A 250,468-nucleotide genomic window follows, 5' to 3' on the forward strand; every position below is an offset into this window, starting at 1 on the left:
ATTGCATACCTCGGCTGGTTTAGTTATCAAGAAGTCAGTAATAAGACCTTGCTTATTATTGACTGACCAAGTTCAATCCTTCTGCTAATTTCTTTAACTGAATTCTTTAACGGATTCATTACAATCAGAATCTTCGGCCGACTTTTCTCCGCCATTTGGTTCGAAGTCATCTATTAATTGTACTAGTTCCTCTTCATATAAATCTGTTTCCCCATCAATTAATTCATAACTTCGTTTTCAACCATATCGCAAAAATCCTCTAAGTGGCCATTACTATAAAAATTATTTTTTTTACATAAAAAAAAAGCATTACATATTGTATGCAACTCACCAAAAAATAAAGTGCTCAGTTTGAGATTAATACACTCATGATTTTTAATGCGCTTTCCTGGCAGAAAACGAAGACAATTTTCAACAATAAACATTTTATACTGTAAGTAACTGACGTACATGCGTGCGAAAGGTTATTTCCCCTAATATGGAATGAACCTTACGAGAACAGATCTTCAACCTGTTCTCGTAAGAAGAAATTGGTTGATAGACGGAAAAGGGATGATATGATTGAGACATTCAAATTACTGAAGGGTTTTTACAAGATTAATTCAGAGGAATTTTTCAGAACAGGTCTGGTGATGGGAGAACTGGGACCATCCATGGAAACTGAGCAAGAGTGTAGTTAGCAAGGGTGTTAGAACTAGGTTTTTTACTCGGAGAGTGGTGAATGAGTGGAATAAGCTGCCAGAGTTTGTTGTGGGTGCCATGACTGTAAATGTGTTCAAAGCAAAGTATGATAGATACTGTGCGAATGCCGAATAGTTTTTCTTGATATGATGTTTAGGGCCTCCCTCGATGAGTCTAAGGACTCCTTGGAGTTGCCCGTAATAATAATAATAATAATAATAATAATAATAATAATAATAATAATAATAATAACTATGTACATGCGCGATACGAACAGACGCAAATTTAACGAAGATAAAATTTGATTTTCAAGTCGCACGGTGAAAAATATATGAAAAGATAAAGGGTTACTATAATTTGTAGACCGTGTTATATCGAAACCGAGTTGTATAAGTATCGCGTTGAACAAGGGTTGCTACAATTCGTAGAATGCGTTATATCGAAACCACATTGTATAAGTACCGCGTTATACGAGAGTTACCTGTAATTACATTAAATAATCAAAAACAGACAACTCCTCAGAGCTTCATGCAAGCCCTTGCAAATACAGATAATATAACCAACAGCAGATTACTTGACCTAATTAAAGAAGCTCCTAAATTCCAATAAAAAAAGGTTTTGTTGACCCTATGCCAAAGAAATCAAAATGGAAACCAATCAAAAATGGAAAGAGGAATTAGTCGACGGTTAACAACGCTGGAAGTGTACATTATAATGTAGTTTTAACTTTTGAAGATTACATGATCTCATTACTGAGATAAACAGGTCTCTCTCTCTCTCTTTTAATAGATGTTCTATAAAACAGACCCACTGTTAGACGAATCACAGAGGGAGATCGAGATAAGAAAATATACCATTCTTATTACTTTTATTGATTTTTAAAAATACTTTTTATTCAGTAGGCCGAATGGTTAGCCCACCACTCTCTAACCAACAAGCTGCGAATTAGAATCCCGCTTTAGGCATGGATTCGAACCTACTGTAGAGAACAAACATGGGACTTGAATAAGAGTGTTTGGTTGCTAGAGCAGGTTTTCCACATTATGTAATAAAATTAAAAATACAAGATATATGGATATCTAAACTGTTATGACAAACGAATCTTAGACTATTTTACCGTGTGTTTGCATACCTTATCTTTATCTATTTGGATTATATATGTGAAAAATAAACTTTGAAATAAACATAAATTCATCTCAAAATGAAACTGGTCGTGCTGATATTGACAGTTTTGTAGATAACACTCGTTAATAATAGATTAAGCAGAAAAAGCACAAAATTAGCTAAAACTATCAGAATTAGAAACACAAAGATCGATTGGATTAGATATAAATCGCAGTAAGTCTAAAGAATTACATTGGTGTCCAAAACCCAAGGACGAATAATATTTCTGAAGATTACAACTGCAAATTCAGACTAATTACCTTGTGATAATTTGTATAACTGATGATTTCAAGTGGAAAGCGGATACACATTCAAATATTCAAATCGTGCGCAAGGGGTCACGTGGTAGCACTCATCAGGATAAAAGGCAAAACGCTGCGCTAAGCGAACTGTGTGTGAAGAAAGCTCTTTTTCGTGAAAGAATAAAGTTGCGAACTTGGATGCCTTGTAATGTCTCAAAGACATCATTTAGATCAGGGGTCTTCAACGCATGGCCCGCCGGCCATTTTGGAAAAATAACTACTTAACATTAAAACACGATTAAATAAAAAATAATTTCAATGAAGCCCGCGGGCCACTAACTATAGTGCGGTATTTAGAATTGTAAGATGCTTTTCAGATTCGCAAGGAACGCTGTGCATTTGATTTGTACTTTTTTGTGCCGATCGACGATAAGCCAGTGTGTCTCATTTGTCGTGAGTGTCAGTATCAAAAGAATACAATATAAAACGACACTATGAGACAAAGCATACGTCCAATTTCGATCACCTTCAAGGGCGGCTTCGTGTGGAAAAAGTGAACCGTCTCCAAATTGATTTAAAATGCCAGCAGGGTACGTTTAAAAGGCACAGGGAGGAGAGCGAAGCGAGCGTCAAAGTAAGTTATGTAATAGCTGAAAAAAGCGTCAAAATAAAAAACCAAAAGCCTTCTTGGACGGCGAGTTTGTGGAGTGTCTCATCGCTGCTGGGGATATTATGTGCCCAAATAATAAAGAAGTGTTTAAAACACCGAGTTTGTCTGAGGTAATTGTAGCACGACGTGTCTAAGAACTTGCCAATGACATTGAAGGAACTTTAAAAAAACAGTCATCCGAATTTACGTCATATTCACTTGCTCTAGATGAGAGCACAGATGTGAAGGATACAGCACACTTGGCTATCTTTGTCCGTGGCATTGATCAACAATTCAATGTGACAGAAGAACTGCTAGCGCTCATACCTATAAAAGGAACGACGAAAGGCACTGATATTCTTGAAGTCGCTAAGAAAACGCTCCAGCGTTTCGACCTCAGCTTAACCAACCTCGAGGGTGTGGTAACTGATGGTGCCCCCGCTATGGTGGGAAAGAACGAAATATTTGTTGCGCTGCTACGGAAAGAACCGGAACCAGAAGGAAAAGATTTCGTCCATTACCACTGTTTAATCCACCAGGAGAATTTGTGCACGAAAACTATTGGATTTGGAATGTCATGAAAGTTATTGACTGTCGTCAACATTATTAGGACAAGAGGATTGAATCATCGTCAATTCCAAGAGTTTTTGATCCAAGAGTGCGAAGCGGTCAACGGCGATGTGGTTTATTACAGTGATGTGCGTTGGTTGAGCAGAGGGAAGGTTCTTAAAAGAGTCTTTGACTTAAGGAGCGAAATACAGCAGTTCATGCAAACCAAGGGGAATCCGATTGCGGAATTCAACGACAGACTCTGCCTTTGTGACCGATATCTCGCTGCATATGAATGACTTAAATAAAAGCGGCTACAATCCAAAGATCAACTGTTGCACACTCTGTTTGATCACATCCAAGTTTTTGTGGCCAAGCTCAAACTTTGGGAGGAACAACTCGCAAAAAAAAAAAAAAAAAAATAGACTTAACTCATTTTCAGCTTCTCGCCGAGTCCAACTGTTAGTTTCTTGATGAATACGCTACAAAATTAGCCGTGTTGCGAAGTGAGTTCGAAGAGAGATTTAGTGATATTCATAACCAACAGTCTTCTTTAGATTTATTTTCAATACCATTCAGTGTCAATGCTGCCGAAATGCTAGGCTCAGTACAAATGGAGCTACTTGAACTCCAAAACAACTCTTCTTCGAGAGCAAAATTATTATTCAATGCGCGCTTGCTTACATTTTACAAAGACCACATTTCTGACTACATTACTGCTCACATAAGTATGTGCTTAGGAAGCACATACTTATGTGAGCAGTTCTTCTCCAGAATGAAGCATGTGAAATCCAAGACAAGAACTCAGATTACAGACCAACATCTGGAGAATACTCTGGGCATAGCGACTTCCAACATTGATGTCAACATCGACAAGTTGGTTAAGGAAAAACATTGCCAAGTTGCCCATTGACATTGTAAAAAATGAATGTTTTCTTCATTATATTATCTTTTTTCAAGTATTGATTGTATTTACTTATCATGAACCCGACTGCTACCTACGCTCTTAAAGCAATTTGTTTATTTTTATAGGATTTTATCTAAAATATCAAATGCACAGCGTTCCTTGTGAATCTGGAAAGCATCTTACAATTCTAAATACCACAGTATAGCTTAGTGGCCCGCGAGCTTCATTGAAATTTTTAATGCGGCCCGCACTCTCTGAAAGGTTGAAGACCCCTGATCTAATTGATTTCACGCAAAGAAGAATTATTGGAAAGAATGAAGAAAGCCGCAGAATTACTTATATTGCAAGAGAGTTTAGAATCTCACATAGAGTTGTATCCAGGCTCTAAGCAGCGTTTCAAACAAATGGAATGTGTTCCATACGTTTGCTAAGAGGTCACGTTCGCTCTACTACAGAACATGAAGACGGATTTTTTTTGGGTTATAACAGCGAAACGTAATCGACGCCACACAGAAGGTCAGCTTGTGAGTTGGCTTTTCAAGCACAGGTACGCGGATATTTTGAAAAACCGTAGCAAGAAGTCTTGCGAAAAGTAGGCCTATACGCTTGAATGGTTGTAGTCTGCGTCTCTTTATTCACAGCTTATCGTAGAGCACGTTTACAGTAGTTTTATATCCATAAAAATTGAACAAGACATCAAAGGTCTAATGTACTCTTTATACTCTTTATATATGTAGATGAGCGTTGTTTTAGTCTGATCTAAAACAACGCTCTAGACCTGATCTAGCATGAAAATAGTACTGATACTAGGGATAGATACAGCAGTGATGGTGTGAGGCAGCATTATGAGTGGTCATAGTCCCATTATGAAAGGGACTATGAGTGGTGGACGATATTGCAACGAAGTTCTTCAACGTCATGTTCGATTGTTCCGTGGTGCTATAGGGGAAGAATTTATTTTTATGGATGACAATGCTAAGCTACTTCATACACGAGCAGTGGAGATATTTCTGGATACCGAGGATATTAATCGAATCGAATGACCAGCACGCCCCCCAGATCTCAGTCCCACGTTTGGAACGCAATAGGGAAACGCATTGATGCTCGAAATTCCCCTCCAAAAAACGAACAAGGTCTCACGCTTTCTCTCAGGTAGGAATGGGTCAGTTTGCCTCAAGAACTCCCGAATCACTTGGTGCTCTGCATGACACGACATTGTGAGAGCTGCATCACAGTTCGGGTGGACATATTTCATACTGTAAAGTGTCTGTCTGCATAGTTTTCTGTAAGCACTGTACTGTACATTAATTCCTTAGTTATGTCCTTAGGAAATTTGTAACTTTTGCCAAAAACGTATTGCAATTTAATTTGTACGAAAAATGTGTGTGTGTGTGTGTGTGTGTGTGTGTGTGTGTGTGTGTGTGTGTGTGTGTGTGTGTGTGTGTGTGTGTGTGTGTGTGTGTGTGTGTGTGTGTGTGTGTGTGTGTGTGTGTGTGTGTGTGTGTGTGTGTGTGATATAATTTATTAGTATACTGGAAATAAATATGTCTACATTTGTCTATAGTCATGAAATTTTTTTCATATGCTGATAAAAATGTAGTTCGTCCTTAGCTTTTGGGCAACAGTGTATTTACCGTATTTGATTATTACTGTAAAATATCAAATTTTGCAGTAATAATCAAATTCTAGAAACTATTGAAAAATTCTAGCTAATTGAAGAACTCTAGCGCATCATCCTCTCTCCAATCAACAGGCTTCGGGTTAATTTGTAATTGTTTAAGGTGGGAGAGGAATTTCATTGCCCGGTGTGAAACCACCTTCCTGCTTACTCGAAGCCTGAAGTAGTTTGAAAAGTACCATGTTTGGTCTGTAGAACGAGGTTTCCGGATTATTCAAGAAAGGAATAAATAAATAAATATATATGAAAAACTAATTAAGATAGAAAAAAAAAACCTCAGTCCGCTCACAGTACTAATGTACTATTAGATTTACAACCTTTCGTGATGGGAGTCACACACATGTATATAGAAATCCCTGCGAATTGCATTCTGGACCAAATTAAGATTTTATTATGCAACTGATAGAGGTCTGTTTCGTCTATGGTTCCGAAACTTGGACTACTTTGACAAAGAAGAACATTGTGGACCTAATTATTTTGGAACCTCCTAACTTTGAATATGACGCTCGTGCTTATTTTGATTCGAAATCTGAGCAGACCAAAGCGGGTTATTTAAGTAAATCTGTTAACTGCGAACGTTCTGCGTTTTCTCTGCGGTTTACCTGCTTTTTGAGAACAATAACAACGATAAAAAAAAGTTTGCGTTTATATTAAAACCCCGTTTATATTAATACTTATAAATTAATAATATAAATACGTTTATATTAAAACCCACACACGCATAGGTGTGGGAAGGGAGGGGGGGGGGAGTGTTAAGAAAAGAGAAATGGATCTATTGATGTGCTTCATGAACAGTTGAAAGTTGTAGTCCTCGGAGAAGACAGAGTATCTTCATATTGTTCTTATAGGTGATATATTCAAATTACCTCTGAAGCAACTAAGATATGAGGAGGCCAGTGTTATGTGTGTTAGTTGCGTGGATTCATCTGGCCACTTTGCCTGTTTTATGGGATGGAAAACCTTGTTACTTCACTTCCGAAGACAGGGATGGGGAGTATAAAAAAGGGAAGGAGAAGTACAAAAAGTTAGTTCTTAACCTTTGTATATGAACTGTGAAGAAGCTGCTCGTGCTTTTACCTGCATCTTAGACAAAAAATGTATGAATGATGATAGGCATTCAAGTCGAATAACTGCCATGAAAATGCCGCGGAAATGGTATTGGTCAGGAACAGGATGCTTACGACAAAGTGATTGGAGTGAGTGCACATAAGAGAGCGGGGGGGGGGTCATCTATTAAGCAGACTATCCTTTTCTGTATAACACCATGCATTTTTAAGAAAGTTTTTCATGCAACACCACTACCACCAACATGTTTTTTTTAATTTTTTTAGAATATATTCTCAGTATTGAGTCATCTGGATTTTATACATTGGTAGGAGTTGAATACCGGCCCAGTTGTCCGGTGGTTAGCGTATCCACTCTTAGCCCAGAGGCTGTGGGTTCGAATCTCACCATGAGCATGAATGTTTGTGACTGTCCTGTTAAGTCTGTGTGGAAAGGGCATCTACAACCCTACCACTTCTTCTAGCAGAAAGCTTCAATCCTAAAACCTTAGGAGGTACAGGAGTGACTATACGGCATCTAGTGACGTCAGATGTGAGTAACTAACTAATCAAGGAGTTGAACAGGTAATATTTTGAACCGAAGAAGCTACGAAGCGAAAGATTTTTGGAACCCGAAGAGGCCATGAATGTAATGTTTGTTGGAGGAAAATCTAGAGGTCTAAGTTAGCAAGAAAAAGTGAGAGGGGAAATCAGATATATGGAGATCTCAGTATCATCAGAGGTAAGAGGGAATAAAATGTGATCTTTCTTTTGATAAATAAGATAGTCCTGTGCTTTGGTAGCATTGAAGTTCACAAAGTTGTCTCCACCACACTGAGAACGCTACAGAGTTTGTGAAAAGAACCAGTAACACTATGGATAGAACTCGAGTTTAGTGAGGAAATAGGTAGTTTATACGTGGGTGGTCTGAAATGTTCTCGGCCTCGACCATAGATAGCAACACTATCGGCACGATGTTTTTTTTTTTTTTCTAAATTGCTACATCTGTCATAAGCATCCGTGTGAAATTGCAAGTCATTCTATCAAGTAGTTTATTTTATACAGATGCCTGAAGCAAAAGTGTTGTCTATATCCTTTGAAATGGATAAAATCGAGTATCGTGCTGTTATAAAATTCTTTGTAAAAGAAGGTTTAACGCCAAAAAAAATTCATTCCAAGTTCATAAAAATTTATGGGCACTCTTCTCCTACGTTTTCGACAATTAAGAAATGGGCTGCCGAGTTTAAACGTGGCCGTACCAGCTTTGAAGATGATCCACGTGAAGGACGTTCAAAAAGTGTAATAACACCAAAAATCATTGATCAAGTGCACGATATGGTATTGGATGACTGGCGAGTCAAAGTGCATGAAATTACTGAGACTATAGGCATTTCAAAAGAACGTGTAGGATATATTTTGCATGAAGAATTACAAATGAAAAAGCTTTGCGCAAGATGGGTGCTGCGCTTGCTCACAGCAGATCAAAAACCCACTCGCATGAAAATCTCTGAACAGTGCTTAGAGCGTTTTAACAAGAATAAAACTGATTTTGTGCGTCGATTTATTACTCTGGACGAGACTTGGATTCACCATTACGCACCAGAATCCAAACAGCAGTCAAAACAGTGGACAGAAGCTAGTTGTTCAGCGCCAAAGAAGACAAAGTCGGTTCCATCAGCAGGAAAGGTCATGGCATCAGTGTTTTGTGATGCTAAAGACATTTTGTCTATTAATTATCTTGAAAAGGGTAAAACAATAACCGAGGAATCGTATTCCGATCTTTTAACCAGACTAAACGAAAAAATTCGCGAGAAAAGACCCGGTTTGCAGAAGAAAAAATCATCTTTCATTAGGACAATGCACATATCCCAAAGGTATTTTGGCAATGCGAAAATTAAGGGATCTGCACTATGAATTGTTGGAATAGCCACCCTATTCCTCAGAATTGGCTCCCTCTGACTTCTATCTCTTCCCCAAACTAAAACTCTTCCTCGCTGGTCCGCATTTTTCTTAATCAAGAGGTGATTGCAGCTAGAGAGGGGTATTTTGGAGATCTTACTGAAAACCACTACGGGTCGGGATAATGGCGCTGGAGCATCGCTGGAATAAATGTATTGTTCTTAAGGGAGATTATGTTGAAAAATAAAAAAAATAATTTTGAAATTATCAATCCGTTTTTTCTTTATTAGGCCGAGAACTTTTCAGACCACTCTCGTATGTATATACTTTAGATAATCTCGATATCAAGGTCCAAAACACTGAAGTAAAAATTGCAGTATTAATTGCAGTAATATCAGTTCTGTGGTTTCTAATGATACCTGTTCAACAAAGATTTTTTGAAAGTCCTTTTACGGTTGTTGAAGAAATATTGTGAGTATGCTTAATTTTTCTGTATCATCATTTGGACAAGTAGAACCATTTAACTTTCTGATAATGAAGAGAGAGAAATCATCTATTTTTATGTGAAAAACACTGTTTTTTATTATTTATTTATTATTACTTTTTATTTGCTCACATTTGATGAAGTTATGATTCCATTATTATCATAACAATAAGGTGAAGGTAAGCTGACTATAGTTCGGTAGTTGACATTCCCCCCCCCCCTCGTCATTTATTTAGTGGAGAGAGGAATTTGAGCATGAACTTGCTTCCATGCTGTAGTGTAGTGTAGACGAGCAGAAGATACCAAAATTTCATAAATGATGGACGGATTTTAATTGTAAAGCAAAGTTATCAAGCATAACTTTACCGGCCTGGTTAGCCGAGTGGTTAGTATACCGCTCTCTAACCAAAAGGCTGAGGGTTCAAATTCCGCCGTGGGCATGGATGTCTGTGGCTGTCTTTAAATGGAAAACGAATTTCATCGTCCGGTATGCGACCACCGCTCCGCTTATTGGAGGCCTTGAAAAAGTACAAAAAATACATGCAATTCATAAAAATAGAAAACAAAATCCATCCATAACCCACCTACGGTACAAAATGTAGTATGGTTTGCAAATAACCTTTCACGGGCAGAAGCAATATAAAAGAAAGAAAACTGTAGGGCTGTCATCGGGCCTAGATGAAGTATCAAAGCTGTTCGAAATCCTGGTCTTTCTGGAGAAAGTCACAGAAGACAGACAGTGAGATGTTCTTGGCTTAGTGAGAGGTAATGACATTCAAATATCTTGGCACCAGATCAGATCAAAAAGATGATTTCCGGAAAGTTTTCTAATCTGGATCCCCCCCCCCCCCCTTTTTTTTTGACTGCTTTGTTTGTTATTTGGATTTTCGATTAGTTATTTGAGAGCCAATGTTTCTGTTTCGGCAATGATTGGGAATTTTGAGCAGAATACGAGAAGAAGACTTACATTCCAGCAAGCATAATTTAGTTATTCCATTAGAGTAGGTGTCTGGATCACGAGAAGAAAAAATAATCAAGCCACAGAAGGGAAAGTAGAAATCACGGAAGGCCATCTCACCAGGCACTCAGTATTGTTAAGACGATCCTTCCAGCCATAGGTCTGTATTGTCAAGCTATGCAGGTCCCAAGCCTGGATAAAAATAGGGGGGATTGAGGTGGTGCCGTACCTCCCCGTAATAAGGGCTCACGGTCGTTGAATCACCATACGAAATAAATAAATAAAATGGAATTTGAGAAGGTGAAGTCAATTTGAATAGAGCCTCAGTAGCTCAGTTGGCTGCACTGACTCAGTTGGCTGGAAAGAACTGGGTTCTTTTTTGAATCTCATCTGGAAAGCGAAGATCCTTTATATGTTTTTTTTTTTTTTTCATCTGAAGACGAGTTAAGTCGCACACAGAAGTGGGAGGGTTTTACATCGGCCAGAAGAACACATAAATAACAGATATAATGCATGCCTCAGAGTCTGTCCACAATTCAAACTTTGAGTTTGAATTTCAGGAAGAAGGTTTCATTCTTTCTATAGTTCGAATACCTAAGCATTTTAACTGAAGAAAATCCAACTTGAAAGATAACAATCAGAAAACTTCAGAGTGATTATCAGAATTTGAAGAGCGATAAAGATAGCAAATAAATATTGCAAAATGGAATAATGAAATTTTCGGTTGAGCAGATAAAAAAAAAATCTTGACTTGACATCCTCTGACATGAGATTGCACATCCCATGTCAGAGGATGACTTGTGCAATCTGATACGATTGCACAAGTGTGACTTAGTTCGGATAAGGAGGACAGTGGCTGACGAGAGTAACAGTTGAGATAATGTTTGAATTACAAGTTCGGTTTAAATGATTGTAACTGTTGGTGTACAACTGGTGTGTACAACTCAAAGCCCCGAATATGGGCGAAGCGAATGCGAAGAGGAGTTTTTATATGGATTTATTTTTTGGTTGATGTTTTTTAATGTTTTTAGTTGGACTTTTTCGGATATTTTTTTAACTGCAGTGTTACTATAATTATTTATGATGTCTTTCATGACTGGTGGAAGAAGAGTTAAAGAGTAGGAGTATTCAGTGTGACGGTGATGGAATCGCAAACATGGTTCCTAAACAGCAATCGCCTCATCCCCTTAAAGTCCATGTTTACTGAGTGGCTTCAAAGCACGATGTGGCATAGAACGTGTCAGTTCGAAAAGGCTCCTGCTCAGTTATTATTAGGTACAGTCTCGTGTACAATATAACAGTGGCGTAGAAAGCCGCTTTAAAGCTGTATCTGTGGTAGACTTTTGGGTGTGTTTGACATAGTCTTGCAGGATGATCAGAAGAGAGAGAAATAGAGAAACCGTACGCTTTACTCCGAAGACCAGTTCTGATAATAGTCAGCTCAGGCTTCCAGTAACCAAAGTAATAATTGTCCCGAGTGAAAAGTCATCCTCTACCTAAGGTCTGGTTGGCATGTCCTCCACGAGGGAAGGTATATTTTTGGCCGCAAGAGATTGAGAGGTTCGTGCTCGTTTGCAGAAACAGGTCGGCTAGGCTTATGTTGCTTATCACCAACCCATTTATGGCCCAGAGAGCTCTCATAAACCTCGTATAATTATTGTTCAAATGGCTAAGGAACTAAACGCAGTGTAACAAAATTTATTCAATATCAAGCCATGGTAATTTTTGCAGTTCGAAGAGTTTTGTAAAAATCGGAGCGCATCCAGAAACATGGCTCAGAGGTGTGTAAACTGTTCTGACGTGCTGGTTAAGAAGATGAACTAATTTATCTGTTGCACTTTTTAAACAGGAGCGAGAAATGGAGTATACATGATAGTTAAGGTCGTTAGGGTCGACGAACTACCAGTGGATTTCGTAACTATAATTTTAGGACACGGTGATTAGTCTTATGCCTAAGAGTATATATAGTCACATTTTTTGAAAAGCCACTAAATTTATAAAAAGTTCAGAGATTTCTTCTGGACACGAACATTGCTGAAATACGTGAACGGAAATTTTCTGTAAATTGCGCCCTGTTGACAATTGTAAAAGTCATTTGCATTAGATATGCATCTGCACTAGATATTTAGTGATTGAACTAAATACCTAATGCAGATATATTATGAGTACTGCTCCAGTTCGAAATGAGATCACTCTTATTAATAGGAGCCTCCGTGGCTAGGTCAGTATCGACGATGCCCTCTGGTTGCAACGGTTACAAAGACCTGGGTTCGAATCCTGTCTAGGACGCGAAAAACCTTTATCAGAGATTTTCAACTGAAGGAGAGTTAGCTGGTCTCATACGTGATCTCATAAGTGGAAGGTTTTTTCCTTCAGGAAACTCGGGTTTTTCATCCTGTAAAATAGGCAAAGAAGAAACGGGCATTTTATAGACATAACAGATAGGCTTTGTAGCCCTAGTTGATTAGGCCGTAAATCCAAAACAAACAAATTCTCATATTAGGTAGGGTCTTATTACAGTTTCCATAAGTAGCTTAGAGGGAAATTATTAGCTCTTGAAGGAAATTATTAAATCGTGGCTTCATTTTTGTTCAGGAATACTTCCAAGTAACTAAGGTTAAAAGACAGTATATTCTATCCCATTTTTCAGAAGAAAAAAAAAGCATTAGGTTCAGTGGACATTTGCAGCCAATTTATCTAGTTTATATAAATAGAATTTTGATAATGACAAAGGTTAATCCAATTAAAGTAGCAAGTTGCCTGTCAAAAACCTTTCGTAGATGTGGATGCTTGTAACTGTGGGAATTGGATTTTATAATCCTGTGTGAGACCACGTCCCGGCTTACTGGAGACCAGAAGTGGCCTGAAACGCTCATGTTTGTCTCTAGAGCAGAGTTAAAAACAAATAAAATTAATGAAATAGAAAAATTTCCTTCTCCCACTCATGGTATTATGTATTATAGTTTTGCAGCCTTTCGTGGGAGGAGGCACGTTTAAAAAAAAAAAAAAAAACTACTATGCTTTATATTCTCTAGCCGGTACGCTTCTTTTGCACGAATAACAGGTTTGTAGGATTTTCTTCTCCATAATTTCAGGTAGAAAAAAAATCGTACGGTTACTGTATTTGGCTAATTACTTCAATTAAAAATCCCTTTTAAATGTCCTTCGAGTCCTAGACGAGTTTGAAATCCAGATTTCTCCTCTCCCATAACAGGACAGAATACAGGGGCAAGTTATCTACGCTAGTGCACGCACGCACGCACGCACGCACACACACACACACACACACACACACACACACACACACACACACACACACACACACACACACACACACACACACACACACACACACACACACACACACACACACACACACACACACACACACACACACACACACACACACACACACACACACACACACACACACACACACACACACACACACACACACACACTTTTACTAATGCATATGTATCCATTTTATTTAGGTTTTTATTTATTTATTTAGGAAAGGGTTGTTTATCTATCTTTTTTGAATAATCTCACAATACATTCGACTTAAGATAGCTACTGAAATGTCAACGAACTGTATGACTAAATAATCTACAATACTGTGTTTCGCGAGCCTCCGTAGTTTAGTCAGTATAGATGAAGCCGTTTGATTGGAAAGACCTGCGTTCGATTTCCGTGAGGGACCTTTATCTGGTCTCTTTCGACCAGATAAAGGTCCCTCACCATCACTAGAGAATAAAGGTCAACTAAAAGTGAGTTAGCTGGTCTCATACGGAGGAAAGGGGTTTTTTTTTCACCCGGAAAATCGGGTTTTTCGTCCCTCAGAACAAGCAAACCTGTTCCGAGGGACCTGTGAACACTGGCTACAGTCATAAGACACTCCTGGAATAAGGAGTAACCAACCTATTCCGTAGGATTCTCGGTTCCGAATGCCTACACAGTAAAAGTGTAGGTCTACGCGTGATCATAAATTAGGACAGGATAGGATAGGACTGTCTTTCGCACAAACAACTGAACTTGTACTGTATTGTACGACATCGTCCAATTTAATTTATGCAGTAAATAGGACGAATAGAAAAACTCATTTAAATCTGAAGTTGACACCATCTCAAAAGTGTCAAATATACTTGCATGGTACTTATGCTTCTTATCATTAGCTGCTATAAGTGAAGTGTATATAAAAATAAGATAATAAATAGTTGACAAAGAAAATATTTCTCAATATCTTAAACTTCGTCCTTCTAAAGTACTTCCTTATCAGAAGAGCCAGTGTTTCAATGAGGTATCCACTTAGACGAACAACAGAAATGGAATACAAAGCTGTAAAATAACTTTTATAGAGCGTTATGCTAAGTTTTATAAAATGCAAAACAGAAATAATTTCGAATGCTATATATATATATATATATATATATATATATAAGATCTCTTAAAAACAAAGGGAAAAAAAGAAAGCATAAAATTTTATGTATAAACACGAAATACACACACATTTCAAATCTAGGACAACACCATGAATACTGAAATAAAATTAATTAAAAGCTTAAACGAAACAAAAACAAGCAAGAAGAAGAATGTTATATGATCTGATACGGAATGGAAAACTCTATAGTAAATCTAGCAAGAATAAAATGCATACAACCGCAGATAATGCATTTTTGCAGATGATAAAGTTTCATGAAGTAATCATACAAAAATCAGAAAGAGACCTTCGAAGATCTGTAAGTAGAGAATACGACTTACGAATTTCATTAAAGAAAACTAAAATTATGGCTTTCTGCGGTAAATACTCCATAAGAACTAAAATGATAATTGAAAACCAAATAACACATTTCAATATTTAGGATGTGATATAACACTTGATATAGATAATATAGATAATAAATTACACCGTTTTCAAGTAATCTGTTGATGGTATAAGACGAGAAACAAAAGTCAACAACAACAACAGCAAAACAAATTAAAATTTTTTAGAATCATAGCAATATCAACAATATTACATGATTCAAAAGTGATAGAGGGAACAACAACAAAAAAAAAAAAAAATGAAAAGAATACAAACATTCGAAATGAAGTTTCTTAGAGCAGTTAAAGTATGTCCAAGAATGGATAGAATCAAAATAATGAAAGAAGGAATTGAAAATACGTGCAATAAATGATACAATAAAAGAGTTGCACATCGACAGATTCCTGTTTTGAATTCCAGGTTTTATTAGAGATACGATTTTTTTTTCGATAATAAAACAGGATCAAGTACCTTTGTAACTACTTAGATTATCACTTTTTTCAACGCTTTCTCCCATTGGAGAATGATATGAAGATTACCTTTTAAAGAAAACATCTGGCAGATATCCCTACATCTCTGATTTGTTTGCTGACTGCAAGAATTGTGGAAGGAGAAAGAAAAATGCGGACGATTATCAGAATTATATTGTAGAAATTCACAAGGCAACGAAAAGATTTTATTTGACTAGTTAAGATTACGAAGAATCAGCTATGGCAATGAGAGGAGTGCATATTGAGCTCCGGTGGGGGGAGGAACTAATTTCCTCGTCATGCTGTGACAGAGGAGAACTGAGAAGGAGAGCGATGATAGCAAATTAATCAATACGCAGGTTGTGCAGAAGGAATGATGTAGAGTTTGTGGACCTATGGCCGAAGTTTGATGGACGGAAAGATTTGTACAATGATAATGGACTGCATTTAAATGGATTCAGAACTAGGTGTCTGGAGAGTGTTCACTGAGAGTATGGAAAGACAAAGTCAGTAAAATTAAATTAGAGTGAATGCAGACGTGATGTGTGTGTGTGTGTGTGTGTGTGTGTGTGTGTGTGTGTGTGTGTGTGTGTGTGTGTGTGTGTGTGTGTGTGTGTGTGTGTGTGTGTGTGTGTGTGTGTGTGTGTGTGTGTGTGTGTGTGAAGGCACCATGACCAACAACTACAGAATCTAGTCTCTCAAGCAAAAATATTGAATAGGGTAATCAGTTTGGGAAGTACAGGTGGTGGGTGGGTGGAGCCTAAAGGTATGCTGCAGTTTCTATACACTAATGCCAGAAGTATCAGGAACAAGAAGGAGGAAGTTATGGCATTGATTAGAACAACCTCGCCAAACGTTATAGGCATTAGTGAGACTTGGCTTATAGCAGATGATGTAGTTACAGGGATAGAATATGACGTGGGATTTTCAGGGAGGATAGCGCAGAGAAAACAAGGGGGGGGGGAACTAGAAATGAATTGCAGCCAACAAGAGTAGGAGTCAGTCAGTCAATAGGAGTAGGCAGATGGCAGTTCTTTTGAGTCAATCTGGTGTGAGATCGAGGCAAATAGGTACAAAATATAAAATTGGTTTCTGTTATAAGCCATGGGGTGCCAGGAATGATGTGGAAGACATGCATCTGCAGATTACTACAATGAGTGCAAGTCGAGTAATTATCTTGGGCGGGGGGAACGTCAACTATGTAGATAAGAATCTTCTTCTTCGGCACTACAGCCCCATGTAAGGCCTTGGCCTCCCATTTTTGGGTTTCATAACTCACTACGAGGTGGGGTCGTTACGGCAACATTATGTAGATAGATTGGAAGGCAGAAAGATCATGGCAGGAAGGAAATAAAATTCATACGCCTACTGAGATGTAAATACTTGAAACAAAATGTGACAGAGGACACTCTGGGTAAGACAGTGTTGGATCTTGCTATAGGATCAGAAGGTCTGTCTATAACTAAGGTGACAACATTGTCCCTAGTTAGTGAAAGCGATCGCGTGGTCTTGATTAGGCAATAGCAACACGTGGAAATTCCAGTAAAGAAGGGGTATATATGTGGAACTACAAGGTAAGTGATTATGATACACTTAGGAGGTAGCTTGAAGCAGTACCATGGTATAAAGATCTGCAAGGGAAGAATGCTCACATTGCATGGGGGATAGTCAAGGGATATCCGGAGGAAGTAATATCACACTGTATATCCAAGCTTAGCAGGGTAAATTCGGTAGGAGTTAGATGGATGAGCAATATCATTAAGCACGAGCTGAAGAAGAAGAAAATGCTGTGGAGGCTATATAAGGAGAAAGGGGGACCAGCTAACTCATGAACAGTACAAGAATCAGGCAAGAAAGGTGACCAACATGATAAAGAAGGCAAAATAGATGAGAAGAAATTAGACGAACAGGCAAAAAGAAATCCCAAAGAGTTTATTCGTTATGCCGCGAGTAGGAGAAAGAATGACCATGGAAGGATATCTTTAATGAGTGCCGATATAGAGGTAACGAGTAGGATGAAACTGTTGAGCTACTGAGTGATCATTTTGCAAGGGTATATCATCAAAGGGAAGATATTGTTATGACAGAGTTAACAGGGATCGATATAAGAACAGAGGATGAAGAATTGGAGGTACTTAGGATATTGCAGAAGCTAAATGCAAATACAACTGTGAGATTGGATGGGATATCGGCTCACGATTTACTGGAATATGCAGGGGAACAGGTGATGCCTTTGACTAGGCTGTTTAAGTCTCGGCTCTGGAAAGTCCCAGAGGGCAAAATAGTTACTTTAATTACTAAATCATGGCAACTCTTTGTGACGGGGTTGGTCATGCCTTAGTAATCGACTAACTTTTTATAATACAATGACAACCGAGTTGGATAAAGGGGATGGCTACACGATTATTCTGCTGGATTTTGCAAAAACGTTTGACAGGACACCAGATAGACCTCTGTTACTCAAACTGTAACAAATATGGGTGGATATGAAACTTATGATATGGATAAAAGAATGGCTGATGGACAAATACCAAAAAAGTAGTATATGGAGAAGCAGATTCCCGGAGAAGGCAGGTGACTAGTGGTGTGGTGGGGTGTGCTGCAGGGTTCTGTGCTTGGACCACTGTTGTTTAATTTGAACATAAACGATATAGGAAATACGAATCATTTGAAGGGAGATATTCAGTTGTTTGCTGATAATGCAAAGTTGAGTAGGATACTACTTAATCAAGGTAATGTAGACAGCTTGCAGGATGATTTCAATAGGCTGACAGTATGGGCAAAACATAATGGATGTCAATTTAACGTGGAAAAGTGTAAATTTATGCATTTTGAGATACAAAGATTACAAACTGTACACCACATTGAGGGAAATGTACTCCAGGAAATTGATGAAACCAGGGATTTGGGGGGGGGGGGGTAGTAGTAGATAGAGAGTTGAAGTTTAGAGGTCATATTGCTAAAGTCGCCAATTTAGCTAACAGAATTGCTTGGTTATTGAAGAACACATTAACAAGTAAAGATAAGGAAGTTGTTATTCCTCTTTATAAAACCTTGATACGACCACTTTGGATTACTGTGCTCAGGTCTGGTCACCTGGGTTTTTTGGGGATGAGGAAGTGGTGGAGAGGACCCATAAGTGAGTGATCAAGGTGGTGAGTTGTCTGTGGAATGCTCCCTAAGAGGAGATTGCAGATTGCAAAAGTTGGTTGAGAGGCGAAAAAAAAAAAGGGGAGGGATATGAGAAACTTTTAAGTTACTTAAAAACTTTTATAGGATTGATGCAGGAGAAATGTTTCATCATTTGGCTAGAGGAGGCGGGGGGCAGAACAGGAGGTCATCCCTGGAAGTTGGGTAAGAGTATGGTTAGCAAGGGTGTGAGGGCTACATGTTTTCGCATAGAGAGTGGTGAATGAATGGAATGTTGTCTGAGTAAGTTGTGAGTGCTCTGTCTGTTAATGTTTTCAAGGAGAGGTACATCAGATATTGTATTGATAGTTTGGGTCTCCCACGATGAGTCTTAGAACTCTATGGAAGTGTCCGTGCAATAATAATAATAATAATAATAATAAAATATTAAAAATGAAAGAAAAAACAAGAAGTATATTCTAAGGTATCAGTACAGACAGTTGAAGATATAAAGCCACTTAACGTCATTCACAGTGAACAGTTCTTCTTCGTCCTTTTTCCCTCTTTTACCTTGCAGTGTCAAAGATTTTACTATTCATTTAACCGCAACCGTATACAAGGATAAGGTGGTTAGTCCTATGCCTTCCGGTGTTTCCTATGTCTGGTTCTCAGGCCGGTTTGCCTGCTTGCGGGATGAAAAAACCCAGATAAACTGGGGAGAAAAAACATGCAGTCCACGCCCAATACCGGATAACTTGGTTATGTCTGAGAAAGATCCTAAGCTCCAGATCAGCGATGAGAATCGAACCCAGGACACTCCCTTCCCAGGCATATGGTTGCGAAGCGCATAGCCACTCGGCTAACTGCGAGGACCACGGTAAACAGTTAATGAAGAAACCTAGCTATCGAAGTTAAAAAGACAAAAGATATATTTCTTAATGATATAGAATGCGAATCCTGCAGAACCATTGACTGTTTCTTCAAAATTTTCATTCTATTTGTTTAATGACAGGTGACAACAAGAACAACCGCAGTGGATAGACAGCGCCGATTTTATAGCGGAAGTTATAAGTTAATTGCTAACTGACTTTTTCCATTGCTTTTAGAAAGAAGTGAAAGGACAAAATAAAAATGGCAATTCCATAGTAAAGATTAACTTTCCTTCTAGGAATACGCTAAGTTTTTATCAATTTTCAGACTTCAAAAGAGAGAGAGAGAGAGAGAGAGAGAGAGAGAAAGAGGAAGACGCTGGGTGAATACGGAAGTCTTTCTCTCTGAAGGAGAGATAGACTCTTCAGTATCTATATAGATCAACATTAGTATGTTCTATATTTATCATGAGTTCAGAAGCATAAAGTACAATGTATTCAGTAGGATATTTGCATAACAAATACTGGAGAGAAACAAGATGGGAAAACTACATTAACTGGTTTATGTTTCTGGACTCTGTTCTATTAAAAATTTGCAAAGCTGTTGTCCTCAAGCAAGTGGCGGGTAATTGCAACACTTATTTTAAAGACAATTAATAATATATAGTAAACCACTTTATCTGGCTGACTGCATATGGATTTGTATCTTGGTATTGCATTATTGTTTAAAACGAGAAGGTACCTTTTTGTCATTCATCACTGGACCCAGTTGCAGACAATGAAAACACCATAACCATGCTTTCACCACACCAAATTTCATCGTTGGAATAACTGTTGTATCCAGAATGTCTGCCTGTTCTTTTACGACAAGTAAAATCTAATTCACTGATGGAAACTCTGTATACCATGGCTGCTTAATCTAAATGAAACTTTCAGTTGTTTCATAGTTTACCTTCACGGTTTTCTATAGGTGTACATTCAGCACACCTATAGATTTTCAAATTATTTTCATGCCCTATTGCAGAACCATTACCCTGCTTGCAGGAGATCAAGAGTTGCTCGAGTTGCTTGGTCTTTAGGAAGGGATCTCCTTAGCTCCATTGCAGAAATGTTATAGGATTTCGACCATTTATACGTGAGATTGTCGAAAATAAATATGAGTGAATGAGCAAATACACTGAAAGCAAACCATTTAATCCAAATCCTTTTTTTGTTTCTTGATTGATAATTCTGCTTATTACATGTTTAAAACCTATAGCACATTTACCCCGAGGCCTAAGGATTATATGAAAAACATCTCCTACTAAGTAGTAGAAACCACTTGTTCCATAATCATTATCCCCTAGTAAAATAGTATATCCCACCAACCATAAGGCTGAGGAAAGAAGTAACGAGTTTTACAAAAACAAGAGATGAACGTAGCGAATTGAGACATTACGCACTTAGCTACTGTAGACGTACACATGCTATTAAAGATGCCAAGAGAGGTTCGGTTTGGTTTATTTAGATTTGCGCAGAAGTAATTATGAGGTCAGTGTTATTGTGTCTGTTAATTGCGTGTCTTCTAATGGTCGGTATGCTGCTTTGCGGGATGAAAAACTCGAGTTTCCGGAAGGAAAATCTCTGCCATCGCCGTATCAGACCGGATAACTCACCTTCAGTTGAAAAGCCCTGATAAATGTTTTTCGCGTACTAGACGGGATTCGAACCCAGGTCTTTACACCCGAAGGGCATCGTCGAAACCGACTGAGTTACGGAGGCTCCAGGGAAGCCCAGACACAATTAGACACTTTCTTCTTTCACCTCAATATTCTTCGCCCTAGAATACAATTTACAATGGAAAATTCTAAGCATAGTCTAGCCTATTCTTAGAATATTCTTTAGAAGATTAAAGAAATAAAATCTTTACACCACTTTCAAGTCCCACTTAAAACTAGCTACCCATATCCACTCCACTAAAGACAAAATTTCCTCCTCTCTCAGTTCCGGGTGTATATACAGTTCCGTGTTCATACAAGATGGCTCACTATGGATAGACAGGAAGATTAGCTACCATCCGCATGGAAGAACATAAAAAATACACATTCAGTCAACACTATAGTCAATCTGGCATTGCATACCATATTTTAGATACAGCTCACAGAATCAATTGGAAAAAAACCACCATGCTCCATCACAGTAAATTCAGACGAGAAAGATTGTTTTTAGAATCTGATGCTGCTCTTAAAAATCAGCCTAATTGCATAAAACTTCCCAAAATATGGAAAACACTAATACTTCCCAGTTTACATCCTTGGCTGCCAGCAGGTGCCCGCAGAGGGCGTCCCACCTAGTTAGGACTAGTCTTTTTTCATGCACGTGTCAACTTAGTTTTGTGCTGCCTTTGTGTGTGTAACTGAGACGAAATATTGAAAGAATTAAATACTATTTTGAATCCTTTCCTAGTGCTAGAAGTTTAATGGAAATCCTTTCCATTAAACTTCTAACACGAGCGATGCCAAGAAATTATATTCTTGTTTAATTCATTATCCAAGTGTAAGCAAACACGCACTACAGACTACATCCTCGTAACTGGAGAAAGGGAAGAAGAGAGGGTGGTATAAAATTACTGTCATATAAAACACAATCAATTAGAAGGTTATTTTTTTAAAACTGATTTTAATTTCTATTTATTTCCCTTTCAAAAATAATAATATATGCAGGGAGGGTATTTTAATGCTAAATGAAAATATTAATTATTTAAAATTAGCAGTGATCTTTTGAAACTTACACGTATGCGAACAAGATATCAAAAAAATTATCTTTGTCGATTTTTAAGAGCAACGACAACTCAGGCGAGGACAGTATAAAACAGGAGTCACAAACTGGTGGCCCGCGAAGGCTTCGTATCCGACCTTAATGATTTCTTTTCTAAAAATCAATGTTTTTAACATCCTGCGGGGATTAAACTAGAAAAAAAATTCAAACTTCTAAATGTTTTATGACAGCTTTAAACAAAAGTAAAACTTCTTACTACAATTCTTTGCACCATGTTTCTATCATCAAATGTTGACAACACTGAAAATGAGAGTTATTTGTCACGCAGCCATTTTAAGCCACGTGATACAATGTCAATAAGTTACAGGTTACCATTGTAATATGATAGTGTGTTAATAAAAAGTTACCTCAATAACTTATTTTTTTTTGTCCATAACAATGTCTGAATTTAAAGTTAAAAAAAAGAAAAATAGATCAAGAAGGCAGAACTTTTCAAGAAAAATGGGAGAAGGCATATTTCTTTGTGGAAGTAAAAAATATTCCAACATGTCTGATATGTAGACAAAGAAAGTGTCGTCGTGGTGAAAGAATAGAAACTAAAACGCCATTATGAAACAAACCCCAAGAACTGTGGTAAATATACAGAAAAGATGCGCGATGACAAAGATTTAAAAAATGAACTGAAGTTTCAACAGAGGATGTTTTCGAATGTTATCATAACAAGTGATGCTGCTGTTAAATGTAGTTACGTCATAAGTGAAAAAATTGCTCGAGCTTCGAAACCTTTTACTGATGGAGAATTTATTAAAAATTGTATTTTAAGTGCAGTCGAAATCATATGTCCGGAAAAAAAGCAAGCATTTCAAAGCATAAGCCTATCAGGAAATGCAGTTGCGGAGCGTGTTGAAGATATAGCAGAGAACCTCCAAGATATATTACAAAAAAATAAAGAGTTTTGTAGCGTTTTCTATTGCAGTTAACGAATGTACAGACATTATTAATACATCCCAGTTAGCAATATTTATTCGTGGCGTTGATAACAATATGAATGTGACTGAAGAACTATTGGATATAGTGCCTATGTTAAGAACAACGACAGGAAATTACTTATATTTGTGTATTGAGAAAAGTCTTGAAAATGTTCATGCGGACTGGTCAAAATTAGTAAGTGTGACTACAGATAGGGCTCCTGCTATGGTTGGTGTTTACGTCGGACTTGTTACAAAACTTCAAAATGAAAAGGAAATGTTGTGCAAGGACAAACTTAAATCGTTTCATCGCATAATACACCAGGAGTCACTTAGCGCTAAAAAACTAAAGCTGAAACACGTTATGAACGTAGTAATTAAAACAGTAAACTGGATACGCTCTCACGCCCTGAATCATTGACAATTCAATGCTTTGTTGGATGAATTGGATTCACAATACAGCAGTTTGCTATATTATACGGAGGTTTGGTGGGTTAGTCGTGGCGTGGTTTCAAAAAGATTTTTTGAACTCTTAAAAGAAATTGACATGTTTGCTTCATCCAAAGGAAAATTGATTCCTCAGCTCACCGATGAAGATTGGTGCAAAGACTTGGCCTTTTTAGTTGACATAACAAACCACTTAAACACTTTGAGTTCTGCTCTGCAAGGACGGTTAGCCTAGTGGCTATGCGCTTCGCAACCATATGCCTCGGGAAGGAGTGTCCTAGGTTCGATTCCCGTCTATGACGTGAGGAACTTAAGGATCTTTCTCAGCCATAGCCAAGTTAGCCGGTCTTGGGCATGGACAGCAGATTTTTCCCCCCAGTTTATCTGGGGTTTTTCATCCCGCAAGCAGGCAAATCGACCCCGTGAACACACGCTCCTACAGTCAAAAAATACACTCCCCCCCCCCCCTCAGCGGCAGGCCGGTTGGGAGTTGTACTAACAAAAAAGTCGCATCAAAATGTAACAGGCAGACCCTGCAGTGGAAACGGGATAAACGCGTAGAGAAAAAAGAAGGACGTGAACAGTTGATATTTCATATGTATGATTCAATTAAGGCATTTCTGGCACAACTCTAGCTTTGGCAAACCCAGTTGACAAAGAATAATTTAGCCCACTTTCCTGCGCTTAAATCGATTTCTCGAAATAATAATGATGCTGAAAAGTACATTCCTCAAATTGAAGAATTGAAAATTGAATTTGAAAAAAAGATTTTCTGATTTCAACCAGCTTGAAAGTGAATTATTATTATTCAGTTCATGTTTTTTCAATAAATATTGAAAATGTTGACGAAGAATTACAAATGGAAGTAATTGAACTCCAGTGAAATACTGAACTAAAAAAAAAATATAACGAAGTTAGCATACCAAATTTTTATAAATACCTCGGCAGTAAATATCCCAAATATAAAATTTATTGTGAAAATGTTGTCAATCTTTGGAAGCACCTATGTATGTGAGCAATTATTTTCAATTATGAAACTTAATAAGTCAAAGTTCTGCTCACGGATAAAAGATTCTAGATTAAACGCAATACTTCATATTGCAACCAACGAAGCGAAAAAGCAGATATTGACATGTTAGTACAGAGGAAAAGATGTCAGGTTTCAGGATCAAAATCAAATTAAAAAAAGGACTCGTAGATAAAAATCTTTATTTTTGTAAGTCAAAATTATGTATTTAAATAATTTTCTTAAAGTATGAATAAAATGTAACTGAACTTATTTTTAAAATTTAAAAATAAAAATGGTTATAAATTTAAAATTTAAATGGTACTGTAACTGTTTACGTAAGTTGTAAAGGCCCTGTAACAAAAGGGCCTTTGTTAGAGCCTTTATTTTTTTAGTTTACGTTTTGGTTCACAGAATAACACTGAATACGGCCCGCGTCTAATATACATCTAATTGACTGGCCCTTTGCTGCGTTTGAGTTTGAGACCCCTGGTATAAAACCACAAGAATTACTGTTGTTCACTGTCCGCACCTCAATTCACTCCAAAATAATGGACATCATCAACAGCTAGCTTCTTTGCTAGACGGAAGCTCATTAACGATCACTAATTTGGCTGAAATGCAGAGAGATAGCTGTTTGTAGATGATGTGGTGTTTCTTCTTTCCTATTTTACGCTTATACATAGACCATACAGCTTTCGAAACCAAATCTGAAGGAATATGATGATTCCTTATTTCCGGAGTGTTTGTAAATTGCGCGTTTTCTTCTATCGGTTTGTCGGTTTTTCGAAATGAAAAACCCTACCACCTCCGTATGTGACCAACTAACTCATCTTCAACTGAACCGTTCTGTAATGATTCATCGTGTCCTGGACGTAATTCGGTACCAGATCTTTCCAACCAATGTCGCAGCTTTCCAGGAGGATTTGGATAAGCTGAAAAGATGAGAATGAATGGGATGCTGGTTTAATAGGGTGCATAAATCTATCGACGGAACTATACTAAAAGAAGTGGAAGAGAAAAGGAATCTTGAGTGGTGATGATGATATTGCGAACATGGTAAAGACAACACTAATTGCTATAATACTGAGAAGGATACTGATCAGCAGAGATAAGGTTGCAGTAGTTACAATGAATAAGGACCTGATCAGATCAGATCTGAACTGGCTCTGATCAGGTCACTGGGATATGGAAGGGCAGGTTAGGAAACTAAAGTGGGTACAAAAATGAATAGCAGAAATGACTTCGGTACTACAGAACGTTGGCTAAGAGGATCGCTTGAGGCCATGCAATCTGCAGTCAGATAGCAGACGAAGGGATGAGGCATTTTAGCTGTTGAGTGGTATATAACGAATAGACAAGGGAAAGACTTTTCAAATGATAGAAAAAGGGACTATCTCTGAAGAGATGAAAGAATTTTTCTCTCCCTCCTCCCGAGGAGAGTTGCAGGTGAACTGTCCAGAGAGCGTGGGCAAGAGTGCAATAGTAAATTATTTAAGGAGTGGTAGGACAGACTTCGTGGTGTCTCAAGCGAGCTCCCGCGATAAGACATACGATTTGATGGAGGGTCTGAATCAGGGGCGGCTCGTGCATAGGCACTGGGGAACTGCAGCACTCCCAATTTTTCTCGATATATAAATATATTTATTAAGTTATTTATATTTGCTTGTAATATTTAATTTTATCAACAATCCTATACAATTCTCTTATTTTGTATAAAAAATAATAAAAATCCATCTTGTAGCACTTAGGAGGGCGAAGGAAGCTAGCAACAGTGTGTTTTCCACAGTGTCATATTGCTACGCGTGCAAGCACAAGGACGTCATAGTGAGATGCCAGCTATTAGCGTAATACGGCACTGTCCGTCACGCAGTTCCACTGTTGTTTATATGCAGTTTTGCGCCAGTAGTAGAGTGTATACGTAGTGCTTATCGTGTTTACTTCGTCTCTTTAAATATTTGGACATTACAATTAAAGACATAACATTTGTTATAGTTTTTATTTTAGAACATTATTGGGGTTATGATAATGGATTTTATTTTTAAGTAATTTTGAATTATACTAAACTGCATAATTTTATCGATAATAAACAATATTGTTTCATGTTTAATTATTATTTTTTTTAAATTTTTACCATAATTCTGATATTTTATCCAAACACGTATACACTGTACTTACAGAGTATACGTGTTTTCGAAATATACATACGGAGTTTATGTATATTTCGAAAGTTGCAGCACCCTCACGATTTCAAGCCAAGAGCTGCCACTGGTCTGAATAATAATAATAATAATAATAATAATAATAATAATAATAATAATAATAATATTGTAATTCCTTCAACTTGTATGCTTTACGGAATACTAAAAATTCGTGCTTCGGGAAGGGGAAACCCTGCTGCTTTTGTTCTGTGACAAAAGCAGCAGGGTTTATCTTCTGCAGTGGGCTGAAAACTGAGTAAGGCTTGTTGAAAAATATTCTCCTACATTATTGTATAAAATTCTTTTTAGCATCTACATATTTCTATCATATCCCCTCTTCTCTGCTCATCAACCAGTTTTTGTAATCCACACAATTTTAATCTATCCTCATACGAATTATTTCACGGGACTGATACCATCATGGTACCCGCTTCTGAATCCTCTCCATTACTTCTACATCATCCAAGAAACCCAGGCTACCAAACATTAAAACGGTTGTCTAAATGTGGGCATTCAAACCTTTATAAAGATGGATGATGACTTTTTTCTTTGTACCTACTTGTGTGTTTTAGCATCCAAAAGATCCACTGCGCCTTTTTCCACTTTGCCAATAAGTTATCTGTTCAAACTTCAATCCCCTGTCCACCATGACCTTTCTCTCTTAATCCCTGGCTTCATGAAGTTTAGCAATGCAACCCCCATCACTTTTACAATATACAGACTGCAACCTTTTCAATTCAAAGTTCATAACTTTACACTTTGCCACACCTAAGTAAAAACCATTATCCTTTGCCAACAATGTCGATTTATTCAAATCATCCTATTGGATCTCTACATCGCTCCCCCCCCTTACTATTATCCTCTATTTCTATTATTTATCCACTAAATAACTAGATAACACCAATCAATTATCCTCCAATATGCTATTAGTTATAAAAATCCTTCGGTAAAAGAAGAAATCCGACACGATAATGTTAACTGGTATACTGTTATTATTTTGTTCTACATAAAGATATATTCTTTTTAAGAGACATTTAGACCTCAATAACCCCCCCCCCACACACACACACCCCGACGAGTATATCACTAGTGTATACCTAAAAATATAGTGGATGTGCATATTTAATTAAAAAACGAATAGGTTTTATTCTCATCTAATATGACTCGATTAACATTAAAAATGTTAATAAAATGACAAATGCTCATGCATCGTGTGGGAAAATGCTTTATTCAAAAAAAGAAACAAGCCATTATAACTTCAACACTGCAGACAAAGAGCAATGAAATCTTCCAGATTTTTTTTATTATAAATATTGAAAAATAGTTATTTCTTAGTACTTTATATTTTGTTTTCACAATGTAAACAAAATATAAATACAACATCCAGGTTCATATCATGTATTACAGACATAATATAAAAATTGAGTATAATGTTCTGCAAAATACATTTTAAATTCTGGCAACAAACTTGAGTTTCATACTAATATTGAAGCTATGGATGTGAAAGAGGATGCCAAAACCAAATCTATATCCCTTACTAATCACAACTTACATCTACAATAATATTAAAATATCGTTTGTATTTTATCATTCTATATATTGCTTGTAATATATTATGAAATAAAGCATGCATAAAATAAACATGATATTATTTTTAAACATAATATGATATTTTTTTTAAAATATAAAACAAGTTCGGAGAAGCTATTTTTCGATATTTCTTACAGTCTTTGAGAAGCATATGGAATTTTCTTCTCAATACATTCTCAACTACCTTTCTTTAAATTCATACCGTATGAAAATCAGAGAATTTGGAAAATAATAAAAAAAAAATGTTATAAACGCTTGTAAGTTTTAAAATTACTTTAAGTGAATCTCTCTCTCTCTCTCTCTCTCTCTCACACACACACACACACACACACACACACACACACACACACACACACACACACACACACACACACACACACACACACACACACACACACACACACACACACACAAAGCATTAGTTACTTCTATACTTCTAATTAAATTGTTCGTAGAACGTGGACCAAACAAAAAAAAAAAACCTGCTATTAACCTACTACTTATATTTATACAAAAGAAAAAAAAATATATATATATATATATATTATCAGCAGGAATAAATTTATGCCCTGTATGAAATTTTTAAAAGGACATAACTTCTGCGCCATTAATTAAGCTTAATCGAGAAAAAAAACAAAAACAAAAACATATCGAAAGGCACTTTTATAAGAAACTGATAGGTTTCAAATAACACGAGAAATAAATTCCATGTACTTGAATAAACTTAGTCTTAACGTTACTAATAAACAGAAAACCTTCAAAAATACACCAGTCAACTTAACAGAGATAGTTAAACTGCTGAATCAGCCTGTGTCAGTCCTGTTATTTTCTTTAACTCTTCTTCAAGTGACTTCATAGATTGTTCCATTTTTTCATCAACGACGTATAGCACTAGTTCTTCTTTATCTGCTTTTTCTTCTTCTTTTTCAGCCCACTGCAGAAGATAAGCGTCATCTTCTGCCAGTTTTTTAAGTAGAATCCCAAAATGAGCATTACTCATATTACTTCCAATCATGTAAATCAGGTACCATTTGCTGTAACTATACCCGCATATCGTTATTAAAATGTCGGCAGGTGAGAAACGGCTCACATTAAACAGCACCATTTTACGTAACCGCTCTGAAAGTATTAGAGCGATGCGATATACGATACCCAAAAATGTGAAAATGGCCAGGATAATGAACCAGAACCAGAGAAAGACGTAAATTTTTTCATTCACGATATTTAAGGGCAACAGACAGAGTGCATCATGGCGTTGAACATCTCCGGAAGAGCCGTATTTATGAAATGTGCATTTAGAAATTTTTGGAAACACACTTACCATGGGATCAAAACGTTCTTCTTGATTGGTGTCAGCATACCGAATTACATTTATGCCATAAGTGGTAAAGGCATATCCAAGAAATCGGTTAGTGAAAAAGATCTGACCCAACACGTTAACAAAGTTTAGTAACTCGCAGAAAACATAATTATAGGAATAACCGTGGAATTTATTCTTCCAGGTGTCCAACAGATAGCGTATGAGTCGTTTAAATTTAATATCTCGCTCATCTACGGCTACTAAAGGATTATCGAGATCTTGAAGTAGATTATTCATCAGTCCCTTTTCCACCTTTTTCCAGATGAAACGTGGTATATAAAACATGCATGCCTGAAGAAATAATACAAAGCAAACCCACTGATAGTATGCGTGCTCGATAACTTCATCCTTTTCTTCATATTTATCCACTCCAGGATAAGCCACTTCACTACCTACTTTTTTATGTAGAGCCTTAGGCAATGAAAAGGTTCCTTCTACCCAACAGTAAGAATTCAGCAACTTTTCCGGAACGTCATCTCGCTGAATACAACGGATAGGATCACCAAAAAACTGATAACCTGAAACCATCAAACTAAAAACCACAAGCATTAAACCTGTCACCCTGTAATGCAACTTAAATATAAGACCATCAGTAGTTATGGTCTTAATTTTAAGGACGCCCAGGCCCTTGATATCATCTCCAAAAAACTTATCCATTCTTTAAAACTAATAAGTAAATTTAGTCTAGACACCTCGTTTCGAAGTTATTAAATAATGAAAACCTTCACTAAAGCACTATCAGTATGTGCTTATCTTTCTCCTCCCAGAATTCCTTCACATCCTATTCTCAACAACACACAATCGCTATGGGTGTGTATATGTATCGCAGTATAACAATTATTATTATCAGCACTCTTTTACAGAACACTCTGATGGAAGACACTTAGATAAATCCATTGGTATATCAAAGTTCATTGATAAAATTGAAAGTATATAAAACTAAGATAGCTATATGAGAAATTCAGCATATATACGAAAAGAACAAATAGACTCAAACGCTTTATTATTACCATAATGTTAGACTTAGTCTAGACTAAGAAAATCATCAACTCATCAGTTTCAATTAATTTAATATTCTTGGTATCATTTAATACTTTTATTTATTTATTAATAGCAAAAACAAACAGTTAAATGCATTTCAACTTTTGAAATGCATTTACACACTCAACTTTTGAAACACATACTGCAAGTCTAAGGCAACTGAACCCTAAGGTAGTGCCAGTCATTATTCTAATGTAAAGCACATGGGATGTGCTTTACATTAGAGAAAAATACTAAGAATAGTGATCAGATCTTTATCCACCTTTACCACGAGTTGCCTCGATTGGCACTACCTTAGGGTTCAGTTGCCTTAGACTTGCAGTACTTGCAGGCGCAAACTTGACTTTCTTGTTTGCTTTCTTGGGAAACAGGATTAAAAACCAAGTTCACATAAAATCACTTGGTATCTTGAATATATATATATATATATATATATATATATATATATATATATATATATATATAAATATATATATATATATATATATATATATATATATATATATATAAATATATATATATATATATATATATATATATATATATATATATATATATATAAACTATGTAAAATATTATGAAATAGAAATTGTGCGTTTTTATATTTATACAACTTAATTTAATTTTAATTTACAATATAATTTTTAATTAAGCAGTTATAACTTTTCATATTCACTCATGTAAAAATTACACATCTCAAAAAAAAAAAAAAAAAAAAAATTTCATATTTGCATGTGGCGAATACATCTTATTAAGATGTATTCGCCAGAAACTATTACGGCGAATGCGTAAAAAACCTTGGCCACTGATTTTGGGCGATCACACAGACGAAATGTTGGGAATCGATAGCACAATAAGTGCGATTGATGGGAGAAGGATTAAATAAGTAGGGATCCCACACTAGAGACGAGACCAAACTTATTTATTTATTTATTATGCCGCTTCAAGCCATTAAAAAAGGTGGCAATGTTTATACTAGACGACAGAAAAAGCATCTACCACTAATTTGGCTATTTAAATTACAAAAGATATAGATCAATAATACAATATATTATTAAACCGGATAGGGGACTGATATGTATTAACACGTGTATTGGGACACGTCTTCAGAAAGGCGTGGGTGTGTATACGTTAATACTCTTGCAAATGAGTTGATAGGAGATATTACGTTGCTTGCAGATGACAAATCGTTGAAGGAAAGTAATAGGAAACGATGCCAAAGTGTTTTTGCAAGATTTGAACAACTTAAGAAAATGATTTACATCTCCACTTTTCAAATGATGGAAAGCGCTCATTCTATAACAGAAGAAGGAGATACATAGCAGGAAGTGAACGAGATGTAGAATTGTAGGTAAAGGTGGAAAAATTACTGAAGTTCACAGAAGCTACGCAGTCTAGTCAAAATATTATGACTGTCCCCGTTATTTCGCAATCAGCCATTTCCCTCTGCCAGGTGGCACTGGTATTACGGAGAATGCCAGTATATATGCAACTGGAAGCGCGTACGATGATACTGTGAAGTCATCTTCTCCATGATTACCCAATGACATGCTCTCCTGCATCTCGATGCTGATATCCCAGATATTTCCACATTGCTTCGTAACACTACCGCTACTTTTTTCACCTAAGCAGCTTTTCATTCTAAGCAACTCATTCAGGAGTTTTCTAAGCGCCCGAAAGCTGCACTACCTTTCGGCTCAGGCGCTTCCGCATCGCCCTAATCAGGGTGAGCCGAGTGCTCGCTAAACCTTTAAAATAAGTCTTTTTCATACCGATGACGGGATCAGAATCCACGGGATTGACATCCATCAAGCCACAGAAGTTAACAGTTAACGATGATACTGTTCATTCGAAGCTGCTGATCAACATGGATAAGGGGGGGGGTGATCTCAAGAATATAGTAAAAAGCATGATTGTAGGCTGTTCAAGGGGTTTTACAGTTAGGATGTTCTACGAGTGAAAGGACAGAGAGTGCAGAGCACAAGTCGCCAATGTTGGTGGTATACAATAGCGCCCAGTGTAAACAGTAACAATGTTCAGCACAAACATAGATCAGGTTGTTTCAACAGATGCAAGCCCAGATGAAAAAGTGGAACGGCTGACCGTCGAATTTAACTAGATCATAATCATCCAACGTACAATTTTCCATATGTGGTCCCAAAGGCATGCGGCCCAGTCAAGGTACTTATGCTTATAGCTAATCATCGACGACTCGTCTGCAGTTCGCATCTAAGAGTAGAGGCCTTTACGGATAAATCTCGTTTCAGCTTGCCGTGTAAAAGTGTGTGGAGAGTCGGCAAAAAACTGGGGGAGAGGAATCACCCCGATATCAGCAGAAATAGGCAGGAGGCGGCATCGTTACGGTATGGGGAATGTTTTATTGGGAATCTCTTCAAGTCCTGATACCTCACCGAAAAACGTGCTATAAATGGTACGATGCACCTATCAATAGCGACTGATAAGGAATACGCCATTCATTCCTAGTAACTATCTCCCCAAATGCACCGGAGTTGTCCTCACGAGAGCTATTGTTAGGTTGTGACAAAATTATTCAAACAACTCTATCCAGTAGTGGTCCTATCCTATCCTAATTTACGCTCACGCGCAGACCTACACATTTTACTGTGTAGGTATTCGGAACCGAAATTCTACGGAATACGTTGGCTACTGCTTATTCCTGGAGGTGTCCAATGTCTGTAGAAGGGCGTGTTCACGGGGCAAGTTTGTCTGTTCTGGGGGGGGGGGCGGAAAAACTCGAGTTTCCGGGAGAAAAAACCCTGCTACCTCCGTATCAGACCGGCTAACTCACCTTTAGTCGAAAGAGACCAGATATAGGTCTCTCGCGTCACTGACGGGAATCGAACCCAGGTTTTTCGGACCAAAGGGCTTCGTCTATACTGACTGAGCTAAGGAGGCTCTCCAGCAGCGATACTTCTGTAAAAATGCGACGGTGTGTTATAACCGCTTCATTAAATTTCGATCCATTTTTTGGTTTATATACTCTACAAGTATAATTTTGTACTACCTGATTCTATAGGTACAAATGACTTACCTGAAAGCAAAACTAAAATACTTTGCTAAGTTTCAATAGAAATTCTAAATAACAAATTTAACTAAATTCTATCCCGCATGTGCAGAATATTATCATCAGTTCGAATCATTTTGCTAAATAAATTTTATTCAATTCCATCAAGGCAGATTTAATTATAATATATAATTTCTACTCTCTGTGTGCCAGCAAATACTTTCAATTGAAACAAAATTTCGTTTGGAACTAATGGAATTGGAATGGCTTGAGAAATTTTTGTAAGGATTCTAAATACCAAATACGAATAAAATCCATCTAGCCAGAGTCTACGAGTGAATTGTGCTCTACTTTAAATAGGTGTTTACGAAATGCACATTAAAAAAATGTCTATGTATGACAGGTTTTCATGTTTTGAAAAAAAATTTTTATTATTACATGAACACTTCCAAGGAGTCCCAGGATTCTGCGCAGGACTCCACTACACATATCTCCTCTACTACTTAATACTCTAACTGCATACCACTCATTCTCCATACTTAATTCTCCAGCTACATACGACAATACTACCATCAACACATAACGCCATCCACCGCTCACAACGAACAATAGAATTTCTTCCCGAGTTTCCGGAAGAAAAAAAAAAAACTGCTTCCCAGTATGAAATCGGCTAACTCACCTTCAATTGCAAAAGTCGATATAAGGACTTCTCTAATCACGACGAGAATCGAACTTAGATATTTCCAATCGAAGAGCGTAATGTCCTGTTGTTCTTCTAATTGTGTGAAGGTTTTAAAAAGGATTATTTTGTAATAATAATAATCAATGCGGTTTTAAAAAAGTGTATTTTGATCATTTTTAATTTCGATCCTTTTTAGTCATAAGAACAAGAAGGGAGGGGCGGATGAATGCTAATAATGATAGCAAGGCAATTACTATGTCTACATAAGCATGACATGAAAGAGTGACAATGGTTTTGAGGAGGTGTGGTGTGATGTGGAGGTTGACAGGAAGAGATATTTGGTTGGATGTTGCTATAGGCCAGGGAATGTGTGTGCGTGTGTGTGTGTGTGGGGGGGGGGGGTGATGAAGAAATTTGTAAGTTCGGTTGGTGAACAAGGAAAGGGTCATTATTATGGGTGATTTTAATCAAGGTGGTATCGATTGAAATGAAGGATAGCATTTGGGAATAAGGCAAAAAGAATTTCTCGAGTTCTTAAGAGACAACTGTCTCAGGCCGTATGTAAAGGAAGGTACACCAGGGCCGAGTTTTAGATCTAATCATTTTATTAGAGAATGTGAGTGGGATTCCGCACTTTCCTCCAGTTGGTGAAAGTGATCACATGGATTGTGGCTAGCCATATGAAGACCTGTGAGGAAAGGATGTATGTGGAAGTACAAGCCTGGTGATTATGACAGGCTGGGGAGATAGCTTGGAGCTAGAGCTATAGTATGGAATGAGGAAGTAAGCGGTAAGGAAATAAATGTCGCTTGGAAACTGACAAAGAAATACATAACAACATCAATGTGTGAATGTATTCCGAAGATCAAATGGCTGAATAAGGTAGGTAGGTGTGAAATGGAAGAATGAGGGAATTAAGATGAAATCTGGAAGAAAGCATTTTTGCAGGCAGCACAAGATGAATAGTGGTAATAATCAGTTACATGAAAAGTATAAAGAACAAGCCAGGAGAGTCACTCAGTTGGTAAAGATAAGAAAAGTGCAGTACGAGAAGAAATTAGCAAGACCCCCCCCCCCCGTGAGTTTTTTCGACATGTGGCAAGTAGAAAGAAGAGTGATTAGTGTGAAATCAGAAGCTCAAGTATAGAGAATGAAATGAGAGGTTTAATGGTGAGCAAGCAAAAGATATATGGGGAGTTAAGTAAGCAAGATATCAATGTCAACTGGACTTAATGACATATTACCACGTGTCTTAAGAAAATGTTCCAAGAAGTTAGCATCAGCCTTGGCATACTTGTTTAACAACAGTCTTGCAACAGCACAAGTTCCAAGAAATGATAGGAAGGCAAAATTCTTCCACTTCACAAAGGTGGCGATAAGGCTAAGACAACAAATTATAGGCTGATCTGTATATCTGGAGTTGCGGTTAAGCTATTCCAGTGGTTGGTGAGATCCAGAATACAGAAATGGATTGATAACAGTGGCATTCAATGGTATTCTATACCACTGAGTGGTATTCTTAAAGAATTCCACTCAGTGGTATTCTTTAACAAACTCATGCTTGTCAGCATGGGTTTGTTAAAGGAAGATCGTGTTTTACGAACTTACTTATGTTCCATAACAAGGTGACGATTGTATTGAACAAGGGGGATGCATATACAGTGGCTTAGATTTTGCAAAGGCTTTTAATAGACTGCTATATCACAAGTTGGTCACTAAACTGAAGCAAATGGGACTGGATGATAGACTAATGAGTTGGATAGGTGAATGGCTCTCAGATAGGTATCGGCAAGTTGTATATGGTGGGCATTATCTCGAAAGGGGAAAGTAATCAGTGGTGTGTCGGAGGTGGGATCATTAATTTGTATATTAGGATAGGTTTAAATGGCGATATACAACTTTTTGCAGATGATGCAAAACTAGGGAGATTGATGAGGAATCAAGCAGATGATGTGCCTTACAGGACTTGAATAGATTGTGCAGCTGTGTGGAATAGAAATGAGTGGGCAGCTGTGTGGAACTGTCAATTCAATGTTGCAAAGTGTAACGTTTTCAAATTTGGTAGGCAACAACTTGATGCACAGTATACACCTGTCGGTGAAATTTTGGAGGAAGCTGAGGAGATAAGAGAAGACCTTGGAGTGCTGGTGGACAAAGATCCGAAGTTCAGAAGTCACATTGTATGGCTCAATCATATCCCCTACAAGTTGTGAAGACATTACACGATTATGGCAATGATGCGGAGGACCTTAACTTGAAGAAATAAAGAGGTTGTGGCTCAGCTGTATAAGACCTCGTATGGAATATTGTGCACAAATTTGATCACCTGGTTTTCATGCTGATGAGGGTTGAAAAGGGTCCAGAAAAGACTGAATAAGGTCGTAACTGATCTCTGGATGAAGACAGACTGAGGGAATGCAGTTTGAAAAGCCTTGTGAATAGGAGGAAGAGAGGGATATGACTGAGCCATTTAAGTCGATAAAGAGTTCTTACAAGATTAATGTGGAAGAATCTTTTTGTAGAATGGGAGAAGGGGGGGGAGAACAAGGGGTCCTATTTGGGAGCTGTATAAGGATGTCATGAGAAGATTATATGCATGAAGAGTGGGTGGTCAGTGAAATGCGGTGAATGCAGATACATTGAGTTTAAAGCACGTTTTGATGGGCTTGTAAGTGTTGTCTCCCGCGATGAGTCTTTTGACTTCATGGAAGTCTGGTGTTAATAATGATTTTTATTACTTTATATAATAATAATAAATACTTATAATTATTAAAAAATCAATGTTTTTATTAAATAATTTAAATTTTATTAAAAATATTAATAAAAAAGCAAATGAATAAATACTGTGTAGAAAAGCACTGTACATTTAATCGATGAAAAATATTTTGATATGTTATTATGATTTTTTTTTTTTTTTTCATTGGGCGCCCAAACATTTTCGACAGTTTCCATTCAGAGGAATCTGTATTCATTTGAACTGATGTTATTTTAACATAAATTAAATACAATTTATTTGCTGAATCCAGTTCCTGAGATCCCAACGATTATCAATTCGACAACTGTTATGCATCATAGCTCTTAGTTCATAAGGTCCGTATTTTGTACCATATTTTTTCAGCCAGCTAATACGATTTTGAACATGTCAAAAATAAAAAGTTTATTAACGAAATAATCAGCTTATTAACTTATCAGACGTAAGTTATTTAACGCTTATTATCCCAAATGCTTCTACGAGATTCTCCGGAAACAAAAATCATTTTAAAAAAATATTCGTTTCTTACATGAATTAAACGGTTGACATACTTGCGAAATCAGAAAATAAAATGTTTTTAAAAAGTCTCTAAAAATGAAAGTTTATTTAATTACTTTACCTTTTATTACTGTCTAACACAATGTTTGGGCACTATAAATCACTAGCGACAAACTCAAATATAAAATTATTCTATCAATCACACAAATAAAATAGCAAAATGTACAAACATAATGTTGATTTAAACTTCTACTCGTTTTTCTATTTTATTACTAATCTCTCAACCGCCCTCTTCAATTGCAAATATAAAAAAATCAATTAAAAATTAAAAAGTCACATATTAATATAATAATAAATATTATTAATAAATAATATAAAAATTAATATAATAATAAAAATATAATAATATAATAAGTGATATAATATAATTATATATATAAGAAGATAATTCAAATAAAAATAATCTGAATTATCTTTACAAATTGTATATAATTTGTAAAGCTTGTGTATTAATATACAAAGTAATTAATACACACAAAATAATTACGGATGAATCAGAAGTATAAAGGAATACTAATATGTAATAATAATTTATATTATTATCATTAATATAATATAATTGTTCCTACATTGCATCTTCAGAGAAGAACCACAGGATTCATTGCCGGGGACACCACACCGTGTGTTACTCCCCTACCCCCACCATCGAACAACTTGTTTTTGTCTTTTAACTGGTCTGTTCTCTGGCCGGTTTGTCTGTTTCTCGCAAAGATGCTCCCTGACACTTCCCTATGAGATCAGTTAGTTTACCTTCAATTGAAAATGCCCATATAAAGACCTCTTGCGTCATGGTTGGAATCGAATTCAGGTCTTTTCCGACTGAGGGTTGTTAATTGCGTTATTCTTTCAACTACTACCTTATGGAGGCATTAATATGAATCTATAAATCAGATAAAAATTTCAGGCTATGATATCAGTGCAAAACAAAAAATTAGCAGAAGCTTATAAAAAAGTTTTACTGGGCTTCGATGTGCATTTCGTTCCTAGCTCTATACAACGTCTAGTGTTTATATAGTATAGCTGTCACCCACACGCATTGATCTACCCCACGTAAAGAAAATTACGAATTCAAATAAAAATAAACAACAATAACAAAATTATTATTATTACATGCAGGACCGTCGCCAGATTAGATCGCGCTCTGAGGCAAACAATTAAATATCGTCCCTGATAGATTATAAGACAAAAACAAAATTTCAGGAAAAAAGTGGGTAGTCATTGTGTTGTAAATCAGGGGGAAGTATGGCGGAATTTTGGCAATTCTAAGATTAATCAGGGTAGCCGGGTAGTGAATTGTCGGATTATGATTACGGTTTGTTGATCACGAATTAGTTTTTTGGAATTTGTGTGGCGCATAGAATGATTGAGGTAGTATTGTTATCTGATGTGTAGTTCTGGTTACTCTAGGTAAGTACTTTACTTCAGAAAACTGTAGTTGCAACGAAAGCGATTTATTAAGCCTAATTTTTGCTTCCGTTACATACCGTGGTTATTATATATTCACCATTGTTATTATATATTACGGAGATACCAGATAGCTAAATGAGATAGCCAAAGATTATAGTATGATAATATCAACAGAAAAATCAAAAACTAAGGCCTTTAAAAGACAAGATCCAGCAAGAACTAAAATAGTAATAGATAACAAGATCTTAGAACAGGTGAATTCATTTAACTACCTAGGATGTATGATCACATATGAAAATGAAAAAGATATATACCTAAAAATTGAATAATATTTAAAAATAATAGTTGTAATTAACTCTATATTTAAACCAAACCTAGCACAAAAACAAACCAGACAAAAAGTATACAATACATTAGCCCTACCAGTCCTATTGTATGGAAGTGAAATCTGGACAATAAAACAAAAAGACAAAGATTAATAATAGCTGGAATAAAGTTTATGAGAAAAACTGCAAAGTATACTCTATTTGAGCACAAAAGAAACGAAGAAATTCTGAAAGAATTAAACCAGGAATCAGTAATAGAAAAAATTTAAAAATATAAACATAAATGGATGGAACACGTTAAAGAATGAAATCAGAAAGATTACCAAAACAAACCTTAATTTACAAACCATTAAGAAAAAGAAAACCAGGACGTCCTCTTAAAAGATTCAAGATGACTTCTAAGGCCATGTTAGACCTAAATCCTTGATATGCATGATGATGATGATATATTATAAACAACAGATTATTGACTATTATAGTGCCGTCATCACCATGAGCGAGGAAGAAGATGACGCTTATATTGAATCGCTCAACAAAGGGTGGGCGCTGAGCATTCTCAAAAAGATTGTAAGAAAAGTCGAATGCGAGTGGCCCAGCATCCTTAATTTCTACTCCTTGCCAAGAGAAGTTGAGAAGGGCGAAGACACTGCCCAGATGGAGGAGAAGCTGGATTTGGTGATCTCCACTCCATCAGACTGAAGAGGTCCGTGCGCGCAAGAAGCGCAAAACCACCGAAGCAGAACCTCCCATGGATTCCGGTATGGAAGATGACACTCCCAGTTCCGATTACTCGGCCTCCCCCAAAGAGAGGGTGCCAACGATCGTTCTCCGGAAAAAGAAAAAATAGACACCCTTAAGGTCCACCATGACAAACCTACAAATACAATACATCTCGGCTAAGAACATGGATGATGGTATCAAAATCCAGCCTGCTACCGTGATGGGCTATAGAAAACTGACCAAAGAGATAGATTCAAGTAATACTCAATACTACACTTTCGCTCTTGGCTCGGAGAGGAATCTGAAGGTGGTCCTCCGAGGTGTTACAGAGGACGTAACTACAGATGAAATAGACGCCGGCCTCCGCCACCAGGACCTACCACCAATTAAGGTCAGTAGGATGACTAGAGCAGAAAAAGCCCTATGCCTCTGGTTTTAGTGGAGATCCATAAAGCTTAAAAAACATTTATGACCTAAGATCAGTCTGTGGGTTCTGGATCACCCCAGAGCCTCTGAGAAAGAATGCTTCAACTGGACAGTGCCACAGGTGTCAAAGATTTGGCCATGCTCAGAGACTCTGCTAGCCAGGGTAGTTTTTGGCTTTGTGCAGGTGTTAGTGGGGTAGCTCTTGGCACATTTCAGGCATTTATACTCTGCCTTGCAGAGTCTCTGACTATAAAGGATGTATTCAACACCCTTTATTCTATATTCAACAACCTATAAAGGATGTATTCTACACCTCTGGCACCACAGTCTCACAGTGTTCAACAATATGTGAGAGAAGTCCCACCACCTCAGTTTGAGGTTCCTAAGAGAACAAACTACAAACAACAGGCATGAACTTATGTGGACTTGGCCCGTGCCAAAATGACAATGAAGGAACAGAATCAGCATCAATCAGCAGTGCAGTCAAACCTGACAAATGTCATCACTGCCTTGCTGGCAAATATGCTACAGGATTTCAGCAGGTCCAGTCCTTCACCCGCTGCTAAAAAAGATTCCTATATGAAACACGATCAATCCTCTCAGCACACTGATGAACAGGAATAAACTAAATCGAGACTCTTTACAGATTGTAGCGTGGAATACCAATGGCCTCAAACCAAGATTATGAAACTCCAAGAGTTCACCCAGAGACTTCAGCCCGATGTTTTGATTCTTGATATTTAATTTCTATGTTCTTGCCAAAGTCCTCCCATGACTTTTGTTTACCCAGTTTTACACTGTGTTTAGCTTTCTTACATTTGTCTCTGTATTCTTTAAGAGCACAAGCTAACTTATTTGCCAGAAACTTTTTATATGCTTTCTTCTTTTCCTTCACTGCCTGTTTAACTTCCTGTGTCCACCATAGAGTTCACCACATGCCTCTCTGGATGAATCAATCAGTGTTTTCTTCAGGGCTTGCACACTGAATCTCCAAGGTTTGGTTCCTGTTCTCAAACTCTTTCATTTTTTCTTGAATAATATTTGTGTACTTTAGTCTACAGTTCACATCTGAGAGCTTCTCAACTTTTCTTCACTTTAAAATTTTCTTACATGTTCTTCTTTTCAATATGAAATTTAATTTTATCCAGCTTTTATCCTGCTCAAGACTAAATGGTGATCATTTCTAATTTCAATTCCTCTGTACATTCTGGTGTCCTGCACCAGGGAGAAAACATTGCTATCAACAATAACATGGTCAATGAGACTTTTCTTATTCCTTGCCTCTTCTCTCCATGTAAATTTGTGCACAGTTTTATGTTGGAACATTGTGTTAGTAATAACCAGTCCGTGTCCTGAGCAGAAATCCAACAGATATTTGCCATTATTATTAGCTTTGCTCTTTTCTCCAAATTTTCCCAAAATATTTTTGTATGTCTCACAATCATTTCCTACTCTGCTATTTAGATCCCCAACAAGGAGCCACTTTGCCTTTTTTCATTGTGTCAGTTGCTGACATAGGCACAAATAAATCTCATTGTCCAGTTCCCCATTCTAATATTTGCCCAAATCACTCTATTTGAGACTGCCTGCCATTCAAGAAAGATTAGTCTTGTATTTAGTGTTAAATACTATGGCTACTCCTTCTTTTCCTTGATTTTCATTGCCTGAATATAACATTTTGTATTTATTGCTCAGAAAGATCTCCAGTTTTTGTATTTTTTTTGTTTCAGCCATCTCTATTATGGCAATCTGGTACTTATGTAATTCCTCAGCTAGCTCTATTTCTTTGCCATTCAGACATCTTATGTTGATGATACCAATCTTGAACTCTGGTGTATTGAGTTGGGGTAAGTTTCAGGATTTGTTCCAGTAGCTGACTTTTCACTGTTTGCTCTGGTTCCCTGGTGAAAACAATGGGGGGGGGCCTTGTTTAACCTGGTGACGCTGCCCCAGTTGGCATGAAATTCTGTCATGTTTTACCATTATTTGAAATTTTGGTTTAAGGCAATAAGAATACAATTTGCTTGGCTAAATCCGAAATTGTCAGACCATCCTCGTTTGTTCAGTATCCAGGTAGATACTGACCTAACAAGGTGCACCACGAGAAGGTGAGGATTGGACATTAGATCAGAAGCCCTGGTCATTTCTCCGCATTCCTTTAAACTATGTGGAAGTCTCAGTTACATAGCTTTGACCCTTAAGCACCCCCCCCCCCCCTTTGTTCCAGATTCATAAAAGCTAAATACAAGATCCTTGTATTTATTATTATTATTCAGGTGTCTATGGAGTTAAAAGATTCATCGTGGGAGGTCCTTTCTAAGAAACACAAGTCTATCAAGACTCATCGAGGGAGGTCCTTCCTAGGAAACACAAAGTCTATCATACTACTACTTAAATGCATTGACTGTTCTCAATCTCGCCACTCCATCAGACAATGCATTCCATGGTTCAACCACCCTCCATGCAAAGAAACCACTCCTCTCCCTCTTTCTCACAGTTTCCTTTTGTAACTTCCAGGGATGGCCCCTTGTCATGACTCCTTTCCGCTGTTCAACCAAGCGAAGGAACTCTCCAGTGTCAACCCTGTAACCACCTCTCAACAGTTTAAAAGTCTCTATCATATCGCCTCTCCCTCTTCTATCCACCAAACTCTGCAGTCCACACTCTCTCAGCCGATCCTCATAACTAACATTGCACAGTAAACTGCATTTGGTCTTGAAAACTCCTGTTTAACCCAAACCCAGTTTATTCTTTCTTGAGTTTCTCTTCCACAATTTTCTTCAGCTTCTTCAGTATGCTTACAGAAATCTTTCTGGAATACTCAAATAGAAATCATCTATTTGTAGACAAGTATTATTTGATAGCTCTATTCCAAACATCTTGAATTTGACCTTCTGAATAGTGGAGCTAGCAGACTTTCTCTGCTAGTTCCATTTCTTTTCAGCTGATGCAGTAGGATGCATCAGCTGAAAATTTAATTAAAAGAATTAATGATGGTGCTTATCATTAATTCTGTTGAAATTCCTATAATATTTGAGCTTTTCTGGTTGAATATTATCTACTCCTGTTGATATTCCATATTTCAAATTTGGTTTTACACTACTCTTATTTATTATTATTATTTTTTTTAAAAAAAGAAGCTTTTTCCATACCTTCTGTAATATTTTGACATCTTCATTATTCAAAATTAAGTGGATATTGAATACCACATTATTTCTTAGCTGAATAAGAAACTCAAAGATAGGAAATCTAATCTAATCTAATCTAAGAGTTTCATGCCGAATATAGAAAACTATATATAAAGTTCAGCGAGTCCAAGCATAAGCCAACACCTGGTAGTGCAATGCCAGGGCAACTCGTAGTAAAGGTGGAGCAAGTTCTGATCACTGTCTTTAATATTTTCCCATAATGTAAAACACAGCTGCCAGGAGATGTATTACTGTACTACATTATGAGAGAAGGTCACTACCCAGAACGGTTTCGACCTTTTTTGAGGTCTCATCAGTAAGTAGGTAGACCTAGATGTAATACTAAGGTTTCAATAGTCAGAGCTTATTTCTTTACTGTACGAGTTGCCAAAAGGTGCACAAATACAATTACTGAAATAAGAGCCAACAGGCTTCACTTCAGCGAAGTAAAATTATTCAAAATTAACTGGATATTGAATACGACATTATTTCTTAGCCGAATAAGAAACTCAAAGATAGGAAATCTAATCTAATCTAAGAGTTTCATGCCGAATATAGAAAACTATATAAAGTTCGCCGAGTCCAAGCGTAAGCCAACACCTGGTAGTGCAATGCCAGGGTAACTCGTAGTAAAGGTGGAGCTACGACGAGTTGCCCTGGCATTGCGCTACCAGGTGTTGGCTTATGCTTGGACTCACCGAACTTTATATAGTTTTCTATATTCGGCATGAAACTCTTAGATTAGATTAGATTTCCTATCTTTGAGTTTCTTATTCGGCTAAGAAATAATGTGGTTTTCAATATCCACTTAATTTTGAATAATTTTACTTCGCTGAAGTGATGCCTGTTGGTTCTTATTTCAGTAATTGACATCTTCATATTATTTATATCTTCAGTTTTCTTCACAGACCATTTCCTATGACTTCTGTTTAGTTACTTTTACAATAACTTAATTTTCATACCAAGACTTCTACTTTAATTTCTCAAGTTAGAGGCAGTCTTAGTATGAAAGACACGAAGTACTGATTTTCTTATCACAGAGAGCTTCAAATCAATCTTCCATGGCAGAGTTAGTCAATGTTTTCATTTGATTTTTCTACTGAGTACTAAAGTTTTGTTTTGTTTTCAAATTCTTTCACTTTTTTTTTTTCCAATAAAATTCATACAAATATTTCAGCTATGGTTCACCTCTATAAACTTCTCAATTTTGATTCTTTTAAAAAGGTTCGTGTGCACTTTGATTCTGAATGTAATACTTATTTTTATACTGTGCAAAACTAAAGAGTGATCACTTCCTATTTCAAATCCACTCATATTCTTTGTTATGCTGAACAGTCCAAAAATATCATTATGGACACAATAAGACTTTTCTTATTTCACATATGTTTTCTCCATGTGAATTCATGCACATTTTTATGCATGAACATGGCATTAATGACTACACATATCCAGAAGAAAAGTCTAACAGTTTCTTGCCATTACTACACATACTGGCCACTGAATTAGAATTAAGCACGTGACTGCCAGTACCAATCTTTTTCAATTCTTTGCAAATAGTTCAATGAGATATGGATTGGGAACAGCCTTCATTAAATGCTTGCTGCACACAGGAGGTTCTGTTTGTTCATATAAGCCTTCTCAGATGATGGCAATCTCTTTCCTGACAGACTGTCTTAGTACCACAGTTATGCTTCTTAGATAAGTAAACTGGGTTATTTTTCCACTGATTAAATACCCAGGATATCTCACTTTTTGAGAAACCAGTCAGCTCTGCTGTTTTCAAAATTGTGGCTCCAGTCAGATGGGCACCCACAATAAGCCCTTTATCAAACTCTGAAAGATCCTTTGTTTTTCCCATTGTGATCAACACTATTGATGATTACTGATCAGTAGCATTCTTAAATAGTTGCTGAGAAATGCGGTGATACATGTGACTAAGTATTTTGCATATTAGCTGCATAGATGTTTATGTTCATATGCATAAAGGTTTCTAATTCAGTGGCCAGTACATGTATTATCCATGCCCTTTTCTCCAAATTTTCCCAGAGCATTAGCATTACTGTGAATTTGTGATTCATTTCCTATTCTGTTGTTTACATCTCTGATAAAAACCAGCTTTTTCCTTTTTCTTTAAGTTAGCTGCCCTCCTTAATGATGCAAATAATTGTTCTACTTTTTTTTTTTTTTTTACTTTTTCACTACTAATACTCTGGTGAAAGTAGTAATATACTATAGGTTTACAATCATTTTGTGGGTGGGAGTCACATAATAATAATTTAAAAAAAAATTGCATCTTCTAATTTCTCATTTTGAAATTTATCCATGTCACTCAACTTGAAACTGCCAGTGATTTAAGAAGTTTATTACTGTGCTCATGTTATACAACCTACTGCTCCCTTTTTCAATCACTATTTTCTGAAAAAAAAAAAAAAAAAGACAAAAGAGAAAACCATCTTATAGTTATTCTTTCTTATTTAAAAAGATATCGCTTGTTTTATTCTTCAACTTGAACACTACTTATCTCCACATGGTATTTCCATAATTTCTCTGCTAATGCCACTTCTTTTCCACTGATGTTTCCTATATTATTAATGGTGCCTATCTTTAATTCTGTTCAGTAAATGACATTTCAGATTTGGCCCTGGTTCCTCGAAAAAAAAAAAAAAAAAAACCAGCCATTGCCCCAATGATCATGATATTTGATTACACAGGCCTGAGATGGAAAAGTTGTCTGTGAAATAATAATTGATTCTTATAGATTTTTAGGTGCTGAGTTCAGAAAAAATAGTAAAAAAATTCCATCACCCAGCAATTTTACCCAATTTCTAATTTTATCATTTTTATTAGTATTATTTGGATTTAAATTCAGTGCATTGGTATTTATTTTCATTCTCCTTTATTTACAGCTAATTAGTTGTATAAGTTATTTTTTATGGTAAAAAAGCTTCTCATTCTTAAGATAGCAGAGGGAAGGAGGAATTCAGATAAAAGCACAGGTGTCTAACCTTGAATCTGATTCACCAAGATAATGGATGACTTTCCTGTTAGTGGTTCTCCTTTTAGGAGAACCACTTAGCAGCGATTCAAACAAAGAAGTTAAAGATTTCAATGATGATGAATACAAAGATAGTGGCCCACCTGAAAATTTTTTCACAGACTGATTTAAACAACTTGGTCAGAGATTTGGGTCTTCCTAAAGAATCTGCAGAACTGCAGGGCTCGAGACTAAACAAAAAGAATTTGTTAGCCCCTGGCACTTCTTTCTTGTGGTTTAGATATAGAGAAAGAGATTTTCTTCCTTACTTTTAGAGGAAGGTCATTTAGTTAACTGTAGTGATATTTCCAGACTGATAAGCAAATTCAACTTAAAATATGAAGTCATCAATTGAAGGTTGTTTATCAATTTCTCAAAAAGAAGCCTCAAAGCTGTATTTCTCCCTAATTACAATAAGTATGCATCAGTACCAGTAGCACATTCCGTGCATTTGAAAGAACAATACGAAAATTTAACTTTCATTCTCAGCAAACTTAAGTATAACGATCATGGACAATTTGCAGTGATCTTAACGTCATATCTATGATTTTGGGACAACAAAGAGGATACACCAAATACCCCTGCTTTTTGTGCGAATGGGACAGCCAAGATTGAGAGCAACATTGGATCAAGAAGGAATGGCCAGAAAGAGTCACATTAGAACCTGGAAGTAAAAATGTGTTACACGAAACTTTGGTTGCTCGGAAAAAAATCCTTTTATCCCTGCTTTACATAAAGCTGGGATTGATGAAGCAATTGTCAAGACTTTTTCGAAAGAAGGAGAGTATTTTAAATACATCTGTGCAAAATTTCTGGGATTATCTAAAGTAAAATTGAAAGAAGGTATTTTTATCAGTCCGGACATCAGGAAACTTATGAAGGATAAACTGTTTGAAGAGAAAATGGCAACTGTTGAAAAAGAAGCATGGAAAGCTTTGAAAGAGGTGGTGCCCAAATTTTTAGGAAATCACAAGGACCACAACTATAAAATGATTGTGGAAGACATGCTACAGAAATTCAAGGATTTGGGATGCTCCATGAGCTTAAAAGTGCACTTTCTCAACTCTCATTTAGACTACTTTCCTGAGAATCTGGAAACTGTCAACAAGAAGCAAGGAAAGCGATTCCACCAAGACATCAAGGATATGGAAAGAAGGTATCGGGCAGGTGGAATGTCAACATGATGGCTGAATATTGCACAGAGACAACCCGGGAAAAGAATTTCACAGAAAAAGTTCAAAAAGAAGCTTTGAAGAAAAAGACACCACAATGAAATATAAAGTATGCACTAAAGATTAATCCTTAATTACTTTAATTAAAAATTTTTTTTCCAATACTTTCATTCCAAAAATGTTTATGGAAAATTTTAAATACTGTTATTTTGCCTAATATAATGTGTTTTAAAGCTATTTTACTGTAATATTGAGATCCATTTTGTGAAAAATCCTTACAGGATAGAGAAAAATGGAAGAGATATTTGAAATCAGTGGTCAAAAATAAATCAGAAACAGTTAATAGTTTCCAGACAACTTTCGTGACTCGAATTTTTCAGGTCTGTGTTGTTATTTACCATATCATGGTAAAACATTTGTTTGGTCAGCAATGTCCCAAATTGCTAGTCCTCTTGTTTATTCATTATCAGTTAGGCATCCACTAAAGGGAGAACTGTGAGAAAGTGATGAATGGGCAGTTAGGTGTCAGAAATTTCGCACAGTTCTCCCTTCAGTTGATGCCTATCTGATAATGACATTGTTCTCTTTGATTTGCTGATCAAAGAGAACAATGATCAGCACATTCCTTACAGGGTATGTGATGTTCTATTCTCAGCTCTCTAGCTTTGATCCTTAAGCAACACATTCTAAATTATTCATAATAATGCTTAATGGTATAAACAACACGGAGAGAAAAAAAATACATTTATTAAATATTTGTAATATTTTAATTATTATAAACTAATATTTTACTGGTTTTTCCACCTAGCATCATCACAATGATAACTGTGAGAGGCACACAGCATTAAACTAAGTAATTGTAGAAACAATTTGCATTATAACACACCTCATGTCCTTACATGGTGCCTCTCTGAGTTGGATAACCACAAAGTTAATTTAGAGAAGTCTGACTATTAGTTGCACATTGGATAGATATATTAAAAAAGAATAAAATACCATCCAACACCTCATAAATATCTGGCAATATGGTAGCTAGAACTGCCAACTGAATTCACTATGGGACACAAACAAGTTACATGACACTTAAAAAGGCTGAGATTAAATCCTTGGAGCTCTTCTGTAACTGAATTCTTAGTTTCCTGTTTCTCATTCCAAGGAAGTGACTTGGTTTAACTGGTTATTAAGTTTAGTAAGCTGATTCTTATTTGAAGCTCTGTCAAAAATCAGTAAAGTTTAGAGATTTTGCAAAAGAAGAGAGATTTTCCTACAGTATTCAGTGGTATCTATAACTCCAGTCATAATGCCATTAACTACTTTTGAAATGACAATGTCAGATTTATTTTTGACAGAGAAAAGAGCATAAAGTTTGGTAAATGGAATGTTAAGCAGAAGTAATTTGGAGATATATAACTCCAAAGTGTAGACTGTTGACATTATCACTGCTTAGAAAATAGCGAATGTTATGTTATGTTATGTTCAACATTGTCTAAAACATCTCAGAAATAAATCTTAAAAGGACAAAATCTAAATAGAAATAGTCCATTGGATTATATGATTCTTTGTCTACTGCTTTGCATTGATCAACTATTTCTGGCCCTAATAATATTGACTTGATGTTTTCTGTTTATCACATCACCATCAGCATCATCGATTCATCAGCCCTGAGTAGTCCTGGCCTTCTTCAGACGTTTCTCCCAATCTTGCTCATTAAATTCTTAATTTTTCATTACCAGAGCCTTAATATCTTGGATCACTCCAAAATGTTTCAAAAATTTACTCATTAGCCTGCCTAGTTCTATTATCCAGTGACTTCCAGCACTGGAAGTCACTGATGAATGAAATCAAATATACTATCTCCTGGAAACAATCTACTGCCTATTCATAACCAGTGTCTGCCTGATACATTAGTAGATTTCATTTGCCATAGGGTGGCACTAATAGTTTGGTTATCACTGCGTGCATGTGCACATGTATGTGTCAAAAGAAGCTTAATTACTTTAGTAGAAATGAGATTTACATGATTTCGTGTTTGATATATTTATCACTAATTGTAGAGTTATTTGAATTCATGAAGCTTACGATGAAGCTATAAAAACAATGATTCACCTAAAAGATATAATCATATCTAGCCAATACTGTGAATGAATCATTTGTAACTGCTCTTAGATTTATGATTACTCACACAAAGTATGAGATCCAAAATTACATATTCGTTTGCTATATGATGAAGGAAAAGCAAAAATGTCCTCTTAACCTTAAAAAAAAAAAAAAGCCTAGTGATAGGGACCTCTAAATATTCAGTGATACAGTGAATATATATATAGAAGAAGCAAGAATGAGATTGATGAAATCACTAAGCTAACAATACAAGATACTCAAATCAATCTTAACACACATGGAAATGACAGTGGTTAGAAATAAAACTGACCAAAGAGACTACATGAGATATCTGAAAAAAATTATTATCAGAAAAAATCTCGATAGTATTAACTATTCAAGAAAGTCTAAACAGAGTTAATATAAGATTGATAGTCACTTAATGAAAATTTAATGATAAGCAAAGCAAGTGTTTGAACAAAAATCGACTGATACAGTTAGGAGTGCTTTAAAAAATGGAAATATAAAAAAATGATGAAAATTGAAACTTACTGAACAGATAAGAGACCTTGGAAAAAAGTTGTTGATCAGAAATTAGTCATAAATCCTATTTTTATCAGACTCTCACATAATATCTAGTGTATCCCTTGAGGGTATATACACCAGAAAATGATGATTTGCAGCTTTTTTACAGTGGTGTGTCATAATTTATTTTTTGCTTCACAAAGTCAAATTTTAACTTAGGTGATAATCCAGTCAAGGTACATAAAGTTTTTGACTGAAGAAATAATCTGTTGCTTGTGAGTAATGGAAAAACTTCTGAGGAAGTTTTTCCATTGCAGAGGTATATTTGACAAATTTACAACTATTCTGTTCTGTATTATTTATATATTATTATTATTATCCCAAGACCTCCATGGAGTCAAAGACTCATTGCAGGAAGTCCCTTTGCAGAGATCAAAAACTACTTCAGTCAAATACCCCTGGACCCTTTCCAATATCTATTCATCCTTTTGAAAACCAGTGCACAGTAATCCATATGTGGTCTTATACAATGGAACCAGAATCTCCTTATGTCTACAAGTAAGTGTCCTCCACATCATTACTAGAATTCATTGTGTTGTCCTCACAGTTTTGGCAATGTGACCTCTAAATTTTAGATCCTTATCCACTATCACCCCAAGATCTTCCATTTCCTCCAACAATATATCCCCACCAAGCAAATTCTACATCCCACTTTTTTTCTCTCTCTAAATTTTAAAATCTTACATTTTGCAACAGTGAACTGGCATTCCCACTCCCGTGTCCATTCATGAGTGAATGGAGAGTCTATTCAAGTCTTCTTGTAAGACCACAACATCTACTCTACTCCTCAGTTCTTCCCAACTTTACATCATCTGCAAACAATTGAATATCCCTATTCAAATCTTCCCCAATATCATTAACATATGGTTAAACTGCAAGGCTCTAAAACAGACCCCTGAGCCACATCACTAGTCACTTTCCTCTTCTAGGATACTGCTCCCCCCCCCATGCTGATACCTATCAGATAGCCAATCTCCAATCCAATGCACTAGTTCTAATCCAACCACATATAATCTAGTTTGACTTGACTATCAGCTTATCATGTGGTAATTTATCAAAAGCCTTTGCAAAATTTACGAATACAACTGTATATCCATATCCCTCATCCAATGAATCTGTCACTTTATTGTAATAAGTAAGATGCTTACTAAAACATGACGTCCCCTTAGCAAATCCATGCTGTCTATCAAAGATAATACCACTGTTATCAACCCAATTCTGGATCCTAGTTCACACTGGCCTCTCCAACACACACACACACATGCACACATACGTGTGCATGTGTGTGTGTGTGTGTGTGTGTGTGCAAACATTTACTGCCCATGGCAAGTCCTTTTCTTTTAATATCAAATGGTATGCCATATTCATTTATAAATTACGGAGACTGTTCAATAAGTTATAAGACTATATTTATACAGACAACAGATTACCTTTAATCGTCATCATTTACACGGTCTTTTTCGAAGTAACTACCGTGAGACGCGATGCATTTGTCCCAACGTTGCATCCACTTCTTAAACGCATGTGAAAGTCCATTTTTTGAGAGTTCTTTCAAAATCGCCTCTGCAGCTTTTACACATGCTTTGTTGCTTTCGAAATGGCGGCCTCTTAGTGGTTTCTTGAGCTGAGGAAACAGCCAGAAATCGCAAGATCCCGATCTTGTGATTTCAAGTGCGAGATCAGGACTGTATGGAGGGTGTGGTAGGATATCTATGTTGTTCTTCTGCAAAACGTCCACTACACCATCAGCAATATGTGGCCTTGCATTATCATGGTGCAATAAGAAGCCATTCTTCAGCAATGGATGCTTTCTTTTGACGTGCTGTACCATTGTCTGTAAAACATCCGCATAGTATGAGCCGTTTACAGTATTCCCGGGTTCTACAGCACGTTGGTAAACAATGCCTTCGTAGTCAAAAAACATTATGGTCATAACTTTACCAGCCGATTTTACAGTTTTTGCTTTCTTGGGGGTAGGCGAAGATGGATGCTTCCATTCACTGCTTTGTTGTTTCATTGTAGGGTCATAGTGATACAACCAAGCTTCATCTACTGTAATGATGCGTTTTAAGAAGTTGTTGCCTTCTTGTTCCAGTCTTTCTTTCCATTCTGTGCACACATCCACTCGATGCTGCATTTGCTCTGGTGTCAAGAGTTTGGGAATCCATCGGGTGCAAACACGTTTCAGACCCAAATGTTCAGCCATGATTCAGTGAACACTTCCCACAGAAATATTCAGGACAACATGTAGCTGACGTACTGTAATTCTGTGATCCTCCTTGATGATAATCGCTGCTGCTGTGTTGATCATTGTCTCTGTGATGGACGTTGAAGGTCTTCCCTCATGTTCAAGATCTTCCACATTTTGCCTTCCTTGCTTAAAAGTTTTATGCCAGCGAAAAACACTTGCCCTTGACATTGCTTCATCGTGGAAAGCTTCGCATATCATGTTAAAAGTGTCTGATGCAGAGTTTTGCAAATGCACAACAAAATTTAATCGCATAACGCTGTTCCAAGGGCACTTCCATTTCGACGATTGGTCGCGGCTCGTAGGCGCGCCGAAACAAGTTTGCATTTAGTCACGTGACACTCTGGCACATCAGCCCGTATACGGCATCTATCAACCGCTTTTGTTAATACAGACAGCAACATTTCTTTATTCCACAGAAATTAATATTGTGATGAGTGGTTTCGCGACAGTAAAATTAGTCTTATTACTTACTGAACAGCCCTCGTACATTTATTGAACTTGAATATGCATTTATATATATATCTGGTATATTTATATATATCTGGGATATATATATATTTATACACATGAAGTATATATATTTATATATATATGTTTGATTGAAGATTGACTCAGTTTGATATCATATTTAAAAATTTTTTAATGACTAGAACCGAGGTTTAAATAAAAACTTTAATTACACTACCTACTAGTTTCACCTAAACTTAGACTTCATCGGGTGTGAGATAAACATATAAATACCAGTAACCAATTTAAAGGAATTGTTTTTTTAAAAACACAGAGTAATGTATCTAACACTGAAGCGAATGAAGGCGAGAGTTTAAATAGAAGAATGAACTCTGACTGTATCATTATGCACATGCGCACGTATAAGGTCTCGAGAGCACCAGCATTGAATGGTGGAGCCTGTGAGAGTCTGGTAGGCTGCAGCTTAGGTTGTTATTAACATGGACAGGATAGATAACTATCTCCTTAGATTCTAAAATTCTACTCTCTAACTCATCACAATATCGGTATACATTGACATTTTTTGTGGAAACCTGCATCATTTGAGTTCGCTGAAAATAACACATGATTTGACAAGGCACTGGCTCGAATTCTGTTGTAGGTAATGTCTCTCTGGTGTTCCTCTAAATGGAGTTTGATAAATTTCTCCATTTGTCTGAAGTATGGCTTACAGCCATCACAAAGAATCTTATAAACACCAGGTTATTTAAGATTATCGTGTTTAGTTTTAGGATGACTTAAGATGGAACGAAATTTAGATAGTATTGTGAAGAATGTCTTGATATTATATTTCTTCAGAATTTTAGCTAATTTTGGAGATAAAGAACTGATATATGGCAAAGAAATGCTGCCCTTAGAAGTCGTAGTGACTTCATACTGTCGTGGATGAAGGATAAACAGTAATCTGTCTATAGTTTTCTTAGAGTATCCATTAAGTTGAAATGTAACCTGATGATGTTTAAGTTCATTATGAAGTTCCTCTTCGTCGAACAAAGATGAACTTAAACATCTTTGTTGAAAAGCAACTAAACCAATATTACACTAGGTGTCGCACTGATATGATCATCGGCTTGTCGAGAGCTCCTGAAAAGATTAGTAGTATTTTGTGTTATCATTGGAAATTTTACTAGAATTTTACGTAATATTGTTTGTTTTTTGTTTCTTGGTGTGTCTGTGTGATTTTTGTGTGTTTTCTGTGTTATTTTAATTATTATTTTTAAGATAAGATAGCGTACATATGGCACCGATAAAAAAAAATGGCGGCCAGGTCGCCAAGTTTGTTTAAGAGCTTTGATGTAAACGAGTTTATGAAATGTGCTGTCTGTGAGATGTATGCTTTGCGAAGAGCGGTGGGAGTCTGGTTAGATGGTGATAGTGGAGTTAATATGTGCAGAAAATGTAAGGAGAATGAGGATCTCAAGCATGTTTTGGGTGGTGAGAGTGATATCATTAACGATAGTCAGAATGTAGAAAATGGCGGTGTGATAGAGAATTGCGAGGTAGTGCCAGATAGGTGTGAGAGCATCGTTGAAAGTGTAAATGAAGGTAGAAATACAGAACGAATGGATGATTTGATTGATAATGAAAACAGTGAGATAAATGGAATTAGTGAAATCGCACGTTTGAGTGGAGCGATATACAGAGCAAAAAGGCAACTGGAGCGTATGGAAAAATGTGTGCTGAACGTATTGACTAATAAACCGTGAAAGTCTGTTACGAAAAATAATAGAATGTTCGTAAATGTCAACAAAATGAAGAAGCGAGTGCTGTATGGGGATTCGCTATTAAGAGGTGTGATAGTTGAGAGTTTGACGAAATCGTACCATCCGGGTGCGAACATAAAGGACGTCAGCGAATCTATTAGAGTGCAAAAACAGAAGGTGAAAGAGATGATAATCGTGGCAGGAACAAATGATTTGAAAGAAGACAAAATGGAAATGATAGAGGATGTGAGGGAATTACTTGAGGTAGCAAAAGAGAAGAGTGAGAGAGTTAGGATGGTGAGTATTTTATCGCGATATGACAGTGAAGTGTTTAGAAGGAGGGCCATAATTGCCAATGACTTTATGCGTGGGTTATGCATGGAGAGTGGTGTGGAATTTGTGGATGTGTGGAGTGAGTTCGATGGGCAAAAGGATTTATATAAGATGGATGGGTTACATTTGAATGGAGTTGTCGTACGGAGGCTTGAAAAAGTGTTGATGAATGATGTGGAAATGGATGTACAGACTCAGGGAAACTAGATTTATTAAGGCGGGGGAGGGTAGATATGCATATTTTAGGGAGGCAGTTGAGTGTATGAATGAGTATAATATGCCCGAGCGAGTATGAAGGAAAACAAATCCAAATGGGACAGTTAGTATAAGGCATCAAAGTAGGGATGGGACTAATGGGCTTCTGCAATTCATGTACACTAATGCCAGGAGTATTAGGAACAAGAAGGAAGAGTTTTTGGCCTTGGTTGACACTTCCAGGTCACAGGTTGTTGGTATTAGTGAAACATGGCTGACAGAAGATGATAAAGCTAGAGGGATTGAATGCGACGGGTATAGCGTGTTCAGGAGTGATAGGGAGAATAAAAAGGGGAGAGGAGTGTTATTGATGATAGCTGATGAGTTGCAGCCAAGGAGTATAGACGTTGAACTGCAGGATAGAGAAAAGAGCACATTTGAGGCTGTTAGGTGTGAGATAGAATCTAGCAGAACAAAATATACAATTGGGTGCTGCTATAGACCAGGTGATGGAATAGATGGTGGGGATAATATGCATAGGCAAATAGAAGAAATGAGTGGAAAGAGGGTAATTATTATGGGTGATTTCAATTATGGTAACATTGACTGGAAAGAGGAGAGGGCACATGGGAGGAAGGAATTGGATTTTATGCAGTTATTAAGGGACAACTATCTGTGACAGCATGTAGTGGAAAATACCAGGGGACAGAGAGTGCTTGACCTAATAATTGCAACTGAGAATGTGGCTGTAATGAACATGACCATGTTGCCACCAATTGGTGAGAGTGACCATAAGGTCATGACTTGGGAGGTGGCTAAAGGAGTGGAATTTACAATTAAGACAGGGTACATGTGGAATTACCGGGCTGGTAAGTATGACAAGCTTAGGAGTTTAATTAGTTCAGTGCCATGGCATGTACAACTGCAAGGGCTGGAAGTTGATAGTGCATGGGAGGCGGTTAAGAAGTGTTTGCATGAAGCAATGGTTGACTGTATACCAAGAGTCCAAATAATAAATCAAGTAGGGGTTAAATGGATGAATAACACTATTAAGCTTGAGCTGCAAAAAAAGAAACAATTGTGGAGGGAATTTAAGGAGAAAGGTGACCAGCAGGCACAGGAACAGTATAAAGCTCAGGCCAGGATGGTAACAAGGATGGTAAGAAAAGCAAAAGTGGATTACAAAAGAAAATTGGCCATGCAGGCTAAAGATAATCCCAAACAGTTTTTTCAATATGTTTCAAGTAAAAAGAAAAATGTTCATGGCAGAATGATCTTAAAAAATGCTGAGGGTAGGGAGGTAAACGAATCAGTCAATATAGTGGAATTACTGAGCGAGCACTTTGCAAGAGTATATCATCCAGGTGGTGACATTGCAGGAATGGAAGAACCAACAGCTTATACTGGAATTGTGATGAATGAAGTAGAGGTAACTAGTCTATTAGAGAACCTCAATGTCAATATATCTGTGGGATTGGATGGTATACTTTAATTTGAGCCTCGGGTATGGGTCAGTCCCAAGGGGGTGGAAAGAGGGGAAAATAGTTCCGCTGGATAAAGGTGGTTTCAAGGCTGCTGTTGAAAATTACCAGCCAATCAGCATAACAGGAATCATTATCAAGGTCTTGGAGAAAATAGTCAAGAGGAAAATACAAGATTGGATAGATGAAAATGGGATACTGTATCGGGGACAGCATGGTTTTGTGAAGGGTAGGTCATGCCTCAGTAACTTGCTCACGTATTATAACACAGTGACGGCTGAACTGGATAAGGGTAATGGGTTTACAGTGATTCTACTGGACCTTGCTAAGGCCCTTGACAGGATACCACATGGAATTCTAATCAGTAAATTGCAGCATATAGGGATGGATATAGGGTTGGTGAGATGGATAGGAGGGTAGTTGATGGAGAGATATCAGAGAGTGGTTTATTCAGGAGTAGAGTCCACATGATGGCCCATGACTAGTGGTGTGCCACAAGGATCTGTTCTTGGACCACTGCTGTTTAATTTGTTCATTAATGATATAGGAAAGGATCTGAGAGGAACAGTTCGTTTGTTTGCGGATGATGCAAAGTTGGGTAGGGCAATAGTGAATGCAGATGATGTCAAAATTTTGCAAGATGATTTGGATAGATTGGAGGTCTGGGCTAAGGAGAATGGATGTCAATTTAATGTGTCAAAATGTAAGGTTATACATTTTGGGGTGAAAAGATTAGCAGCAGTTTACTACATTGGTGGAACTGTATTCCAGGAAATTGATGAGGCACGAGATTTAGGAGTGTTGGTGGATAAGGAGTTGAAGTTTAGGGGGCACATTGCAAAAGTGGCCAAATCAGCTCATCAAGGTTGCTGAAGAATACGTTGACAAGCAGAGACAAGCAGGTTATTGTTCCTCTGTATTGAGCCTTGATAAGACCCCATCTCGACTACTGTGCCCAGATTTGGTCACCTAGGTTTCTTCTTGATGGGGAGGAGGTGGAGAGGATCCAGAGGTGAGTGACCAAGATGATAGCAGGTCTGTGGAATGAATCTTATGAGAACAGGTTGAGGATTTGTGGGTTGCAAAAATTGGTTGAAAGGGGAGGAGGGAAGATATGATTGAGACATTCAAATTACCGAAGGGTTTCTATAAAATTAATTCAGAAGATATTTTTGAGAACAGGGCTGGTTGTGGGAGGACTAGGGGACATCCATAGAAACTGGGCAATAGTGTGGTTAGTAAAGGTGTTAAAGCTGGGTTCTTTACTTTTAGAGTGGTGAATGAGTGGAATGGGCTGCCAGAGTCTGTAGTGGATGCTGTGAGAGTGAATGAGTTTAAGGTGAGGCATGATAGATACTGTATGAATGTTGAATAGTTGTGATGAATATGATTTGGGGCCTCTCTTTAATGACTCCCTGGAGTTGCCCGTAATAATAATATTAATAATAATAATAATAATAATAATAATAATAATAATAATAATAATAATACTGACATTGGGGTTTGCGGTATCTCTCAGATACAAGTTACTATCAAATATCACATACACCTTTACATAACATGTGTTAAACCAAACTGATGGCATAAATACTGTGGAATATCACTCATAATATATGCATGTGCAGCTAGTCATGACCTCCAAGCTATACTCTGGATATGTGTAAGAATATTTATATTAAAACAATTTGTTTATATCTGTCAGATCAGCCATGACCTCTGCAGGATTAAATTTCTAAGTCCAATAAAGTTAGTCTTTTTATTTAAGGAGATGAACTTAATATAGCTACACTAGATCAAGCCAAACTAGATCAAACCAAGCATTTCATGTATGTGGAAATTTTCCACCCTTCAGCTCTTAGTACACACATTCCTGTGGAAGACTTACTGGTAGGGTAGATAACATGTTTTCATTTCCAGAGGTAACCCATCAACATTTAACTTGCCATGGTTTTTCTTGTAGATGAACCAATTTTTTAGATTAAGAAATAAGCTGAAATTTGTCGATCCAGTCAGGGACACACTCTTTTCTTCAATTATGAAATTAAAACTATTAAATTTAGTGTGCTTGCCATGTGGAAACAATTTTTTTAAATATCAATATTTCCTTTATTTCTCATATTTAATACATACATTTGATAGATAAATTTTTCTACATGAGTGGCAAGCCTCGAACAAAACGACGATACCAAAGAAATGCTGTCAATCCACTTAAGGAATACCTAAAAATGATACAAAAACATAAAACTGATTTTGATTTTTAACATAAGAGATTCTAGAAGAGATGTGTGAAACTCTTTGAAAAGAAACACCGTAATTCAATTACTAAAAATTATATTTAATTAGCAATTAAATTCAGGTCCATAATTAATTCATGATTTTAAATTAAATTAAGGATGTTATTCCTAGTTAATCCACTTTTCTTTTTATTCTTAGATAAGAAACTGTTAATCACTCTAAGTTTCAAATATGATGACTATTCAGAACAAAGATGGTAGTGAAAAAATAAAACTTTTATAAACTATAAATCTAGACTTTGTAAAGACTTTTTAAACCCTTGAAAATGTTACAGGCAAATAATTGCCTAATACACGAAGCCAAGAAGAAGAAGAATAAACTATAAATCAGTTTCAAAGATAATAATATCTCAGAATTTATGTTAATGTTTATTTGTAAAAATATGTAAAGCATGTTTGGTATAACTAAATTTTGCATAACTAATGTACAAAAATACAAAGCAGAAGCAATGCTAAAAGTTATCAAGCATAAATCCAAATGATATGTTTTTATAAATATATACACAGCAAGTTCCCAACCTACAATGATTCAAGTTACATGGATTTGAGATAGATTTGCATGGATCTGCAGCTTAGAACAGCAATATCCTCTATCATGCAGCACTCTGAGAGATGACTTTCCCTGATACTAGGTCAGAGCATACAGCTAACAGCATCATTGCCATTTTGTTTCTACAGTGCAAGTTGTGTCTTCTTAGTGAACCTATATAGTACTTATTGAAAACAAAATATTAGGTGTTTCAAATTAAAGTACACCTATTCAGAGCAATCTATAGAGACAACCCAGTAGCTGAAATACCCTCAAATTTGGTGGGTACCCAAACCAGATCATGGGGAAGAGATTTTGATAATTAAAAAAAAAATTAGTTCAAAAATGATTGATATAGGAAATATGATGCTCTAAGTGAGGGAAAATTACATTAATGTGAACCAGATGTTATGTGACTGTGAAATGATTCAGAGCCAATGATAACTGTACTTATTGGTCTTGGAGAGTGGTGAATGAGTGGAATAAGCTGCCAGAGTCTGTTGTGGGCATTGGTGCACCCAGGGAGGGAGCCAAGGGGCCCTGGCTCCCCCCAAAAGAAAAAGGAAAAAATACTAGAAAATTTTCCAAAAATCTTTTCCTAATTAAAATTCTTTATTTTTTTATTTATGTTGTGTCATGTCTTCTATTTCTATACTACTTATGAATTAGCAGTCACATAAGGGGAATACCCCCTGGCTCTCGGGAATCACAGCCGTTGTGAATGCAAGGTGAACGAAGTAGTACTCAGGCGATACTTTGCCCGAGTTAGGCCAGAGATTCACAGGTATCATGCATTGGCGTTCACTGCAGATGCTCAGTCATAGGTCATATGCAATGCATTGTGTGTATTCTCAAATTGTTTACTCAACTCGTCCGCCCCATTCAGGATTAAATCATGAATGCTCTCCCCCCCCAAAAAAGATTAGATCTTGAGTATTCGGCCCCCTCCAAGATTAAATCCTGAGTGTGCCACTGGTTGTGGGTGCCATGCCTGTGAATGAGTTCAAAGCAAAGTATGACAGATACTGTGCTAATGCTGAATAGTTCTTGACATGATGTTTTAGGGCCTCCCTCGATGAGTCTAAGGACTCCTTGGAGTTGCCCATAATAATGATAATAATGATAATAATAATAATATTCAATGATGTTTATTTCACTCATTTCACAAAATAATGTGATACAAAAAACATATCACATAGAGCTGACAGGCTGAAAGGAACTATCAAGAAGATCCAGATGATCGGTGGAGATGACATTCAATATTGGCCTTTGTGCAGAACCAATAACTGATGATAACTGATATTGCCATACAGCATTATCTACAGCAGAACACAACTGATTTGCTGAAAGTTTTTGCACATGATGTGCAATTTTGTCTTTCATATCTGCCAGGTGAAGAACTTTGCCCTTGATACACCATGCTTTGAGATAACCCCAAAGCCAAAAGTCACAAAGGTTGAGGTCTGGTGAACACGGTGGCCATTTCATAGAAAACTAGTGAGTAATTACTCTATCCTCTGTGAAATGCTGATGTAATAATTGTTGAACTTCACAGAGAATGTGAAGTTCAACAACTGAGGTGCTCTACTTTGAATCAACACTGTTGTGTTCAGGCACCTTCTTTGCTACAATTGCAGGATGACAAAAGTGCTCAACATGTCCCGATAATGTACAGCCGTGATTGTGAAGGTCACAGGTCTGGTTCAATGGATTTCTTCAAAGAAAAATGTCCAGATAACAAACTTGACCATAAATCCTATCCATACTTGTTGAAATGCACTGTAATTCTCTGTAGTCCAGATGTGGCAGTTTTAGTGTTTAATGTTCCATAAATATATAAATGAACTTCATCACCATAGGATGTTCCTAGGCCAAGCCTCATCCCACCTCCATGCATGCTAGAAATGTTAACACAAACATTTCTTGGATGCCGACATCTGTTTGCAACTTTTGGCTGCAGCTCAGTTTATATAGATAGCACTACAACACTTTATAGAAAGTTTTCCATACTGTTGTGTATGGCAAATCTAATTGTCTTGCTATGGTACATGCACTGCATCAACCTATAACATTTGTCATTTGACTGCTCAACAACTGCAGTTGCAACATCAGTCATTTGCAGAATTTCAGATTTACATCCTCTTCCTGGTTAGACTGTCAAACTGCCTGCCTCTTCAAATCGACAAACCATGCATCACGTTGCATTTGGTGTCATGGCCTTTTGCAAAGTCGATAGGGATCTGCACTTGCAAAGTGCTGCTGCAGCATTTTCCTCATTCCTAGAAACACTTCAAGCAAGGCAGGTTCAGGCAAAGCAGGACCTATCGTGGAAGTCGAATGACTATAGAGTCAGTTTCGTTCCTTTGTTTACATCGCCTTATGGCTCACATGGCATGCAAAATTCACTATCTTTTCCCACTCAGAGTGCCATATTTCCCTTATCAGTCATTTTTTGTCAAACTCTCTTCTGCATGATCTGGTTAGGGTACCCACCAAGTTTGAGAGTATTTTGTCTACTAGTTCTCTGTACAAACTGCCCTGAATAGCAATACTTTAATTTGAAAAACCTAGTATAGATCCTAAATAAGCCTGAGAAACTAAAAGTAATGCATGTATTTACAACATATGCTGTGAATACATGCATTCACAGTGCTAAGAAGTGGTACATCATAGCCATGAAGACTAAAGTAGATATTATTAAATGGCATGAAACCATAATAACTTTGTAGACATTGCACAAGCTTATAAAATGAATAGATCGACTGTTAGAACTATTATAAAAGATAAAGTTTGTAATATGTAGCACATGAAATGTTCACTGGTAATGCAATTCATGATCATTTCTAGAAAAAGAAGCACATTAATAGAAAAAAGGGAAAAATTATTGGTGGTTGGACTGAAGGCATGCAACAACAACAAATGTCAATAAGTCTTATGCTTATATAAGAGAAAATCCAAGAGGCTATTGCATGCTATGAACTGATTCATGAGGAAGAGAAAAAAAAAACTGAAGTGACACAAACTGTACTAGTATAGATTGTGAATGTAATATATACAGTATTACTTATATATTGTTTGCATTAGTTTACTTACAAGGACACTGAGAAAACTTTATAATTTTCTCCAAGTTTTCTTTTCATAAAGAACCTGTTTAGCTTTAATTGTCCATTGAAACAATTTGTCAAGCACCATTCTACTTATGCAGATTTTCAACTTGCATAGAAACCTTCAAAATGAACTAACTTCATAAATCAAGGACTTACTGTGTGTGTGCATGTTCTACGTTGAAATGAGAGCACTACATCTTGGAAAAACCTAAACTGCACCTTCTTTGGACCATTATCACATTTTCAATCCTCCTTCCTTCAAAACAACCAGTAGTTTATGTACATAACTGGATGCACACCACCAAGCCATACTAGTGCATACCAAAGGTATTCCAATGGGTTTGAAATATGATTCTGTGCAGACTCGTCATGTGGGAAAGACATGATATTTCAGGAAAATGATGTAACAGTGCAAAAGAGACACATCTGCTACAAAACTGCTACAACATAGAAGAATTGCAATATCCAACAGTGTTGCATATCTTTCGGTGCTCGACCTTCAAGGCACCATCCAATGAAATACCAGGAGAAACAGCTTCAGGCCATTTCAGCAGTGTTACCAAACTACACAAATGGAATGATGCTCTCTACGGAGCAGTCATTATGTTCTAAACACCAGAGCCTGTTTTGTTGATAGTGATGCTTGCTCATGTGTCCTGTAGAAGCTAATTTTCATTGTCTTTGTCTGTTTAATGCTGGCCTTCATACCATATCTATTACAACATTTATTCAATTTAGTCAGGAAATCTTGCAGACTTGTAGCAGATTTATTTAGAAGTATAACATCATCTGCATAAAGCAAAAAGAGCTGAGATTGACACCTCTAATTTTGATATCAGGTTTAATACCACTTTCCTTCATAATGTGATCCATATAGATAATGAATAAGAGAGGGGATAATGTACATCCTTGTCTGACACCAGATTTAACATTAAACCAACTTCCTGTACTTCCTTTAATTCTAACTGCTGACTTACAACTTAAATAAAGACCAAGTATTGCTTGATATAATGCCCCATTCACACCATATAACTGTAGCGTTTTGAATAGCTTCTCTCTTGGCACCTTGTCATATGCCTTTTCCAGATCTACAAAACTTAAATACAGATCTTTGTTATATTCTCATGATTTCTCAATTATCTGTCATAAAGTGAAAATCTGATCCTGACAGCCTATATTTGGCATGAATCCAACTTGTTCTTCACCAAGCTTCTCTTCCACAATCCTTCTTGACTGTTTCTCAAGTATACTTGCATATATCTTACCAGGAATACTAAGTAATGAAATGCCTCTGTTATTCTAATATTCAGTTTTATTTCTCTTTTTATATATGGGTATTATGAGAGCTCTACTCCAATTACTGGGAATTCGTCCCTCCATCCAGGCTTTCTGAATTATGCAGTGCAGCCACTGTAAGACTTTTATAATTCCATACTTCAGCATTTCTGGTCGAGTTGAGGTAAGTTTTAGGATTTGTTCCAGTAGCTGACTTTTGGCTGTTTGCTCTGGTTCCAAGGCAAAAACAACAGGGGCCTTGTTTAATCAGGCTATTCCCCAGCCGGCATGAAATTCTGTCATGTACCATCATGATGGTTTTGAGATCAGGACATTAAGAAATGTTAACTTACTTGCCACCAGATGTTGCAAAAGTTTTCATGCACTGCCTTTGTTAATTTCTTCAAATGGAGCAATTGCCTCTACAAATAAGTTTTTGGCCTCACCATAAGAATTCCTTAGCTTCTCCCTAACACAGATTTATTTATGGGGAATTCTGAAAAAATGTTTCTTCTGTTCGCCAATCCAATGTCTTCTCTGCTATGTTGTTTTCATATTTTATTAATGACCAATCAAAAACCCAATTTCTTGTAATAACAACCAATGATTGTAAAGTTGACTTTATCAACCTAACACTAGTTATTTGTTATCCTTTCTTTTAATACTTTATTTCAACTTATTAATGATAGCATTTATCAATTTTTTTGGTAGTATAATTAAAAAAAAAAAAGACATGGATATGTTCATTTTTGCTATTTAACTAAAAATTCAAAAAAATTACATTTTCCTGATTTCTTGAAGGGAAGGGTAATTTTTCCCCTCTGGCTCTATCACTAGCACAATAGGAACTATGGATGCTATTCTCTGTTATTTGATGTTATTAATTAATTTAAAAAATAAAGTGTATTCTTAAAAATTATAACTTTGTTAAGGCTCTTCATGGAAGGCCCACCCTAGAAAACAGAAGCCTATCATACCACTCTTTGAACTCATTGACCGGTCGTGCTCTCACCACTCTATCAGGCAATGCATTCCACGGTTCAACCACTCCTCACCATCTTGCTCACAGATTTCTTTTGTAACTTCCAGGGATGGCTCCTTGTCCTCACTCCTGCCTCCTGTTTCACAAAGCAAAAGAACTCCCCAGTGTCAACCCTCTAACTACCTCTCAAAAGTTTAAAACTCTTAATCATATCAACTCTCCTTCCATCCAAACTCTGCAGTCCACATTCTCTCAGCCTGTTTTCATAGGTAACATTGTACAGTTCTGATATTCTGCAATTAATTTATCCCCTTCAAATCCTGGGGAACTAAATTTGAGAACAATAGTCCAAGTGTGGTTTAATCATGGCTTTATACAATGGAACGACACTCCTTTATCTCTGCAGGTCAGTGTCCTCAATACCGCAGCAATCTTCTGGGTTACCTTCAACATCTTTGCAATTGTTCCCTGAATTTCAGGTTTCTATCAGTAATCACCCCTAGATCCCTTGCCCCCCCCCCCCACTTCCTCCAGTACAGTTCCTCCAACAGAGTATGCAGCCTCCCATTTATTTATCTCAAACTTCAAGAGATTACATTTTGCAGCATTAAACTGACATCCCCCATTCGTTTTCTCATCTGCCTAGTTTATTTAAATCTTCTTGCAGGGTTACCACATCTACATTATTACTAATAATCATTCCCAGTTTCACATCTCTGCAAACAGCTGAATATCTCCCTGCAGTCTATTGACAATGTCATTGATATAAGGTTATATAAGGTTATACAATACAGGTCCCAGTACTGAGCCCTTTGGGTTCCCCCACTTGTAATAACATTCTGCCTCCTTGATATTGTCCCCCCCTCCATTCACAACTCTCTGATACCTATCAGATAGCCAATCCTGAATCCAGTTCATTAACCTGACATCTAAACCCATGTGCTGCAACTTAAATATCAGCTTATTATGTGGTACCCTGTCAAATGCCTTTGTAAAATCAAAACGACAGAATATGCCCTCATCAACTGCTCTTGTCACTTTAATTATAAAAGACAATCATATTACTAATGCAAGAGCACCCCACAATCTACCCAATGCTGTATATGGTCCCTCATTAATTTCTCCAAGATCTTAACAACTACTGATGAAACACAAACTAGTCACCTATTCTGATATTCTGCAATTTGTCTATAATTTCACACTTCCAGTCTGCTACCACCCTTATGTAATGGCACTCTCTTACCCTTCTTCCATTCCCTGGGTACCTTTCCCTTGGCTAGACTTTCTATAGCGGTGTCAGTTCTTTAGCACATTCTCTCAAAACCCGTGGTGAAATTCCATCCAGTCCAACTGCTTCATTGATATCCAGAGTACCCAGTGTTCGAAACACTCTTCTTGCACTTCTAAACCTCAAACCTGCCTATCCCTGTAGTATTAAAACTTACTTCTCCAGGATGAAATACTCCAATACAATGTTCATTGAAAAACTACTATGTCCTCTACATCAGTCACTCTATTCCCATTTTTATTTAACAATGTCATTCTTCCACAATCATTTCTCCTCCTAGTGGCCACATAACTAAAAAATTCCTTAGGATTTTCTTTGGATCTCAGGGCCAATCTCTTCTCATATTCCAGTTTTGCCTTCCTTACAATACTAATCACTCTTCTGGCCTGAGTCTCATTCTTCATGCATCTGCTCTCCATCTCCCTCCTTATATCTCTTCCATAACCTCTTTTTAACCCACAGTTACTGTTTGATATTGTTTGTCATCCACTTTACACCAAATTGTGTCCTCTTCTTCACTCATGATATACAGATTACTATTGCTGCTAATAAATATTCCTTTACAATTTCCCAAGCACTAATGATATCTTACCCTTCCAATTCCTCCCTCCATGAAACTGCCCCAAGTTGATATCTAAGACTATTATAATCACTTGCCTTATAATTCCATATACATTCCTTTCTCTTTGATACTCCTACATGTCTATTCATCTTCCAAGTCAAAACCACATGGTAACTCTCTCCAACTGGGGACATAGTTGCCATCTCAGTTATAATCAGCTCTTCTGATGCTATGACCAAATCCAAAACTCTTGAACATTGTGTTCCTTCTACTACACATTGCCTAACACATTTGTCCCTCAAGGATTCTAGAAATTCTGTTTCCTTACTATTACACGCAATTTCCTCTTTCCAATTTATACCGCTGTAGTTAAAATCTCCCACAACAATCATTCTTCTTCTTCTTCTTGCGCTTGCCAAGCTCAAATGCCTAAACATCTGCTCCTCACTCTCTATGCTCTCTGGCTTGTAGCAACACTCCACTAAATATCCTGTCTTGCCCACCTCTACCTCACACCATATGCTTTCAAAACCATTATGCCACTGCCTTCCAAAAACTCCACTCTGAGAGGACATAAGTCTTCACTTATCATAAGCAGTACTCCACCACTGCATTTTTCTCTTCCTATTCTGTCGAAAAATACTGTACTTCTGTTCCTGTTAGTATATCATCTTCTGTCAACCATGTCTCAGAGATCACAATAATCTTTGGATAGGCTGATGCTGTCAGTACCACCAATTCATCTCCTTTATTCCAGATATTCCTGGCATTAGTATAAAGAATAAAATGTCACTGTTTCTATACCTATCATTATCTCCTCCAGACTTCACTGGATTCAGCATTACCCAATGTATTCCCCTTCTCCCAAGCACCTATTCCCACAAGAGGCCACCCCTGCTACCATTCACCCTGATAATTCTAGTTTCCCTGCACTGACTTGTTCAGAAACCAGGAATCTTCCCAGAAGCTTATGTCCTTCCTCATTCAAATGCAAGCGGTCTCTCTCTCTCTCTCTCTTTCCAGTTCCTTTCTGTCCTCAAATGCCCTCTAAGCATCCATGTATTCCAAGCCTCTTTTGACACATTCTGGCTATTATACTATTCATTATTAATACTCTTCTCCTCAACTTGTCATTATCATACTTAGGCAACACACACACTATCTTCCCTCTCTGAGTCTTCTTCCATACAACCTCAAGCATGAACCTCAGATCTCTTGCCACCTGATTCACACTGCCTCTCAAGTCATTCGTGTCCACCATCACAATCATCTCATCCATCCTTTCATCGCGCTTAATTGCCATAGCCACACTATCATTCCTCCAGGCATTCTATCTTTGTGCCAAGGATCACTGAGTCTCCATACATCATGCATCTTATCATTCTGTTCCTTCCTTGCTCACCTGCATCCTTCACTCTCTCTCTTTCTCTCTAACACTTTCTTTTTTTGTTCCCCCTACTTACCTGCTGTCCTGGCATCTCTCTATCCCTGGTTCCAGCACTCCCTCACATTTTTCTCATTCCCTCTCTTCAACTGTTTCTATTCTCTCCTCTTCTATCATTCCCATAACTCTCTCTTACTCCTACTCTGATTCACGTTGCATTCATTGCTTCCATTTGCTTAATCTCTTCTTTCAAGCTTCTCAACTCATTCCTTAGACATTCCACCTCCTCTTTCAACATACTATCTCTATCTGCAAGTTACTCATTCATCCTTCTAACTAAGATCATCTCCAAAAACTTCACAATAGTTCAAACTTTCCACATTCCCTACTTTTATTCTTTTTCATTTACATTCTACTTGTTATCCTTACCCTTCACACTACTCGTCTTTCTAGGTCAGTATTCTCCTGCCTCAGATGCAATGCTGCTGAGATCTGTTATACTAACCTTCAACTCACAAAATTCTTTCCATTTTAACTCTAATAAATGTATTCTAATAAGTACTCCATTAATGGCATTTAATAATTCAACAGTTCACGACTTTTTACTTTACATTGTGAAAACCACATGTACGTTATCATATAACATCATCAAATATATGCTGGATGAGGTGTTGCTAGTTATACAAGGCCTAACGGTTTATATCAAAGAATAAGAGGAACCATGAAAAGTCAACCAGCCTGGAACAATCTCAACAAAAATGAAAACAGAAACATCATCAGCAAGCAACTTCAACAGAAAAGAGACACAGCCAGCCTAAGCATTAGAGAAAATACTATGCCAACATAATTGATGTTACTGAGACTAATAACCACCACTGTGAGATGTTTCCAAGGAATAAATATGAGATAATATATTCAGCACTAGAAATCAAGCAGAAAGAAAGAGAGAATAGCTATAACAATCCACACTAAGCATGACAATCAATCTATCAAAATGGGAAATTGAACAATGAAAACTATGGCTTCACAGAAAATTCTAGAAATAAAGACGTAGAAGAGGTATTTAAGAATTTCAGATCAATTGTCTTTCTCAAGAGATTTCTTTCATAAAACTTTTCTTGTTACATATTTTCTACAAGAAAATTTATTTGTCTAGTGTTTATTATTTAACAGCCATATAAATAAATAATGTGAAAAATGTTTACCATGTAATGATATAGGAAAAGTGTTCATTCCGAAGAGAAATTCTTGTCTGTCCTCCTATTGGACCTCCTGGGACTGAACTATCTGTAAAACAAATAAATAAATGCATACAACTATTCAATGAATACTTGAACTTAAATTTTAAAACTTGCTTTGATGAAATACAGCCTAAAAAAAAAAAAAGAAAGAAAAGAATTACAGAGAAGTGTCACAAATACAAAATCATATCTGATTTCTGAATTACGATGGGAGCACAATAGAATCTTCTAGAACGGCAAAAATATTTAATTTTATTAGCTTTTCATTACATAGGTCAATCAATTAAATCTTTTATTTATTTATTGTAATTAATTTTTTATAATTAATATTATCCTTCTTTTCAGATTCCAAGAGGATCATTGGATTGATCCTATAAATGCTTTCCAAGCTTTCCTTATCCTTGCCATTGGTCTTAGTTCAGCAAAAACTGTTCTCACATTCCATTAAAATCGATTTCCTCCATGTATTTTTAGGGTGGCCAGGAGTTCTCTTTCTTTGCTGATTCCATTTCTGGGCTGCATGACAGATTTCTTGATGATCTACCCTAAGCGTATGTCTAATCCATATAAATTTTCATTTTCTGATTTCAAGGTTGACTTTTGTTGATTTGTTATTTTTCATTAGTAATAAGAGTCTTCGTTAGTAATAATTTGTGGCCATCAAAATTCAAAGTATGCTCTGCAGACATACATTTATGAATGTTTGTAGCTCTCTTTGTATTTCCTTTGAAACTAGCCACATTTCTCATCCATATAAATTATGGCAGTATAGACTGGAATGAAGAGATAGCATTTAAGAATAAGGAAAATTAATTTCTCAAGTTCTTGAGAGATAACTATCTCAGGTAGCATGTAAAGAGGACACGCAACAATTGAGAGTTTTAGGTCTGATCATTTCATCAGAGGATGTAATTGTGAGTGGGGTTTCGCACTTTCCTCCAGCTGGTGAGAGTGATCATGAAGTGATCACCCAGTTGTGGCTAGCCATATGCAGACTACTGGGAGGAAAGGATATATGTGGAAGTACAAGGCTGGTGATTATGACAAGCTTAGGAGATAGCTTGGAGCTATAGCATGGAATGAGGAGTTGAGTGGCAAGGAAATAGATGCTTCTTGGGAACTGACAAAGAAATACACAACAGCATCCATGTGTGAATGTATTCCAAAGGCCAAATAAGGTAGGTGTAAAATGGATAAATAAGGGGCTTAAGTATGAAATCTGGAGGAAGAAGAAGATACTACTCTGGAGGCAAGAAGAATAATGGTAATAATCAGTTACATGAAAACTATAAAGAACAAGCCAGGAGAGTGACTCAGTTAGTAAGGAAAACAAAAGTAGAGTATGAGCAGAAATTGGCAAATCAAAAAAGAAAAACCCTAGAGAGTTTTTTAGATATGTGGCAAATAGAAGGAAGAATAATTATGGTAAGATGATGTTAATGGATGAAAATGGCAGAATGGTAACTGCCAGTCAGGGATTGTTATCAGGTTGACATAGAAGAGATTTTTCATAGAATGGAAGATGGGGATGTAGAACAAGAGGTCATCACTAAAAATTGTATAAGAAGGGTGTGAGCAGAGGAGTGAGGAGTAGGTTCTTTTTATGGAGAGTGGTGTGAATGGAATGGATTGCCTGAATGTGTTGTGAATGTAGACACATTGAATCAGTTTAAGGCATGGTTGGATGAGCATTGTGTGTGATAGTGTGTGCCTCTAATGATGAGTCTCTGACTGCATGGAGGTCAGATGTTAATAATAATAAAAGAACTGATTTAATACATGCATTAAATATTTTTATTTTTTGTATCTGTGTGAATATTTTTTCATTTTCCATATGCTACTAAGTTTTGCTTATTACACTTCTTGCCTTTTGAATCCTTATATCAACATCTCTACTGCTCTCCATCTGCAAATAAAACACTGCTGAGATATGTAAAATTTGAAACAGTTTCATTTTTTTCCATTTTCGATTGTACTTGATGCCTTGTTGTTCACATTGATTCTCGTTTCTTTCATTTTGTATGTATTTACTTTCAAGCTAACTTTCAGTGATTCTTCTTGTAATGTGGTTAATTTATTTTGGATATCTGCATGTCCGTGAGCAATTAGACATACATCATCTGCATAGTCTAGATTACCCAAAGTTTTATTTATTTTTCATGATATTCCTTTGGCATGTTTCATTCTGTCTGTTCTAGAATGTGATCTAGCACCATTATAAATAATAGGGAGATAGCAGACATTTTTGTTGTACTCCAGATACAGTTTTGAAAGGGCTGTGACAAATATCCATCATGCAACACCTGGCATGAAAATTTGTTATATCCTTCCTTTATGAGGTTTACTGTCTTCTGTAGCATGCCTTTGTTTTGAAGTATATTCTACACACAATCTCCAGCAAATGGAATTGAAGGCTTTTTCATAATCCACAAAGAGCAAATATAAAGGAGAGTTAAATTCACCCAACTGTTCGATTACTGTTCTTAATAATGATCTATTTTGTGTAAAACTAGACTGCTCTTTTCTCATGCCCTCGTTTAAAATATTAAAGATTCCACTAAAAGAATGATTTTGCAGAAAATTTTGCTAATAACATATAGCATGTTTATGTCCTCCAATTATTAAAATTTCCTAAATTGTAATAATTTGTATTTTTTGCTATTATTTCCTTATTCCAGGCTCTGAGGAATGTCTCTTTTTACCAAATATCTTGGAATAGTGGATAGAACATATCTGTGATAGCTGTGGTGTCAGATTTTAGAACCTCTGCCATGATACTATCATGTCCTGTTGCGTTCTCATTTTTTATTTCTTTAAGAGCCTTTTTTTAATCTCTAATTTAGATGGTAGGCCAGTATCAATTTTTAATTCATCTACTCCTCCTTTTATTTCTGTCTGTATTCTATCACTACAATTGTTCAAGATTTAACTAAAATGTTGTTTTTACCTTTACAGTTGTTCTTTTATTGACACTAGAATTTTTCCATCAAGATCCTTCACTGGAACATTCTTTTGCATGGCTTCTCCAGAAAGTCTTTATATAATACTGTGTAAGGTTCTACTATTATACTTGTCTGTAGCTTGTCGTGCCCTTGATGTCAGTTCTTTAAACCATTGCCGTTTATATTTTCTAGCACTTCTCTTAACTTTTTACTTAAAATCATATATTTATCATTAAGTTTGTTTTCCTTTTAGGGAGTATTTCTTGTATATAATTTCAGCTTTTTTTTTTCCCATTCATCCACCATTCTCCAAGTTTCCACTGATAACTATTATTTTTTCTTTCTTTTAGCATATCCTAAAACATGTTTCATTGTATCGTTAGGAGTTTTTTTTTTTTTTACCTTTTTAAATTTTTACTCTATATCATCATTCCTTATATTCTCTCCTCCATCAAAATTACTATACATATTTACCCTTAACTTTATTTTAAACTCATTACGACTTCAGCATTTTGTAATTTAGCAACATCAAATTTCCATCTATTAAATGTTTTTCTTCTAATGATTTTTTCAAATATATAACTGCATAGATCCCATTATAATGTGATGATCTGAGCCAATATCAACACTTCTTTTATTTTGGACATCTAGTAACATTTTCCTGCACCTTTGACTAATTTTTTTTTTAATAATATGGTTACCTACCCATAAAAGATTATTACTAAACTTATAGTACATCTGTACCATGGGTGCAAAGATTTTTTTTTTCATTTTTGTCAATTTTATGTATTTTTTTTATTTTTACATTGTCCAGAAACCCTACCCTACCCACCAAACATGGAACTTTTTCAACCACTTCAGGCCTCCAAATAAGTGGTTAGGTGGTGATGAAATTTATCTTCCACCTAAAGATAATCACAAACACACAAGCACATAGCAGGATTGGAACCCGTGACCTGTTGGTTGAAGAGGGGAGGAGGTATGCTAACTACTCGGCCAACCAGGCTGAGTTTCTCACTATTTACATTTCTCTCTCCCAAAGCATGCTTACCCATTACATCACCCAGTGTTTTACAGTCTACTTGGTAAAACGGACATATAGCATCTCTCCCAAAGCATGCTTACCCATTACATCACCCAAAAGTTTTACAGTCTACTTGGTAAAACCTTGATGATTCTCATTATTTGTGCACCTTTAGTGTTGAAGTCACCTATGAGAAGTAAGCTCTCATTACAATCATCAAGGTTTTACCAAGTAGACTGTAAAACTTTTTCTTTTGCTTCAAAAGATGCATTCTCAGTTTGGGCATAGCACTGAACAACTCTTAGCCTTCCAAATTTAGTTTTAAGATTTACTGTTATTATTTGTGTTGAAACTGGTTCTCACCCAATCATTGCTTGACTAAATCTTTTGCTCATGAGGATTTCAACTACATACTGACGTACCCGAGTGATTATAAAATAATGTCAAGTGTTCAGAGCCCTCTAGTGAGTAATGTATTGGACGAAACACACCAATATTCGGTAGACGTACACAGTAGAATATGGAAATTCGATTTAACAAAAAAAAAAAAAAAAGTACCAAAAGTCGCCAACAGGGAAAATTTTGGCACTGTTTACCAAGTAAAATGCATTAATTTGCATTATTGCATTTCTTGTGAGCGATCATGCAATAAAGGAAAGCCTGTGAGATTTCTTATCATTCGTAGACGAACTGCTTTTCGATGCCTCTTACCTTACGTGAGCGTGCTTTGTTAGTCAAACTCTATTATCAGCGGAACAATAATGCTAGTGCTTGGCTTCGTGATTTTCGGTGTATGAAAAATTTTCAAAAAGGACCGATTGGCATAACAAACTTACGAAAACTGATTCGGCAACTTGAAACTACTGGAACTCTAGCAGTGCAGGTAGACAGGGGATGCAAACCAATCAATCACCAACAAGTTGAACAAGTTGCAACAGCTATTGTGGAACAGGAGATGACGAATGTCCAGGGTACCAGCAGTGCATGAGCAATATCCTGGCAAACGGATATCGTATACACAATGGTGTGGAAAATCCTACATCAGATGTAAGTTTTACCTCTATAAAATCAGTCATGTTCAAGAATTGCACCCTGGTGATGCGACCAAATGAATCGACTTATCTTTGAGATTCTTAACACGCATGAAAGTGGATGATGCATAGCCGTGGCAGATTTTATGGAGTGACGAAGAGCAATTTTATTTGAACGGCGATATTAACACACGCAACTGTCGCATTTGGGCTGCAACTAATCCGCACGTGTGTCTGCAGATGCCTATCCACTCGCCAAAAGTCACAGTGTGGTGTGGATTTACAGCATCTTTTATCATCGGTCCATACTTTTACGAGGAAAATCGCCAAAATGGACCAGTGACCTGTTCCATCAATGCTAACAGGTATGCCAATATGCTACAGAACTTTGTGGTTCCACAACTGCAGCAAAGAGGATGTCTCGATTTGACCATCTTCATGCAGGATGGTGCACCACCCCACATCGGACTTCAGGTATAGCGTGTTTTGTGACAACGTTTCTCTGACAGAAGAATCATTAGTCGTGCATTTCCCAGGCCATGGCCACCGAGATCACCTGATCTCGGTCCTTGTGACTTTTGGCTGTGGGGATTTCTTAAAAGCATCGTGTATCAAGGACATGTACCCGATATTCCAACTTTGAAAGATCGAATAACGTTACGCGTGAGACAAATCAATTCCGATATGCTGCAAGCCACTGTAGAAAATGTCGTGCACCGTATGCAGTTTCTGGAACATCAGAATGGTGGTCATATTGAACCTCATTTGTAATTAACAATAAACATCATGAAACTGATGTGTGCTGTCTCTCATTTGCCATTTAGTCATTCATTAGTCACACCTACTAAAATTAATTTGGCAGCGCCAAAATTTCCCCTGTCGGCGACTTTTGGTACTTTTTTTTTTTCATTAAATCGAATCCCCATGTTCCACTGTGTATGTCTACTGAATATTGGTGTGTTACGTCCAATACATTATTTGCTAGAGGGCTCTGAATACTTGATGTTATTTTATAATCACCTGGTATATCAGTTATATTAGGCATCTCTGAATAAAGAAATGCATTCCCATTGGAAAAATTTATTCTACCAATACCATTCTGTCTTACTTGACTGACTGACTGATTTTCCCTTTCAGTCGTTTCCGACCATACGACCATAGGTGACTTTGTAGGCATTGCCCACAAAGTATCCCTGATGAGATTCTTGCAGAGTAGTTCACCATTGCTTTCCCCAACCCTAATTTTATCCAGGCTCAGGAAACGACATATGGCTGGGATGTATTCATGACTGTAATCCGTGTGTGTTCACAGGGCTGGTTTGCCTGCTCTGGGGGGGGGGGGGGGCAAAAAACCTGAGTTTCCAGGTGAAAAAATCCCCTACCTCTGTATGAGACCGGCTAACTCACCAGATAAAGGTTCCTCATGTCACTGATGGGAATCAAACCCAGATCTTTCTGACCAAAGGGCTTCGTCTATACTGACTGAGCTATGGAGGCTCTTACTTTGCTAACCCCCAATAATTCAGTTTTATATTTTTCCATCTCCTTTCTTAGTTGTGTTAGTTTTCCTGTTTAATAGAGTGTTTTAAGCATTCCATTGGCCAATTTGTGTTCTAATTTTCCAAGCTTTAGTTGATACAAAGGAGATACCTATGAGAAGTATGCTTATGAAGTGTGAAGTTGCATCCAATTTCTAAATTTATCACTTGAAAACAATACATACGTTTTTGGAGACTTACAGATTGTTAGCTCATAGAGTTCCTATTCTGGTGGTGGGGCTGCTACCTTAGCACAGATGTGCAATATATACATAAGCGTTTACTCTCAAGCAGATTTATATTGGCAATACCTGGTCACCAAAGCCTCATTTGTGATAACATGTTCTTCCAGCAGAAGGCACGGATGGTATTTGAGTGGGAGAGGCTATATGTCCTATATCATGAAGCCAATGACTTCATAACATTATGCAATTACCCCCCCCCCCCCCCCGAAACCATAATTAATTTTAAGTGATTCTAATATTTCATGATACATCCAAATCTACAATTCAAAAAATTTGATCATGTAAGGATATTTTTAGATACATATTCTTTTTCAATAGATTTTTAGAATATTTTATCCTGAATTAATTAGTAATATTACAAAAATTTTAATTACTGTGATTTAATTGCACTTCTGTAGCTGTTGCAACTCTTACAGCAATGAATTTGAAAATGAAAAAAGCATGATCCCAAAATGTTTCCCTTAAATAGAACTAGAAACTTGGAAATCATTTAGAAATATTGTTAAAGGGCTTTTGGGCAAACATTAATGGTGAGAATTATAAAGAACTATCTGATTATCTTAAAACAGAGCTGCTATATAGGTGTTGCTGGTAAAGAGTTCTGGAAAAGATAAGTGGTATTTTGAGTATTAATTGATGATATTGCTTGAATATTTAGTATATTGTTTTTTGGTAGCTTAGTGTACCTGCATGATTGTTTGCTTTGTGGATTTGTTATGACTTTATTTTATTGAATTTTTGAATATTGCCTTGAATGGAACACGATGGTGGTACGAATAAAATCTGCACACCGTGCACTGCAAAGATCAAATCCAATTAACATTGATTTTCAAAAATGGTTTGATCTTGTGAGTGCAACATGTGTGTGTGTGTGTGTGGCAAAGTCTTTGTGGAGAGACTAAACAGGAGACAAGAGAACATATGGATTCATAGAAAGTGTGATATTTTGTTAGACTATGAGTTATCAGTGAATGCAAAATGCAAAACAGACTGTGTGGCAAAGTCTTTGTGGAGAGACTAAACAGGAGACAAGAGAACATATGGATTCATAGAAAGTGTGATATTTTGTTAGACTATGAGTTATCAGTGAATGCAAAATGCAAAACAGACTGAAAGAATGAAAATTATAGCATAAACAAAAGAAATGTAAATGGAACAAAAGCAAATAAGACTGAAGGAATGAAAGAACACAAGAATGTAGAAGTAAAAGTAAATGATAAGGGGAGCAAAAGGAAGTATAAATGAGGAAACAGAAGTAAAGTGTTGCAGAATGAGTGGTACCAAGAGTATGAGAATCACAGAGTGAAATTGTTGAAATGCAAGATTTAATGAAACAGTTATACAAAATGAAAAACGAAATGAGGAACATGCAGAGTGATATTAGACATTTAGTGGAAACAAATGAAAATGTGCAAAAGAATAGAATGAAAGAAAATAGGGTAAAAGAGGTGATGAGTAATTCAAGAATAGCAATGTATGGAGATTCCATTGTTAGAGGATTGGTTAATGAAAGAGTCCATAAGGTCTTCTATCCAGGAGGAAGAATGAGCAAGTTAATTCATACTTTGGACATGAGGAGGAAACAAGCAAGAGAATTAGTTTGGTTGTTGGGACAAATGATTCAAGTGGACATAAGGAGAATGTAAGGACTCAAATCAGGAGATTACCTTGGAGAGTGAAAGATAACAGCACAGCGGGAAAGGCTCTCAGCATGTTACCGAGGTAAGACAAAGATGAATTCAGATGAAGAGTGAATCATGAATGATATATGGCAGAGCTGTGTGAGAAGAAGAGAGTCAAGTTTGTGGATGTGTGGCATGTATTTGAGGAAAAATAGAACTGTACAAAAGTGATGGATTACATTTGAGTGAGTAAAGTTTTGGAGTGAGTGAAGTGAGTGAAGCTTTGGAGTGAGTGAAGTGAGTGAAGCTTTGGAGTGAGTGAAGTGGAGAAACTGTTGATAGATGGAAGTGCAGTGTGTGTGTGTGTGATGAAAGCGGTGAAGTGAAGGACCAGGAGAGTGGAAATGGAAGAGATGGAAGTGCTTGGCAATGAAAACAGTAGTAGTGTGAGGGGCAAACAAAGAACAGGAATGCAAAAGGAACAGGAAAAATGGAGGAAGCCAGGAAAACATAGCATAGAGAGAGCATATGTCAGAAGTAGTAGTGAATATATATGGGGATTATCAGCACAGAAATGGAATGGATCAGGATGTGAGTGGAGTAGTTGAGACTGAGTATATATATGAGGTAAGAAATGCTAAAGGTGATTGAGCAAGGAAAGGTGTGATAGGGGAAATCACAGCCAACAAGTGGCTTGGGTAGGACTGGTTATAAACCTAAAAGTGAACTGCTGTGTTTATTTACAAATGTAAGGAGTATCAGAAATCAATTTTTGTTTGAATAAACTCGATCAATAAAATAATTTCCCAAGAAGGGTGCAGGATTGCTGATAATGATTGAAGGGGCATTAAGTCCATATAAGTCAAACATGAAAGGGAAAATAGTGAAATGATTTTAAGGCAGTGTGGTGTGAAGTGGACAGGAAGTAGTATTTAGTTGAATGTTGCTATAGGCCAGGGAATGTAGAGGGTGGTGATGAAGAAATGTATAAGCAACTTCAGTAAATGAACAAGGGAAGTGTGATCATTATGGTTGAGTTTAATTATCGTAAGACAGATTGAAAGAAAGAGATAGAGAAAGAGATTTAGGAACAACAAGGAAAGTGAATTTCTTGTGTTCTTGAGAGAACAATTTTAGGCATTGTGTAAGTCCATGTGAGAATCAAGAGTTTTAGATCTGAAGGATCAAAGCTATATAACTGAGAGGAGACCTCCACATAGCCTTTAAAGGAATGCGGAGAACTGACCAGGTCTTCAGACCTAATGTCCAATCCTCACCTTCTCGTGGTGCACCCTGTTGGATATCTACCTAGATACTGAACAAACGAGGATGGGCTGGCAGTTTGGGATTTAGCCGACCAAATTGTATTCTTATTGGCTTAAACCAAAATACAAAATGATGGTACAACATGACAAAATTTCATTCCGGCTGGGGCATTGCCCGGTTAAACAAGGCCCCCACCCCATTGTGTTTGCGAGGGAACCAGGGCAAACAGCGAAAAGTCAGCTACTGGAACAACACTAAAATGCACCCCAACTCAATATCACCAGGGTTGAAGATCGGTACTATCAACATAAGAAGCCCAAATGGCAAAGAAATGGAGCTAGCTGAGGAATTAGAAAAGTACCAGATCGATATAATAGAGGTGATTGAAACAAAAAAGACAAAAACTGGTGAGACCTTTCCGAGCAATAAATACAAAATGTTATATTCAGGCAATGACAATCAACGAAAAGGAGTAGCCATAGTATTCAACACTAAATATGAGGCTAATCGTCTTCAATAGCAGGCAGTCTCAAGTAGAGTGATGTGGGCAAATATGAGGAATAGGGAACTGGACAATGAGACTTATTTGTGCCTATAGTTCAGAAGGTTCTACTAAGGTAGAAGTGGAAGAATTTTTTGAGGCTCTAGAGAAAGCTACTGACACAATGATAAAGGAAAAGTTGCCCTTGTTGGGGATCTAAATAGCTGAGTAGAAAATGATTGTCAGACATACAAAAATATTTTGGGAAAATTTGGAGAAAAGAGCAAAGAAAATAATAATGGCAAATACTTGTTGGATTTCTGCTCAGGACACGGACTGGTTATTACTAACACCATGTTCCAACATAAAAATGTGCACAAACTCACATGGAGAGAAGAGGTAAGGAATAAGAAAAGTCTCATTGAGTATGTTATTGTTGATAGTAATGTTTTCTCCCTGGTGGAGGACACCAGAGTTTACAGAGGATTTGAAATTGGAAATGATCACTATTTAGTCTTGAGCAGGATAAAATTGAATTTCATATTGAAAAGAATAACATGTAAGAAAGTTTTAAAGCAAATAAAAGTTGAGCAGCTCTCAGATGTGAACTGTAGACTAAAATACACAAAGATTATTGAAGAAAAAATGAAAGAGTTTGAAAACAGGAACAAAACCTTGGAGATTCAGTGGCAAACCTTGAAGAAAACCCTGATTGATTCAGCCAGAGAGGAATGTGGTGAGGTTGTCTGCAAGTATAGAAAAATCAGAACCCCATGATGGACACAGGAAGTTAAAGAGGCAGTGAAGGAAAAGAAGAAAGTATATCAAAAGTTCCTGGCAAATAAGTCAGCGTGCTCTTAGAGAATACAGAGACAAATGTAAGAAAGCTGAATACAGTGTAAAACTGGTTAAATAAAAGTCAGGGGAGGACTTTGGTAAGAACATAGAAAATAAATATCAAGAAGGTGGCAAGATATTCTGGAGGTTGTTGAAGAAGCTCAGAAATGGAGGAAAGAGGGCTAAAAGGAATTAGAAATGATAAAGGTGATATGAAAATTGGACAAAAGATATTCTTGAAGTATGGAATAATTACTTTAAAAAAATTGCTAAATGAAACAAGCAGTGATGACAGCACAGTGGCAAAAAACACTGACCAGGCATGTGGACAGGAATACATATCCATACTTGAAGTAGAAAAATCCATCAAAAGCCTGAAATGTGGAAAGGTAGCGGGAGTAGATGATATTCAACCAGAAATACTCAAGTTTGGAGATGTAAAAGTCTTACAATGGCTGCACGGCATAGTGTTAAATCTTGAATGAAAAGTTTAATTTTATTGTAAAAATATTTCATTCAGATTTAACAGGTAACAAAATTTCTGGAAGAATACTTGTATATAGGTATAGGTGAAATTTAATGAAAAAAAACGAAATAGTCTGTTAATTGTAAATTCTCCTATGTATTATATTGTTATGTGTCCTTGTAAAACCTACAAGAGTTGAAATTTTGTGAAAAATATGTTAGCATGAGAAAGTTAGATCGACATATACAACGAGATAATTGGCTTATAAACATAACCTGAGACAGTCACATACTCGAAGACTAAGTTGTGTGCAGGAAGTCCCCATGGAGAACTCAGTGAGGAGAGAATGGTACCGAATGCAAGAGATTTAGGTGCCGGGCAGAAAAGGTGACGTAGTAGGAAGAACAGCTCAGGATGGATATATAGAGCTTGGTACTGCCAACTCGAGGCTTTTGCTTTTTTCTCCCTTGGATTCCTGTTCCAGTCGTTCCTGGAGGAGGAGGAGTACGCGAGTGCGGCCAAGAAGAACGATGTCCAGTGGCAACTATGCATCCAGTGCAATAGTGGACGAATAGCGATCCAGTGCGAGCATAATCATCAGTATGGTGGAAAAGTTAGTGCAGACTGAAACAACATGCAAAACCAAGTGGATCGATCCTGGCATAGCAACTTTGCCCACATCGGAGAAGGTGATTTGTGATCATAATCGCCAGTTTGTTCTGAAGACAGCAAACTGCAGGAGAAGGTAACAAGCTGTGTGAATTTAATGAAAGATCAAGAGGAAAAACCAGAGAGATCCAATTACTCGGTAATGTAGGAAGTTTTAAATTCCTTTGTATACTAGAAAGAGTTAGAAAGCAATAATGTGTGGATATGCTCAGTGATTGGCGTACATGCATTGAAACAGGACTTTAGAATCTAATCAATCTGTGAATTGTGTCATGTCTGAGAATGAGATATTGTATAGTGTAGAGTTAATGTACTAATGTATGTCATAGCCCAGTAGTTGAGAAACGGTTGAGATGAATTGTGGAAGAAAAGCTGGATTCAGGCCAAATAGAGGCTGTCAGGATCAGATCTTCACTATGTAAGAGAGATTCAGTTTAGTTAAGTAATCCTTCATAACTGTGTATCATATTAGTGTGATGAATAAACCTTTTTTCTTACCTAACAAATTGCCTGATCTGAAATCGCAATGCACCACTCATTAAAATACAACCTGAGCGAATCAATAGTCGGGGACAGTTATGACTGCAGTAAGGGAAAATTTATACATATAAAGTTTTGTAATTGGAAATATTAATTTGTTGATTGTCAATAAGTGTGTCATTCTGAGAATTAACTTCCTGGCAAAGAAGCTTCTCTTGTCTAAGAATGTGGATGGTGCAGCTTCAACAAATAAATTTTTCCAAATTCTGATACGGAGTTAATTCCAGAATTGTAACAAAGAATTTTGGCTCTAACCTGAAGCAATTTCTTTGTCTACCGAGTTTGCCCATGCGAGCAATTATAGTAGTGGCTACAAAGTAGTTAGAAGTTAATTGGAATTGATATGGATAGCAAAGGTAGAAACAAGCTTGAGAAAACATATTAAGTATTAAGTATAATCACTTAACTAGTTCAATAAGTAAGGTTTGGTTATCTTACAATCTACAATAACTCCACGATATAAAAAATTTAACAATAGTTCAGAAGGCCTGGACAGAGGGACAAATTCCCGATGACTGGAGTAGAGCTCTCATAGTACTCATATAAAAAGCGAAATAAAACTGAATGTGAGAATTACAGAGATATTTCCCTACTGAGTGTTCCTGGTAAGATTTATGCTAGTATACTTGAGAAACGTTTGAGATGAATTGTGGAAGAAAAGCTGGATTCAGGCCAAATAGAGGCTGTCAGGATCAGATCATGACTTTACGACAAATAGTCGAGAAATCATGGGAATATAACAAAGATCTGTATTTAAGTTTTGTCGATCTGGAAAAGGCATATTACAAGGTGCCAAGAGAGAAGCTATTCAATACGCTACAGTTATATGGTGTCAATGGAGCATTATATCAAGCAATACTTAGTCTTTATTTGAGTTGTAAATTAGCAGTTAGGATTGAAGGAAGTACAGGAAAATGGTTTAATATTAAATCTGGTGTGAGACAAGGATGTACATTATCCCCTCTGTTATTCATTATCTATATAGATCATATTATGAAGGAAATTGGTATTAAACCTGATATCAAAATTGGAGATGTTAATGTCAACTCTTTGCTTTATGCAGACGATGTTATAGTTCTAAATAAATCTGTTACAAGTCAGCAAGATTCGTTGACTAAATTGAATAACTGTTGTAATAGATATGGTATGAAGGTCAGCAATAAAAAGACAAAGACAATGAAAATAGGCAGAATCATTGAAAATGTCAACTGCATTATGAATGGAGAACCTGTGGAACAAGTAAAGCATTTCAGCTACTTAGGCACGATTTTAGTGAAGATGATAAATTAAATATGGAAAAAGACAACAGAATCAACAAAGCTGGTATGGTAGGAAGTCAACTGAATAAATTCATATGGAATAAGAGAGAGATTATTCAGAACACTAAATTAGCTGTATACAAGACATTGTTCAAACCAGTTTTAACTTATGGTTCTGAGAACTGGGTCAGAAATAAAGCACTTAACCAAAGACTAGAGACTGCAGATATGAGAGTCCTGAGAAAGATTAGAGGCATGAAAAGATGGCATCAATGGCAATATCATATTTAAAATGAGAATATTAGGAAAGAACTTGGCATTGTCAGTATCCAGGAATGTGTTAGCAGAGCTAACTCAGGTGGTATGGTCACTTAAACAGAATGAGTGAGGAACGATTAGCAAAACAAGTGTTCTCCTCCAGGTTGGCAGGAAAACGACCCAGAGGAAGACCAAGATATAGATGGATTGATACAGTACAAAGTGCCTTAGATGATAGAAATATAAGATCTGATAATGTTGGAGTCTTGACAAGTAACAGACTCATTTGGAGGAAATTTGTAGATAGTAAGTTAGTAATGATGTAAATTTTTCATGTAGTACTATCATATCCTGTACACTCCTTGAGGGTACATGGCAGGAATTTCAATTATCAATGATGATAATGATGATATTTTATCAGAGGATGTAATTGAGAATGGGGTTTTGCATTCCCCACCAGTTGGCAAGAGTAATGAATGAAGTGATCACCTGGCCAGCCATCTTCTGTGAGAAAAGGATATATATGGAATTACAAGGCTGGTGATTATGAGAACCTTAGGAGACAGCTTGGAGCTATAGCATGGAATGAGGACTTCAGTGGAAAGGAAATAAATGCTGCTTGGGAACTTACAAAGAAATATTTAACAGCATTAATGTGTGAATGTATTCCAAAGATCAAAAGGATGAATAAGGTAGGCGTGAAATGGATGAATGAGGAGATTAAGCATGAAATCTGGAAGAAGAAGAAGATGCTCTGAAGTCAGTACAGGATGAATAATGATAATGATCAGTTGCATGAAGAGTATAAAGAGCAATCCAGGATAGTGACTCAGTTAGTAAGAATAGCAAAAGTGTAGTGTGAACAGAAATTAGCAAACAAGGCCAAGAAAACCCCTCATGAGTTTTTTTATGTGTGGCAAGTAGAAAGAAGAATAATTATTGCGAGATAATGGATGGAAGTAGAAGATTGGTAACTGTTGCAGAGAACAGAGTCGAGGTATTCAGTCAGCAGTTCATCAGGATCAGGACATTTCAGTGTCAGTGTGAAATCAGACGCTGAAGTGTAGAGAATAAAATGAGAGAAGACTTAATGGCGAGTGAGTAAGCAGGAGGTATATGAAGTGTTAAGTAAGCTAGATGTCAATAAGTCAATAGGACTAAATATATCAACATGTTTCTTAGGGGAATGATCTTAGCAGTTAGCATCAGCCTTTGCCTACCTGTATAACAAGTCTTCAACAGCATAAGTACCAAAAGAGTAGAAGGAAGGTTAAATTGGTTCACTTCACAAAGGTGGTGATAAGGTTACAAATTATAGGCTTATCTGTATATCTGGAGTTGTAGTTAACATACTGGAGAGGATGGTGAGAGTTAAGATACAAATCTGGGTTGATAATATGGTAATCTTTGTGTTTGTCTGAACAAGTTTGTTAAAGAGGTCATGTTTTACCAACTTGCTTATGTACTATAACAAGGTGCCAAATGTTTTGGACAAGGAAGGGATTTGCATATACAGTGGTACACTTGTATTTTGCAAAGTCTTTTGATAGACTGCTACACCACAAGTTGGTCAGTAAACTGAAGCAGATGGAATTGGATGACAGACTAGTGAGTTAGATAGGTGAATAGCTATCAGAAAGTCATCAGTGGTGTAGTGCAGGGGCCAGTTTTAGGACTGGTGTTATTTAATTTGTATATTAATGAAATTTGGATAGGTTTAACTGGTGATCTACAACTGTTTGCAGATGATGCAAAATTGGGGCGAGTGAAGAGGAATCAAGCAGATGTTGCAGCCTTACAGAACTTGAACAGATTATATGAGTGGCAACACTGTATGGAACTATCAGGTCAATGTTGCAAAGTGTAAGATTTTGAAATTTGGTAGGCAACAATAGGATACAAAGTATATAATTGGTGGGGAAATTTTGGAGGAAGTTGAGGAAATAAGAGGCCTTGATGGTGGACAAGGATACCATGTTCTGGATACATGCCACAGAATACGGTGGAAGAAAGCCACAATAACATACCATAGCAAGTTCAAATTTGAAAGACTTTTCATGGAATCAACCTCAGCCCTAAGAAACATGCCAAACCTCAACAAATTTGGTTGTATGAGACTGCCCCAAATTTGGGAGACGTATATCAGGAAACCTTCAGCCCAACGGCCAAGAATACCTACATAGCCTGCTAGGGGACACCATCAGGACTTTTAGGAGACACAATAGCTTCCTTGCTTTGTCCTCATTTACTGTGTGTATTGCCTGATTGCACGTGTCATTATTTTAAGTTCCTTTAAAGATGTCAACGTGACGCTGCCGAAATATTGGAAATATATATTAAAGTTTAATTTAATTTATATTCCAGTGTATGTTGTGAATTCCTTAAGTTAATTAATAATCATGTATAACCAACGTATAAGCCTTTCTACGAGGATCTAAAGTTTAGTGGTCCCATTGCATAAGTTGTGAAGTCATCACATCAGATTCTGGCAATGATGAAGAGGACCTTAATGTGCAGAAATAAAAGGTTCTGGTTCCATAATACACAGAGCTGATTAGGCCTCATATGGATTAATGTGCACAGATTTGGTCACAGCATTTTCACAGTGATGAGGATATAGGAAAAGATGCAGAGAAGACTAATGTTGTAACGTCTCCTCACTTGGATGATATATCCTTGCAAAGTGGTCACTCAGTAACTCAACTATTTTGTCTGTTTCTGTCACCTTACATCAGCATTCATTAAAGTTATCCTTCCATAGTCATTCTTCCTCTTACCTGCCACACAATGAAAGAACTCATTGGGATTTCCTTTGACCTGCTCAGTTACTTTCTTCTCATATTCTGACCTTGCCTTCCTTACCATGATAGGCACCTTTCTTCTTATACCCTCCATAATAAATTTTTTTTGCAACTCCTGCTTAATGATACTACTTACTTATCTAATTCCTACCTGAACTAAAAGACTGAACTAATATAGAATTTAAATAAAAATTAGCTCTATTTACAGCAGCAGCAGCAGCATCAAATTCACTATTGAACAAGAATCAAAAACTGTCTTCCTTTCTTGGATATGTTAATAATGCATATTCTTACTAGGACTATTCAATTTTTGGTCTATTGGAAGTCTGCATTTCAGTATATCCAATTATCCTCACATCATCATCCATCACATGAGGATATGGCACTGAAAATTATGAGAAAAGCTCACTCCATCTGTTCTACAGAATCCGGTCTGTTAGATAAGCTAATAAACATAACAATTAACACAGATGCTAATGTATACAACCAAGCTAGTAAACAGTTTAGTAAATATTTGACAAATACTACTCCTCAACTAGATCTCAAGCTGATGTTAAAAGAGTTGTTAAAACACGATCTAAGTCTGTGGTAGCAAATTATAGACCAATTAGGTATCTCAGGAGTGGTGGTAAAAGTACCAGAAAAGTTGGTCAAAAACAGAATTCAGGAATGGAGGAGGAAGTATGGCTTTGTGAAGGATTGGTCATGCCTTAGTAATCGATTAATTTTTTGATAATAGAGTGACAACTGAGTTGGATAAAAGGAATGGCTACATGACGATATTGCTGGATTTTGCAAAAGCATTTGACAGGATGCCACATGGTACTCTGTTATATAAACTGAAACAAATGGGGATGGATGGGACGCTGGTGACATGGATAAAAGGATGGTTGATGGACAGATACCAAAAAATAGTATAAGGGGAAGCAGAATCCCGGAGAAAGCAGGTGACTATTAGCGTGCTGCAGGGCTCTGTGGATGGACGACTGCTGTTTACTTTGTACATAAATGATATAGAAGATAATTTGAAGGAAGATATTCAGTTGTTGGCTGATGATGCAAAGATAGGTAGGGTAATAGTTAATCAAGGTGAGAACTTACAGAGTGATTTAAATAGTCTGACAGCATGGACAGAACATAATGGATGTCAATTTAATGTTGAAAAGTGTAAAGTTTTCAACATTAAATTCCTCTAGGAAACTGATGAAACTAGGGATTTGGTGATAGTAGCAGAGAGAAAATTGAAGCTTAGAGGGCATATTGCTAAAGCAGCCAGGATAGCTCACAGGATTGCTTGGTTATTGAAGAACATACTAACAACCAGAGACAAAGGATATCATTTCTCTTTATAAAGCCATGATACTACCACACCTGGATTACTGTTCGCGGGTCTGATCGCTGATCGGAGATGAAGAAGTGGTGGAGAGGACAAGAGTAGCAAGTGTTCAAGATGATGAGTGGTTGGTGGAGTGCTCCCCATAAGGATAGATTGAGGGTTTGCAAAAGTTAGTTTGATAGCAGAAAAAAAAAGGGGGAGGATATGATTGAAACATTTAAGTAACTTGAAGGATTTTATAGAATTAATACAAAGGAAATATTTCAGCACTTGGCTAGAGCAGGCAGAACAAGAGGTCATCCCTGGAAGTTGGGTAAGAGTGTGGTTACCAAGGGTGTGAGGACTAGATTTTTCACTTGGAGAGTTGTAATTAATGGAATGGGTTACCTGAGTCAGTTATGAGTGATTTGTCTGTTAACAGTTTCAAGGTGAGGTGCAATAGCTATTGTTGATAGTTTGGGGCTCCCATGATGTCTTAGGACACCATGGAGGTGCTTGTGCAATAATAATAATAATAGCATTCTTGACTTCATCATATTAACTAAAAATACAACAGTACTTCATCCATTAAGTTGCTTTATGAATGCTTTTTTGTACTGCTGAGTTCAGTAGAAGTTGTTAAATGTATCCACTAGGGTAAAAAAAACATACCCACTAAAGAGAATGTATATCGAGTTTTATTGCATATTAAGACATTTACCAACTATTTTGTTCAAAGTATAAATAAGCACTGATTTTACTGCCTCTTGTAATAATTAACAAATAACTTAATCACAGGTGTTATCTGATCAGGACTAAAGAAGATGAAACATACTTGTTAATAACCTATAATGAAATATCAATCTGTGAATTACTTTAGTGCCTATAGCTTATATCCTTATTGTTTACTACCCTTCTTTCTAGTAAATGGTGATGATTTACCTTCTGGACCTTCTTATTCCTAGTCTGCCAACTCAAAGGCTACAGGATAAGTAAACTACAACTCTGAAGGAAAAGAAAATAGAATAGAGGAAGGACAGAATTTTTTTCTTTATTCAGGGATGATACAAGACTTGAAATATAATAACTATAAACTTATATTTTTTTCTTTTCAGGAAACTTAAAAATGTGTTTACATATTCATTTACTTGAATATTAAATTTCGTTTTTTTTTAGGGGGGGGGGATTGATCTCAACTGCAATTTTTTCTGCTTTTTGAATATGAATACAATGAACTTGGATTCTACAATTAGTGTGTATATTTAGTTTAAGCATTTCACTTCAAACTTCCAAAATTAGAACCAATATCTAAACTATACAAATTACATATTATAATCCATATTTTATAACCAAATAGAAAAAGAAACTTAACAGTTTCGAAAATTTACCACAGAGCTTATGAGAGTATAACCTTTGGCATTGGAGTGGTCTTCATATGCACTACTTAAAAGACACAATCTCTGCCCGGGAGCCCTATGTTTGCCTTTTATTTGTGCTTTAATTAGGTTTCACTGGCCTGACAGCTGTTTCAAATTGGTTGGTTCTCATCTCTCCTTTCTCTCATAAGCAAATTCTCAGTAGATGCATAATCAAATTTCTCAAGTTACCTGAGTAACTATACAAATTATATTTTACTGGTACTTCCCTGTCAATTAAAAGAAACAAAAAATGGCAGTGTTTCACTGCCACAACCTCAAATTACAGAATACAAATATGCCTTATAAAGAAATTATCTGATATTGAATAAAAGAAAGTTTTTTTCCTGCAACTTTTTGAAAAGGGAATGCTACAACATTACATTTCAATACTGAGATCTAAATGTTAAATTATATAAGTTCTTATTACATATCTGCATTAACAGTTTAATATACTTTTATGACTCACCGAAATCAGCATCGAGAAAGACAGGATCAGTGTTGCATTTCTTAGCCATTAGTTCTATATCACGAAAATTCCAAAATTTACTAGAAGGTTCATTTTTAGAACCAAATGGTGGCCTCTAAAAATATTAAATATACAAAAAGACATCAATGTAAACTGCAATAATAAATAAATATATAGGTTGATTCCACACCTGTGATAAACTTTAAAAGAAATAGTCTATACTTCAAAACCAATAAAAAGGTTGCAATAAACATGGGTCAGGAAACACCATTTGTGAGATATAATCCTTGGCAGTTATAGCATGAACACACAGACAGATGCAAATGAATCACATGATTGGAAACAACCAGAATCACATTCAGTATGCATCTGGAGTTACGTTCAGTCAAATAAATTTGTCCAGTTTGTGAGAAAGTGGCAGCTGCTATTTGTTTCAATTGTAGATAGTTTTTTTCGTTTGCCAAGAAATTACATTCTTGTCTAATCCTTTATCCAAGTATAAGCAAACAAAGTTTGAATATGAACCATATGAACCAACATTCTAACAAAGTGAAATATACATCTTATCTCTGATTCAGGGTATTTTGATAATAAGGTGATATGCTTTTTACTACTTGTATATGAGAAATATATGAATTTTGCATTAATTTAACCTTGGTATCTTCCTAGGTCCAGCTCCCACTGATGAGACCTCTACAAGGGTTGAAACCAGTCTGGTAAAAACCCTCCCTTAATGCACAGCATTATGCACCTTTGAAAGGAAGTGTGCTTTGCATTATGGGATACTAAGGCAATTGATGTGAAGACATCAGCTTCTATATTCAAGTAGCCTAGTTATAATGATACTTCACATGCAAATTTTGTTTACTTACACTTGGATAAAGAATTAAATAAATATATAGTTTCTTGGAAAGTATAATTTATTTGTGCTAGTGTCCCTAAGTCATATATCAGCATTGTGCAATGGAAGGAGGAAAGGGTTCATATTTACTGAAATACCTGTTGTGCATTCTTATTATGGAAAAGCCAAAAGAAATGAACACGAAGCATGTTAACTTTATCATTGAAGCTATCCCTGGATATCGAATTCCATGCTTTTGAACACTGCTCTCTTCATCACTGTCTTTGTGAGCATTGCACAGTTTTGGCACACCAAAATGAAGAATAGAATGAAAAATTGTGAGGATACCAGAAGGTGAGGAAAGTATGTTTTGTTTCTAGAGCCGGAAAATCAGCTTTACCCGTACATTTCCAGTGAGTTCAAGCATTTTATCAGATGATGATCATTATCAAATGGTATTTTTGTCAGCAATTTCCACCAGATAAACAATTTCTCTCTTGTGTTTTTCATAGCTGAGGCAATATTCACTTGACAGTATTTTCAATTATTACAACAATCACATGTGGACCAATCAAAATTTGCATACGTTTGTTTAATGGCAATTCTCCATTAATGCATGACCAGATATCTCTGAAGGAAGTTTTTTACAGGAATGTATATTTTGCCAAACAGACTTACAGGACCTTGATATCACAACTTCTTGAACAACCCAGTAGAAAACATCCTCTATAATATGCTTGATATTCCCCTGGTAAGGAGGATTGAAGAGGAGACATATGAGGTTCAAGCATGACAGAGCTGAAAGATGAATTGGTCAAGATGGACTAATTACATGTCGTTCTTGGTCACCTGATCTAAATTCTATGAATTTTTATTTGTTTGTGTACTCTACTCCAGTTGCCCGCCACAGTCATCAACATTTCTAAGGAGGAATGTCGATGAACTGCACAAATATGGTAAACATGCACACACACTGTCATCCTCAAGTGCATGAGGCATCAACAATGAGATGTCTTAAAGGCTGAATAGCTGGCAATAGAGATCATTTTGAACACTTGCTATGTGCATTCATTCTACAGGGTTTCTTTTGTTTCTTACCATAGGATTTATCCTTATTTCTTGATATTTTGCCATCTATATGCATTGCAGATTGTTAGATTTTGTGCTACTACAAAGAGCTGTACCTTGAAAATTGAGGTTATCAAAACCATATTTACAGAGAACTTTAAATTAGTTCTGAGGTACAGAAAAATCTTTTTAAGTTTATGAGAAGAGTGTGGAATTATTCTGTTTATGTAATAATTTAAAAAAAAAATTACAAAGAATGCAAAGCCATACATGAAATGAATGACTTAATCAGATTTAAAAAAATAATGTAATTTAATAAAGTGTCATATCACTGAATGTTCAACTGCCTCAAAACTATGCATGGCCTACATCCAGATACTGGCAAGGGGCAGACAGAGTAGAGCCCATTGCTGTCCCTTCTATCTATGTATAAAACTTCCTGTCTTGCATCTTGAAATATTTTTGAATAAAGCTGATATATTATGTGAGAATTATATTTTTGATAACTAGCAAGGTTTATGGCTGTCCTATCTATCTATTTACAAAGCTTCCTTTCTGATATCTTTAAATATTTTTGAATAAAGCTGATATATTTGTTCTTGATAACTAGTGAGGTTACTCTCATAAAGAAATGACAAACTTTACTAGTACATCTCAGGTATTTAGGATTAGTGATTCAGTTTTATTTTTTTTTAGTTTGTTTATAGCTAATAGTTTTTTTTTTTGTTTTTTTTAACCCATAAATCTAATTAACATGTGGTTAACCTTTTTTTTTTAATAAGGAAAAATAAAACAGTGTTTTAAACACAGTTCATCACAGAGTTGAAACAAGATTAGATAAATCATTTACTGGTTGACAAATAGATTAAACTGCTAAAGAAACTGTATGCTTATTTTTATTCAAGTTCATCAATGTAACCATCAAATTAGTGATATGTATCTCCTCTCAAGGAGTAAAGAAGAGAGTGACAGTATGACATGAAAAGTTTACATTATTAATTCCTATTGATAATTTTCCTTCGAATTAGTCTGTTACTTTTCAGGATGCCAATATGGGCAAACCTTATATTTTGGTCTTCTAGACCAAATATAAGGTTATGTCCAATGTTCCCTCTAATTTTTTGCTGTGAGTGTGTGCAGAAATTTGCCTTCTTTTGAAAAGTATGTGCACACCCATACAAGTCACCATACTGATCATTTAAACAAAAAAGTTAAAAGATATTAGTTCACTCTTTACCTTCTGGTGTCAATGGGACGTCAACCAGGTCACCCCAACTCCCCACCATGTTCCCACACACGGCAGTAGCCTCCCCAGTAAACCGTTGGAAATCACGATTCACAAGCCTTGGGCAGGACTCGATCCGGGGACTTCATGCATGCGAGGCCAACACGATACCGACTGTACTAGATAGGATTCTAAGTGTGTGTATTATTACCATCACCAAGTAAGTTGTGTGACATCAATCACAGAGCTAACATAAATATTTTATATGTATTTAATATTGATCTGATTAGAAGTAAGAAATAAAATAAAAAAAAAAAAGATAGCACTAGTGACTGATTGCCTTTAATTAAATTTTCTAACTTTGCAAATAACTCTAAACAGACATAATAAAATATTCCCATTACTAATTCTCACCTTGTTAAACATCCATAATAAGTCCGTTACTAATTCTCATCTTGTTTAGTTCTAGCTTCTATCTCTTTATTTTTTCTCTCTTCTGTCTTTGGCATTCACCTACTCTTTATGCACACTATCTAAATTAATTGAATTTCCATATAATTGGTAACTTTTCACTCTCATTAGCATATCCAAATGACATTCTCCTAAACGGTTTCTAAGCTGGTTTTTTATTTGATTCATTACTCTAAAACCTCACTCACAGTCTGCACTAGATGCAAGGAAGGTAGGTTCCTCCAATATCCATCAACTTTGCCAAATCACAAAACTGCTCATTTTGAAGAGCAAATACAACCATTTGTGTAAAATTTGATATCATTTTGCATTTAATTTTTTCTTGTAGAGAAAATTTGAAATCATTAAACTGACTAATTATTTCTGTAGTATCATCCAGAAAATCATGATATTTAAGACAAAGGGCATTAACATGTTCACTACCAAATGAGAAATCACAATGTGAAACAGAGGAGATATCAAACACTGACCATTCTTGTATCTCATTCTCAGGGAATCTGTCCTCTAAATGTGCACATAAACAATTTATAAAATTTAACAGGGGCCTAGTATCTACTGGTTCAGTCTCTTCTTGTTTAAGTAAAGCATTTACTCTGTCACTCCAGCAAACGTCACCTTCTAAATACTGATTCCTGATTTTGTTAATCTTCCCTCTGACAAAATGATGACTGAATAGTAGTGTAAGGTTACTCCTTTGTAAGATTTTGCACAGGGAAGCCATTTCTTCAAAAACATCACTTAAAACATTAACAGCTACTTTGAATGTCACATTAGTTAATTTATCGTGACAATAATTAACCATGGGATCATTTGATTTGTCTTTTTCAAAATATGTGATCAGTCCCTCAAAGTTTCTTATTATTGCCTGTAATGCAAAATGTCTGGATAGCCACCGCACTTCATTGAGTGGTCTGAAGGCAATAGCTTCATTTTCAGACACCTCAACAATTTCTTTAAATTCATGTCTTTTCACTGTGGAATGAGAAAAGAGTGTGTACACTGTTCTCATTAATGTATCAATATCTCTGATTAGTTTAATTTCCTTCCACGTATCACAGATCCCCAGATCCTCACGGTGAGCTACACAGTGTTGCTGGACAAGATGTGGAACTTCTAATTTAAGTTTTGTAGCGACACCATTAACTTTGCCCAGCATCACTGCGGCTCCATCAGAGGCAAACATCACCATTTTTTGGAAATGAAGTTTCTTTTCTTGATAAAACTGTTTAATAGCTAACACAATGGAGGAGGCATCACATGCCTGCAACTGAATTATTCTGCCAAAATATGTTTTATATTCATTACAATCTTTAGGTCTAAACTTAAAATAGAGAATGAGACATTTGTTAACAGTTATATCAGTGCTTTCATCAATGGTTAAGGTATAAAAATTTGCAGATGCAATTTGCTCAAACATGTCATTTTCAACAATTAAATTGATTGTTTCCAGAAATTCAAATGCATAATTTTTGCTTCACCAGCTGTCTGGGAGTTGAACATACTTTTCCATATGTTCATTAATATGTTGAACTGAATAAAGATTATTCATCTTAACAACTAATAAGACACTGTCAATAAGAACTTTAATCTGCTCTGGGTTTGATCGTTTTCTCTCTCAGTCATCTGAACTTTCACGTAGCATACGCAGTACTCCTGTAGCTGGCAATGAACAATTTTGTTACCTAAGTTGTATTTTACTTGTCAAATGGTGTTTCAAAAAGTTCAATTTCCAAGTGACATCAAACTTCTTCCCATTAGCAAAATCCTCAGCAACCTTTGCATCATGACAATAAATACAAACAACACCAATTTTAGCATCATACATAAATATTTCGCGCAGCTGAATGTTTATCAACTCACGAGCTTTTGGCGTAGCAGTTTTCACTATTTTATCCAGCCATTCACTTTTAAAGCAGCTAGCAATTCGTTTTCGCTTCACACCTCTTGCTTCCTTTGAATTTGACATGGTGCATCAGTTTTTTGCAATTTTGTTATTTAAAGAATGTTTTTTATTGTTTTTATAAATTTACAAATGTACACTATTCACTGAATAACTTGGCAAGGCAAAGGCTGAACCAACACTAAACATTGCCGAGGGCAACACAAGAGCTAAAAGATATGCCTAGAGGCTAGATTTAATTAACTTGGTTGTATCTCAATGCGTGTACACGAATGTTATTATTTAGTCTACTATTTTAAAATTCCTTTAAAAATTAGAGAATTTTGAAATGCTACAATATTTTTAATTGCACTCTAATTTAAGTTTTTAAAAGTATTTAATTATTTTAATAAAATTATGAAACCATTGTTTTAATTCGTCATGATCTTGAACTAATTTGATCAGCCAATCACGTTTGGGAATTTTCCATGAGTCAGGCCTGAGAAGTAAACAAACCGTGCACCATTCTATATGCTACTTAAAAATTACACATTTAAGCCACACCCATTTCACTTTGGCATCAAATCGCTAACCTGAAATAGGGTTACTGTTAGTAATTTATAAGTTTTGTGCAACTTCCATTAAGTAATAAAAAATGCAAGGTTATAGGCTTGAGCGTTGCAGAGTGACCGTATTTTTTAAAGAATTTATAGGTTAATGTTTAGGTGGAACTTCTTTAATTAATAAATTTTAATTTCATCTTGAAAATCTAGTGTGCGCATATTTTTTGCTTTGTGCGCTAGTTGTAAAACGTGTGTGCACGCACATGCACACAGCCTTAGAGGGAACATTGGTTATATCCTAGTAATTTACTAACTTTTTATAATAGGGTGACAGCTGAGTTGTATAAAGGGAATGGCTATATGATGACATTGCTGGATTTTTGCAAAGGCGTTGGACAGAATACTATATGGAAGTCTGTTATGCAAATTGGAACTAATGGAAATGGATATGAAACTGGTGATATAGATACAAGGGTGGCTGATGGACAGATATCAAAAAGTCGTATATGGAAATCCAGAATCCAGGAAAAAGCAGGTAATTGGCAGTGTGCTACAAGGTTCTGTGCTTGGATTGCTGCTGTGCAATTTGTACATAAATGTGTAGGAAATAATTTGAAAGGAAATACGAGGTCTGATACAGAAAAAATGAGACTGTGCCTGTATCTCTTTTTATTTAACAAATTGAGAAAATCAACTACGATCTCCTTCAAAATAGTTCCCTTCTGAATTGACACACAGCTGCATATGATGCTGCCAATGTTCAAAGCAATTCCGCAGATCATTTTCTGAAAAGCTGTTGAGGATCTCTGTCGTTTTTGCTTTCGCATCTTCTACTGAAAAAATGGGTTCTTTTGAGCACCGACTTGATCTTTGGGAAGAGGTAGAAGTTGCAGGTAGCCAGGTCTGGCAAATAGGATGGGTGCTCAAGCACAGTGATGTCGTGATTTGCACCAAGACAACGCACCAGCCCACAATGCTTTGTCTGCTTCACAGACAAAGCATTGTGGGCTGGTGCGTTGTCTTGGTGCAAAATCCAACTGTTTCTCCACAATTCTGGTAATTTCTTTCTCATGTGTTCGTGAAATTTCATCAAGACTTCAAGCTAATAAAGTCAGGTAATACTGCTGATTTATCAACTGGCTGCTGGGAACCCATTCTGCCATTACAATACACTGGATATCAAAGAAAACAATCAACATGGCCTTAAACTTCGAATGATTCATGCGTGATTTTTTTGGTCTTAGAGATGTTGCTGACTTCCACTGCATTGATTGCTGCTCGGTTTCTGAATCATATGTAAATATCCAAGTTTTATCAAGTAATTACTAAATTCAACAAATCTGGTTCATCGTTAATGCACTGCAAAAGGTCAAAACACAGTTCCTTGCAATGTTATTTTTGTTCATCTCACAACATTTTTGGAACTATTTTTGCATAAACCTTTTTCGTGTTCAATTCTTCTGTTAAAATGCGTCGAACACTTTTCCTGTCCAAATGAACTTTCTCAACTACAGCTCGAATACCCAAACTTCTGTCTTTTCGAATCACATTTTGCACTTTTTTTAATGTTGTCATCAGTAACTGCTGTGTGTGGGTGGCATGGGAGATCATCTTTCATGCTTTCTCTGCCTTCCGAAAATCATTTGTGCCATTCAAAAATGCATGCACAAGACGTGCACTTTTCACCATAACCCTCAGTCAATAATTGAAAAGTTTCCATTGCAGATTTCTTCAGTTTCACAAGAAACTTGATGTTAACTCGCTGTTCATTCTTGCACTCCAACTTTTCTGACAGAGGGTAAGAAAACATCCATATTTGGACACGCATCCACTAGTACTGAGTAAAGCCATGGAGTTGAGCCTTGTCTCAGGGTGACAGGTTAGAACATGCTCTATAACCATCTCTTTGTCTCTTCCCTCCCATTCTCCATTCCCAAGCTATAGGGTTAGTCTCATTTTTTTTTTTTTTTGTGTTGGACCTCATATTCAGTTGTTTGCTGAACTGTGCAAAATTGAATAGCATTATAGTTAATCAATATGATGTAGAGAGCTTGCAGGATGATTTTTATAATAAATTTCCAACTCAGAGGACAGAATACCACATGAAACTCAGTATGCAAATTGGAACTAATGGGGATGGATATGAAACTGGTAATATGGATAGAAGGATAGCTGTAGTAAAAAGTAGCATATGGAGGAGCAGAATTCAGGAAAAAACAGTTCAGTAATTTGAACATAAATGTATAAGAATAATTTGAAAGGAAATATTCAATTGTTTGCTGATGATGCAAAATTGAGTAGCAGAATAGTTAATCAAGATGATGCAAAGAGGAGCTTGTAGGATGATTTAAACAGGCTGCCAATGTTAAAGATAATGCATGTTAGTTTAATGCAAACAAATGTAAAATTATGCATTTTGGGATGAATAGATTACAAGCTGTGTACCACACCGATGGAACTGTACTCCAAGAAAATGATTTTCGGGATTCTGGATGGTAGTAAATAGTTAAAGTTTAAAGGCATACTGTTAAGATTGCCACCGTGTTCATAGGGTTATTTGGACACTAAAAAATACACTTAAGCAGAGTTAAGGAAGTTATCATTTTTTATGTCTATATCTGAATTACTATGCTCATGTCTGGTAATCTAGATTTCTTGGGAAGAAGGAAGTGGTGGAGAGGATCCAAAGGCAAGTAACTAAGATGGCAAGTGATCTGTGGAATGCTCCCTATGATGATAGATTGAGAGTTTGTGGGTTGCAAAACTTACTTTTCAAGTGTACAAGAGAGGATATGATAGAAACATTTAAGTTACTAAAAGGATGCGATAGAATGGAAGCAGAGGAAATATTTCAGCACTTGGCTAAAAGGAACAGAACAAGAGGTCAGTCTGGAAATTGAGAAAGAATGTAGTTAACAAGTTTGTGAGGTCTATGTTTTTCACTTGAAGAGTAGTGAATGAGTGAAATGTGTTTTCTGAGTTAGTTGCAAGAGCTTTGTGTGTTAATGAGCTCAAGAAGAGGTACAATAGATATCGTGCGGATAGTTTGGATCTTCAATGAGCAAGAAGACCCAACCTATCCATGTGCCTGTAAAGTGGGTGTCTATATAATAATAATAATAATTATTATTTCTTCTCATATTTAATTTACTATCTTCATGGTTTTATTATTATTATTATTGTAGATTTTATTATTATTATTATTATTATTCAGGCCATCATGGAGTCAAAAGACTCATCGTGGGAAGTCCTTCCTAAGAACATAAAGTCTGTCAAGACTCATCGAGGGGAGGTCCCCCCCTAAGAAACACAAAGTCTATCATACCACTCTTTAAACTCATTGACTGTTCTCTCCCACCACTCCATCAGGCAATGCATTCCACGGTTCAACCACCCTCCATGCAAAGAAACCACTCCTTACCCTCTTGCTCACAGTTTCCTTTCGTAACTTCCAGGGATGGCCTCTTCTCATCACTCCTTCCCACTGTTCAACCAAGCGAAAGAACTCCCCAGTGTCAGCCCTGTAACCACCTCTCAACAGTTTAAAAGTCTCAATCATATCACCTCTCCTTCTTCTATCCACCAAAATCTGCAGTCCATATTCCCTCAGCTGATCCTCATAACTATTCTTGTACAGTCCTGAAACCATCTTTGTCATCTGTCTTTGTATCCTTTCCACAGTTAATTTATCCCCTTCAAATCCTGGGGACCAAATCTGAGAACAATAGTCCAAGTGTGGTCTGATCAGAGACTTATACAACGGAATGATAACCCTCTTATCTCTGCAGGTCAGTGTCCTTCTCATAATTGCAGCAATCCTCTGTGTTACCTTCACCACCTTTGCAATATGTCCCCTAAACTTCAGGTTTCTATCAATCATCAACCCCAGATCTCTTGTCTCCCCTACTTCCTCCAGTATAACTCCTCCCATAGAGTATGCAGCATCCCATCGATGTTTCCCAAACCTCAAGACCTTACATTTTGCTGCATTAAACTGACACTCCCATTCATTTGCCCATCTATCTAGCTTATTTAAATCCTCTTGCAGGGCTACCACATCTGCACTATTACTAATAATCCTTCCCAGCTTCGCATCATCCGCAAACAACTGAATATCCCCCTGCAATCCACTGGCTATGTCATTGATATAAAGGTTAAACAATATAGGTCCTAGTACTGAGCCCTGTGGGACCCCACTTGCAACTCTCTGCCTCCTTGAACCTGCTCCACCATACACAACTCTCTGATACCTATCAGACAGCCAATCCTCAATCCAGTTGACCAATCTGACATCCAGACCCATGTGCTGCAACTTAAATATCAGCTTATCATGTGGCACCCTGTCAAATGCCTTCGCCAAGTCTAAGAAAATTGCAGTATATGCCTTTCCCTCATCTAATGTTCTTGTAACTTTATTATAAAAGGCTAGCATATTGCTAAAACAAGAGCACCCTTTCACAAATCCATGTTGACTCTCATAGATAACATTTTTCATAGCAAATTTTTTGCAGCTATTATTTAATTTGAGTGATCATTCTTAAAGATGTGTTACACATTTATTTAAGAGGTTATTTATTTTAGATTAAAGAACTAGCACAATATCTTCTCTTCTATTTGAGTATCAGTTTAATATCACTTTTCTTAACATTCATGCTAGGCTGTATATCATATTGTATATCAGATGGGAGTTTGCTTGTCCATATATCTATTGTGTCCCTTCCATACCAGGCAGGTACATTTTTGAAAATTCATCAATACAGTATATTTATTGAATGTATATTTTTTAGTAGAATTTTTGTGTAAAATTTGTATTTGTGAAAACTATCTCCACAGCAGAAAAAAAGTAATTTTATTTTGTTTTGAGTTATTAAAAAAAATGAGCATTTGCTATTTAAAATATGTATTAAGAAATCAATTTACACTTAATGAAGTATATATGAATACCTAGCAAATATTCAATTTTATAAATATAGAATACTACATGATCTACCAAAAAAGCAATTGTTGCAATCATTTTTTTTTTAATTTTATTAAATGTGGCAATCTAGAGAATGAAAATATATGCTAGTTGTCTACACTGCTGTGAGCAAAACACATATTTTCTATGAACAAAAGATTTTTTTTTTCTTTGACATTTAATAAGCAGTTGCTTCAAGAAGGCATGGGGATGCTTTCCTCCTTGGAAAGAAAAATTTGCACAGGTTCGAACTATCAATCAATTTATTGAACTTGCAATGATTTTATACACTGGTGGTGAATACTAACATTAAAATGAAGGGCAGAGTTTTTTATTTCCCTTCTATACAACAATCCAAAAGAAATCAAACATTATGTACAACAGAACATGCTACAGTTAGCAATACTTTTATAAAATTATTAGACCCTTTTTGATTTCATTCATGAAAAAAAAAGAATCTAAATACCGTAATATGATATTTCATATATATTTCATACAGAAATATATATGAAATAAATAAAATCTGAGTACAGCATTCAAAATGCAGATTTTCATAAAAACTTCATGATATCTTTCCAAAAATAAAAAAAAAACAGAGAAAGAGTTGAGAAAAAAATTGAGAAAGAATTAACAAGTTTGCAAGGTCTACATTTATCACTTGCCAGCCTGGTTGGCCGAGTGGCTATCATACCTGCTCTCCAACCAACAGGTCACAAGTTCAAATGCCACCGTGGCATGGATTTTTGTGATTGTCTTTAGGTGGGAGATGAATTTCATCGTCCAGTGTGAACCACCACCTCGCTTATTGGAGGTCTGAAGTGGCTTGAAAAAGTTCCATATTTAGTCTCTAGAGCAGGTTTTTGGACTATGTAAAAATAAATAAAATTAATAAAAATGGGGAAAAAAAAATCCTTAGCCCATCCAAGGTACAAATGTACTATGTCATTCTCCCCAGATGAAAACAGCAAACCCTTGTATAACTGGACAATGCCCAGCCAACATGATATCTGATTGTGTTTTCCTATCATGTTTGATAGTTGTTTTGGCCAATATAGAATACAGTTTGATCATCTAAGTCCAAGCTTGCCAACTCATCTTCATTCATTCATTCAAGATCCAGAATACTTAGTATGGGAGAGTAATAATTGGAGACTAAGAAGTCCAGTCAGTTCTCTATGTTCCTTATAGTTTTTTCATATAATAACCACTTGTGTGGAATTCTTTCAAATGCCTCGGCAAAATCTAAAAGAATCATTATGCATCTATTCCCATTATCCAACTCTGGATAATGGGAATGGATGATGTTTGGGAAAAAACTGTCACTATACTGTAAACCATGACTAGATTGATAACTAAAAATTCATATGTATACTACAGTAATTAAATTTTTAATAACATGTAGATATTTCATCTTAAGTATCTTAATACATCATCAGTACAGTTATTACAAAAAATACTAGGAATTACATTCAAAGGAACAGCTAGTGCACACGGTTACATTGGAATCCTTTTATGTGTATAGTAGTGTGTTTGAGGACTTAAAAAAAAAGAGGCTGTAATTAAAATTAAAATATATGATAAATTTATTTTATACAATTGAGGATAATAATTTCCCAGACTTTTGGGATAGTTAGACAGTCATTATGGTTCCAATTGGGTCTTTGATGTAAGACTTCAGCACTTTCTTTATATAAATGCTCATGTTTATATAAGGATCTATGTAGCAGCTTGGTGTTTTTCCATTGGATCCTATAGTTAGGGTTTACAATTCCATGTTGTGCAAGGTCAGATTTGTGTGGTTTGATAAGACGGATGTGGTCTTGATGCTCAGAAATATGTTTACTTATAGATCTTCCTATTTGTCCATAGTTAGACATCATACATGGAACTTCCTATATGCCAGATAGCATCACAGATGAGAGTTTGTCTTTTGGAGAAGGTAGCAAATTGTGGATCTGGTTGACTGGTTTATAGGTGGCAGCGGGTTTGTATTTCTTTATAATTTTTGACAGACATTCCGAGATGCCTTTGATATATGTTATAAGAGTCCTACAGGCTTCTTTCTTGTCTGGGTTGATGTGCAGGGAAGTGGCTGATGATTTTTTGAGTTGTTTTTGGATTGTATCCATTTAATAAGGCTGTATCTTTAATAATTTCCAATTCTTTAAAGATTCTTCAGAGGAACAAAATTCACTATGTAATAGAGTTAATGACTAGATTGGTAAAACAAGACCTACCGTTAACAAAACCATGCTGTCTTCTATAAAAAGACCAATATGTTATCTATCCACCTCTGGATACAACGTCTCACTAACCTCTCTAAATACATCTACTCCAGAGATACAGACTGGTCCATAATTGGCTGCATGAGTGCTAGCTCTAGCCTTGTATAATGGAATTATCTTGCCCTTCTTCCACTCATTATTAATGTGTTTCATTGTTGAGAATCAAGTTAAACAAGGTTATGGACAAAGCTAATTCTCCAACATACTCCTTTAATATGCATGCTAATATCTCATCCAAACACACTGCTGCATTAGCATCAAGCTCTTGCAATATTTTTAACATCTCTATATTTTCGTCTAGATCCATCTTGGCTGCTGGATGACTAATGGGTATGTCTGGAACATATACCTTTACCAAAATGATGACTTAATAACTCAGCTATTTTCAATGTATTTAACTTTCTTTTCATCTGTATTTACTAACCTATTGAGTCATCATACAATGATAATCATTCTTCCTTTTACTTCTCTGTTATATAGTGCAAGAATTCTCCCACATTTTTTTAAACTTGTTCAGCCAACTTCTTTTCATAGTCTGATTTCAACTTTCTCACTATGATTGCCACTCATCTAGCCTGTTCTTTGTACTGCTCATAATGGGAGATCATTACATTTCACACAATACAGGTTATATAGCATTTTGTTTTTATCTAGCTCATGCTTTTAAATCTTTTCATCCATTTAACTCTCCTGAAATTAATTCTCCTGACAATGAGATGCAGTTTATAGCTTCCTTCAAATTGAAAACTTCTCATGTAGTCTGTTATAATCACCTACTTCAGTTACACATATGTCCCTTCTTAGTGAAAACTATTACATGCAATATCACTTCCCAAAACAAATATCAGTACACATTGTTCATTTCAAATTACGAAATAAACAGGAGTGTAAATATGTATAAAAAAGACTAAGAACAAAAAACCTGTAACATACATGACAAGCCAGTAATGATGACATGCTGGTCATTCTAAGTAATTTGTCATCAGCTTACAGAGGAAGTAAAGAGAAAGCTACAGTAGTTATGAGGTTGCAGTGATGCATTTTAGCCACTTTATATATTTTGTATATTTTTATATTCACTTTTATTTCATAATTTAATATTTTGCTGAATTACATTCATATTCTTGCTATTCCATATTCTAATTTATATCAATTTACCCCTTCATGCATTTTAGATTTTTAACTTTTTTGCATTATTTTCAATCTTATACTGTTTTTGGCCTTATCATACATTTGTACTAAAAATCCTTCAAAAATCTTGGCTTATAAAAATATCCAGATATGTTTTCATTACAATATATATATATATATTTTTTCAGAAGTTATTTAATTAATAACTAAAACAATCAGATTTAATAGTCTTGTGAATTAGTAACATTGGGGCAGCTACATTTCCACTTAAGCTATTCTATCTTAGAATGCTTGCATTTCATTAATGATTTTTAATTAAAAAAATTAATCACATGATTAAAATTTAATAATAAAGTTTCAAATAATAATAATTTAATAATAAAGTTTCAATTTATAATAATTTAAAAATTAAGTGAAAAATCCTTAATAAATGCAGAATGCTAACTTTGTAATTATACTTATATAAGTATTTATTTTATTTAGTATTATTTTATTTTTTATATTGAATAGCATATACTTATCATTTTGGGCTTTTTTTTTTTTTGGAATGGGAGTATGAATTATCTCAAAACGACTAAGGCTATGGAAAAAGTGTATTATGTGTGCTATGTGTTCTTTGATATGATTGTTTTGCAAGGAAAAATGGGATTGAGTTTCCAGGAATATACCTCTGCTCGCTCACCCCCTCCCCACATCATCACAGAGGAAGTAAGCTGATAGATCATAGTCTGGGTATAAGTGAGATGGTGTATATATAAACAAGTATAGTAATATCACATGCTAGTTATTAAGAAAAAAAAGCAAGAAAGAAAATCAGATAACTCACTTTTTCTGGGAGACGGATTAATCCAGTCAAATGTATTTCATCTGCAATCTACAAAAATAAAGACAGGTAAATCTGTGCAAACCTTTATCAAATTAATTGAAATACTATGTGAATTTGATGGATAGAATATTAATTTTACTAACAATATGAAATAAAACCCCTTTTTTTACACTTTTCAGGGGACTGATGGAAAAAAGTGTAAATAGCAGGAAATGTAAAAAAAACATTAAAAAAAAAAGGCTAAAAGATGACTTACTGCTAGCATGTAAGTCTACATACTAGATTACAAAATTTAATAACTGAAAATAAATTTACAATTACATTTATCTATTTAAAAAATATTTAATTGTTGATTGTTTTTGCTTTTCGTTTTTTTTTTTTTTTTTGACATAACGCCAGATTGCTTTGCATTGGGTTCAATGCTTGACCTGATTTTTACTATTGTGTTCAAAGTGGACACGGAGAGTCCAAGATCTTTTGCTTAATGCTCACGTGTTCCAGCATGCCAATCTACACGGCACAGAATTGCAATCTTTTCTTCTACAGAAATACATTTTCTGTTTTTTTTTTTCCATGTTACTAACATGAAAAAGAAACTTGAAAGCAACTTTCACACACTAAATTACGTAGCAGAAAAATCATGGTATCGCTCATCACTACATTACTGCTGCAAGCATGCAGTCACCGTGATGATGGAAACAAAACTACAGCCGAAAGCAATGCCTATGGAACAGAAATGCAGAGATTTCCACAGAAATCGATTCGAAAATCAGTATTGTCACCCGAGAAAAAACGCAAATCACAGGAAATAACGTCAACATCAAGGTGTTAATGGCGGGAAAACAATATATCATAAGAATAGGTCTTAAGATGGGACCAACAGAAAATGACGTAAATGGCAGGAAAACGTAAATTGCGGGAACGCAAAAATGGGGTTTTACTGTAATATTAATTTATAAAAAAAAATATTCACACTCTTTTCATGTCAATGGAAATAAAATGCATTCACAGTATATAATCACTGTGAATGCTTCAATTTCAGTGACTTCTCAGAAAGATCTTAATATCTTTCTGATAATAAATGTTTGTAATTAAATCTGATTCAGTCTTTTGAGAATTCTATGATAAGTAAATTTTGTTCTTTGGCATATGTAGAATACATATATCATTCAAACTGGACTTATCTGGGTTCTCTTTTTCATTAGCATCACAAAATATTCAGGGATATGATATCCCTAAATATTTATGCTGGAGCAATTCAAGAGATTAAATACTCCAGCAAATACAAAACAAGCATATTTTTAAATATGTCACTGCAATACTGATGACATGAGCATCTGTAGCTCAGTCGGTTTTGACGATGCCCTTTGGTTGAATAGACATGGGTTCGAATTCTTTCTAAGATGTGAAGAACCTTGATTGGGGTTTTCAACTGAGGTGAGTTAGCCAGTCTCCTTCATAAGTGGCAGGGTTTTTTCCTTTCGGAAACTTGGGTTTTTCATCCTGCAAAGCAGGCAAACTGACCTTTAGAACACATGCAATTAACAGGCATAATAACAATGACCTCATTGCCTAAGCTGCTTCAGCTGTAAATTCAGATAAACCAAACTGATGATACGGATCAATAATTATGAACTCATAAATCACAATAAGTTTTCTGTAAAAAGTACTTAATATAGTTAACTAACTTACATGCACCAATTATCCATTATAAAATAGATCCTTTTCACTTTAAAAGTGTACAGTGTTCTATAGATTTTAGTCATACACATGCAACAATATATTTGAAGTTTTTTCCCACTTGGTTACACTATAATAAATTTAGTTTAATCCTTCGGATTTAATCTTGCGGACATGTTGCTTTGTATTATGGGAGATACTAAGACAAGTGACGAGAGCTTGGTCCTTCTTTACCACGAGTTGCCTCAGTCCTGAAGATACTTCGGGAGCAAACTTTGTTTGTTTACACTTGGATAAAGGAGTAAACTAAATTTATTATAGTCTAACCAAGTGCAAAAAAATTTCCAACATCTTTCTCTAAATCCAGAGTAATTTAATAATAAGGTGAGACACCTTTTGGCAACTCGCATAGGTAAATATGACTTCTCCATTACTTCCACCTTAGTATCACCACCTCTGGGTCTGGCTCTCACTGATTAGACTTCAATAAAGATCGAAACCAGTCTGGGAAGTGGCCCTTCCCTTAATGCATAACATTATACATGTCTGCAAGGAGATGTGCTTTGCATTATGGGAGATACTAAGACAAGTGATGAGAGCTTGGTCTACCTTTACCATGAGTTGCCTCAGTCCTGAAGATACTTCAGGTGCAAACTTTGTTTGCTTACACTTGGATAAAGGATTAAACTAAATTTATTACATGCCACAATACTAGATAATTTTAAATTACTGTAAAGTTTTCCCCAGCAATATCTTCTATATACACAGGTTAGCTGAGCCCATGCATGCAGGTATACTGGGATAGAAAGGCAAACACAGACTGAGTATGAATGGTGGAATCCTAAGGTACTAAGATGCACCTTGCATGGGCGTGATGATAGAAACTAGCTGAAGGTCTCATGACAATAGTCTTCCAGATTTTAGATAAAGTGAGGCAGCCAAATTTGTTGAGACTTGGCATGTAATTCTGGCATATATTTTTTCCTAGAATCTGTCTCAGCATTACAACGTACTCCAAATCTCAACAAATTTAGCTGCCTCACTCTGGGATACCATCATCATGAGACCTTCAGCTGGTTTCCTTCATTGCACTCATACAGGGCACAGTCAGGACTGTAGAATCCTGCATGAATAGCAAGATTATTACAAGATCAAATAAAAAAATAAAAAAATCAGCTAACACCTTTTATTCTCATATAGGAGTAGGCAAGGCCGTTGATGAGAGCTTGGCCCACCTTTACCATGAGTTGCCTCGGTCCTGAAGATACTTCAGGAGCAAACTTTGATTATTACAAGATTATAGTTAATAAATTTAGTTAGTATTTATCACCTGTACATGTGTATTTATTCTGTTATACATTAACAAAATCCAATATGTTTTGTGTACTAGATTTTTTATTTTTCAACTGAGATAGAAACACTGAGTGTAACCAGACCAGTACATGGAATAATAGTCAAGTTGAAAAAAGAATATTCCAAAATATCTAACTCATATTACTGAGATATATGCAATTTAGGTTTCTTGGAAATACAATGCTGCCCAATAGTTATTTTAGTAGTGAGAATATGTTTCATAGGGAGCATATACAGTATTTCCTTACGTTATAGTGAGCTACACTTCAATCAATGCATTCCAGCTATTCTTGGAATTTTTTTTTTTTTTTTTTTTTTTTTTTTTTTTTTTTTTTGCTAGAAAACCTTTGTAGATATAACTGAGTTAACTCTATTAATAGCATATGCCTACTGTTGGTTTACAAAAAAAGTACTATCCCAGTCAAACTATATTATGAAGTCAAATGGACATAAAGAAAGAATGGCAAAAAGTATAAAGATGCTTTAACTGCACAAAAACTAGTTCATGAAGTTACTTATACATAACATAGATGAAAAGAAATAATAATAATAAATTTAGTTTAATCCTTTATCCCAGTGAGAGCAAACAAAGTTTGCACCTGAAAATATCTTCAGGACTGAATATATAGTGTTGTACTATCTTACCTTGGTTAAGTAGTACAACACCAGGCAACTTGTAGCAAAGATGGAGCAATTCAACATAGATGAAAAGAAGAATAAACTTTTTTCTTTTTTTTTTTTTTTGTAAAGTATAATATACTACTCAACTAAGTGAAAAAATTAACCGTAAATTTAGAGTACAGTCAGAATGTGATACACCATTTATTTTATTTTATTTTTTTGTAAGTTTTCTTATAAAATGACTTCTGGTCAAGGCAAATTCTCAAGTACTATTATATTTCAGAATTTATCTGCTTACTAATGAAGAAAATAAGAAATGCAACTGGTATTAAGCAACATATTATTATTTATACTAGACCTCCATGGAATCAAAAGACTCATCATGGGAGATACACACTGTTACATACAAAGCTTATCAAACTGTGCTTTAAACTTATTCATTGTGACTACATTCACCTCACTGTCATGCAATGCATCACCAACACTCATAAACTACTCTCTATGCAAAGAATCTCCTTTGTATGCTCTTGTTCACATCCTCTTTATACAGTTTCCAGGGATGGTTCCTTTTTCTACCCTTTCTTCCATTCTATAAAAATTTCTTCCACATTAACCTGATAACAATCCCTTACCAACTTAAACATCTCAATCATATCCCCCCTCTTCTATTCATGAGCTCTGCAAATTGCATTCCCTCAATCTATCTTCATATTCCACATTCCAAGTTTACAACTTTAGCCAGTCTTCTCTAGACACTTTCTAATATATCCTCATCACCATTCAAACCAGGGGACCAAATGTGTGTACAATAATCCATAAGAGGGTGGATCAGGTCTTATACAATAATCATAACTTCTTTATTTCTGCACATTAAGGTCCTCCGCAACACTGCCGTAATCTGATGTGATGACTTCACAACTTGTGCAATGTGACTCCTGAACTTTAGATCCTTGTCCACCAGTACTCCAATGTTTCTTTGTCTCCTCAACTATCTCCAAAATTTCCCCACCAAGTGTATATTTTACATCCCCTTGTTGGCTACCAAATTTCAGAACCTTACACATTGCCACACTGAGCTGACAGTTCCATACTGCTGCCCACTTGTACAATCTATTCAAGTCTGTCTGTAAGGTCACAACATCTACTTGATTCCATATCACTCTCCCCAGTTCTGAGTTCTGCATCCTCTGCAACAACTGTATATTAATGATATTATGATCCATCATAATATCATTAATATACAAGTTAAACAACAATAGCCCCCAAAACAAATCTCTATAGCACACCACTAGTGACTTTTTTCTTTTGGGATAGCATATCCCTATACACAACTTTCTAATTCCTATATGGCAGATAGTCACCAATCTAGCATCCAGTCCTATCTGACCCAATGTATTTAACAACTTGTTTTGTGGCAATCTATCAGGAGCTTTTGTAAAATCTAACATACCAATGTATGTGCATCTCGCTTGTTTATAACATCACCTTGTTATAGTACATAAACAAAATGGTAAAATATGACCTCCTTTTAACAAACCCATGCTGACAAGCACAAAGAATACCACTGTTACAACCCACTTTTGTATCATAGCTCTCACCAACTTCCCCAATACCTCAACTACAATTCCAAATATACAGATCTGTCTATAATTTAAAGCCTTAGCCTTATCACCACCTTTATGAAGTAGAACAATTTTATTCCTTCTTTGGGACTTGTGCTGTTACAAACTCTTGTTAAACCAGTAAGACAAGGGTGACAAGTTTGCTTGTCGCCATTCCAGATTTCAGACATCTTCCAGATTTCATGTTTAAGCTCCTCATTCATCCATTTTACACCTACCTGAATACATTCTCACATTGATGCTGTTATGTATTTCTTTGTCACTTCCCAAACAACATTTATTTCCTTACCACTCAACTCCTCATTCCATGCTATACCTCAAGCTGTCTCCTAAGCTTGTCATAACTGCCACTCTTATTATTATTATTAAGTGACACCTCCTGGGAGTCCAAAGACTCATTGAGGCAGGGTACACACTCCACAACTCTCCATCTCCACCACTCAAATCCACCAACCGCAACTACACCAACGCTATCTACTGCTGACCACCACCACTAGTATTTCCACAGACAATCACAAACATCCATGCCCACAGTGGTATTCGAACCCACAGCCTTTTGGATGGAGAGTGAATATGCTAACCACTCAGCCATCCAGGTTATAATTCACCATACATCCTTTCCTCACAGAAATCTTTATGGCTAGTCACAACCATTTGTCATCAGTTCATGATTACTCCTACCAACCGAAGGGAAGTACAACTCTCCACTCATAATCACATCCTCTATGAAATGATCAGATCTAAAAAACTCTCGAGCCTTGCATGTCTCGCTTTACAAACTTCCTAAGATAGTTATCTCTCAAGAACTCAAGAAATTCCTTATTCCTAAATGCTATCTCTTTCTTACAATCTATCTTACCATAATTAAAATCATCCACAACAATCACCCTTTCCTTGTTCACTAACTAAAGTTGCTCATACAGGAAAACCTCGCTTAATGCGAATTCGATATGCATGATAACTAGTTAGTGTGATTAAGTGAAAATACTATTTCCTGCTTTAGTTAGAGATTCATCAGTTAGCACATTTTTTTACATCATGTGAAATTTTACATTACCTAAATTTTGCCAATCTGCAGCAAGCAGAAAAGCTGGAAGTTATTAAGAGATATGAAAGTAGCGCTAGTAATACAATGACTGTGTGAGACCTGGGATACAGCAAGTCTACAGTTTGGACTATATTAAATAAGAGCAAAGAATACAAAGAACAAGGAAGGTTGCTACTGGTTCTTTAAGCATACAGCTCACCAAAATAGAAGCCATTCAATGATCGAGATGGAGCATCTTCTATTACTCTGGATTGAGGATTGTAACCAAAAAGAAATACCTCTCAGTACATGGAATATTCAGGCAAAAGCTTTCAATATTTTTACCTCACTGAAAGAGACCAAATTTCAAGAAGAATGTGAAAGCTTTACTACAAGTTTAGGATGGTTTGACAGTTTTAAAAATTGAGCTGGACTATATAACTTAAGAATAACTGTGGAATCTGCTAGTTTCCTGAAGAATTGCTAAGGATAATTCAAAAGGGTAATTACGACGATCAGCAAATATTCAATGTCGACAAAACTGGTCTCTTTTGGAAGCATATGCCAACAAACACTTTCCTAGCTAAAACTGAAGCATCTCAACCAGGATACAAAGTATCTAAAGATTGTCTTTTATTTTTATTTTTAAGCTTTTATTAGGAGGCAATGCATAGGCTTTAAACTCAAGCCAATGTTAGTTTATCGTGCATACAATCCAAAATCTAACATTATTGAAAAAAATCAGCACAATTGGAAAAGAACTTGGATTTAATGAACTGGATAATGAAGATGTGAGAGACACTTGCTCAATTCCCATGCAGAACAGTTAAGCGAGAATGATCTCCTTCAACTAGAAGAACAGCATGCATGCATGTGAAGAAGAAGCACTGTGAACAAGAAGAGAATGTTATGACTAAGAAGCTAACTGCAAAAGAACTTAGTGTTTTCAATCACATTGAGCATGCTAAGGAAATTTTGTTTAATGCTGATACTAATATGGAATGAAGCTTCAAAGTCTGCCGAAATCTTGATAAACTGATCACTAGCTATTGCAAATTGCATGAGAAGATGAAAAGGTCAAGCACGATTCAAATATCTTTACTTAATTGTTTTGTAAAAAAGTAGCTCAATTAAACGTTGACACATCAAATGACAATTTAAGCAATCGATTTTTATTAATTTTGATGATTTTATCCTCTAATATAGAGGATATTAGAAATTTACAGTATCTTATACTGCCAATTTTTTTCCAAATTTATGCTAAATGATGGATGAATTATAATTATTCCTATTGTTTATTGTATTTGCTTAGTGCTCATTAATTGATGGATTAATTAATCGTGTTAAGCGAGGTTTTCCTGTACATTTCTTCATTGCCCTCCTCCACATTCCCTAGACTATAGCAACATTCAATTAAATATTGCTTCCTGTCAACCTTCACCACACACCATACTGCCTTAAAACCATTGCCACTATTTCTCTCTTTCATGTCTACCATATGTGTTCTATAATGATCACCCTTCACTTGTTCACTAACCCAAGTTGCTTATGCATTTCTTCATCAACCTTCTCCACATTCCCTGGTCTATAGCAACATCCAACTAAATACCTCTTCCTGTCAACCTTCACCTCATACAATACTGCCTCAAAACCATTACCACTATTTCCTTCTTTCATGTCTACCATATGTGGACTTAATTCACCCGCTATCATCATCAGCACTCCCCACTCTCTATCCTCGTGAAAAACATCATCCCTTCCATTTCAATTCTTATCAGGATATCTTCATCCAACCATGTCTCACTTATTCCAAAAATTTTTAGGTAAATAAATTCAATTTGCGATGATTATAGCATTTCAGAAATAAACACAGTGACTCACTTTTAAGTCTTACCCATGTCCAATCATCTTTATCACAACTTACCTTATAGATCTCAGATTCAACTACCTAGGCCATTACATTTCTATGCTGATCATTTCCATACACACATTCATCACCACTTCCAACATTCATCCTTACATTTTTCTTATGTTCAATCAAATCATTTGTTCCCACAATCGCTACTTGTTCTCTCTCTCTCTGTCTTTTGCTCTTTCATTTCTCATATCCAAAGCACCAATTATCTTGTTAATTCTTCCTCCTGAAAAACAGTCCTTATGGACTCTCTCATTAACCACATCTCTAATAATGGAATTTCCATATACATTGCTATTCTCGAGTCACTTATCACATCTTTTTCTCTGCTTTCTTTCATTCTCTCCTTTTGTACTCTTTCATTTGTTTTTGCCAAAACTTCAAATATCATGTGCATATTCCTCATTTCATTTCTCATTCTGAACAACTTGTTTTTCAAATCTTAATTTCTGGCAAATTTCACTATCCGTTGTTTCCACAGTCACACTCCTCTCATTCTGATATTCCTTTCTTTCACTTCCCCACTCTTGCTTGCTTCCATTTTTTCATTCCTACTTTTGTTCGCTGCCAAAATGTCTATTATTTCTTCATTGTACATTCTTTCATTCCCACAGTCTTGCTCATTTTCGTTCTGTTATTCATGCAGTCTTTTGAACCCACATTCACACTAGCCTTCAGTCTGTTTCAGATTTGTTGATAACTCACAGTTCACACTTCCAACAACCCATACCTTCGACCATCTCCTGTTCAGTCACTCTACAAACACATCTTTCATATTTCGCTATATGTACATGTTACACTCATGACATTGAACCCCTCTCCAATAATCTACATTGTTAATTATATCTGATCTTCATGCTGCATGGCATACATTTCTTGTTTGTACTTCCATTTTGTTTTATTAAAGGCAAGCTTCAAAATTCAATTTAAAAAAAAAAAAAGAAAAAAAAAGTAGCAAATTCACGAAGCTCCACAATCTTGCAGTTGGGCTAAGTGCTTTCAAAAATAAACAATATTCTACTAAAATGTAACGAATATCGCCAATTACCACTAAAAGCAGCACTCTTCTTTTCTGGAGCTCCTTATCAAAGACCTGGTTCATTACAGTCCTCTAGAGGCCAAATTCCAATGTGGCTGGCCTATTGGCCAAAGAGGTAACACATCTGCTCTCCAACCAACCAAGATACAGGTTTGAATCCTGCTATATGCATGTAGGTTTGTGATTGTCTTTGGGTGGTAGATGAATTTCATCACTCAGTTTGAGACCAGCCCCTACTTACTGAGGTGTGAAATGGCTCGAAAAGTTCCATGTTTGGACTCGAGTGGTTTTCTGGATTATGTAAAAAAATAAAATATTAATAAAAATATATTACTTTTATATATATAAAGTATAATAAAAATAAATATGCAGATGGGAGTTACATAACAAAGGTAATATATATTGGCCTGGTTTGGTGAGTGGATAATATCCCTGCTCTCTAACTAACCAGGCTGTAGGCTTGAATTCTTCTATGCCATGGATATCTGTGAATGTCTTCTTAAAGCAGGGAGGTGGTCTTGCAAAGCTCCAAGAATATTTCACTTGTCTATAGTGAAACTTATTTCTAGTGAATAGTACTAAACTTGATAGAGTTTACCAACCTTTCATGGGTGCAATTGACACAAAATATAACTATTTATATATCTATTGAAATAGTGTGAAGTCATGTGTTTTTATGTTCCTGCATTATTTTGTTTTATACATTATCATAACTCTCATTTCTTTGAGCGTTATTTATTTAGAAAGCTATTATATGTATAGATTTAAGAAAGTTTTAGATGGGACAATTTTATCTTTGCTACTAGCAATGTTAGACTGTCTTTCGTTCAAATACTATAGTTTCATCTTGTATCTCTTGGTGGACACCTAAAGTACTTGCTCCAAGTGATTGAATTAGTGACTATGGCAGCAAGACTCATTACTTCAATTGAACAAGAAACCAGAGATCATTGCCACTTCACACCAAGGACAAGACTAACTATTTCACTACTAACGTAGCAGCAAAAACTAAAACCTTATTGTCAACTAAAGGGCTGCCTTTCACACTTTGATAATTTTCTAATATGATACCATATTAGGAAACCTCAGACTGAATAACACCTCAGGGCAACCAACCATACCAACATTATTTTTGTTACTAAAGAAAACACTCCTTTGGAAAAGTATATGATGGTGATGGTGATTGCAAAGATCATACTATCCAAATATATCAGTGATGTATCCTATGTAGCAGGAATAACATAAGTGTATATCAGCTACACTTTCATGGGCACAAATCAAATAGTGCCACAAAAGAAAGAAAGAAAGAGTGCCACAAAAGGATATTGATGGCAGCCTATATCACCCAGATGTGATTCCGAAAGCACTAGACCTGATGAAAGTAATGGTATTAAATGCCCACCCCTCAAAGAAAAAAATCCTTCATCAATTTCTCAGAGGATTCTTAACAAGATACAGTTTGGTTATTGGAAAAATATGCATGCTGTCAGCAGGCCACCTCAAATTTGCTCACACCAGATGTTTTCAGAGACAAGCAGGAAATACTTCCAAATATTCCCAAAGATTCACTAAACGACTTGTCAAAGATCATCAAGAGTGACATAAATGGAATCATGTACAACTTCTATTTATCTATATCCCTATGCCTCCAGTGGCACAATAACTGGTACCTCAACCCAGAGAACCACTTGTCAGAAACAGAGTAGTAGAATAAAACAACTACTCATGAGAAAAAGCAAAGTATGGCAAAAAAAATGTTAACATCACCAGAAACATCTAAACCTATACAAGAAAAGGATAACTGCAGTCAAGAAGATCCATCCCAACTGGAAACTTCAGTTGGGAAGGCGAAAGCAGATCTTTATTTGTCCATAATTTTCAAACCATACCTTAATACTAAACAGTTTATTTCTCCATAATAAAAAAACAATAATAAAAACTGACATAAGGATTGTTTAAACAATAAATTACATGATAACCAAGTAATTAACTTTAATGAAAGTACAGATATTTTGTACTGAAAATAACAGTACAATACCAGTGTGTTGAAACAAGCAAATCAAAGAACAGAAATACAAGGTCCCATGTGGGTACACCTGTAACCCCCATCAGGCACGTCTCCTGGTGGCAGATCGGGGAATGCTCATCATAGTTTACTATGAAGGGTAGGAGGGAAATAAAATACCTCCTGTGGACAAACAGGATAGCACTTCTCTCATAGGCCAGTCTGGAGGCCTCGAAGATGGCAGTCCCACTACCAGACTCAGGTGCTGAAGGCTAATCCCTTACACACCTTAAAATTTCACACATTAAAAGAAATAACAAAGAGATAGCTGAACTATCTAAATGGTTAATGACAAAGTAGGAAAAAAGGTACATGAGATATGGAACATGTAAAATTAAAAGCTTACATGGAAAAGAAAATGAATTAATAGATGAATCTAAAAAATTGAGATTGAATCTGCTAGCAGTCACAGAAACAAAAAAGAAAGGTTAAGGTTGCCTTTCGACTATGCCATCATAAGCAGATCTTACTGGAAGTATACAAAAAGCAAGAGTCTATAGAAGTCCTGAAATAGGCAGTGACCACTACTTGTTAGTACAGGTAACCCTCGTAATAACGCGGATGTTAGGTTCCACAGAAATGCCGCATTATATAAATCGCGTTTTGAGAGACTCAGATCACATAGAGAAAGTATGGTTATGTTCCGAAATCGTTTTTTTTTTAAATTATATAAACAATGACATATCCAACAAAAATTTTTTTATTTAATTCAGGTAATTCATGTAAGTTAAGAAAACATAAACGATGAAACAAAATATATAGCATAAATTTATAAAAATACAAATTATATGTAAACTTCATTGCTCATAATGCATAAATGTTTTAGGCAAAATAAAATGCATAATTTAATCATCATCACTGTCTTCAAAGCGAACATTTCGTAGATGTTCTTTATTTATGAGTGGCCGTACATCATCACTCAAAATCTCTTGGACATCATTTGTATAATTCTCATTGCATACTTCAGCTGATTTAGTTATCAAGAAGTCAGTAATAAGAACTCACTTACCACTATGCTGCAATTTTTTATTAAGTTCATAATATGGAGCTAAACAAATATCCAATTGTCTCGTGAATTTTCTGGAGCGCTAAATTGAGGGATCATTATCTGTAAAATAACTTCCTAACTTTCTTGATAAGTCCAATCCTTCTGCTAATTTCTTTAAACTGAATTCTTTAATGGATTCATCACTCAGAATCTTTGGCAGAACTCCCCCTCCCCACATTTGGTTCGACGTCATCTATTAATTGTACCAGTTCCTCCATTTCCCCCATCAATTAATTCACTAATTTTGTTTTCAACCATATCGCAAAAGTCCTATAAGTGGCCATTACTATAAAAATAAAATTTTTACATAAAAAAAAAAGCATTCTATTGTATGTAACTCACCAGAAACTAAAGTGCTCAGCTTGAGAAGAACACACTTATGATTTTTAATGTACTTTCTTGGCAGAAAACGAAGACAATTTTCAACAATTTTCAACAATAAACACCGGTTAGCATACAGGCAAAACAAAAACGCTACAGCAAAAAAGGGAATATCTATAGTTTTTATTAAAAACGGGCCAAAATTGACATTTTTATTAAAACGACGGGACGGCCGGGAAATATGAAAGAAACAGTACTACATAAAGAAACGAAACTACACAAGCGATATGGGTAGATGCAAATTTAACGAAGATAAAATTTGATTTTTAAGTCACGCGGTGAAAATATATGAAAAGATAAAGGGTTACTACAATCTGTAGACTGTATTATATCGAAACAAACCATGTTGTATAAGTACTGTGTTATACGAAGGCTACTTGTATTGGAAACAATACACAAAATAAAAGTTGAAAATTGTAGAAAAAGTAGCAAGGGAATAAATGTTAAGATAAAGAACTACAAACTAAAGAAAGAAGAAACAGCCATTGAGTATAAAAGTAAAATAGAAGAGAAGATAAAAGAACTAGAAAAAGAGATATATGAAGACCAAGATGTAGAAAGCCTATGGTACAGGTTTAAAACATTTCTAGAAACAAGCAAAGAAATTTGTGGTTATCAATAAATAATAAATAGAAGAAACATAAAACACCCTGGTGGACTGAAGAACTAAATGAAGAAATTAAAAAGAAAAAGCAATTGTGGAAGAGAGATATAACATCAAAGCTGCAAGTTGATAGAGAACTATACAACCAAAGAAATAAAGTTAAAACCTCAGTGAAAAAAGAGAAAAGAAAATGCTGGGAAGACTTTGGACATACTTTAGAACAAAATTTTAAAGGAAACCAAAAACTTTTCTATAACGTTTTTAGAAAATGGGATCAGAGAAAGAATGCCCCATAAAGTTTATCAAAAATAAGGATGGAAAGTTACTCACAAATCCTGAAGACATCATGGAAAGGTTGAAACAGTACTTCCAGGAATTATTGGAAAATACAGGACACAAGACATGCAAGCAAAATAGAAGATGATCAAAGTGAGGAAATTCATGAAAATGAACTGTTAGCAGCAATAAATAAAATAAAACTGGGCAAATCAGCAAGTCATGACCAAATAACACCAGAAATGGTAAGGCATTTAGGAATGAAAGTCATAAAATTTCTTTTACATCTATTCAATATCGTATGGAAAAAGAAAATTATTCCCAAAGACTGGGAAGTAGCAATAAGAATCCCTATATTTAAGAAAGGAGATAACCATAAATATAGGGGTGCTTAAGGGTCAAAGCTGTATAACTGAGAGGAGACCTCCACATAGCCTTTAAAGGAATGCAGAGAACCGACCAGGGCTTCTGACCTAATGTCCAATCCTCACCTTCTCGTGGTGCACCCTGTTGGGTATCTACTTTGATACTGAACGAACGAGGATGGGCTGGCAATTTGGGATTTAGCCGACCAAATTGTATTCTTATTGGTTAAACCAAAATAAAAAAATGATGGTACAACATGACAAAATTTCATGCTGGCTGGGGCGTCGCCCGGTTAAACAAGGCCCCCGTTGTTTTCGCCAGGGAACCAGGGCGAACAGCGAAAAGTCAGCTACTGGAACAAATCTGAAAACAAACCCCAACTCAACATCACCAGAGTTAAAGATCGGTACTATAAATGTAAGAAGCCTGAATGGCAAAGAAATGGAGCTAGCTGAGGAATTAGATAAGTACCAGATCGACATAATAGGGGTGACTGAAACAAAAAAGACCAAAACTGGTGAGATCTTTCTGAGCAATAAATACAAAATGTTATATTCAGGCAATAATAATCAAGGAAAAGAAGGAGTAGCCATAGTATTCAACACAAAATACGAGGCTAATCTTCTTGAATGGCAGTCAGTCTCAAGTAGAGTAATGTGGGCAAATATGAGAATGGGGAACTGGACAATGAGACTTATTTGTGCCTATGGTCCCACAGAAGGTTCTACTAAGGTAGAAGTGGAGGAATTTTTTGAGGCTTTAGAAAAAGCAACTGACACAATGAAAAAGGAAAAGTTGGTCCTTGTTGGGGATCTAAATAGTAGAGTAGGAAATGACTGTGAGACATACAAAAATATTTTGGGAAAATTTGGAGAAAAGAGCAAAGCTAATAATAATGGCAAATATCTGTTGGATTTCTGCTCAGGACATGGACTGGTTATTACTAACACCATGTTCCAACATAAAAATGTGCACAAATTCACATGGAGAGAAGAGGCTAGGAATAAGAAAAGTCTCATTGACTATGTTATTGTTGATAGTGATGTTTTCTCCCTGGTGCAGGACACCAGAGTGTACAGAGAATTTGAAATTGGAAGTGATCACTATTTAGTCTTGAGCAGGATAAAATTGAATTTCATATTGAAAAGAATAACATGTAAGAAAGTTTTAAAGCGAATAAAAGTTGAGCAGCACTCAGATGTAAACTGTAGACTAAAATACAGAAATATTATTGAAAAGAAAATGAAAGAGTTTGAGAACAGGAATCAAACCTTGGAGATTCAGTGGCAAACTCTGAAGGAAACATTGATTGATTCTGCCAGAGAGGCATGTGGTGAGGTTGTGTGCAAAGATAAAAAAATCAGAACTCCCTGGTGGACACAGGAAGTTAAAGAGGCAGTGAAGGAAAAGAAGAAAGCATATCAAAAGTTCCTGGCAAATAAGTCAGCTTTTACTCTTACAGAATACAGAGACAAATGTAAGAAAGCTAAACAGTGTGTAAAACTAGCTAAACAAAAGTCATGGGAGGACTTTGGCAAGAATATAGAAAATAAATATCAAGAAGGTGGAAAAATATTCTGGAGGTTGTTGAAGAAGCTTAGGAATGGAGGAAAGAGTGCTGTAAAAGGAATTAGAGATGATAAAGGTGAAATGAAAACAGGAGAAAAAGATATCCTTGAAGTATGGAGTAATTACTTTGAAAAACTGCTAAATGAAACAAGCAGTGATGACAGCACAGTGATAAAAAACACTGACCAGGCATGCAGTCAGGAATACATATCCATACTTGAAGTAGAAAAAGCCATCAAAGGCTTGAAATGTGGAAAGGCAGCAGGAGTAGATGATATTCGACCAGAAATGCTGAAGTATGGTGGTATAAGAGTCTTACAGTGGCTGCACTGCATAGTTCAGAAAGCCTGGACAGAGGGACGAATTCCCGATGATTGGAGTAGAGCTCTCATAGTACCCATATATAAAAAGGGAAATAAAACTGAATGTGAGAATTACAGAGGTATTTCCCTACTGAGTGTTCCTGGCAAGATCTATGCAAGTATACTTGAGAAACGGTTGAGAAGAATTGTGGAAGAAAAGCTTGGTGAAGAACAAGCTGGATTCAGGCCAAATAGAGGCTGTCAGGATCAGATCTTCACTTTACGACAAATAGTCGAGAAAGCATGGGAATATAACAAAGATCTGTATTTAAGTTTTGTCGATTTGGAAAAGGCATATGACAAGGTGCCAAGAGAGAAGCTATTCAATACGCTGCAGTTATATGGTGTCAATGGGGCATTATATCAAGCAATACTGAGTCTTTATTTGAGTTGTGAGTCAGCAGTTAGAATTGAAGGAAGTACAGGAAGATGGTTTAATGTTAAATCTGGTGTGAGACAAGGATGTACATTATCCCCTCTGTTATTCATTATCTATATGGATCACATTATGAAGGAATGTGGTATTAAACCTGATATCAAAATTGGAGATGTTAATGTCAGCTCTTTGCTTTATGCGGATGATGTTATACTTCTAAATAAATCCGCTACAAGTCTGCAAGATTCTCTGACTAAATTGAATAGCTGTTGTAATAGATATGGTATGAAGGTCAGCAATAAAAAGACAAAGACAATGAAAATAGGCAGAATCATTGAAAATGTCAACTGTGTTGTGAATGGAGAACCTGTGGAACAAGTAAAACATTTCAGCTACTTAGGCACAATTTTTACTGAAGATGGTAAACTAAATATAGAAATAGACAACAGAATCAGCAAAGCTGGTATCGTGGGAAGTCAATTGAATAAATTCATATGGAATAAGAAAGAAATTAGTCGGAACACTAAATTAGCTGTATACAAGACTGTGTTCAAACCAATTTTAACTTATGGATCTGAGAGCTGGGTCAGAAGTAAAACACTTGACCAAAGACTAGAGACCGCAGATATGAGAGTCCTGAGAAAGATTAGAGGCGTGAACAGATGGCATCAATGGCAATATCATATTAAAAATGAGGATATTAGGAAAGAACTTGACATTGTCAGCATCCAGGAATGCGTTAGCAGAGCTAATCTCAGATGGTATGGTCACTTAAATAGAATGGGAGAGGAAAGATTAGCAAAACAAGTGTTCTCTGCCAGGTTGGCAGGAAAACGACCCAGAGGAAGACCAAGATATAGGTGGATTGATACGGTACAAAGTGCCTTAGACAATAGAAATATAAGATCTGATAATGTTGGAGTCTTGACAAGTAACAGACCGATTTGGAGGAAAATTGTAGATAGGAAGTTAGTAATGATGTAATTTTTTCATGTAGTACTGTCATATCCTGTACACCCCTTGAGGGTACATGGCAGGAATTTGATGATGATGATGATGATAACCATAAATGTGAAAATCATAGAGGGATTTTGCTTTTAAACATTCCAGGAAAATTGTATGCCCATATTTTAGAAGAGAGACTTAGGAACCGAACAGAGGATACACTGGACAAAATGCAATATGGTTTTCGAAAAAACAGAAGCACAAAGGATCTTATCTTCAGTCTTTGACAAATATCAGAGAAAACATGGGAATATGGAAAAGAACTACATTCATGTTTTATAGATTTTGAAAAGGCCTTTGACTGAATTCCCAGACACTTAATATGGCAAACATTAAAGAAAAACAAGATACAAGATAACTTAATAGTAGCCATACAAAGCCTCTACAAAAGTAATAAAAATTATGCAAGCACCTGTAATAATAGACCAAAAGAATTTGAAACAAATGTAGGAGTGTGGCAAGGCTGTATCCTCAACCCTCTTCTTTTCATAATAGTAATGATTTGTGAAATTTTAAAGACATGCCAAACAAAAACAAAACAGTTCCACCTAGGATACAAGAAACTGAAAGAAACCAGGATTTCACACATGGCTTTTGCAGATGATGTAGTGATTCTAGCGAATAGCTGAAGATTTGCAGTACAATGTTAACATTTGGTATATGAAGAAACAAAGAAAAGGAATATGACCATAAATATAAATAAAACTAAAACAATGATCATATCTAAAAACCAATCAAAACACACAATAAAAATAGAGAACCATCAACTGGAACAAGTCCACTCCTTTAAATACTTGGGATCATATATACAAAAAGATGGTAGACTAGAGACACAGAAATTAACAACAGGATAACTGGAGGAACAAACCTATTCTATGCAATGAGAGGCCTGCTCCTAGATAAGAAAGAAGTTACCCAGAATACCAAAATGGCAGTGTACCATTCAGTGTTTGTACCAACATTAACATACAGTTGTGAGTCTTGGTGTTTAACAACAGGAAGCACAAATAAACTACAAATAATTGAAATAAAATATCTTAGTAAAGTGGTGCGAAAAACAAGACTAGAACGAATAAGAAATCAAACTATAAGAGACAACCTTCAAGTTGCACCTCTGAACCAATTCATAACACAAGCCCAAATTAGGTGGTTTGGACATCTTATTCAAATAGAAGAAGGAAGAATAGCAAAAACTGTATATGAAAGCCAGAAAATAGGAGAAAGAAACATAGGCAGGGCCAGGAAAGATTGGCAAAAGGAAATTAAAGAAAAATTGGAAAAGAAGGGAATTAACTGGAAAGAAGCAAAAGAACAAGCTTGCCTTTTAAGGACGGCATGGAAATCTCTTTGGCAAAATCTCAACGCTTAAAAGCAAAACATATCATAGACGAAGAAGAAGAAATACAAGTTACATACAACAATCAGTATACCTATTAAAATTGGTTGCCATGAGCTAGATATTAATACATTAATAAATGATATTAAAACTATTTTTGATGTTTACATAAAATGAGAATCTCCCAAACTTTTGAGAGAGAGACAATTGTTCTGATTCACATGCCACAGGTACCTTTAAAGATGTGGATGTTATGTCAGTTTTTAAATTGATCCAGCCAACCACTGTTACATACAAAACATCACATCCAAATTGTTTAGCAAAGTTTTTCACTTTAGCCTTCAAGATCAGGCCATCTAATGAGAATCCAGCTTCTTCATGTGGTAAATCATTAAAGCAATACTTCATTGATATCGATAAGTTCAACTTTCTAAATTTTTTGTTTTGGTTATGCTGTTTTCCGTTGCTGATATATAAACATCTTCATTCTTCTACAATGTCGATACTGTTGAAGAGGACAAAAAAAAAAAAAACTTTTTACACATTAAAATTTTTTCCATCATGTTCTAACTCACAAAAAATTTTGATTTTTTTTGCAAACCAAGAGACACTTTCTTTCAGTAGCATGTTTCTGGCAGAAGGGTTTGTTTTTAACTGATTTTACAGTCATGGTAGTGTTTGGGAAAAGCAAAAGAGGAAGGTCGGAGGCTAGGCAATGGAGAGGTAGGTAGTGAGAGGATGATCTCCAAAGATACGAATAAGTTTATAAACCAGCTCGTAATCCATTGCAGGTGGTCATAAAAGCTAAGGCACTCCTTTCATTTTTTTTATTCCAAGAAGTCAGTATTCCAAGAACTACCAAGCAATTAAGAATGCTTGCATAGTTACTAAAATTTGTATGGTATGTTCATATAGTATGCTCATCATAAAAAGGATTATGCATAAATTAAAATCTTAATGGCTTTTTTTTGCTCATTACAGCCACGATCTCATTATTTCTGCATTCATTACAACAAAGTTACCATGTATAAAATTTTAACAAGGTCACAACAGAACAGCTACAGTCCACGAGCAAGATGTATAAAAAAAAACTTGTTCTAAAAAAATCTTTACTTTTCAAGTTTATATAAGGAAAGATGCTATTTTATATAATTAATAAACAATATAATTCACCTGCCCTTCTAATCTTGTTTCAGGCATAGTCTTTTTTCTGGGCACCCATCCTCTATTAACCAAGATTCTCATATTGCTTTAAAGAGAAAAAAAAGTATTTTAGAAACAAAACTTGAATAAAACATTTCATAATAAATAAATAGATAATAAGTTAATAATATAGATGTAGTGAATAGTGAGAGTGAAGATTTTTTTTTTTTTTTACATGGATAGCAGTAATGGGTAAGTGAAATGCATTGCCAGAATGGGTTGTGAATATGATAAGGTTGCTTATTCCATAGTTAGCTTATCATATAATAATATACAGTACTATATGTACATTACTATTATGCTGTTTAACTTGACTAATGTAAAAATATAAGTTTTCATACCAGGTTTCATAATTTGCTTTACTTGAAAAGAAATGATATTCTTTTCAAGTAAAGGATATCATCTGTCATGATATTCTGTCAGCTTCTGTCATGTGCCTTCAAGGGAAGTACAGGATAGTGTGATAGTATCACATAAGTGATACTATCACACTAAGGCAATATTAACTGTATCAATCCACCTTGATCTTGGTCTTTTTTTTTTTTTCTTGCTATTCTGGCAGCAAACCTAGATTGCTACTTTCCTCTCTCATTTTGTTTCAGTGATTCAGAAGCAATTGATACCACCTGTCCACTCCTCTAATTTTTTTCAGAACACTCTTATCTGTAGTATCTAGTCTTTTCTTTGAAAACTGTTTTATTATTATTATTATAATTTAACACCTCTAGGGAGTCCAAAGACTCATCGAGGGAGAGTGTGCCAACATCATCGAACGATTAGTCCCCTTCCAACTACTAACCACACTGAAACTTACTTAACTGAGCATTAGTAGCAGAGGCTCTACCAATCGACCAACCTTTTATATGAGAGAATATATGAGAAATTAGTCAAAACATTAAAATTGCTTTAAATACTGTACCTAAAAAAACTAGTTTAATGTTTTGACTAATTTCTCTTGTATTCCATTTGAATTTATTCAGTTGACTTTGCACCACATGGCAGTTTTGCTTATTCAGCTGTCTATTCTATATTTAATACTCTCAAAATGATGAAATGATTGACCTCCCCATGATGTCTGACATAATTCTGAAAACATCACTCATGTTGCAGGTTGGAAGAAAAGGACAAAACGTAAGACTTTCTGCTGGAATCTAAACATGGTTTCTGATAGATTACTAATAAGATAATAGATTACTTATTATCTTATTAATCTATTATTAATAGATTAATTAATAATAGATTACTTATTAGATAGATTACTAATAAGCAAAGTGTGATATTACACTGAGCAATGAATTCTGATTCCTGTCTATATTAGTTCATTCCTGAATAGCTTCCTCCAACATTATGCTTGGCTAAGGGGATATTTCCCAAATACCTGATTTGTCTCAGTAAAACTAATTATATCAACCTGACACTTCTCTAATTCTTCAGCTAGTGCCACTTCTTTTCCTTGATACTTCTTATGTTGTGGTGCCTATCTTTCATTCTGTTTGAGGAAGAGTTTGTTCCGGTAGCTGACTTTTTACTGTTCACCTTGGTTTTTAATAAAAACAGCAGAGGCCTTATTAAACTGGATGATACCCCACTCAAAATGAAAACCATTCACACTGTATTATGCTTATGGTTTAAGCCAATACAGAAGTCTGCTGAATTGGTTTCAAGTCTTGCTAATTCTGTCAGTTAATTCTCACTCATTCATTATCTAGTGGGATACCTAATAAAAGGACAATTCTATAAGAAGATAAGGACAGGAGATGGAATCAGAAGCTCCGATTAATATCAGGTTGCCACAATCCTTACTGGATTTGCGATCTCTTCCCAGTCATTGTCAGAAGATAAGGACTGGAGACGTAATCAGAAGCTCTGGTTGGTTTCAGGTTGCTACAATCCTTACTGGCTTGTGCAGGTTTCTTCCCAGTTATTCAGCTTTGACTCCTCATTTGTTTTAGTTATCCCACAATGTAAGACACCTTTCTAGAACCAAGAAATGTATACTGTCATACATTACAGTGAGAGTAATGTGAGACAATATATACTTTTTATTACATTTTCTACACTATTTTTTTTTTTTTTTACAGAACACAGAATAATGAATATGTTCTCAAATGGACATATTCATTATTTTTATCTAAATTCAGATGTTTCCTATGTTTCTTATGACTCCAAGCATCAATATATTCCAAGTTTTGAACAGTGATTAGGAGACTCTTGAGGCTCATCTGCTAGATTAGGTGACTTCTACTTATTAGAAGGTTTCTAGATATAATTTGGTGTAATAATTATTCTAAATTCACTGCATCCACAAGGAATTTGGTCACTTTTTGGTGCCTCATCATTGCAAGATAGATTACTAAAGACAGACACTCAGATAATTTCACAGCAGATCTAAAATCAAGTGGGGGCTCCCTCATATCAATTAGAAAGAAAAATTATATTCTGTTAAATATTTAGTGATGTCTCAATTTGCATCCCCCCTTTCTCTCTCTTTACTTTCATCTCTTCTCTTCCTTTTTTTTTTTTGTCAGCAGTCTGTATCTTCTTGATAGATAGTGAGCTGGCTTGAAAGTTCACCAAATGCAGTCAATCATGTTCTAATTTTGATTAGGACCTCCCTTCCTCCACCCACCCCCTTTCTTATATTTTAGTTTATATGAAACAAAACTGTTACTAGTTTATCACACATCAGAATGTTATCTGCATTTTTATTGGCAAATTAATTCTGATATATGTTACAGATGCAATATGGCATGTCCCAATTATCTGAAAATTATTTTTTTTCACCTAACCTCTTAAATTTTGGGTGCACAAATCTTTGTATTAATGCTCTGTAGGGTTATTAAAGTATGGAATGATTATATTACTATACACCTCTTAAATTTTTTTCCTATTTTCTGAACTTTCTAAATATCATACACTCTGTATCTGTAATACTAATTATTATTTTACAAGAATTAAACATCAATGAAGTGACCTCATATAATCTACAAAAAACAGCATTACTTGGAACAGTCCATATTTTCCAATGCTACCTGACAGACTATTCTTAGATTCTTGGCCAGAATCTGAATTGCTCTGTATCACCAGTCAAATTGTTATTTGAAAGATATCTTGTTTTGACTGTGTATCAATGTGTGTCAACCACATCAGCTGTCATATGTTTTCTTGAATGCATTCACCACCTCCAAAGCCATTCCAATCATGCTGCTCTATGAGAGAAAAATCTAGTCACATCCCTTTCTTGACTGCATTCATTCTAGTTTTCTTGGATACCTCTTGTCCTCTCTATACCTTCCATAAACTGAAAAAATTCCATCTACTGGTATCCTGTATGACCCCCTTTCAAAGGTTTGACAATTCTATCATCTCTCTTTCTCCTGTTTGTTATCATTCTGCAATCCACAAATTCTCAATCTGTTCTCATAATATGCATCCATGGTCCCAATATCATCTTTAACACTCTACTTTGCACCCTCTCCAATGTATCGGCATCACTTTAGAAACCAAGAGATCAGATCTGTATTCAATAGTCCAAGTGAGGTCATATCAGTTCCTTGTAAAGAGGCAAAATGACTTCCTTTTCCTTACATGTCAATGTTCATTTTAGCATTGCAATTACCCTCTGAGTTAAATTAGTTCCAGTCTTTGCTATAGGCCCATAAACTTCAACTTTCTATCTACTAAAACTATAATAACCAGCCTGATCAGTTTATTTTAGCTTAATCCCAAGCATTATAATATGCCACTGAATATCATATCACACCAAAGTTATAACTTTACATTTACTAACACTGAAATGACATCCATTTTCACATGCTCAAATCATTCTGCAAGTGTTGCATGCTACATTCCTGGCTATAAATTCTTATGAACATATTCAGATGATTCTAAACACTGATGTAGAACTTTTATTTTTATAGCATGCCAAAAAACTTGGGAAAGATTACAGAAAATAAATATTATATAGGTAATGGATACTAAAAACTCCTCTGGATGGTTGACATAATTACTTTCAAAAATCATTACTAGAACAGCAGTAGAAAATATTCAGGAGGAATACAATCAGGAGTACAAATAAATACTTGAAAAAGAAAAGCCATCAAGAAACTTGAAATGAAAAGGTAGTGGGAGAGTAGTAGAAAATTAGTTCAAGGTTATATTATTAATTGTGATATTATTAATTGTATTTAGTGAGTGAATTGAATGATTGTGTAATTTAGCACTCATGTAAAATTAGTGATTTTTATCTGTTTTATTGTGTTTTTTCCTCAGAAAATTAGTGAATTATAGAGTATTAGTGGATTTTCGTGTTTTTAGAGTATTCAGTATCTTTATAACATTTTTATTATGATATTTATTATGATTTTGTCGGCATGGCACCAACGTGACAACACAATGGCGGCAAAGACCACGTCCGTTGATTTCAATTTGTGGAATATTATTCAGTGCAGTGTGTGAAATGTATTCATCAAGAAAATTAAAGAATATGTGAAGGAAACTGGGGGGGGGGGGGAGAGAGAGAGAGAGAGAGAGAGAGAGAGAGAGAGAGAGAGAGAGTGTGTGTGTGTGTGTGTGTGTATTAAGTGTTTTAAAAGTGAGTGTCTGTTAGATGATGAGAATGCAACAAATACCAATGGTAAGATGGAAAATGATGTTATTAATGTATGTATGTGCAGCCATGGAAAATATTAAAATATTTAAAACTTATTAGATATATGAAGAGCCCAAGGCTTGGGATGTAATATCCCTTAACTTAAACAAATATTTAAAACTTTTTAATATTAAAATAAAATAAAAGCATTAAAATATCAATATTAGTGTTATTAGTGGTGAGCTATGGAAATTTTAACAAAGGGCTTGCATCGTTGAGAAAAAAAACAAACAAACCATACTTCACACCAAAACTTTTATTAATAAAGCTTGTGTACAAATTCCAATCAAAAAGTATGAGAGGACAATCAACCTCTAAAGGCTATCATTTTTAAACAAATATTTCATGATCTAAACATGAAATATTTGCACACAATCAACTGTGTTAATTTATCTTACATAAGAAAAACATTATTTAACTATTCAAAATGTAATAAGAATGAAATCTTTTATAATCTTTTATAAAACATTTGATTGGCTACCAGAAGGGAGAAGGGTAAAGATAGCGCATGCACTTATCTTATTTTCAAACTTGGGCGCATTCGTTATAGAGGAGTTGAAACAATAATTCCAAATAATCTATACACTGCTGAATAGACTAATTTTTGTTAGGTTACTGTATGAGTTTGTCGCTTAATATATTTCAAAAAAGTATGTTTTTTTTTTCTTTTTTCAAACAAAGGGCTCACACGAGTCCCCCCCCCCCCGTGAGCCTCTTATAGCTCACCACTGAGTGTTATACTTCATTGGACAAAGTGCAAAATTTAAAAATTGCAGAAGATGCAAGAGTAATGCAGGGCTGAAAAAAGAAAGAAGCAGGTGATCCAAAGGAATAATAAAGACTGACCAAACAAACAAGAAAAACATGTTAAAGGAGAAAATTATGTATGGAGACTTAATGATCAGGGAAGTACTTAACAAAAGTACGACAAAATCGTGTTTCCAAGGTGCAAAAATTCACGATATTAGCCATGTCATCCAGATGCAAAAAGGTAAGTCGAAGGAAATGATTGTCTTGGTTGGTACAAATGATTTGAGAGGTGAGAAGTATTCTATGACAGAGGATGTAAAGGAGTTGTTAGAAGAGGCAAAACTGAAGAGTGAGAAGGTGAAGATTGTAAGTCTTCTACCACACAGAGGCGAACTGAGGAGGAGGGTATCAATAGCCAATGTGCAAAAAAATTTAGATTGTGCAAAAGGAATGTTTGACAGAAAGAAGGATATGGACAATGCTGATGGACTGCATCTAAATAGTTTTGATGTTAGATGTCTGGAGCAAGCTTTGTTCACTGAGCAATGCTGAAGTTCAAATTCAGGGAAACTTAAGCAATTAGGATGGAAACAAGAGAATTTGTGTGAATATGGGAAAGACCAAGTGAGGAATCTAGTCTTTCAAGCAAAAATATTGAATAGGGTAGTCAATTCAGAAAGTAAATTGGGCCTAAAGGGATGCTTCAGTTTCTATATACTAATGCCAGAATTATCAGAAACAAGAGGGAGGAGTTTTTGGCATCGTTAGCTCAACCTCACTAAACGTTATAGGCATTAGTGAGATGGCTACCAGCAGATGATGTAGTTACAGAGATTGAATGCAAAGGGTTTAGTATTTTCAGTGGTTAGCGTATCCCCTCTCCAGACAAAAGGCTGCAGGTTCAAATCCTGTCATGGCATGGATGTTTGTGATTGTCTGTGAATACTGGTAGTGCTGGTGGGCAGTAGATGCTGTTGGTGTAGATGATGCAGTTCACTGTAGTTGGTGGACTGAGTGGTGGAGGTGGGATATAGTTAAGGGCCATGTAGAGGAAACAGTATTAAATTGTATACCTAGGGTAAGGAGTTACATGGATGAATAATATCATTAAGCATGAACTGCATAAGAAGAAAATGCTGTAGAGGGTATATAAAGAGAAAGGCGACCAGCAAATTCATGAACAGTACAAGGCTCAGGCAAGAATGGTGACCAGCATGGCAAGGAAGACAAAATTAGATTATTAGAAGAATCTAGACGAGGAGGCCAAAGGAAATCCCAAAGCAAGTAAGAGGAATGAAGTTTGAAAGTTTATTTTTCACTTGGTTAGACTATAATAAATTTAGTTTAATCCTTTATCCAAGTGTGAGCAAACAAAGTTTGCTCACACTTGGATAAAGTGTGAGCAAATCCACCTTTACTGCGAGTTGCCTGGTGTTGTACTATCTTACCTCAGTCCTGAAGATATTTTCAGGCACAAACTTTGTTTGCTCACACTTAGATAAAGGATTAAACTAAATTTATTATAGTCTAACCAAGTGAAAAATAAACTTTCAAACATCTTTCTCTAAATCCAGAGTAATTTAATAATAAGGTGGCACACTGTTTGGCAACTCCTATAGGTAAGGATGACCTCTCCTATTGCTTCTGCCTTAGTATCTCCACTCTGGGCCTGGCTCCCACTGACGAGACCTCAATAAAGGTCGAAACTGGTATGGGTAGTGGCCCTTCTCTTAATGCATAGCAGTATACATGTCCTCGAGGAAATGTGCTGTGCATTATGGGAGATACCGAGACAAGGAGTTGAGAGCTTGATCCACCTTTGCTGTGAGTTGCCTGGTGTTGTACTACCTTACCTCAGTCCTGAAGATATTTTCAGGCGCATTTGTTTGCTCACACTTGGATAAAGGATTAAAACTAAATTTATTACAAGTAAGAGGAAGAAAGACTATGGAAGATTAACCTTAATGAGTGATGATGGTGGTCATGAGGAGACAGAAGCAGATAAAATAGTTGAGTTACTGAGTGACCACTTTGCAAGCATATATCATCCTAGTGATGTTACTGCTTTAACCTATGAGAGATACTAATGTGGGAACAGAGATGGATAAACTGGCGGTTCTTAGGATATTGCAGAATCTCAATGTAAGTACAGCTGTGGGATTAGATGAGTTATCAGCTAGGGTTTTGTGAGAATGTGCATGGGTACATGAAATGCCTTTGACTAGGCTGTTTAATTTAAGTCTCAGATCTGGTAATGTTCCAAGGGAGTGGAAAGAGAGCAAAATAATTACTTTGCATAAGGGAGGTTCTAAGACTTCAGTAGCAAATAAGACCAATCAGTATCTCAGGCATGGACTAGAAAAATTGGTAAAAAAGAGAATTCAAGAATGGGTAGATAAAAATATGATACTGTATGAGGGTCAACATGGCTTTGTGAAGGGTTGGTCATGCCTTAGTAATTTACTAACTTTTTATAATAGAGTAACAAGTGAGTTGGATAAAGGAAATGGCTACATGATGATTTTGCTGTATTTGACAAAGGCATTTGAACAGAATACCACATGGAACTCTGTTACTCAAATTAGAAGAAATGGGGATGAATATGACACTGGGTAAGTGGATAAGAGGGTGGCTGCTGGACAGATATTAAAAAGTGGTATATGGAGGGACAGAATTGAGGCAAAAACAGGTGACTAAGGTTCAGTGCTGACACCATTGCTGTTTAATTTGTACATAAATGATATAGGAAATAACACAAAAGGAAACATTCAGTTGTTTGCTGATGATGTGGAGAACTTATAGGACGATTTAAATAGGCTGTCAGTATGGGCAAAAGTTAATGAGTATCAGTTTAATGTCTAGAAATGTAAAGTTATACATTTTAGAATAAATAAGCCATGTATCACATTGATGGCACTGTACTCCAGGAAATAGATGAAACTAAAGTTTTAGGGATTGTGGTAGACAGAAAGTTAAAGTTTTGTGGACATATTGCTAACGTTGCTAAGGTAGCCCATTAGATTACTTGGCTATTGAAGAACACATTAACAAGCAAAGATAAGGAAGTTATTCTTCTTTATAAGGCCATGATATTCCCACATCTGGATTACTGTGTTCAAGGTTGGTACCCTGGGTTTCTTTGGGATGAGGAAGCGGTGGAGAGGATTCAGAGATGAGTGACCATTTAGAGGAAGCACTAATAAATTGCATAACTAGGGTAAGGAGGGTTAATCGGGTAAGAGTTAGATGAATGAGTAATATCATTAAGCATGAGCTGTAGAAGAAGAAGAAATGGTAAGTGGCCTGTGGAATGTTCCCTATGATTAAAGGTGTGTGGATTACAGAAGTTGGTTGATAGGAGAAAAAGAGGGGATATGACAGAAACATTTAAGTTGCTTAAAGGTTTTATAGGATTTTATAGGATAGATGCAGCAGAAATGTTTTAGCACTTGGCTAGAGTGACCAGAACAAGGGGGGTCATCCCTTGAAGTTGAATAAAGGTATGATTAGTAGGGATGTGAGGACTAGGTTTTTTGCTTGGAGAGTTGTGAATGAGTGGAATGGGTTGCCAGAGTCAGTTGCGAGTGCTTTCTCTGTTAATGGGAAGTGCTTTATCTGGATAAAGCACTTTCCATTAACAGATAAAGGATAGATTGGGCCTCCCGCAATGACTCTTCGGACTCCATGGAAGTCCATGTATAATAATAATAATAATAATAATAATAATTCAGAAGGCTTGGTCAGAAGGTTGAATCCCAGATGACTGGAGTAGAACACCAATCACTGTATCAATTTATAAAATTGGAAATAAAACAAAAAGCAAGAATTACAGATGAATTCCCTTACTCTATGTTCCAGGAAACATCTATGAAAGATGCTTGAGAAAAGATTAAGAAAAATAGGTAGATAGAAGTTTAAAGAGAATAAACTGGGTTTAGGCTATATAGAAATTATCATGATCATGAGTTTACCAGACAACAAATAGTTGAGAAATCAAGAACATATAATAAAAATCTTGCTGATCTTCAAGAAGTGTACAATAAGGTGTCAAGGGGAAAAAAAAAATTAAAACATCAAATGAACATGATTAAATTAAATTAAAACTGCCAAAAAATTATACTCTTGCTTAATCCTTTATTCTACTTTATTTTATTCAAAGTTTGCGCATGAAATTTCTTCATGACTAGACCACTTGTATACAGATAACAACTTTACATTAATTGCCTTAGTATCCCATGATGCAAAGTACATATCCTTTTGGATGTGTATGATGCTATGCATTATGGGAAGAGCAACTACCCAGACCAGTTTTAACTTTTTTTTGTTGAAAGTATTTTCACTTGGTTATACTATTAATTGCAGATGCCAAGAAATTATAATCTTGTTTCATCCTTTATCCAAGTGTAAGCAAACAAAGTATGCACATGAAGTTACTTCACAACTGGGTTACTTGTATGTAGGGGCTAATGACTTTTAAAGTGCAAGGGTACCTCTCCATAAATTCTGAGTGAACCTACAGGATCACTACTAAACTCATTATTCCTGACCTGAATCATTCCAGAAGGGAAAACTCAATGGTAGCTCTACTCAGTAACAGGCAAAAACCCACCACAGAGCAGAACCACTCTACTCCCTAGGAAGCAAGCAAGTCTAAAGACAAACATTATAAAATGTCATCAGTGAGAGCCAGACCCAGAAGAGATACAATTAAAGTAATGCAGAAGTTATATATATCTTATAAACAAATAGTGAAAAGGTGCAATGCCTTATTATTAAAAAACTGTATTAGAGAAAATTATAAAAAGTTTTTCACTCAGTTAAAAACTGAATTAAAAATGCCAAAAAATTATATTTTTGTTTAATCCTTTATTCAAGTGTAAGCAAACTAAGTTTGTATGAGAAGTTTCTTCATGACTAAGCTACTTATATGTAGAAGCTAATGACCAATGTTAATGATAATGATAAAGAATCTTCCTAATAATAAATCCCCTGGGTGTGATAATATTCCGGCTGAGCTGCTGAAAGCTTTGACTGGCAATAATAATTATTATTATTATTATTGTTGTTCCGGGAAACTCCAAGGAGTCGACAGACTCATCGAGGGAGGCCCTAACATCATGTCTGGAACAATTATTCAACATTCACACAGTATCTATCATATCTTGCCTTGAACTCATTCACGGTCGTAGCACCCACAACAGACTCTGGAAGCTTATTCCACTCATTCACCACTCTCCAAGTAAAAAACCTAGCTCTAACACCCTTGTCAACCATGCTCTTGCCCAGCTTCCATGCATGGCCCCTAGTCCTCCCACCACCAGTCATATTTTCAAAAATATCTTCTGGATCAATCTTATAAAAACGCTTCAGTAATTTGAATGTCTCAATCATATCACCCCTCCTTCGCCTATCGTCCAATTTCTGCAACCCACAAATCCTCAACCTATTCTCATAAGGTTCATTCCACAGACCTGCTATCATCTTGGTCACTCATCTCTGGACCCTCTCCACTTCCTCCCCATCACAAAGAAACCCTGGTGCCCATAACTGGGCACAGAAGTCCAGATGGGGTCTCATCAAGGCTCGATACAGAGGAACAACAACTTGCTTCTCTCTGCATGTTAAAGTATTTTTCATAAGCCAAGTGATTTGGTGAGCTGTTTTAGTTACTTTTGCAATGTGCCCTCTAAACTTCAACTCCCTATCCACCAGCATTCCCAACTCCCTGGCCTCATCAATCTCCTGGAGTACGGTTCCACCTATGCGATATACTGCTGCTATTCTTTTCACCCCAAAGTGCATAACTTTACACTTTGCCACATTAAACTGACATCCATTTTTCCTAGCCCAGTCCTCCAAACTATCCAAATCATCCTGTAAAATTTTGACATCCTGTGCACTCACAATTGTTCTACCTAACTTTGCATCATCAGCAAACAAGTGAACACTTCCTCTCAAATCCTTTCCAATATCATTGATGAACAAATTGAAAAGCAGTGGTCCAAGAACAGAGCCCTGCAGCACTCCACTAGTCACAAGACGTCTTTTTGACTCCACTCCTGAATAAACCACTCTCTGGTATCTCTCCTTCAACCACCCTCCTATCCATCTCACCAACCCTATATCTATCCCCATCTGCTCCAGTTTACTGATTAGGGTTCCATGTAGTATCCTGTCAAAGGCCTTGGCAAGGTCCAGTAGTATCAATGTAAACCCATTACCCCTATCCAGTTCAGCCGTCACTGTGTTATAAAACGTGAGCAAGTTACTGAGGCATGATCTACCCTTCACAAAGCCATGTTGTCCCCCATACAATATCCCATTTTCATCTATCCAATCCTGTATTCTTTTCTTGACTAATTTCTCTAAGACCTTGACAATGACTCCTGATATGCTAATCGGTCGGTAATTTACAACAGCGGTCTTGGAACCACCTTTATGCAGTGGAACTATTTTCCCCTCCTTCCACCCGCTCGGGACTAACCCAGACCCGAGACTCAAATTAAACAAAATGGTCAAGGGTACTGACAATTCATTAGCTGCTTCTCGTACTATACGAGCTGGTATACCATCCAACCCCACAGATGTATTGACATTGAGGTTATGCAATAGACTACTCACCTCCACTTCATTCACCACAATTCCCGTATAATCTACTGGTTTATTCGTTTCTGCAATGTCACCACCTGGATGATATATTCTTGCAAAGTGCTCACTCAGTAACTCAGCTATCTCAACTGATTCAGTTACCTCCCTACCATCGGCATTCTTTAAAATCATTCTGCCATGTACATTTTTCCTTTTACTTGCTACATATCTAAAAAACTGTTTAGGATTCTCTTTAGCCCGCATGGCCAATGTTCTTTCGGAATCCTTTTTTGCTTTTCTTACCACACTCGTCACCTTTCTCCTTAAATTCCCTCCATAGTTGTTTCTTTTTTTGCAGCTCAAGCTTAATGGTGATATTTATCCATTTAACCCCTACTTGATTTATTATTCGGACTCTAGGTATACAGTCAGCGATTGCTTCATGCAAGCACTTCTTAACCACCTCCCATGCACTATCAACTTCTAGTCCTTGCAGTTGTACATGCCATGGCACTGAGCCAATCAAACTCCTAAGCTTGTCATACTTTCCAGCCCGATAATTTCACATGTACCCTATCTTAATTGAAAATTCTACACCTTTAGCCACCTCCCAAGTCAAGACCCTATGATCACTCTCACTGATTGGTGCAATGTGGTCATATTTGTTACAGCCAAATCCTGAGATGTAATTACTAGGTCAAGCACTCTCTGACCCCTAGTATTTTCCATTACATGCTGTCGCAGATAGTTATCCCTTAATAACCGCATAAAATCCAGTTCCTTCCTTCCGTGTGTCCTCTCCTCACTCCAATCAATGCGACCATAGTTGAAATCTCCCATAATAATCACCCTCCTTCCACTCATTTCTTCTATTTGCTTGTGCATACTGTCACCACCATCTTTTCCATCACCTGGTCTATAGCAGCACCCAATTGTATATTTAGTTCTGCTAGCCACAATCTCACACCAAATGACCTCAAATGTGCTCTTTTCTCTATCCTGCAATTCAACTTCTATTCTCCTTGGCTGTAGCTCATCAGCTATCATCAACAATACTCCTCCCCCCATTTTATTCTCTCTGTCATTCCTGAACACACTATACCCATCACATTCAATCCCACTAGCTATATCATCTACAGTCAGCCATGTTTCACTAATACCAATAACCTGTGGTCTGGAAGTGCCAACCATGGCCAAAAACTCTTCCTTCTTGTTCCTAATACTCCTAGTATTAGTGTACATGAATTTAAGACCCCCATTAGCCCCAACCCTACCTTGATGCCTTATATTAACTATCCCACTCTGGTTTGTTGTCCTTATTTGCTCTAGCATATTATATTCATTCTTACATTCAACTGCCTCCCTAAGGACTGTATATCTACTCCGCCCGCCTTAACGAATCTAGTTTCCCTGAATTTGCACATCCATTACATTCAGCAACACTTTTTCAAGTCTTCTTACACCATAACCATTCAAATGCAAGCCATCCATCTTATATAGATCCTTTCGCCCATCAAACTCACTCCACACGTCCACAAATTCCACACCACTCGTCATACATAACCCACGCATAAAGTCATTCGCAATTATGGCCCTCCTTTTAAACATTTCACTGTCATACCGTGGCAAAAGACTAATCATTCTAACTCTCTCACTCTTTTCTTTTGCTACCTCAAACAATTCATTCAGGTCTTCTATCATTTCCATTTTATCTCCTTTCAAATCATTCGTACCTGCCACAACAATCATTTCTTTCACCCTTTCCTTTTGCTCTCTAATAGACTCAGTTACATCCTTTATGGTCCACCAGGTTGGTACGATTTTGTCAAATCCTCTACTAACACACCTCGTACTAACGAGTCTCCATACAGTACTCTATCCTTCATTTTGTTCATGTTCACATTCATACACCTATTTTTCCTGTCATACCTTTTATTATTGGTTGGTTCATTCAGTCGACTTTTGTTCATGCACTCTAGCTGCTGTTTTGCCCTTTCTATCGCACCATTCAACAACGCGATCTCATTCAATGCATCTATCTCATCTTTTTTATTCTCTGAGAAACCATTAATACTATCATTCACACTTTCTACATTCACACTCTCATAATTCTCATGTACAACCTTGCCGTTTCTTGTCATATCACTATTTTCTTCATTCTGAAGGTTGACAAAAATATCACACTCACAATCCGAAATACACTTCAATTCCTCATTCTCCCTACATTTTCTACACACATTCAATCCTTTATTATCATCTATCCACACTCCGACTGCACTCCATAAAGCATACATTTCACAGCTAGTACACTGACTCATTTCTTTTATACTACTGTTCTTTGAAAACGATGGCGAACCATCATTGCTGGCCGCCATTTTCCTTCGTACAGGTGCCATAATTATTGCAACGTGTTTTATCAAATAATAAGTTACACACACCAAAAACACACAAACAGACGCACTAAAATACGCAAGGCAAACAAAACTACGCAATATTAACTAATTTTATCAACGATAACTGAAAATAATACTTATCTTATCAGGAGCTTGCACAAACACTACACACTACGATATGACCTCAAACTCAATGTATCACTTTGCATTTTGCCACACCATAAACATAACTTTAAATTCACACTTCCAATTCTTAAACACTATTTAGTGGAATCCATTCAGGACATCTATAAAACAATACAATTACCTGAAGTTTTTACAACATCTATCTGTATAGCAATTCCAAAGAAACATAATGCACAAAATTGTGAGGATTACAGATCTGTGAGCCTAATATCCCATGCATTTAATATTATTTTAACCTTCATTAATAAACAAATTGAAAGAGTCATAAGCAGTGAATTGAGTGAACAACAGAAAGGCTTCAGAAGAGGAATGGGAACCATTAATGCTATTCTGCAACTAAAAATACTAATAGAAAGGTCACTTGAAAGAAATAGGAACATTTACATATGCTTCATAGACTTTCAGAAGGCTTTTGACTGGATAAAACATAATAAAATGTTCAATTATTACCTTATTATTACCTTGATGGACCCGTGTTTCACTCAGGATTTCTCCATGAGTGCAGGTCATAAAGATGCCTCCAACGATCTAGATCTTGAGCCTCTCTCTTCCATGTTATACCCATAGATTTCACTAGTGGATCTTCCCATCTTGTAGGTGGTCTTCCTGGTTTTCTCTTTATTCTTGGTTGCCAGTTGAGTATTCTATATGTTCATCTGCTATCCCTGAGTCTGGCTATATGGCCTGCCCATCTCATTTTGCTTTCATATACTGCAGTTACCACATCTTTTATGCCTGATCACTTTCTTAGTTCCATGTTTCTAACATGTTCCATTCTGCTGATGTTACAAATCCTGCATTCTATTGCACGCTGAGTTATTCTGAGAGTCTCTTCTTGTCGTGTTCCATGTTTCTGATCCATATGTGAGTGACGGTAGAATATCACTATTAAATAGTTTTGCCTTCGGAGAGATGTCAGGATTTGGATCAGTAAGTGTTTCTTTTAGTCCGTTGAATGATAGCCATGCAGCTTTCTTTCTTTTTGCTAGTTCTTCAGATAAATCATTATTCATTTTTATTGTTTGTCCTAAGTACTTGTACGAGTCAACTTGTTCTATAGGGATGTTATTAATACATAGGTGACTGTCACTTGTGTAGATGTTTTTGATCCAATTTGTTTTTTCTAGATTCATTTCTAAGCCTATCTTACTGCTGTTTGTGTATACTTTTTCACGCATTTCTTCCAGGTCTTTTGAGTTATGGGATATCAGTACTAGATCATCAGCAAACATAAGAATTTGTAGCTTTTCACCATCTATGCTTATTCCTCTGTTTAGGTCTATTTTTTTTCAGAATGTATTCTAAAGTGCTGGTAAACAGATCTGGGGAGATCACATCGCCTTGGCAGACCCCTCTCTTTATATCTATATTTATAGGTTGATCAAGTAGGGTTATTTGTGTGGTCTGATTTTTGTTAATTTCTTTTATCATGTGGATATAAGTAGGATCCGCATTTATTTCCAGTAAGGCACTGATGACTGCATTGTGTTCTATGGTATCAAATGCTTTTTTAAAATCAATAAAGAGGAAACATAGAGGGATTCAGTATTCTCTGCATTTTTCTGTTAGTGGTGAGATGACCTGGATATGAGGAAGGACGTAGGCATCTGGAGAGATGCCTACGTCCTTCCTCTGAACTGCTGTTCTGAACGAGTCAGTGTGTCCCAGGGAGGATGATAGCAGGGGTGGCCTCTTGTGGGAATGGATACTTGGGAGAAGGGAGACAATGTCAGGTAACACTGAGCCCAGTGGAGTCTAGAAGGGATAATGCTGGGTATAGAAACAATGGCATTTATATGCTTTATATTAATGCCAGGAGTATCCGGAATAAGGGAGAGGAATTGGTGGCGCAGATAGCATCAGCCTGGCCAAAAATTATTGCGATCACTGAGATGTGGTTGACAGAAGGGGATATAACAACAGGAATAGAAGTCGCTGGGTATAGCATTTTTCGTAAGGATAGGAGGGGAAAGCGTGGTGGTGGGGTACTGCTTATGATAAGTGATGACCTATGTCCTCTAAGAGTGGAGAATTTGGAAGGAAGTGAGACAAATGATTTTGAGAGCGTATGGTGTGAGGTAGAGGTAGGCAAGACAAGATATTTAGTGGGGTGTTGCTACAGACCCAGGAGCACAGAGGATGGGGACCAGGAGATGTTTAGACAGCTAAGTTTGGCAAGTGCAAGAAGAATGATTGTTATGGGAGATTTTAACTTCAGTAGTATAAATTGGAGAGAGGAAGATGCATGTAGCAATAGGGGAATGGAATTTCTAGAATTCTTGAGGGACAAATGTCTTAGGCAACATGTAACAGAGGGAACAAGAGGTTCAAGAGTTTTGGATTTGGTTATAGCATCAGAAGAGTTCATAATAACTGAGTTGACGTCTCTCCCATCAGTTGGAGAGAGTGACCATATGGTGTTGACTTGGAAAATGAATAGACATGCAGGAGTATCAAAGAGACGGGAACTTATGTGGAATTATAAGGCAGGTGATTATAATAGTCTTAGACGTCAACTTCGGGAAGTTTCATGGAGGGAGGAATTGGAAGGCCGGGATATCACTAGTGCGTGGGAAATTGTGAAAGAATATTTGTTATCAGCAATGGTAAGTTGTATACCACGAGTGAAGAAGAGGACGCAATTTGGAGTAAAGTGGATGACAAACAATATTAAACCGGAATTGCATGCGAAAAAGAGGCTATGGAAGAGATATAAGGAGCCAGGTGAAGAGAAGATGCATGAGGAATATAAGACACAGGCCAGAAGAGTGACTAGTGTGGTAAGGAAAGCGAAACTGGAATATGAGAGGAGATTGGCCCTAAGATCCAAAGAAAATCCTAGGGAATTTTTTAGCTATGTGGCCAGTAGGAGGAGAAATGACTGTGGAAGAATGATATTGTGGGATAAAAATGGGAATAAAGTGACTGATGCAGAGGACATAGTGGAATTGTTCAATGAACACTTTATTGGAGTATTTCATCCTAGAGGAGTCAGTTTTAATGCTAGAGGGATAGGACTGGTTCGAGGTCTGGAGGTACAGGAGGAGAGTGTGTTTCAGATACTGAGTACTGTGGATGTCAGTAAAGCTGTGGGACTGGATGGTATTTCACCACGAGTTTTGAGAGAATGCGCTAGGGAATTGACAGTGCCTTTAACGTGGCTTTTCAATGAAAGTCTGGCTTTGGCAAAGGTGCCCAGGGAATGGAAGGAAGGTAAGATAATACTATTGCATAAGGGTGGTAACAGACTGGAAGAGTCTAATTATAGGCCAGTCTGTGTGTCATCAGTAGTTGTTAAGATCTTGGAGAAAGTAGTGAGGGACCGTATACAGCATTGGGCAGATGAGGGTAATGTTATCTGTGAGAATCAACATGGATTTGTGAAAGGACGCTCTTGTTTAAGCAATATGCTAGCCTTTTATAATAAAGTTACAAGAACATTAGATGAGGGAAAGGCATATACTGCAATTTTCTTAGACTTGGCGAAGGCATTTGACAGGGTGCCATATGATAAGCTGATATTTAAGTTGCAGCACATGGGTCTGGATATCAGATTGGTCAACTGGATTGAGGATTGGCTGTCTGATAGGTATCAGAGAGTTGTGTATGGTGGAGCAGTTTCCAGGAGGCAGAGGGTTACAAGTGGGGTCCCACAGGGCTCAGTACTAGGACCTATATTGTTTAACCTTTATATCAATGACATAGCCAGTGGATTGCAGGGGGATATTCAGTTGTTTGCGGATGATGCGAAGCTGGGAAGGATTATTAGTAATAGTGCAGATGTGGTAACCCTGCAAGAGGATTTAAATAAGCTAGATATATGGGCAAATGAATGGGGGTGCCAGTTTAATGCAGCAAAATGTAAGGTCTCGAGGTTTGGGAAACATCGATGGGATGCTGCATACTCTATGGGAGGAATTATACTGGAGGAAGTAGGGGAGACAAGAGATCTGGGGTTGATGATTGATAGAAACATGAAGTTTAGGGGACATATTGCAAAGGTGGTGAAGGTAATACAGAGGATTGCTGCTATTATGAGAAGGACACTGACCTGCAGAGATAAGAGGGTTATCATTCCGTTGTATAAGTCTCTGATCAGACCACACTTGGACTATTGTTCTCAGATTTGATCCCCAGGATTTGAAGGGGATAAATTAACTGTGGAAAGGATACAAAGACAGATGACAAAGATGGTTTCAGGACTGTACAAGGATAGTTATGAGGATTGGCTGAGAGAATGTGGACTACAGAGTTTGGTGGATAGAAGAAGGAGAGGTGATATGATTGAGACTTTTAAACTGTTGAGAGGTGGTTACAGGGTTGACACTGGGGAGTTCTTTCGCTTGGTTGAACAGCGGGAAGGAGTGATGAGAAGAGGCCATCCCTGGAAGTTACAAAAGGAAACTGTGAGCAAGAGGGTAAAGAGTGGTTTCTTTGTGTGGAGGGTGGTTGAGCCGTGGAATGCATTGCCTGATGGAGTGGTGGGAGTGAGAACGGTCAGTGAGTTTAAAGAGTGGTATGATAGACTTTGTGTTTCTCAAGGGGGGACCTCCCCTCTATGAGTCTTGACAGACTTTATGTCTTAGGAAGGACCTCCCTCGATGAGTCTTTTGACTCCTTGGAGGCCTGAATAATAATAATAATAATAATTATTATTATTATTATTATCATCATCATCATCATCAAATTCCTGCCATGTACCCTCAAGGGGTGTACAGGATATGACAGTACTACATGAAAAAATTACATCATTACTAACTTCCTATCTACAATTTTCCTCCAAATCAGTCTGTTACTTGTCAAGACTCCAACATTATCAGATCTTATATTTCTATCGTCTAAGGCACTTTGTACCGTATCAATCCACCTATATCTTGGTCTTCCTCTGGGTCGTTTTCCTGCCAACCTGGCAGAGAACACTTGTTTTGCTAATCTTTCCTCTCCCATTCTATTTAAGTGACCATACCATCTGAGATTAGCTCTGCTAACGCATTCCTGGATGCTGACAATGTCAAGTTCTTTCCTAATATCCTCATTTTTAATATGATATTGCCATTGATGCCATCTGTTCACGCCTCTAATCTTTCTCAGGACTCTCATATCTGCGGTCTCTAGTCTTTGGTCAAGTGTTTTACTTCTGACCCAGCTCTCAGATCCATAAGTTAAAATTGGTTTGAACACAGTTTTGTATACAGCTAATTTAGTGTTCCGACTAATTTCTTTCTTATTCCATATGAATTTATTCAATTGACTTCCCACGATACCAGCTTTGCTGATTCTGTTGTCTATTTCTATATTTAGTTTACCATCTTCAGTAAAAATTGTGCCCAAGTAGCTAAAATGTTTTACTTGTTCCACAGGTTCTCCATTCACAACACAGTTGACATTTTCAATGATTCTGCCTATTTTCATTGTCTTTGTCTTTTTATTGCTAACCTTCATACCATATCTATTACAACAGCTATTCAATTTAGTCAGAGAATCTTGCAGACTTGTAGCGGATTTATTTAGAAGTATAACATCATCCGCATAAAGCAAAGAGCTGACATTAACATCTCCAATTTTGATATCAGGTTTAATACCACATTCCTTCATAATGTGATCCATATAGATAATGAATAACAGAGGGGATAATGTACATCCTTGTCTCACACCAGATTTAACATTAAACCATCTTCCTGTACTTCCTTCAATTCTAACTGCTGACTCACAACTCAAATACAGACTAAGTATTGCTTGATATAATGCCCCATTGACACCATATAACTGCAGCGTATTGAATAGCTTCTCTCTTGGCACCTTGTCATATGCCTTTTCCAAATCAACAAAACTTAAATACAGATCTTTGTTATATTCCCATGCTTTCTCGACTATTTGTCGTAAAGTGAAGATCTGATCCTGACAGCCTCTATTTGGCCTGAATCCAGCTTGTTCTTCACCAAGCTTTTCTTCCACAATTCTTCTCAACCGTTTCTCAAGTATACTTGCATAGATCTTGCCAGGAACACTCAGTAGGGAAATACCTCTGTAATTCTCACATTCAGTTTTATTTCCCTTTTTATATATGGGTACTATGAGAGCTCTACTCCAATCATCAGGAATTCGTCCCTCTGTCCAGGCTTTCTGAACTATGCAGTGCAGCCACTGTAAGACTCTTATACCACCATACTTCAGCATTTCTGGTCGAATATCATCTACTCCTGCTGCCTTTCCACATTTCAAGCCTTTGATGGCTTTTTCTACTTCAAGTATGGATATGTATTCCTGACTGCGTGCCTGGTCAGTGTTTTTTATCACTGTGCTGTCATCACTGCTTGTTTCATTTAGCAGTTTTTCAAAGTAATTACTCCATACTTCAAGGATATCTTTTTCTCCTGTTTTCATTTCACCTTTATCATCTCTAATTCCTTTTACAGCACTCTTTCCTCCATTCCTAAGCTTCTTCAACAACCTCCAGAATATTTTGCCACCTTCTTGATATTTATTTTCTATATTCTTGCCAAAGTCCTCCCATGACTTTTGTTTAGCTAGTTTTACACACTGTTTAGCTTTCTTACATTTGTCTCTGTATTCTGTAAGAGTAAAATCTGACTTATTTGCCAGGAACTTTTGATATGCTTTCTTCTTTTCCTTCACTGCCTCTTTAACTTCCTGTGTCCACCAGGGAGTTCTGATTTTTTTATCTTTGCACACAACCTCACCACATGCCTCTCTGGCAGAATCAATCAATGTTTCCTTCAGAGTTTGCCACTGAATCTCCAAGGTTTGATTCCTGTTCTCAAACTCTTTCATTTTCTTTTCAATAATATTTCTGTATTTTAGTCTACAGTTTACATCTGAGAGCTGCTCAACTTTTATTCGCTTTAAAACTTTCTTACATGTTATTCTTTTCAATATGAAATTGAATTTTATCCTGCTCAAGACTAAATAGTGATCACTTCCAATTTCAAATCCTCTGTACACTCTGGTGTCCTGCACCAGGGAGAAAACATCACTATCAACAATAACATAGTCAATGAGACTTTTCTTATTCCTAGCCTCTTCTCTCCATGTGAATTTGTGCACATTTTTATGTTGGAACATGGTGTTAGTAATAACCAGTCCATGTCCTGAGCAGAAATCCAACAGATATTTGCCATTATTATTAGCTTTGCTCTTTTCTCCAAATTTTCCCAAAATATTTTTGTATGTCTCACAATCATTTCCTACTCTACTATTTAGATCCCCAACAAGGACCAACTTTTCCTTTTTCATTGTGTCAGTTGCTTTTTCTAAAGCCTCAAAAAATTCCTCCACTTCTACCTTAGTAGAGCCTTCTGTGGGACCATAGGCACAAATAAGTCTCATTGTCCAGTTCCCCATTCGGATATTTGCCCACATTACTCTACTTGAGACTGACTGCCATTCAAGAAGATTAGCCTCGTATTTTGTGTTGAATACTATGGCTACTCCTTCTTTTCCTTGATTGTTATTGCCTGAATATAACATTTTGTATTTATTGCTCAGAAAGATCTCACCAGTTTTGGTCTTTTTTGTTTCAGTCACCCCTATTATGTCGATCTGGTACTTATCTAATTCCTCAGCTAACTCCATTTCTTTGCCATTCAGGCTTCTTACGTTGATAGTACCGATCTTTAACTCTGGTGATGTTGAGTTGGGGTTTGTTTTCAGATTTGTTCCAGTAGCTGACTTTTCGCTGTTCGCCCTGGTTCCCTGGCAAAAACAACGGGGGCCTTGTTTAACCGGGCGACGCCCCAGCCGGCATGAAATTTTGTCATGTTGTACCATCATTTTTTATTTTGGTTTAACCAATAAGAATACAATTTGGTCGGCTAAATCCCAAATTGCCAGCCCATCCTCGTTCGTTCAGTATCAAAGTAGATACCCAACAGGGTGCACCACGAGAAGGTGAGGATTGGACATTAGGTCAGAAGCCCTGGTCGGTTCTCCGCATTCCTTTAAAGGCTATGTGGAGGTCTCCTCTCAGTTATACAGCTTTGACCCTTAAGCACCCCTTATTATTATTATTATAATATTAATATGATCTATTTTGGAGAAGCCTCTTCTGAATCCTGCCTGCTCTCTGCTGGAGTTGTCTTCTAGAGTGTTTTGAATTCTGTTCAGTATTACTCTGTTCATGATCTTATATATGTGAGAGAGTAGACAGACTGGACAATAGTTTTTTATGTCTTCCTTGTTCCCTTTTTTGAATAGAAGTATGGTTTTTGAGGTTTTCCATTCCTCTGGAATCTTTCTTTCTTTGAAGTACCACGTGAATCTGGCAGCCAAGGCTTTGAAAATAATTGGTCCACCTTGTTGGATTTCTTCAGCCTTAACACGATCAGGTCCTGAGGCTTTTCCTTGACTCATTTTCTTAAGGGCATGTTCTATTTCTTCTGGAAGTACATCTGGTATATTGCTTGGTTTCGGAATGATAGGTTCTGGAACTTGGCACTTAGTTGCATAGAGATCATTATAAAAATTCTGCACAATTTCTTCTATCCTTTTTCTATTAGTATGCTTTTCTCCATTTTGATCCTGTAAAGCAGATGGAATTGACTGTTTAAAATTTAAGGCTTTCTTTATTTTTTTCAGGCTGGTTTTTGCCTGCACTGCTTCTCTTAATTTTTGTATTCTGAAAGCTTTGTAGTCTTCTTGAATTCTTTTCCTTAGTAATTTACAGCTAATTTTGTATTCTAGAAAATTTTCTTCAGATTTCTTCAGTTCTTTTCTCTTTTTCAGTAGTTCTAAAGTTTGAGGTGAGAGTCGTTCTCTTTTTTTTTTTGTTTCACAGGAAAGCTGTTTAACTCTGAGACTTCTGAAGTGAAAATAAAAAGAGGAGTTAGACAAGGTTGTATCCTTTTACCAAATCTATTTAATATTAGATTGAAAAACAAAAAACAGGAATTAGTATCAATGGTATAAAATACAACAGTCTTAGATATGCTGATGATACCATTCTAATAGCAGAAAACAGAAACAGAAACAAATTAATCAAATTACTGCAGCTACTAATTGAAGAAGATAAAGAATTTGGATTAGATATTAATGCAAAAAAACCAAATTTATGAAAATCTCAAAAGAAAGCAGATCCAAGCCAGAAATATTCATAAACATGAAAATTGAACATATAACAGAATACAAATATTTAGGCACCTACTTTACTGCAGATGGAAAGCAAGATAAAGAAATAAAAATAAGAACAGCCATAGCTAAAGATGCATTCTGGAAAAATAAACATCTGCTCAGAAGTTCTGTGAGTATCGAGACAAAGAAAAGAATGATAAGAACATTAGTGTGGCCAATTTTCACATATGGAAGTGAGACCTGGATATTCAAGAAGAGAGTAACAGATAATGGCCTTTGAAATGTGGTGCTATAGGAGAGCTCTGAAAATCCCATGGACAGAACATGTGACAAATACAGATGTCCTACAGAGAATGAGAACACAGAGATCTTTATTACAGGAAATGATCCAGAGAAAGATGAGATTGGCAGGACATGTACTGAGAGGTTCAGCAGGACAGAGGATATTAACAGTTTTAGAAGGAAAAATTATGGGAAAAGGATCAAGAGGTAAAAAACGAAGGACATGGATTGAAGATATAAGATCATGGACAGGATCACATGGCTATACAGAAACAAAAAGGAAAGCCACCGACAGAGAGAACTGGAAGGACATGGTGCTGCACCCTCTCACTGAGAAAGCTACATGAAGAAGAAGAATGATAATGATGCGTACAAAAGCACACATCCTTTTGTTTGTGTATAATGCTATGTGTTATGGGAAGGGCAACTACCCAGACTGTTTTCAACCTTTAGGTCCCCATATACATTATACTATCTACATTGAATATATATGGTGTAAATGGAATCTTGTACAGAGCGATACATAGTATATACTCATTGTCATCATCAGTATCCTGATACATACCTCCAAGAGGTGTTCAGGTTACTATGACAGCACTACATGATAAAGTTCACATTATTATAACCACAAGTTTCCTCCAAATTAGTATTACTATCACTTGAGCATCAAACACTTGTCTTGCTAACCTTTCTCTACCCATTCTATTTAAGTGGTCATACTACCTTAGATTAGCTATGCTTACACATTCTTGAATGCTCATAGTGTCAAGTTCTTTCTAATATTTTCATTTTTAATATGATTCTGCCATTGATGACATCGGTTCATATCCCTGATTTTTCTCAGAACCCTCATATCTGTGGTCTCTAGTCTTTAATCAAGTGCTTTATTTCTAACCCAACTCTCAGATCCATAACCTAAAACTGGTTTGAACACTGTCTTGTATACTGCTAATTTGGTGTTTTGGCCACTTTTTCTCTTATTCCATATAAATTTATTCAGCTGGCTATATACCATACCAGCTTTGCTTATTCTGTTGTCTATTTCCAGATTTAACCTGGAAATAAAACCATCTTCACTAAAAACTGTGCCTAAATAGCTGAAATATTTAGCTGGTTCTATGGGATCTCCATTCAGAATGCAGCTGAAGTTTTCTATGCTCCTGCCTATTTTCATAGTTTTGGTCTTTCTATTGCTGATTTTCATGCCAAATTTGTTACAGCTCTTATAGAATTTAGTTAGTGAATCCTGGAGACATGTATTTAGGAGTGTAACATTATCTGTATAAAGCAAAGAGCCAAGTTTGACATATCCAATTCTAATATCAGGCCTAATGCGGCTTACTTTCATAACGTGATCCATATAGATAATGAATAAGAGTGGAGATAATGTGCATCTTTATCGCACCCCTTATTAAGCATCAAATCATCTTCCTGTATTTCCTTCAATTCTAACTGCTGACTGACAACTTAAATATAGAATATATATTGCTCTGTATAATATTTCATTCACTCCATATAACTGTAGTGTTTTAAAAAGCCTTTTCAAAACTTAAGTTCAAATCCTTGTCATATTCCCACAATTTCTCAACTATTTGTCTTGAAGTAAAAATCTGATCTTCTCAACCTCTTTTCAAGTATGCTTGCATAAATTTTACCTGGAACACTTAGGTAGAGAAATTCCTCTATAATTCACACATTCAGTTTTATTCCCTTTTTTTATAGATGGGTATTATGAGAGAGCTCTACTCCAATCATTGGGAATTCAACCTTCTGTCCAGGCCTTCTGAATTATGCAGTGTAGCCACCGCAAAACTTTCATACCCCCATACCTATGTATTTCTGGTTGAATATCATCTACTCCAGCTGCCTTTCCATATTTCAAGTTTTTGATGACTTTTTCTACTTCAAGTATTGATATGTACTTCTTTGCTCTTGAAAATTTTCTAGTGGTTCTATCACTGCTTAGTTCTTTTAACAGTCTTTCAAAGTAGTTACTCCAGACACCTAGAGTATCCTTATCTTCAAGTTTTTATATCACCTTTATCATCTTTGATTCCTTTTACAGTACTCTTTCCTCCATTTCTAAGCTTCTTCAATAGCTTCCAGGACATTTTGCCACCTTCCTGATATTTATTTTCCAAATTCTTACCAGTCTTCTCATGACTTCTGTTTAGCTACTTTTACACATAGCTTAGCTCGCTTACATTTTTCTCTACTCTTCTAGGGAATCTGCTAACTTATTTGCTGGAACTTTTTGTATGCTTTCTTCTTTTCCAGGACTGCTTCTTTAACTGCTTGTGTCCATCATGGTATTCTTATTTTTCTATTCTTGCAGCCAAGATGGTGGACACAAGCAGTTAAAGAAGCAGTCCTGGGAAAGAAGAATGCATTCCCTCCTAGTTGAATCAATATCAATCAACAATGTCTTCTTCAGAGTTTGCCACTGAGACTCCAAAGTTTGGTTCTTGTTTTCACACTGCTTCAAATTTTCTTCAATAATATTTGTATAGTTGAGTCCACAATTTACCTGTAAAAGCTGCTCAACTTTAATTATTTTTAAAAACTTTCTTACTTTCTTTTCAATGTGATATCCATTTCTATCCTGCTTAGTAATAAGTAATGGTCACTTCCAATTTCGAATCCTTTGTACACTCTTTTATCCTGAAACAGCATTATGATATCACTATCAACAGTAACGTAGTCAATGAGGCTTTTCTTATTTCTTGTGTGTTCTTGTGAACTTGTGCACATCTTTATGCTGAAACATAGTGTTAGTAATGACTAGTCCGTGTCCTGAGCAGAAGTCCATTAAATACTTACCATTATTATTATTAGCTTTGGTGTTTTCTCCAAATTTTTCCAAAATGTTACTATATGCCTGGTGGGATTTATTTCCTACTTCACTGTTCAGATCTCCAACAAGGACCACTGTTTCCATTTTCTTTATGTCAACTGCTTGTTCTAATGACTCAAAATTCCTCCATTTCTTCCTTAGAAGAACCTTCTGTGGGACCATAGGCACAAATAAGTTTCCTTGTACATTTTCCCATTTTGAAGTTTTCCCACATATCTCTACTTGAAACTGTCTTCCAATGAAGAAGTTTATCTTCATGCTTGGTGTTTAATGCTATCACTACTCCTTCATTTCTTTGATCATTATTGCCTGAAAATAACATCCTATACTTATTATTTAGTAAGATCGCACCTGTTTTTGTTCTTCTTTGTCTCAGTAATGTCAATTATGTCCATGTGGTCCTTTTCCAATTCTTCTGCAAGTTTGATTTCCTTTCCATTAATACTCCTTACATTGATGGTTCCTATCTTCAGTTCTTCTGATACTGGATTTATTCTTCTTTTTCTAGATGTTGAGTTGGAGCTACTACAGCTGCAAATTAATAGTCAATGTTGAAGAATGTATAGGAAGGTAGTCTGATGTTAAATCAGGTATAGGGTAGTGAAGTACATTATCTCACCATTATTTATAATCTATATGAACAACATTATTCATAACAGAGGTATTAAATCTGATATTCAAATAGGAGATCAACCTTAGTACTTTACTCTATAAAGATGATATTAACTCTTAAATAAATTGATTACATTATTTTAAGTCTTTAGCCAAATTAAATAAGCTGTGATATAAAAATATCAACTACATTTCTCAACTGCGAACCTATAAAAGGTTACACATTTTAGTAATTTAAGTACAATTTTGTAATAGATAATCTGGCAATAGAAAAACAAGTAAGTAGGACTCCCAAAAATACAGCAACAAAGCAGCCAGTGATTGAACCAACTTGGAATCAGTTTAGAAATAAAATACTTATAGACTGAATGCAAAAAATAAGAGTATTCTGAAGGAAATTAAAAGAATAAATAGATGGCAGACCAAATTAAAAACAAAGATGTCAGACAATAGTCTCATTCTTATTAATTTAGAATGTATAAGCAGGGCTAATCTAAGATAGTTCTGTTTCTTAAATAATAGAAGATAAAAGATTAGCAGTAGAACAAGTGTTTGAATTAAAAAAAAAAGTAGGAAAAAGTGAAAGATGCAGAAGTTATCAGTTTTTTAGAAGATCGAAATATAAAAGTTGATCAAATCAGAGACTTCAAGAATAACAGAAGCTTGGAAGAAACTTTCTACAAGTCTATGCATATTATGACAGACCAAAATATTATGAGATATCGTGTTGGTTTGTCATAATATCTGGTGTACTCCTTCCAGATATATACCAGAAATTGATAGTGATGATTATGAAAAAAATTTCCAAAATTTCCACAGTTAAGGAAATAGATGATGAACCGATAAAATATGATAATGAAAATTTTGATAGCTCCATTACACACATACAGACACACACTAATATACAGTATGAAAGAATTATTGAAATAGCTGACAACCATAAACTAGATTACCTGATTTACCTCAGGTTCTAGAGATCTAGATATCATATGCGAGTTACTATAAATAATGGGAGAAAAAAGTTCATTTATTATAAGCTCATTGATACTCACTTTCTATCTGAAAGAATAAAGGGTGTGATTACAAGACTTCCACTATGACTGGTGGAAGATATCAGCCCACCACCACCATTGCTTTCCGACAACTCTATGAGGGAACGGGGAGTGATATAAATTTCACCAGAGTGATCAAATCTTCCTACAACTTGCACTTTACGATATTCTAAATTATTCAGTTCTTCAATTCTGTAGATTAAGCATTAAAAGATATTAATATTCCACATGCATAAAAGTGTTAATTTAATACATTTCAAGAATTATGTCTACTAATAAGTATGCATAATATTTAAACAGACATAAACAAACTGTAATTAATTGAAATGATAATTTTCATTACATGAAGCAATGAAAATAGCAAGATCCCCACCAGTGGTGCCTTGCTTATTAAAGACCTCAAGTGGCTTGAAAAATTATCATTTACTGTTTCTAGAACAGAGCTGCCACTTTATTTAAATTATAACCCATCCAAAATACTGTTCAAGTACTACAGGTTTACAGCTTTCATGGATGCGATTCACATGAAAAAACAATTATTATTATTATTATTATTATAGGCTAATCCAAGGAGTCCTCAGACTCATCAAGGGAGGCCCTAAACATCATGTCAAGAACTATCCAACATTTGCACAGTATTTATCATATTTTATGTGTGTGTGTGTGTGTACAAACACAGGGTGTCTCAAAAAATTTATATCTTTTCTTTTTCAGGTGAAAAAAAACTGACCTTAAAAGAAGATGACAGACTTACAGTTGAACAATGGAAATGCAGTAATCTACCATTTATCTGACCCTTCACTTATCAGAACTCACTTTTCTGATAACTGAAGCATAATTACATGGGGCTCTACCAGAAGTTGGTTCAACATGCAAGGGTTGGTTAATTGAAGGATCGATCTTTTGAAGGTCAGATAAAATGGTATTTTATTGCATATACTGAAATGGTGCTGGAAAGACAAAAACATAAAGTCCAGAGACAGTAGGGAAATTAATTTCAAACAGAATCTCCAATGCAAATTATAATTTCACTTATCTGCAAAATTGTAATTTGTGGATGGAAGCCTGAAACATTTAAACAGTTACAGCAGAAAATCAAAAGGGACTGTTGTTTAATTACAAGAGATATGTTTGCAGATCAGTTTCTCACCAATGTCAGCAATGCCTTAATGACAATGGAAGACATATTGAACCACTTGAGATACTGCATCGTTTAAACATAAAACAAGTAATGCTTTTATATCTAATCTTTATTGTAACATTTACTCTTAATTATAAAATTATCAAATTAAATTTAAGAAAAACAACAGTTATTAGCAACCAGAGTGTGTGTGTGTATATCAGGGGCAAATATTTCGAGTGTGCTAGGTATGCGGTGCTCATCCACGAAACATCAGTATCAGCAATATTATATTTTTGCATTTATTCCTATTAAGGTCTCCCCTAATTGTTTGCAGACTTTGTGCAATTCCTAATATTAAACAGAATATACTAATGCTTCATTGCCCTCTTCACGAAGATAATGAAGTATTAATGCTTCATGAAAAGGGCACTTTTCAACGTGTAAACATTGTATCACATTCACGTGAATAGCCTGGGTGTGCTTTCAAAATGCATACACCTTTGAGCCCTTTGAAAAGATGTAAAGAGGGCGCAGCAGGTCAAATTCTTAGTGTTCAAGTATTTTTAAACTGCTCAGAAGGCGAGGCTGGGTGAGCTCACATTGAGAGCTCACCCAGCACTTAGTGGCTGTGGTTGGTTATTGTGTCAACCAATCCAATTGAACGTTGTCACTTGTCATGAGTTCAGCGCTTTCTGTATCTGTTGGCTGTATTACAAACAGCTGTTACACATGTTTTCTGGAACTGAAAATTTGAAAGTGGATGTCAGGAGAAAAAAACCTAAATGTTTCTCTTGCTTGTGCAGTATAGCATCTGTTGAGGTTGCAAAGTTTTTTAACGGTATAGAGACATTTTTATTCTAGTCTTCAGAAACAACAGACAGTAAAAAATATCTATTCCTGAATAAAAATGAATATTCTGTGTATTAAGACATTGATCTACAAAAAAACACCAGCATATGTGAGATTGATAAGACAAAAGAACCACTGATACTAAAAAAATAAAAAAGTAATGAATGTAGGAATCCCGAAAGTGTTGATAATTCTGATAATGATCGGATGTTATGTATACTGAGTCTCAGTAAACAAAAGAAAATTCTTGGAAAATGGAGCGAAACATACATAAACCAGAGAAATATGCATAACATGGGCAATAAATTTTACGAAATGATTTGCTGCTCCATGAAACCACATTTATTCCTGCCATACTCTCTCCTCGTAAGCTTCTTCTTTTTTTTTTTTTTTATTATGCCAGCATAAATTCACTTATTCATGTCTAGACTTTATAGCATCAAGCTATTTGCTCTACCCAGCAACTTATAGGACACACACACACACATATCGCAAATGTCAATTATTAATAATTCAGTTACCATTAATGAAAGTATTTCTACTCACAATCATTCTTTCCTTTCATTTCCTATTCTCACATGTCTTATAAATAATGATGGTTCACATATTTTCATCTTTGAGTATTTCAAATATACCAAACCAAATATAGCATTCCCCTTAATTGTTGCTTTCTAATAAATCTTGAAAACAAACAGATTGCCCCCCCCCCCCCAAGTAGAAGTATTCAACGTTATCCTGCAATTAATTTCATTGGACCAATTAAGATGAGTGCTGATGTACTATGCACGCTCAAAACTCTCATATATCGATAAAAATGCAATCGTACAGTCACATGCATCCAGAGAGGAAAACGAGGCACTTCCCCTGGGATCCAGTAAAAAATTCCAAAAATTATAATCATAAAAGTGATTGAGATATGTAACCTTACACCCTGAACTATGGGACGCTTTTTCTGTCTTAAAATTTTATTATGGATTGGCCTGTTTTGGTCCATGGGGGGTAGCCATAGAACACGTGTTTTATTGCAGCAATAAAGCAAGTGTTCCTTTTTTTGGTTCATCTTTTTCTGATTTGTGAAAAAAAAACGTTCATTACTGTTGTCAACAGTGAACAGTTCATTTGTCCTCTGTGTTTAGTGAGTCACTGAGTGAAGTGTGAATTGTAAATTTATAGTGAAACAAATTTAAACAGAAAAATCCACTTTTAAAAGACAAGGGTATGTAATTTGGGGTGCTTAAGGGTCAAAGCTGTATAACTGAGAGGAGACCTCCACATAGCCTTTAAAGGAATGCGGAGAACCGACCAGGGCTTCTGACCTAATGTCCAATCCTCACCTTCTCGTGGTGCACCCTGTTAGGTATCTACTGAACGAACGAGGATGGGCTGGCAATTTGGGATTTAGCCAACCAAATTGTATTCTTATTGGTTAAACCAAAATAAAAAATGATGGTACAACATGACAAAATTTCATGCCGGCTGGGGCGTCGCCCAGTTAAACAAGGCCCCGTTCTTTTCGCCAAGAAACCAGGGCGAACAGCGAAAAGTCAGCTACTGGAACAAATCTGAAAACACACCCCAACTCAACATCGCCAGAATTAAAGATCGGTACTATCAATATAAGAAGCCTGAATGGCAAAGAAATGGAGACATAATAGGGGTGACTGAAACAAAAAAGACAAAAACTGGTGAGATCTTTCTGAGCAATAAATACAAAATGTTATATTCAGGCAATGACAATCAAGGAAAAGAAGGAGTAGCCATAGTATTGAACACAAAATACAAGGCTAATCTTCTTGAATGGCAGTCAGTCTCAAGTAGAGTAATGTGGGCAAATATGAGAATGGGGAACTGGACAATGAGACTTATTTGTGCCTATGGTTCCACAGAAGGTTCTACTAAGGTAGAAGTGGAGGAATTTTTTGAGGCTTTAGAAAAAGCAACTGACACAATGAAAAAGGAAAAGTTGGTCCTTGTTGGGGATCTAAATAGCAGAGTAGGAAATGATTGTGAGACATACAAAAATATTCTGGTAAAATTTGGAGAAAAGAGCAAAGCTAATAATAATGGCAAATATCTGTTGGATTTCTGCTCAGGACATGGACTGGTTATTACTAACACCATGTTCCAACATAAAAATGTGCATAAATTCACATGGAGAGAAGAGGCAAGGAATAAGAAAAGTCTCATTGACTATGTTATTGTAGATAGTGAGGTTTTCTCCCTGGTGCAGGATACCAGAGTGTACAGAGGATTTGAAATTGGAAGTAATCACTATTTAGTCTTGAGCAGGATAAAATTGAATTTCATATCAAAAAGAATAACATGTAAGAAAGTGTTAAAGCGAATAAAAATAGAGCAGCTCTCAGATGTGAACTGTAGACTAAAATACACAAAGATTATTGAAGAAAAAATGAAAGAGTTTGAGAACAGGAATCAAACCTTGAAGATTCAGTGGCAAGCCTTGAAGAAAGCCCTGATTGACTCAGCTAGAGAGGCATGTGGTGAAGTTGTCTGTAAGGATAGAAAAATTAGACCTCCATGGTGGACACAGGAAGATAAAGAGGCAGTGAAAGAAAAGAAGAAAGCATATCAAAAGTTCCTGGCAAATAAGTCAGCTTGTGCTCTTCGAGAATACAGAGACAAATGCAAGAATGCTAAACACTGTGTAAAACTAGCTAAACAAAAATTATGGGAGGACTTTGGCAAGAATATAGAAAATAAATATCAAGAAGGTGGCAAAATATTCTGGAGGTTGTTGAAGAAGCTTAGGAATGGAGGAAAGAGTGCTGTAAAAGGAGTTAGAGATGATAAAAGTGACATGAAAATGGAAGAAAAGGATATCCTTGAAGTATGGAGTAATTACTTTGAAAAACTGCTAAATGAAAGAAGCAGTGATGACAGCACAGTGGTAAAAAACACTGAACAGACATGTAGTCAGGAATACATATCCATACTTGAAGCAGAAAAAGCCATCAAAGGCTTAAAATGTGGAAAGGCAGCAGGAGTGGATGATATTTGACCAGAAATGCTGAAGTATGGTGGTATAAAAGTCTTACAGTGGCTGCACTGCACAGTTCAAAATGCCTGGACAGAAGGACGAATTCTATGATTGAGTACAGCTCTCATAGTACCCATATATAAAAAGGGAAATAAAACTGAATGTGAGAATTACAGAGGTATTTCCCTACTAAGTGTTCCTGGCAAGATCTATGCAAGTATACTTGAGAAATGATTGAGAAGAATTGTGGAAGAAAAGCTTGTGAAGAACAAGCTGGATTCAGGCCAAATAGAGGCTGTCAGGATCAGCTCTTCACTTTACGAGAAATAGTCGAGAAAGCATGGGAATATAACAAAGATCTGTATTTAAGTTTTGTCGATTTGGAAAAGGCATATGAAAAGGTGCCAAGAGAGAAGCTATTCAGTACGCTAAAGTTATATGGTGTCAATGGGGCATTATATCAAGAAATACTTAGTCTTTATTTGAGTTGTAAGTCAGCAGTTAGAATTGAAGGAAGTACAGGAAGGTGGTTTAATGTTAAATCTGGTGTGAGACAAGGATGTACATTATCCCCTCTGTTATTCATTATCTATATGGATCACATTATGAAGGAAAGTGGTATTAAACATGATATCAAAATTGGAGATGTTAATGTCAGCTCTTTGCTTTATGCAGATGATGTTATACTTCTAAATAAATCCGCTACAAGTCTGCAAGATTCTCTGACTAAATTGAATAACTGTTGTAATAGATATGGTATGAAGGTCAGCAATAAAAAGACAAAGACAATGAAAATAGGCAGAATCATTGAAAATGTCAACTGTGTTGTGAATGGAAAATCTGTGGAACATGTAAAACATTTCAGCTACTTAGGAACGATTTTTAGTGAAGATGGTAAATTGAATATAGAAATAGACAACAGAATCAGCAAAGCTGGTATGGTGGGAAGTGAAATGAATAAATTCATATGGAATAAGAGAGAAATTAGTCAGAACACAGTTGACATTTTCAATGATTCTGCCTATTTTTCATTGTCTTTATATAAGACAGTGTTCAAACCTGTTTTAATTTATGGATCTGAGAGGCTGAGTCAGAAGTAAAACACTTGACCAAAGACTAGAGACCGCAGATATGAGAGTCCTGAGAAAGATTAGAGACATGAACAGATGGCATCAATGGCAATATCATATTAAAAACGAGGATATTAGGAAAGAACTTGACATTGTCAGCATCCAGGAATGCATTAGCAGAGCTAATCTCAGGTGGTATGGTCACTTAAATAGAATGGGAGAGAAAAGATTAGCAAAACAAGTGTTCTCTGCCAGGTTGGCAAGAAAACGACCCAGAGGAAGACCAAGATATAGGTGGATTGATACGGTACAAAGTGCCTTAGACGATAGAAATATAAGATCTGATAATGTTGGAGTCTTGACAAGTAACAGCCTGATTTGGAGGAAAATTGTAGACAGGAAGTTAGTAATGATGTAATTTTTTTCATGTAGTACTATCATATCCTGTACACCCCTTGAGGGTACATGGCAGGAAATTGATGATGATGATGGTGTATGTAATTTAATATTATTTTACTTGTTAGTTTTATGATTTTTTTTTCCCTTATAAACTGAAATAATTTAATTTAGGATTTTAGGATTAATTAATTAGTTTATTTTTAAATAAAATATGCCAGTCAATTTTTTTTTTATATATGAAATTTTGCTAAAAAACTGTAATAAATTCCGAATACTTTTTTCCAAGAATTAAAGATCATTAAAATCGATGTATAAAATGAAAATAATGTATTTATAGTTTACATCGACAAATAATTACATCAAAAAAATGCTAAAAGATATTTATTGATGTAATTATTTAATTACATCAGTAACTATAAAAATTTATTGATGTAACCCCCCCTCCCCACCACCACATGGAAAATGTTCTGCAGATGCCCATGCATACAGTCAAATTGACGCGAAATCTGTAGAGCGGGATGCATAATCCTGGCTTGGTTGGCCGAGTAGTTAGCGTATCTGTTACCGCTAAAGTGCGAAAACCGTTAATGTGCACATTACCTAGCTAATCTGCAAATTAACTGATTTGCTCCGTTAACGTGCGGAATCAAGAGTTTTCCGCATTTTACCTAGGTAATGTGCACATTAACAGCTTCCGTATCATTAAAGTTCAAAAGTTTGTTTCTCTCATTTCCTTTCCCTACTCCTTCCCCCCTTGGTTTTTAAATAAGTAAACATAATTTTATCGTATGTTTTTTTTCTTAATTGTAATAATATTTTAAACCGTTTGATTCCTTGTATTATATTAATTGATTGATGATTGATTCTATCAACTAATTTGTTGATTGTTTGATTGTATTAACTTGATTCTTTAGATATCAAAAATTAAATAAATAACATTATCTTAATTTAAACATAAAGAAACGTTGCTGTTGTTCCAGCAAAGATCTTATTTTCACTTTAACGAGTGCCTAGTAGGTAATGTGCAGATTACCTAGGTAATTTGCAGATTACCTAGGTAATTTGAGAAATGAAACAATTTTCTGCACATTAACGGATCACCATAGTTAATCTGCACAATACCTAGATAATCTGCAGAATAACTGATTTCTGCACTTTAGCGGTAACATATCTACTCTCTAGCCAAGAGGCTGTGAGTTCAAATCCTGCATAGGCATGGATGTTTGTGATTGTCTTTGACCTTCATACATTCATTCACTCAAGTATAGATACATTCTCTATACTTGGGTGAGTGTATCTTCACCCTGCAGTGGGTAGAAAAATGGGCTTTTCATCATTATCGTATATATATATGTGTGTGTGTGTGTGTCTATTCTTCTCCCTATCTTTTCATACTCATTTTGGAATCTATTTCCTGTTAACATGTAACTCACCTCTTACTTAGTCCCCTCTTTGATCATCCAACTTCATGAACCACCTAACATAAGTGAGATACTTGCTTTTGTTCCAACCTACTTTATTGTTTCAATTCATCACATCAATTCAGAGACAGTTATCTGCATTTCTTGATACAGATAACTGTGTCTGATACAGATAATGGTTCCTGTTCATTTCAAATAAAACTATAAAGAAAAAAAAAAAGAATAAATAAATAAATGTGTGGTGTATGCACAGATGAAAATGAGATTTACCTTAAAAAATTGAGAAAAGTGCCAGTAATTCCGAATGCAAGCATTCGGAATCAGAATCAGTGGGATGTTCATGTTTGCTGAAAGAGTAGCACTACTGAAGTTTGATATTTCTGAAGATGTTAAATAGTAAAATTAAAGGCTCTTCTTTAATTCAAAAATTGAAGGTTAAATGAAATTTCATCTGTGCACGTGCACACACACACACACACACACACACACACACACACACACCTCCAAATCAAAAAAATTAGAATAAGCAAAGAAAATGTGTAGAATAATTTGTAATTTTAATTTATTGAATAGAAAATAATTATTACCAAATATGAATTAGCATCATCTAAATCATGTCTTTGTAGATTATATAATCATGTAAACACATCAAAATGTGATATAAATTATAAGAAAACTGTTATTTGAAAACCAAATTTTTGGAGAAGGACAGTGCAGCTTTAGGAAAGGAAGATCCTGCATAGGAATATATGCACTCGAAGAAGGAAAAAAAAATCTGAAACAGAAGAATTCTATAAAAACCTCCAAAATCTAATTCAGAACACAAATAAACAAGATTACTTAATCATTGCAGGTGATTTCAATGATAGAATTGGATCAAATACATTTAAAGATTTAATAGGTAATCAAGGATGAAAACACCATAAATAACAATGGAAGAGAATGTAGGGAATTTATGGACTATAATAGTTTGAAAATCACCAACAGCTTCTTTAAACATAAAGATATACATAAATATACATGGGAAGTCAGAGGATATAAAAGCATCATTGACTATATAATAGTGAATGAAAAACTAAAGAAACTGGTAAGAAATTGCAGAGTATACAGAGGATGCAATATTGATTCAGACCATTTAATCAGTACTATTAAGATTACAAACCAGAGAAATAGAAACAATACAAGAACACAAAAACAAAAGCAGGAGCAATTTAAGACAGAACTGTTACAGCACGATAGTATCAGAGAACTATATCAAAGAAGACTTACAAATCATACAAAGAAAATAAATGATGATACAGATATAGTAAATGAATGGCAATACATTAAACAAATAGTAAAACAAGCAGCACATGAAGCCATAGGAACAAAACTGCAAAGAAAAAGGAAAGGACTCAGAACCTGGAACCCAGAAATAGAATCTTTAATAAGAAAGAAAAAAGAAATGTACCTTAAATGGTTAAACAACAGAACTATAGGAAATGAAATAGAATATAAAAGAATCAGAGCAATAACAAGAAGAGAAACTAGGAAAATCAGAAGACAAGACTGGGAAAAATTTGTATCAAGATTAAAGCATGACTTAAGTGGACTTCAAATAAAGAGCTATAAAATCATAAAAAAATGACTCAAGAAAAAGGACAATCTACAATTAGAAGGCCCCTCCACAAAAGAATGGACCAATCACTACACCCAGCTTCTGAACAATAACAATCAAATTGAAATAAAACAAGTAATAAGTCAAGAAACAAATGAAGAAGCAATACAGTTAAATGATTTAAAGAAAATATTGGAAAAACTAAAAAATAGAAAAGCTACAGGAGAAGATGGAATAAATTCCGAACTATACAAATACAGTTCTAAACCATTCCAATTACTATTAATTAAATTCCTAAACAGAATATGGGAAGAAGGAAACAGAAAGGACTGAGGAAACTACAGAGGAATATCCATATTAAATACATGCTATAAAATATATCTAGATATAATCAAAAGTAAATTAACACCATGGGCCGAGGAAATTATTGGAGGAGAACAGTGTGGCTTTAGGAAAGGAAGATCCTGCACAGATCCCACATTTACACTCAAACAAATTATAGAAAAAAGAATAGAATTTAACTTGCCAATATATATATATATATATATATATATGGCTCCCTGGATTATGAGAAAGCATACGATCAAATCAACAGAACAAAATGAATCAATATACTGTATGAATTGAAAGCTCCGCCTCATGCAAAAGCAATAGCAAATATAATGGAAGAAAGCTATATTAAAATTAAAATTAATAATTAAACAACCGAAAAAATTAAAATCAATAGAGGTCTCATTCAAGGAAGTGGATTATCTGATACTATTCAATATACAATATATATGGAAAAAATTTCAAGAGAGTGGAGGAAGAAAAATCATAGGAATTAAAATAGGAAATAAAGAATTAACCAGACTTTTGTATGCTGACAATCAAGTTATTTTTGGGGAAAATGAAGACCAATTACAGAAAAATCTACACGTATTGAACAAAACAATAGAACAGTATGACATGAAAATCTCAATAAATAAAACAAAATCAACAGCATTTCAAGGTTAAAGAAATTAAACGATGCAAACTAGTCATCCACAACAAAGTAATAGAACAAGTGAACAAATTTAAATATCTAGGAAATTATATAAGCCCCAATGTAGAAAGATTTTTACCTTGGGTATAATATATGTTAAAGATACCAAGCTATTTTAAACCTGGTTTTAATCCATTTCCCAAGAAAGCAAACGACAAGTAAGTCGAGTTTGCATCTGCAAGCAGTGCAAGTCTTAGGAAACTCGTGGTAAAGTGGAATAAGCTCTGATCACTATTCTTAATATTTATCCTTAATGCAAAGCACATCTCCTTGAGGAGATGTAAGATGCTATGCATTAAATGCAAGGGACCACTACCCATTGGGTAGTGGCTCCTTGCCTTTAATGATGTATGATGCTATGTATGAGATGTATGATGCTATGCATTAAAGGCAAGAGCCACTACCCATTGGGTAGTGGTCCCTTACCTTTAATGCCCCTTGCCACTACCTAATGGGTAGTGGCCCCTTGCCTTTAATGCATAGCATCATACATCTCCTCAAGGAGATGTGCTTTGCATTAAGGGTAAATATTAAGAATAGTGATCAGAGCTTATTCCACCTTTACCACGAATTGCCTAAGACTTGCACTACTTTGCGGGTCACCCAGACTTGCACTACTTGCAGGTGCAAACTTGACTTACTTGTCTGTTTGCTTACTTGGGAAATGGATTAAAACCAGATTTAAAATGGCTTGGTATCTTTAACATATACGCCCCAATGGAGAAATCGACATTGCATATAAAAAGCAAAAATTCCTAGCAGTCATTGGAACTTTGAACAGATACTTCAATAAAACAATATTGAAGGAGAACATAATAATAGCCAAACCAATTGAAGGAGAAAATAATAGCCAAACCAATTCTAAAATATGCCAGTGAAACATGGACTTGGGAAGAACGAGATAAAAGACAAGCGGAAGCTGCAGAAATGAAGTTCCTAAGACAGCTCGCAGACTATAAAAGAATAGACAAGATAAAAAATGAAGAAATAAGAAAACAATTATCCATAATTAACATAACAGAAGCATCACAAACTATAGAGAGAGAGAGAACTGGAAAAACCACGTAGAAAGAATGAATGAGGACAGATTGACCAAATATTGCCTGGAAATATAAACCAAAGGGACACTGATCAAGAGGAAGACCCAGGAGGAGATGGGCAGAAGACTTTTTAAACCCTTGAAAACATAACAAGCAAGCAATTGCCTAATACGTGAAGCCAAGAAGAAGAAATTATTTGAAAACATTCACAAAATTAGAATAATTTTTAGTGTGGTTCAAAATATTTGGTTTAGAGGAGAGCACAGAAATAGCATATATATATTTCAGTAGCTGTGGGAATGACTCGTGTTTGAGGAATCAATTGCATGTGGATTTCAGTTAATCATTTTAAACATGGGTCGAAGGAGTGACATATCGGATGCTAAGAAGTTTCGTATGGTGTCTCAACACGAAGGCCAAACTCAACAGTTTATAGCTAAGGAATTGAAATGTTCTCAAGCAAGCGAGTATTGAGACAGTATTCTAATAACTGGAGTTTTTAAAACAATCATTGCAATAGTAGTCAAGAGGTAATAACTACATCAATAGATGAAAGGAGATTGAAGAATATCATGAAGAAAAACTGGTTCCCAAATGTAAGCTTTTTCACAGGAGATGGAAAGAACTAGGTGTGAATGTGTCTAAATCTATGATGTTGAGATTACTTCACACATTGGCCGAGTGGTTCGCATATCCACTCTCCAGCCAAGAGGCTGCAGGTTCAAATCTAGTCAAGGGCATGGACGTTTGTAATTGTCCAACGAACCAATTTCCATATGTATTGCTGTGACCTATGTCCTGGCATAGTATAACCTTTGATGTCTTTGTGCTATTAAAAAAAAATCAAATCAAACCACCAATCTCTCTAGTACCTTAACCCCAAATCCAGACATACATGATGAGATATGCAATGATATTTCATCAAATCCCATTGCCTTATTGATATCAGCTTATTTATTTCCTCATATACCTCCTGCTTGCTCACAATTAAAACTCCTTTTCTATGTCCTCTACACTTGAGTTTTTCATGATTTCACCCTGATGAGGATGAAACACCCTTATAAATTGTTCACCAAATACCTTCACGACTACCATTTTCATTCATTAACATCATTTTATCATAATCATTTCCCCATCTATTTGAACATATCTGAAAATCTCTCTAGGGATTTTCTTGGCCTGATTTGCTAATTTCTGCTCATGCCATAGTTTTTCTGTTCTTACCAACTGAGTTGCCATCTTGGCATGCTCTTTATACTCCTCATGCAACTGACGGCTACCATTATTCATCTTGTGCTGCCCCCCACAGTATCCTCTTTATCCAAATTTCATGCCTTATCCATTTATTCAGTCTTTCGACATATGGAATCTGTTTGCACATCAATGTTGTTAAATATCTTTTGGTCAGTTCCCATACAGCATTTATCTGCCTCCCACTTAACACCTCATTCCATGCTATAGCTCAAAGCTGTCTCCTAATCTTTTCATAATCACCAGCCCTGTAATTCCACATATATCCTTTCCTCAGAGAAGTCTTCATATGGCTAGTCACAACCCAGGTGATCACTTCATGATCACTCTCAATAACTGGAGGAGAGTGCAAAACTCCACTCACAATCACATCTTCTGATGAAACGATCAGATCTAAAGCTCTCAATCCTCATGTGCACTCCTTTACTGTCTGAGAGTCTCTCAGACAATAAAGTTGTCTCTCACTTCAACTTCAAGAAATTCATTTTCCTTATTCCCAAATGTTATTTCTTCATTCCACTCTATACTGTCATAATTAAAAGGCACATAATAATTCCCTTCTTGACCAACCAAAGTTGCTTTTATGAGGGTAGTCTGAAATGTTCTTGGCCTCGACCATAGATGGCAACACTATCAGCAAGTTTTTTTTTCTAAGTTAGTACATTTGTCATAAGCATCCATGTGAAATTGCAAGTCATTCTATCAAGTAGTTTGTTTTATACAGCTCTCTGAAGCAAAAGCATTTGTCTGTATCCCTTGAAATGGATAAAATTGAGTATGGTGCAGTTATAAAATTCTTTGTAAAAGAAGATTTAATACCAAAAGAAATTCATTCAAAGTTCCTAAAAGTTTATGGGCACTGTTCTCCTTCATTTTTGACAATTAAGAAATGGGCTGGCAAGTTTAAACGTGGCCATACCAGCCTCGAAGATAATTCACGTGAAGGACGTCCAAAAAGTGTAACACCACCACTAGAAATCACTGATCAACTGCACGATATGGTATTGGATGACCGGCTAGTCAAAGTGCGTGAAATTGCTGAGACTATAGGCATTTCAAAAGAACGTGTGGGATCTCTATTTTGCATGAAAAATTGCAAATGAAAAAGCTTTGTGCAAGATGGGTGCTGCACTTGCTCACAGCAGATCAAAAATGCACTTGCATGAACATCTCTGAACAGTGCTTGAAGCGTTTTAACAAGAATAAAACTGATTTTGTGCATCGATTTATTACTATGGATGAGACTTGGATTCACCATTACACACCAGAATCCAAACAGCAGTAAAAACAGTGGACAGAAGCCGGTTGTTCAGCACCAAAGAAGACAAAGTCAGTTCCATCAGCAGGAAAGGTCATGGCATCAGTGTTTTGGGATGCTAAAGGCATTTGGTTTTTTAATTATCTTGAAAAAGATAAAACAATTCGTGAGAAAAGACCCGGTTTGCAGAAGAAAAAAATCATCTTTCATCAGGACAAAGCACCTGCCACAAAGGTGTTTTGGCAATGGGAAAATTAAGGAATCAGCACTATGAATTGTTGGAACATCCACCCTATTCCCCAGATTTGGCTCCCTCTGACTTCTATCTCTCTTCCCAAAACTAAAACTCTTCCTCGATGGTCAGCGTTTTTCTTCGAATCAAGAGGTGATTGCAGCTGTAGAGGGGTATTTTGCAGATCTTACTGAGAACCACTACGGGGACAGGATAATGGTGTAGGAGCATCGCTGGAATAAATGTCTTAGTCTTAAGGGAGATTATGTTGAAAAATAAAAATTATTTTGAAATTATATATTCGTTATTTCATTGTTAGGCCGAGAACTTTTTAGATCACCTTCGTACATTTCTTCAACACCAGCCTCCACATTCCCTGGTCTACAGCAGCATCTAAATAAATATCTCTGCCTATCTTGCTGCCAGAGTTCAGGGCTCTGTACTTCAGCAATGGTTGAAGTACAGAGCTAGTGTAAGGCAGGTTGTGGAATGCATTGCCTGACAGAGTGGTGAGAGCAAGAATGGTCAGTGAGTTCAAGGAGTGGTATGATAGACTTTGTGTTTCCTAGGATGAGTCTCTTGACTCCATGGAGGACTTAATAATAATAATAATTGTCTCCTTATCTGTACTTTGCAACATGTTCTTCAACTTCCACATCAATCTTTGAGCTATTCTGCTACTTTTACAATATGCTTCCTGAACTTCAAATATACTTCTAGCCCTGTCAATTTCCTGTAGTCCTGTTCCAGTAATGTAGTACACAGCTTGTAATTATTTCATTCCAAAATACATAACTTTACACTTTGCACACTAAACTTGTAACCATTATCTTTTGCTCATACTATCAGTCTATTTAAATCATCCTGCAAGATTTCTAATGACTGTTAATAATTATTGTTCTCCCAATTTTTAATCAGCAAAGACAAATGGCAATGGTTGAAGTACAAAGCCCTGTATCCTAGCCAATACTACTGTAAGGCAGCATGCTATTATATGGGATCCTTCATGAAGTATGCAGAATCATTGTGAGAGGATCACACTAACCATTATTCATATATAACCTGTCATATATCTACTTTGGCAACCCCCCCCCCAACAAAAACAAACACACCACTTTCAAAGCAAAAAATCTAGTTCCTATGCTTTCTTAACTACTCTCTAACACCACTTTTTGAGTTAATCCTGATTTCTCCTGTCCTGTTAATGTGTGTGGGGGGAGAATATGTATCTATCATATTCCTTGAAACACAGCATAGCGCAGGCATACCACAGCCACTTGCCTGCCTTCTCTTAGATTTTACTCCACTATATACCATTCTCTGACATCTGTCCATTAGCCATCTTCTTATCCATGTCCCCAACTTCATATCCATTCCTATTTGTTCTGGTTTTACAGTTCTGTATGGAATCCTGCTGAATGTTGAATACAGAGTAACTATGTCTGCAACATCTTGGGTAGCCATTTCCTTTATTCACTGAGATGTCACTTTATTATAGCAAGTCGAGTAAATTGGGACTCTCTCAGACCAATGTTGTTGAGCATTCAGTCACAGTGAAGTCTGAAAAACTAATCTATGTTAAGCATATCAAAAACATATTAAATATGCTGACAAACTGAAGGAGTTGTTACAACAATATTTGGAAGTAGGGATTATTAAACCCTCAATATCTTTGTGCACATTTTTAGTCCTAGAGAAGACAAATGATCATCTTAGGTTTGTCCTTGTCTTAAGGCCAGTAAATAAGATTATTACAGAACCTATTGACTAACCCCTAGGACTAAAAAATTGAGAATTCCACAAAAATAAGGCATTTGATGATCTCAAAGCAGCACTGATTGAAATTTATACTGATGCACCCTGAATTATGAAAAAACTTTCACATCTCTGCAGATACATCACAGGACTATATTGCAGGCTGTCAAAGTGCAGATGGATGAAGAGAATTTAAGACAAGTAGCTTATTTTAGTAGGTAGATTAGGTGCTGCAAAAAAAGAATTATGTTGTGATAGAAAAGGAAGCCTCAGCAGTAATTTATCCCTTAAGGAAGATTAAATATTTACTGTGTGATCAAATCTGACTTGAGTATACTGATCATACAGTGAATCATCTTCCTTAAGAAATAATGCACTTAAATACCTCTTGACCATCACTGACATCCTTCCCTTCATATGGTACTACTCTTAGTTGTTTCCAAAGTTTGTATTTATTTATTTCATGCACGAACTACAGAAAAAGTAAGAGCATACATATAAATGATTAAAAACATAAATTTAAAGAAATAGACATTAAAATAATAGGGATTAAAAGCATACATTAAAAGACAAAATGACACTTGCATAAAATATTATGCAAAAAACGTAAAATGTCATATTTCACTCATCCAATGATTAATATACTTTAAAGCTGTTTTCATTATACTCCTCTTCTCAGGTACATATATTATTAACATCTATTAAGCAGCACTGCAGAAGATCATCCATGGTTTGTGCTTCACCACATGAGCAGCTGTCATTGTCTGTGTAGCCCCATCTGGTCATATTCTGCTTTGATCTGCACATTCCAGAACAAAGTCTATTCAATGTCTTCTATCTTTGCCAGTCTAGATGTAAGACAGAAGGAAGAGATTTGTTTAAGTTCAGAGCCTCTGAAGATTGTTCTAATTACATTGTTCATCTTATAGCTTTTATGGAATCAACCAATGGTTCCACTGAGTGAATAACACTATACTTTTATTCTCTCTATAGTTTTATAATATTTATTGTCAATGAATGTCTTCTACGTCTTCCTTGGCTAGGGCAACAACCAACTATACATTTCCTTGCTTTTGCTTCTATTCACGTCAGATAACTTTAAATGCACTTCCATGTCCTTGACTTTCTGCTGAACATGTGCTCTTGCTGGTTGCAAGAGCACATGTTTCTTCTGCTATCATTAGCAATATGCATTTCCTATCCTGTTCTACCTATTCTTTCTATAAAAGCACAATACTGTTTACATTCTATCTCCATAATTTTATCATCCTCTCAACCAAATCTCACTAATGCTATTAATGTTTGCCTAAGCAAAATTAACTAAACTCCTCACCCTCATTCCTGATGATCCTGACATTAGTGTGCATTGAACTGCAATATATCTCCTTGCACTCACCACTATTTTTACATCTGGTAAAGACTGTCCCATTCAAATTCAAGACCTGACAAACTATATTCAGCAATTTTTTATCATTCCCATCATGCACTCACTCTCTTGAAACCAGAAAGACATCTACATACATGTTACCTACATCCCTCTCCCCTAAGAAAGCTGTAGTTTGTCTGATATTTTTAGTTCCAACATATCACTGATTAACACGTTTTCTAGATGCCTAATCCAAATCTTTTCAAGTCTAATCCCTCAGTCATATACGTTTGTTTATGTATGTATGGCTACACACACACGAGGGGGGGATTAAGAAGATTAATTTTTGTTCTAGATGTTTATCAGAACTTTCCAGACTCTCCCCTCCCTCCCTCCCTCACACACACACACACACACACACACACACACACACACACACACACACACACACACACACACACACACACAACTTACATACTGATTGCTTGCAATCACTGGCAATCAACTCCAAAAAAGCTATTGCAACAAACTTGCAATCGTAACTCTCTGTCTTCATTTTTCACTTCTTTCAGACATTCTTTAATAACTTCTCTCATTCCATACTTGCCACCTCTCAAATCATTCATGCCTGTCAAAGCAATCTGGTACCTCACTTTCCTTCTGTGCATTTTAACAGTATTACTAACATCCTTTTTTCTCTTCACACCTGGAAAATATGATTTCACCGTGCTCTTTATCAACTATACCTCTTATCATGAAATCGCCATACAATGTTCTTTCCTCTAATTTTCTCATATGTTCCTTCCTCTTCTCTGCCACACCACTCACCTGACATTTTTCCAACTGCTCAGGCTTTGTACTGTGAAAAACTCCACTTCAGCATACACACTCTCTCTCTCATTACAACTAGCTTATCATTCTCTGAATCTTCCATCCCGAACTTTCAATTTTTTCACCACAAATGGTAGATGAAATGACCTCTCGCTGTTATCATTCATAATTTTCTCACTATCTCATTTGCATATACACTCTAACATGTTACTGATAGTAGGTTTTGCACTTATGATCAGTAATATTCACCACACCATATTCTCACTTTTGACATGACCAACACTTCTGGCACTTACTCTCCCCACTTTTAAATTAAGTTATATCTGTTTATTCTTGAAAAGACTATTTATGCTAGAACTGGAGCAAAAAAGATGGAATGTTGAACGAAGCTCCAGAATTATGAACCAAGAATGAAACCATATGATTCAGGTAAAAGGCAAACAACAAAGAACTCAGAGTGGGGGAAAGGGTCAAAGAAAAAATAAAAATAAAAATGAACATTAGCCTTATCCTGCTTTTTGGGGACAAAGGGGACAGATACAGTGAAAATGCTTAAGACTAATATCCGGATGAAGAGATTGATTTCAATCTCTTCATCATGTAATGGATTACTGATCTGTGAGAACATAATAACATAATAAAATATAATGTAAATAACTATTTGGGAATATTGATCAAGTGTAAACGGATAAGTATTTTAATACCAACTAGTTTCTAATATCTAATAACCTCACCTTAAATGGCTACCCACGAAGGCTCGTCAACAAAATCCTTTTCTCTGAGCCACCACAAAGAGAACGAGAAGACATTCAATATATTACAACAATCGCCATTCCATATGTGAGCAGTATCTCTAACAAGCTCGCTAATCTAATCAAACCACACAAAATAAGAGTGACATTTAAACCTATAGAAACAATTCGTAAACTCCAAAAGATACCCATCCTTTCTATAAGTATGCTGGAGTCTATAATATCCCATGCTCATGTGGTTCAAGTTACATCGGCCAGACTTCGAGAAGCCTCGAGATTAGACAGAAGGAACACATTGGTTATGTTAAAAACAACAGACAAGACATATCAGGCATCACATTTCTCCATATCAAACCACAAGGTTTAATACTTTCAGAGATATGGAAAACCCTAATTAGATCTCTGAACACATAAGAAATGAACTTTAATGTAAACTCTAGAATGTCCCTTAGCAACAACTAGTAAATCATGTACACGCAATACATGTATTATTCACGTTCAATGCTATTTTCGTTTGTAATTATAATTTTTAGAATTTACAGTTAAGATCTATTTTATGATATGTTTTAACCTCAGTGCTTGTACCCTGATGATGCCAACAGCTTAAGTTTGGTGAAACTAGTCGGTATTAAAATACTTATCTGTTTACACTTGATCAATGTTCCTAAATGGTTATTTACGTTAGTTCTGTGATCAAGAAAATACATGCTCATTATAATACAATATATTTTATTGCAAACTATTTTAGCATTTTAAAATTTTATATATATATATATATATATATATATATAATAGTCATTGAACAACTCCACTATATCCTCTGCATCAGTCATTCTATTCCCATTTTTATTCCACAATCATTTCTCCTCCTGCTGGCTGCATAGCTAAAAAAAACTCCTAGGATTTTCTTTGGATCTTAGTGCCAATCTCTTCTCATATTCCAGTTTTGCCTTCCTTACAATACTAGTCACTCTTCTGGCCTGCGTCTTATATTCTTTGTGTATCTTCCCTCCATCCCTCTCCTTATATCTCCTTCCATAATCTCTTTTTTAACTGCAGTTCCTGTTTGATATTGTTTGTCATCCACTTTACACCAAATTGTCCATTTCTTCATTCTTGGAATACAGCTTATACTATTGCTGCTAACAAATATTCCTTCACAATTTCCCAAGCACTAATGATATCCTGATGATAAAAATATTATAATGATAAAAATGAAAAAAAAAAAAAAAATGAAATGAAAAAAAAAACACTAATGATAAAAATATTATATAATATTTTTATATAAATGAGAGACAATAATTATAGTCAGTTGCATTATAATTTCAAAATTATATCTCCTATTAGGTTTCCAGGTTTATTTGGAACATTCTCACATTTAACATGTTTGATTTTATATACAAACCTTCAATAAAATTCCAGTTATCAAAAATGCTCAAATATCATTGCCAAATTATATACAGAATTTTTACAAAAGACTAATGCAACTGTAAAATTTAGTTACTTAGATGAAAATTGAAAATTCGATTCAGTGGATAACGTGACAAAGTTCACTTTTCCCAATCACTAAAAACTCATCATAAATATATGTTTAAGTGATTATACTAATATTTCAGAAATATTTTCATACTCATCTGGCAAATTTATTGGAGGAGCATGGGTTTTCTCTTCTAATGCATGAATAAGTCCTAATTTCCATTTTCTTCTCTTCACTTGCCAGGTTCCCAAAACAAAAGTGGATACAGGAACAATCTATGCAATTCATATCAGTTATTAACAAATAAAAATTCTTTTCATTTTATTATATTTCAAGAAGCTACAAAGAAGCACAGATTTCTATTAAAAAAATTTATAAGGGATGAAACTATCCCTTATATGAAGAATATAGAGACAACTAAAGCTTAAGTCCAACAAATCCACTTGAATACAGAAGAAATGGATAAGGCTAGAAATTTAGGGCTGGCATGGCTACTCTACTGTATTATGTCTGGCTGAATCCAGAGAACAAGTAAAAAAAAAAGAGAGTCAACTATTGGAACAATTTCAATCCCAACAGAACCCGAAAATGAATCAGATCAATGTAGTATCAAAAGAAAAGTAATGCTAGCAGAGTATTTACAAAAATACCCTATTAACACAACTAGTGAGATTCTTAAAAATATAAGATCATTTATTCAGGCAGTAAGCAGAAAGAAAGGAGAGAAATTGGAATGGCATTATTTATGCAACTCTCACTCACAAGACTAAACTTATCACACATTTAAGTCCCATGGATGGCCCAAGTATTAGATATTCATAAATCCTCTAGAGATCAAACATGGAAGCTATTAAAGCCACTTAGAATTTATTTAAAGTTCTGAAGTAGCTCAAATAAGCATACTTTCTTCTTTGATCTTTTTCAGGCCATTAACATATGTCATTTCCACACACCTCTTTTCCAGGCATCTTTTCCAAGCATGCTCATGAGTAATATAAAGCACAGGCAAGCAGGATGACTAGTACAGTAAGGAAGGCTAAATCAGATTATTAGAGAAAATTATATCCAAAAGAGTATTTTTGCTATGTAGCAAGTAAGAGAAAGAATGACTATGGAAGGAAAGTGACAAAAAGAAGAAATAGTCAAGATACTAAGCAATCACTCCGCAAAGGTGTATCATCCAAGTGAAGGAATTGTAGTTACCAAAGTGACAGAGGCTGATGTAAGAAATGAGGTAGAAAAACTGGAGGTGTTCAGTATATTGAAAAATATCAATATGAATATATCAGAAGTGGACAGGATGTCGGCCCCACATGCTACAAGAACAAGCAAGAGAACAGACAGTGCCTCTGACAAAGTTGCTGAATCTGTCTCAGCTCTGGCAAGGTTCCAAAATAAGTATCTGAGGGATGGTGGTTAAAATATTGGAAAAGTTGATTAAAGGTAAAATACAGAAATAGATAGAAAGAAATATGCTTTGTGGTGGGAAGCATGGCTTTGTAAAGGATCTTTACAAATTACTAAGACGGGACCTTTGTAAAGGTCCCGTCTTAGTAATTTATTCACATTTTATAATAAAGTGCCAGTGGAACTGGATAAAGGAAATGGCTACAGCATGATACTACTGGACTTTACTTGACAGAACATCGTGAGGAAAACTATTACAAACGTTGAAGCCAATGGGAATGGATATGAAGCTGGTAGCATAGATGGGCTGACAGACCGAAGTATAGGTAGAGTGGAATCTAGGAGAATGAGGTGACTAGTGGAGTATCTCAGAGTTTTGTACTATAGCCACTATTCTTTAATTTGTATATTACTGATGCAGGGAAAGATTTTTAAGTGGGGGTTATTCAGTTGTTTGCTGATGATGCAAAACTGGGGTGGGCAATAAATAAATTGCCATTGTGGGCAAAGGATAATGATTATCAATTTAATGTTGTAAAATGTATGGTTATGCACCTCAAGTTGAAAAAGTTACATACTGTATATCACATTGATAGTACTGGAGTGCAGGAAATTGATGAGGTTAGAGACTTTGTGGTAATGGTGGACAGAGTGTTGAAGTTCTTAGGGAATATTGCAAAAGATTTATTTTCCTTACTGAATGTTCTCAGTAAGATTTATGTGGATCTGGAAAAGGCATATGACAAGATGCCAAGAGAAAAGCCATTCAAAATGCTACAATTACACAATGCAAATAGTACATTATATCAGTAATACATGGTCTGTATTTGAGTTGTTAGTCAGTCAGCAGTTAGAATTAAAGTGTATAAGAAGGTGGCTGTTTGATGTTAAATCAGGTGTGAGACAAGGGTGCGCATTATTTCCACTGTTATTCATCATTTATATGGATCACATTATGAAGGAAAGTGGCATTAAACTTCATATCAAAAGTGGAGATGTTAATCTCAGCTCTTTATTTATGCAGATGATGTTATATTCCTAAATAAATCTAGTATAGATCTGCAGGATTCCCTGGCTAAATGGAATGACTACTGTAATAAATTTGGTATGAAAATCAGCATTAAAAAAGACAGATTATAAAATAGGCTGGAATGATGAACACATCAACTGCATCCTGAATGGGAAACTTGTAGAAAGAGCAAAACACTTCAGCTATTTAGTCATAATTTTTAGTGAATATGGCAAATTAAATACGGAAATAGACAACAGAACTAGCAAAATTGATATTGTATGAAAGCTGAATACATTTATATGGAATAAAAGAGAAATTAGAACAAAACAATAAACTAGTTGTATGGAAGACAGTTCAAACCAACTTTAATTTCTGGATCAGAGAGCTGAGTTAGAAATAAAACACATGATCAATGATTGAAACCACAGATATGAGAGTTTTGAGAGAAAAAAAAATTATGGAGATGAACAGATGGCATCAATGACATTATCATAATATAAATGAGGATATTAGGAAGGAATTTGATATTGTTTGATATTGTTCAGGAGCATGTGAGTGGAGATAATTCCAAGTGGTATGGTTACAGACAGCAAAGCAAGTGTTTTTTTACTAGGATGGCAGGGAAAAGGCCTTGATACAAACGAAGATCTAGGTGAAATGAAGATGCAGTAAGAAAAGATGTACAAAATATATCTGATAATATCTGGAGCCCTAATTGGAAGGACAACTGTCATTGATATTATATGTCATGATATTATATATATATACACACACACACACATAGATAACTCTCGTTATATGCAAGTGTTGCATTCTCAAGAATCACCATATACAGGCAGATTCTGGGTTATGGACGACCCAACTTACAGCGTTCCGTATACTTACAAAAGGGCTCCCCGTTAGGATAATTAATAATGAAATAATTAATAATTTGGGAACTAGTTTCTTCCATGTATGTAAACAAACCCGTATGGCATAAGCAGTTTGTTGGCACAACATCTTTATGCTAGCGGCGGCTAGTCTCATTGTCACTGACTTACTAGTTCACTTGTTAATCCCATTTACAAGAATTAACCGATGAAGACCTTATGGAGATAGAGAAGCAACTGACAGAAACACAAGAACACAAAGAATCAGAAGATCCAGAGCTAAAAAAGTTTATGATAAAAGAATTAGCTGAAGCTTTTTATCTCATTGAAGCAGGATTTGCTAAGATTAAAGAGTAAGATCCTAACATTGAGCAGTTTACAAAGGTTTACTGTTGCAGTTAGTGAGAACATCAGCTGCTACAAGGCCACTTATGATGAAAAAAAGAAAAAGGCTGTGCAAACAATCCTAGATGCCTTTTTCAAGAAACTGACTTCGGTGGTAAGCTTCTCTCCTCCAGCAACAGAATCAAATCCTGATTCCCCAGCACCAGACCAACCTCTCTAACACCAGAATCTGATCCTGATTCTCCAGCACCCACTCCATCCTCTCCAGCACCATCTTCCGATTAATATTAGCCTACCTTCTTGCCTTAAAAAGCCTCTTTCAGTAAGCAAGACATTGATGCAATATTAGGTGAGTGTTAACCTTTAATATTCTTTTGTGAAATTTCTCTTATCTAAACTTTTTGTATGGGTTTGTTTTTATTAAAAGAAAGAGCACAATAGTTTATTGTGCTCTTTCTTTTATTACAGTAAAGGGGTATTATTATTACAGTATTATACTGTATTATTATTATTGCCACATATGAGCCATTATAGTATTGTTATTATTATTATTATTATTACCGTATGTGAGGTGTTCATCAGATAGAGTTACATACAAATCCAACCTAAAGATGTTCTCAGGAACATATCTCGTCCATAACCTCGGGACTGTCTGTATATCGAAAACATGTAAAATGGGAGGCTTATAATATGGGATAATAGAGGTTATGTTCCCAAATAAGCAAGATTAATTTCATGATTAATCTCTTTCAAGATTAATTTAATCAAAAATGCACATATTTTTCATAGATATTAAGGCATAAGACTAGTTAATATAAAAATTCAGTATGTACTGTATAAAATAAATAACTATTAAAGTAGTTCTTTATTTTCAAGATTAATACATCATGCAACTTTCCCAAAAAATATTCAATTAAAATCTGTGATGTTATCCAGCCTTTCTTATTCACTCTCCAAATAATCTCCTAATAATAACAATCTTCAAATAATCTCTTAGCTCGACCAGCCCATGGAAAAGGACTAGAGAATCCATGTAGTTGTTGCCCTAGACATTTCTACAGTGTTTGTTATGTGTTTCCTTTTTGGTTGTTTACTACATTTTATAGCAGCTTGCTTCCTCTTCTTAATTTTTCCACCAATTCAAGAATATCCATGGGATCTGCACTTTCATTCCCTCTGTTCTTGTGCACTTAAACAACTTTCTCTCACAAACCATATCCATAGCACTGTTGATGACAGTAAACTCCTTGAATCTTTTTTATTTGACAAACCTTATAAACACAATCAACATTACTTCTAAGCTGCATGCATGTGTAGCTCTGGAGTGCTTAAAACTTTCAAAATCGCATATTACTGATCTATTGCTGTATTGATCTATGCTGTATTATCATATTACTATGATAAAAAATGCACTTTGTTGACAGTGAAATGGAGACTGAGTCTTGTAACCAGGCATGCAACAGTCTCCATTTCACTGTCAAAAATGACACATTAATAAAGTGCATTTTTCATCATAGTATTAATACAGTAATAGATCAGTAATATGGGATTTCTGAAAGTTTTAAGATTGACCCTGCCAAGATGTCAAAACATACAGCAAGTCATGATGTACAATACATCATGACTTGCATATTTGCTTCCCTGGCTTAGAGGGAACATTGGATGCAATTATTTTAGAATCTTCCACACCAATGCCTTAAACTCTGATTTCATTATTACCAGGGCTAGGATAACCTTAAGTAAATTATACTTGCCAAGAAAGTATAATTTTGTGTAATCCTTTATCAAAGTGTAATCAAAGATTTTTGAGCGTGAATATCTTCACAACTAGGCTACTTGTACATGGAGGCTGATGACTTCAATCAATTGCCTTAGTATTCCATAATGTGAAAGATACTGCCTTTGGAGATGCATAATGCTATGTATTAAGGGAGGCTCCCACTAAAGAGACCTCAATAAAGGTTGAAACTGGTCTGAGTAGCACCCCTCCCTTAATACATATCATTATGTATTAATATGTATTAAGTGAAGGTCACATTTGTTTATATTGGGATAAAGGATTAAACAAAAATATATAATTTCATGACAACTATAATTCGCTTTTTTTTTACCAAGTGAAACTACTTTCTATAAGGATAACCTTGTAAACTTCAATGCTACCAAAATACAGTCCTGTCTTATTTTACTTATGAAAAATCTCACCTCACTTTTCCTTACTTTCAATAATACCTCGTTCTCTCTCTTTCTCTCTTCTTGGACTGACTTGAAATTCTAGACTTGTGTGACACAAACACAGTAAATCTATAGCTCATCAGCCTTCAAAAAATTAGAAATGATTTCACGAGTACAACTGCTAACACAATATACAGGTATCCCTCGATTAATACAGTTAATTAATCCCTCGATATTGCCACGTATATCAAAATCGCATTAATAAATATAATAATCAATGGTAAAAAGTACAATTTGTCCATGATCGATTACTGTATTAATAGTTTGTTTTATATGGTACTCTTTTAGGAAAGATAAAAAATGAATGGTAAGCAAATGTTTAATAAATACTTGTACCTACATTAGTTACTGCAATTTTTTTATCAAAAGAAGTTATCAAGAGTCGTTTGAACAGTTTTAGTTTTTTTCTTATTGGCATAAATTCTACAATAACAAGCAAAATAACTCTCCGGACCTCGGCAAACAAGCATTCTTCGATTAACATCTGGATCCATATCCATTACTTGATGCTGAAGCGAAATATTCAAAATATTCCATCCAGTTCTTTGACTGTTATCTCCATTGGAACCTCATCTTCACATTCCATTTGTTCGTTGTCTTCATATGCGCATTGCTGTTCAATTTCAAGAAGATCGTTATCACTGAAATCTTTTGAATTTGAATCCAATAATTCTTTAACATCTTCTGCATCAACACCATCAAAACCAAGGTCTTCACCAATTGTAACAATTTCTTCGATCACGTTGTTCACAGGATTCTGAAAACAACCTAAGTCATTAGTGCATTTCTGGCAAAAGGTTTTTCCAAACAGCTTTCATGCAGCTAGAAGACACTTGCTCCCACGAGTCATGAATGTTTTCAATTGGGTGTTTAATGTTAAATCTTTTCCAAAATTCTTGGAGCGTAATTGCATTTTCTCCCGTTATTGTTTCTATTGCCTTTGAGAATGTCTTTTTAAGAAAACAGGCCTTGAAAGTTGCAATGACTCTCATGTCCATAGGTTGTAGCAATGATGTGGTATTTGGTGGGAAAAATAGAATTTTCACATTCTCACACAAATCGTTAAGAGAATTTGGATGACCAGGCATTATCTAAAAGCAAAAGAGCTTTGAAAGCTAAGTTATTTCTATTGCAATAAGCTTCAACTAACAGGCAAAAATAAGACTTAAACCAATCTTCAAATAGACTTTGGGTAACCCAAGCCTTCTGATTCACCCACCAAATTACAGGTAGAGAGTTCTTGTTACATCCTTTTAAAGCCCTTGGGTTCTGAGTTTGATAGATAAGCAGTGGCTTCAATTTAAAATCTCAATTAGCATTCCCTCCAAGCATAACAGTTAAGCAATCTTTTGATACTTTATAGCTAGGCTGCGCTGCTTCTTTTTTTGATATAAAAGTTCTAGATGGCATTTTTTTCCAATAGAGGCCAGTTTCATCTACATTGAAAATTTGGCAGTAATCGTAATCATTTTCTTTGATAATTTTCTGCAGCTCAGCAGGAAATATAGATTCAGCATCTCATTGGCACTTGCAGCTTCACCTGTTATTTTCACATTCTTTAGTTCAGCCCTAGATTTAAAATTTTCAAGCCAGCCTTTGCTAGCTACGAATTTTGAATTGTCTTCTTTATATTTATATAAGTCTTGAAAACAGGCTTAGAGCTTTGCCTGTGATATTATAGACACTAATTGGAATTCTCTTTTGATTGCAGCCTTCCAGCCAAATAATCAACAGATCTTCCATTTCAACCATTATAGCACTCCAGTTACGTGTGCACTTGTAGATGCAACTTTACCTTGCTCGCACTACTCATTGGCTTTGGATAAAATAGTTCGTATTGTAGACTCATTAAAGCCTCGCTTCCAATCTTACTTTTACTTTCACCACGTTTAAATCTTTTAATTATATCAAGTTTTATATCTAAGGTAATTCCTTTCCTCTTCTTTTTTTCACTTAATGACCCAGTTGTGGGATTGCTCTTATTCTTCGACATGATTAATGGAGTGTAAAATTTACGAAGAACGTAATATGTAAATACATACAGAGAACAACTGGAGCTTGTAATACACCTACTTTTAATGCTGGCAGTGAAGTAACTGGCTGGCACTCAGGCTGTGGGAGCAAGGCTGCATGGGAGGAATGACGTCATCATGCTCCCACCACGAGGCTTGCATGTTTTTGCATGGTAAATTTAAAGGCATGTTAATCAAAACTCTTGCCGTGTATATCAAAGGATTGTCACAATTAATTTCACCACATTAATCAAATCCTGCGTTAAGCGAGGGATACCTGTATAACCAAATCTGTCCATCGTTGGGGGTGGTGCACTAAAAATCTTCCTGAAAAATGTATGATGCAATACAGAAGAGGGCAATCTGTTTAACAGATGATACTGCTTTGACTTACTTCAATTACTTTTTCATAGCCATTCTTTTTGCCTGTCTTTTCTATAGGTATTTTCATGGGTAATGTTCAACCAAATTGGCCACCATCTTTCTTCTAAAGCTGTAAATACACAAGCAACTACTGGACAACATCCATTTATTCTCTAGCTTTAAACCCATTGAACCAATATCTCTTTCATTCTGTTTACTTCTATTCATGCTCTTTTCCCCAAAGATTACAACCTCCAGCTTTCAACAAGCACAACACATTCCTATTTTCTCCTTAACTTCTTGCCTACACAACATACTATATATTTTGTAGCTTTTTTTATATGCAGAATTGTTATAAAACAGAAAAATATATATATGAGGATCATATTATATGATCCTCATATATTAAATGTATGACTTTTTGTTTTTTTTTTGCTTTTTTATCATGTTTTTCTCTAATGTTTTAGACAGATAATGATTCTTATGATTTTTTTCTGGCCATTTGTTATTATTATTATTATTATTATTATTACGTGATGCCTCCAGGGAGTCCAAAGACTCATCGAGGGAGAGCACCTACTCTACAACTCTCTGTGTCCACCACTCAATCCATGATTTACAACTAACTGCAACTATACCAATGCCATCTACTGCCCACCACCACCACCACTAGTATTTCCACAGATAATCACAAACATTCATGCCCACAGCAGCCTTTTGGCTGGAGAGCGGATACGCTAACCACTTGGCCAACCAGGGCAGCAACATTCCTATAGTATTCCTACTATTTTTCTCACTAGATATACTTGTGAGTGCTAGACAATGTTATAAGTGGAGTGGATGGCTTTATGCCACACTGTTGTTAGGTGTTAAGATTTTGACTGAAAAATGAAACTGAAACTAAGTTAACTAAAAACCGATTGTTTTTAGTGAACTTAATTAGTTCACCAAAATGCACCAAATTACTCAATTCTAATAAGAAACAAAATCAAAGATAGCTACAACAACAACAAGAAAAACTACATTAGATGAATTGTGGAAATGAAATAAACTGTGAAACATAGAACTATCTAAGGACTATTATTTTGATGGCTAATATAGCCTACTTTCATTTAGGAGTGCCCTTTTTTTACAATGAAAATGTGAATATTACCACTACTGGGACCAGTTTGGTCCCAGTAGTTGTATAGAAATGTCTGCTGTATGGTTTGCTAGATCATACTTACCATTATTGTTGCAATGTATGTCAGCTAGTCTCCACAGGACCAAAACTGACTAGTTTCATGTATCAGTAACTTTATATACGAAGGTACGCTAATGACCGGAGAGCACACAAGGGTTTCCAATATATTTGAAGACAGTGTGGAAATTTACTTGTGTAGTACTTTTCCCAACCTTTGAAAATGCACCTTATATATATATACAGGGTGTTCGGGATAAATTTGACAGTTTCGTAAGGAAAAAGAAAATCTTCTTTGTATCTATTAAATTTAATGAATTGACAAAAAAACATTACAGGCAGAGTTAATTACAATACTATCAACAAGATTTACTCAAAATAACCACCATTAGCATCGATCACAGCTTCAATTCTGCTTCGGAACCTCGAACAAGCTGATGCTACAGTCTCCCTGGGAAGGGCCGCAAAAACTGTTTTAATTTTATCCATTAACTGGGCTTTTGTATTACTGGAAGTGCGATTGGTGTCTTTTTCAACTGCGCCCCATACAAAATAATCCATGGGGTTAAGGTCTGGGGAGTTTGGAGGCCAAACATTTGGACTGGTGAAGTCGTAGAAATTTTCAGACAACCATTTTTGACTTTTCCCAGAGGTGTGGCAAGGGGCCGAATCCTGCTGCCATACATACGGCCTACCATTGCCTACCCTTGTTATCCAGGGCTTGACTACAGTTAGCAACTCCACGAACAAAGCCCGAATTCCAATGCCAGGGTTCTTCAACACCTGTTCCTGCAGATTTGCGAGGAATTCTGCTGTACGAACGCAATCAGATCGTCTGCTAGGGATCTTTCTTCTTGCTACATCCTCGTAGTCACCATTGCAAGTCTCTAGTTCATGCCTGATTGTTTTTACTGTATTCAGGGAGCATTGGGCAGCAGTCGTAATATCCTTATTTTGATGGCGGGCACGAATCATCATGATACAAGTTATTCTCTTCCATGATTCAGGTGGGTTCCAGCTATCCATCCTTTCTGACATCTTGTATATGAATGAAGAAGGGTCCAAACTTTTAAATGAAGAGAAGTGTGTGTTAATACATGTAACTTACGGAAAAATATAATTAATTATAAATATGTCAAATTTATCCCGAACACCCTGTATATATACTGGAAGAGATATGGATTTGCTGTGATCAATGTTTGAGGGTGAATCGGAAAGAAGGATATGAGAGATAATATTATATCAATTTTGTGGATGTTATAACCATTAGCCAAAAATGTTCATTGAGTATGGCTGAATTATCAAATCAAGCAGATTTGGTTCTATTTGCTAATGTCTCAATGATTCCAAACTGTTGAGCATGGGAGTTTATCTTGGATGTAACTCCCCATGTAAAGTATGAATGATATGCTAGAAGGGTAAAACTGTTCTGTCATCAGTTCTCTCAAACTAGTTTAGGAGAACAGATAAGGTAATAGTAACAAGTGTGCATAGGAACACACTGTTGTTTATTTTATTTTTATGACAAAAACTGTATATTCAGAGATGGTGGGCATTAAAGGAGCCAAAAACTTTTTAAATGTGTCAGGGCCATGCAGCCACTTTATTCACATTATGTTTTATTTTTAAGGATCCCAGAAAGAAGCTAAAGAAGAAAGGTATGTATTTTTTAAGATGCGATTTCTATACATATTTTGAAGTGGGCATAGTTATTAAAGATGAAGGGTTGTTTACCAATAATGAAGGAATTTTTTTTTTTTTTTTTTGATAACTGTTTAGTTAATTTATAAGCAGGACTGTCAGTAACAATACCTCAGCAAAAGCTTAAGGTTGATTAATCATCCTATTTCAGGAAAAATTCAGTTTATAAGAGTCAATTTACTTGCATAAGAGGCAACTAGGCTTAATAAATATACATAAGAATCATACTTTAGATATACATGAATGCACTGATGAGCTGCACTTATATATGCTAAAATATATCATAATAAAAATTTTAAAAAAAGATTGTTTAAAATTGGCTTACTAGAAATAGATAGGCTCCTGGAGATATTTTTGTGTGTTTGTTTTTCGTAAATGAAGATGAAGATCGTTTGAAAACGTTAGTTGTAACTTCTGTCACTGTAAAACAAACAACCTACAGAAGAGAAAAATAAAAATCATACTATAGAAACGTGTGCATGTGTATAAACACACATTACCTTTATATCTTTCTTATATACAAAAAAAAAAAAAAAGAAGTCAAACTTACCTTTGAATACTATACAAGCTATAATAATAATAAAGTATACTAGAAAATTTGTTGCTTCACAGAAACTTTGCAACAGTCATTTTAATGTATATCACTCATTTTAAGATTCTATATATGTAATATATAATTCAAATGAATAAAATGAGTAGACTGCAACTTGTTTTTCTTTTTTTTTTTTGCTTTATAGTGACTGTATTTACAAATTATAGATAAGATTAATATGCCAGTAGTAGTATTAGACTATCAGTGGGTTCTAAATGTAGTATTTGATCTGTATAGTGAAATAACTACATTTCAATAACTAAGATCGAACTTTGGTATCTGTTCTAAATTAGCTTTCAAAATGCAATAATCTATTTACTTTTCATCTCAGTCACTAACATTCACAGATTCCTCTTACGTGTTACTTCCATGGCTCATCAAATGAAGGGTGTAAATTGCCTGAGGCCAAAGGCTAGTGTGACCCTGTGAACAGAGGAAGAGCTCTTTAGTGTGTGGGTATACTATTATTAACATTTGACCTCCATGGAGTCAGAGACTCATTGTGGGAGGTACTCACTACTGCATAAAATGCTCATCCAACGGCATCTTAAACTGATTCAATGTGTCAACATCCACAACATACTCAGTCAATGCATTCTACTTACCAACCACCCTCCATGCAAAGAACCTGCCTCTTACTCGCTTGCTCACACCCTCCTTATACAGTTTCCAGCAATGGCCTCTTGTTCTACTCCCCTCTCCCATTCTATGAAAAATCTCTTCCATGTCTACCTGATAACAACCCCTGACCAGCTTATATGTTCTCAATCATATCTCCTCCCCTCTTCCTCCTATTCACGAGGCTCTGCAACTTACATTCTCTGAATCTGTCCTAGTACTCCACATTCCAAAGACCACTGAACCGTTGTGAATCTTCTCTGTACCCTTTACAACATAATAAATTTAGTTTAATCCTTTATCCAAGTGTGAGCAAACAAAGTTTGCACCTGAAAGTATCTTCAGGGCTGGGGTAAGGTGGTGCAACACCAGGGCGACTCCTTGCAAAGATGGAGCAAGCTACTATCACTCCTATCTCAGTATCTCCCATTATGCAAAACACATCTCCTTGCGGATATGTCTAATGTTATGCATTAAGGTAAGGGCTTCTACCCAGACTAGTTTTGACCTTTATTGAGGTCTCCTCAGTGGGAGCCAGGCCCAAGTGGAGATACCAGCCAGAAGTGTTAGCAAGGTCATCTCTACCTATAGGAGTTGCCAAATGGTGTGCCACCTTTTTAATAAATTACTCTGAATTAAGAGAAAGTTGTTGCAAGTTTATTTTTCACTTGGTTAGAATATAATAAATTTAGTTTAATCCTTTATCCAAATGTGAGCAAACAAAGTTTGCACCTGAAAGTATCTTCAGGACTGGGGTAAGGTGGTGCAACACCAGGGCGACTCCTTGCAAAGGTGGAGCAAGCTACTATCACTCCTATCTCAGTATCTCCCATTATGCAAAACACATCTCCTTGCGGATATGTCTAATGTTACACTACCCAGACTAGTTTCGAACTTTATTGAGGTCTCTTCAGTGGGAGCCAGGCCCAAGTGGAGATACCAGCCAGAAGTGTTAGCAAGGTCATCTCTACCTATAGGAGTTGCCAAATGGTGTGCCACCTTTTTAATAAATTACTCTGGATTATGAGAAAGTTGTTGAAAGTTTATTTTTCACTTGGTTAGAATATAATAAATTTAGTTTAATCCTTTATCCAAGTGTGTGCAAACAAAGTTTGCACCCGGTGTTGTACCACCTTACTCCAGTCCTGAAGATACTTTCAGGCGCAAACTTTGTTTGCTCACACTTAGATAAAAAGATTAAACTAAATTTATTATATTCTAGCCAAGTGAAAAATAAACTTTCAACAACTTTCTCTTAATCCAGAGTGGAAAATAAACTTTCCTTTACAACATATTCTCATCACCATGAAAATCCGGTGACCAAATATGTGCACAATAATTCATATGAGGCATGATCAAGGCCTTATACAATGGAATCTTATCTTCTCTATTTCTGCATGTCAGGGTTCTCCGCATCATTGCCATTATTCGATGTGATGTCTTCACAACTTCTGCAATGAGGACCCTGAATTTCAGGCCCTTGTCCACTATCACTCCTAGATCTCTCATCTCCTCTACTTCCATTAAAATTTCCCCACCAAGTGTATACTTTGCATTCCATCGTTGCTTACCAAATCTCAAAACCTTACACTTGGCAACATTGAACTGACATTTCCACTTACCTGCCCATTCATGCAATCTATTTAAATCCTCTTGTAAGGCATTAACATCAGCCTGACTGTGCATTGCTCTCCCCAGTTTTGTATCATCCACAAACAGCTGGATATCACTAGTTAAACCCGACCCAATATTATTAACATAGAAATTGAACAAGAATGGCCCCAAAACTGACCCCCGCAGCACACCGCTGGTAACCTTTCCCTTTCGGGATACTGCACCCCATGTACAATACAATCTCTGATACTTATCCGACAGCCAGTCACCTATCCAACACAGAAGTCTGTTATCCAATCCCATCTGTTTTATTTAAGAGCTTGTCATGTGGGAGTCTATCAAAAGCCTTTGCAAAATCCAAGTACACAACTGTATATGCATCTCCCTTGTTTAGGGTATGTCACCTTGTTATAGTACATAAGTTAGTGAAGCATGATCTCCTCTTAACAAACCCATGCTGATAACTAAAGAGAATATTGCTGTTATCTTGTGTATACAGGGTGGTTCAAAATTCCACATACAAACTTGAGGTAGAAAACATCAAAATCAACCATATTCACATAGGAAAGCATAACCGGAAACGCCACCCGAAAGTGATAGGTGGCACTGTTTGGCAGCGCTCCCGGTGAGCAATTGAGGCGTCCTCATTCAAGCTTTTGACATCGTACGAAGAACATGTGTCATTTTATGAACGCTGAGAGATGGAAGACATGCACCTCGTTTATCATATTATGTATCCAACTACTATTGAACTGTTCAGTTATGCCTAATAAAGATTTTTACACTACTTACTGCCTTGTGTTATTTCTGTAATTTTGTGTCCCTATTACCTTCTGGTGGCATTACCGGTCATGCTTTCCTATGTGAATATGGTTGATATTGATGTCTCTACCTCTCCCTCAAAGTTTGTACACGGAATTTTGAACCAGTCTGTATATGTATATATATTTGCAAAATGATTTGAACAGGCTGGAACTGCTGTGGACAAATGATAATGGCTATCAATTCAATGTTACTAAGTGTAAAGTTATGCATAGTAAAACAGAACATTGCATGTAAAGTTATTTAAAGCAAAGCTATGTAAAATAAAGCACATGCACAATGAGATTTCCAACATCGTATTACGTTATAAGAAACTGATGAGACTAGAGATCTTGGACAGATGGTAGATGGGAATTTGAAGACCAAGTGGCACATAGCAAAAACTGCAAATTTGACACAGAGGATAATTGTAAACATTGCCTCTTTACAAGGACTTGATATGAGAGCACCTGTACTGCACACAGATTTGGTCTCCTAGGTTCAGAGTGAATAAAGAAGCTGTGATAAAAATGCAAAGAAGAGTAACAAAGATGATACTGGGATTACAGAATGTAAATTATAACAAAAGAGTGAAAGAGACTGAGAGCATGTGGATTGCAAACACTGGAGGAGAAAGAGGAGGGAGGGGATGATATGATAGAGTTCTATAAACTTATGTACAATATGTATTGTTGAGCTAAAATAGGCAATAAAACTTCTCCACAAAATAAAAACAAGAAATCCCATCAAAAACAATTGTACATAGGTCTATTAAGTAAGCTCCCATCATATTGTGCATTTTCTGACCTCTGTAACTGAGTTGCAAGTTTTTCTTTTTTTCTTTCAAGAGAGAAAGAAAAACTGGCAAACCAAGCAACAAATACTGGCTTTCACAAAGCTTTGTTCTTTCATCTGCTCTCTCTCCTTCTATGTACCAATGATATTTTCCAGCTGAATGCAAATCCAATCCACAGTTCTACTGATGACAGTACATTGCACTCCATTTTTCTCATTTGAGACACTATGCAGATCATTATATTTTCCAGAAAATTTTACAACCCTAAATTCTGATCTCCAAACATCCTTCATGTCTTGTCATTTTTTTTACTAAAAAAAAATCTTTTCTCCCAGTCATAACCTTTGATAATCCCAAATCTCTGGACAAGACAAGCTTTCCCTTCTCGGGAAAACCAACAGTTGTCCTAAAAAGAGATAAGTTTATGCCAAGAAAGGATACTACTATTTCTTGGCATAAACATATTACAAATATCTCTGCAGCATCCAAAACTTCAGAAAACGTTTCTCTTTCACTTAAGCATTATTTTATCTCTGAATAGCTATTAACACTACACAAATAAGTGCTTGACGAGAATATGATGAATGCAAAGATCAAGGATGTCAGTGAAGGCGTTAGTATGCAGAGAGGAAAAGCAAAAGAGTTGACTGTTTTGGCAGGCATGAATGATTTGAAAAGCAAAAAAATATGCAAAGATTTAGAAATGAAACAGTTGCTGGAAGAAAGGGGAAAAAAAGTGAGAAAAAAGACTGCGAGTCTGCTGCCATGGTATGATAGGAATGAATTAAGTGTATTAGGAGTAGCACTTAATGTAGCGGAAGAGTTGATGAAAAGTAGAAATCAGAAATGAGTGAAGAGTGTGTGTGTGTAGTACCGTCGACAGGGTATACCACAGAGGCTTAATAAGGGCGCTCGTTCAGCCATATTGTAGTAGGCACCACTACGCTAACAATTCCTGTTAGCATAGCAAGTGCTGAAAGAAGATTTTCCGAGCTTAAACTGATTAAAAATTATTTGCAAAAGCAATGACATAAGAAAGATTTGTTGATCTAGCAACTATATCGATAGAGGCGAACATTAAATTTAAAAGAGCTTATAAACAGTTTTATTGTGCGATATCCCTGTAGAGAAAACATTTAATTAATATTATTATGTAATCGTTTTGCATTAATGTTTTTCTTGTAATAAAAACAAAATAACAATTGGAGATTTTCTTATATTTTTGTCTTATAATCCATCAGGGGCGATATTTAATTGTTTGCCTCAGGGTGCGATCTAATCTGGCGACAGCCCTGTGTGTATGTGTTCCCAAGTTTGATTAACAAGCATAGAGGAAGGGGCATAAGTGAAACTTAGGGTTTTATAAGACTGATACAAAAGAATTTTTTCAGTACACGACAAGTAGGAAGAGAACTGGGGGTCACCTCTGGAAGTTGTGTTAAGAGTGTGGTTAGTAAAGGTATGAAGACTATATGTTTTGCTTGGGGAATGGTGAATGACTGGAATGGATTGCTAGAGGTAGTTCTCTGATGGTGAATGCATTTGAGATGTATGAGAGGTATTCTGTGAATAATAATAATTATTATTATTAGACACCTCCAGGGAGTCCAAAGACTCATCGAGGGAGGGCACCTGCTCCACAACTCTGCCTCAGCCGCTCAATTCAACAACTGACTGCAACTACGCCATCTACTGCCAACCACCACCACCACTAGCATTTCCAAAGACAATCACAAACATCCATGCCCATGGCAGGATTCGAACCCACAGACTTTTTGGCTAGAGAGTGGATACGCTAACTCACTCAGCCAGCAGGCTGGATAATGGTTAGTATGGGTCTCCCGTAATGAGTTTTCCAACTTGATGGTGCCTGAAATAGTAATAAATCCATCCAATCATTGAGTACCATTCTGAAATTTGGGGCATGTCCCTAAGAGCTCCCTAAAAATTCTCAACTTCATAGAAAAGCAAGCAGTTAAGATGATAAACGACCTCATCAATTCACTCCATTCTTTTTCACAAAGAAGTTCAGTTTCTGGTGCTTACGTTTTCTACAATTTACATAGTCACTGTTCATCAGAATTGTTCAGAGTAATTCCTCAACTCTTTTCTAAATATGTTAAAACACAAAGAGCAAGTTTTTCCACCTTTTCAAACATTTTTTTTGGAACAGCCCATCTCCTCTTACATGTTTCTATGAGCACAAATCCAATGTTAACAAGTTTCTTCTTTTTTCTCAACAATACTGTGCTCCAGAATGAACAACCTCTAATGTATGGGCTTATCATTAAAAAAAAAAAATGACTGTTTTGTCTACATGGCCATCTGACACTTAATAAGGCTCTGACTGATCTCAATCTATGAGTCATCACAGTAATATGCTATAGTTTCCAACCCTTGATGGATGAGATTGTCATTCAAAAAAAAGTTATTTGGTTGAAATAATAGCCAGTTTAGTATTAAATAATTATTTTTAATATTTCATCTGCAGTTAACATTCATCTTTTGTGTAATTTAATCTATAATCTCTGTTTCAGTAAATCAGCAATGTCATAAAATAGTTTTGTGAGTAGAAATTTTGACCTCATCAAATAGCTTTTCAAAATGAAATCTGGTCTCATAAAACATCCTTTCAAATCGAAATTTTGATCTCATAAAATACCTATTCAGGTTGAATTTTGATCTATGTAATAGTTTAGTGCTGTACTGGATGATCTCAGGCAAAGATAACGTAAACATAAAGGATACATCCTGAAAGAACAGTATTTTTATTTTATTATTATTATGTGACACCCCCAGGGAGTCCAAAGACTCATCGAGGGAGAGTATGCCAACAGCATCGAATGATTGATCCCCTTCAAACTACTAACCATGCTCAACCTTGCTTAACTTTTTGCGAACCATTAGTAGCAGAGGCTCTACCAATCAACCAACCTTTTGTCTTTCAGTTTCGACAATGTAGTGATGCTACATCTAAACTTGATTATATATAATCAAGGAAAGGAAGTAGATCTTGTCTCTTTCTTTCCTCAAGAAAGATAGTTCATTTTATGTTGCGTAAAATATTTACTAGTTTTTAGAAAAGTTTGTAACACAAGGTTCACTAATAGATGATTTCGTGCTGCATTAAAATATTTGCTAGGAAGTGTGTTTGCTTATCAGATCCAAGCACATCACTTAATTGCTGCAAGTTTATTCTGATATTAATCCATTTTATTTTATAAATTACAGATGCCAAGAAATTATATTCTTGGTAACCGCACAATGTTTGCACGTGAAGTATCTTCCCAAATGGGATACTTGCCATGAAGATACTTCACTAGCAAATATTGTTTGCTTACACTTCATAAAGTATTAAGCCAAGAATAAAATTTCTTGGAATGTTTAATTTATAGTATAACTAAGTGAAAAAACTTTTGACATCCAACTCTAATCCAGAGTATTCTAATAATAAGTGACACCTTTTGACTACTTGAATAATTTAACATATGATTTCTGTATTACTTCAACCTTGGTATCCCTTCTTCGTCTGGCTCCCACTGTGCTGAAGTAGAAAATTCATTGAAGTGGTTGTTTGCATGGAGGTGGTGCCACTGAAGTAGTGCTTTTCCCTGGGATATGAGTGGCTCCGCTTGGTGATGGGGTGAACCTGCCATTGGGCAGAGCCACCCCGAGGGTTCTTGACAGCAGAATGGGCCTGTCACTAAGTGGACCCACTGCTGATCTATGAGTTAAATGATCCTTGGTATCCGCTCTCGGTCTGGCTCCCACTGCTGTGCTTCCGTGCTGAAATGGTTTCCATGGAGGTGAGACCACTGAAGTGGATGCTTTTCTCTGGGATATGAGCAACTCTGCTTGCTTGGTGGCAGTGGGTGAGCCTACCATTGGGCAGAGGGTTTCATGAAGTGGTTTCCATGGAGATGGTGTGTTGAAGTGGATGCTTTTCCTGTGGTTCCACTCAGTGACAGGCCCACCCCACCACTGAAAAGAACCCTAAGTTGTGGCACTGCCTAATGGCAGGCTTACACCCACCACTGATCAGGGTCACTCATATCCCAGGGAAAAGCATCCACTTTAGCGGCACCATCTCTGACTTATGAGTTAAATGATCATACAGATCACTCACTGAGATTATAGTGATCTGGGTGATTGCCTGGGTTTTTGGAGAATTCTCTTTACTTATACAGTGGGAAGTCTGCTGAAGTGGCCTTGTGGCTGCTTTTCATTGGCTAGAGGGCTACATGGTATGTAGTGTTTTCAGAGAGCTCCTGAAAGTTAAGTATAATTTTGAGTGAAAATTGGAATATTGGTTTAAATTTTAACATAGTATTGTTTATTTTTGGTAGCTTGTTGTGTCTGTGTGATTTTGGTGTGAATTCCATTTTATTTAACTTAGTATTTTAATGATACATTTCATAGAATAGCGCCAATGCGACGTAAGATAATGGCATCCAAAAATACGACGCCTTTGTTCAAAAACTGTAATGTGAGGGAGTTTGTCCAATGTGTTGTGTGTGGGATGTATGCTTTCCCGAAGGAGGCTGGAGTTTGCATGGAAAGTGATAGTGGTGGGAGAATGTGATGTGCAGAAAGCTTAAGCAAAGTGAGGAATGAAGTATGTGTCAGGTCGTGAGATAGTTATGGTTGAAGAAAGCCAGAATGTGAGTGAAAATAGTGGCTTGATAGGGAATTGCGATGTAGTACAAGATGGTAATGAGAGCGGTGATCAAAGAGAGAGTGAAAGCAACTATACAGAGAGAGAGAAAATGGTTTAAATCATGAAAAAAATGAGGAATTATTTGTAGGGAGTGAGATCGCTAGGTTGCGCGGAGTGATACAAAGTGTGCAGCGGCAGTTGGAGCACCTGCAAAACTCTTTCCAGAGTGCCTTGGCTATCGGAAATAAACAAGTGTTTGAAAGGAAAAATAAGCATAAGAGTGGGAGAGTTTCAGAAATGAAGGAAAGAGTGTTGTATGGTGACTCGATATTAAGAGGGGTGATAGATGATAGTTTAACTAAATCGTACTAACCGGGTGCGAAATTTAAGGATATAAGTGAGAGTATTAGAGCGCAAAAATAGAGCGTGAAAGAATTGATAGTTGTGGCGAGTACGAATGAATTGAAAGGAGATAAATCTTTTAAGAGAGAGGACTTGAAAGTATTGTTAAAGGTAGCGAAAGAAAAGAGTGACAGAGTTAGGATGGTGAGTCTGTTTCCGCGGTATGACAGAGAGAAGTTTAGGAGAGCCATAATCGCAAATGACTTTATTCACAGGTTATGCAGACGACGTGGCGTGGAATTCGTGGACATGTGGAATGAGTTTGATGGGCAAAAGGATTTATACAAGATGGATGGCCTGCATTTGAATGGATTTGGTGTGCGGAGACTGGAAAAAGTATTGCTGAATGAAGTAAAAATGGATGTGCAGAACCAGGGAAACTAGAACTACCAAGAGGGGGGGGGGATATGCGGACATCAGTGAGACAGTTGAGTGTAAGAATGTATATAATGTACCCGAGCCAGTACTAAGGACAAGAAATCGGAATGGGATAGTTAGAATAACGCATCAAGATAGGGGTGGGACAAAGGGATCACTGCATTTCATGTATACTAATGCCAGGAGTATTAGACATAAGAAGGAAAAATTTTTTTGGCCTTGATTGGCTCTTCCTGGCCACAGGTTATTGGCATTAGTGAAACATGGCTGACGGAAGATGATATAGTTAGTGGGATAGAATGTGTAGGTTATAGTGTGTTTGGGAGGGACAGAAAGAATAAAATGGGGGGAGGAGTGTATTGATGATAGCTGATGAACTGCAGACAAGGAGAATTGAAGTTGTATTGCAGGATAGTGAAAAGAGCTCATTTGAGGCTATTTGGTGTGAGATTGAGACTGGCAGAACACAATATACAGTTGGGTGATGCTATAGATCAGGTGATGGAATAGATGGTGGAGATAGTATGCATAAACAAATTAATGAAATCAGTGGAAGGAGCATAATTATTACGGGAGATTTCAACTAAGGTAACATTGACTGGAAGGAGGACGTATGTGAGGAAGGAAATGGATTTTATTCATTTATCAAGGGATAACTATCTGAGACAGCATGTAATTGAAAATACTAGGGGTTTGAGAGTGCTTGACCTGGTAAGAGCATCTCAGAATTTGAAATGTGAATTTGAAAGACTAATGAATATGACCATATTGCCACCTACTGGCGAGAGTGATCATAATCTTGAACTGGGAGGTTGCTAAAGGTGTGGAATTTTCAATTAAGACAGGGTATATGTGGAATTACCGTGCTGGCAAGTATGACAACTTTAGAAGATTGCTTGGATCAGTGCCATGGCATGTAAAACTGCAAGGCTGGATGTCGATAGAGCATGGGAAGTGATCAAGGAGAATTTACAGGGGATTATGGCTGATTGTATACCTAGGGTCCAAATAGAAAAACAAGTAGGGGTTAAATGGATGAATAACACCATTAAGATTGAGCTACAAAAAAAGAAACTGTGGAAGAAATTTAAAGAGAAAGGTATAAAGCGCAGGCCAGATGGATAATAAGTGTGGTAAAAAACGCAAAAGCGGATTATGAAAGGAAACTAGCTGCAAGCTAAAGAGAATCCCAAACAGTTCTTTCAATATGCTGCAAATAAAAAAAAAACTGTACACAGCAGAATGATTTTAAGAAATGCCGAGGTAAGGAGGTCACTGAATCAGTCGATATAGCGGAATTACTGAGCGAGCACTTTGCAAGAGTATATCATCGAGGTGGTTACATTGAAAAAAAATGAAGGCACCATTAGTTTATATGGAAATTGTGATGAATGAAGTGGAAGTGAATAGTCTATTACGGAATCTTAATCCGTGGGATTGGATGGTATACTGGCACAGGTCTTACGTGAAGCAGTTAAAGAATTATCAGTGCCCTTGACCATGTTGTTTAATCTGAGTCTTGGGTCTGGTTTAGTCCCGAAGGTGTGGAAAGAGGGGAAAACAGTTCCACTGCATAAAGGAGGATCCAAGACTACTGTTGCAAATTACCGATCAATCAGCATATGAGGAGTCATTGTCAAGGTCTTGGAGAAAGTAGTCAAGGAAAAAATACAGGAATGGAATAATGAAAATGAGATATTTATGGGGGGACAGCATGGCTTCATGAAAGGTAGAACATGCCTCAGTAACTTGCTCAAGTTTTATAACAAGGTGATGGCTGAACTGGATAAGTGTAATGGGTTTACAGTGATACTGCTGGACCTGGCTAAGGCATTTGACAGGATACCACATGGAATTCTAATCTGTAAACTGCAACATATGGGAATGGATATAGGGTTGGTGAGATGGATAGGTGGGTGGTTGATGGAGAGATATCAGAGAGTAGTTTATTTAGGAGTAGAGTCCAAAAGACGGCCTGTGACTAGTGGTGTGCCTCAATGTTCTGTTCTTGGACCACTGCTGTTTAATTTGTTCATTAACAATATAGGGAAGGATCTAAGAGGAACAGTTCATTTGTTCGTTGATGATGCAAAGTTGGGTAGGGCAATAATGAATGCAGAAGATGTCAAAATCTTGCAGGACGACTTGGATAGATTGGAGCTCTGGGCTAAGGAGAATGGATATCAATTTAATGTGACAAAATGTAAGGTTATGCATTTTGGGATGAAAAGATTAGCAGCAGTATGCCACATTGATAGAACTGTACTCCAGGAGATTGATGAGGCCAGGGACTTGGGAGTATTGGTGGATAGGGAGATGAAGTTTAGGGGGCACACTGCAAAAGTAGCTAAATCAGCTAATCAACTCACTCGGTTGTTGAAAAATACCTTGACGAGCAGAGACAAGCAAGTTACTGTACTTCTGTACCAAGCCTTGATACAGTAGTCAAGACCACATCTTGACTACTGTACCCAGATTTGGTCACCTAGGTTTCTTCTTGATGGGGAGGAGGTGGAGAGGATCCAGAGGCAAGTGACCAGGATGATAGCAGGTCTATGGAATGAACCTTATGAGAACAGGTTGAAGATTTGTGGGTTGCAGAAATTGGTTGATAGGCAGAAAAGGGGCGATATGATTGAGACATTCAAATTTCTAAAGGGTTTCTGTAGAATTAATTCAGAGGATATTTTTGAGAACAGGATTGGTGGTGGGAGAACTAGGGGACACCTATGGAAGCTGGGCAAGAGCATGGTTAGCAGGGGTGTTAGAGCTGGGTTCTTCTTTACTTTTAGAGTGGTAAATGAGTGGAATAAGCTGCCAGAGTCTGTTGTGGGTGCTATGACAGTGAGTGAGTTCACGGCAAGGTATGATAGATACTGTGAGAATGTCGTATAGTTGTGTGGATATGATGTTTAGGGCCTCCTTCGATGAGCCTAAGGACTCCCTGGAGTCGCCCGTAATAATAATAATATGAGTAACTTTGCTTGGTGGCAGGATTGGCCTGCTACTGGGTAGAGTCACCACAGAGGTGCTTGGTGGAAGGGTACGAATGTCACTGAGTAAAATCGCCACTAAGTAATGAGTAAATGATCCTTTGAGTCACTCTATTGGGTGATCTGAGGGATCGCACGAGTTTTTGGAACAGTATCCCTGCACCTGAACATATCTTAATAAAAGTCAAAACTGGTCTGGGTAGTGGCCCTTTCCATAATGCATTGCATTTTGGGATACCAAGACAATTGATGTGAAGTCATAAGCCTCTATATACAAATAGCCCAGTTGTGAAGATACTTCACATGCAACATTGTCTGCTTACACTTGGATAAAGGATTGAACTAAGAATATAATTTCTTGGCATGTTTAATTTATAGTACAACCAATGAAAAAACTTGAACCATTTTATTTTAGTTTCTAGGCACATCTCATGCAACAAGTTTGCACAATTTTGGATGGTCAGTAATAGGTGTGCAAATATATTATTATTGTTCTCCAAGGAGTCAAGAACTTATCGAGGAGGCCATACATCACCCACACCAGTTGTCATACCTTCTGAAATTCATTTACATTAGATGCACTCACTACTTCAACAGGCAAACTGTTCCACTCACTCACTGTCTATGAGAGAAAACTATAGCTTTTACACCTTTCTTACCGCACACAAACTTCCATGGATGCCCCAATCCTCCCCACCTTCCATATAATGAAAAATTTCATCAACTGACATCTATAATGCCCTCTCAAAAGTTTATAGACTTTAATCATATCACCCTTTACCAATATAATAAAACTATCCTGTCTAGTTTTTACTCTAGAGGGAAGAGAACTACCAGTTTGTAAGCGGATAATATTTACCAATGCAGAGTATATTTCTGTAATGCAAATCTTACACCAGGGTTATCCTACTCAGATATAGGCATGCATACACACACACCTCCTCCTTTTTCTTTCTATGGCTCTATAGCCCAAAGTAAGCCTTGGCTTCCTAGATTTGTTGCCTACAACCCTGTCTTCTAAGATCTTACTTCTCCAGTTTGGACATGACAATATGTTTCTATCTTGACCGATGGTGTCCATCCATCCATTTTGTTCTTCTTAGTCTTTTAGCAAGAATTTTATTATTTATCATATTCTCAAGAATACTGTCATTTTTGATATGAAAAACATGTCCTGCCCAATGTAACTTTTTTTTTTAAACTTAACTAGATACTGTAGGTTTTTTATAGAGTTGATATAACACATGGTTGTATCTGATCCTCTAGACACCATTATCATTCACTGGGCAATCATTTTTCTAAGGATTTTTCTTTCAAATGCAGAAATCAAATTCTCTATCCAAATATCCAAGTTTCATATCCATAGGTAACAACTGGACAAATTCTGTCATACCTTTCCTGAGACACTGCTCCATCATACACAACTTGTTGGTATCATTCATAAAGCCAATCTTTAATCTATTCTAACCAATCTCTTATCTAATCCCATCTTCTGCAGCTTATATGGATCTCCCTTATCCAACACATTCATAACTTTACAAAATGCAAGCAGACTCCTAAAGAAAGAGCCATCCTTTACAAACCCTTGCTGACCATCATAGAGAATCTTATGTTCATCAACCCAATCCCGTATTCTATTCCTAACCAATTTCTCCAACACAATGGCCACAACTGCAGTTATATAGATCGGTCCATAATTGGAAACTTCTGTCCTAGAGCCATGCTTGTGCAGAGGTACTATTCCACCTTCTTCCCACTTCTTAGGAACTTTCTCCACTGCAAGGCTTTCATTAAATAACCAGGTCAAGGGCATAGCTAAATATTTTGCACACGCATTCATCTGCAATTAAACAATGTTGTTCATGCCATTGATCATAATCATCATCTTCCTTGATTTTGTCGTTTTCTAGTGGTAAAATCAAGATCTATGGGAAAATCACATATCAAGGGTGGAATTTGATCTAACTTTAACAGCTTTTAAGCCTAACTGAACAACTAAATCTGCCAATTTTCTTTTACCATGTGATCCTCTTCATTCAATCACTACAATTACTACTCAGATGACCACACATTGTCTATCTGCTTTGCACTAAGTGAAGACATAAGAAGGCTGACTAGATTCAATTACTTTTCTGGCACTGGCTGGAATACTTTATTCCACCATCTGTCTATTGAAGGTATATCCACTTATTTAGGAAACTCAAAACCAAGTCATTCAAGCTGCCTGTTCTTGTGTGCACTCTTTACACAAGATGTGTCCTAAAGAGTTCATTTGTCCTCAAAACATTTACACACACACACACACACACACAGTAAGTTTAAAATTGCTTGGTATCTTTAACATATATATATATATATACAGGGTGTTTCAAAAAGAATGTCCCGATGAATTCAGCTATCGGCTTGATGTTGTCCATGCAGCAGGTGGAGGGCACGTTGAGCATTTGTAATTGTGGCGAGTGAAACTTTAGGCCTTACTTCATACTTGGTAATTTATTTTGTAACTGTACCACATTTTCAATATTAAATATAATTATTTGAAATCAGGTCATTCTTTTTAAAACACCCCCTGTATATATAAACTTTCCTCAAAGAATATAAAGCATTTTCTGACTGATTACAACTGCCTTTTTCCCCATGGTTAAAACTGCATGCAAGAGACTAAGAAATGGTGATCCAACTATTTCACTACAGCAGGTCATCCATGACCTTAATTCCAAAGTTTTCTAATTTAACAGGCATATTAAACCATAACTATACCTAACTATACTTTTTTCCTAATAAGATGGCTTTTTTTTGGATATCATTAGCGACCTACAAAATGCTAGTGATCTCATGATTATTTCTCTACTATACAGTAGTGAATCATTACTTTTCCCCCCTCTCTAAACTTTCAATCAACTTTTTTCTTTTTCTAATTGTAAAACTAGATCACTTCTCGTGATGCTTAACATAAGCAATGGTCTAATTCTAGTGTGTATATTGATGTCTTACACTAATAGTCTTGGCTTACTCACTGGCTATTATTTTATCACTTTCATCTGAAATTTTTTCCTTCATTATAAAAAATCACTTCTTTCATACCTTTAGCACAAATCTGATGACTCCTGTTAAGTTACTAACTCCTGCATCAAGTCTGTTACTCCACCACTCCCCAAGAGTCATGCTTAAAATAAAATTGCTCCATTATGTGTCAGAAGATTATTTCTGATCACATAAATTTTAATCATGTTGGATTTTCTGGTGCTTCCTGAATTGATTCCAGTGTTATGACTGGTTGATATTAACTAGCAAAGCATAACAAAACACATTTATACAGCTCTGATGTTTCTTCATTTTATTATTTCTTTTCCCTTATTTTGTAAGGTAACACAGTGCAGTTCACTTTAAAATTTTAAAAAAGTATACATCCAGTCACTGAAAAATGCAAGTATCTAACAAAATAACATAAAGTAGTGCTTAAACAACACCTTAATATTAAACAATGATAAATTGTTATCAAAGGCAATTATAAGCAAACTTAAGAATATAAAGTATTTGATATATGTATAAAAGATGCTCTTAAGAATCAAAGATGTTCCTTTGATTATTTTCTTTCATTTCATCAACACATTGACAATATGAGTTGGAAAAAGTGATAACTCATTGATAGAGTAATCACTTTGCAAGTGACCCCCCCACCCACCATTCAGTCTCTAGCTTTACATTTTTTGTTGCTGTCAGAAGGATAAAAAGGTAGTAAACTTGAAACATGAATAAGGCGTTAGGGCTTGATAATATATCTCATCATATTCTGAGGCAATGTTTCCAGGCAATTAATAACATAGATATACCTTTTTTTAACATGGGTCTTAGATTGGACCAAGTTTCAAAGGAGTGAAAGCGAGAAAATTGTTTCACTTTATAAGGGAGGTGAAAATATTAAAGCTGAAAGTTATAGGCCAATTTGTATGTCTGGATCTGAAGTTCTGGTTAAAGTGTCAGAAAGATTAATCAGAACCAAAATTCAGAACTGTGTTGATAATAGCAGTATTCTCTTTGAAGGACAACACTGGTTTACTAAAGGAGGATCATCGTTTCAAGCAATCTACTTTTTTATGACAAGGTGACAAATGCAGTGGACCAAAGAAATGAATACACAGTTGTATATTAAATTGGAAAGGATGGGATTAGATAGTAGATTAGTGCATCAGATTGGAGAATGGTTGTCTGATAGGTATCAGCAAGTTGTGTATTGTGGTGGTGGGGGGGCAATATCCCAAAAAAAAGAAAGTTATTATTGATGGCCTGCAAGGGTCTGTTGCTGTTTAACTTGCATGTTAATGATATTAGGAAAAATCTGAATGGTGATAAGCAGGTGTTTGCAGATGACACAAAGTTGGGAAGAACTACAAGAAGTAGAGCAAATGTTGTAGCCTTGCAAAAGGACTTAAATAGATTGGCTGAAAGGTCAAATGAGTCAGATTCCAGTGAGGCAGAGGATACTGATGTGTAGAAGTATGGATGTTACTTATGGTTCCACTGTATAAGGCTCTGATCAGGCTGCATATGGATTACTGTACAGAGATTTGGTCACCTGGTTTTGAAAGGATGGAAAGGGTCCAGAGATTAGGTGACTGTTGGTCTCTGAAATGTTGAGTATGAAGACAGGAGGAATTCAGTTTGCAGAGTCTGGTGAATATGAGGATGTGAATGAGACAGATAAGCTGCTAAGGCACTATTACCAGTCATAATGAAATGGAATGAATACAGCATAGAGCAATAATTAAACAGTAAGTTTAATCGACCTGATATTTCATCTTTGTCACAGAGATATCTTCAGTAATACACCATTAAAATTACAATACGTGGAAGAAATTAGACCATTTTAAGCCTAGAGTTGTATGAGAGGCACCCCTCTATAGATGCTGTTGGCTAGTTTTAGCTATTGGGCAGGAGGTCCAAGTATTAAAGTTTCTCAAATCTTGGAAAGTTTAACACAATCATATTAATTTAGATTAGGTTTTTAAAAAAAAAAAAAAAATCTGCTGCTGATTCTAAAAAGAGTATTTCAAGTTTATATTTGCTGTGAAGCATAGTAGTTTTTTTTTTTTTTTTTTTTTAAATCTGATCCTGTACAAGGTATCTAAGACATGGTCAGCTAGACCTGGCTGACCATAGTTGTTAGAAGGTATGTATTTATTAAAGCCAGCACCTCACAATCCAGTTCACTATAGAAAAAGAAAATAACAATAGCTTGCCTTTTTTTAAGATACTCTAACCATGTCTGCCAACAGCACCCAAATACAGAAAACCCACCCACACAGATAGATGCATACATAAACTTGACCATAATTTCCCCTTCTCAGCAATGTGGTATTATCAAAACTCTTATCAACAGAGCCTCTAACCTCTGTTCCACCCTCTGTTTCTCCTAACTTAACCTTCTCCCTATACAGTGTTTACAATGCAAAAAAAGATCTACAAATTATTTGTCCCTTCTACCTCCTCACATAAAGATTACAGTAATGCCATTACTATTCCCAACATCTGGAGCAATTCGGAAGAAAAAAAAAAAGCCAGGACGTCAAAGAAATATAATATCTGCTTTATTTTCAAACCACATTTGAAACTGGCTTCCCTTCTTTGCTCTCCTAAGGATCTACTTTCTCCCCTGTCTGTTCCAGGTATTTACAAGGCTCCTTGTACTTGCAACTCATATGATGGTCATACTGGGAGATCTGCCTTGGCGAACACACAGGAAATACCCCGTTGTCACAGCCATAGTCAGTCAAGTCTAGCTGATTATGCTTTAGATATCTTGCATGGGATTGATGGGAAAAAACTATTATGCTTCATCACAACAAATACGAATTTGAAAGACACTTTTTTAGAATTAGCAGATTTAAAACACTAGCCTAATCAAAATAAATATAGTTGTGTTAAACTTTCATTCTTAGACCTCCCACCCAACAGCTAAGGTTAGCCAACATCACCCATAAAGTGCATCCCCCTCATAGGACTTGCTTAAAATAGTCTAATTTTTTCCACTTATTATTGTGTGTTATTACTATTAATAACATATTCCTGGAGATGATGTCTCTGTAACCGAGTTGAAATAATTAAACAACAGATTTAATTGTTCGGTTATTTCATCTCTGTTACAGAGATATCTCCGGGAATATGTTATTAATAGTAATGATCAGCATACCTAAACCTAAGATGTAACTTGTTACCAGATCAATATAGATGAGGTTTTTCATGGAATGGAAGAAGATAGGAGTGGTCAGGAGGCCATCTCTGAAAGCTGTACAAGAATGTAGGTATGAAGGTGGTAGTGGTGGTGTGTGTGTGTGAGGGGGGAATAAGCTGGTTTTCACATGAACAGGGGCGGACAACTGGAATGAACTGACTGAGAGTGTGGCGATTGCTGAGACAGTAAATGCATTTAAGGCACAGTATGGTAAACTATGTGCGACAGTAGGCACTCCCATGACGAGTCTTAGGATTTCATGGAGGTCTGATGATTAGTGAAAAACATTTAAATCTTTAAGTTTCTCTATTGAAATACCCTTAAACATCTTCACTGCTCACTGGTTGCAATATTAAGTAACATAACTAATTAAACTGAGAAAATGTGGCATAAATTCCTTATGTCAAATGCATTTTGATTAAATTCATCACTGAAATTTAATATGTTTACTTTATAAAGATAATTTCAACTTCATACTTTTATGAACTTTTATATAGTTTTTTAATACTTTTATCTTTTAAGTTTAAGTATTTTGGTGCTATCTTCTGCTTCAGTATCATCCATCAGCAGATTAAATGCTTTAAAATTTTAAGTGTCATCATTTCACTCAATGTCTTTCCCACTTCACTGGAGTTCTTTTTACTTTTGCTATTCATTTGAATAAGATTTTCAAATGTAATTAACATTTCCATAACAGCCTGTGCTCATTTGGGATTGCTTAAAATGTTTCAATAATTCACTGTTATGAGATGTTCTGAATGCTTACTATGGCTACTTGCCAATGCCTGCAATGTGCAAGATCCAGTGTTGTAAACTTTCTGCTTACCTACTATTTATCTTATGTGTGTGTTTGTGGGAATTAACTGTTTTGCATTAACTATAAACTGACCAAGTAATTTAAAAAAAAAAAAACTATTAATATTAACAAGTGTAATACTTTATGTTATGTCAGTGCTTTTTTGTAATTATTTTACTATTCTTGATTTCTTTATTAAAATACTGCTTAATATCTACTCTATAATATAAAATGATACGCCTTTTTTTGTGTCACTTTTTTGTCAAGTTATTTGAAACAGCTGCAGCTCTCAGTGCTACAGCTGACATAGGACCTGTACGCATATTATGAAGCCTTCTAAATTCCCGAAAGGCCGCTACGGCATTGCAGTGTTTAAGGTAAAACAACTTAACAAGTAAAGCATGCTGAGCCAAGGTAGGACGCAAACTGAGCACAATTCGTCAGTCATTCGAATAACTGTGTGAACATTCCTAATCCCTTTTTAAGTGGAATTGGTGGTGCTGGATCATCATCAAATGAAAAGTTCTGATAAACACTATTCGCCTGCTGCATCATTTGGCTCTGTTTGAGCCAACATATCCTAATTGGTCATGAAAGCCAAACTTTCAACAATTAGGATATGTTGGGCCTTAAACCTTTAAGTACTGCAGTTATTATTTCATTATTAAGTTCTTAATTCAATGTCACTAGTTCAAAACCGATTATAATTGACCACGTAAAACACAGTTTATTTTAAATAAATTCCATACTTGTTTATTTCTTTTCCTGATGTTGTATATTCACCATTAAGAAATACTGCATTCCTCGCGAACAATGACACAAACTGGTGTCGTCAATCGCTGGGGTTATTATCAAGACGAGCATATATCACGTACTCGCAATAAAATTTGCATAATCCTTTTTACCTGAGTTTACTGTAAATATTTGACTGCTTTCATCAAAACCAGCGGCAAAAATTTCACCTATCAGCGACTTTTGGTACTAAATATTTTTTTTCATGGAAATCATTTCCCCATGCCTTGAAAAGTCTCAATATAAAATTTCGTCTCATTCAGTTTATTGGTTTTAGCTACAGATGCCTCCAAAGAGGGAAAGTTATTTTATGGCCACCCTGTATATATACCTTTTATAACTTAACTTAAAACTATATTTAAAAGAAAAGTATCCAAAAATTTTAAATATTAAAATTAAAGCAGCTAGTGCATTTTAACGACTTAGTAAACAATATCTTCCAAGCAAAATAAAATAACAATAAATAAAATAAGATAAAAATATGTACACTATCATGTTGTACATCATTTTTTATTTTGGAGCAGGATAAAATTGAATTTCATATTGAAAAGAATAACATGTAAGAAAGTTTTAAAGCGAATAAAAGAAGTTGAGCAGCTCTCAGATGTGAACTGTAGACTAAAATACACAAAGATTATTGAAGAAAAAATGAAAGAGTTTGAGGACAGGAACCAAACCTTGGAGATTCAGTGGAAAGCCATGAAGAAAACCCTGATTGATTCAGCTAGAGAGGCATGTGGTGAAGTTGCCTGCAAGGATAGAAAAATTAGAACCCCATAGTGGACACGGAAAGTTAAAGAGGCAGTAAAGGAAAAGAAGAAAGCATATCAAAAGTTCCTGGCAAATAAGTCAGCTTGTGCTCTTAGAGAATACAGAGACAAATGTAAGAAAGCTAAATACAGTGTAAAACTGGCTAAACAAGTCATGGGAAGATTTTAGTAAGAACATAGAAACTAAATATCAAGAAGGTGGCAAGATATTCTGGAGGTTGTTGAAGAAGCTCAGAAATGAAGGAAAGAGTGCTATAAAAGGAAGAGATGATAAAGGTGACATGAAAACAGGAGAAAAAGATATCCTAGAAGTATGGAGTAATTACTTCGAAAAATTGCTAAATGAAACGAGCAGTGATGACAGCACAGTGGTAAAAAACACTGACCGGCATAGAGTCAGGAATACATATCCATACTTGAAGTAGAAAAAGCCATCAAAAACCTGAAATGTGGAAAGGTAGCAGGAGTCAGAGAGGCAGAAGCAAACCTGCAAGACCTGCATTACAGGCAGGCGTCACTACAAGGTGGACACCGTTTCGAAGTGTTAGTATGAAGTTTCATTCTTTCTTTAAATTTTTGTAAATGAATTAAGTAATAATAATTAGGTAAGTCAATATAAATGCTGCAAATTTACAGTTAGAAAAAGTTACAAATTTACAAAAAATTCTTGTAAATTCTTTCCATATGATTATGACAAAAATAAAAATAAATAAATAAATTGCCATTTGTTTGGGAGCGCCCATTTTAGCTTTGCAGGCGGGTGACGTCCAGGCTAGCACCGGCCCTGGCATGAGTAGATGATATTCGTATAAAAGTCTTACAGTGGCTGCACTGTATAATTCAGAAGGCCTGGACAGAGGAACGAATTCCAGATGATTGGGGTAGAGCTCTCATAGTACCCATATATAAAAAGGGAAATAAAACTGAATGTGAGAATTACAGAGGTATTTCTCTACTGAGTGTTCCCGGTAAGATATATTTCTTACTTTTTTCTTTTTCTTATTTTTTTTATTTCTTAATTATTTCTCAAGTATACATGAGAAACGGTTGAGAAGGATTGTGGAAGACAAGCTTGGTGAAGAAAAGCTGGATTCAGTCCAAACAGAGGTTGTCAGGATCAGATTTCCACCTCTATGACAGATTTTTGAGAAATCATGGGAACATAACAAAGATCTATATTTAAGTTTCGTAGATCTGGAAAAGGCATATGACAAGGTGCCAAGAGAGAAGCTATTCAATACGATACAGTTATATGGTGTCAATGGGGCATTATATCAAGCAATACTTAGTCTTTATTTCAGTTGCAAGTCAGCAGTTAGAATTGAAGGAAGTACAGGAAGATGGTTTAATGTTAAATCTGGTGTGAGACAAGGATGTACATTATCCCCTCTGTTATTCTTTATCTATATGGATCACATTATGAAGGAAAGTGATATTAAATCTGATATCAAAATTGGAGATGTTAATCTCAGCTCTTTGCTTTATGCAGACGATGTTATACTTCTAAATAAATCTGCTACAAGTCTGCAAGATTTTCTGACTAAATTGAATAGCTGTTGTAATAGATATGGTATGAAGGTCAGCAATAAAAAGACAAAGACAATGAAAATAAGCAGAAACATTGAAAATATTAACTGCATTGTTAATGGAGAACCTATACAACAAGTAAAACATTTCAGCTACTTAGGCACAATTTTTAGTGACGATGGTAAATTAAATATGGAAATAGATAACAGAATCAACAAAGCTGGTATGGTAAGCAGTCAACTGAATAAGTTTATATGGAATAAGAGAGAAATTAGCCAAAATACTAAATTAGCTGTATACAAGACAGTATTCAAGCCAGTTTTAACTTAAGTATCTGACAGCTTGGTCAGAAATAAAACACTTGACCAAAGACTAGAGACTGTAGATATGAAAGTCCTCAGAAAGATTAGAGGCATGAACAGATGGCATCAATTACAATACCATATTAAAAACAAGGATATTAAGAAAGAACTTGCTGCTGTCAGCTTCCAGGAATGTGTTAGCAGAGCTAATCTCAGGTGGTATGGTCACTTAAACAGAATGGAAGAGGAAATATTAGCAAAACAAGTGTTTTCTGCCAGGTTGCAGGAAAAAAAGACCCAGAGGAAGACTAAGATATAGGTGGATTGATACAGTAAAAAGTGCCTTAGAAGATAGAAATATAAGATTTGATAATGTTATTGATGAGTCTTGACAGGTAACAATGAGTCAAGACTAATGAGTCTTGACAGGTAACAGAATGATTTAGAGGAAAATTGTAGATGGAAGTTAGTATTGATGTAAATTTTTCATGTAGTACTATCATATTCTGTATACCCCTTGAGGGTATATATCAGGAATTTGATGATGATGATATGTACACTAATTCTGTACTGCACATGTGTGTGAATATTTTTCATGTTATTCCCACTCATGAAGGGAAGTACTCGTAGACCTTTTACAGGAATCCATAAAATTCTACCTTCACCAACCATGACTGCAATATCTGACTTGTTTCTATACTTTATGAGCCCTCACTGTCTTGTATGTTTTTATCATGCCACCTTTCTTCCATCTATTCCTCAAACTTTGAAGATCAAATTTTCTCAGTGTGTCCTAATACGTGCAATTCCATAAGCTAGTAATAATCTTGGCTACCTAACACTAGATCTTTTCAATCATCTACTCAGAATTCAAGTGACCATATCTTCACACAGTAGCCCAGATTCTCTTACAGTACAGGTTTTCCAATGCAAGCTTAAACAATCCCAGCTTCGAGTCTACTAAATTTTCACATACCTATACAATATAATCCTAAATACTAGCTGAATTGACTACATGCAGCAAATTCCCATTACTATAATAATCTACTTGCAATGTCCTCTGAAATGCATAACCTTACATCTGGTAATAATGAACTGACATTCATTATCATTTGTCCATATACCCAGTCAGTTCAAGTCAATCTGAAGGGTTTTGATTCCTCCTCGCTAAACACCATCAGCAAACAGTTGATTATATATATATATATATATATATATTTCCCAGTATCATTGCTATACAAGTTAACAATGGCTTAAGTACAGATTGCTCTGATGCAGCACTGGTCAATCTCTCTCCTCTTAGTCTCAGCAACTTACGAGGGTGCTCTAACAAGTTCTCGGCTTAACAATGAAAATATGAATTTATAATTTCAAAATTATTTCTATTTTCAACATAATCTCCATTAAGACTAATACATTTATTCCAGCAATGCTCCAGCGGCATTATCCAGTCCCAGTAGTGGTTCTCAGTAAGATCTGCAAAATACCCCCCTCTACAGCTGCAATCACCTCTTGATTTCAAGAAAAATGCTGACCAGCGAGGAAGAGTTTAATTTTGGGAACAGATAGCAGTCAGAGGGAGCCAAATCTGGAGAATAGGGTGGATGTTCCAACAATTCATTTTGTCTAGTCTGGTTAAAAGATCAGAATAATATTCCCTGGTTATTGTTTTATCCTTTTCAAGATAATTAATAAACAAAATGCCTTTAGCATCCCAAAACACCGATGCCATGACCTGTGCTGCTGATGGAAGCGACTTCGTCTTCTCTGGTGCGGAACAACCGGCTTCTGTCCACTGTTTTGATTGCTGTTTGGATTCTAGTGTGTAATGGCGAATCCAACTCTCATCCATAGTAATAAATCGACACACAAAATCACTTTTATTCTTGTTAAAACGCTCCAAACACTGGTCAGAGATTTTCATGCGAGTGAGTTTTTGATTTGCTGTGAGCAAGCATGGCACCCATCTTGCACAAAGCTTTTTCATTTGCAATTCTTCATGCAAAATGTATCCTACACGTTCTTTTGAAATGCCTATAGTCTCAGCAATTTCACGCAGTTTGACTAGCCGGTCATCCAATACACTTGATCAATGATTTCTGGTGTTGTTACACTTTTTGGATGTCCTTCACATGGATCATCTTAAAGGCTGGCACAGCCACGTTCAAACTTTTCTGAACTTCGAATGAATTCCTTTTGGCATTAAACTTTCTTTTACAAAGAATTTTATAACTGCACGATATTCAATTTTATCAATTTCAAGGGATACAAACAAAACTTTCGTTTCAGACACCTGTATAAAACAAACATTATAGAATGACTTGCAATGTCACACGGATGCTTAGGACAGATGTACCGACTTTGAAAAAAAAAAATCTTGCCGATAGTGCTGCCATCTATGCTCGAGGCCAAGAACTTTTCAGCCCACCCTTGTACTTCGCTTTCAGCAAGCCAGTCTTCTTTATAGAGTGCAATTTTATTTTGCAAACCCATCCCTCTGTGTATGGTTAACAATCTTCCTTGAGGAATCATGTCAAACCAACAGGAAGTGTCATATCACTCAATAATCTTAAAACAGGAAGGCAATTTTCCAGGTGAATACCTGAAGGGATGGATAACTTGATAAACTGAAGGTAAATTACATGGTGTTGCATTACATTAGTTAGTGAACTAACCCATTCAACAGTCATTTGACAGAGATCACTGTATGTTATTATTATTACACGAGACCACCAGGGAACTAGTGACTTATCGAAGGATACATCATTCATGTCATATATCTAATCAATTCATTCAATCTATTGCACTTCCCTCCAAAGGCAAGCCATTACAGTCACTCACTGCTCTATGATAGAAGAATATACCTCTCGCTCCTTTCTTCAATGCATTCATTCTCAACTTCCGTACACACCTCACATATGTATATTATAATACATATAACTCATGTATAATTCGAAGAACTGTATTTCAGTATATTAAATAGAAACATTCAAGAAATTGTGAGGTCTACAGTTAACGGAAGATTCAATTTAACAGTAACTGAAGTGATAAATATTTTCACTTGGTTTTGAAGTAGTTTTATTGTTCGACACTTTACATAACGTACGTTTCTACAAATCACGAATCTCGTCGTTTACAGCAATCAGAACTTTTAACATTGCTATTACAGATAACCAGTTTACCTTCTTCGGCATTAAATGGAGCATCATTATGAATATGCATATAACTTCTGTTGGGAAATTATTTGATCCACTAAATTATATGCATAATATTATTTACGCACAGCCATCGGAGTTTCCAAATACGATACTTTGTAACGTACATGTGAAAGCGTGGAATAAAACACCACCTATGAAATTGAGCGATTTGGTAATACATAATATACCAAAATTTAGAATTCGTTCGGAGAGCAAATTTATGTGTAGAGATATTAGCTATATACTGTATGTATATTAATTTTTGCAAATAAATTAAATATTCACATAAATCTTATATATTATATAAATGATTAATTCTTAAAAAATTTAAAAAGACTTGACTTGAAAAGACTCGATGAGTCTTTGGACTCCTTGGAGGTGTTACGAAATAATGAATAATAATAATGAATAAATTAAATTCTCCCCATGAGAAATTCAAGGGGAGAGATGTTGATGGTGCGTGGGAGATTCTCAAGGAGTATTTGAAGACAGCTGTATCAGACTGTATTCCCAGAGTCAGAAGGAGAAATCAAGTAGGAATAAAATGGATGACTAATACTATTAAACAAGAGTTGCAGATAAAGAAAAGGTTGTGGATGACATATAAAGAAAAAGGTGATGAGCGTTCCAATGAGCAATATAAGGTATAGGCAAAGAGAGTAACGTGTATGGCAAGGAAAGCCAAAGCTAATTATGAGAGGAAGCTAGCTGATGAATCCAAAAGAAACCCTAAAGAGTTCTTTTGCTATGTGGCTAGTAAAAGGAAGAATATCCTTGGAAAGATTACTTTAAAAAGTGTTGATGGTAAGGAAATTACTGAAGCTAATCAAATAGTTCAGTTGCTTAGTGATCATTTCGCAAAAGTGTACCATCTTCGTAGTGATAGTGCAGTGTCAGATGTGACATTGACTGATGAGAGTATAGAGATAGATGAAATTGAGGTGCTTAATATATTAAAGAACCTTAATGCTAACACTGCCATTGGGTTAGATGGCATATCGGCCCATGTGTTACGAGAATGTGCAAGAGAATTAGCAACTCCTCTAACCAGGATGTTTAATTTAAGCCTCAGTTCTGGTAAAGTGCCAATAGAGTGGAAAGAGGGGAAAATAGTTCCATTGCACAAGGGAGGCTCTAAGACTGATGTTGCAAATTATAGACCAATCAATATATCTGGAGTGATGGTTAAGATTTTGGAGAAATTAGTTAAAATTAGAATTCAGGACTGGGTGGACAGCAATATGATACTTTATAAGGGGCAACATGGTTTTGTGAAAGGTAGGTCTTGCCTAAGTAATTTGCTTACATTCTATAATAAAGTAACAGTGGAGTTGGATAAAGGAAATCCTTACTCAATGATACTGCTTGACTTTGCAAAGGCTTTTGACAGGATTCCACATGGAACTCTGTTACATAAATTAGAACAAACGGGTTTGGATCCGAAGATGGTGATTTGGATTAAAGGATGGCTAGCGGACAGATATCAAAGAGTGGTTTACGGAGGAGCTGAGTCCAGGAAAATGCAAGTGACTAGTGGTGTACCTCAGGGCTCAGTTCTTGGTCCTCTATTGTTTAATTTGTACATCAATGATATTGGAAATACCTTGAATGGAAATATCCACTTGTTTGCTGATGATGCAAAATTGGGAAGAGCGATAATCAATTCAAATGATGTGGATATTTTACAGGATGACTTAAATAGGCTGACGCTATGGACTGAGGTAAATGGCTGTCAGTTCAACGTGGCTAAGTGTAAGGTGATGCACTTCGGGAGGATGACATCGCATGCTGTTTACCATATTAACGGAACTGAACTGCAGGAAGTTGATGAGACAAGAGTCTTGGGAGTTATTGTGGACAGAGAACTTATGTTTAAAGGGCATATTGCTAAGATTGCCAAAACATCACATCAAATTACATGGTTGTTGAGGAACACACTAACAAGCAGGGATAGGGAAGTTATTATTCCACTCTATAAGGCATTAATAAGGCCGCATTTGGACTATTGTGCACAGATCTGGTCGCCAGGATTTCTTGGTGATGCGGAAGTGGTAGAGAGGATTCAGAGGCGGGTTACGAAGATTGTTGCAGGTCTGTGGGATGTTCCCTATGAGGATAGATTGATGATCTGTGGGCTCCAAAAACTAGCTGATAGATGTAGGAGAGGAGATATGATAGAGGTATTTAAATTGTTGAAGGGATTTTACAGGATTGATACTGATGATATTCTTAAGACCAATATAGGATGTGAGAGAACGAGGGGCCATCCCTGGAGATTATGTAAGAGTGTGGTTAACAAGGGTGTTAGGACTAGATTTTTTACCTGTAGGGTTGTGAATGGGCGGAATACTTTGCCAGAACTGGTTGTGAATGCTTCAACTGTGAATGAATTTAAGGAGAGGTACGACAGGTATTGTGTAAATAATGGTTAGTGTGTCAATGTCGGGTCTCCCGCGATGAGTCTTTTGACTCCATGGAGACACCGTTAAAATAATAATAATAATAATAATAATAATAATAATAATAATAATAATAAAATAGATTACAAGCTGAACCACATTGATAGAACTGTAGTCCAGGAAATAGATGAAGCTAAGCATTTAGGGATGGTGGTGGATAGAGAGTTGAAGTTTAGAGGGCATATTGCTAAGTTTACTAAGATAGATCTAAATATTACTTGACTATTAAAGAATGTACTAACAAGCAGAGATAAGGAGGTTGTTATTCCTGTTTATAAAGCCTTGATAAGTCCACATCTAGATTACTGTCCTCAGGTGTGGTTTACTGGGTTCCTTCTGCATGAGAAAGTGGAAGGGAATCAGAGGGGAGCAATCAAGATAGTGAGTGGTCTATGGAACATTCCCTATGAGAATAGATCGAGGATGTGGAATGCAAAAGTTGGCTGATAATCAAAAAGATGATATGTGATAGAAACATTTAATTTACTTAAAGGGTTTTATAAGATTGATGCAGGTGAAATGTTTCAGCGGTTGAATAAAGGGGACATACAATAGGTCATCCCTGGAAGTTGAGTAAAATATGGTCAGTAGGGACGTGAGGACTAGATTTTTCGCTTGGAGATTTGTGAATGAATGCAATGGGGTTGCAGAGTCTCTTGTTGGCGCTTTGTTTGTTAATGGGTTCAAAGAGGCGTATGATAGATTGCGCGGATAGATTGGGTCTCCTGCAATGAGTCTTCAGACTCCAAGGATGTGCCCGTGCAATAATAATAATAATAATAATAATAATAATAATAATAATAATAATAATAATAATAATTTTTTAATTTTTTTTAACATTTTATTATGTCTCAGATAAATTACATACATATATTTTTTTTCCTTACAGAGTATTTAGATATATACACATATTTGCATATATTTACATATTACATATATTTCTTTTACAGTGAATTTCATACAAATATTTCCGTTTTTTGTATTCTAAAATGCGTTAATAATAGTTACTATGGATGGTAATTTATAGTTTGCAATAGGAGCCTGTGTAGTTCAGTAGAAGGGGCGTTTGTACTCTACAGCGCTTGACCGCACGACGAAAGGCGTTGAATCTAGTCACCCGCTAGAGGAATTTTTTATAAGCCTTTTCTCGACCGGTTCCAGAGTTAGTCGATCTCTGGCACGGGCTAGCGGGTTTTTCGTCCCGTAAACTCAAGAAAATCGGCCGTCGAACCCACACTATTTTTTGACATTAAAAATATTGTGTTAGGGTTAGGGACCACCAGATGGCGGCACTTACTAGCCACCTTCTTGACTGCGTGACGATTAATTAGTGATAGCCTTGGGCCAGCTATCAGTGGAAATTGAACTATCCGCTCAGTCTCCAAAAGTTAGATAGGGCTAAAAAAATGGCCTTGCCTGCTCCCTATCGGGAAAAAAGGCATTAGATGATTGGATAAGGTTGCATTTTTTAACAGCATTTATATTATAGCATAACAGTAAGTTATATATATATTAAAATATTTGCTCTTTAATGTTTTTAACCGCTGTAACTGCAGCACTTCAATGTAATAAATAATTCCTTTTTTTTCCTTTCTGTTGATCTCAGTTGAGATGTAATGTCTCAGCTTGCATCCTCAAAGCTTTTTAATGAGCTTATCTGAGGGTGACACAGTTAGATATATGTATTATTTTATTTGTTTTATTGATTTGATTGCTGTGTTGGAAGTAGGCTGAAGTTTGGGAGGTCAAATGAATGATCTGAAAGGTCTGATCAAAGTGAAATTGCAGGTATGTTCTGATGTTATTGCATCTGTCTTGATGGTTCAGATCATTTTTATTATGGTCTTCTTTTTGAACTAATTATAGGACTTTTTTTTTCACTGTGGTAGCTTTTCTATATCTTCAGAGCTTTTGATTTGTATCCATTTTGAAGTTTATGACTTCCTCAAGAATATCTTGGCATCTCTGATCCACAAAAATTGGTAATTTTTTTTCTATTTTTGTTTTTATTGTTGGTACTACAGATTCTGATTGAATGGTGTTAAATATTCAGATAGGAAGATTGGTGTGTTGTCTTGCAATGCGTTCAAGTCCTTTGCAACTGATTTTTTCTGTCTGCTGGCTTTTATGAGATTCTCTCTTGTGGATTTGCTTGTACGACGAACTATGACTGGTGCAGGTCGTGAAAAGCTTTGTTTTTTGCTTTTCCTAGGAATCCGATTTATGGTCTGAATGTCGTTAAAATGTAAGGGGAGGGGATGTCAATTGCATGGCCTAACATTAAAACTATGTCTCTAAGGGTTTCTGTAGGTGCAGTTTCAGGAAGACCGTTTATGATAAGATCTTCTTTATGTTGCTGCTGATTTAGACGTTCGTATTATAGTTTTAAGAATGAAGTTTTTGATGGAGTTCAGATGTTTCTTTTAGCAAATTGTGTTGCCTGTCATTTAGTACGTTAATTATGATTTTGATGTCTTTTACAGTTTACAACACTTCTATCACTACTAAGTTATTATGTTTGACCAAATCCTCATATTTTCCTAGATTTATGATAAGATCTTCTTTATGTTGCTGCTGATTTAGACGTTCGTATTATATATATTCTATATATATATAATATATATATATATATATATTTATTAATATATATTAATATATAAATTATTATTATTATTATTATTATTATTATTATTATTATTATTATTATTATTAATAAATCATGTAGGGAGTAGTGAGGCCGTTTTAGCCCTATCTAACTTTGGAGACTGAATGAGCAGTCAGCTATCTCTGATTGGCTACTCCACTGGTAGCCAATCAGAGATAGCTGACCCAAGGCTATCACTAATTAATCGGGACACAGTAAAGAAGGCGGATAGCAAGTGTTGCCATCTCGTGGTCCCTAAACCTAACACAATATTTTTAATGTCTGAAAATAGTGTGGGTTCGACGGCCGATCGAGAAAAGGCTTAGAAAATGATCCTCTAGTTGGCGACTAGATTCGAAAGAAAGTCTTTCTTCCTGCCATCAAGCGTCGTAGAGTGCAAACGCTACTTTTATTGAGCTACACAGGCTCAATAATAATAATAATAATAATAATAGGAATAAGAATAAGAATATTTCTAACACAATTCGATCAATGAACTCTTGGGCCATACCAATGAATCGATATACACTAGTATAACAGATTGGACAAAAGAAGACTTGGACAAATTGAACCACAGAATCAGAAAATTAATGACTATGCATAATGCATTACATCCGCGAAGGAATGTTGACTGGTTGTATCTACTAAGAATAGGCGAACGGGATCTGCTGCAGGTAAGACAAACTGTTGAAAAAGAAGAAGGAAATAGATAAAAAAATGGCACTGTGAAGATGCTTCAAGCTATTTCACATGAAGATCTTCTAAAAGCAATAGGAAGTAAATTTGATTACAAAAAGGAACAGCAAAAAATTGATCTGTGCTCTGGAAAAATAAATCCTTCCATGGCCAATTTGTTCGAGATCCTGAGAAAAAAAAAGTGACATTACTACGACGTGGTAATAGTTAAATTATGGATATATTTACAAAAAAAAGTTTAAGGATTTATACTAGCAGCTCAAGAACAGGCGTTACAAATTAATGCAATCTAAGTAAAAATGTTGAACATCAACAATAACAGCAGAGAGCTTATATAGCTCAGTGGAAGCGGTGTTTGCATTTTCAGCCCCAAACCGCCAGAAGATACTCTTATGTTCAAGTCTAGTCGCCGACTAGAGGAACTTTTTCTAAGCCTGTTTTCTACTGATTCTAGAGTTAGTCAATTTCTGGCACGGGCAAGTGGTATTTGTCTCGCAGAAACTCGGTTTTTCGTCACTTAAACTGAAGAACCGTAGAACCCACACTACTTCAGACCTTAAAAATATGGTTAGGGACAGGGAAAACGAGATGGCGGCACTTCTTGAACGAACCGTCTTTTCAATTCGTGCTGATAAAATTAGGGATGGCCTTGGGCCAGCTATCTCCAATTTGTTACCAGTGGAAACTGAACTGATCACTCATTCTCCAAAAGTTAGATATGGCTAAAACAGCCTCGCCTACTAAAAGGCGTTAACTGATATATTTAATAATAACAACAAATAAAGTTTATGCAATCAGAAAGATAAAACTGTAGCAATCAGAAAGATAAGACAATTATTTTGGCCACTTTTTGATCATGTCGATAATTATCAGTTTGGGTTATCTTGCTGCAGCAGGCACTGATTAGATAACCCAATCTGATAATTATCGACATGATCAAAAAGTGGCCAAAATAATTCATTAAGATGTATGCAAAAAATATGATTTTTCTGCTTCTATAACTGGTGGGAGAATAATATACAGATAGTATTGAAAAAAAAAACAACAACAAAAATTCTCTGGGATTATAGAATATAAACTGATCGGCATTTGGAACAAAACAGACCTGACATCACAATTATTGAACATCGACAAGTTTGGATTATTGACATTACAGTACCAACCGACAAATCACTAAATATAGAGATCTGGTAATATCGACTTGGCCGGCCGTGGCTTAAACACACCGAAGTCATCCCAATTGTTATCAGTGCACTTGGTGCAATTTCAAAGAAGCTATCCAATAATTTACAAGAATTAAACATCAACGAAATGATCACATATGATCTACAAAATGCGACATAACTTGGAACAGTCTATATTTTATGACGCCACCTATCAGACTAATTTTAGATTCTTGGGTAGAATCTCAATTGCTCTGTATCGCCAGCCGAATTGTTGTTTAAATGATATTTTCTTTCGACTGTGTTTCAATAATGTGACTAAAAAAAAAAAAAAAACATAATAATAATAATAATAATAATAATAATAATAATAATAATAATAGAGCCTGTGTAGCTCAGTGGATGTGGCGTTTGCACACCACGGCGCTTGGCCGCACGAAGGAAGACTTGATTTCGAGTCTAGTCGGCGACTAGAGGAAATTTTTCTAAACCTTTTTTCGACCGGTTCCCGAGTTAGTCGATCTCTGGCACGGGCAAGCGGGTTTTTCCTCCCGAAAACTCGGGTTTTTCGTCCGGAAACTCAAGAAAATCGACCGTAGAACCCACATTATTTCAGACATTAAATATATTGTGTTAGGGTTAGGGACCACGAGATGGCGGCACATTTGACCGTTTCTCTTCACTGTGTACCGCTTAATTAGTGGTAGCCTTGGGCCATCTATCTCTAATTGGGTACCAGTGGAGATTGAAGTGCCCACTCAGTCTCCAAAAGTTAGATAGGGCTAAATGGCCTCGCCTACTCCCCGTATACGGGAATAAAAAGGCGTTAGCTGATTTTTTTTTATAATAATAATACACATAAAATAAACAATATATACAGTATATTCTCTAATTTTTGCGTGTCCATTTAGAATCTGGAAAAAAGTCAGAACATGGCTTCTTTGATTGGAAAAGTCCTGAGCTCAGTTCTTGTGATGCTATCTAGAAGAATCATAAGATCAGTTCTTGTGATAATATCTAGAAGAATCATAAGATCAGTTCTTGTGATAATATCTAGAAGAATCAGAAGATTAGTTTCTTTCTCTCACTTTCACCAAATGATGGTGACTACCCTGTTTCATGTGGAGGAAGAGGAGTTCTTTCTTCCTGAAGTCGGTTTTGCTTTTTCTCCTATAAAACAGTTAATCCAGCCAAAGGAACATAACGAATTAACAGAGGAAAAACAGTGCAAAAGGAGAGGTAGTGTGTAGATGGTGAATTTTCTAGCTTACAAGAGGATCAGTAATGGTGAAGTGCAATATGTAGCCTCCCCTACTCAAACGCCAGTCTCACAGTCTCATGGTTAACTTGTTCTAAAATTATATACGAGGCATTGGCGACGAGAATGGACAGTACTGCTGTAACAGAGTGAATGTTGTTAGAACTGTCTGTCCAAAGGCATTAGGGAGCAACTCTATCATACAACGTATCCCATCGACAAGCTAGTAAACCTTCCTGGGGAATTGTGATATACTTTCAAGTCTAAGACAAAGAACAAATAGTGGAATTATCAGGGAAAAGATCATGGTTCAGGAAAAGGTTAACAGAATTGGAATAAGAAACAAATACCGAAAACTGCAACATGGAATGTAAGAAGCATCACTCAAAAGGAAAAGGAAAGTGATGAACAACTAAACCATTCAAACATGAAGATATGTGCAATAACATATCTTCATGTTTAATAAAAAAAGCAAAACGGTAGTAAAGAAACAAATAACTATATACACACCTATAGTGCAAAAAAAAAGGAAAAAAGAGCAAAAAGGCAGGTATAATGATACAAAAATAAATAAATCTCCTAACAATTTTTATATCCTTCCATTCAATATTTTATACAGGGAGTAGGAGAGCACGATTTAGCCCTATTTAAATTAGCCGGCCTGGTTGTCCGAGTGGTTAGCATATCTGCTCTCCAGCCAAAAGGCTGCGGGTTAGAATCCCTTCGTGTGAATTTATTATTATTCATTATTTATTATTTATTATTCGTGTGAATATATATTTCCCCACACAATCATACACAATGTCTATGATTGTGTGGGGAAATACTAGTTGTGGTGTCGGAAGGTAGATAGCGCTGGTGTAGATGATGCGGCTTGCTGCAGTTGGTGGACTGAGCGGTGGAGACAGAGAGTTATAGAGTAGGTGTCCTCAAACGATGAGTCTTTGGACTTCTTGGAGGTGTTACGTAATAATAATAATAATAATAATAAATGTTGGAGACTATGGCGCACAGTCTCCGCTGGTAGCCAATGAAAGATAGCTTGGCCAAGAATATCACTAATTATAATAAATCACATTCTATGAAGAGGACTAGGCAAATGTGAAATCTCTAATAGCCCCAACTTTAACATAGTATATTATTGATCGTTGAAAGTTAGAAAGTTAGATCGTAAAGATTATTGAAAGTTAGATAGGGTAAACGGCCTCGCCTACTCCCTATATGGGAACAAATAGGCGTTAGTTGATTTTAGCTAATTTTTATTATTGATCATATATAATATGGGCTTTATGATCGATTTCATTCAGCTTCTGGAAAAAGAAAAAAAATGGCCATGGCTGAAGTCGACTAACTAGTGAATTGGTCGAATAAAGAGTTCATTTAGCCAGAGACTTTATCCTATCAGCCACTATCTCAAACACTAAAGCCTTGAATGTACTGCTTTCAATCTTACCGACCTCCTGTTGTACTTCCACCCTTTTAGGCTGGTTCATCTTCTGTCATCAGTAATATCCTGGCCATTCTATTTGTTTATGTTGCCTCAAAATATTACAGCCTTCACATTGTAGACAAAAATTACATCCTCTGGGAGAGGTCTCGAATTCCAACAAATTTTGTCCACTGGGAATTAACTTTTGTCCAAATCTTAGGTCTTGTTCCTAATATTTTTGACATTAGTATTCATAAATGGCATTATCCTCATAGGCCCATAATTAATTGTTGCTAATTTCTTCCTCAGGGACTAAAGATGTATTTTCTATCCAATCATACACCAATTTGCCTTATTGGTCACTATTTGCCTCCATGCATCCTTACTTTCTTCCTCCATATTAAATTCAGTTTCTCTGATTTTGCACATTTAAATTTTGTCAATAAGCCTGCTGATTACCGTCGTCCAATTTTACATGAGCTGAAAATAATTCAGAATGTACTAGCAATCCCAATACTAAAGATGTCTTGAAATGCAGAAGAAATATCCTTCTCGAATAGCTGATGATTATTTTGCCTAGTGAGAGCATGCACCACCGTGTATTTATTATATTTTTATTTAATTTTTTACCAACACTAGTAAGGGTCTACACATTTGGTAGCAGAAAATACAATCACATCACAAAATTACTTCGGAACTTCTCTATTCAAAATTCTGGATTTTATAAGATTTTATACAAACAAGAAATCACAGTTAATCCTCAAAGGTCATATATAATTGTCAGTAGCAAGGTTTTGGGCAATCTTCGCAAAATTTTTAATTATATACCTATGCTATTATGCTAATTTCGATAATGCCGTCACATTGCGATCTTACTCCTGATTTTTTTGAAACAACTGTGTTTCATTTCAATCTAGTTCAATAATTCATACACGTTTTTCTTGCATTAATAACATATGATACCAAGATGCTATCTGGATGCATAAGTTTTGTATATCTTAACCATGATATTTCTTTTTAAACTTGATTTATTATTATTAAGAGCGACGTCCAGGGAGTAAAGGGCTCATCGAGCGAGGCCACTTACTACACGCACTAACTAGCATATTTATTCTTGAATTCATTTACACTGATTGCACACAGAACATTCAATGGCAATCCATTCCATTACAGACAACCCACCGAGAGAGAAATGTATCCCCCCCTTCTTATTGGAATTCATATTCGGCTTCCAAAGATGCCCTCTTGTCCTTTTCCCACACTGCATAAAATGAAAAACTGAAATTGAAAAACTGAAATGCGTTATGACCCTTTTGAAGTTTGTAAGTCTCAATCATATAACCCCTCTTTCCACTGTTTCCTAGTGTCTGCAATCTACAAATTCTCAAATGTCGTCATAATCAGTATTTAACAACGATGATATCATTTTTAACACTCACTTTGCGCTTTCTCTACTGCATCAGACTGTACTACCTCACCTATTACAACGGAAACCATGAGACCATACCTGCGCAGAATAGTCCAAGTGTGTTCTTATCCAGGCCGTGTAAAGAGGCAAAATGTCATCCTTATGTTAAAATCTGAGAGTTGATTTCAGCGTTGCATTTATCTTTTCAGTTGCAGTTGTTATCTTTGCTACATGGCACCCCTGAACTCCAACTTGCTATCTACTAATACTATCTACTAAGTAGTGGCACACACAGGGGGAGGAAGGGGCCCTGTCCCAACAAAGAAAAAGGAAAAACACACTAGAAAAGTTTCCAAAAATCTTTTCCTATTTAAAATTCATTTTTTTTATTTATGTTGTGTCCTGTCTTCGATTTTTATACTACTTATGAATTAGCGATCATTGCAGATGCTCAGTCATAGGTCGTATGTAATGCGTAGAGTGTATTCTCAAATCGTCTACTCAACTCGGCCCCCCAAGATTAAATTCTGAGTGTACTACTCACTTCAAGATATCTAACCTGATCAGATTCTTCTAGCATAATCCCATCATTATAATATGATATTGGATATATAATCACATCATAGTGCATGTTTTTTATTAACTGACAGCCGTTTTCCTATGCCCATAATTCTAGCCTATTGAAATCATTCTACAAGGACTGCATATAAGCTGCATTCCTGATTACCCTCCTATCTTTGCATCATCAGCACATAGCTGTATGTCGACTGTGAAATCGTTCCCACTATCATTAAGTACAGATTGAATAACAGTGGACCAAGGAATGGTCTTTGTTGTACACCACTACCATTAATTACCTTATATCTTGCAGACTCAAATACCCCATATACCACTTTTTGATATTTGTCAGTGAGTCATCATCTTATCCAAGCTAATATTTTATAATCCAAACCCATATACCCCAATATATATGCAACAGTCTTCTATGTTGTATTCTTTCAAAATCCTTAGCAAAATCGAAAATTATCATGGTGTATTCATTTCATTTGTCCAGTTTAATGATATCATTATAGAATGTGAGTGAGTTACTAAAACATGACGTCCCCTTAGTAAATTCAAGCTATTCATTGGAGAGTAGAAATTGATACTTAACCCATTTCTGAATGTGAGTGCTGACCAATTTTTTCCAAAATCTTCAACACTACCACCACTCATGGAATATTGGTTTGTCGATAGTTGCAAAATAGTTCATTTTTTATCTGAAAAGTCTTTCATTATTAACTTCATCCTCTTCTTCGAGGCTAACCTTAATAATTCAACAGAAATTTGCATGGGCAAGATGCATCATGTCATGTAACGAGTCACATGATTTGTATACGGTATTGATTAGTCTAATATGATGCTCCCAGGTCAGTGCAACTATGTTCGGGTGAAATGAATGCGAAAAGGCAACTTAGTTATTTCGTATGGGATTTCCTCCCTTCCTTCCCTGTCCCTTAGATAGGGATAAACCCTCCTAATGAGAGATTAAGTATGTATTTTATGACAGTAGATCTGTTGGGTGTTCAGGGAACTGGTTTGCCTGTTCTAATTGACGAAAAACGTACTTCCGGTGGAAAAACCCTCAACATTCATATGAGACCGACCAGCTCACCTTTTAGTCGAATGACTAAAAGGTGAAAGAGACCAGATAAAGGTTCCTCACGTCATGGACGGGAACTGAATCCAGGTCTTTCCGTCCAAAGGGCTTCGTCTACACCGATTGAGCTACTGAGCATCTGAAAAGGGAACTGAAGGAAGACCGCAATATAAAATTCCCACATTACCAGAACTAACATCCAGCGTCATCTTCAGTGGTGCAAAGTATACAGTGGAACGTGGGAAATTGGAAAGCTATGTTATGCATCGAGGAACCATGCCACCTTCCCCTACAATCAGAGTGTGGCGGATGCCTGGTGAACATGTCTTTTTAGAGTGTATAAATCCAGCTTTTTACTTCGGATGTGGCAGTGTGATGTATGATCCTATTTTTCCTGGGATCTCTGTTTATGGTGTCATGAACATTTAGCTCCAATAGGAATCTGGACAATGCAATGCTTCCTACTTTGAAGAATTTCTACAGAACTGATCATTATCTCCCTATAGCAAGGCGATGCACCGTGTCGTAAGGCAGATACTGTAACTACGAGGTTTGTGGACATGAAGGTAACAACAGTTGGCCTCCATTGAGCTCTGATCTCAAACCGATTAAACATCTGTTTGATGAACTAGAGCGTCAGGCGAGGGCAAAGGCTGTCAGCTCCACAATAGTCAAAGACCTTATTACATGCTTACAGGAAGAAGAATCCAAAATTCCCATTGATCGCTATCATCTGGTTGTGGAACATATGCCCCATAGATTTATTGCAGTCATCGCAGCGAAAGGAGATCCTACATCTTATTAAGGTTGGGCGTGGTTGTTTGTTCCTCACACTGTTATCGTTGACTTATTTCCAAGCAGCATATTGGTACTGATTTCGTCCATAAAGGATGGATAGAAGGAAGGAAATGTTTAAGAGAATATCACATTATTATGAATTACATATGTTAGTTTTTTTTTTTTTTACTACAATAGTGGGAATTAGCAGTCCGGTCACCTGTTGCTGATTGTTTTTTAATTATTATTATTTTTTAAAATATCTTCAGCTCGGTGGCTTCAGATTCTAATTATGAGGCTTGCTTTTTTTTAAATTAATTTATTTTGTACACAGCCGGAATTCTAGCATTATAACACTAAAATCTTTGTTTCATTTTCACTAAAAATCAATAGAAATTTTTCTGGGATCCTTTCTGAATCATGTTCTATTTTTCTCAAATAACTGTAAACCTTTAAACCTGTAAACAGTAATGGCGAAAAAACAAGTAAAGTAAACAAAATGCAAACACATTAGTTATGGAACAATAACGTTAAGTTTGAATCACGGCTAATGGAGACACTTCAAAACTAGCTCACATTAGCGAATGATGATTGTTGAAGGCATGACTATGAACCCCTTCCCCAAACCACTCTTCTACCAATCACTAGCTATTTTAAAAACAAGGGTTACAATTCCCGAGTTAGTCGATCTCTGGCACGGGCAAGCGGGTTTTTCCTTCCGGAAACTCGGGTTTTTCGTCCCGTAAACTCAAGAAAATCGACCGTAGAACCCACATTATTTCAGACATTAAATATATTGTGTTAGGATTGGGGACCACGAGATAGCGGCACATTTGAGCCGTCTCTCTTCACTGTGTACCGCTTAATTAGTGATAGCCTTGGGCCATCTATCTCTGATTAGTACCAGTGGAGATTGAACTGCCCACTCAGTCTCCAAAAGTTAGATAGGGCTAAATGGCCTCGCCTACTCCCGTATACGGGAATAAAAAGGCGTTAGCTGATTTTTTTTGGGGGGGGTACAATTTATAGAAATGGGTTTAAAAGAGATACAAAAGTGGAAAAAAGTTGGAACCACTGCTATAGAAAATCAGTACCTTATACACATATCGGCTGCTGAATTAGAAATTTTTATTTAATACTTCATTTGAACTCAATCCAAATTACAGCACATATGCAGTTTGGCATAAATTCCACAAGGTCTTTGATCCATCTACAACATAGATGTTTACTAGCGAGTGTTTTAACTTACTCAGATATGACGGAAGGAATTTACTCTCCAATGTCTTTTTCTAAAATGTCCCATACTTTCTTAATGGGATTCAGATCCATGCTTTCTGGTGACAAGAGGAGAGGTGGAATTCACTGTCATGCTCGCCGAACCAGTGCTGTACAATTCTTGCGCAATGGTGAGTATCATTGTCCTGGAGGACCTGGAACACCCGTTCTGTACCAACAGAAGATGCCCCACACTATGACACTACATCCAGAGCCATGGATTGTATTTACAATGTAAGCTGGATTCATTGCTTCATGGGGGGGGGTGGCTCTGGCCAAACTCTGTCTACCATCAGTAAAGAACAAGGTGCACTGTAACTCGCTAAACCATTCCTCACATCAGTGTAGACTAACTTTCCTGTTCTTCACAGAAATCAGTGGTTTCTATATAAGCATGCAACTACAATATGGAACCTTTTCAATTCCCTGCACACAGTTTGGTAAGATAGGGATTGGCATCAGCCTTCAGTCAATTGCTGCACGCAGGAAGATCTGTGTCCATACAGTTTGTTCAATATGGCTCCGCGCGTTAAACAGATTAAGCATTGGATACCGCAGTGTTTGTTATCAAAAGGCCAATACAAACAAGATACTTTGAATCTGCTCCTGTCCTCACAAACTAACCTAACTTCAACAAATATGGATGAATTAAACCGCCTCTCATTAGAGAAACAAATGTACAGACAGCACACCAGCAAATAACACTCATTTCAATCCTCTAGACCAGAGGGCGGCAACCTGCGGCTCCAGAGCCGCATACGGCTCTTTGAAAGAATAATTGCGGCTCTTTTCGTTATTAAACGATCTATCTATCTAAGCATAGAAGGTAAAACTAAATTTTTTGTAGGTCAGATGACCCCTAACCATATGTCGATACTCAAAAAACGTCAGTTTACATTGGGCGCAATCAGCCAGGCAGGCAGAGCGCTATGCGAGCGCTACTTTGTAGCGAAAATTAATCGTTACAAATTAAATTAATTTGTAGAGAATGGCGATCGCTACGGTAGCGCTACGATCGAGCAGCTGGCTCGGATACATTTGTGACGTCACGCTAGGCTAACAGCGCTTGCTTGTCTGCACGCGCCCGTTATCTTCGCATGTAGTGCAGCTGGGTTCTGTAAATCTGCTCACTTTGTTAAAATAAGTAAAGGTTTTGTAGTGGACGTTGCAGTGCTTTCATTTACTGGTGATTGTGTTAAGTAACGTGAATATTGTAACATTAAATTAAATATTAATAAAATAAAAATATTTTTACAGTATTTAAAAAGTCAGCAAAGAAGAGAAAAATAGAACAAGAAAATCGGGAGTTTAACAGTGAACGGACCGAAACCTATGCATTTGTAGCAAATACAGCAGGATTTCCAATGTGTTTAATATGCCCAAAAAGCTTTCTAACAAACAAAAAAAAAATACAAAGACATTTTTTAAATAAACATGATACATTTGACAAAGCATATCCACAGGGAGATGACAGAAAAAAAGGCAGTAGAAGAGTTTCAACGCAAAGTAAACCTAACTAAATGTTCATTTTCAAAATGGATAAAAGAATAATAGTTGTATCTCTTTTATGTTTTGTTCTAGTTTTGTGGCCGTTCAAGAAGTTATTAAACGAGGAAAACCTTTTATTATCTGCTAAGATTGCAAGGGACAGAACTATACAAATGGCAGAAGATATAACAAATCAGCAAGGTTACAGATCTGAAATCAAAATCATGCGATGTGGATGATATTGCACTGATTGTACTTATTTGTAGATACATAAACTCTCAAGGACCTCAGGAAGAATTACTCGATATACTACCACTTACACGACAAACTCGTGAAGAAGACATTGAATCAGCTGTTACCACTTGCTTGTAAGGTAAGGGTATTAATATTAAGAAATAATATCTATTGCGACCGATGGGGCTCTGAGCATGAAGGTACAAAAAAGGTTTTGTTTCTTTATTTAAAAATCAAATTTAGCATGATGTGGTTTCCTTTCACTGCATAATCCATCAAGAGATACTTTGTACACAAACTTAAAAAAAGAGATAACATTAGTGATGGATTCGGTTGTAGAAATTGTTAACAAAATAATGGCAATACTGCTACATCGTGGTGAATTTTGTAAACTTCTTAAAGAAATCAATTGCGAATATTCCGATCTTCTTTTGCATAACAGAATAAGATGGCTTTCCAGAAGTGCGGTGTTGATGCGATTTGCCATCTGCCTTGGAGAGGTTAAGTTGTTTCTAAGACAAAAGGGCCTTGAATATGCATAGTTTGAAGATACTCATTGGTTACAAAAATTCTACTTTGTGATGGATATTCCCATTTAAACGCACTGAATAAGAAACTAAGGAAAGGGAAATACAGCAGTTTTGCTTTTAGAAGAAGTGATTTCGTTTGAACAAAACTTATATTTGTTTGCGACAGACTTAGAGAAAGGCACATTATTACATTTTCCTACGTTGACGAAATATCAACAAGAACAAGCTGATAATAATTCCATAAATTTAACCTTTTTCAAAGAAATTGTGGTAAATATGCAATCTGAATTTAATCGGAAATTTGAGGAGTTTAGAAAGAACAAGGCAACTATGTTATTTTTATTGTGACCATTTGAAATTAATCCTGCCGAATTAATATTTACACCTTTTGCTGGAATTGATGAGGCTGCATTTCAACTTGAGTTTGAGAACCTGAAAACCAAGGATTAGTGGAATTCAAAATTTAGACATCTTAAAGCTGGAGTACTTGGAAAGACAAAAATCTACCCTTGCAATACAACCCAAATGGTCTGAAATAGATCTTAAAAAGCAAGATCAGATTGTATTTGACACGTGGAGTTATTTACAGTACACTTACATTTAGTTAAAAACATACGCATTTGGACTTCTATCGATTTTCGGATCGACGTATTTGTGTGAGCAATATTTTCCAATATGAATTTTATTAAAAGTAATTTGAGAAACCAACTAAGCAACGTGAGTCTTTCGTCATGTTTGAAAATGAAAATTATGACATATTCGTAATTATTGAGAAACTATCCGAAGAAGTTCAACAGCAAAAGTCACACTAAGAAGATATTTTGAATTAAAAAAATAGGTGTTATTGGATTACTTAAGTATAAAGAGCTAATAAGCTTCATTTCGGCAATGAAAACATTACTTAAATTAAGGGGATATTAAATCCCACATAGTTTTAAAACCGAATAAGAAACTCAAAGATAGGAATCAGAGAGTTTCTTGCCGAATATAGTAAAACTATAAAGAATCGGGAACACAAGCGTTAGCCAATGCAAGTGACCCTAGTACGTAGTACAATACCGGACGACTCGTTGCGAAGGTGGGGGAAGTTCAGATCGCTATTCTTAGGTATTTTCCATAATGTAAAACACATTTCCTAGGAAATGTATGCTGTTATTACATTATGGAGGGAGGTCACTACCCAGACCGGTTTCAGCCTTTTTTGAGGCTTCATCAGTGAGTAAGAATGGGAGTTCATGTCTTTCATCATCGGCCTTTGGAGTATAAAAGATTGCTGAGGGTCAGCAGGTAGTAATAGGGGAAGTTTAAAAAAGGTAGAGTAGATAGTAGGAGGTAAAAAGAGGCCTCAGTCAACCTGTTTAGCTGTGTAACCCAGAGGTTGTGGCTAAAAGGTCTGTAAAACATAATCTCCTTACACCTGTTCTAAAAAAAAACTTAAAATTTACACTTCACTTTATACGAAAAAGATAACTTTAGATTACATTAATCCAGGTGTCTGGAGACGTCATCTCGTAACCCCTAAAAAAAAAAGAAAAACGTTTGTTAAAATTTGGAACTTAGATTATTCTTAAACTAGCCCTTATAACTGAAAAAAGAAAAATAAAAAAAACTACGATAGCGGAATCCGTATTGAGGTGGACTTTATCAACCAGAGAACTAAGATTTGGGGGAAGAACCCGGCCCGAGTGATGCAGCCCACAAGGAGCTGCACCGCCTCGACGTAAGCCTTCGCAGCCCGGGTTCTCAGGTCTACCCCCTCTTTAGTGAACTAGAGAAACCAACAAGTTGTACAATAGAATTAAGGATTTAGTTGGTCTTGAAAGGAGGACAAGTTTTTAGTTTGCCCTTAACTCTTTTTTTGTTGTATTTTTCTGCAAGATTTGAGAAGCTACTGTTTTTTCCCGGCCATTTATTATTTGGTGAAGAGCTTTATACAGACTCCTTTCCGTTTCTTCGTTTAATTCAGGGATTCCTTTTAGCTGTGCTGGGTTTAGTTCACTTAATCTTTCTATATAGAGGTCTCCCCATTCGAAGCTTATGGTCTCAGGACCTGTGAGGAGGAGTATAGGTGCTCCTCTTTTGTCTATTGCCCTTTGGAGGATTACTGCGGAGTCTTCTGGGATTAAACGCATTAGAACCCTTTGGGCGTCCACGGCGGGGATGGATTCTTCTTCCGATTCCTCGGCTGAGGTAATATTGCCTTTTCTTGATTCCTCAGTCTCTTCTTGGTTTTCTATTCTGATCTCCCTTTCTTCCTCTTCCTCAGAGTCAGATACTTCTTCTGGGCATCTGTTATCTGGTTTTGTTCTCTTCGTTTCTTCTTCTTCAGGGCTGATTGGTCTATTTTCTGTGTTGTTGCTGGCTTCCATTTCTTCTACTTCTGTGATCTCTTCGGTCTCGATGCGAGTTTTCCTTGCGTTACGTTTCTTTTTTTTCTTTATTTTCCATTCTGAGTTTTTCGTGGTGGCGGCTTTATTTCCTGTTGTTACTGTCACGATAGCTGAGGGTTGAATGACTGGAAAGTCTTCCAGTTCCGTTGTTTTAGGCTCCTCTGCTGTTTTGCCTATAATTAGAATGTCGTCCTTTTTTTCGGGTTCAGGTTTATTTACTGGAGTGGCTGCTGTGGTTGGCGACATAGCACCTCCTATTCGTTCTGCTTGTGTCCTGTTGGGACAAACGTCTACCTTGTGGGTTGTATTTCCACATTTCAAGCAAGGTGCCTCACACTGACCTAGGGCATGTCCTGCCGCCATGCAGTTCCTGCATTTGTTCTTCAGGCAGTCTGCACCTAGATGTTTGAGTGATCCGCACCGAAAACATTGCTTTCTTACACCAGGGTAGTTGACTACTACCCTGGCAGAGCCTAGAAATACAAAGTTGGGGACCTCAGCCTTCATCTCCATAAGGAAGGTCACCCCGCCAGTCTTCCAGTCGGGGTAGTCGGCATCGTTGGTGATTTTGACGTCCCGTACGTCTCCCCATTTTGAGAAAACCTTTTTGATTATCTCACTCCCTTCCTCGAGATATTCTACAGGGAACCTTTCTATTCGTAGTGTCTTCAGTAGACTTCCTACTACGAAGGGATAGATCATTTTCCCTTCACATTCTACACCTGCCATTAACTTATTCCTGGTTTCTATATCTTTCACAACTACCTGGTATCTACCTGCTCCATAAGGGGTAAAACCAAATATCTTTTGTGCCCCTACTATGTCGGCGAGAGCTCTCGCTAAAGTCCTCTTCGGTATGTTGACGCCTGCCTCTATACCGAGGGTTTTCACTCGCGGCAGGAATGAAGTCATTTGGAAGAGAGAAAAATATCTCACTATGAATTAAGTCCCGGAAAAATGGATAGACCTTTAAACCAGGGCCAAGCGTTCCCCGTTTGCAGAAATCTTCTGCTACACTACATAGAGGCAGAAGACTACAAGCAGGCACAAGGAAAAATAACCAAAAAAAAAAATTTCTCACCAAGGCTGGAAGTTTCTGGCAGCAGGACTGGAACATGCAGCTTTCTTCTAGATTCGTTGGATCGGACACTCCTCACAAACTGGAACTCATACTGGAACAAACTGGAACTGGAATTCATCAGTGAGTAAGAATGGGAGTTCATGTCTTTCATCATCGGCCTTTGGAGTATAAAGATTGCTGAGGGTCAGCAGGTAGTAATAGGGGAGGTTAAAGAAAGGTAGAGTAGGATAGTAGGAGGTAAAAGAGGCCTCAGTCAACCTGTTTAGCTGTGTAACCCAGAGGTTGTGGCTAAAAGGTCTGTAAAACATAATCTCCTTACCCCTGTTCTAAAAAAAAACTTTGTAATAAATTTTTCTTAAATGTGCTCGTAAAATACTTTTAAATTAACAATTTAACTGACCAGGTGTCTTTGGAGGTCATCTTCTAACACCTGTTTCAGTATAAAACTTACATCAGATTTTTTTTTTTTTTTTTTTTGAATGCCTAAGTTCTTTCAAAACTTCATTTAATTTTATTGAAAAATAACAGTTTTTTTTTTTTTTTTTTTAATATTATATATATATATATATATATATATATATATAACAGTAAGAGAACTGGCCAACCTTACACCACGGGAAAAGCAAGATTTGGGGGAAGAATCTGGCCCGAGAGATGCCGCTCACAAGGAGCAGCACCGCCTAGCTGTAAGCCTTCGCAGCCCGGGTTCTCAGATCTGCCCCCTCCTATATGAACTGTAAGAACTCATGAAGAGAGAAAAAGAGAAGGAAAACAAACAAACAAACAAACAGATATTTCTTTTTAAAGGAAGAGACACGGTATGATTAAGCCCTGTCTCAGGACACAGAGGATAGGAGGTTTGCACCATTTATGTACAAACCTCCCATCCCCTAGTATATGTCTTTCTTGTGCGAAGAACCTCGGTAGGTAGAAATAGATCCCACTGAGTATTTTGGCTTGTATAGTGTTTTCATCGCTGATTTGGGACTTTTTCCGCACTTTCCAGATGTGATACTTGATTACATTGATGAGAAAAATTGTAAATTTCTGAATTTTCTTGACTGGTGGGGGGAATTGCAGGTACAAGACCTCCTGTAGGGTAAGCGGCTTGATTCCCAGTGCTGTGCTTAGTCTTTGCCAGACATATCGGGCGGGGGGGCACGAGTAAAAGAAATGTCCCACCGTTTCAATGCTCTGGCAGACGTCGCAGAAGGGGTCGCACGGTCTTGAAGTGTATTGGGACATAACCAGTTTCACCGGTAGCTGACCATAGGCTATTCGCCATGCCAGATCCCGGTGAAATGGCTGTCCCCAGCTATTTCTGATATTTTGAAATAGCGTTTCCATGTTAGTTTCTATATTTGGCGTATCACATCCGGAAAGTCGAAAGAACTCCCAATATCTTGCTTGTGGCTTTAATTTTTGAATTTCCATTCCTTTGGTTTTAAATTTTTTAAGTTGTTGGCATAATGGATAATACCATTCTGGCACAACCTCTGCGCTGGGGTCAGCATGTCCCGTGGTCCCGAAGTAGGGGAGAAAATGCCCTAGAAAATATTTAATTAGGGATCCTGAAATATGGTTAGATTTTAAGGCTTTCCCTATGGTTTTGAGAGTGTTTGCATAGAATAGGCAGTCTAATTTCGGAAGTGAGAAACCCCCTTGATTGATTTTGAGTTTTAAATATTCTTTTTTAACTTCATGTTTTCTTCCATTCCAAAAAAAATCTATTAGTATTTTGTAAAGTTGACCTTCTTGGGTTTTTTTTATATTAGTAATATTTATTGTATGCATTAGCATGGGGATTATTACTGTTTTTATTATTACTGTTCTTCCGTAGAAGGAGAAATAATTGGGTTTAAAAAGTTTTATTTTCTTTTCGCACTCTTCCCGCAATTTCTTAACAGGCAGTACCGGGCTCGCCTAGTACTGTTAGGCGCTCAGTTTGCGGGACTAAACCACAAGGAAGGTTATTTCTATGGAAATTTCCAAAAATTTTAATTTTAGTCTTCGAAGTATTGACGCGAAGACCACTGGCCATGCTGAATTTTTGCAAAATGCCGAAATAAATGTAGATGGACTCAGAATCTCTGAGCGTCGCAACTACATCATCGGCATATGCTACAATTTTGCTCTGTCTGGAGACTAGGGGTAACGGTATTCCTCTGACGGCAGGGGAGTTATCTATTCTTCTTATGAGGGGTTCTAACGCGAGCGAGAAGCGGAGAGGGCTTAGTGGGCAGCCCTGTCTTACCCCCTTTTTAATAGGAACTGGTTCCGAGAGGAACCCGTTGATAGCTATTTGGGTAGAGGCCTTTGCGTAGATGTTTTTGATTGTTTGCCTAAGCCTCCAGCCCACGCCTATTTTCTGAAGGATGTCCTGCAAGTACGTGTGTCTGACGCTGTCGAACGCCTTTTCCAGATCCGTAGAGAGAAGTGCCAAAGGGTAATTTTTATTTTTGGCCAGACGGATTAGATCTCGTAAGAGAAATAGATTTAATTCCATCGATCTACCCGGTATTCCGTAAACCTGGGTGCTTGTTATGATTTTTTCTATACCGCATTTGATGCGGCTGCAGATAATTTTTGCAAATATTTTGTAATCCGAATTTGTTAGGGAGATCGGTCGCCAGCTATCTGCCAAGGTGCGATCTCGATCTTTCTTTGGGATAAAAATTGTGTAGCTTTTAACGAATTCCTCGGGGATATTTCCCGAAGTGAGGAATTCGTTAAAAATTTTTACTAAAACTGGTAGTGCGTAGTCCCAGATAGATCGGTAGAATTCTATCCCTAACCCATCTAACCCTGGGGTTTTCCTTGCCTTCATTGTTTTGCAAGCTGTTTTTATTTCCTCAGCAGTTATCGGCCTGTCCTGCAGAGCGGTGAGATGCTCGGGAAGACGTGTGATGTCCCACTCATTGAAAACATCTGCGCTCTGCTGATCAGAAAAGGCGCCGAGGTACTGCTGATGGAAGATGCGAAGTATTTCAGGGGTTGATTTTATCAGTTTGCCATTCTCTTGGATCTGGTAAACCGTTCGCTCGTCATTTGCCGCCACCCGTTGTTGATTGTAGAAAGCGGCGGAAGGTGTTTCCAAATATCTGAGATAGAGTCTCGCTCGAAAATTGAGGTCCTCGACTCTACTCTGCCGCTCTTGATGTAGCTCGATTTCTACCTGTCTGATAAGATCGCTACAGAGAATTCCTCTCCGCTCGTTGGTGCGGTACCAGCCGAGCTCCCTATAGAGATCCCTCAGACGTTGTCTCTGTTGGTGTGCCCGTTCACGCCCACACCGCTGAAAGAATTCCCTTGCCTGCGACTTGAACTGTAGCCAGGTTTCCCAGTCCCAGTTAGTGTCTCTCCATTCGTTACAGAGGTTCTGTAGCTTATCGCTAAAAAGACTGGGGAAATTGGGAGTGAGCCTCCAAGGACCTCTGGCTGTTTCTATTATTTCTGGTATCCTTATTTTTAATAGTACCATTTTGTGGTCTGTTAGCAGACCTCTCGCAGCGATATGACGTACCCCAAGAACATGTGGTTCTAAAAACTGGGATACATAGAACCTGTCGAGCCTTGTTGATATCTGACCTCGGCACCACATTGTTCCGACTTTCAGTGGATTCTGCCGTCTCCAGATATCGACAAGGTCGAAGTTTTCGCAGCAACGTTTCAGTGTTGCAAAACCGCCAGTTCCGCTGTTAGCATTCCCGCCTATTTTGTCATATCGTGCATCTTCTATACAGTTCCAGTCGCCCGCCACGATTAGGTGTTGCGCACCAAGAAAATAGTTTTCCAGTGTGGCAAAGAAACCGTCTCGTTGGTGGGGGTTATTCGGGGCGTAGACAGCCACAAACCGGGTGTTACGGCCACCGTACTTCCAGTCCACGGACAAAAAACGTCCCGCAGCGTCTTTCTGGACATTGAAGAACCCCCCCGCAATTGGGGGGCGAATTAGTATCCCCACCCCTCGCGAGTGAGCTTCCCCGAAGCACCAGTAGCTGGTAACCGGGTAGCTTCTCGAAAAGTTCTCCACGTCCCAGTGTTTGTAAAAGTGGGTTTCTTGTAAGAATAAAATGTTGATATTATGCATTAGCATCAGTCTCCAGACAGCGCTTTGCGCCTGAGGATTGCGCAGACCGCTTACGTTTAATGTTGCGATTTTTAAACTTTGGTTCATTTTAGAGGTTGGGGGAGGTGTTACTTCGTTTACGAACTTCCTGGATTTCTGGGGGGGGGGGCGGGGGGCTGTTGTATTGTTGTCCTCCATGTTGCTGTCTTAGAATTTCATATCGTCGTCAGAGTCGTCTTTATCGGAGATCTGGGATTCCAGTTCCCCTGGTTCCCCCATTGTTGTTAGATTTTCCTTTGCTGGTGTTGGGGTTTCACTATTATTTTCTGTTGGATTTGGGCTGCTGGCTTTTGTCCTTTTATTTTCTTCCGTGTCCGAGTCTCTCGTGCGTTTTGCGGCACTGTTTGCTTCCATTTTTTCTTCTCTTGTTTCTGTTTTGCTAGTAGGGGTTTCTACCTTTGACTCGGAGCGCTGCTTCTTTTCTGGTTTTCTTGGTGTGGTTTGTTTCAACACTTTAGGATTTGCTATCAACATTGTGTCAGGTGTTGGCTGTACGGATGGAGCTGCTTCTTGCTCTGCAATCGCAGGGTTTTCTGTAGGTACTGCGGAGTCAGGGGTTATCTTACCTCCTGTGATTTCCGCAGCTGTTCTACGCGGGCATGCATTTACTTTGTGTTTTGTGTCCCCGCATTTTAAACATGCTTGATCGCATTTATCCAGGCCATGACCTGCTCTCAAGCAGTTTTGGCATTTGCCTTTGGGGCAGTCTGCCCCCATATGTTCGAAGGATCCACACCTGAAGCACTGCTTCTTGACACCAGGGTAATTGATCATTACCCTGGCTGAACCGATAAAGACGAAGTTAGGAACGGGTGTTTTCATCTCCATGGAGACGTATACCACCCCCGACTTCCATTCTGGGAAGTCACTGTCCTGCATTATTCTGACCTCTTTAACTGTTCCCCATTTGGAAAAAAGATTCTTAATTAGAGCGTCCCCGCTTTCTAAATATTCGACTGGGAATCTGTCTATTCTGATCGTTTTTAACATACTCCCTATTAAAGTAGGGAGGTATTTTTGTCCTTCGCATTGAATTCCTAAAGAGAGTTTTTCTCTCGTTGCTTCGTCTTTTACAACGACCTGGAACCTCCCTCCCCCGTACGGGGTAAAACCGAATACATTATTTATCCCTACCGTATCTATTAAAGCTTTCGCGAACGTCCGCTTTTCGATGCTAGATTTTACCTAGAAACCGAGGGTTTTCACTCTAGGTAAGAAGGAAGTCATGTCAGAAAGTTAAGAGTATCCTTATAATTTCCCCAAAAAAAGGAAGGATCCAGTGGACCTTCCAGGGGGGGGGGGAAAGAGAAACGCCAAGCGTTTCCGTCCGCAGAAATCTCCTACTGACAGGCGGAAGACTGACCGACAGGCAAGATCAAAAATATCAGAGATACCAGAGAAAAACAGGAAAATAACAAGATAAGGGTCTTACCAAGTTGACTTGCAGTTATCATGTAGCAGGGCTCGCACAGGATTCTCAGGCTCTCGATCTCAGGAAAAAAAAACAGCGGCTGGACTTCACAGTAGGTGGACATCAGTGAGTAGCTAGACTTAATACCAAAGTGTATAGCGAAAAGAACTTATATACTCTGCGAACGAGTTTTCCAAACAGGTGCAACCATTAAGTTACTTAAGTATAAAGAGCTAATAAGCTTCATTTCGGCAATGAAAACATTACTTAAATTAAGGGGATATTAAATCCCACATAGTTTTAAAACCGAATAAGAAATTCAAAGATAGGAATTAGAGAGTTTCTTGCCGAATATAGTAAAACTATAAAGTATCGGCGACACTAGCGTTAGCCAATGCAAGTGACCCTAGTACGTAGTACAATACCGGACGATTCGTTGCAAAGGTGGGGAAGTTCAGATCGCTATTCTTAGGTATTTTCTATAATGCAAAACACATTTCCTAGGAAATGTATGCTGTTATTACATTATGGAGGGAGGTCACTACCCAGACCAGTTTCAGCCTTTTTTTAGGCTTCATCAGTGAGTAGCTAGACCTAATACCAAAGTGTATAGCGAAAAGAACTTATATACTCTGCGAACGAATTTTCCAAACAGGTGCAACCATTAAGTTACTTAAGTATAAAGAGCTAATAAGCTTCGTTTCGGCAAATGAAAGCATTACTTAAATTAAGGCTGAAACCGGTCTGGGTAGTGACCTCCCTCCATAATGTAATAACAGCATACATTTCCTAGGAAATGTGTTTTACATTATGGAAAATACCTAAGAATAGCGATCTGAACTTCCTCCACCTTTGCAACGAATCGTCCGGTATTGTACTACGTACTAGGGTCACTTGTATTGGCTAACGCTAGTGTCGCCGATACTTTATAGTTTTACTATATTCGGCAAGAAACTCTCTGATTCCGATCTTTGAGTTTCTTATTCGGTTTTAAAACTATGCGGGATTTAATATCCCCTTAATTTAAGTGGTGTTATTGGATTTTATACATATGCTTTTGTAAGGGGAAGGAAATCTTTGTTTTATTATTTAATATTTAAAAATAGCGTATAATTTCATGTGACGTGTTACCCCTGTGTTTTACAAGTTGATAACGTGTTACTATTAAAAAAAAAAAAACGTGCGGCTCGCTAATTCTTTTTTAACAGATATAATTTCAAAAATGGCTCTTCACTTTAAAAAGGTTGACGACCCCTGCACTAGGCGATGCAATTTAGAATGATAGGCCTTCTTTTCTTTTCCATTTCAATTTTACTTACACATGTAGTGACTGTGAATATACTGTTTCTCCTGATGATGCAAATTTAATTTTGGCAAAATATTGGAAGTAGAAATTAAAGATACATCTTCTATCTTACTATATGTCTTATATCTACTTCTACATTGTAGTTTTCTAAAACAACAAGAGGAACGCATATTCGGTATCTTAGGAAAGAAATCTTCTGTTTATTTACTATGTACCACTATCTTCTCATTAAGTCCTACTGAACTGAGCAACACAAGCAAACTCAATGAATGTAACAAAAAACTGACACCAATTCTTGCAATATGATATCAACAATGAATACGTCAGAGCATCCCTGAGGGTGGCATGTAGTAATATCTTGAAATGTCGACAGGACTTAGAAAATGAAGTCCAATTTATTCATCTTCTATGAAATTTGTTGTATTGTTAGTTTGTATTATCATTATTATTATTCAAATATGGGAACCGTGTAGCTGAGTAGAGGTGGCATTTTCACTCTATAACGCTTGCCCGCATGAAGAAAGTCTACTCTCCAACTGGAGGAACATTTTCTAAGCCTTTTTTCGACCGGTTCCCGAGTTGGTCGATCTCTGGCACGGGGAAAGCAGGATTTTTCTCCAGGAAAAATCAAGAAAATCGGCCGTCGAACCCACACTATTTTCAGATATTAAAAATATTGTATTATTAAGGTTAGGGACCACGAGATGGCACTTGTTAGCCGCCTTCTTCTGATTAATTAGTAATGGCCTTGGGCCAGCTATCTCCTGCTACCAGTGGAGATTGAACTGCCCACTCAGTCTCCAAAAAGTTAGATAGGGCTAAAACGGACTCGCTTACTCCCTATACAAAAAGGCGTTTGCTGATTTTTTTTAAAAGTATGGGCACCATAGAGTCTGAAGACATTGTGAAAGACTGAAACTGTCCAGACAATCTATTGTTCCTCTCCGTAAACTCGTTAATAAACAAAGCACTAACAACTGACTCTGGTAATTCATTCTATTCATTCACACCTCTCCGAGAGAAAAATGTAGTTCTGATGCCTCTACTAACTGGACTTTTACACAACTTCCAGGGATTCCCTCTTATTCTGTCCCCCTCTAGCCATGGGCTAATCATTTCCTCTCCATCATTCCTATAAAATCCTTAAAGTAAATTAATGTTTACTATCATATCCCCTCTTTTTTGTTTATCAACCAACTTCTGCATTCATACAATCCTTATAGGGAACATTCAACAGACCTTACACCATCTTGGTTGCTCGCCTCTGAATCCCCTCTACAAGAATTCCAAGAGACCATACCTGATCACAGTAATCCAGATGTGGACATATCAAAGCTTTGTAAAGAGGAATAAAAACTTCCTTATATCTACTTCTTTAGTGTGTTCAATATCACAGGCTTCATCAGTACAGGCACAAAGGCTAATTAAACAATAACTGTTATATTCACAAAGCACCACCTAAGTAGCTAAGGTTAAATTTCCTAAATTTATTTTTTTTTAAAAATTTCTTTCCTCCAATATATATATATATATATATATATATGTATGTGTGTGTGTATACAATTACAAGTTAGGAAAGATTTGCTGATTTATAGAGCACTATCTCCCACAAGGGGGAGAGACGTACCGTGGGATCTGTTTAGGTTAGGGGAGTGAAGTAACGTTTCTTTGTAAAGCCGTTCCATTAGGAACTGACCTTTGTCTTGTTCCACTGAACTCTACGTCTGGTGTTGATGGCATGCTCTGCTAGTCCAGACTGTTCAGGTTCAAGGTACTGGATGTATGACTTGTGTTCTTCTAACCGGAATAAAGCAGATCTTCCTGTTTGTCAGAAATATGATAATCCACAAGAGCAGGGAATCCAGTACACAGCTCGATAGCTGAGATGTGGGAGCTTGTCCTTTGGAGACATGAGGAATGTGGAGATTTTTCTGACAGGTTGAAAGGCCACATAAATATTTAGTTGTTTTACATTAGCAAACACATAGCTAATGCCTTGTACATAGGGGATAGGTATACACGCAGGTTCTTCTGTACTTGAAGAGGATGCTGGAGCACGACTAATTAAAGCTCTTTTTATGAAGGAATTCTTATAACCATTGGATATGAAGGAGGAATTAATATGTTGTAATTCTTTTTGTATTAGTTCTGAAGAATAAAAGGAGTGGACTCTATGAAGTAGTGTTTTAATGGTACCTGCCACACAAAAATTTAGTTGTTTTAACACTTCAGCTATGCGTTCGCGAATGCTTTGTACATAAGTTCTTCTGTATTTGAAGAGGATGCTGGAGCACAACTACTTAAAGCTCTTTTCATGAAGGAATTCTTATAACCATTGGATATGAATGAGGAATTAATATGTTGTAATACTTTTTGTGATAGTTCTTCTGAAGAACAAAAGGACTCTATGAACTAGTGTTTTTATGATACCTGCCTTTTGACTGGGATGGTGATGTGATTCAGCATGGATGTACTGGCCTGTATGAGTCTCCTTTCTATAGACTGTGAATTGTATGTTACCATCTGGTTAGCAAAGAATTAAGAGATCTAGAAAGGCTAACTGCTTATTTACTTCTAGGGTGAACTGGATCCTTAACCTTTGATTCAGATATGTGGACGACATTTCTGCGATATGAAAGGTCACTTCGGAAGAATTACAACAGTTTCTCTCAAAAATAAATACACTTCATCCAAGGATCCAGTTCACCCTAGAAGTAGATAAGCATTTAGCCTTTCTAGACCTCTTAATTCTTCACCAACTAGATGGTAACCTACAATTCAGTCTATAGGAAGGAGACTCATACGGGCCAGTAGTACTTCCATGCTGAATCTCATCACCTTCCCAGTCAAAAGGCAGGTACATAAAAACACTAGTTCATAGAGCCCACTCCTTTTGTTCTTCAGAACTATTACAGCATATTAATTCCTCCTTCATATCCAATGGTTATAATTCCTTCATAAAAAGAGCTTTAAGTAGTGGTGCTCCAGCATCCTCTTCAAATACAAAAGGAACTATATGTATACCTATCCCCTATGTACAAGGCATTAGCGAACGCATAGCTAGTGTTAAAACCACTAAATATTTGCGTGCCTTTTCGACCCGTCAGAAAAATCTCCTCATTCCTCATGTCTCCAAAGGACAAGCTCCCACATCTCAGCTATCGAGCTGTCTACCAGATTTCCTGCTCTTGTGGGTTATCATATTTCAGACAAACAGGAAGATCTGCTCTGATCCAGTTAGAAGAACACAAGTCATACATCCAGTACCTTGAACTTGAACAGTCTGGACTTGCAGACCATGCCATCAACACCAGACAGAGTTCAGTGCAACAAGACAAGTCATTCACAAAAGTCGGTTCCTAATGAAACGGCTTTACAAAGAAACATGTGAAATGTTTTTTCACTCCTCTAACCTAAGCAGATACGATGGTCGTCTTTCCCCCCCCCCCTTCTGGGAGATAGTGCTCTATAAATCAGCAAATCTTTCCTAACTTGTAATTGAATACACACATATATATTTATGTATATGCTGGGAAAAAAATGTTTTTTTAAATAAATTTAGGAAATTTAACGTTAGCTTCCTAAATTCGCGCTTTGTGAATATAACAGTTATTGTTTAATTAGCCTTTGTAGATATATTGATGATGCCTGTGATACTCAGGCGAAAATTCTACAAATAAAGAATAATTTACGAGTTAATTCCGTTATTATAATAGTAAGTAATGTCTACTCACGATATTTCCTTACTGATAACTAATATTTCCTATATCATTTATGTACAAAATAAACAGTAGTGGTCCTATCACCAAACCTTGTGGCACACCACTATTCACCAGCTTTCAACTAGATTCTGCTCCTTCGTGTACCACATTCTGATATATGTCCAGCAGCTACCGTTTTATCCACATAACCAGTGTCATATCCATTCCCATTTGTTCTTATTTGTGTAAGAGTTCCATGTGTTATTCAGTCAAATGACTTTGCAAAATACAGAATAATTGTGTAGCCATTCCCTTTATCCAACTCAGCTGTTACTGAACTTATCTACTCGTTCTTATATTCCCCTTTTGACCAATTTTTCCAGTACTTTTGCCACCACTCCTGTAATACTGATTGGTCTATACTTCGCTACTGCAGTCTTAGCATCTTTCTAATCCAAATGAACTACTTTGACCTCTTTCCATTTCATAGAAACCAGCAGAGCTGAGACTAAAATGAAAGAGCCTAGTCAGAGGCATTGCCAACTCCCTTGCACATTCCTGCAAAATGCATTTACACTGATACACTGAGATTTGTAATATCCTAAGACCCTCCAATTCATCTATCTCTGATCTCACATGCCTGTCATAGCATTAACGTCACTCATATGATACACCTTTGCAAAATGGTCATTCAGTGACACTGTTCTAACCTCGCGTCCATCAGCACTCGTGAAGATTATTCTCCCTTAGTCATTCTGCTTGTCAAACAGCAAAAGAACTCTTTGGGATTTTCTTTGCTCAGCTAGTTTCTTCTTGTAATCTGATTTTGCCTTCCTTACCACTTGTCATCCTTCTTGCCTGATCCTTGTACTGTTCATGAGTCTTCTGATCACCTTCCTACTTATATATAGCCTCTGGAACAATTTTTATTTTCTGAAACTCATGCTTAATTATTACTCATCTAACTCCTACCTGATTAATCCTCCTTACGTTAGGTATACTATTTAATATAGCTTCCCCTAGATGTCCCTTAGCTATCTCCCATGTACTACTAAAATCCTTCACTTGCATCCATCCTAATTACGTAAGTGTTCCTGAATTTGCACTTCACCATGCTCAGTGAGTAATGCTCTCTCTAGACGTCTAACACCTAAATCATTTAGATGTAATCCATCAGTATTACACAAATCCTTCTTTCCATCAAACACAGGCCATAGGTCCAAAATCTATCATTCCTTCTGCACCTGTGCATTGATTCGTTTGCCATCAACAGCCTCCTCCTGAATTTGCCTCTATCATAGCGTGGGAGACTTACAATCTTCAAATTCTCGCTTTTCATTTTTGCTTCATCCAACAACCCCTTCACATCCTCCCTAACAGACTAATCACCTCTCAGATCAGTAGCACCAAATAAGACAGTTCTTATCGTTTTGCATCCAGATGGCATAATTAATAATATTATTTTTTTTTGCACCAGGGAAACAACCTTTTTTCAACTTTTGTTAAGTACTCCCTGATCATAGAGTCCCAGTACATAATTTTCTCCATACGTTGCTTTTCTCGTTTGTTGATCTCGATTTTTACCTCAAACCACCTGTTTTTCTCTTATCAGCCCTGCTAATCTCTTGCTGCTTCTGCACCTTTTCAATTTTGCACTTTTTTCTGTGAAGCATGCTATTTCCTTATCTCTTTCAAGCACCATGGTATGCAAACACCACATCCACTGTAGCTCAGTGGATGTGGCATTTGCACACCATGAAGGAAGACTTGGTTTCAAATCTAGTCAGCGAATAGAGGAAATTTTTCTAAGCCTTTTTTCCGACCAGTTCTCGAGTTAGTTGACCTCTGGCACGGGCAAGTGGATTTTTCTCCAGGAAACTAAGGTTTTTCGTATCGTAAACTCGAGAAAATTGACCGTAGAACCCACACTATTTCATTTGACATTAAATATATATTGTGTTAGAGACCACAAGATAGAGAACTTGTAGAGCCTCTTCACTGCTTGCTGCTTAATTAGTGATAGCCTTGGGCCAGCTATCTCTGATTGGCCACCAGTTGAGATTGAACTGCCCACTCAGTCTTCAAAAGTTAGGTAGGGTGCTAAAACGGCCTTGCCTACTCCCTAAACAGGAATAAAAGGCATTAGCTGATTTTTTTTAAAAGTCTATTTCAGGCTGCCATATTTTCACTGCACTTTCAATATTATTTTTGATATTAACGTTTTTCCATCTTACCATCGATTAGTATTAAGCGAATGTTGGTACTCTACTAACATTCACTTCATTCTCGCAACAAACTGGCCTTTGCTCTTGAAATACGTAGCACACACACTCGTTCATAGTTTCATTCACCTTCCATTAATCCTTTAATTTTCACAAGAAATACATCTCACACACACACTACAATTTACAAAATCATAGAAATTAGAATAACTTAACAATAATGTCTTTGCCATCATTGTTCTACCATGCTTTGGCACCATACTGACAATATAGTACTTAAACACAAAAAAAAAAAAAAAAAAAAACGTTTACTTACAAACTAGAGAAATTGGTTAATCTCATACCTGTATAAAACAGAAACTACAATTTAACCTATTCATGTTAACTAAAACATGCAAAAATGACTTATCACTTTTTGGTAGGGATAATACTGTAACACAATACAGCATGCTCTCCTGTTATACTACCCATGCTAAAATATGATACCCAAATTTGGTTTTTGACAAATATTTAGAACATGCCAAATCTGGAGCAACAATAGCGAGGATGAAGTTTCCAGAGAGAAAAATACAATTATAAGAATGATAGGGATAAGAAACGGACAAACTGCATCTTTAATGAAAAGAGGTATTTTTTTTAAATGATTTTTTATATTGATCCCATACACAAGAGATCTATAAGCACACAGTGCAGTGTGTGGGGTGCAAATGAGGACTGAAATAGAGGTTTATTGATTTTTTTGAGAAGTTGCAGGTTTTAGTTATTCAGGATACATAGGTGGACAGAATAAAAGAGGATGAACAGAAGCAGGTTCGGTGTGTTTGCAGCTGCAATAGAAAGTGGAGGAATGATAGTTGGCAATTCACTGGAGCAGTGACCATAGATAGATGCGGTCTTTCCACACTGCATCTATGGTCTGTGAGAGAGGCTGAACTGAATCTATAAGAGAAGGATTGTTGATGAACCTAACTGCTCACATCTGGACAATGTCAAGGATTTTAAGAGAAGTTTTAAGCATATCACCCCAAACATGCAAGTATTATTCTAAGTAAGGATTTGAGGTTTATATGTAGTTAAGAGTTAGCTGGGTGTAAAATAACCTCTTGAACAAAAGAGAATGCTTTGCTTTTTTGGATGACCATGAGGCTATTGATGTGATATGTTTATGCCAAGAGAGACTGGAGGTAAATGTTAGTCTCAGCAGAGAGATCTGATCTTGTCTAATGACTTGTGTATGAGGGTAAGGGTAGGCGAGCTGAGATCTCTTTTGCTAGAGAAAAGCCAAGACTGTGTTTTGGTGCCATTGAACATAACGAAGTTGTACTTGCCCCACTTAAGGATAATACACAAATCAGTGTTTAAAAGCACTAGTTGTAGATTATATTGCAGCTGGAATGTTTGAGCACTGCATGGCTTATCAAATGAGTAGGATGAGTGGAGAGTATTATCATCTGCAAAGCTCTGGATAGGATTAGTAGTTATTGATTAGGTCATTTAGTAGTAGGAGAAAGAGGGTAGGTGATAGGACAGAGCCTTGATGGTGAAGTTCAAAGAGAAGGAGCCATCTGCCATGACTCAGAGAGAAATCTGGCTGCCCAATTACAGAGGGTGGCAGGGATACTAAAGGATGGCAATTTGCTAAGCAGGCCATGATGCAACACACAGTCGAAAGCTTTGGCAATTCAAGTTTCTCCAGACCTTTCCATGGCACATGTCCAGTGGTGGGTGAAACTGCCATGAGGTGAGCTGTGGATCCTAAATGGTGACCACTGATTAATTGGTAAGCCTCTAAGTAATGGAGGAGTTGGCTACTGATGACTTTCTCCATTATTTTGGAGGACTGATGTGATGTGATGGTCAGTAGGTTTCTGTCACCCTTTTTGGAATAGGATGGATATGTGATTGTTTCCATGCATTGGAATAAGAACCAGACATGTATAATAGATTGTAAAGACAATGCAGGATGGGTTTTAATTGTGGACCACAATGTTTAAGAATAATTGGAGAGATGCCATTGCAACCAGAAGAACTGTCAAGGTCTGTTATGGCACAAAGACTGGTATGAAAGTGCAGTGAGAGAAAATACTCCCAGACATGACTTCCATATAAAGAGAAACCAGTTTCTATGCCATGACATGGACAGTGCCCACCCCACAACTATTCAGACTCTATGACATGACCTGGCAGTGAGATTATGCACCATTTGACTGGGAAGACTTCTGATTCATTACCAACAGGTTCTGGCATGTGCACTAATTGTCAGCCAGCCTGCTGCACCACTGTTTTAACTGATATTCCCTTGAAATGGAGTAAGTTATGGATCTCTAAGTATGTTTGCCTTGAAGGGTAACACTCACACTGCATGGAAAAGAGAGGGGGAACAGAACTGTTCTGGAGACCAAACATTGCATTTGCCATTTCAGACCTCCAATAAGCTGGATGATGAATAACATCTACTACCTACCATCTTGCACTCAGTAGAAAGATATATATGATATAACATAGGCATATGTAATTATTTTCAATGTATAAAATTTTAAAGTTTCATATGACATTTTTATTATATATATATATATATATATATATATATATATGCACCAAACATTAAATATGAACATTAAATTAAAAATTAAACATTAAATATGCACCAAACATTACATAATCCAGCCAAGCTTACCATATATATATATATATGGTAAGCTTGGCTGGATTATGTAATGTTTGGTGCAGATAAGTAGGATTCTCCAGCCATTTTCAGGTTTTTAATCACAGAGACCTGTGGAGGGAAAAAAAACCTGACCACAAAATGGCAATAGGTAGTTATGTGCAACATTGCTACTAATTATTCAGCAAGATGCAGAAAGTATACTCAGTTCCTATGATAATGAAAGATGGATACCAGAAGACTTCATGATTTTAAGAGTTAAAAAAAAGGCTGTACTTAATATCCTTTGGGAAATGAAAAAAATCTAATTTTTTTTTTAGCTTATGTAATGGATAAAAGTTTAAAACATTCACTCTATATAAAAACAACATAAAAGTGAAATTTTAATGGCTTATTTTTACATCAATTTCTGTTTCTTTACAAATTTCTCTCTCTCTTTTTTTTTTTTTTTTTTTTTTACAATTCAGAATATTTTATGACATTTCAAAATATAAATTACTTAATAACTTAAATATGTAATATTTTTAACAATCATTATTATGATACATACTGGCTATTATCCTATATACAAATTACAGCCTACACTACTAGGAACTGTAATAAAATGGACGGAATGCATTAACAAATTCTGGAATGAAAAATTTCATATACTACAAACAAAAACAAACACATACACCCTAACTGTTAGTCATATTTTACAAATTAGTACTTCTGCAATATTTATTTTAACAACCTTTTTTAATAACATTTTAAATTCGGACATATAACGATCTGTAATATTAACTCGGAATTGGGACATGTCTATATTTATATATACTGACTTAGATCCGAGAACTAGAAATAACAATTAAATTTATTCAAAACTCAACGTTTCATCAGATTGTCAGACTTCTTCAGGCATGGAAACAGAGAAAGCAAATAAAAAACACTATAAGAAACATCGTATCACTTTAAAAATGACTATTATAAAATTCAGTTAGCTTTGAACTGTAGCTATAGTCCGTGTTGAAGTTCTATTGTTGGGCATCGCGTGCATCTTACTTCATGAGTGTGCCAATATCAGATAGCATAGCTGAAAGAGTCCGGTAGATTATAACTAAGGTTATTATTTATATGATGAGGGTCCATAACAATTTCCTTAGACTCAACTATATAGAGCTCCACCTCGTCACGGCATATATGAAGGTTTTAAGTTGTTGTCCAGTTTATCTCATGTTTACGGCCTTCATCATTTGTGTTCACTGAAAACAGTACATAGCTTGACAGGGCACTTGCTCTAGTTCTTTTGTAGGCAATGTCCCTCTGGTGTTCTTCCAGACGTAGGAGGATGGATTTTTCAGTTTGGCCATAGTATTGTTTCCCACAGTCACACACGATTTATTTTGTACACTCCTGGAAATTGAAGATGGTTGTGAGCTTGTTTGTATTTGATTAAAATCAATCTTAGTTTAGGAAGAGCAGAGAAGCAGGTTTTTATGTTAAATTTTCGTAAAATTCTTCTTAGTTTCGTGGAGAGCAAGCTGATGTATGTATGGTAAGGAGATATAACCTTTGGGGTTGTCTTGTGTTTCTGAGTTGTTTTGATGGAGGCGGTATCGATGCTTATTAATAGTTTTTGACGAGTAGCCATTACTTGTGAAGATTCTTTGTAGACGTTGTAGTTCATTTTTTAGCTCTTCATCATCTGACAGTATAGATCTGGCAAGATGTGCTAGAGTTGAGATGATACCCACTTTCTGTGCAGGATAGTGATGTGAGGATGCATGTAGGTATCTATCCGCGTATGTAGATTTTCTAAAGATTGAGATTTTTATAGAATCAGATGTCTTAGTAAGTCTTACGTCCAGGAAGGGAAGGGAAGAGATCCATTTTCTTCAACCTCATTGTTAATTTGATGTCTTGGTGGAAGTTGTTTAAATGATTTAAAAAAGACTGAAGGTTATTGGTTTCTAATTATATGGAATCTATACTCAAGAACAAAAATTGTTCTGATCAGTCTGTAAATTATTTTAGAAATGAAAAAATTATTTTTTGACTAAAAGCAAGGAAGGAACACCATTTAATGATCAAACCAGATAACAATAGAAAGAAGCTTCCACAATATGGAATATGCAGAGTTCCGTCCTAAAATCCAGCCTTTCCCAACTGAATGAATGAATAAATGAAGATGAACTGCTTGTTCATTCAGTATTCAGATGGATGCCTACTAATAGGAGAATGAACTAGCAATTTGGAATTCAGTGAACTAAATTCTATTCTCTATTGGCTTAAACCACACATATTTTCAATCAAATATCATATCATCTACGTTACTGCCTGGTTAAACAAAGTCCAAGATGTTTTCATTTAAGATATTATTACTATAGGTATCAATCTAAAAGAGGTAGAGTTAGCAGAATTAGTGAAATACTATGTTGAACGTAACTTTTTTTTCTTAGTAACTGATGTTACTAAGAAAGAGAAAGGGAAAAAAAAAAAAAAAAAAACGTGGCGATTCTACATAATGACAAAATTATTTACTCCGGCAACAGTTATAAGAAAAAAGGGAGGAGTAACTACAGTATTTAACACTAAACACTGAAACAAACTTCTTGCACGGCAGGAATTTTCAAGTATAGTGATGTGGACAAATTTCAAAATGGGAAATTCAAACATGCAACTGATTTGTGTCTATGATCACAATGAAGGGGTACAGCAGTTAAGCGGAAGAATTTTTTTGAGAAAGTAACAGATATAAAAAAAAGACAGACTGGTCTTATTGAAGAACTAACAACAGAGTAGACAATGAATCTCACACATACAGAA

At 36.3% G+C, this 250,468-nt stretch overlaps 2 protein-coding genes across 2 annotated transcripts; both read right to left on the bottom strand.

Annotated features, from left to right (window-relative positions):
* Positions 1-28,114: 28,114 nt before the first annotated feature.
* Positions 28,115-30,604, bottom strand: LOC150100836 (innexin inx2-like). The gene has a single exon (XM_090401373.1). It carries the CDS (start codon positions 30,510-30,512, stop codon positions 29,286-29,288), a length of 1,227 nt encoding a protein of 408 aa, XP_090257499.1. The 5' UTR covers positions 30,513-30,604; the 3' UTR covers positions 28,115-29,285.
* A 28,819-nt stretch (positions 30,605-59,423) lies between these two features.
* On the bottom strand, positions 59,424-211,879 carry Surf1 (surfeit locus protein 1). The gene is made up of 9 exons (XM_090401424.1): positions 211,744-211,879; positions 185,617-185,727; positions 174,324-174,445; positions 153,728-153,919; positions 125,243-125,318; positions 105,425-105,472; positions 90,179-90,293; positions 69,965-70,046; positions 59,424-59,557 (listed from the first exon to the last, which is right to left on the bottom strand). The coding sequence occupies exons 1-9, from the start codon at positions 211,768-211,770 to the stop codon at positions 59,488-59,490; spliced, it is 843 nt and encodes a 280-aa protein (XP_090257550.1). The 5' UTR covers positions 211,771-211,879; the 3' UTR covers positions 59,424-59,487.
* Positions 211,880-250,468: the final 38,589 nt, after the last annotated feature.

Source organism: Typopeltis vanoorti, chromosome 12, assembly GCF_054136105.1.
Source record: "Typopeltis vanoorti isolate ZY-2024b chromosome 12, IOZ_Tvanoo_1.0, whole genome shotgun sequence".
NCBI classification, from domain to species: Eukaryota; Metazoa; Arthropoda; class Arachnida; order Uropygi; family Thelyphonidae; genus Typopeltis; species Typopeltis vanoorti.

Coding starts and splice junctions, on each gene's coding strand:
- Surf1 (XM_090401424.1), bottom strand. CDS start 211,770: ATGATGCTCCATTTAATGCCGAAGAAG. Junction 174,446..185,616: donor CAGGAGCCTATCTATTTCTA/GTAAGCCAATTT, acceptor TGAATTGCATAG/ATTGTTCCTGTATCCACTTT. Junction 125,319..153,727: donor TTTATTCTTTCAGATAGAAA/GTGAGTATCAAT, acceptor TTCTCTTTAAAG/CAATATGAGAATCTTGGTTA.
- LOC150100836 (XM_090401373.1), bottom strand. CDS start 30,512: ATGGATAAGTTTTTTGGAGATGATATCAAGGGCCTGGGCGTCCTTAAA.